The sequence below is a fragment of the Mastigoproctus giganteus genome, chromosome 8 (genome assembly GCF_048544385.1).
Source record: "Mastigoproctus giganteus isolate SK-2022 chromosome 8, ASM4854438v1, whole genome shotgun sequence".
In the NCBI taxonomy this organism is placed as follows: Eukaryota; Metazoa; Arthropoda; class Arachnida; order Uropygi; family Thelyphonidae; genus Mastigoproctus; species Mastigoproctus giganteus.
Genome location: NC_143582.1, coordinates 1449690 through 1738047, shown reverse-complemented (window position 1 = coordinate 1738047; position 288358 = coordinate 1449690). Strand labels below are relative to the sequence as shown.

The 288358-nt window shown below is 42.2% G+C and overlaps 1 protein-coding gene and 2 pseudogenes across 2 annotated transcripts; 2 read left to right on the top strand and 1 right to left on the bottom strand.

Annotated features, from left to right (window-relative positions):
- Positions 1 to 64487: 64487 nt before the first annotated feature.
- Positions 64488 to 275771, top strand: LOC150081192 (uncharacterized). 2 transcript variants are annotated; one of them, XM_090378861.1, is made up of 11 exons: positions 64488 to 64740; positions 113835 to 114025; positions 208086 to 208189; positions 243111 to 243200; positions 251604 to 251739; positions 252798 to 252871; positions 253448 to 253635; positions 254024 to 254130; positions 255323 to 255464; positions 255884 to 257039; positions 275290 to 275771. In XM_090378861.1, exons 1-11 carry the CDS (start codon positions 64685 to 64687, stop codon positions 275398 to 275400), a joined length of 2355 nt encoding a protein of 784 aa, XP_090234987.1. In that variant the 5' UTR covers positions 64488 to 64684; the 3' UTR covers positions 275401 to 275771. The 2 variants fall into 2 exon arrangements, with proteins under 2 accessions (XP_090234987.1, XP_090234986.1); XM_090378860.1 differs by having other exon boundaries at positions 252795 to 252871.
- Positions 157839 to 159948, top strand: LOC150081194 (ras-related protein Rab-23 pseudogene; annotated as a pseudogene).
- LOC150081193 (large ribosomal subunit protein uL10 pseudogene) lies at positions 201651 to 205409 on the bottom strand (annotated as a pseudogene).
- Positions 275772 to 288358: the final 12587 nt, after the last annotated feature.

The window sequence follows — 288358 nt, the reverse complement described above, 5'->3', positions numbered from 1 at the left end:
TCAGGGGATGGCAGCCCCGTGCCCACGACAACAGCAAAATCCCGCCTCAAATACAAGGCCAGGAAAAAAAAAAAAAAGAAGGGGTGGTTATTGAAAGGGAAAGGGGAAAAAAGAGAATAGTTTGGTGGATAATGTCCGTGTTAGCATCATCATTATCTACGAACTAGGTTTGGTGAGATTCCCTACAAAGGCTGATCCATGAGAAGGAATCCGGTTGTAGTTGGAGCAAAACTTTAACCGTGGCCATTAGGTGGTGGCAAGTAGTTGGAGTGAACCAGCGAAAATTATTTTCCACAGGTGAAAAAGGAACATTTGGAATGAATTTATAAGTTACCTTCCCTTAGGGAGTTATTCCCGTTTTAATAATAATAATAATTCTGTTTATACTCCGGCACGACAACCAAGTCAGTAGAGTTTACAATAAATCGTCAATACAAATATTTATCGTATTTAGTAGTCACGGGCTTGAACCCCGGTCCACTCAAGGAACGCGTGCTACGCACCTCGCTCCTGACCACTCGGCTACGTCAGGCCTTCTTGCCACCGTTGAATCAAAAATTCACAGAAAAGACATTTCAACCTTGGGATCAGTGGCAGTGATAACTGTGAAACCCAAAAATTCAATAGAAGTCCACATCTTGTATAAAAACTAATACCATGGAAAATAAGCAGTAAAGGAAGGGGTAAATAACTGTTAAGGATTATTTGGAAATGGGGACCAGCACGATGTATAATTTTTGATTTTTTCACGAAGATACTCAAATGTTTAATAAAATTGAATTTGAAGTCAATGATCATACCCAGAAATGTATAAAACGCCACCAAAGACAATGACTTATTTGAAAGCTTAACCACCAGAGGCCGGGAAGGATCATGCCATCCCTTTAGCATCATCACTGTAGTCTTGATTGATGAAATAGACCACTTGCTGATGATACATCATTGAGATAAATCGGTCATAATAGCGTTTGAATCAGATTTGATTCAGGAACCGTTGGGATATAGGGATAGCAATTGAAATGATCAGAGTGTAGAGCTCATGCAATGGGAGTCATCACAGGGCACCATATGTTCTTTCTTGTGGTTCTGAGGAAGAGGAAGAATCCCATCAGTACTGAACTTGCTCAATCCATTCAAAGCCTTAAACACCTCACTCAGATCACCTCGCAGGTGCCTAGTCTCCAGAAGCTGCAATTTGCAGAACAAGCCTTTCTTGGTAAGAGCACCCTTTTGTTCCCCTTTTCATTTCTACATCATGGACTGAGATTCTTCAACATTTGAACTGTTTATAGCAATATGCAACAACGCTGTGACCTGGACAGTTTTCACCATAAACATCGACCATTGCTTTGGATTGTTTTGGGTGTTTTCCCTTGCAGAAAGAGGAACCGAATCACTGATCTATATTCCCCTTTGCCAGTGTGACATTCACTTCAAAAGAACAAAAATGATTGGCAGATCAAAACCAAAATTTGTGTGGTTGCTATAGATATTTTAAGGCTTCAAACAAAAAAAAAATTTTCATCGTTCTATCACAACTGCTGGGTGAATACAAATCATTTTTGAACCACCTTCGTATACTGATGTTCCAGCTGATACAAGAGAAAGCAGATCTGTGCACAAGCTGCCTCCAGTCCTTAAATAATCCCTAAAGGTGCTAATCAAAAAAGGAAAATACTGTTGATGTAAAAACTGTAAAACTTGACGTAGTCCTACAGAGGAAGAATTGAATGAGACAGAAGATTCCCTTTAACAAAGTTCTTAAAGTTGCCTACTGCTGCGTCTCTGGGACTTGATAATAGAGCGAAAAATGACTTCGTTGAATCATTAACACATTATCGTCCCACCTCATCGTATCACCCAATGAAATCACCGTCACACACGCGAGACGAACATAATCCTGCCCGGGTGAAGCCCCCCCCCCCCCACGTACATGTTTATGGATTAGCGGCTCGTTTAGATCCGAACGCTAAGTCAGAGCACCCTCGTATAATTCTGACCCTTCCGATCCATATTTACTCTTTTATGGGTTTCTTTTGTGCGCATCTGTTTGCTGCACCGCTTACTTCTTGCAACAGCATTCTATAATGCTGTTGCACGCAATTTTCTGCACAGTTTGCTTTGAGGGACGTTGCTAGGAAAGAAGTTATTATTCGCTGGATGAATGTGGGAACGAAGGCCAAATGCGACCCCAGAATGAACTTTTCGGCAAACATCGTGGATTAATCGGTGGGGACGAAGTTCATTTAGCATTACGTAGTAGATTCGTTCAAAAGTTCCCGGAATTGAATGAATGTTGCAAAATCCAGTTCTTCAGTCGCAGTTGCACCTTCTGGATTCCATGGTCAGATAATCTTCCAATATCGATTTGCGTAAGCTATTTAGAAATTTGGTTGTGTTTCGTTCAGTTCAAAATGGAGAAAAACTGATCACTCGCAAATGTGGGTGGATGGATGGTTTGGAGAGTGCTGAACATTGCATCCATTCTCTTATCGGGTTGCCTGTTTTGAGAATATAAAAATCGCAGTTCGATGGTAAATTGACTTCAGTTTCGATAACGCAAATATTGTAGTTCAATAGGAATCCTTCTAAGTGGGATCCAATCGGCTCTGCTCTTTTTGTCTTTCCTTATTGTCGATTCTGGATTGTGCCAAACTATGCACAATTTCAAATTCTTCCATAAAAGCACTCAAAGACCACTGAACTCCGAAATAAATTGCACCCTGTTAATGTTTAGCCTACAAAATAATCTTTCCTCCCAACAAAAATATGGCTGTACAACTCAGAGAAATTATGAATTTTTGACGCTTCTAACTACACTGTACTGACAAAAGTAACTAAACGATACTTGCATGTTTCAAAGAAATAATACTGAAATAATATTTCATGACGTTTCTGCGCTTCATTGGTCTTAATTGTCGTTCGTATGGCCATCAGTGGACTCAGAACCAATTTTGGATAACGGAAGGTGGTCGTTTGGTCCATTCTCCTTAAATCTTTGCCAAAAGTAACACATTGGTCAATTCAGCTACTGACTGTGGGAGTGTCAGCCTCGTCCGAACACGATATTCCAGGTTGCCCCAAATTTTTACTAGGGTTAAGGTCGCAGGTTGAATGAAGGCCAATGAACTTTTTGTCTTCAAACCAAATCACTACAGTCTATGCAATGTGACATGGTACATTGTCATGCTGAAACAGAATGTTTGTTCTTCATGATATTGATTGTTCCAGGGATAATGACCAATTGTCCTGGCTGAAACCACGAAAAACAACTCCAGAAGATGACAGCATCTCCACCTAAATTAAGTCACACACGCACGCGGTAAACAGCGCTACCCTAGCATGTGCCACGCCAAAGCATACAAACGATTATAAGTATGTTAACGGTGTTTATGGGACTGGCTCCCCTTTGACTGAGGAGGAACTCAGTTCGCTACATGTGCGCTATACCACTGGTTTAGTGTCCATTATGACTCCAAGGTCTATCTTGTTAGTGTCCAGTGTTACTATCGATGCAGTCGATTGTGAGTCGTTCAGAGGTGTAGAGTCATCAATCTTATGAATTTCGGGCATAACTCCATTATTTTATTGTTTATTTGGGCACCTCCTCCCCACACTGTTTCTCGCCGATGGTTGGATAGCAGTAAGCATCTAAACCATCTGCACACTGCGAAGTTAAGAATGGACTAGACACATTTCCTTCCAGATTTCGTGCGTAGATGGTTACGCCCCAATAATAAACTCAATACAGTAATAAATAGAGTTTCTCCCCTCCCCCCCTATTTCTTCTTGCTATTCTTCTCATCACGAATCCAACAGTTTTGTGGTTTTCATCGTGGGGAAGGAGAGATGAAAATTGCAGAAAGATCTGTCCTGAACGTTCAGTTTACGCTGTGGGGAATGAACCCATTTCAAGACACTTCTCCCATATTAGCTCTCACCAGTTCGTGCATTGTGGAATATTTCTCTGGTTTGAGAAAAATCATTCTTCTGCAATGAAATATTTTGGTGCCACGGGTCCCTTGTGCTATCAATGGAGGCGCTGTGGGAATACAAACGTATTTTGGGTATTTTTAAGGCAAGAAAATCCCTATATTTAATCCTGATAGCCTCCCCCCCCCCCGTCTTTTAAAATAAAAACAACGTCTTTGCATTGTAATAAGTTTGCGCAACTGCCTTTTACCTGAAATAAGAAACGTTGGAAGATAAAAGTGCCTTAAAGTCGAACAAAGACGAAGGGCAGCTCGTCCTGCTCGACCTTTAGACACTACAAGGAGCGGTACTTACTTCTTCTTACCTGCGTCTTTCTCCGAATCGGTTTGTGGACGGACGGGATGAACACAAAACATTCCTCACTTGACTGGCCAAGTTGGTGCGCAGTATTTTTTGGAAGGCGTCTCGGTCTCAGGCGCCCCTTCGCTCGAGTGACTAACATCTGGCAGTCGTGCGGGGCAGGGTGAAAGAAGTGCAGTCGGTTGCCGACTCCCGTTCTGCTCGAAGGCCGCGTGTCACCTACGAAATTGTCACCACCCCACAATGGATGGGAGATTTGCGTGTCTGAGTGCCGTTTAGGGAACGACTTTTACCTGCGAGTGAAATAATCGATTACCTACTAATTTTCTTCTCGATTACTGAAGCCCGGAGTTATTATCCCCCCCCCCATCTTCCCCACCGATATCACTCTTAGTTAATCGTCCTCGGACTGCCTCTGACCTAACACGATTGCACGTGCTGGAGATCTTTCCAGGATATCCGCCATGTGGGTTCTCACAACCTAGATACGCTCTTCTACGTCGACATTATTTTCTTGCTGGCGAGAGAATGTTTAAAGGAGTTCCTTCCATCAGTCCTGTTTTCCTGAAGTTTGTATTTCAAGTCTTTAATGAAGCTTATTGATCGAGGGATAATTCGGAATTTCACGTTTGGTACACATTTGTCCAATCAGAGATACCACTCGTACCACATTTGTAACCTTGTGGCCAATGGCTGTCAATTAATTTGTTATTTAAATGTGTTTTACAGTCCTTGGACAGCATTTGCTGTCCAAGGACCATAAAATGGCATGTTTACGAATTTACAATTAAATGAATTAAGATGGATTGTTGAATTTATAATTTTATATTCGTAGAAGATTGGAATATTGTTCATGGGGGAACACCCTGTTTCAGTCCTCCATGTTTCCAATGTGCTATGCAGATGAAGTTCATTATCACTAGGTGTTCTCGTCTCGTTTGCGATGATTATTTTTTCATGGGAAATGGTGTAAATATTCCAGATGACCAGTTGGTGTAAGTCCAGACAGTTATTTGAGATATGTAATCGATCAAGAAATTTCTGGAGACTTTAGCTATCGAAGAAATACTTCTTGATGTTCGAGTTGAGCGTAGTGTTCTCATTATGCTGTAGATGGAGGAACCCGATCTCAACTCCTTTATGCATAGTTAGAAATATTCTTTTACGATATCTTTCCTGAATTACGAAGACTAATTAATGGATATGGCATCAAGAGCTGCTTGGATGCCCAAAAAATGATTGTACTTGAGATCTGTTTTGATGGATTTCTGAATGCGAAATAGAAATCAATTAAGGGACTTCTTTATGGGAGAAAAATTTACTAACTGGAAGTTTTTTTCTCTTTTGTTGTTTAACAGGGGCGTAAAGAAATCTGTAGGCTGATGAATTATTGCACTCACCGCTATTTCGTGTCAGCTATGGTTCAGAAGGCTGAAATGATTTCATGTTCACGCTTGGTAGAGTGGGGCCAGGATTTGCCACCAAAGCATATGGGCAGCCTGTTCCCAAGTTCGTGTTCTTTTTATGTGACACGAAAAAAAATGGTCTTCACAAGAGGGTTTTTAATTTGTTTTTTAATTTACTTCGTGTAGTTCGGCGTTTGGTCTTTGTCACCAGAGTGTGTAGCTCCGCCCCTGACCCTCCCATTAATATAAAATGTAGGCCAATAGAAAAGTGCGTGGAAAGTGATCGGTTTCTATACGCCTGCAGGGGTCGATCGGTTTACCCCAGGGGTGGTAATTTTTCTCTTGGGTCGACGATTTATCAACGAGAAAATTGAAACCAGTTTCAGTTTTTTATATATTTCAATGTGGCTGGGTTTGCCATCACCTCAAGTTTTTATTTGTGGTGATTGCAAGCTTCTCGCAACAGTTTTCTTTTCTACAACCGGGATCGACTGAACAGAACTTTTTAACAGGATTGAAGGAACCTCCTTGAACGCAATTAGAGTGATGTGGATATCCAACGACTATTTTCTAGATAGAGCTACCATTTTCAGATTTGGAAATTCTTGGCGATCCTTATCCTAACTACCTACCAGGTCATTTATCGGACTGAGAAATAGGCAGTTAACACTCCTTGAGAGTTATGCAGGCACCACCTTCAGCCATCACTGTGATTTATGAACCCATTAAATCTTCATACACCATTACTTGGGATTGAGATGTCACTGAAATATGCCATGTCAGTGGTTATTGGAAGAAGTATTCTGCGTCTTCACTAGGATTATGATTACGTTAATGTGTTGAAGTTTTAGAAATGAGGAGCAAGCTTTTTCGCTTTGAATTTTAAAGGAGAAAAAGTATCCAAGGTGATGAGTGCATAAAGCTATTAGGAAATGTTCACGAGATCATCATTACATTGAGAATGATTCCCTTGAACTGGTGAAGTACTAAAGCACCATCGAGTCCATAAGGGGTAAAGCTAAAATAGAGAGTATATGGGCATGCTTCAAACCGTATTAGCGGTGCTAATAGAGTGTCCTGGAGGACCTCAAGGATCTTTGTTAGGGTCTTTTTTCTTTTTTGCTTCTATTATTCCTTAATGGTATTGAACGGGGGAAACCCGACAAATTTTCTCACGATTACACGATTGGAAAACTGCATGATTAGAAAAATAACTTTTCTGAAGAGCTTTTTTTCACATCGTAGCTGAGTAATCGGTCTGGGGTGAGGGTTGAGTGCTTTTATCTCCTTTTATCACTTTCAGGCAGTGGAAATCATACGAGAAGATTCAGAACTTCCTTGCCATTCTCATTTGGCCATTCTACATCTAAAATATCTAAGCTGACCCGAAGGATGCTTATTCACTTCGCAGTTAACCCGCAATCAAAGCGAACTTTTTGAGGGTTTACAGTTGTTAAGTTGAAATGATTCCAGTAGGGTCTTGTTGGAAAGCCGTTTGTTGAGTGTTCTTTGGCAACCGATTTTCTGCTTCTCGCCAGTAGTTTTGCAGTTCGTGCGACCAGTGTAGATTTGGAAGGTTATAATTTGTAATCTTCGAGAACTTCATTAATCTATAATCAATAGAAGCTACTCAGAAGTGTGTCATCGATTCTCTTTCCCTCGTTTCTCGGATTCGTTCAATTATCTGTTTACGTAACTTGCCATCGATTTGAGATTTAAGCGAAATTTTTAGCGCTATCTTTTATCGTGGAGGGAAAATTAATGCCCGTCTTTATTTGGATCAAAGATGCAAATCACATGATTAACCGAACCGAATACTTTAGAGTGGAGAGTGGTAATTATTTTGAATCGCTTGCAGTTTTGACAAATTACAACAGGTATGGATCGTGGATGTTAATATCGGAAGAAAACATCGATAGCTAACCGTAATATTTTAATAATTCAAGCGAAACCCCTATTTGGGTTGCTGCTAGTACGCGATGTTGCAATTGTGATTTAGATAAAGATCTATCGAAAAGTTTCCAGAAGTATACAGCATTCTCTTCTTCAGGGAAAATATGTAATTTGTTGCATTTGTTCAGCTGCTTTTTTTTTCTCTTCATATTCACTAATAATGAGAGACTTTGGAAAACTTGGCTTCGAGTGTATATCTAGAGCTTTGAAGGACTCTGGTATTGGCTGGAAAAAAGTCTGCGGAAGCTCCTCTTATCGATGTCAATACGACCTTTGACCATGCTTCCATGCCTGTTAATCCATAAATTGGCATTCGGCGAGTCTATTCTACCATTAAAGTCTTGGGTCATCGTGATAAGGTTCTTGTATTCACTATTTTCTGAACTCTGATCCTATATGACTGTCCAGGAGTTAAACAAATTTTATTTATTGATTTATATACACTGGAAACACATCCCCAGACTCACAAAAAGTCAGGGATACAATACTTTCACGCGCAATTCTGACTGATGTTGTTAGATACTAGGGGCGGTCAATAAGTATTGACCATTGTGATTAAGGTGATAATGGTACTGATAAGTCCTTGAAGAAAGACGTGTATAAATATTTTAGCAATTGAAGTGAACGTATGGGTCTGTTTGCACCATTCACGAGTTTGTGCGCATGTCTAAGGTAGCAGCTGGATGAGATCCGCGATTGTTGACACGTCCTTAAAAACTCCACAGCAGAGTGTTCCCCACAATTGTAGAGAGAGAGAGAATGTTAATGATGAAAACATTCATCTTGTACAGTCCCTCCCACAGAGCCAAAGTTCAATGTTTTGTCCAAAAGGTTGAGTCTTCTGAGACTCTAAAGGTATCATCTTTACAGATTACCTCGCGAAAGGCAATAGCATCACTGTGGAGTACTACAGAAACCTCTTGGGAGATATAAAAGAGGCTATCAGGCAGACAATGCTCCTGTTCGCAAAGCTGTAGTCACAGTGTACTTTGCAATCAGGTGTAGTTTTTCAAAATCTGCAGCACACACCTTCGACCTCTAACCTTCAGACTTCTTCCTCTTCCTTAAAATGAGAAACCATTACGGGGCGACTTTAGACTGTTGAGGAAGTAATTAATAAAATGGAATCCTGGATTGCTGTTCAAAATGAGGATCTGTGAGTAAGTTCTTTCAGATATCTATGGATAATTCAGAGATCTGTGGGTAAGGTCATTCAGAGGCCTGAAACAGCTTACCCTCAGATGAGCAGCTCTAGAAGTTCCAAATCCCTAACTGAAATATTTCCAGACCGCCCCTTGTAATTAGTTGGAATGAATCTTAGAAAATAGGACATGCATAGATTTTGTGGAATTTGATTGGCCAATAAAAGCGGCTGGCTTTTATTGATCGATTTATTGATTTTACCGAGACATTGAAAGAGACTACAGTTAATAATCTTCAATCCACACGAGGGTGTTTTCATTGCTCACGTGCGCTTCCTAATGCGCCTTAATATCTTCATAAAGGCAACGAGATGCTGTCGCATATCCAGCCAGCACGCCACGAATAAAGATTCTGAAATTAAACGCGAAACCCCTTTGACGGAGTGTTGCTCGCAAGCGCCAATTGGTGTGCGCGCATTAAAATCCGTCGCAATTACGAGAGGGCCAATTGAGCGACGCCACCGCAGCCACCCTCTTTAAAAGGAACCACTTTTTGAGCGGAGTGAAGTGAAAGATTTCTGCGTGGAGCAACGCCGAAGGGAGGCAGCGATGGTTCGAATTGAATAACGCAATAAAATACATGACTTGGGTGGATTTGAAATGTCTCGCGGCACTGTTCGCTAACCACGGCATTATGTTCCCACTTAACCTGTGGCCCGGGTTGTTGATTTAACGTCCGTCTTTGCGGCAGACAGCTAAATGTTCGTGTGCCGCTGCTTCTCGCTCGGCAGAAGTTAGTCGAGCACCCCGCCATACATCAAGCACGCGCAACTGAAGCCCGCAACTGGGGGGTGAGTTATGACTACCATTAAGCGGCACGGTGTAATTTTCGGTGTTGCGACTTGCAGTGGAGAAGAAGGATATTTCCTTCTATTTCTTGGCAATTACACTCAATAAATCTTGGCCTCGCGGCGACTCTGTTGCTGGTGGAGGCTACCGCCAAATGTTTCGCGGTAATGAGGTGGGAGGGATGAAGGCTTGGACATAATGCTCGTAATTTTTAGTTCTCCCGTATCCCCACCTCTTCTTTCCCTTTGATTAATTACCGCCGTGGACCAAATGAAGGAACAGTTGCATCAGGAGTTGCTAAGAAAACTGCGCACTCTCGCTCTTCCACGTTCACCCATATTCAGGGGTTGAATCAACGCTCGTCCCCTTCGGATGTCTCTGCGAATTCTACTCCGATTTTGCGTTTTTATATTCGTTGTCGCCAACTGCTGCTACAGAAATTAAAGACCAAATGTCGTAATTGAGTTTATTATCCTCCTTAATTGGCTCATTTTTTTAAAGGTGAAACTCCACTGAATTGTTCTGGAATTATAAAATTTACCTTTCCAAATAAGTGCGTATGGGATGATTATGTTCCTTCAAAGCAATTCTTACAATGCTCCTGAAAATTTTTATCCTTCAGAAAATCCTCACAATTTTTAAGATACAGTTGTAGAATCGCCGTTCTCCTCCTCCCACCACACTGGGTAGAAAAAAACCAGAGTTCGAGTTCTGTGGAATTTTTATGGTCTTTTTCACAACGTGGCTGAGTTAGTATCAGGCGAGGATAGCGTGGGATTTTTCTCTCCCGGAAACTCGAGTTTTTCATCCACCAAACAGAAAATCGACCTCAGAACACATGCAATTTACAGCAGAGTCTATGGAGCAATATATCCTTAGGACCTTAGTTGCTAAAGGTCCTAAACAACCCTACAACAACAACAACAACAACAGTATTTCAAAAGAAATATGTCTGTATTTGTAATGCGTATCATTACCTGTACAGGATGGTAGTTCTCTCATCGGTTGTTAACCAGGTGATTGTGGGTGCAGATGATATACTTCTGTCAGCTAATGCTACCCTTGGTAGGACAGTAATTATAATCTCTGTCCTCCCACACCGGGTAAAACAGGTCCAGTTAGTTGGGCTCAGGGTGTCAAAGGTTTTTTTTTGAGTTAAAAGTTGGGAAAAAGTCCAAATGTAAAGGGTGCCAAATTGGATACTTCCGAAGAATAAGGCGGATGATCATGTTTGTAGGTTTTTTCCTCCAGGAAGCTTCCTCCCCCACACCTGGTGGAAAAGACTCGAGTTCTAATCCCATCAATGACGCCAGGAATTTTTATGGGTCTTCTTCACAACGTGGCTGAATCATGCTACCCTCTCAGGTGAGGGTTTTTAGTCCAAAATTCTGGTTTTTAGTCCAACAAACAGCAAATCGGCCACAGAATACTCACAATTTATAGACAGTACACATGGGACAATACACAGTGAGCGCCCTGGTTTGGCCTTGAACTGTTGAAACCTTACTTATTTATCTACACTATATTCATCTAGTTGCAACAAAGATTTTCTCTAAGTTGCCAATAAAGGGTATATGCAAAGGGATTAAAAGAAAAGATAAATCCACAGAAATATGGGACAAAATGTTTTTTAAATCTTTAATCGTAAAATGCCTATAATTCTATAATTCTTAAAGAAAATTTTACTGCTTTTTGGTGCAGAAATTTTTATTAATTGCCAGTCTAATAGATCATCCTCAGAATCCGATTTTTGTACATTCAGAATAAATTTGGCTGTCTGGCGCATCGGCAACTTAAACTATATTGCGCCGTATATACATTTTGTCTGTAAATTTTATGTATACTGGGGTCCATTTGCCTGGACGAAAACCGGATTTTCAGGTCTGGAAGATCTGATTCCGTCGTGAAACTGTTTTCCTAAAGACAGAAAGAAAGAAAAATAAATTTAAAGTTTCTTTCGTTGTTACAGAATGGTTAAAAATCTTTCTGGTCAAGAGGTGGCGTGGCTGAGGCACGACCCTCTAACATCGTCCTTACAAGGCAAACGAGGAAAGGGTCCTGGACAGGCAAAATAAGTTGTCGACACCTCGGTGCATCCGTTGTGGGTCCAAAGCGCGCTAAATCTGCAATGACGGTCCCCGTGACAAATTACCCAACCACCTTCTTAACACTTAATACAGCGATTAAAACGTGCTTCGGGAGCGATCCCTATCTGGGCATGTTAAAGGCGACCGAGCCCAAAGGACGTTTTGTTAAATTAATGCACCCTCTCTCTGCCCGCGCCCGAGGCAGATCCCATCCTCTCGCCCTTCGAGGAACTTGATAAAAATTAATGAAGAGACCGTTTCTTAATTCTAGTGATTAATAACCAAACTGCTGCTCGGCTTCGATAATTTTTCCTCTCGCGACGCACACCTGCTTCGTTCGAAACCCTCAACCCACGCACGCGCTTGCACTCAATTGGGGTTCTGACCTGTCCGGAGTATTACGATGAAAGGCTCTCAACGATGACATATTGATTAAAAGTTCACCTGTCTCGCTCTTGTCTCGAGTACAGATGGCAACTCTTTGAAGCATTGGGATCCGAAGGGTTCCCTGCCTGTCTGGCGCTGATTTCCATCCCGATGTTGTAATTTTGAAACAAAACATTTAAAATAACTTTTAGTCTTCGGTTGCTTGTACAAGGAATCAATGTTTGGTGCTTCTCTCATTACCAACAGTAAATTGCTTGAAACAACCATCACCATGTCGCGACCGAATCTAAGTGTATTATTATCATCTATTTATCTGAAAAGTCTGCGCGAGTAGCACAGAGGTATCGTCACCGTCCTCCCACACCGAGTAGAAAACGCCCGGGTTCGAATCCCTTGATGAAGCGAGGAACTTTAATGGGCTTTTTCACTCCGTGGCTGAGTTAGTCGGTCTCAGGCGCGGATAGCAAGTTTATGGGGTTTCTCGTCCAGCAAAACAGACAAATCGACCAGAGAACACACGCAATTTACAGACCCATTACATAAATGGGTATATAGAAGAAATTCTGACTGTAATAAAAAATAATTTGGATTTGTTTATCTGAGCATAATTGGTTGACGTGTAGCAGAAAGACAGATGGTAACACATCGTTCGCATACTAACAGTAACGATCTTTTCTTCGTGAGTAAGCGTTGGCGTTAACCTTTCAACAGTAGAGGCACATGATGCAAGACAACAAGTTTCTATGGCATCAACTTCCCATTTCACCCATCCATTCGCTCCAAAAGTTTGTCCAGTTCTGCCTTGAATCTATTTAAGCTATCAACTTCAACAACGACAGAAGGAAGTTTGTTCCAGCAATCAAAAACCCGCTGGCTAAAGGCAAATTTCCACACATTTATTCTACAACTCTTTTTCCTCAATTTCTATTTATGCCCACTCAAAGTGTGTATTTTCAGCAAGAGAAAGAATCCCATTTCAAGGCCTTATACACCTCAATCAGATCACCTCGCAGATGCCTAGTCTCCAGGCGCTGCAATTTGCAGAACTTAAGCCTCTCTTGGTAGAGCACCCCGGTTGTTCCCCTCAGCTAATCTTGTTGCCCTGCTTTGTACTCGTTCTAGCAACTCTACATCGTTCCTAAAATGAGGCCTCCACACCTGTACGCAATACTCAAGGTGTGGCTTGACCATGGCCTTATACAAATGGTCAAAGTTCCTGTATATCATTGACCATCAGCTGGTCTGGCAGCCTGTCACTGTTCAGAAAACTCCATATTTGACTGCAGTCAGATCTCCACTTTCACACTTTCATTCTCCACTACCCTGAGTGTAGTACCACACAGTTGGTATGTTACTCTGGGGTTACTGCTACCCATATGCAGTACTTTGCATTTGTCAATGTTAAACTTCAGTTGCCATGTCTCAGCCCATCTTTTCTAGATCCTGTTGCAGTAGCACATTACCATTACTCTCATTTACAACCCTTCCAACATTCGTATCGTGTGCAAACTTGGACATTAAGCCTGATATACTTCTTTAAGATTATTGCTATAATTTACCAATCATTGCCCAACTATATTAGATGTGATACACATTGATAAATATAGAAAACAAAAATAGGCCCAACACCGAACCCTGGGGGGGGGCTCCACTTTGTGGGCGATATTTCGAAATCAGTTCATTTGCTGATGTTAGGAGACATTCCAGACATGATTTCAAGAAACGCGCGAGTAACGAAGCTCGTTTATCAAATGAGTTGAGTATGTCCTGTTGTTAAATCTCTGGCAAAGCCACACCTCGCTTCAATTTTCTTTACATTCAACACCGAATCATATCTTGAGAGGGTATTGATCAACTGGCCGACTGTCGGGAAAGCCACTCCCAACAACAGCGCAAATGTACACAGTCATGATCACAAAAGGATACTCTTACTCCAAAAGATTTCGGTTCTGCAAATCGCATACTTGGTAAGTAGGCACTTACAAGAAGACGTGAAGAAGTGTCCAAGGCTTTGAATGGATTGAATGAACTTGACGGTATTTTAGCTCTTTCTGAGACAACACACACACACAGAAAGGGACATAAACTCAAATTGAGTATGGATAACCATCGGTAATGTTGTTGTGGAGGATGACTGTTGTCGAAATTTGCTTTCAGCTAGAGAGTGGTTGATTGTTACAACACACTTCCATCTGTTGTTCTGGAAGTTGGGCAGTTTAAATCAATTTAAAGAAGAACCACGCAAATTATTAATTGTAAGGTAGGGCTGATGAAGACTTTCTTAATAATTAGACCTTAACATACGTAGATTTAACCCGCTCAATTTATCCTCTTCGGATCTTGAAAGAGAAACGGAAAAATAAAACTGGATATGAGTGGTAGCGCTAAATTATAGATGTTGAAATTTTACAAAAAAAAAAAAAAATGGGTTTCCTTAAAACCACACGTAACAGAAGAGTTGGAAGATCTTGGTAAATTGCGAGCAAACAGCTTGTTACAGACGAATCAGTTCACTTTGCAAAGTAGTTGCGCTTAAAGTAGAAGTAATGGAGGGCTGAAGTGTCCGTTGCTACCGAGAAGATGGAAGGAGAAAACCCAGAAACTGCATCAATTTCTTCTTTCCAAACTTTCTCCGCAGCAATCGCTGTATCATCTTGATATCGAGGAGATTGATGGAGCGGTTGTAGGGGAGAGGGGCGGGGGGGAGGCGCGAGCTCTACGAATAGAAAGAACGCCGGGGGCAGCCGAAGAAATGAAGTAGTGCAAACGTCGTCCCGAGCGAAAATTGTAGCAATGGATGTTTGTCTCGCTGTCGAATTGACAGCCGTGATTGATCAACGTCCACGTGCTCTATAGATCTGATTGGCTGGCGGGACACACGGGGCTCAAGAAGAAAGAACGCACTCGCGGCGCTCGAATCAACTTGTCTTTTACGCGAAGGAGACTGTGAGGGAATTTCGAGAATCTGTTCGGCAGGATGAAATACCTATTCGTATCTGATGAAGATGGATCGCGCTGCAGCCTCCTGGACCACGCCGCGCAACCCAAACATGTCAGAAACACTCTCGAGAATAAATACGGCAACAAAACATCCCCACATGTCGAGGCCAGAAAAAAACAAAAAACAAAAACGAATATTTTTCCCATTTTGAACATTTCTGGAGGTGCCAAAAAGCATCAAAACGAAAAAAAGTAGATTTGGACAGTTGAGCGGGCAGTTCCTGCTTCGCGGTAACTTTCACTCCGCGAACAATGAGACATGTTTCTATAGCAACGAAACAATTATCTGACGCATACACGTGCAACGGTTGATTCGAATCCGTACCCTATCATTTTCTACCGCATGCCCCAGCTGGTTGCTCAGACCGTTTGTGTTCCATACTTCGCCATCTGGATCCTACCCTCGCCGTGGCAGAGGTCAAAAGGTTTCCCAGAGGATTTTTTTTCGTTTCGTTCCAGATCAAACGCAACACATTGCACACTTTTGACACGTATTTTATTCTCAGACACATCTCGGTGAATTTTTCTCCCTCCAGAAAGAAAGAAAGTGCGTGGACTCGCGAATCCTCGAATATTTCAATCGAACCATCCGGATAAATTCTCCTGAATTCTCCCAATTGTCAGAAAATTGATTTTAACTGCTGGTTAAATAACTAACCCGCGTTATTTTCTCTTTGCGCCTATTTGTATAAAACCTAAAGCAAGCCCCGAAGACGGATTTCAGTATTGAAATTTGAAACGTAGCGAATTTTATTGTTACTGTTTGACTCAATTTAAATTAAAGTATGATTGTTTGGTTCATGACTGATGGTTCATTTGCGAATACAGAGAGCTGGCTTTTGTATTGTGCGATCAGTTAGCATCCCTGAAGCCGCTGGTACCATTTGATGGTGTCACCATTCCTGAAACAAAGCAGATGAACCTACAGTGATAGCATTCATTCTCCCAACTACCGAAGAAGTGGTTGGGAGGATGGATCCAAAATATAAAAAAATAAAGACGAAACGTTCTGGACTTTTGGGCATGGTTTAATTACATACGAGCCCCCACTCCCATAGTGCCCAATTGATAGTAAATATCGCTGAATAATTACTGCTGAGGATGCTTGGAATATCCTCCGAGTCGTGACCTCTTTCCATGGGATTTTGACATTTTGGACGTGTAAAGCGAGTAAGAGAGAAAGATTCCTAAACTTAGACAAAGAAGCCATAGACTGAGCCAAAGGCGTTCTACGATCAGGTTGTTAATTTTGAAGTGATACTCGTCTCAACGTGCATGGCGAATTTATATGGTAAATAAATCTTTTATATTTTATTTGCCTGTCTGCGCGGTAGCACAGTGGAATCTTCACCGTCCTCCCCACACCGGGTGGAAAAGACCAGGGTTGTAATCGCATCGACGGCGCGAGGAACTTTAATGGACCTTTTTTACTCCGTGGTTGAGTTAGTTGGTGTCCTGATGAAGGATCGCAGAAGGTCGATTGACGTGTAGACTGTCCAAAGCGACTTCAGTATCAACGTACACAACAGCTAAATCAGATTTACTTTCGAAAGCCTGAAGGATGGACGTGTGTGCTGGCAAGAGGTTTGTTATGGGTGATCCATTTGGGACTGTGAAGTGAAACTGTTCCGGTTTCTGAGGCATCAGCTGCTGACGTAATGCTGGAAGGAGTGCCTTTTATAGGAGCTTAAGGAGAGTGGAAGAAATAGAAATAGGTCAGAAATATTTTGGGCTTGTTGGCGCTTGAACTTTGGCATTGGGATCGCCGAGTATTTAATTACATTGGGTAGGGAATACTCGTGTGAAGAGGACTCAGTTGTAGATTGAGAGCAATGCATCTAAGGTATAGGGACTAAGGTACTTAATGATAAAAGGAGGTCGTAGTTTTATTGCTGATGCCTTGTGTCGGTTGAAGGTAACCTCTCTTCGATGGAGAGCTACACAACACTTAATCTATGGCAAGGAACTTCAAATACATTAGAACAATAATTTATACTCCACTGCTCAATGCTGCTGAATTGTGGGCATCAACAACGAAGAAGCCAATCCTCGCTGCAGAATTCTGGCTCCTTAGATGGGCTAACCAGAAAGCTTGTGTCCCACCACAGGACATAATTACAACCTTAGCTACTTCAATGAGGATGTAGCGACTACCTGACATTATTGAAATACAGAGACTCGTAGCCACAGTTAAGATGGTCACAGACCAAATCTCAACACCATCAATTTGGGATTGGTGTTACTGGCGAATACCCAAGTCAGAACTTTGGTCAACCCCGATGCTCTGCAAAAGGTATTGAAGACTTCATCTCTAAAATCGCTTCCTCCCAAATAAAATGCTAACGGAAGTACAGCACCTCGATGCTGACTTCAATAAGTTGTGCACCAATGAAACCAATAAGAAAAAAGTCTTGCAGCTCGCTGGAGTTCCAGAAGTGAATAAGAGCAAGTCGTGCTCCTCTCCACACCACCTCCAAGCTCTCCTGTGCTCCAACAAGACTCGTTTCCTAAGTGTAGAATCTCGGTGTCACCACGGAAGGAATTTTTAATGGCCTTTTTCACAAGGTGGCTGAGTTAGTCGGTCTCAGACGAGGGTAGCGTGGTTTTTTTCTCCCGGAAATTGGGATTTTGTGTCCATCGACCTCAGAACACACGCAATTTACGGACAATGTACAAGGATCAATATATGGCCTCAGTCGCCGATGCTCCTGAAACCAACAACAACAAAATCGAGATTGAGTAGTAGAAAAGAAATGAAAAGTTTCTCGATTAGCTGCTGTTTTTCGTGAAACAAGTCGAGGTCATCACAAAAATGTCTACAAGAAGGTGGACGTTTCCAGCATTTATTGTAAATTGTGATTTCTTACAAAGTGTGAGCGGCTCAGTTCGCAGAAGGCGTTAGCATTTCAGGCGCTCGCGATCCGTTCTCCGAATAATCTCGCGAAGAAAGAGCGCGATGAATAAGCGAGTAGCCTCGTCAACGCACTCACTCGCGCGTTCATTAACCGAGATCATCGAGCACGTTCTAATTAACGTGGCCACTGAACGTGGCGCGAGGGATTAAGCTCGAAAGATGACGGCAGCGAATTAATAAACGCCAGCCGAGCCGGTCTTCCCGAGCGAGCTCCGAATCAATCAGCATCAAAGAAAGTGGCAGATTACGGAAATGAAACGAAGAAAAGGACGGATGTGGGTGGGGAAGACAGGACGAACACGGGGGGGCACATGAGACACGCTGTCACGAGAATATAAATCCTATTCGGAAAGCGGTTCACGCAGCCTGCGATGAAGACCTTCGCAGATGTCTCTCCCGCGTGCTCCTATCTCTCCTTCCATCAGCGCCTGTCACCATTTATTACAACTGACGCAGCTTTCCTATCGCAAGAGGGCAGTTGAACGCGCATCGATGCCGGGTTCAAATCGGAAAATATGAGAGAAACGAATTAAGCAAAGGTGGACTCGACGATTCTTCTCAACTTATGGAGATAAGTATATGCAACTTCATCGGGTATTTACAACTTTGTTTCCCGGTCCCTTTTGAGAAGCGCGATTTATTTTCGTTGTGGCTGAGCACAAAAGATTTCTTCGACGCAATTCCAACTGCAAAACGGGGGGTTCTTGCGAGCTGATTTGTCCACGGATTGAATTCTTTTCCCTCGCTTTAATTATTTCCCTCTGACTTCACCAAAATTCTCTCTTTCTCTCTCTCTGATGAGTGCTCGAAGACCGATAATTCGGAATGGGCTTCCGTTTCGTGCCAAGTGTCCATTAAGTGGATGGGGTTGGCGAAGTAAATGAGCCACGCTGACCTCACAGCTACGAAACAACCTCTGGCAGGAACAGGAACGCAGTTTTAAGGCGATGGAGATTTAATTGGAAGAACGGGCCGAGTTGGAAGCCATTGGAATTAGCACGTGTGCAAATGAACCGGGGAAGAGGCATTAATTTCCTCTCTCCCCATCGAAGGGTTGTCCGAGTCCACAGTTGCACGCCAGATGTCGCCACTTCTTTCGTTCGAAAATCTTCGAGAAGATTTAACGCGAAGGTTCTTAAAAGTTCACCGACGATCTCGTGGAAGTCTCGCGGGACATCGCGAATGCATTCCCAGCGTGTGACGTCACCGTAGGATTCCCCACACTCCGAAGAAGGATTTCCTAATTTTGGGTGTAGCGAAACGCTTCGGCCAGAAGAGCAATCTGCGAGATTAGCGAGTGTAATCTGTTATCGAGATTACTTCTTCTTCTGATCTCGAGCGAGTCCTGGCGGTGGGTGGAAATCGATGCGCGCGTTATAGAGATTGTAAGGTGCGCCCCACCTCGCCCGAGATATTTTGTTATTGGGCGGCGATTCGGTGCCAACATCGCAATTTCGCGAACACCTGACGCGTTCACGAGGTCTGGCTCGTGACACACTACGTTGTCTGCTTCAGACAGCGAACACCCACCCGTACGTACACCGGCGGTCAAGGAGAATGCGTCGACCGAAGACAGCCGTTTCAGTCTTGTCTCGAAGAGGACCCCCCCCCCCCAATATTCCTCCACTCGATCACCGTTTCTTCTTTTCCTTTAAAGAAATAAACGCGCCTTTCTGAGATCCCAACCGGTTGTGCTCACATCAAAAAATGCAGAAAAATCTTAGAGGAAATGATTAAGAGTGCAATCCGGGGACATTTAGATGGCATCCTGGAGGACACACAGCGTGGCTTTGTTAAGGATTACTGGCAAGATTCTAAGATGGATTACTTGGTGGCTGCAGAACAGAACGTCCAAGGGATGGAAGGCGTGATGTCAAAATTTTCAGGTGATGTAAAGATTGGCAGAGTTGAACAGGCTTCAAAGATGGCCAGAGAAGTTGCTTTAATGCTCTTAAATGCGAGGTCTTACAGTTGGTTGAAAAGCAACTCCCAAATAAATTATACGCTTGGTGGGTTGAATTAAAAACGGTGGAGGAGGAAAGGGATCTGGGAGTTACAACACGGGCACATATGAGGTTTTCTGAGCAGTGTAAACAGGAAAGCCCATGGGGTCCCATCCATAATTTATCGAACATTATAATTCCATTGTATAAGGACATCGTAAGACCACATTTGGAATACTGTGTCCACGTATGGAGATCTCATTTGTAAAAAAACATTGCGCTTCTCGAAAGGGTCCAGAGATGTGCAACTTGTTGTTGTTGTTGTTATTTGGTTTTTAGGAGCATTAGCAACTAAGGCCATATTGCTCCGGGATAATGCGGTGGTCATTCCCTGACCTTTCCGCATCCTCCATTTGGTGGTAACGGGCTCGAGATGGGCAACTGGAATGGTGCGATCAGCAGAACGATGACCATATGAATAAAGACTCCGATATGTGACTTACACAACTTTGTAACCAGACACCTCAGAGGTGACCTTATTGAAGTTTATGAGGCTCAGAGAAGGATTAGTAAAATGAATGAAGGTGCAATTCTCACCGCTATAATAAATACCAGAACTGGGGGTCACAAATACAAATTACAGGGCCTCAGATTATATTGTAGAAGTTTTCTTTTGGCCAGCGAGTCATTGATTTTTTTTTTTTTTGCAACAAAAGCTGGTGGCTTCACTGAAGTATATTATTATATAGAAATGGATCAGTAGGCCTGATTGGTCAGTGGACGTTTTTGTTACTGAGCACACATCCATAATTCGACGTATTGATTGAAGGCCACAAGCAACCACCTGCTTCTCCTGCGCTTGTAACCGCCTCTGTAGATGGAATAATGAAAATATATTTTCCTCCTGGCTTTAGGTTCTCTCTATGCCTAATCGAAATACTAATTTCAAAACAACTGTTCCCTCCATTCTTTAATACTTGGATTTGTGAGGAAAGCGAGTCCATCCTCCTCTTTAGACAGAGCGATATTCAAACATTTGGAACACCTCTCATCAGCTCATATTCGTACCAATAGCTTTCGCCCCTCTTTCCTCCCATTATCACGCAAATTTTAACAATTTCTCCCCCCCTCCTTAAAGTATTTTAAAAGATATTCTGATATTATTTGCGCACAACGCTTATGGATGGCGCCACCTGCCACTTAATTTCATTAGTTCGGATTACTGGCGTTCGAATAATCGACATTGCGCTTAAATTAGCATTCTTTTGAAAATAAAATTAAATTTATCATCTCGAAGTTACACGCAACACTTATTTTCATCTTAAGATTGCAGCGATGTCCCTGTTCACTTCTTATTCACAAAATCACTTCGTTTCCAGTTGCTTCAGTTGCGTTTTGAGGTGACAAAAGCGCTACATTTTGAACAGTTCAGCCGCATCTCGGTCGATTGCAAACAACCCTCGGTGGCAGTTTCCCGGCTTGGGGTGGGGTGGGGAATAGTTTTTCTGATTCCGCTCACGTAACGTCGACCTTCGGAGGTGGGGAAGAGACTGCGCGAAAAACATAGTCGCTTACGAGGTGGTCTTGTAGTGGACCCTAAAATATGACACTTATCTCCCTCCTTAAAAGAACACTTTCTTATTAACTCACTGCTGCTTATCGGCCCCGAGATACGGCCGCAGAATTCCAGACGATTGGCGACATACCTGGGCAGACGACCAACTCTCGTAGGGTGGGGGGGACAGCAGCTTGACATTAGCGGCAATTACTTTGCGACAACCCCTCCAATTTGCATTTCTTTAATTGGGGATCTTACGGCGGGGTCAATTCATTGACTGGCGATTTCAGGAAACTACTCGGGGTGGGGGAGGGGGGTTGCTGCAACTTTTTAAGGAGTGGCTTAATCGTCGATTCACAAGGGCACATAGGGGTCCTGGGATAAACGTTTCGGTGGAGTCATGAAGTGTCCAGCTGTTCGTTTTAAAACAGTAACCCCCCCTGTCGAAGAGGGCAACCGTCAGTCCCGTTTAATTGTAATTAGAAGCTGATTAGAATTTCGCGCAGGCGCTACAATTTCCGCTCGGCGTCGCAGGGGGTGTTCGCTGCTTGCCTACTTACCAAATTACACTCGCGCTTATCTGATGGCGAGTGTTTCCGGAGTTATCGATATAGCAGATGACCCGTCGACCTCCGCTACTTCATTACGTCGCTTAGGTCGGACAGACTTCATTAAGAACGCCGAACACGTGACCAGCGACATCCTCGCTTAATTAGTTGTTCCTCGCGAGCTCCCTTCGGACACACACATCGGAAAGGGTGCAGTCCAACTCGCTTTCGTCTCGGCTGCCTGCAGGGGGCGCTGAAGACGCGCATAACGGCTCACCTGTTTCGTTCCCTCCGGTGCCTCACTCCCTCCCCGAGGCTTCTGTCGTCCCGAGGAGGGGGGGGGAAGCCAAGGACGCAGATTGGTGGAGAAGGTTTTTACGCCTCTCTGCGTTCAACCACTCGAACCAATAGAAAAGTAATTTCGGTTGCAAACACACCAAAATCGTATTTAAAAAGATCTTTTTAAGATCTATTAAAGTTGAAAGCACCAAACGTGTTGGTTTTCATAAAATCCAAAATATTTTTATTTATTTATTAACGTATACACAACGGGCATGCGCTCAGTTAAAGGAATAACAGAATGAAGATTGCGCAAAAGAGAAAAATGAACAGTAGAACAACACACTGTGCGCAATGAGAGTTCTTCAAACGGGAAAAGTCCAATTCAAGGAAATAAAAAAGGTCTTGATCGCATCAAGTCCAGCGCCATGAGGAAAATCGCAAGAGCAGTTAACTGCAGAAGACGTCATCACGAATTAATGAGGACATCTTTAACCCAGAACTCATCCATCAGACAGTCAACCTACTGCAAATAGTTCTGTGAAACTCTTTCCTGTTCGTTCAGAGCCATATCCAGATCAATGTTCTTTTGAAGAAGAAGTTCCTGGATATCTCTAATTTGGAATTATCGACGTGGAATGTAGTCTTCTCTCTAGTAGCCACCGCTGAAGTGTGAAGATCAATATGGCACAGAAGATCCGGCAGGTAGGTTGAACCAGCGAAGATGTGGTACAAGTTTTAAATCAAGAACAGTTCGCCAAGTTTCGAGAGATTGAAGCTTGAAGTAGGAACAGAGATTCCGGTGGAAGATTCTGTGGTAAAACATGGGGTTACGTCTGGAAAGATAGTGGATAAATTTCATCTGGAGCGATTCTATTTGCTGTATCAAAGTATGCATAGTGTGGGTTCCATATAGGAGAAGCAAACTCCAGTATAGGGAGTATAGTTGTCTTAAATAGGAGCACAGAGAACTGAGGATCTTGAAATCTGTACGTCTGCCATTTAATGAAGCCAAATCGTTTTATCGCTTGGTTTAATGTATTTTTAACATGTTCATCAAACCCACATGTAGCGGTAAAAGTAACTCCCAGATCTTTAACTTCGTCAACTCTGGAAATCGGCGTCTCCTTGATGTAATAGTGGTCAACTAAAATCTTAGTTTTCCTCGAAGCTGCAAAGGAAAGAGAGCCAAAAGTTTCCTAGGATTAACCTCCAGACCATTCAAAGCAACCCAAAAATTAGTGAAAGAGCTGAGAGCAGCCTGAAGGTTAATTGCGTCATCTTGCATTAGAGTACAGTTTCGCATCATCGGCAAACATTGAGATCTTAATACCACCTCTCTGTCAACAAATTGCGGTAGATCATTGACAAAGATGGTGAATAAAAGACAGAAATATTCCTTTTAAGATCTGTTAAGGTTGAAAGCTCACGGCAAGATTAAAGATGGTTTTCTTAAAATCGAAATATTGCACTTTGTACAGGCTGTACAGTGGAGCCGATCACTAAACAAAATAAATAAATAAATTGGACCGCGTTCAGTGTTGGGCGCGCATCAATATTCGCGCGTGGAAAAATCTGAAATTACTTCGAGTGTCGAAGCCTTTTTTGAAAGACAAACCCGGAAAGGTGTGCGGCTTAGAACGCCAGTGGAGCATCTGCTGTAATTATGCACGATAGGCCATTATACACGTGTAAACCCCCCCCCCCTCCCCGCACATTGACAGCTGGTTCATTGGCAACCGTTCGCTCATTACATCGTTTACGAGTTGGGACTCGTGTAGTAGTATTATATTGCGCAGCTGCCTTCGTGAGGGGTCTCCCGCGGTGACACCTGCACGGAGGTTAGTAAAATAATCACGAGGCGGTAGGAGGCATGTGTTATGGCAGAAGTTCACCGCGCACTGAAGGGTATGTTGACATGATTTTAAAGAACACTTTCGAGTGGGGTTGACGGCATTGGGTGGTTACTGCGATGCATCTTTATCGGGGTGTTCCTTGACAAGGAGGGAGGGGGATACGATGCAGTAACGCGAGCGCATATGAGATGTCCCTGACGGACCAGTGCCCGCCCACTCGAGAACAATTCCTCGGTTTGAAGCCAGTCAGAAAGATCGGTGGCTTCGTTACGTTGATCCACCTTCAGCTCGACTCTGTAAATTTGTTGCCAATTTGAAACGCACTCTCGAAATGGTTAAACTGTTTGGATGCTCTGAGAAGTAGGTGGGTGGGATTGAAGGATAGGGAAAAAAATTGCCTCTTTGGTTTCTCGACTTAAAGATCGTTGCAAAGTACCTATTCAAATCGTCTGCCTTCTGGTTGGTTTCTGTGGCTCTTCCAGTAAGCAAGAGGACCAATCTGTTCACTCACGGAAAGAACTCTTCTTTTGCTCAGTTAAATCCTTAATAATTCTAGCGATTCACTTGGAATCCTTTTCAAGACGTTTCTCACTGGGATAAATACAGATAGATAAAATCCCCTAATACTTCCATAATGAATTCGCATCCAGCAGCGCATTGAACTCTACCTCAGTGCACTGTATCTTCTTTTTCGAAATTGAAGCCCTCTCTTTGGTTTGATTGCAGAAATCTCGTTTCACGACTACCCATCTCACGACATTGTGGTCTGATCCTTACTATCGATTTCTGCACTGTCAGATACGCCGCTGGACAAACACGCAGAAAGGTGGTGTAACTCGTGCAGCTTGCGATGAAGCGGGACAAAGTTTGGTATGGTGGTGTACCACAAAATGATAATGAGAGGAGAAGACAGCGAGAAACTTCCGACAGGTATAAGGGACATTTAAAGGGGTTGTATAAGAATTACTAAAGATCCCCTCCAAAGGCTAAACAGGCCTGATAGCGGTGAACCATTCTCGATATAAGGGTGGCTTATTAGATTCTGTGGCAAAAAATCCCATTCTTCCATTAGCGCATACCTTAGCTCACCAAGTGATGGAAGAATTGGCTGTCAGCATGCAATGCACCGACAGCTGTTCTGTATTTCTGTAGACAACGATAAAAAGTACTGATCAATCTTTTCTACCAGTGTTGCAAGATGTTTCTGGATGAGGCCGTACAATGTATTGCTCGTTTTAAAACTTTTTACAAGTGGGGACATTTCGAGGTTATTTTAAGAGCCAGAGCCCGAGGCGTTTTTTTTTTTTTTTTTAATGCAGTTAGTTTGTCTGTAGTCGTGAGGATATTGTCTTCGCGGGTTTGCACTGGCGTTGAGCACATACAACCGGGAAACGATATCGGCCAAATATGCCAGCTTTGCACCAGTCAGTGTCATCCAGATGGTGGTACTCTGCTTGTTCCTAAAATGCTCTTAACTCGTTCTTCAGTTCCAAAACCCGATTTAAAACTTTTTCGCGAGACCGCCAGCGAACCTCGGTGTGCAGAGTTAGGCATCGGTGTTCTGATTTCATGTTATTATTATTATTATTATTATTATTATCTGTTTATTTCCATAAGGAAACCACCCCGGGACGGCAAAGTGCCAGGAGGGTGCTAAGTACATATCAGGGTACGAGATACTACGTGCAGTGGGTTACATATACTGAACACGTAGTCTCGTCCCGAAATATTATATACACATTTTATGTTTAATATATACGGTATTTACACATTAATGATTCTGTACATACATTATACAACTCATATTTACAATTCACTAATAATTCCATCTATAACTTACATATTAACATAACTGTTACAGAAGGTATATTTTTACAGTCAACAGATTATTATTGTTCTTAAAGCAGAAAGCTTCACTTTTCTTCACAATTCTTTGGTACTTTGCAGCCGATTCATATTTCGGTAAGTCTGTACGAATCCTGGAAGATCTCTTTCCGGTATGTTGCATCCTCACATAGTTTTTCGGCATCTATCTGTAGTGAGTTAAATATTCTCGCTGCATTTGATGAGAAGAATCTTTGCAGGCTACTAAGATTGTTCAGGACTGAACGCAGTGGATTATTTACTTCTCCGCAACGTCTAGCAGTGGCACGCGGTTTAACTAGAATATTATCCAGGACTGGAGCATCCACTCTGCCTGTGAGCATTTGTGCGAGAGTGTGTATGTTCCTGTTAATTGTCCGCTGCATCCACGGTGTGATGTTAACGTTTGAGTAGAGAATGGCCCTTAAGATAGTAAAAGGGTGGCCAGCAACTCTGTTAAGCCATCGCAAGAACCAGTACTCGATCCCAAGGACGGACTTATAATGTGAATCTGGAGCTGAAGACCAGATTTGCGAGGCATACATTGCAATTGGCAGGACACACATTAAAATGTACTTGGTCGCTAGCTGAGGATCCCTAATTCCTACCAGTTCCTGCCTAGTAGCCCATAAAGCGGCGAATATTTTTGTCTTCATATGGGCGAAGTGTTGAGCAAAGGTGAGTCTGTCATCCCACTTAAGACCCAGGTCCAGGTGAGAGTGCACTTTTTCCACACTAGACCCGTTCACAGAGATTGAGATGTCATTTTTATTCTGCTTGTAACTTATGGTCATTTGGGCAGACTTCTGTGCATTAATACGGAGCCCGATGCAATCCAGGTAGCTCTCAAATTCTCGGATTGTGCTATTTGCCATCTGGCAAATACTTTCTGCTGATTCATGGTCTTTGGAAGTGATGAAGAATTTTACATCGTCAGCATATGTTATAAAATTGTAGTACCGTGCAAGAAACGGCTCCAGGACGTCTTTGCAGAATTCAGCAAATAACCACTGCTTTAGTGGTTTTGCTTTGATGAAGTTCACAATCTGCAGAACCTCATCTAGAACCAACTTCAAATCAGCTACAAGGGTCTTGCTGACTAATGCTTTTCTGTGGTTAATATTACATCTGGATTATTCTGTTTGATCAGTGACACCAAGCCTCTCACATTCCTTATCATACGGAATGGAGCCCCATTCCTTATCATATTGGAATGAACGGATGGGGCTCCATCCGTTCATTCCAATACAAGAATCCCACGAAATCTCAACTTTTTCCAAATACTCAGACAAGGTTTGGAAAATATCTTGTCCTCTGGTATGTTTTTCAAGTTCCTTGCAACATAGAAACTGTGTCATTATTTCGTCATTGGAATGAATCTGATATAGGCAAGCAACTGTGCTTTTCCACTAATGTCGCTCTCTTCATCAACTTGAATGGCAGATTTAGAATTCTTCATACTTTCGGAAACACTCTTCTCAATATTAGCTGACATAGCAACTGTTCTTCTGCGAACTGAATTATCAGACAGGAATTTTCATAACTTCTCGCTCAGCATCAGCACCAAACAAAGTTTTCGCAAGCAAGCAGCTGGCAGGCAGAATCAATTTTTCAGCTATTGTATGTGGTTTTGTCTGTTGAGCAATCAATTCAGCCACTTGATAAGATGCAATCTGGGTCTTATCTGAGACTGACATCCGTTTTTCAAATTATCATCGGTGGAATTTCCGCTGTTCCAAAATTCTTTCAAAATATTGAACATCCTTGGTTGCCTGATTTTTGACAACAGATGTCTTTTATAGGCATTGGAAAGCTTCTCGCCACAGTTCAAACTCATAGGCTGAGGTACGTCTCAAGTCCATGTGAAACCGAGGCTCAGATAGCTATCCACATATTGTCCACAAACTTTCTTTTTTGGAGGTTTGCTCGGGCCTGCTTCTGGAGTCGAATTCGACGAGTCTTCTTCAGCACCCTGTTCAACCTGCCGGTACGGTTTTGAAGACGACGATTCTGGATCACAACGTGGACTCGGATCGTCCTCATCCTCACTTAATGCTCTTGCTCTCACTTTGGAAAAATATCTATTCTCGATCTGCTAATAAAAAATCGTTATTTTATTCTTAATACTAAAGATAAATTTTACAAAGAAATGCAAAAACAACAACTGCCCTTAACGAGAAGTGATTTGCAATCAGTACTACTGATGTAAGTGATGAAAATAGTTAATTGATTTGACAGGTGAATTGATACACTGATGAAATGATAGACATTGGTGATTTGTAGTAAGTAAGAGACAACTGATGTAAAGTGATATTTGTAAACGTGTAAAGGAAGAGAAGCTTCTTCTTCTAACAAACAGTTGGAATTTATAAATGTGTGCGAGAGAGAGAGAGAGAGAGAGAGAGAGAGAGAGAGAGAGAGAGAGAGAGAGATGACAAATAAGGAAAAAGAAAGGAAGGGTTGTATGACCAACGTAAATTATGCATACATATGAGGAATATGTATGCATAATGCATTGTTTATTTAGATTTCAGCAAAGCTTTTGACTCAGTCCCACATGAGCGGTTGCTTTATAAGCTGGAACAGGTTGGAATCACTGGGAAAATCCTTAGATGGATTGCAGGATGGCTTTCCATCTAAGATTGGGTTGATGTAAGAAGTGGGATTCCCCAAGGATCAGTATTGGGACCACTGTTGTTTTTAATTTTCATAAACGACATCGATGAAGGGAATAGAGGGCGTGATGTCTAAATTTGCAGATGATGTTAAAATTGGTAGAGTAGTTAATGAACACTGTCAAGCTGAGCTTCTTCAAAGAGACCTAGATAGACTTCAGGAATGGTCAGAAAAATGGCAGCTATGCTTTAATCCAACAAAGTGTAAAGTATTACATCTGGGAAACAGTAATCCCAAAATAACTTATTCACTTGGTGGAGTTCAACTAAACCCAGTACTGGAGGAAAGGGATTTGGGTGTTACGATACGGTCAGACATGTAATTCTCTGAGCATTGTAAACAGGTTGCAAGGAAGGCCCATGGTGTTAGACCACACTTGGAATACTGTGTTCAAGTATGGAGACCGAACCTAAAGAAAGACATCGAGCTTCTTGAAAGGGTGCAAAGAAGGGTAACTCGCCTGGTGAGATCGGCAAACGGGCGTCCTTATGAAGAAAGACTTCGAATATGTGGGTTGCAGAGTTCGGAAACTAGACACCTTAGAGGAGATTTGATTGAGGTGTTTAAGGCTCTGAGAGGCATCAGTAAAATGAATGAGGACGAAATTTTCAAGATTATAAATGATGCTAGAAGTAGGGGACATAAATTCAAGTTACGGGGGTAAATGTTTAGATTGGACTGCAGGAAGTTCTATTTTAGCCAGCGAGTTATGAATTACTGGAATAAGTTGCCTTCATGGGTGGTAGAGGCCGACAGTTTGGGGAAATTCAAAGGTCATCTGGATAGTACCTTCGGGTAAGGGAAGTGCATAGGATGATAGGTTTAATTTCCTTTTCTTTTATTAATTATTAGTTTTTTTTATTTATTTTTTTATCATTGTTTTATTCGGTTTTTTTTTTTTGGCTGTTGCAGCATAAGCCATAGGCTTTCTTGCACCATGCGGCCATTAAAATAAAAATAAATTGCAGCCATTATGAACCACTGCAGGATGGAAGCCTCCTGAACAATTCATGCTGAGTGAAATGGACCATAATCTGCCACGCTGGTCCAGTGCGGATTGGCAGATCGACCATATTTAGCAGTCATGGGCTTGAACCCCGGTCTATTCAAAGAGCGTGTGCCACTGCACTCCCGCTCCTGACCACTCGGCTACATGCGGCCGTTACTAATATTTGAGGATGTGTGTGAGATGGTGAATTGTCATTTGCTGTGGTCTTTAATGCTCTGATAACATACACCCTAGAAACTGGAATTTTTTGGGGATTGCAGTCATAGTTGCGATTTATGTCCGCCCGTGACTTCAGTAGAGTGAAAATCAACAAACAACAACAAATTATTTTTAAAGAAATAAAATAAACGGGCGCGTACAAGCTTAACTAACGCACACGTTCTCGTTCGTTGGTGAGGCATCAAGAACTCAGAAGACAGAAAGGTTCAGATCCCGAATTGAATTTCGCAAGTGAGGTGGTGGAGTTGATAAAGTTGCAAAGAGGCCCGACGTCTTTAGTCATTTCGATCTTCTGAGAAGAATTTATGCGAGCATAATGAACAAATGAGATTAGATTTTAAAAGTTCTAGCCTTATACGCATTAGGCAAGGTGTGTCTGATCACAAACGTAGTTGAATCTTCTACGAAAGAATCCCTTTGACATACCGGGAAATTTGGTGGGCACAAAATCACAGATGAGGGAGAACGGCGTGAAGGGCAGCATTGCTCGAAACCTGCAGAAACGTAATTGAAATGTATCGAAATGTGGAAAGTGGACTTGAGGGATCGCCATGGTCGATGAACTTAACACGCGGATGCTCTGACCGAACTGTCTTTTCTACCACGTTGAAAAAATGCGAAGTTAGTTTACTCGTTTTTCTCGTTAACGAAATAATCCCTCGGGGGAGGGGATTTATGCACTGAGAAAGTCCCCTTTTCCGATTCACGGGAATACTTCTGATATACTTACGCAAGACAGATTGCGAGTCGGAATTAATTTCAGATGAACGCGAAAATAAGCGTGGGAGTACGAGATTCTCTTCTGGAAGATAGAAAAGAGGGTTGCAGTTAAGGCCTCTGTACCCACACTGGACAATTGTCTGCATCTGAAGACATGTGTGTGGACATGTGATTTTGTAAAGGGCGGCACCTAGAACATCTGTTCAACTTCGCCTCGTATCTCTGTGAAGAACTATCAACTACAATTGGGCCAGATGTGTGTGACGTCGGTTTGTGTGTATTATGTGTGTGTTCTGTTGTTGTGTCTGGCCACTTGGCTACCCAGAAGCATCAGTCACCTGGACAGATGATTCTGGGTACTCGTCCACACCGGGAAGGTGGGCCAGTCCCAGTAATGCACGTACTGTCTCAAAAGGGACTCTGACCCACATGATGTTGCCAGCAGGTAGGTCAGGATCCTCTGGGGGCCCATTCCAGAGGGGCAGACAAAAAGAAAGAAAAAAAAAACCCACCCATGGTGTTGGTAATAGGAAAAAAATAAATAAATAAAAAAAATAATAATAAATAAATAAAAAAATAAATAAATAAAAAAAATAATAATAAATAAATAAAAAAATAAATAAAATAAAATAAGGAAAAATAATAAAAAAAAAAAAAAAAAAATATATATATATATATATATATATATATATAATAAAAGTAAGTGTGGAGTAGCTGACTCCAAACAGAATGCAAGGAGGAGCAGGAGAGGAGAAAAAAAAAAAAAAAAAAAAACACCATTGTCTAATCCACTTCAGGCCCAATGCCAGGGGTGTTGACCACTCTATATGATCTCCTCCTTCGAGAAAAGACTTCCATAGCAAAGTTGTGAAGAGCAAATAAACGTTCAGGGGTTTGGAGTAACTGGTCTAATTGGTTTTCTGATATTGGGATGGTGGTCACTAAATCTTATCTCAAGTCTTCGTACAGAATACAGTCAAAAAGGAGGTGCCTCCAGTTTTCCTTGGCTTCACAGTAGCACAGGTCAGTCGTGCAGAGGCCTAGGTGGTGCAGTTTTTCATTAAGAGAGCCATGTCCAGTAACTAGGAAGGAAGTCTCCATGGTGAGGGAAAGCCAGGATTGGACCAAATTAGAGGATGTAAAGGTTACATCAGGAAGGAATCTTCTAGTAACCACTCCAACCTGGGATGTATCCCATCGGGTCTGCCAGATGTTCACTAACTCGTTGTAGCATCTGGCTTTCTCAGCTTTTGGGTCAGTGTCAAGATCAAGCTCGATGTCAAGGAACTTAGTGGGGATGCTGTTTTTGATTCTAAATACTAGTCCTCTGTAAGCAGCATACAAATCCAGAGGAAGAATTCCAGCTATGACTTGGATGGCTGCTGTAGAAACTGTTCTACAAGCTCTCAGGGTAGCCAGTAGCATTGTACGTTGGATGGAACTCAATCTGTTTCTCATCTTGACCAAGCCAACTCGGTGAAACCAGGCACCGGCTGCATATGTGACAATTGGAAGGAAGACTGCTTTATAGTACAGACGAAGTGTCCTCTTGGAAAGGCCACAGTCATTCCTGGAGATACGAATAATAGAGCCAGAGAGCTTCTTGACTTTTGATCTGAGATGGGCGAGGTGTGGCAGGAAGCTCAGTTTGTGATCAATTACCACTCCAGGAATGGTAGCTTCAGTAACTATGGGTAGCCGGATTCCGGAGATTTTAACCTGTGGTGGACGCCTGAGATCTAGCTTGTGCTTAAAGAGCATCATTTTGGTTTTACTTGGGTTAATGCGGAGTTTGTTCAATGCTGCCCAGGAGGAGAGATCAGACAGGATCAGATTGGCATTATGTTCAATGGCACTCCTAGATTTTCCAGACACAATGATGGTAAGGTCATCGGCAAAGGCAACAACTTTGGTGTTCTCAAAAGAACGGGAGAGCCAGTTCTGTAGAACCATATTCCACACCACAGGCCCCAAAACCGACCCCTGGGGGCATCCCCGAGAGACGGGCCTGAGGACATGTTGATACTTAGATTTTAGGATCACAGTTCTTTCGGAGAAGTAGCTAAGGAAAAGTTTATATAATTGATGGGAACAGGAGGCAGACCGGAGGCGCTCCAAAGCGCTGTCCCACCAGACAGTGTCGAACGCTCCCTCAAAATCGACAAAGATTGCCAGTTCAAACTTAGCTTCGGAGTTTTCGATATGTAATACCAGGTCAAAAAGGGCCTCTTCAGAGGAGCGTCCTGGTGTGAAGCCATATTGATGTGGAGAGATTAGATTTTTCGCCTGGAAAAGCGCCGAGACTCTTAGGACCATAAGACGCTCGAGAATTTTCCCAAGATTTGCCAAGAGTGCAATGGGACGGAAGGAGCGAGGATCTGAAGGTGACTTGTGTGGTTTCTTTATCAGGCGCAGAAGAGCAGTTTTCCAGTCCTTGGGAAAGATACCTCCCTGGAGGCATTTATTGTACAACAGGAGGAGGTATAGCGGCCTTAATTTAAACAGACGAAAGATCTGAAGAAGTGGCGGGAAAGATTCGAGAAGTTCAAATGATTTTGTGCAGAGCAAAATTTGTCGAGCTGGAAGGGGGAATGTAGAAATTTGTCGCACTGGATATCCACCCCTCCAACCCGTAGTTCTGCTTTCATTGACTAAAACGAATTCGAGTTCCACAGGATGGACAGTCATTGACGATAATGATAAGGTTGCGCAATCTTTACAGCTACACACACGAAGGCGTTCCTGAAATGTTTTGGCAACCAGAAATGGTGCGTCCGAGTAACTGTTGAATGCGCGAGCGGAGGAGGGGGGGGGGGGGGGGCAGACGAACTTCTTTTGTGTGTGCCTTCTCACCACGGTCAGATGAGCAACCTGTACATTGTTGACACAGACCCGCCACGTGCACAACCGCAGGGGACCGCTACCGTTATTCCTGCGGAGGGGTTTCGCATTATGTGGAAGAAATATCGCCGCAGTGTCACGCGAAGGTCACCATTTCTCGAGTAGCTGGCGGTGATGAACAGGCGTACAGGTGTCGGAACATCAAAGCCCTTTTCACTATTTGTTTCTCGTGAATGTCCCGACACAAGAGCGAGGCAGTCGACACCCCTCGAGGTGGCCTCTCACCTCTAGACGCCAGCGTCTGTCTCCAGGGTGACAAATAACCTCCCAGGCCATCCGTTTCTTGGTCCATTGTCCGTTTGACACTCCGCATTCTGCTCCGTACACATCTCAGCCCGGTAGAGGTCACTCTGTCGCCGCAGGTGGCGAAGGTAAATGACTCGCTGTGGGCTACGGGGATCTTTCCGACTTCGTCCTCTCCGGTGACCTGCACGTAGAATTTCTTGTGCGTCGCCACAGCTAATTAATTTACGAATCTTCGGTGGGTCACCCGTCTGAAATGCTGTTACTCCCACCAGGGAAAGGCGTGGTGCGCACTAACCCTTTATAAATCGCCTCGATTTGCATAAAACTGAAACCATCTGTTGGATACACGCTTATTGCCGCTGTAAACACCTTCCCCCCCTCCCCCGTGAGGTTCTTTCCCCGTTAACGAGGACTGATCGGTCATGTGTCTGTGGTCAACGTGGACTTTGCGTGTCAGCCGCGCGTTCGTCTCGAGAAGCGACATGGCTGGCGTCAATCGCAGTCACCCCCCTTTTGCAGACCCCCCGAGGTGTCTTCTCTCATTAATGTCCCCCGTAATCGGTCGTTGGCACGTGGTGGGGGTTGTCGTAGCACGGGCATTTATCGCGAGACTCTTCGTGGGACTTCCTGACAAGTTCCAACCGGTGGCCTCGCAGCGCGTGGGGGACGTTTAATGTCGCTGCATACCCACGGGGTGACGAGACACGACCGAAGGTGGATTTTCGTCAGCAGACGCGCACCTACGTGTGCAGCGGATGACGAAACTCGTAATTTGCTCGAGAACAACTGATCCGTCACAACAACTTACTCCAAAAGCTTCGAATTCGTTTCGTTTTCTTTCCATTGTAATTCCAAACACCCATCAGCGATTATTCCGGGTTTTATTTTCTTTCGAGACAAAAATTGTGTCGAATTAATTCGGAACAGTCCATCTGTGGTTCATTTATCCCTTTTAGAAAAAAAGTTACTTTGGAAGTGTGGATGTGGGTAGTCTGTCAGGGCCAAGAAAATTGTGGGAGGAAACCCTTATTTTATGGAGTAAAATGGAAAACGTCCCCGCAGAAAAGATAAAATACTTGGACGGCAGTCAGTATTGTTGGTGCCAAAAAAAAAAAAAAAAAAAAAAAAAAATGGAAAAACAAAAGAAAATGTGCTTGTTGCTATACTAGTTGCATTTCATAAACATAAGTGGTCTCAATTCCAATCTCAATGTTCATTTCCACTTAGTCTGCCAAGCCTCACCTACTTTTTCTGACAGAATCCCAATTATCGGTTGATTCAATGCTCATCTCAGTTGTCCTAATTATTTCCTTTCGCTTCAAAAGGTGGTGCATGTGTTCATGCTCTGCAAGGGCTCTCTTCTTAAGACAAAAACGACTTGTCTGCAACCAATTTGCCCTGGATAAGCTGAAAAGATCTAAAAGACTCCAGAGACAGAGCCATAAGCAAATCACTACGAAGGAAGAAATATTTAAAGAATCGACTGAGCTCACCTTTCAACAGACCGACCAATCACTTGCTCCACCCCATGTTACAGTTTTTGGCCCTCCCTGCAAACCTCCAATATCACTCATAACCATAACCCGAAACCATCTGATGGAGATCTGGAGATCGTCAAAAAACTTCCACTGAAAACTGTTGTGGGTCCCGACATGTTTCCTCTGTTTCTAATCAAAATCTGCAGTACATATATCATAGACCCCTAGTCCATATTTTCAATAAAATCTTAGAAAGTGGAGAGATTCCAAATATCTGGAACACATACTTTGTGCGGCCAGTCCCTAAATGCAGGGACCCCAAGCGGCCTCAAGATTTCAGGCCTATTGCCATCGGCTGTGGGTTCCTAAAGATATTTGAAAAAGCAATCCAGCCCACCATTGCAGACCACTGTTTCAATCACAGGCCTCCGTACCTCCACACTGTGATTAAGGGGAGATCTACTAACAGCAACCTCCTAGACACCCTTACCAGAATCCAGAAAGCCCTCAACAACAGGACACAGCTTGACGTTATTTTATTTGACATAAAAACGGCCTATGACAAAATAGACATAGCAGCTCTAATCACCATTCTCCAGCAGTACTTTAACATCACTAGAAGGACTCTCAGCATCATTAAATCAATCCCCGAGCACAGACATCTCATCATCTCACATCGCAGATTTCGGACAACTTGCATTACTAATAGGGGTGTCCCACAAGGGGGAGTCCTATCACTAACCCTATTTGCCGCAGCGCTGGAGCCCTTCCTGGCATCCCAAACTGACTTCCAATCATACGCTGATGACCTGAAATTTTATATCAAATCTTCTGACCAAACTCAGGTTCTTAGCACTACCTTGCAGGCAAGTAAAACCATATATAACCTCCAACAGTATTTGGCTTCCATCGGACTACAGATTAATCAAGCAAAGACAGCTTAAATGTCCTTCACCTGGAAGAAGTCATGCAATGACATTAATCTTACCATCAACGGATCACCCATTCAGAAAGTTAAAACACACAAGGATCTCTGATTAGTATGGGATGAGGGGCTGACATTCCAGGCTCACCTCCTGAACACAAAAACCAAGATGTAGTCCGCTATGTGGGCGATCCGCCAGGAACTAACGGGAATTCATGACGCCGACCTGGTAAAGAAATATGTTGTCCGATGTGTCTATCCTATACCTCTCTATGCCGCAACCATTTGGTCCTCTGCTCCCACAACACACTTCAACAAGTTCCTCAGCCTGGAATACTGGCTCCCGAAATGGCTCAACTGGTGGACTGGCAACCAATACACCATTTCTAGGGCTCAGTTCTACATAAATCTGGAAGTCACCCCATGGAAACAACAGATTGTGGCAGCAAACCTTCTTACACTTGCCAGACTAATCACAAGACGACTCGACACCCCTGATATTACTGATCTAATAAAAACTCCCCGCATTGCCGGAAGGAATCAAATGGACCCAAGGCTCCCACTCACAATCAGTTTGAACAACCTGAAAGGATTGAGACGCATGTTCCCAGGAAACACGGTAGATTTGATGAACAATCTAGCCATCGACCTGGATAGATTCTGCGAACAGCATTCATACAGACGTCAGAAAAAACTAAAGAACACATGTGCAAACATACACTTATGAGACGCCACCAGAAGGAAAATGCCACCACAATGCATCCCGTTAAAGATAGGTGAAAAGGAAAATAAAGTGAAGCCATCACTGGTCCTCTCTCTTAGAATCTACTATTCCGAAGACGCATGGCTGTGAGCACTATTACCATCAAGATTGAAGAGATACCACGTGCAACAACCGGTGAAGGAGTGCCTCATTTCTGTATATTTTCTACATTTCTCTCATACTTTTGTAATTTACAGCACTTTTGAGAAAATAATATCCTTTAATTCTCTCAATTATGTAAAATAATAAACACCAAGTTCTGTACCTTTCGGGTTAAGCATACATGTGCCCCTTGTAACCGCCGGACACATGTCCCTGTCTTAACCTCTGTATGTAAATATCATCCCCCTAGCTTCCTGCTGTCCAGGGGGTGGCTCTTCGTCAGAGCAATAAACAAATTTAATAAATAAATAAATAAAATTCCCTGTCGGAGAGTTAATAATCCGAAATCTCCTCTTTTTGCTCTTCTCTGGCTTAAAATCTCTCTACCTCATTGTGTCTAATTCCTCTGTTGTCTCTACCGTTCTCCCAACTCCACTAATCACTTGGAGCTCTTTGACTTCCTCTCTTTGCAACTTGACTTTCTCCAGTTCAACTTTCCTAACAGTGAGGTAATTTTCCTCGGTCATTTTAATGTTCACAACCCCAGCTGGCTTCCATTATCTGATCACGCGGATCTAGCTGGTCGAGGCCTTTTGTAATTACTAATGACCTCCTCCCACAGATTGTTCATTTATCTAGCCGACAATGCTAACCACAGAACGAACATTTTTAATCCTTTTCTAACAAACAACACGATCGAGGTGAGTGATCCTCTCGGCACCTCCGATCACAACTTAACGAAGGTCTCTTTTCCAATGAGCCTTTCTCTCGTGGCCATTCTCCACCTCGTTTTGTTTCGCATTACAAGAATGCAAAATGGGATGATCTGCGTGATTTCTGTTCTTCCTTTCATTCGTTGTATTAATGTTTTAAATCTTCTGATGTTAATATTGATTCATAGCGTGTTAGTGAAACTATTCTTGTAGGTGTGAAATCCTTTATTCCACACTCCACCTTAAAATCTCTTCGTCCTTTATCTATCTCTTGGTTTTCCAATAAATGTGCTGTGGGAGTTCACGATAAGAAAGTTGCATATCGCAATTGGCTTGAATCCACATTTCCAGGTTCATTTTCTCCCTATGGCAAAGCTCGCAACAACTGTAAAGCAATTATCAATCAGTGCAAATTGGATTTTTAACAAAGAGTAGAAAACTTGTTTCTTGTCTAAACGGTAGTGGAGCATTCTGGTCTCTTGCCAACACTGTTGATTGCAACTTTTGCCCATCTGTACTCCTATCTCTGTAAAAACAAGATGGTTCTATTGCTACCTCAACTAAAGTTAAAGCCCAACTGCTAGCATCCTACTTTTCTTCTAACTCTTGTATTGAGGATCTTGCTAAACCATCTCTTACAATTTCCGGCACACTCCGTTGAATGCTTTCTGTTGTCTTTCGTTAAAAGAATGCGAGAATAATTTTGAACAATCTTAATCCAAGAAAGCTCCAGATCCTGATGATATTTCTCCACTCGTTCTCAAAACCTGCGCTCGCCTTTTTTCTTTCTTATTACATAGGTGTTTTTTTTTTTGTTCTGCTTGGAAATTTTCTCATAACCACCCAGTTCCCAAAGAAGGAGCTAAATTCTTCCCATCCAACCACTATCGTCCTATTTCAATTACTTTTACTCTTTCTAAAGGAATGAAAAATCCATTAACCCCCAACTCCCAAACTATTTAGAAACCTTTCGTGTGATCAATTATTGTCAATACGAATTCCGTCATTGTCGATCCACTGGTGAAGTGTTGGCTTGTGTTACCCATCTGTAGATAAATTCAGCGTGGAAATTTTGATGAAACTGAAGCAGTTGCACTTGACATTTCAAAGGCTTTAAATAGTGTTTGGTATAAAGGTTTTTCCATCTTATGGTTTGCCAACTGTTTTTTTGTAATTGGATATCCAGTTTTCTCTCTGATCGCTCACTGCGGGGAGTGATGGTAGGCGGTTCTCTCTTCTGACTTAACTAATGCTGGTCTTCCACAAGGCTCAGTTCTTTCCCCTACTCTATTCCTCTTCTCTATTAATGATCTTCTTCGAGAGAACGAAGTATGCTTAATTCGGGACAATGGTCCACATGAAGCAGATAGAAGATGCCACGAAAATATGTGATTCACCAGAACTGTCCTATCGATAATTTATTGAACAATATCCTGTAGAGATAGGGTGGTCATGGTCCCACTGTATAAGGCAAAACCGCGTTTGGAATATTGTGTCCAAGCATGGAGATCTCATCTGAAAAACACATTGAACTTTTTGAAATGGGACAAAGACGGGCAACTGGCACGGTGAGGTTGGAAAATAGGTGATAGTAGAGGAAAGACTTCGGTTATCTGGGCTGCGGAGCTTGGCTATGAGTCACCTTAAAGTGGACGTAATTGAGGTTTATAAGGCTCTGCGAGGGGTAGTAAAATGAATGAAGGAAGAATTTTCATTCTTACAAAGAATTCCAGAACTAGGAGCTTAAATTTAAATTAGACGGTACAGGTTTAGACCAGATTGTAAGAAGTTTTCTTTTAACCAGTGAGTTGTTGATTACTGGAACAAGTTGCCTCGCAGGTAGTTCACGCTGACAGCTTAGGGAAATTCAAAAGTAAGCTGGAGAGTTAGCAGAGGGGAACACACACAAACTGTATGGTTTTATTTTATTTGCGATAGTTAAATCTTTTACATTCAATTACTTCAACATAAGTATAACCTGGATAAGAAGAAACTGAAAGTTTGTGGGACGAAAAGCATTCTGGGAAACGTTAATAACCGTAGAATTTTGTAAATAGCAGAAAATGGGATGGTGCACAGTTTGGTGAAAGGACTGACAACTTTCACGTGAGAAATTTGTTTTGTAAATTTTCAAATAATCTGCGAATAAGTGGAATTCAAAATGGTTGTCCAAAAGCAATTTTGCAAATACATGGTTAATCAATATAATAAAGAACAAGGAAGCTCAAATATTATCTGTCTTCAGATTCCATACGAAAAGGTTGCAAAGAATATCTGGAAAATACCATTTAGGCATAACTCTCTAGAAAGAGACTCTCGACAGCAAATGCACGAACACCAAAAATATCGCGACAAATCTGACATTTGCGAAAGGTGAATCATAACCGTTTGAACCATCAGGGTCAAGTCCAAAAGCAACTGCATTCACGCTGGAAGTAACCAGACCAACGAAATACAGGGATGGATTGATTTTAGCGACTTCCAATGGGGATGGCGGTCAGAATAGGATTGCAGATTAACAATCGATCTGTTCGTGGCATTGCTGCAATTTTGAGGTCTCCTAGATCGGTTCTCCTAGATCAGAACCACAAAAAAAAAAAAAAAAAAAATCGTCTGTAGAAGTGAAACAATAGCGATCATCTAAATGAAACTGTCGTTACCAATTTCGGTTATAAAAATTAATAAGAAATATAAGCTGGTGTGAGTGCCTAAAAACCTTGGCCATTCCATAATATTCATTGCTTGGAATTTTCATCGAGAAACAAGGACATGAATTTCAAAAATAATGTTGGAAAATGTTGGTTTGGATACAGTTTTGGTCTTATTTTTGTCGCTTAATTCAATGGTAGTTTTATACCAGGTCCTTTGTCTCGGTGAAATAACAGTGTTAGATGACTTATACATACAATAAAGAATTCTTCTTACGATGCCCAAATAGAAGATTTAAAGATGCACAAGGGTCAGAGAACCAGAGTGTTCTCCTTTGAGATGGAAGCCCACGAAATATTGGTCCAGTCATCCAACCACCGAAGCAGAGAACATTTCGATGAGTGACATTTATAAAGCCAGGGTGCTTGTCTCAGTTTAGGCCGGCCAGTAATTCCATGGACAGAAACCGCTGCCTCCATTCACGAGATATAACGATGAGAACGAGCAGCTGTCAGCCTCGTGGCGGTGGGGGATGCCGCTAATAAAATCCGCGAACGCTGCAACAACGGAGGGAGCCGAAATTCCTTCATTACGAAAAGAGTTTAAAAAGAAGCAATTTGCCGGCGAGGAGCATTTAAAGGCCTATCACGAAGTGCGAAAGGATAATTGCGGGGCCCTTGAACTGCCGGCAAATGTTCCTTCGAAGTCAGGGTTATCGCGGACAAGAACGTATTCATTTTGCGCGCGGATCTGAGTGACAAGGTCCATACTGGAACGGCCTTCGCACCTTCCCCGCGCGTAAAAACAGAAATTGGTGTCCCCCGAGGGCCCGATGAAAACTCGATCGAGGAGATAAGCCGCTGTCAATTAGGTTTGTAATACGCACTTCCTCCAATGGCGAGAGGGCAGTCATTACGGGCCGGAAATGTGACGTCACACATTGTAAATGAGACCGTAAACAGGAAGAGTTGAATGAATAAACGTCACTCAGCAGCGTTCGAACAATAACGTTGTTTTTTTCCTTTTTTCTCCCCCGTTTTATTATTATTAATACCCTTACATCCGGACCGGGCAGGTAAGCGCCCTCTAACGAGGTGAACGTGCAGAAAGGTACGACTAATTTAGTTATTACCGCGACCAAGATAAAAATCGCGATTTCTTTCTCATTAGTTTTTGCAACTTCCTCGAGTTGGGATCCGTTTCGTGTGCGCGTGCTCTGAAAGCGGGTTATTGCGTCATCGACGTACACGCTGATCACGCGAATGTCTCCGAAATACGGACAATATTGACCTCGGGACATTTCCCTACGGGGAGACCCATTAGGGCAGCTTCGAAGAAGGAAGGAAGCGAACTCTGTTGGGAGCTTTCCGAAACACCAAAACGGGGGCTTCCGCGGTTAAATCACGCGGTGTAGCTCTTTCAGCCACCATTTTGAAGCTCGCGTGTGAAGGGGTTATGGACGTACTTAGAAAATTCTTCTTGAAGATGAAGACAGAATTTGGAGAGCTGCATAAATGGACTGGAATCCAACCTGCAGCGTGGATTCGATATTTAATCACCTGCTTTGAGTTGTCACATCGCTGTGCAGAGGCTCTTTCCAAATTGGGACCCCCTTCCCCTTTTCCGCCCAGCCTATCGTTGATTCCCGTAGTGGTGGCTGCCGTAAATTTTCGGCGATGCGGGAAGGTGCTGTTGGCTCGAGAGAGTTGCTGTACCCATTACGGGAACGACTGTAATAATTGATTTATCTTATTTGCCGGAGGGCGATCCTCGTCGACCCCCCTTCTGACTTCCATGTCACGTTGCTCTCATCCCGCCCGGTTAATTGAGGGGTTGAGAGGTGTCAAGAAACGGACTGCTGCCCTTTATTTGTCGCTCTCGACCTCCGGGGGTTAGCAATAATCACCGCTCGAAATGCCAGAAAGGCAACGAGAATCTTGTACGCTCGTAAGTTTGTTAATTGAAATTCTTTTGGCTTCCAGTATTGGTCGTCAGTCGCCAAAGAGGCATTAAATCACGTGGTATTGCTGGCATTACAATAATAATCTTTATTGCTTCCCCAAAATACAGTGGAACAGGACATAAGAGCAGTAAGTGCGAGGTTTCACCAAAGTTCCAGGATTTCAAAGATGTCAATTAAAAAAAAGGAAAACTTCAAATCTTTGTCCTTTCAGCCTATTTGAATCTGGGGAACAGAAGCCTTTTTAGTGATTGTTCTCGTAATTTGTGAATGCTTCTGACTCTAAGTTGTATGTACAGATGGAAGAATTCGTCCTTTTTGGCCCGTCTCGATGGAGATCCTACCAACTACCCACGAGGGCAAGTGGCAAAGGTGGCAGTCACTTCGAAAACGTTTAAAAAATGCTTCCAACAGCTGAACAAGCGACCTCACAAGTGTTTCAAAGTCGCTGGAGGCAACTATTTTGAAAATATTGCAAGTTTTTTTCCACTCTATCATCTGCTTTTCTTAAAATTCACTCGATTTTGGAACTTAACCAAATTTCGTGTTCCCCCCCCTCCCTCCCCTGTACAGCATCTAGATAGAAAGATTTACTCGTTCAGAGAATGGTTACAATGCCATTTACTTAGAACTATCTTACAGAAGGTCACACGTTGAGACAACCACGAATTTTGCAAAAACAAAGTGGTGAATTCAAGGCTGCATTAAAAGTACACAAACACGTTTCGCCTAAGCCGAAGAGATACATACACTCCCGCCTAAAAGTTTGGAATCACAGCGCGTGACCACAGTTTTCGTTATTTTTTGGACATTAGCCGCGAAATGTAAGCTTTAATATTATTAAGTACTGAAAAATTTACAGAAAAAATATATTTTGAAGTGATTAATATCAACAACTGCGCTGATTTTCCATCAGAATATCCTCCACGAGATTTTATCCCTGCCTTACACATTCTGGAGATTAATTTTGAGGGTGTCTTCATTATTCCAAGCGATTTGCAAGGTTCTCTAAATTTAATGAAGATGGGCAGACTTAAAGGGCCTGACGGTCTAAACGATTCCATAAAATCTCTATTGGAGTTATGTCAAGCGATTTGGGTGGCCACATCATGATTTCCATTACTTCCCTCCTGCTGTTCTTCTTAGTTACCAGAAAGTCCCTTCACGACTTAGCGCTGTCCTTTGTCTTGTCTTGTTGTAATATGCAACAAGTTGTTGTTGTAATATGCAACTTTGTCTTGTCTTGGTCATTGCCTTGTTGTAATATGCAACTTCTTCCATGAAGTCGAAGTTCAGAGGATATTGCATTATGTTCAAGAAAGTTCTTATTGCCTTCTTTGGTAAAATTCCTTTTTTAATTCTGATGATGTCAATCACCCCAGAGAGAGAGAGAGAGGCAACCCGAGATCATGTTGGAACAACAGCCACCGTGTTTGACTGTAGGCACTAAAAATGTGGTCTCATTTTTTTCTTGAGTTGATCGTCTCATATAAACTGCCAGTCTCCTTGAATCGTGGTATGGTAGTTTGTACTCCTTTAAAGGAAACACTCACTTTTTTGCCAATACTTCTCATGGAATAACATGGAATAACTCGAAACACACGAAACTTATACCAATCATCTCTTTCTGAGTGACGGGTTCGATTTTATAAGTTACAGCTCTTACTGCTCAATTGATAATATTGTAAAACACTCAAGAATCATCTCGTCTTCTATAATAGTCTCACTTTCTAGAAGATTGTACAATTATCTACAACGTTTTACCACATTTCGAAAGGTTCTTCAATGTTCCACCCCATTCAGGAGTCTTCTACATCTTTCAGGAATATTTTCGAATATTATTAAAGTTTTTTTTATTTTATTTTTATACATAACAGAAAAGAGTGTATAGGAAGCTAGAGCTTACAAAATATAAAAACATTTCTACGGTGTATATTCGTGTACATAAATCTTTTTGCAAAAATAATATTGATATAAATCGAATGGATATAACATAATTATCGTAATGCTACACTTGTGAAGATCTTTACTGCATCTGTGCGCGTGTTCTGCCGAATGCAGTGGTAGGGGCTGCAGAGGCCAAGATCTCAAAATCATAGAAAATGGCAGGATGTATTATGCCAATACAAAATTGTACAAAATGGCAGGATGAAACCTCAGAGAGGCTTTGTTTGGCACGCTGTTTTCTCAAGTCGTTCATGTTTTTGTGAAGGGCAGCAGTTAGTTGAAGGTTTGTAAGTTAAGATTAGAAATATGCTAATTAGGAAATTAGAATCAAAGATCTATCAATCAAATTGTTGTGTGTTTTTGAAATTTATGAAATCGCAGTTTTAGAAACTCTATTATTAGCAAAGTGAGGAAAGGCTTTTACGATACGAATGTCGAGTCTTAGCAATAATGTGGTGGAAGGATTCCTTCCGGCCACCTGCAGTTTTTCATCCAGCAAAATAGGTAAACCAACAACACGTAATTTACTGACAAAATTCAATAGTGTTATTTTATTGAGCTTTTTGGATTCGCCATGCCTCATCTGTTTTAGTGCTTGTTGCTGTTTGTCAGTGGGGAACTATGATCTAACAGAAAACTGCCCGTGTTCTATCAGTCTTGGTGCAACGATTTTAAGCAACACACATGGAACGACATTGGTCAAAAAAATACGAACCTTTATTTAGTGTCGAATCGAGCCGTCTTTGATTCCCTAAAGTGTTTTAGGGCTTTTGGTCTGACTGGAATCATTCTTTCAGCAAAATATCTGCAACAAAGTTGAAGGAAGAGTACTTCGTTGCCGAATAACTCCCTCCGGCATACCTCAGACATTCTCAATAAGATTGAGATCGGGTGAATGCCACGCTCTCCGAACCATTCTTGTACGATTGTGGTATTGTGATTCGTTGCACCGTCATCCGTAAGGTGGTCATCACCTTCGAGATAAAAGTGTAAAATTGCGGGGGATCTGATACAAAATTCGGGCACTCCCCGGATGATACTCGACCTTCCACCGGTATCAATGGACCCAGTCCGTGCCAACAAAACATTCCCCATACGATGATTCCACCTCCAGATAACGAGGCAGCAGGTTCCATTGCTTCGTGAGGTTCTGGCCACAATCTCTGCCTACCATCAGTGCAAACAAGTGTATCGTGATTTGTCTGACCACTTACTTTCTTCCGTTGTTCCACTGTCCAATCATCGCAATGTCCAGTCTGAACATTTAATCCGGGCTTTGCAGGAAATTATCGTTTAAATTTATGCGCTCTTTAAAAGAAAAATCACGTTAATTGTTCTAATGAAAAGTTTACTTCATTTTGTATCAAATTTAAATGGAATCTTCAGGCAGAGTAACCCGATTAATTTTAAATAAAAGACGGAATAACATAGAGGGTACAGTGGCTCTGATGCAACATATCATGGGTCTAGACTGTTGCCTGTTTTTATCACTCTTTTATATATATATTTTTTAAAATAAGAACTATCGACTTCTTTTTCGTGTTATACTAATTGTATGTATAATACAAAAGCACATTTCTTCCAAAGGCTGGCCAGAAGGTTTTTAAATCGTAATAACAAGAGCTTGAGTAAAGAAAAAGACAACAATAAAAAAAACCAGCATTTGGAGCTCGTCTCTTTCTCCAACTAACCTACATTTTCCAGGTTCAGCACTGGACTCATCTAGGACATTAATTGCGCCGCTCTTTTTTGGAGATTATTGTAAGTAGATCTGCAGCATCTGTTGGTGCCACATTTACCTTGGCAGACCAGGGCCACACTCACTAGATTGAGAGCTATTTTTCACAGCTTGGAGTGCCTAAAGAGACTCCAAATGTTTTTTTATATGATATTGATTTTCACCAGTTGATTTGACGCTGAAGAACAGCAGTAGTACAAAGTTAGGCTCCTCAGCCATAGCTTCCATTCAACGCACAGAAACTTGTTGAGGGCGGCCAAAAACAGAGACTTAATTGTGCTCCCAACCTTGCGAGATTTCTGATGCTGTCTGCATTTTTCTGCAAACTTTTTTGGTTTGCTTTAATTCAGGAACTTTTTCTCATACATCGTGTTCCTTTTATGTAGGCAAAGGATTAGTGATTCAAATGGAGAAGAAGAAATGAGATCGGATGAATTCTGGGACGTATTCATCCCAAACGGGACATTATTTCCCATCGTTCTTTTTTTTTTTTGGGATCTCTCCATATTCTCATTCACGCGAGCCTGGAAGTCTTCAAAAGCTTGCGAAACAAACTGTTTTTGTATTTAAGCGTCGAAGGGACCTTCCGGATGGGACATTGTTCAGTTTCTGACCAGGACTGAGGGTGTCGTTGTCCTTTGCATCGTTTGCAAAGAGCCCTTCGCCAAAATAGTTCCTTCACGAACCCCTGCCAACAGTTCCATCGAGTGTGAGTCATCGAGCGCGTGTACCTGTCGCGTGCTAGCGTGTTGAGGGACGTGTTTAGTTGTAGGCTAACGCACTACCGTTTCCTGTGTGCGTGCGAGGGAGCTGCAGATCCCCAGATAAGAAAGAACCGAAGGGTTTGAAACGTTATAGATTAAGTTTTTAAATGACGCCCCGAAACCCAGGAAAGACTGGTCGTTCATTACGCGTAATAAGTGTTTTCTGCGCCAACCCGTCGTTATCTGCAGTCACGTGACTCTCTAAACAGGCCATTCTCGCCGTTGTAAATATTTTGTCCATTTACCTTTCTTTCCTCCGATGTCCCTCGGCCCCCGTCCCTCTCCCCCGAAGGCCGTCCACGAACAATCACCACTATAATGGCTTCGGCAAATTGCGAGCATTTTATTAAATCAGCGCTCCCCTCTTAACCCCTCTTGTCTTTTTATGCCAACGCTTGTTTTTATGGTCTAATAATTTTTTAGGAAGTTCATACGAAACAACCCTCTCGTGTGCGGAGTTGCAATAACCAAATATCCATTTTCCACATTTGCCGGCCCATTGTTAAGTTGGGCTCGTTCTTCTAATCACTGGACTCAAGAGAGGGACCGGCTATTAAGAGGCCATCGTGAACTTTTTTTAAAAAAAGAAATTACCATCTTTGTATTTTAAAAACGTGTTGACTAACTGGGCCACAAGGAATGGATCTTTTCGTTTTACTTCATCGGCCCCCTCCTCACTCTTTAAGCTGAATAGTTTAGACAGAAACCAAGACAACATCGTCACTCTTCATCATCCAGTCTGATAATACTAGAAGATTTTAATCTCCACAATACAATTAAACCTTATGAGTTGCATAATGCCCTCAGCCGACCCTTGTCAATTATAAGGAGCTGTTACTTTCTCCCTCAACAAGTTAAAGATTCAGGTGGAAAGATCACAATTTCCAGTTGATTATTTAGGTGTCAGGGTTAACATTTATTATCACTACATTATCTAAAATTACATATCTTTTAGGCCATTCTGGAGATTTTCTGATGGTGGTTGAAAAGACTCAGGCTTTAACCCCGACACCGGGTTGAAAAAGCCTGAGTCCAATCTCGTCAGTGACGCCAGGAATTTTAGTCGGTCTTTAGTCAGCAGAGGGCAAACAGCAAACTGACCCAAGATCTGACACCATCTGACCCAAACTGACCCCATCCCCTGGCATTTACTGCCATGAAGGGAATTTGTCACTCAACATTGTAACACTTTATTTAGATCTAGTTCTTTTTGCAGTTACAGATGCAGTACATCTTTGCTGCATAGCCTTGGTTGTTTTGGGGCTTAAGACGCATCCAACCTAACTTATGAAATTGCTGCATTTCATCCCTAAATTAATTATCGACGATTTCGTGTCTACTTTCTCTTTAGAGACAGTCACATTGTTTGCAGAATATTTCGAGCCAATTTATTCATGGATTCGACTCTTTCCTCCCCAGTTTTACCATCAAATGCATCTCTCTCTCTCTCTCTCTCTCTCAATACTTAGGCTGAACTTCAATTGACACATCTGGATTTAAAAGAAACGTTAAAGCAGCTCAAGGATCACTACTTCTTAGGGAATCTACCTTTTTTTTTTATGGTTCCTCTTCGTCTATTGTCCATTCTAAAGTTTCTAAATTTATCTACTTTGTTTCATCTCCCAAAAAGGGATGGTTTTCTCAAGGTGGATATGCGTCAATCAACCTGGTTTCGCCAAGTCAGTATATGGCTCTGTGATTGACAGGAGGTAACTGTGTTGATTTTTTCTATACGCTTTTCCCAGAGCTTTCTATTTTGTACATCACCAAATGTTAAAATAAGATTGTTATGGATCTGAACCCTCATTGGTTAGAAGATGACACCGTTCATGGAACCTATAAAATAATTTATAACGGTGTTATCTTACATATATCTCTTATTAGGTCTGTGTTTCCCAGGGTTCTTCTCTAGGTCCAATATTATTCAAGGCAATATTGGATTTATTCAATGCAATACAGTCCAATCTTGTTCAGCACTGCTTCCATCACAAGACTTCCCACTTGCATAGTAGTCCAGGGAAGAATCACCACCACCACCGACGTGGTTGACACACCGTGCTATGAACTCAGCATGCACTTGATAGTAAAGAACAGCTGGACGTCCTCTTACTGGATATAAAAGCGGCCTCTGATACTTTGGCATATCCTGCTTTAATACTTATGCTCAGAAGACGCTCTAACATAGAGGGAAAGTACTGGAGTCCATTAGACCTAGGCACCTTTTAGTCATCCATAAAAATATTCAGGCATCGTCTACAATTAACAGAAGGTATCTCAAGGAGGATTCCTCCGGACAACCCTATTTGCGGCGGTACTGGAACCTTTTTTTTGGCCCTATATGAGGATTTCAGTTCTTATGCAGACGACATTAAATCTTTCATAATCCCCCACCCCCGAAGATGCTAAGTAGATTTGCTAAGAAATACAGTTGCTTCAGAATTACTTAACCTCAATTGGACTGGAGTTTAACCGAATGAAATCTGCTCAACTGGGAGTGACAAAAAAAGAAAGAAAGAAAACATTGACATTTAAACAGGTGGCACGCTTACCTCCCACGAGTACCTCTAAGTCTTTCGTGGGACGAAGTCTTTACTTTTGGAAGGGGCTTTGAGTACACAAAACCATACGCAGCCATATGGGCGATTAGGCAGGAACTAATGGGGATTGGGGTCCTACACTAATCATGGAATACATCCAAAGATGCCTCTTTCCGATCCCACTCTGTCATGTGGTCCTCAGCTCCTCAAGCACAGCTCAGCAGATACCATGGGCTAGAATACTGAATTCTGAGGTGCGACAACCTGATGGCATTTCTCCACGTCTTCTCAAAACCTATACTCCTGAGCTTGCTCATGTTTCCTGTTCCTCTTCACGCCCTCTTCTTCCAGTGGTGTTTTTCCTTCTGCATGGAACTTTGCTTAAATGAAGCCACATCCTAAGAAGAGCAAGAAAAGATCCTCTCCATCCCATCAACTGCAAACTCATGCACTAAACCCGATGGAATAATCCATCTGTGTGGCCAAATATTTCACACCAGAATGAAGTAAACTTCCACTCAACTGAACCATTTGCAGAAGAGGATGCTGTGAGCGCAGTACCACGTGACTTGTGTGGATGAAAAATCGAACATATGCGATCTCTTGTCGTTGGCTTCGAATCCTGTTCACAGTTTTTGTGCGAGGAACCAGTTGACGCTGTACGAACAACAAATCTCTTCTAATATCAGCGCTTTAAACGCCTTAAGAACATATTCCAACAGGAGACAGCCTCCTTCCACCTAAGGGGAATGAACAGATGATAATAATAATAACCTTTCGCAATGGGATTCAACCCATCCTATTTCTCGCACAGACATTTTACCAAACCTGTTTCTCACTTCCCAACCCTCAACCTATTCGCAGTATGCGTTTTAAAACGTTGCGGATTACGGTAAAAGTAAATAAAAAGCAAAACGAAGGTTGGGAAGCGTCGCGTGACAGGCACACCGCGATTTGCTGAACTGGGGGCGAGTCCGTTGAGACTTTTTCTTCGCTGCCGACATCTTTCGGTAGTCGTTACCGCGGCTACTCGCTTAGAACAACGTCTCCATGGCAACTGGCACGTGCGTGGTGGCCGAGTCTGCCGTCGTTATTGGAAGTCACCGGCGTGGTCACGAGGAGGCAGGTGCTTCTGGCGAAGCTCTCTCTTCCAAGGTCACAAAGGTCACTGATCGCCGCGAGGTCAGAACGAGCCGGCCTCGTTGGGAAGACATCGGAGGCTACGACAATTGCACGATCGAGTACGTGCAGCCACACTGCGCCCGTGTAAATACGGTGGGGTGGAGAAGGCGCTCGTCCCCAGAAAGACTGATTAGCGGCATCCCCACCCCCTGATCAGACGATAAGACAGATTTCGGGTAAACACCAGCGCTGTCCGTGGTCGGGTGGAGGTGATCACTGATCACGTGACATCGTTTATTCATTTTTTTATTAACCCGCGCAAATATTCGATTGAGTGCAGCGCCCCCTGTATTGAAAATGACAGGACGAGTTCGTTAATGGCAAACTGACAATGGAATGGCAGTTGCAGATCAACAGGCGCTTTATCTCCACTTTCCATTGACTCAACAATTCTGGATGTTCTTGGTGGTAGTATAGTCTTATAGCAGAATAGGCGAATAGCCCATCGATTCACAACAGAATAGGGGCATGCCCCCTCCCCTTCTGACCCCACCGACGATTCTGACCGAATCCAAGAAGACCGAATGAAAGACTGTTTAAGAGGACTCGTAAGCCATGGAAAGATTTTGGAGGATTCGAGAACAGCACCATGTCTCCTTACGGTTGAAGCTAAATATCCCAACGATGCTACTACGTAGGTCTGAGAGGGGATCCTGTTGGCCACGCTGTGGACGATGGGGCTCATCTTCAGGCACTTGCGAACCAGTCTGGTGGAAAAAAGCTGGGCATTATCGTCATGTAAGACGAAGTGCAAAGGGGAGACTTTATCTTACTCGATGATAATGCCCATCCATAAGGTCTCACATAGGCTCCAAGAGCGCCCTCACCTGTGCGCCCTTTATTCATTGTCTAGGGTTGACCCGAAAACATTCTAAAATTTTGGTCCATGCAGTCCTCTGATGTAATATTACAGTGGCTTTGCAGCTAAATTATTCCAGGATCTTGCAAACATTGGCAACTCTCGCGTGACTGGGGAGTTCGCTGAAAGAGGACACCAAGTTAATCCGCTGGTAAATGCGAGCAGCATTTCTTGGTGCTTCGCTTTCATCGAACCCCCTCCCAAGCGTCTACGGTACGTGCGCAAAATATGTTAACCACTAACCGTACGAAAATTATATTTTATTTTTAGAGTCCATTCAGTATTGGTAAGCAAGCATTGTTGCTCATTTTTTGGAAACGAGTGTAGTAGTAATGGGTTTGGGAATTTTATATTTGAAGATTCGAGTTACCAATTTGAATTACTGACGAGGAAATTTGAAAATTTAAATTTGAAATTTGCTAATTATTATTTTAATTAATTATTTAGCGGATGAAAGAGCCCCTTTCGAGGGGTCCCTTACTTTGCCGGAAGTTTTTATTTTATTTTTTTTATTTTTATTTTTAATAATAACAAGATACACAACAGGTAACCATGAAGAGTGTATCTGAGATCAGATCAATAAACATAATAACAATAACATGAAATCCAACAGGAAGATAGACATTGATGTAGATTCAAACATTTAAATCAGATGTACAAAAGAGGATTGCATTAAGTTAATTGATAATTAATCGGTTAGAGAATAGAAAAATAATAATAATAAACTACAATAATTAGATGTGAGCTAGTCACTTTGCAGTTTAAGAGAAGAGGCAAACTTGTGGATGGAGTTCATCAGTGATTGGGAGTTGTCAAAGAAGTCAATGAGACAGTCATTTGCTGATTTGCTGATTCTGTTCAGTGGACTGAACTTCATTAAGTCCGTGTTGGCAGAGTCAAGGCGAAACGGTGTAAGGTTCCTGACTTGTCTACAAGGAGCATTGAAGTTTATTTTACTCAGGATATCAGATGCTTCATAAGTTCCACTGATTACTTTGGCTAGGAGGGCGATGTCAGCAGTAACTCTTCTAGTGCACAGAGACCTCAGATGAAAGTAATCACACAGCGATTAATAGTACAGGGGGTGGCTCTTCGGCAGAGCAATAGACAGATTTAATAAATAAATAAATAAATACACTGAGTGATAGAATAGAGGATCGCGGTACGTAAGGTAACGGACAAACTTTTTTTGGACTGGTTCAATTTTGTTAGTTAAAGTCTTTGTGTGAGGATTCCAGATGGGTGAACTGAATTCAAGGATTGGCAGAACAATAGTTTTATAAAGGATAACCGCATATCTGTAGTTTTTGAACTTGTATGTGTTCCGTTTGATGAATCCCAGTGTTTTGAATGCTTTGCTGGTGATTTTAAGGACATGGGCATCGAATTTAGCACTGCTGGAAAAGAGAATCCCTAAGTCGTTAACTTGGTCACACCTTTCGATGATCACAGAGTTAATACTATACTCCGTATTCATTAGTTGTGGAGATCTGCAAGATGAGAAAGAGATAACTTTGCACTTCCAGGGGTTAGCAGACAAGCCATTCAGAGATAGCCACAGAGAGAATTTATTGAGAGCACATTGAAGTTGTTGAGAATCGGTAGTCTCCTTCACTGCTGAGTAGATCTTAAGATCATCTGCATAGAGAGCAACTTGAACATTGGAGGTGTAGATGAACGAAGGAAGATCATTTACGAAAACAATGAAGAGAAGAGGACCTAAGGGAGAGCCTTGTGGTACTCCGCTTAGTGTGGTAAAAAACAGTCTGAGTTCACTTGATCGATGATAACGCTCAAGGAACGATGCGTAATATAGCTGCGTAGCCATGAGAGCAAAGGGTCACGGATGCCATACAGCTTAAGTTTTTCCAGAAGTTGTTCGTGCGGGACTTTATCAAATGCCTTAGATATGTCTGTGTAGACTGCATCAACTTGTAGGTGGTTATCAAGAGCTTCAGAGGTGTATTGCCAGAAAGGAAGCAAATTTGTGACTTCTGACTTGCCACTGCAGAAACCATGTTCATTTTTATCAATGAAAGGCCTGAAGAATTCGAAGAGATGTTTGTGTACTGCTGTGTCTAAGAGTTTAGCCAGGCTGTTTTGCAAGGTTATGGGTCTATAATCGCATACGTCATTTTTATCACCTTTTTTGAAAATAGGAACTATATTGACCTGCTTAAAGTGCTTAGGATACTTCCCCAGCCTGAGAGACAAGTTGAAGATCCGCAGTATGAGGGGTTTTAAGGTAGCGAGAGTCATTTTCCAAAATAAGCCTGGAATGTCATCTGGGCCTCTAATATGGTCAGTTGGAAGCCGTATTTCGTAAGATAAGTGCCGTTGGTTCTCTCTGATAGGCGGCGCTTCCGTCAAGGTAGAATAGAAAGTTTAAATCACTTTTGACGACATCAAAATGTCACTGGTACAACATTTTCCAGTTGCAGTAATGCGTCGCTAATTATTTATTTTTAACCATAAATTGCGTGTATTCTCTGGTCAGTTTGCCTGTTTTGCTGGACGAAAAACCACAGTCAGGGAAGGGGGGAAAAAAGCTGATAAAAATTCCTGGCGTTATTGACGGGATTCAAACCTGAACTCTTTCGACTCGGTGTAGGGAGGTCGTCTGTGTAGGACGGATGCTGGGAATGTCATTCTGAAGTGCGCCTTGCTGGGCGGTCAAAGGTTGAAATTGCAGTAAAACGCTGACTGTGATCGGAATTTTTTGGTCCAACTTTTCCTTTCGTTCTCCCCATTAGTGGCCCACTTCACGCCAATTGAGTTTCGTGCGCAAGGATTAGTTCTGGTTGTACCGCCGTCACTCTTTTGGCTTCCCGTGGAGGGGGGGAGGATACAGGGGTTGGGCCGCCATTTCGACAGAGAGAGAGACACACCTGCGGAGGTGGCTACTGGAGACACACGCTCCAGCTGGCCTCCCTTTGTCCGCGTTCGCAGGAGGCACTTTGTCAACCTGCGGGAAACCCGGAGAGAGTAGGGTTAGCCCAGCGGGACGTGTCCCGCCGGAAGCCGAGTCGCACGCGGCGTGTTTACTGTTCTGCTCGAACGTCTGAATCCAAATGAGCTACCTGTGTCGAGCGGGCGGACGTTATCCGCTACGTGACCTGCCCGAGAAACACTTTCCGCTTTCCATCCCTGGGAATAACACCTCTCGCAGTTTTATTGACGCGGACACAAACACATCCTCATCCTGCCCCCCTCCCCCTCGACACACACCGGCCCCAAGTGTCCACACCCACGCGTCTTCCGAAAAGAAGTTTTCCTTCCCGCAACTTTCCGTCATCAAACCAACGGGGGTTAAGGGGCGGAAGATATCGGGGATTGACATTCATCCGCCGACCGAGGAAAGGGATGAATCGCTCAGCACCATCACTTGGCAGGTTGCCAAAGAACAGTGCGAGTAAAACTGGATCTGTATTTGTTTATCCATTTTTGTATTTTGTTTCTTGCATCATTAGTGGATGAGCAGTTGTGGATATTTAGCTAATAACCCGAAGACGAAGGCCACTCGTCTTAGTGGAAAGCTCCATCTTTTCCAATGCCCAAAAAATGCGAGACAATCTCGGCCAATTGTTAAGATCCTACTTATCGTAGTTTGCGACTCCCAGAGGACAAGGTGGGGAAATCCATTTGGAATTCGTTCCGCATGGCCAAACATACTGTATGAGATTGTGGGGGCTCGATGCCTTCGAGGATTCAAAGAGAAGGATCATCAGCATTCAGCCGCCCACCCCAACTCTTGAGGCCATGCTCTAGCGTTAACAACGTAATGGCAACCCCCGCAGCAGAGATCCCACAAGAAGTGGCTACGGTTAGTTACTCTGTTGTCATGGAAACGGGGAATATATTGCGCAAAAATATGACAGATGGGAGAGGACTGAGGTATATCTGCCAGAGGCAAAAGTAGATGACGTTGTAGAGCAGATATCATCTTTGAAGAGCACGAAAGGCGATGTTGTTGTTGTTGTTGTACACGTCGGCACCAATAACATTAAGAGTAGAAGATCTGAGGATTTACTTAACAAGTACAGGGCAATGTTGGGAAAAAGTCGCGAATTAGGACTAAATTTGAAGTGTTCGCAGTCCTGCCCAGGCACGATAGGAGGGTATGACGAGAGTCTCGTCGATCAATTCGTCTGTGCACAGAATGTTTAATGCTCACGGGATGGAATTTTTGGTTATGGTAGGGTAGCTAAAAGTAAGAATAAATGGGTGCGTGTACACAAATAATGGAATTAATAAATTTGGGGAATTTGGAGTGCTGGTCAAGTGCAGACATTGTGGGGATATCGTAGACGTGGTGTCATTCAGATATAAGGGATCTGAAAATGGGGAGTACAGTGTACAGAAAGGAAGCAGTGCGCAGTGGATTGATTTTCTTGTAAAGCGAACGGGGTCCCCCCCCCTCAACTCACGCAGTATTTGCAAATCAGAATGGGGGTCACGTAGATCAGTTTTAAATCTTTATTATATTTCTGCCAATAGTGACTTAAGTATCATCAGTGTTGGTAACTTGTGGGAATAAGATTAAGTTTAATGCCAAGTTAAATTGTGTGCAAATAATAATAATAAATTTTCTGTTTATACTCCGGGACGACCAAACGGTCAGAGGAGTTCACAAGACAGATAGAATACAAGAAACAGCACCGTATTCAGTAGTCACGGGCTTCAACCCCGGTCACTCAAGGCACGTGTACTTATGCACCCGCGCGCCTGACCACTAGGCTACAGCGGCCTAACGATGTTGTTGGCAATTCAGGGGACTTGCAGGGCATTTTCAACAAATGCCCTGCAGGTATTAGCGGGCCACATGCCTTTAGATCTTTTTATAATATTTAGAGCTTTCTGTTACCATATTAGGAATGGTAATAATTTCACGTGCTTAAACATTACACAAACCAAAAACCCTTTTTTTTTTTTTTTTTTTTTTTCGGGCTGGTTTACGCATAATAATTTACTTTCTTGAACAATAATATTGTTTATTCGTATTGTTTATATTTTTTTATTTATAACAAGAAGATTACCCATCTCAGCTGTATCCCCGATCTTTTTTTTTTTTCTGGGCAATTTTTAAATGGCTGCAACGCAAAAGTTTTCATTTTATTGAGAAGATTAAATTATTTTATATTTATCCGAATCCATTTAGCCTCGGGGCTCCTGAGGGGCATCACCACACCGAGCGGGTAAGCTGGGTGTAGAGTGTAGATAAAGTCTCTGGCAGGGCGAACCCCGGATGTCACCTCAACTTGCCAGGGAGGCCCGAGAAAACTAACAAAAAAAAAAACTGCGCGTTTTTATTGGAAAGGGAACACGGGGGTGATGGTTGAGTGTTGGGGGAAAGTGGGGGGGGAAGATAAGGGAAGTGGATGATAGAAAGACGCTCTACCTGTAAATTGAAAGTAGAAGGTATAGAGAGGAAACCCCGTTGGGGTGAAGAGCAGAAAAAAGGTTGGGGGTGGTGGAGTCCATGTTTGGGTGGGGAAAGGATACTGGTATTAAGGGGGAGTAAATTCATAGGTCGCATTGCCCTATGTGGGACAAGGAGATGGACGCACACTACTCTCTTAGAAATCCCACAGTGGCCACGCGCAGCAGGCAACGCTGTTAGCAGGTGCCTAAAAAGAAGGCGGCTTGACGGCCTCAGTAGGTTGCCCCCACTGCACTCTAATTGGGGGACCTCTCGCAGCATCACACTCTACGTGTACTCAGCCCACTTACACACTCACGTACACATTTTCAGACATTTCTGGTATACTGTAAACACAGGACACGAGGGGGGGGAGTGCAGGGCTTTTTTCGCTCAGTTACGAAGCGTATTAAATTTAAGGCAGCGCCACCAATTGAGGGGGGCTAAATTGGTGGAGCGACTCAAATTTGGTAAGAAGGAGGAGTGCGGTTTCTCTGCGAACATCCCAACTTGGGTCTGCCAGCTGCGTGGACGCAGTTTCCGAGATACATCAGCTTGTGCTCGAAGATGAACTCCACTCTAGACCTTAACGCCAACACCCCACGGTGCGCGTGGTCATATTTACCACCTGCTTGCCACTCTCATTGAAACCTGTTTACGGTATCGATCTTCTCGGGCATCGCCGCTTGTTTCGAAGCGTGCCTCGTTTTCACGAACCGCTCATTCACCGAGAACAGTTATTAACTCTTTGGCACCACCTTCAGGCCACCCCTGTTCGAAAACGCACGAAATATATTTTTTGGGCCAAAATAATTGGTTTTCCGATTACAGAAAAAATTAATTAGGAATATAAACGAAATCAAACCACGTTTAATTTATGCAAATCAACTAATTCGTTTCGTATTTTGATGCAGAAATGTTTGTTCAATGTCTTCGCAAACATTTTCGAAAAACGTATATATACGTACGTACTTTGGAAAGGGTTAATACTCTCTTAATGGGAATCCAGAGGACTTCTTTGTCCACTTCCCAAAATTGATCTCAAATTGTGTTTTTAAGGGTTGTCTTTCCAAGGGTCTTCCCCTTTTCCACCACGAAGATTTATTTGTGGTTATACATCAAGATGGACGTATTGCATTAAAATAAATGGAATAATTCACAGCTCTATGAGTTAGTTGGGTTTGTCTCTGTATTACGGAAGCTTCGTTGAGTGTAATTTACTACAGCAAATCTCATCAACACAGGACAAGATATACAACTTCGAAGATAATTGGTGTTAAAACTGCTATTCAATCTGTAAAAGGAAAACCCCTCCCTTGAAAACACAGTGTTGGAAGCACTTCAATAAGACACTGTCCAAAGAGTCGGAAAAATTAAAAAAATACCGGGTCAGGCTTTGGACAACGCTTTGGGGATTTAAAAATTCAAATTTAAAATTCAACCTAGGAGTATTCCATTCAATTTTAACAAGATATAGGCCCAATAAGAATTAATTATTTGCCTTCCTGAAGAATCTAACTGCGAAAGATGATAACAGATCATATTTCGTGGTTAGATTCTTCAGGAAGACAAATAATTAATTCTTATTGGGTCCCTGTTTTGTTAAAATTGAGCGCGATATTCACGTATGAGGAGATTGTAATCTCTCGTGATTACTCAACCAAACTGCGAACGTGTTTTAGGAACTAGTTTGTGACGTATCGAGTTTGTTTGCGATTTTTGATGACCTGTTAAAGATTGCTCCACGTTCCCTTTGCGATTCCAGAGGGAACGTGGAGTAAGATTTATTGCGCAGCAGTTCTTGAATATTGCGCGAAATAACCTTGGTCTGATAAATGCCGAACTACGTTTCAGTGGGCTCACTGCCATGATTTGTGGTAAAACATGATTTGTAGCAAATTCTGCAAAGATGTGTCGTTCGCTGGAGTGTTGAATCCCAGTCTCGTTAAACGAAGTGCAGTTTTATATCGTCTCTAAACATTAAGAGCTCTACTCTTCCATCGGTGTCTGCGTTTCCAAGATCGTTGATAAAAGCGTTGAGCAGTAAAGGTTCCAGCGAGGAGCCTTGGAGAACACCGAACAGAGGGATAAACTGAAATGAACTCAATCCACGACACATAGCAATAGGTTCTGTCCTAATACAGCTGATTATCCAGAAAAATTTGTGATTATCCACACCGATAATAACGGTGCTTTAATTTTCGGATAAATCCTCCGAAGGAATCTGGATAAAATTTTCCGAATAAACTTTATCCAAAAATTTTATCCAGATTTGCTCGGATGATTGAGCTGGCAATAGTAAGATGTTGCCCCACCCGGTTCATCTATTTTAGTAATCAATATTGCACTTCTAGATACCTGTAAAGGAAGCAGGCTGATTGACTGAAACACAGACCCAAATTTCAGAAGCGTAAAGCAGAATTGGCGAAAGGCACTTCAAGATGAACTTCAGGTAATGCAAATTGCGAAATAAGTTGAATGAAATTGAAGTGCTTCTCAAGATATCAAATGCAGATATTGCCGGTCACTCAGTTAAATAAATAAATTTTCCGTTTGTACTCCGGGACGACCAAACGGTCAGAGAAGTTCACAAGATAGACAGAATACGAGAAACTGCACCGTATTTAGCAGTCACGAGCTTGAACCCCGGTCACTCAAGGCACGTGTACTGAGTAAGACCTTCCTGTCATACTCAGTTAAGACAGGAAGTTCACGTCGGTGACAGTGCAATGTTGAGTCAGTTTGGTGTGACCACTGGGAATGCAAAATTGAGAGTAGAAATGTGTTACAAGTCTAATGACTCTGTTGAGTACAACGAACAATTATGAAGTAGAGTGGGCCAGTAAATCAGAGTCTTATAATGGGGGATTTTAATTTCCCAGATATTGACTGGAATTTGGGGGCTGGATACTCACACACTAGCAAGGCTTTTGTGGATTTATTGGATGATTGTTTTCTACATCAGCATGTTCGGGAGGCAACTAGAGGGAGTAATACTCTTGATTTGATTATCAGCAGTGATTCTTCATGCATTAAGAATCTGCAGATAAACGAACCACTAGGTGGCAGTGATCACAGTGTGCTGAAGTGGGATTTACTCAAAGAGGTAACTACCATTAGGGGTAAAGGGAAGGGTTATTGCTTCCGTAAAGGCGACTACGATGGACTGAGACAGTATTTAAATTCTATACAGTGGGACCAACTGATGATGTTACCAACAGCAAATTCAAAATGGGAAGCATTCAAAGAACTTATCTTGGAAGCTACTAGGCTTTACATACCAACTAAGAAATATTATTCAAGGTTTAGGCCAAAATGGATGTCAGATGAACTAATGAGGCATATGGCAGAGAACAAAAATGCATGGGATACTTACAAATTAAATCCTTGGCAAGGGATGCGAAGAAAAACAGCAAAGAGTTCTTTACTTATGTGAACTCTAGAAGGAAGGGGATGAGTCAGATTGGTCCACTTGATATTGATGGGTCAACTGTTGATGATCCTGCTCAGGTAGCTAACAAACTAAATGAATATTTTGCATCGACATTCACACATGAGGAGTTATTCAGCGAGGGGAATGCCAGAGGTGTATTCAACTCTGGCAGTAAGCTAGATAATCTTGTAATAACTGAGAGCAAAGTGGAGAGGACAAAATTGTTGCATTTAATTATAAGAAAGGCACCCGGGGTGGATGGGATCTATCCAGTTATGTTAAAGGAGGCCGCAAAGGAATTAAGCAAACCCTTAGCCATAATTATGAGAGCTTCCTTGGACTCAGGCGAGGTACCCATAGACTGGAAATGTGCAAATGTGACCCCAATCCACAAAGGAGGATCCAAGGGAGACACAGGAAATTACAGACCTGTTAGTTTAACTTCTGTTCCAGGAAAATTAATGGACGCACTGGTTAAAGAAGCACTGCAGGACCATCTGTGAGTCTCCTCGCCATCTACCAGCTATTGCAGAAAGCCGAGGCGATCCTTGTTTACAATGCTATGAAGACAGCAGACTACTTTCCCCCTCTCTTCAGATCCTTTTTCATAACCACAGACGAAGAGGAAATATCGTACAATCTGATAAATGAAGCCAACCTGAAGATTCCGCTTTTCAGAAAAGCATAAAATAGAGAGGTGCTAAAACGTGGAAGAAACTTCCTGCAAAAATCGAAAATGTCACTTCACTAAATCAGTTCAAGAAACTACTAATTGAACACATCACCAGGGATGTCTGATTCAAATTACCTTCCACTCAACGCCTGGATTTTAAAAACACCAACACGGAAATAATGTACAAATGTTAAAGGAAGCAGTTGGCAAATAGTTTCTGTGCAGACATCTCATCATTTTTCTTTTCTCTCCTCATTTAATTGTAAAAATGTCCGCAATGATGTTATAAGTGGTGATGCTTTTCCAAGTCTTCTGTAAAGAAATGTATAAAAAAAAACACAAATTTATTTGTCTTTTCTGTCGAACGTTACCTGTACAATTTCAGAACTGTACATTTTTCAATTGTGTATTTGTATATTCATAATTTTTTAAGGGAACACCCCCTAAAAAGACATTGGCTTATGTGTTCTCCCTCCCTTTTTGCTGTTATCCCTCAAAAAAGTGTAACATCAAATAGGGATAAATAAATTATTATTATTATTATTATCTGGACAAGACTTCAGTTATAGCTCGGACACAGCATGGTTTTGTTAAGGGTAAGTCTTGCCTGACCAACTTGATTGGATACTATGATGCAGTCACAAAAGAACTGGATGCAGGGAATAACTTTGATATTATATACTTGGATCTTAGAAAGGCTTTTGATACTGTTGCACATGGAAGACTGCTGCACAAATTGGAGCAGTGTGGCATTGGAGGCAAATTGCTGCTATGGATAAAGGGGTGGTTGAGGGGGAGAAGACAGAGAGTGGTAATCAGTGGACACTGCTCATCGTGAACTAATCTTAGTAGTGGAGTCCCCCAGGGTTCACTATTGGACCATTGTTTTTTTGTGTCAATGATACTGATGAAGGTATATCAGGTTAATGTCTAACTTTGCAGATGATGCAAAGGTTGTCAGGGTTGTTAATAACAGTGAAGACAGTATAAATCAATGGTCAGGCCACACTTTGAGTCCTGTAAAGAGATCTGGAGATGTCACTTTAGGAAGGATGTAAATCTGCAGAGAAGGGCAAGACTGGTGAAGGGAACAAAGGGGTGCTGTTACGAGAAAGGCTTAAATTCTGCAAATTGAAGCGCCAGGAGAGTAGGCCTGCGAGGTGATCTTATTGAGGTGTATAAAGACTTGAATGGTTTTAGCACGCTGAATTCTGATGGGATTCTTCCACTTGTTCAGATTACAAACTTAAGGGGGCATAAATTCAAATTAAGAAAAGACAGTTGTAGGACAGATGTGCGGAAATTTGCATTTATTTTATTTTATAATTTAGCCAGCGGGTAGTTGATTTCTGGAACAAACTTCCATTTTTGTTGTGGAAATAATTTCAAGGGACAACTGGAGAAACTATTGGTGGAATGAATAGCTGAGAGAGGAGTGTTCTTTTATTTTTTAGCCGTTGCTGTATCGGCTTCTTGCATCTTCTGCCACTGCTAGTGCTAAATGCTAAATTCAGCTGTATTTCAAACACCCACGGGTTCCTGTCGTATGGCCCACAGTGCTGCATGTGTCTTCAAAGTGTTATGTTGGACAGTGAGCCCTTCATCCGAGGTGAGGGTGACATCTGTGCTGGGTGCTACCCTTTACCAAGATTTGGATATCGTTTTTAATTGCTTTTTTTTTTTTTTGGTAATCGTTAACTCCTCTGATCATTTGGTCGTCCCGGAGTATAAACAGAAATTTAAAATTTTTTATTTGAGGTTTGTTTTGGAGTGTGAAGGAGAAGATGTACTCCGCGTGTGCTGCATATTTTAATTGTTAAAAGGGGGAATCCATCGGGAACCGCAGTAGCTTTGTTTGGTAATTTGTTCGTGACATCAATAAGGTTCTCTGTAGATATTTACATATCATACATCTGTGGCCTAGGTCCCCACCCCTGTGGGACAACGGATTTTGGATGAGGAACCGTAGTCTGTCGAATGTTGCGTTTTGAGCCCATTGCTGGACTGGATTCTGGTCTGTGTCACAGTGATGTGGATGGTGAGAAAGACCTCTTCAACCTATCTATAGAACGACTTCGTTTCGAAGAAGAAGAAGGTAACGTCGGTTTTGAAGAGAAGTTGCATTAAGGGTGACGTTGAAGTTCATTAAAATTGAAAATACAACAGCCTAAGACATTACTCAATCACAGCAGCCATCAGTTCGTTAATCTGATTATTATTAACTACATCGATTACGTATTACTCGCTACATTTCAATTTTATTAAACTTCGGTGGTCAGCTGGCAATTGCTTTTGGAGAAAGAAGCCCCATTTTTGGAGGAACACCGCATCCGAATGGGTTTTAGTCACCATAATCTTCAGCAGGGTCGAAGCAGTGCCTCTCCATTTCAATTCCAACCGATTTGTGGGCAGCGTACTGTGGGTTGAGATTGGTCCCAGGGCTTTGGCTCAATTACGTTTCAGGACTGCATTTGACCAAGCGTCTTCCAGAGATAAATTCTTCTCGTAGACCACTCGGTAGAATATGCATCTGTTCGTGGCACTGCTTCACTCTCTCTCTCTCTCTTTGGCTCACTTTCCGATGATCCCGAAGACCTCTCCAAAGATTCGACAGCCATCAATGCGAAAGCAGATGGATACCGCGTGCAATGGATTCCGGTTTATTCCTTCACTCAGCTGCCGTTACTGAAAAGGTGTAGTCAGATGAAGAACCATAAGGGGGTGTCCACCATCCCCGTGCTATCACAGGACACTTCGAGCATCATTCGTTTATCCACTTTTCTTATGAACATTGGGGTGCTTTGTGTCGGTTGTTCAATCCCGCAGCTAATCGATGCTTCCGAAATGTGGTCAGGCACGTGGATGACGTCATCTTTTAAATTAAAATTCCGTCCAGATTTCTGCTGATGTCAGACGCTAATTGCACCTGACAATTGGGGGAGGAGGCCGAACCCGGTGGCTGTTTGCTCCGAGAGTTGGGTGCCCTTTTCATGGCCGTAAGGAAAAGCAAAAGGAAGTGCGCGTGGCCGTTCCTCGTGCACGCTTGACGGGCGAACTGTTAATGGTGAACTGTTATTCTCCCGACAGGGGGGGGGGAGAATAACTGGGAGAATAATCCGCGATCGGATGGGTTCTAATTCGTGCCTTACCTGTCGCTAATGCGATCTGTGCGACGGATGGAGCCGTCGGAAACTGTCACTCCGAGGGCAGACGTGGCCGCCATCCCAACCTTTCGCCGCCGCTCGGCGTTGTTTTTCCACTGCCTCCCTCTGGCGGTCTGCCGCCATCGTCATCCATCCCGTACGTCATCGCCAGCAGCGCCGCCATTGGCAAGCCGCTCCCGAGAGGGGCGTGGCCTCTCCGAGCCCGGCTGCGGCAGAAAGTGACCCATCAATCACGGCGTTGAGATATTAATAAGACGCGATGGTCCGACGACTGTCTGCTGTGACTACGGTGTGGCCCGCCGTGCCGTAGCCTCTTCCGTCGAATTCAGTCGAGGATTAATCCGTCTGTCCTTCACAACCTTCGCAACCTGCAACCCCAGTGGCCGCCGTGTCACCTCGGAACACTGCGGTCGCGCTGCAACACGGCAGGGATGATCGCAAAGCCGCGAGCCTGTGACGGGCTCCCAGCAGGAGTTGTTGGTGTGCGTCTGTAGCTCCGACAGTAGCGGTGACTCCCGAGCCTTCCGACATGAACCACCTGGGCACGATGTACGCCACGAAGAGGCGACGTCGCAACAGCAAAAGGTACGTCTTCTTCTTCTTCTTCTTCTAGTTTCTGCCGGGGACTTCCCCTCCCACTCACCCACCACCCCATCTTTCGTTCGTCCTCTCGAGCCTGATTCTTGACCTTCGCCGGACGACCCTGCAAGAAATGCGTCCGTCATTGATTTGTTCTCGTAAAACGCGGTTCCTTTTGAAGCTCGCATCGCGTGCGGCGGAGGTGCTGCTGCTCGGATAACAACGGCCGACTGTGTCTTCGGATAAGCGAACGGTGCTCTCAGTTCGCCGTTACGCTCTCTGTCCAACCCCTGATTCCCGTAAATAGCGCGCTTCCTGACCACCCCTTTCATTTAACGAAAGAGCTCGAGTGGAAAAAGAACTTTTTTTTTTTCGAGCGAGAGGTTACCCCTAAGAAGTTGCTCCCTTTGACCTCTCCCTAGTAACGACGGACATCGACGGTGGGCACGCTGGTGGCTGCTTCGCGAATACCCCCTTCTTAGTTGTCGAATACCCCCTTCTTTGATTTTTTAGAAGCGTGTTTCAGAAGATGCGGAGGAGGGTCCTTGTGAGGATGCAAAATGCTTTGAGGCGTCCTCCGAATGTGCGTTGAGGGGACTTCGAATTGCAAGCGCAATGTTTATGGTGGGTAGGAAACATCAGGGGTGGGGATGTGTGTGTGCTTCTTAAGGGGTTCAGTAGCAGCGCTGATCTGGAGTGAGTGACCGCAGCAGTGAGTGTTGGGGGTCAAAGGAACTCGCAATAGATCTGAACTTCGCCCTCGTTCTTCGGCTAAAGCATGACCTCCGCTTAGGGACTCGGATCCAGTGGCCAATGGGGGGGGGGGGGCAGCTGCTGTTACCGCTTGCACTGTAGTATAAGTAGGAGGGGGTTTTTTAGCGGCGGATGCTCCCGTGGGTATTACTTCGCTATCCTTAAACCATCTCGGATCGCACTGCAAATCTCGATTCCGCCACACACATCGCAGTCACGTGAGTGCGAAACATTTTGCTTTCTTCGGACGGCAACCCCCGATTTCACCGCCAATAATTTCCGTTTCTCGAAGCTTTCGGCGTTTACACATTCGTATCGCATTTGCTGTGGCCGCACAGCGCAATCCCTTTCGGATGATCTTCGCATTTCTCCGAATCCCTGCGTTGTACTGGGGCAAGAAGGGGGGAATCGGTCAGCAGAAGAGCCCTCACCCGAACGTGGCAATTGGTCGGTTTTTGACAACTCTTTGTTGTGTGCAGTGGAAGTTGGCGAAGATCGGATTGTCCAGAAGAGAAGAGAAGAGTCCACGCTGTCCACCGATGTCATCCGCGGGGAATGAGTCCAGACCCAGTTCGCCCATAACGCTCCAGCGCAGTCTCGACATTTTGGTTTATTTTATTCAAAAAATGCGCATTTCCGAATAACAATTTTCCTTCCATAGGTGGCGCTTTTCAAGGATTTACAAACGAGTACACAAATCGAATATTTATGAGGACCGGGTCGAGTCCTGTTTCTTGAATGAAACCTCAGATCGTACTTTTCTGCTCTCCATCGTGTGATTGCAGTGATCCGATAGGCAGTGTCAGGGTCCCGATGATTTCCTCAAAGCGCGTTCCCTACCGTACCACGGAGATGTGGTGTGCACGTGGTCCTAGTACATTTTCATGGGTCATCGCCATCTACAACAATGTGGTATTTCTAAAGATGCATCGCGTTTGTAATACGGACATCCAACGCATGCGTTGGACCTCTATTCGCTGTCCATCTCCAGATTTATAGGACCAACTTCTATCTTCCTTCTACTTCTGTCCTCCGGGGGAACTTCCTTCTCGCGTGTTTCCTGCGTCGACCTCTACCCAAGCTGTGGAGTTGTCGAATGCAGTTCGCGAGAATTACTTGCCGTGTTCAGTCCCGAATTACCACTTCGACCCGGTGTGTTTAACGCACATCAGCTCCTTCTCGAATCCAACTTCTTAAATTATTTCCTTCATTGATTGCATATCACAAATTGCGCAGCATCCTCTTCGAGGAACTCACTTAAACGATTTCTGATTCTTCTTACCGTTAACAGAACCCGAATCCAGGACGGATGGCCATCACACTTCCACGCCTTCTGACCTCGATCCTGTGAATCTTGTCCGATTCTTCAGAAACAGTTTGCCAAAAAAGGCTGTCAGGATTTTGGAAGTTTCGCAGGAGTTGATGAAGTAAAGGGTGGTCGATCGATAGACTCTTTCCGCTGCTGCCTCTAGTAACGCGTACTTAGCCAGGTTGGTGGTCACTGATCCTAGAGGAGGAGGAGGAGGAGGAGATAGGATCCGTGTTAGATTAGACAGAGATACTCATCTAATTGGTTCGAAAGTGCATCGAAGGATGTTGTCTCAGGTTACATGTAAATGCGTTCTCAGTTTGCGGGATAAAAATCTCAATACTCTCATCCAAGAAAGAATAAAGAACTCACTCAAGAAAATACTTGTTTCTTGTTTGTTTTCTTTGGATCCGTGGTGGGAATGCTCTGCTTCTTGGTTGGTGCCGCATTCGACAAAATTGCAGGGACCAAGGGGGTCGGCACACTTTCTTTCAGTTAATTTTTCTTTGCACCTGCCTTTGGGGTAGCCTGATTTCACGAGGCGTGTGCGCGTTCTTTAGGAACTTCTTACCCTCGTGAGCAGCACAATGCGTAGGATCCCTTCCTTCCCGTATCTATCCTATATGACGGGAGCATTTTTTACGGCCTTTTTCGCAACGTGGCTGAGTTAGTCGGTCTCGGGCAACAGTAGAATGGTTTTCCCTCCCGGAAACTCGGGTTTTTCGTCCAGCAAAAAGGAAAATCGACCTCAGAACACACGCAATTGTATACACGGAGCAATATTATTATTATTATTATTATCATCAATTTAATTCTCTTATGAGAACACCCGGTTACAGCCACAGGCTAGAGGGTGAACATACATATACAACTATGTTACAAAACATACATCTATGTTACAGTTATGAAATACATGAAATACATAATATCTGATTTATAATTATCTGGAATATAGAATATTTCAGTTATTGATTACTTACTACCGTAAACTGGTAAGAACTTAATACCATGACAATTGAAGCATACCTTTTGCTTAAACACACACAAGTGATAGTTTCACCGTATTTACACAAACACAAATATTTACAGCCAAACAACGTACGGCATTTGTAACCACAGGATATGGGCTTCATGGCTGATTGATGCTCTTAAAAACCTTTAAACAACAACAACAGAAACTCCTCTCTGATGGGCTGCTAAAACATCACCAAATTGAAGCGGCGCTTTTGCTGTCCGTGGGCAGAATTCTTGTCTCTCCCCCCCCAGTAATAAAACGGGCAGCGGATGGGGACCCTCGAAGAATGCCTTCGATTCGGAGGGACTTTATTCACCCCGTCGCATAAACCTGCCAAGTGTCCCCGCAGATCCGCAACAAATAGAGTTGTTCCGCCCGTCCCCGAGTGCCCTGCCCTCCCTGCCCCGGCCACACCGCTTCGAATCCATTATTGCGTGACGTCACTGCGAGCTGGCTACTTCGGCGTTTCCTACTGGGGTGTTCAAGCGGCGGCTATTTGTTATTTGGAGCGCGTGGTAAACAGAAGCGGCTGCCGCGTGTTAGGGTCGCCCGGGTCAAGGCAAAACCCTCCAAAAAGCCGTTTCGACGGAGCATCCTCACAACGGCGAAGTCCTTCTCCCCTCCCCCAACAATAAATTGCGACGGCCGAAGGAAGGGGAGGGGGGGATGGGGAAGGGAGGGGGCGGGTTTGACAAAACACTTTTAAGTTTCTTTTTTTCGCGGGAAACGAAGCCGTAATTACAGAATCGCCTCCGACTTTGATCAGCGGCTGCCGTACGGCTTTCTTCCGCCAATTACGTTTTCTTCTGTAAAGATCCCCTCGTTACGCGTTCCCCTGGCAATCGTGCACCGCGGATGGAATGAAAGACAAATTTGCTCTTTCTGTCAATCTGCGACTTCGCAAATGAAGACAAAAACCGTTGCGTGACCCGGGCCGGCCATCCCTCCGCTAATCGGGTTCGTGTTTACTTTGACTTCATTTGTTATGCGTCCGTCCTTGCTGGCCGGCTCGCGCTTCAATCTCACCGTTTTCCCAGGAGGGCGCCCTCGCCGAGGCGAACCCGACGCCGCCGCTTTTCTCTCAGAAAAATCTTCGTTAATTTGGGGGGGGGGGAAGTCGGAGGGGGGGAGGAATGCAGCGACGCAGATCTCGTGCATCCAATTGCATCCCGGAGAGGAATCGGAAATGTTGACAGTTCTTTCCACCGGACGGGTGCGTCCGGTTCCAGGTTACACGAGAGCAATTTGGCGGACTTTGCCCCCACCCCATTGGCCACCCCAGCCGCGTCACATCGTATTTATTAAGCCGGAAGTGGCCCTTTTGGCTACGTGATCGCACTTCCGATTTATCAATTAAAAAATTCAATCCGTTCGGAATTAACGAACTTCCATTGTTTTCATTGTCAGCTTTGATTATTCTTTTTGATAACTTTTTATTTCACTTTTGTTTCTCCATTGATCCTCCCCCCCTCACCTCCACCTCCCCCTACCTGTTTCTGAACGATTCTCGCTCCCCCTTCCCTTTAACTCGCGTAATAAACGCCTTTGTACACGCTCGTCCATTCTAACTGAAGCCAACATGACCACACGCGCACATTTTTTTGGTACCTCGTGTTCGTACGTTGCCAATTCCGTTTATAAGTTTCGAAACCATTCCTGACTCGGAAAGAAAGTAAAGTGCTCCGACGCAGCAGCGGTGTCTGAACGTCAAAAAGTGGAAAAAGGGGGAAAATATGACTGAGATATGTAAATTGGGAGGGCGGGAGTTTTTCATTTTTCCAGAACTGCAGCTTTGTCAAAACACACTGCACGCGCTTGTAAACCGAAGAATGAACTCGGTATAAGTTCACTCACTTTGTACACTTCGAGCCTCGCTTATACGACGGAACCGTGGTGAAGCATCCCCTCTGATCGCAACACCCTTTAAAAATGAAAAGGGAACCTTGGCATTTTTCAACTCAATGGCGAAATATGACGACCCCCTAAACATTTTGGGGCGTTTGTGTTGCCTTCCGGAGTGTGATGAAAAATATACGCAGAATTAATAAAAGGTGGTGGTTGCCATTCCGGGGATCTGTTCTTGAGGAACGGTCCCTTGTGTCAAAGCAGCGCCACCAATGTGCACTCTTACTTTCGCAATTGGTGTATTCATTTGACCTTTCATGCGAGGGTCATTCATTTTCTTGGCACCCCGCAATATTACGTCGCACTTAAACTACGAAAGTGGAGGTCCCTAAATTAACTCCGTGACACGCGATCGATTGGACCCGTCTTAAATGTCACGCCATCTGGGGATCGACTGCTGTTTTAAGTGGACTAGAAACGGAGATAGCGGGAAGAGGGGGGGGGGGGCTCGTGTTCCATGTCCTTTCACCATCCGTTTGTTGATCCGTAATTTGGGTGTACATTTCGTACCTGCCCGACCTGTACTGGGTTTTTGGGCGACGCGATCTGCACCTCCCCTCGTGCCATAATTGACTGAGCGACCTGGCTGAGATTTCTTGGTTTACCCCCCCCCCTTAAGAAAACTCCTCTTCTCTCACGAGGACGGCCATCACCAGCCTATCGCTCTAAGAATCTCCCTCAGGTCTCCGGACGACGCAGGGGCCAATACTCGGGGGGAAGTGGATAGGGCCCCTCAAAATTTGCATTGCATGTATGTTAATGGCGCCATTTATTAGGTTGTCAATAAAATTGGAGCCGCACCTAGGTGTCGCTCTTGTGGCCTACAGGGCCCGACGCGCGGGACATTCCCAGGATTACAATGACAATTGAGCGAGGCCTAATGAATGGCGAGACCACTTCGCGTCCGCTAATTACAGGTTCTGTCGGCTGCACAGTGCTTCCCGCCTCTCCGTACTTCTGTTCTTCGTCGGGACGCGCTTTGCCTACGGGTTTGCGGCAGTCAGCCCGTGACCTCTGCTCCGCGGCTGCCCGAAAAGACAAGGTCACGTGACTCGAAGGCCGAATTAGATCCACAGTCGTTTGGTTGTCTGCTGCGTTCGCGAATTTCTCGCATTTTCTAAGGGGTCGAGGTTTCGCTACCCTAAATTCCCCCCTCATTGAACCAAACTGAATTTTTTGCAAATTATAAAAAGGATTTGTCCGCTTAGCGATTTCCGTGACCCTTAAAATATTTCTTTTTCATTCTGCGTTCATTTTCGAAGGTGATGTTTCCACTACGATCCAACGAGTTATGCATCCCATCCCCGCCTCCTTCCAATCAACGCCAACACCCAACCACGTGATGTGCACATCATCGCGATTATCTGAGAGAGAGAGAGAGAGAGAGAGAGAGAGAGAGAGAGAGACGCGTGTCAGAATTACAAAAGATTTAATTGTGGTAACCCCAATTTGCGCATTTGTAAAATTCCACATTTCTTTTAGTTGGATCCTGACAGAAGTGAGTGCGCCACCCTCCTGGATGCATTTCCGTAGAGGGGTGTTTGATCAATAAACGGATAACGCGTATGTCGTGGACGGAGGCGAAGGCAGAGCCGTGACTGATATCGAACTGCCTGGCCACACCGCCAACCCTCAGCGGCCGCACCACCTTGGGCGCATTGTCTACCAGGGTGGTTCCGTCCTCCGCGACAGGTTTCCCAATTCACGACTGAATTCAATCGCGAGTGCGAAGTTGATCCGCTCGAGTTTTGCAGAATTTTTCAACTCGCAGTTTCTTCTTACCAAGCAGACGCTCAAAGTCGTTTGGTGCTGTAATTATCGCGTTCAGAAGGCAGTTTCGATTCGGTTCTGCGCTATTCGAGCTAGACATTGAGTTCCTCGAAACGCTTGTTTTGGAGGAAAAAGAATCCCTCGATAGCTTCGCTACTCCTGGAGAGAAATTCAAATTAACTGCCAGGAACATTTCGTACACACTACGTTGCCGAAAGTATCCGGACACTCCAGGAATTTGGGAAAAAGGAACCGAGTCAGCAATGCGATGAAATGAAACCGTGTTCGCTCTGGAAGCGAACGGATCGATGGAACACGGAAGACAGGTTAGACGTTGAGCTGAGCGTCTTGAAAAGGAGTAATTACAGGATAGCATTTTAGTAGAACTCCTCTGACCGTTTGGTCGTCCCGGATTATAAACAGAACATTAATTAATTTATTATAATTAATCGATCTGTTGGTGCGATCCTGGAAAGTTGGGAAGCTTTGCTCTGAACTGGCAAATCGCTCCAACTGTTTTCTGATCTGTCGTGGTTAGGACCTCCACCATTCTTCGTTCCTGGAACGACGAATGCAATTCTGGGGGATGTTTCTTTTCCTACTCTGCAGCAGCAGCAATTCGGGAAGGCCTTTTCTGTGACAATGCGCAGTGATTTGGTAGAACGAACGAGATATGAAGTCAATTTTGGAATATCACGACCAATAAAATCAAAGCAGGCTCTTTTTATTAGTGCAAGTATTATAGATGCTGCGCGAGTTATTTTAATACCACGAGAGGAATAAGAACCATTCGTGGTCCTTAATACCCCGAAATCCCGAATTTCACGTATTCTTTTAATCAGTACGGATTCCAAGAGTTGTTTATGAGAATCAGTGATGGTAATGGCGTGGAATTCAACAATATTCACAGGTAGCCGTGCCTTTTAATCCAGCTATAAATTGACTGAATGCTCTTTTGAAACTCCTCACAGTCCATAGACTGGTTGATCTGTCTGTACAATTCCGTGTCATCAGCATAAATGAGGATACTGAACTTGTCTTTCATAAGTCATTCAAGAATATACTAAAGAGAAAATGACTCAAGGAGGAGGATAACCCCTCTGTATATTAATATAATCCAAACAGGAATCATTAACTCAGATTACTCTTCCTATCCTTAAAATAATCTTGAAACCAGGTTAAAGCCAATCCCAATCCCCAATCAGCAAGCTTAATACGCAAGATATTCTGAGGAACTCAATCGAAAGCTTTCTGAAGATCCATCTGTTTGTTGTTATCAAGCGCCTTCCTGATATCATTGTCCAATGTCAATAAATTTCTAACTGTCCACCTGCCTTCCATAAAACCCTTCGTGCAACGCTACTGCTTCCTAAGTTGCAATTCGTGGCCCTTGTTGGGTCACCGCGTGCCAGAACATCGATCTTGGAACTGCAAAAAGTCCACAGATGCACCATTAAACAGCTGTTGAAGTTAGATGGTGAGAGAAGACATTAGAAAGATCAATACGTCGGATAAACATAATGTCCAGCTTCTATCTAAGCAAAGGGTGGTCGCGGGCCTCCGTTTCTTAAATTCAGAACAGACTGCGGAAGGTTAAAGTTGGGGTTAAAATTCGTTCCAGACGAAGAGTTTCTTCCAAATATCGACTGCGTTTCAGGTCCCGGTCGACCTTAATGAAACAAAGGGTTTCCTCGCATTCCTTTCAACCCCCTCCCCGCACTCTGGATTAAGCACGCCTCTGCACACGAGCTTTCGACAGAAGCAACCCCTGCCACCTGCGAGGCCACTCTCCATTAACTGCTGTCGTCTCTATAACCGTGTTAGGGGGTCTCGAGGGAGGCGCGAACATCGCTACTCTCCGCTGTGATGGTCTCCTTAATGGTCAGCGGCCACTTAGCCCGATGACCCGCGGAATTATCTTAAATCATGGCCACGTGGCAGGTGAAAGGGGAGAAGAGAGTCGGTTGTTTGTCACCACCCTGTCTCGTGCATTACGCGCATCCCTGCAAACACGCCTGGCTGCGGGGGGGGGGGTGAGAACGAGTCGGCACTTCTTGCGGCCGCCCCTAAAACTTCGTCACTCGAAAGGGCGACGACCGCAATCTGGCGACGCGCTGAGGGTCAACGTAGGGTTAGAGCACGGTGAAGGTTTGCGAAATTTGCTTCGAGGAGGGAAAGATTGCGAAATTCGGGAGGGTGAGAGTGGGAGGATGGTATTCTCCCCTCACTTTATTCGTGTTTTATTAATTTCTGGCTAAAGAACGCGAACGTAGTTGAACTTCGATTATCCGAAACGTCGATTGTCTGATGAACTGGAAGATAGCGCCACCTACACGCACACTTCATTTTGTCCCGTATTTTTAACAGCAACGCAATTTACCTTAGAGATCATTGAAGGCCGGGTGATGGAAGGAAGGAAGGAAACTTTTCCTGCATCAACCAAGAATCAAATAAGACAAGAGCATAAAAATAGAAATAAAACCGAATATTTGGAAACTTCTGCCAATATCAATAAGCCAAAATTGTCATCCGGAAAAAGAGGATGATGGTTTTTAATCACCGCTTTCACTATCGGGACCACCTGGAGTTTCGATAATTGGAGTACACAGATTATTGTAAGAAGAGATTATTTGTCTCAGATAATAAACTTAAGGTCACTGTAATATGAAAGACATATGACAAGATTTCAGATCCTGATGGCTAGGCCACATCACAATCAGAGGCTTTTCCTTGGTACCACATACCTTCGTCGAGATGTCTAGGTTCATGAAAGTCCGTTTGATTAATTCACAGGAGGAGTCTTAATGTAACGAGGGAAGAAGACGCATTCATCCCCATAACTAATATTAAGAAATATCTTCAAATGAAGATAGTAAGAGCTGAACAACAAACAAATAAGTTTTACAGTCCTTATCTAATTTACATTTTTCATAAAATTAATTTAATGTTAGAAAACAAGTTATATTTCGAGAGATTAAAATTGTACAATTGAGCTTTGAAAAAAAAAATCTCACACTACTAAAGTTCTTGGATTAATCAAGCGTTCTTCCTCTGTTTTCAAGAGTGACAAAGTTAGAATTCATCTCTTCAAGGAGCTTCCACCACCATTTTTGATTCTTATTTGGTCCCCACAACAGGAATTGTTTGGGATTGTTGTGTTTATGATTTTGGTGCTGTTGACTCTTCCGAGCGTGTACAACCGTATGGACCAAAGCTGCGGTGGGAGTACTACCTTTACATGGTGTACAGGGGGTTGGGATATGCCCCGAGGAAGCAAAATTCGTCAACCTTTAGGGGATTATTGCGCGAGTCAATAGCGACATCAGACAAGAGAAGAACGCAGGAGTTGTATGATTGGTGGCAAGCAAGATGGACTGTTAGTGAGGTTGGTAGAGTTGGAATGAATTTTATTCCCGATGCGAAGTGTATTTCCTGGACATCTGCAGGGAACGCTTTTATCCTCACGTGGTACATTTTGATGGGACGTGGCTCGCTTAAATCGAAATTGCGTTCTTTTGGATTAGAGGCTCGTAGTCTCGTGATTGTGGCTCAGAAGAGACCTGGACGCATGCGCTGTATGAGTGGTCCGTATTACTCTGAGGAGAAGCGGAATAATTGGTAGAGCGGGTCCCACAACTACAGCCAGGGGGTGAACAATCGTTACTGCACACAAGTTTTGTGTTGGTGCCTTTGCTGCAAGAACATATTGAGGGTGCTGCGCCCCTGTCAGTATGCGCGTAGGGGAGTGAAACGGGGAAAATGTGAGGGTGAATGCTGTTCTTTTCCACCCCTCAAATATGCGTAAGAAAAAATTTAAAACGTTCGGAATACTCGTGCGTAAGGCGTGCGATTAACTGATGTGCGAGCACCCCGTTGATGGGGTTATGTTGTGGGGGGGGAATAAAAAAGGAATTTGGTTTAATTTTATTTTGAATATGTATAATAATAATTCTTTATTAAATCAAGGATACCTTGCATATATTATTCATATTCCTGTTTCCCTTCCCTAATTAGCTAATCTGAGTTGACCCTTATATGAAAACACTTGATTCATTCTTCTTGCCCTAACTAACTCCTTGGATACAATTGTGTTCCTTATATTACCAATCAATATGCTACTTTCATCATTATACTCTGTGTTCTCGCCATTCTGTTCCAGTACACTGAAGACCAATCTTAACTTTCCTAAAGTCTCTATTTGTTATTAGTCTTTCGGATGAACCAACAATTCTTCATCAATACAAACACTATATTCAATTATCTATCCTTAAAACATAACCAAAACTTCCCATAGGATTCAATTATCTATCCTTAAAACATAATCAAACCTTCTCATATAAACTTTACTACCCTTCTAACACATTATAATCATTTGAACAACAATTTAATCTGTTACTCATCTTTCGTTTCCCCTTGAATTTCACAATAACGTTTTTTAAATTAATAATTCTGTTAGTATATATATATAATTTACTATCCTTCTAACATATTATAATCATTTGAACAACAATTTAATCTATTACTCATCCTTCGTTTCTCTTGCATTTTACAATAACCTTTTTGAATTAATTAAACTCTGTTAGTATATATATAATTTACTTCAGAGATCATTTATCTATCATTTTACTTCTAGTGCTACCCTTTTAATTAATTACTTTACTGTTTCACTAACAGTCCTTGTTAACTTACAGTACTTACCATATTTCTCACCTATTTCTATCTTTTTTCTTTCCTTTTCGGGGAGGTTTCAACCTTCCATTTTTGGCTCTCTGAGGATCTCCTTCATCTGCTTCACCTGAATCTGCTACAGATAATTTTCAGGAACTCTTGGCTGCATGGGACTGGCGTCCTTTCTCCACCTTATTCGGGCTACATTCCATTCGCTGCTTCCTTCTCATCGAGCTACTAATTTTTCGGCTTCGCTCCTTCCCTCTCCACCTTATTAAAACTTATTCACAACAAGAAAACTCACAGCGCATCTCACACTAACTCCTTCTCTACTACACTTTTTACAGCTCATCCACAAGGAGATAGCTCATAGGGTGCCACCCTCGCTTCTTCGCTCCACCTATTAAGAACTTCTTATTAAAAGAAGAAATACTTCCCAGCACTCGTTGCATTCGGGTCACTACCCTTGCCTTTCTTCCGATGTGGATTAGACTATAGCATACGGCCACTGCTCTTGCCTTCCAATGACGGACAGGCTTGTTCTCCTTACACTCCATAATTTCTAACACGACAGAAACTCAACTGTCCATGTTACTCACTCATTATTACTTACACCGATGAATAAGCTCAACTGTCCTTCCTTACTCATTTTAACAAACACCAATCAAAATCTCAACTTTGTCTCCCCCTAACTCATTTCCATAAACACCCACATAAACTCAATTCAGGGTTCTGTGACTTTCTCCCCCTGTTCACTCACTTTTTTCATCTGAATTACGTACCACCCCTATGTGTCAGGCTCGCCCTTGTTCTGAGTCTTAACCAATCTTTCTCATTTTATCAACTTTCTTTCTGTTCTTATTTGCCCGTTTTATTTTCTCAAGCTGACTCCTTATTGCTCGATGTAACTTCTTATTTTAAGAAATTTGTAAAATTTCTCAGGCTGTCTGTACCTTTGAAGTCAGCCGCTTATAGTTATACTTTAGCAGACTTATTTCACACGATCTACAAAACTTGCCATCACCGACAGCCAGTCTTAACTCTAATTCCAGCATTTGTCCCGTATTTACTTCCTGTCTCTTCTTCAGATGTCACCGATTAAAGAAATGTCCCGACAGCACCATGGTCCACCACACCATTGTTTTCCAGAGTTAACACCTATTACTAACAGCCGTTGCTACCAGTTTCCATTGTTTTGGTTTGCTTCTGTGTGCTGGGAGTCGAAGTACACCCCTATTGCCTTTCAGCTTACCGCTCCCCTTCTATAAACGTTGTCTAATTTAATCCCTTGCGAGTGATCTTAGTAATATTCTTGACTTGTAGGGTTTCGCTCCCCCATATTGCTTTGTTATAAGTTTTACTTTAAATTAATCTCACTTTTCTATAAAATAATATATTTGTAAGATTTTACATCTTACAATGCGCACCGAACCTGGATGTTCCCCCACATAAATAAATAAAATGTCCCCCACATAGGATACTCTAGTCCACCAGTTCCCAGACTATTGATATTTACGGACCCCTTCAAAAATCAAAACATGTTTGTGGACCCCCCCCATCCCCACATATGTGTGTTTTGTGAACACTGGGTTTTCTGAATAGAAAGTTCAAAATTTAGTGTGAAACAACTCAACTTTATTGTTATTTTTATACATAATAATAACTTTATCATCAATTTGCTCTCGATAGAACGAATAATTAGAAATATGTGTACAACGATGTGTACAATTATGTGTACTGATCGTATCGAAAATAAGTTCGGTAATGTTCTTTAACGAAATTCGCTGTGAGTTTATCAAATACATTTTTAAGAAAATAAACAAATATTACTCGATACCTTCTGCACGTTTCGCGGACCCCCAGGGGTCCGCGGTCCCAGTTTGGGAAAGCTGCTCTAGTCTATGCCTTTAATCCCTTCCAAACACCCCGCTGTTCCACATTCCCATCTCCACTACTCTATCCCCAAAATTCCAACTGGTGGGTCCTACACCCTGAGCACTTTCTGCCCTTAACTGTCCTCCCCCGTGGAAGGTGGATTGTCGCTGTTTCCCTTCTGTCCTCTATTCCTCCAATTCCTGATTCTTGAGGTCTTTCGATCATCCACCTTAATCGCCTTCACTCGTTGTCCAAAATTTATTCAAAGCTCTCTTCCAACAAAACCTCTTATTTTATTTATTTAATCATTTTGAGCCCTTCCTGGTAAACTCAGGCGATGCCAGGGTTCGCCCCACCAGGGCATCTAATCCGTGGCACAGTCAGTGATGTGCAGTAGTCAACAATGTTCCATGGGCCCCTAGGTTAAGAGGCCAAATGCTACACTCAGCTACCGCGCCTCCGTAGCCAGGTGGGAAGGAGCGGCAGTGCGTAGAACACGCTTCTTGATTAGACCGGGGTTCGAGCCCGTCACCACCAAATACGGAGGATGCGGAAAGGTCAGGGAATGACCACCGCATATCCCGGAGCAATATGGCCTTAGTTGCTAATGCTCCTAAAAACCAAATAACAAACAAACAAACAAACAAACACTCAGCTACATAAACCACATACTGTACCGGGCCACTCACAGCATCTGACCTTTACAGAGTGCAATGTTGAACAGAACTGATGATCGTGGGAAACAGAACTGAAGTCATGGGAAACCATCGGTGCCGATTGGCCGTAAACTATGTAGATTAGTGATGAGCTCATCACCAATCCGGTCGTCTTTCTCTGAACTCTTCCAGAAGCTCCAGGTGCGGTTTTCCAGATTTGATTACGATGTTTAAAATGTGGTCTAACCATCGCCTTGTAAAGAGGAATAATGACCTTCTTCGTACTGCCAAAGACCCCATACCTCTTTAACAGGATACCGTGAGCCTGCCTGGCCGTCTTTGCAATGCCTGCAAAATTTCTTTTTGTCCTGACTGCACGATTTCTCTTCTCCAAATGCACAACCTTAAACATCACTGACCATTTTTCGGATGACAATGCCACGCCCCGGTTCAAATTGTTAACCACCTACAAATCATCGGCAGTCTTTATACAGCAGCCGTTGGATACCCTCTCCGATGTCATCGGTGAATTTTAGAAAGTGGAAGAGGAGACCAAGCACCGATCTCTGAGAGATCGCACTTTTGTTCATCCTAAAGATGAACAAAAAAGTGACTTCAACCTTTTCCAGTTTTAATAGAGTACCCTTCCATCAGGCAGATGCCATCAAAGGCTTTACTGAAATCTAGATTTAAAATATGAAAATTGTCTCCTGCATCCAACTGTTGAATGAGTACATCGTAGTACATTGGCCAAGCACGACTTCCCTTCCCCCTTAACGAAGTCTCACTCGGATCTATTGAAGACACCGCTTCTGTCGAGACAGTCCTGAATTGCATGCTTAACCACCGACTTCCCTACCACTTATAGGAAAGCTTAATTCATTTTTTTTACCTCTAACGCGGCCTCTCTTGACCCCTCCTGACATTTCAGCGTTCTTAAAATACCGTACGTTAGGTTCTTTAAGATTGTCTTCGAGGCAGATTTAAACGAACTTAAATCAAACCAAAAGATTTAACGAAAACGACTTCTGCGCCAAATTTCAGCCAACCGAATGTCCATTCGAAATCGCTCGGACTGCGTTCCAAGAACCTGTTTGTCAAGCAAAATGCCGATCCGTGGCCGCTTCCTTTCGTTCGAAAATATCGAGCACTCTCGAGAGCCGATGCGCGCGCAACCCGTATGCGTCACGTGACCGTCGACAGGTGCTATCCGCGGTAGCGCGATTGTGGCATTTTGCGTATCGTTAATTGGACGTACGAGTACTCCACCCTCGCAGGATCCGTGCCCGTGTGACGTCAACAGCGTCATCCCCCTCCCCTCCCCTCCCTCACCCAGCTCCGATGGGATGGCCAACGCCTAAGGAACGCTGGACCTCGGTCCCGTGTTTAGCTGCAAACTGGAACGGGTCCAAATGACGTCATCGCTGATTGACTCGTGCGGATGAGTAGCACGCGAATGGGAATGTCACCCACGAGAGCCATCCGCTTCGCAGACATCTGAAAAGGGGTTTTTGGGTTTCCCGTAATGTACCCCAGCACTGAAGCTGAATGTGGAGTACTCCGATCCTTATCTTCGCTTTTAATCGGCTTTCCCAAATCCCCGTGATCTTCCTGTTGCTGACCCGGATACAAATGGGACCTCGGTGTACACTTTGTTTCTTGCCATTGTTGGGCTGACACTGGTTCTAATAATGTTTACGTTTTCCATTATCTTCCATCCGCTAATTATCTTCTCTTTCTATCTGTTCTTTTTACGTCACATCCGGTTCATTTACAACTATGGGCTGCGTCGGTTGGTGAAGATTTTTCAAATTTAAAAGTAGACTCCAAACCACAACGAATCCCCTTCAGTTGCGCGACGACGCACATGGTTCAGCCCCAGTCTTTATCCTTCGTCTTAATCCTGGTCAGGGTGTCCTAAATTGAAAATTATTTCAATCGAGTCTCTTTAATTGAGATTTTGTACCCGCGAGTCCCAAGAAACTTGGGTTCACGTAATTCACGATCGCTCCAAGCAAAATATCCCAAGATCAACATTAAAATCTTAATTTGGTGAAGAAAATGAAGCTATTCTTATGGAAAATGAAGAATCCTTTCGGGCATTCCAAAGATTTACAAAAAGAAAACAAATATTGACTGGATCACACCCTGCTTCTTCTCCAATAGCTGGAATACTTGCTGGATTTTTTTCTTTTCCCGGGTTTACTTTTAATTTGGTAATACCTGGATTGACTTATGCTAGATCACTGCAGAAACCTCATTGGACCTACCTGATTTCACCTTACTGGCTTGAACCTACCCGATTAAGCCTTTTCAGATGACGTGAACTTCTTATCTTATGTTTCTCCCCGGTCCCTTGGTGCGATGTTTGACTTCAAACTGGCTTAGATCAGTTGAATAAACGGTCTGGAAAATGACAACTGAAGTTCAATGCTTCTAAGTGTAAGGTTTTGCACCGGGGAACAGAAATCCACGAGTTACTTATAAAATGGAGGAAGGGGAGGAGGAGAAAGAAGTGGAGTTAAAAGTGTTTTAAAACGAAAAAGACTTTGGGTTATGAGTCAATCAGAATGATGTCCACATCTGTAGGCTACCCTTGAAGACAGCTTCCAGAAGGGATTCAGAGATGCAGGTTTTTTAGAAGATGCAGAAAAAGCCCACGTTCTTCAGTCACTCAACCATTGTAATGCTAATCCTTATACAGGATTAGTCGAGAATCCACGAGATTGCATTCTTATACAGGTCTCTTCGATCCTTGTACAGGATCCAAAGCATTTAAATTCAATCCGTCCTCAGACAAAAAAGCAAAATGTTCAGGGCTAAACCCAACGCCAACAACTGAAGTAAAAATATAATCCGTTCATACAGTTTTCAGACAGGGGGAAAGGGGGCAAACAACACCCCTTAAGATAGGATTTACGTGTAAAGAAGTGATTATTAATTTCGTAAAAGGTTTTTCTTCCTTTTTAGGGTCTGTACAAATTACCACAATGCGCATTGATACGTTTCGAGTCGATTTATTGTCACAGGCCCATTCGGAAAATTTGTTGAGCGCCTGATTGAGGAGGAGCGCTCGGTGGACAGAAAGAAATCAGCAGCGTAGCTTAATGTCATCTGCATAAGGAGGGGTCTGAAACTGTGTGGCAATATCATTGATATTCGATATATTTAATAATAATGGATCCAGGGCAGAGCCCTGTGGGACACCCACAGTCAGAGAAAAGATAATGGAAACTTGATATAGCCTGTCGTAACCTTCCAATGTTTCCCTCGAGGGAAAAGAGATTTTTCCAGAAATATAATGGCGTGCCATCAGGACCACGTCCATTGTCCTTCCAAAGTGACTGCGCTGCAATTTCCAACTCGGTCTTGCTAATAGTTATGGTTTGAAACTTGTTTCCACGATATCCGGGTAGTTTTTGTAGTCCTCGTGGATTTTTATTTGAGGATGCGAAAGAAACAGAAACCGTTAGTTTTCTTTGACAGATAGCGAGAGGCCCCTGAAGAAGAGCTTCGATGTTGATCGAGTCAATTTCAGCGTGTTGGGTTGGTGTGTACGCTGGCGATTCTGAAATGCACCAAAAGACCGAGGTGTGTATGTGTTCGGGAGGGTGGTCACGGAGAAAAGGGAAGAAACTCCTGCCGAAGTCATACGTGCATCGAAGGGCGCGTTTTCATTTAATCTCGAGAATTCACTTAGCGGTAGGGGCGCGTGCATTTTTCGCTTCCTCCCAGAAGGTAAAATCGTTTCATATTTTATCGGCGAAGGTAGATCGAAGGATTAGCCGATGTGCGGAGTGACGTCACATCTAGCGGATGCTTTGTTCGCTGCACGCAGTCTCGCCCCGACCGTGAATCACCTGGATGACCTGTGACCTCGATAATTTTGGCAGCGGGGAAGGAAAGCTGCAGTTAAAGCGGCGATTAGGAGTGAAGAGATTTGTGCCCGGGCACAACACGGGCCCCGTCGCTGTGGCAACATGAATATTTCATGGCGTAGGTGCTAATGGGGCCGGAGGAAGCGGATGGAGCATCGATCCCTTCCCCACCCACCCACCCACCCGAGTATCGAGCGCGCAGCTGTCAGGGAGGGCATCTTGTTGGCAGGAAGATGTCTGTTGGGTGCTTGCCAGGTAGCGATCCGCACGCTCTGTCCAGCTTACCCGCGCCAGGGTGCTCTATTGAACATCACGTGCTGTTGGGCCTCCCTGGCGCTTAGCGAAGCACGGACGCTATCTTCCTGCCTCGCTGCCGCCTGTCAATCATCGGGCCTGGACTCCGAGCGCCTCGCAGCGAGCTCACCCCGTGGATGTCGCGTCAGGGACTCAGATAAAGGGGCCTGCGGCGTTTCGGGTATCTCCGTCGCTTTTCTTGGGAGGCCCACGGACAGCGGAAAGTACTTAGAAGGTCGTGTACGGGTCAGAGGTCATCCACAAAAAGGTTATTACCGATAATGGCTTCGAGTTGTCGAAGTGCGATCTCACTTCTGCGCGAGACCCCTCGCATTCCTCTGGAGAGCACCCCAGGCGCTCGTGGACTCCCCAGATGAACTAATCGGAATTTGACGGATTGTGTCCGAAACGCTGAGGCACCCCTGCGTGGGTGCTTGAACATTTCCAGTTCTTTCTCCCACCCACAGTAGGGGGAGGACCAGGAAATGTTTAATTTCTGCGTTGGCGGGCATTCACTTGGGCTTCGACTTCGACGACCACATTTAGCTCTTTTGGGTTTAGTCAGAGGACCACGTGATTTTGGAATGCATCCTGAAATCTTTAAGGGGTTTTGAGATAAGAAGTGCGCTCACTTATATCCAGCAGCTACTGATTGGTCAGCGCTTCTTAAAAAAAAAAAAAAAAAATCAAACCGTAATTTTAAAACGCTACTTGGGGCTAAAAAAAAAATCACCCAGTACCGTACTGCCCTTGCCGACAGGTGGCGCTTTGAAAAACATGTTTTTGAGTAGAGTTTGTAATACTGTCAGATTTATAAGCAGCGCGGATTCGCGTTTCGATTGATATTTGGAAGAACCTTTTGAGCGCATGCGCTGATCTAATGACACGACGTGTTTACAAGGTGTCAGTCTCTCAACTGGCCGGGGGACGGGAGGGGAGGGGAGGGGGTAGCGAATAACCCAGGATCGATAGAAACAGGAAATCGCTCTTCTTGAAAATTATTTTCGAAACGCCACCCAAACTGGTATTTCGAGACATTTCCGAGTTTGCAGAATAATTCTCACCTGCCAACGCATTTCTCACAGTTTTCTTTTCTTCTGGGGGAGGGGGGGGATGTTTCCTGTTTCGTCCGTTTTAATGAGTTGCTGGAAATGACGGAAACCAGTTGGGCGACTGAATCGGCTTCGAAAACCCCTTTGGGAAAGGTCAAGTAGACGAATATCCCCGCATGTCGTTGACTCGTGCGTACTGATCTCCTAATAAAGATGCGAAGCCATTAGTTCCAGGAACAGAGGGCGCCTCGGTGGTGCCATCTGCTGTCGAAGTCCATTCGAGGGGACGAGGCCGGGCCAACGCTGAAAGTGACGGCTCACAAGGTGAAAGGGGTTTGCGGGTTAACAAGAAAACGGACTCATCACCTAACCGGGACTTCTTACCTGCAACTGCGGAGGGAGGGAGGGAGGTGCGAAGAAAGCTTGGATTATGTTCAAAGGCAGAGGCCCGCACGCAGCAGTGCCTCGCTTCCCTTCATCGATTGTTGTAATTCACGGTTGGTTCCTCGTTTTCGGGATGAAAAACCGAGGTTTCCACACTTCGAACGCAGAATGAGTGCCGAGGATTGGTGGGATGTGGCCGTGCCCAGTTGGTAACGGCTTGAAGTGAGGTTGGCGGTGAATTGGATCGCGAGAAGAGCCTTCTGGACGGAGCATTGACCTCCGGTGTAATAGCCGCGCACCCGCTCAGAAAAATGCCGCTTCTTCGCTGTCCCCCGTGGAATAAGAAAAATGGCTTCCAATAAAACGTTTTTTTTTCTCACCGGCGCGATCAACAAGGAGGGTTGCTATAGCGACGTAACTCTTATGCGGCGTCTGCTAAGCGCTTCGCTTTGGCTGCGTGCAATGGCGTCTTGTAGGGTTCGGTTGCAGGCGCGTGCGAATCCCGATCTGAATTTTAAAACGGCGTCATTATTTAAGCGCGTTGACAAACAGGGGCACGTTGACTGCCAAATGAGAATGATAAAACCGCGCTTCTCCTTCTTACTGCCCCTCAGTACTCGCAAGAGGGATGCTAATGCAGGCGCAAGGCTCGACGAATACACGCGCACAGAGGACTCCCATTTTTCCTTCTTTATCTCCTGAGAAGTCGTGACCTCCGGATCGCGTGTGCTTTGCGATTCTCCCCACGGACACACCGCTATCGATTTTTTATTAAGAAAAAGAAAACCTCCGACGCTTTCTGTGTGCTTGACCTTTGACCTCGGCCTACTGCTTCGTTGCCGGCGGCCACGCGACACAATTCTAGCGAATTCATCTTTTTTTCCACCACCACGTGTTTCCTGTTTCACTCCGCTCCCCCCACCCACGAGGATCATTTCTTCCTCGACGAAATGTCCACTGGCGAAGGGGCCGATGAGGAGGAGGAAAAAAGGGCCGGCCCATTCTCGCGTGAAGTTGTTTACATAACAAAGGTCCGGGGATCATCGCAGCAGCTGCGAGCAGCTCCATTACAAGCCGTAACTCGCGATATTTTCCGGGCCGCTGCCATCGGTGGCGGCCATTAGACATCGTAGTCAGATGTCATCTCGTGCACATGCTCCGCTTCGTCTGCCGCGGTTGCCGGTTATCAGTTTTTTGCGCGTGTTGCGAAATCCAGGTCATTTGGACGGCACCAATGGATTCATCCGCGCGTGAAATGTACGGAAACTCTCCTCGGATCGCGTGTAAATATACGTCGCATGTAAATCGTGCGAAGGGGCCATCGGGGCAGAACGTCAGGGACCCCAGTAGTTGCCGGAAAATCCATTGGGAAGTGCGCATGCACCAGAGAGCATTTGCGATGCTCTTCTTTTCCCGAGACGAAGCTAGCACGAGTCTTGAGGTAATCCGGCGTCCTTTCGCTACCTGGATTATTCGGCTTCCCCCTCCCACCTCTTTGGGGGGGGGGATTGTTCTACTGTAAATCGTAGTGGGGACCAAGAAGGCATATATCATCTTTATTGCGTACAAAAAGATGTATAAAATGTAGCCTTCGCAGAAGCAATGCCAGGTGCTTTATATTGGCTGGTGGGCAAAGGCCTTCGGGAACGAGGCCCACACCGAGATTCGGGTTCATCCCCTAGGGTCATCAACAGGCTAAGGTTCAAAAAATATTTACAGTATATTCATAAATATGTTCTTTTGACATCATTTACAAAATTATAGACATCCTTTTTAAGTTTATTATACTGCGACGTTACTGTGCAGTTTGCCTGGTTGAGTTTAGGTCATCAAGGATCTCTCTCTCGGGTATTTGCGATCCTTGACAAATTTGTGGAGGTCGCCTTCGATAGCTTGGACTGTGATGAGCATCTGCTTGGGGAGAAAACGGTCGCTAAGGGCTAATCTATTGTCTTCTCTCTGTTGCACAAACGGAAGAATAACTGCAGTGAATAATACTCCAGAGAGGACTCCACCTTGGAGAACTCCCGCAGTGATCTTTCTCCAGATTGTGTGTTGATTCGCTTTAAGAAGAATGGTTCTGTCAGAGAGCAGGGTTGTGATAAACCGCATGTCACCTTTTATGTAGAAGTAATTTCTAGGAGGTGAACAAGCGAGGGGATACAGATGGAGTCGAAGGCAGCTTCCAGGTCGATGTACGTGACGGCCACTTCTGCATTAGCTTCAAGTGCACTGAGAATGGTGTTGGTTATCGATGTTAAATTGGTAACTGTGGATCTTCTGGCAATGGCATAGTGAATTTGTGGGGTTTGCGAGGCATGATTTGATTGGTGATGGTTGAAAGTAAGGCATTCTCCATAAGTTTCAAGAGGCTGGAAGAGCGAAGCGAGAGATTGGGTGGATAAACCTTCCAGCAGGTAGCGTGGATAACCCTTCCCTGTCTAAACTGCAACAGTCCAACCGGCAATTACCCTAATGTACATTCTGCTTTTAGCAAATAACTGCGCGTGAACTGTTTTATGTTTTACGTGTAAACGGTGAACAGAATTACGGCGCTTGAAACGTTGAGAGGTTTTTCGTGTACACCACCCTCTAACTACCGGGTTTCTGTGGTCAATCGGAGAGTCCCCCCCCCATCAATGTCTGCCTTTTGTCTGTTGCGCTAAAAGCTGTTTTCTGTTCGGATAATCTGAAAAGAGTAAACAACGGCTTGGCGTTTGGCATTTTGAGTAGAAAGTTTCGTTTCGAAGGCGACACTTATTTGGGGACAGACACACACAAGACGCGCGTGATTCTACAGATGTCCACGCTCTGTTGAAACGAACCTTTGAAAGCGCTCGTCTCACAGATCAATTACTTGTTTTTTGTTCATTTTAAATTCATCCCGCGGCCGCTTTCTTTAAAAAAATGGCCGCCCCGGCGTGTAGGCGTTTTTTTACTCGTTTCCATGACGACCGTTTACGAACGCCTTCGATGACGTCGATCGCATTTCGAAGTGTCGAGTTCGTCTGTCGCTCGTTCTGCCAGAATGGAGGGGTGGTTGCCGGTTGGGGGGTGGCATCCTAATAGGCCATTCTCTGCCTCTCCGGCACGCAATTACGGGCGTAATGATTAGAGGCGACACCGCCACAAAACGTAATTAGGCATTTTTGTGAATGAACCCCCCCCCCCGTTTGTTTATTTTGCTGTCGGCGCAGGACGGCTAACGAGGGTTACACAACGGCGATAACGAACTGGGTCATGGTTGGTGGGCCACGCTGGAGGTGGAACCGGAAGTTGCATTCGGGGGCAACTACACGCAGTCCTTATCGGGAACAATGAGTGACCACCCCTTCTGCGGAAGACCCGACTCTACCTGCAAGGCCAAACGTCTTATGCCCCCCCTCCCCCATTTTTATTTCTTCAGGTGATGCGTTTCCAATCAGCTCGCGTCATTCTGCACGATAAACCCTCACGTATCTTCTGAATATCGTAACGAGCCTTCGTGGAGGGGGAAGCGGCTACGCACGCCTTTATCCACACTGGTTTGGAAAGGCGATGATGATGAAGCCGGTTTGACGATGCTGAGAGTACTGAAAAGGTCAACGAGACGTCCAAAATGTCTGTTGACGTCGTGACATCCCTTTCTTTCGCTTAAACATTCGCCCGTGAATAATGCACGCGCAAAGCGGTTTCGTTCTGTTACGTAAATTAATTAATAGGACGTAATTTATTAATAAAAACCGCGTGCTGGGCCATACTTGGCTGCCCGGGAACAGACACCCCGTTTGTATACGTTTCGAGGAAAACGCCAAATACATTACGTTAATTTGTTCATCCGAAATGCACTCTGAATTGCGTGAATTGAAGCGCGTGTTTAATTTACAACAATTATTAGCGGTACTCGCAAAACTGGGGGAGGTTACTGGTGCTCCCTAGCGGGACATTCTGCAAGCAGTCGGAACGAAATTGCGACCCGAATGAAATTCGACCCGCGTAAAATAATTAAGATTTTCGTCATTTTACGTTTCGAGAATAATTAGAAATTCTCATCGTCAGAGTACCTCGATCTTATAAGGTTTCCTGAACAGGTTAGGAAAACGTCGAAGTCATTCGGCTCTGTTGTGCCGCCAGCTGGAGTGTGCCACCAATACCGCAGTGTGAGGGTTGAACGCTGTTTCAGGCTGCTTTTCTGGAATCTTTCCAAATTTGTGCAGACGCTGTTTGTTTGCACCATGCAAAGCACTGCGAGCGAGTCGCTCTTAATGATTTTCCTAAATTAGTTTTCGACGGGGGGTGGTTGCAATTACCGTTCCCAAGTGCGACTGCATCAGTTTACCTCAAGGTCATGGGGCGTTTACTGCGTCGTAGCTCGGATCCGCTTTGCGATCGCGTGAGTATCGAACCTCGTTTCTTTAATCGCGGCTTTCGGCGGAGAGGTGCTCGCTACCGAGTAACTGTGCGGGGTTGTTTAAGTGTTCGGCTAAATGCCAAGTTTCTTTCTTTACCGGAATTATATCCCCCCCAACGTGCCCACCCTCGCGGCGAATGAAGTCAAGCAATTATGTTTACGCCACGTCACAGACAACCCCGTTTCCGTCCATTATTCGTCGGCTAAGTGAGCGCGCAGCATCGTCGCTGCCTTTATGTGGCTGAACGCTGTCTCACGTGCTACACCTGGAGATGGTTTCGGGGGGGGGGGCGAAAAGAGTGAACTGCGTGCGGAGAAGATGGTGCACGCAACTCGGCCAACTCCTTTCACTTTAAATGACTGTTTGACTCGATGCGCTTTTCTCCCCCTCGGGTCTGTTCTAGAGAGGGTTCGGAGATGCGCAGTGGGGCTTGGGTGTCGTGCTCTTTCTGCGAGGCCCTTTTGTTAAGGGGCGGGAGGGAGAATCTCTGTCTTCTGTTGGTGTAAAATGGTGAAAAATAAGGAAAAGGATTCTGTAATTTTAATCTCAAATTCGGGGCCTATCTGAATGGATGGTTCTCCTTTTTGTCTGTACGGTTGAATTCAGACGATCAGCAGTTCCCCAACTGTCATCTTCTGTTTCTTCTTTCAGTGGTCGATTGGTCTGAAAACCTATTGGGGAAGTGCTAATCGTCTGAATTGAACCCTACTGAAAAACCCTACAGACAAAAAGGAGGGCTATCCGTTCAGAGAGTCCCCAAATTAGAGATTAAAATAAGAGAATTTCTTTTTTCGTCCTTTTTGGGTGATCAGTATGCGTTCCATTTGACGGGTGTGCAACTGCTTTTCAAAAATTTAGAACGGTCTCGAAAATGTTTTGAGGTTCGAGGATTATGGAACAGCATTGCACGGTCCTGATTGGAGGACATTGGGCGTCTGAAACATATTCTTCACTTCTTTGAAGTCAACATCAGAAAAAAAAAAAAAAAAAAAAGCAGCCGAAGTCTTGTTTCTTGGAGTGAAAAATCTTCACTCATCGCTGAACAGCAACTCATCCAATGAAATCCTCTAAAACCAAAGTCATTCTTGAAGAGTGGTGCACATTACCACACCATCCGAATTAGATGAAATATACGGACAACGTCTGCTTCTCTGGTCAGCCCCCCCCCCCCACTGAGTTCCTTGCAATAGGGTGTGTTCAGAGTGTGTTTGGGTGTCACACACCTTTATGTACTTCATTACTGAACCCTGCAGGCTTCACCCACTTAGAAGTGAATGCAACTGTGGATTGCAACTGTGAATGCAACTGTGGATAACCTCCATAATGAATTACAGGAATTTGTAAGATCACATAGGATAAGAACCGATGGAGGTCAACAGTTGAAGAAACCTCCATAACTGTATGATCTTCCTCGAAGACGGTGAACGTAAATTATGCACTTCCATTATGGTGTAAGTACCCAGTTGACCTTTCTCTTCTTCTTCTTTCAATTTTCCTAAGCCGTCAGCCTCAACTACCTGTGAAGGCAACCTCTTCCAGCAATCTGACCTAAACCTCAACCCCTCTAAATTGAATTTATGACCCCTATTTCTGGAATCGTTTATAACGATTCCAGAAATAGGGGTCATAAATTCCAGCTTCATTCCTTTTACTGACTCCACTGAGGCCTTTGTAAACCTCAATCGGGTCCCCTCTAAGGTGCCTGGTTGGCAACCCATATAATTTATATGCACTCGTTTGTAGGGTGTGTAGGGTGAGTTAGCAGAGCATTAAAGACAAAACAAAATTTACATAAATAAGAAACCTTTAATGGGCATTATATAACCACATTTACATAATTAATAAACATTTTCTTTATGAAACTTATATAAAGCAAAATTTACATATCAATTTCAATTTGAATTTATATATAGAACTATGATACACGACAATTCACCATCACACACACACATCGTCAACTATTCTCAAATATTTCCTCATGCACCCTCGTGCACGAGAAAATATTTGTGAATAGTTGATGATGTGTGCGAGATGTGAATTGTCGTCTCCCTCGTGCATACACCAAACCCTTCTCTCGTAAATTTTCTGTTTATTTAATGCCCCACATTACAATTGTTTCATTTCACTGATTACAACGAAGATATTGTTATTTTTGTTACAACAAAATGTCTCGTTAATAAAACTTGATATTGTTATGTTATCTATGCCGATGCATCCAAAATTACCTGTTTTCGTGTTTTCCCAGTTTGCTAACATGTTGCCAACTTACCCAAAATCCGCCACACTGACCCTGTTTTCTTAACGCGAAACGCACACGGTCCTAACGTACAGTATTTCTGTTTTCATCTAAAAGCGACTTAGATCACCCCCTTCTTAATTGGGTCCTATTGTTTCTCCGCTAGTTGCAACCCTTTCTCGCCAGTTTGCAAATGGCGCTCCCGCCCTACTACGGGCCACTGTTTTTATTCGCTCTCAGCTCACCCCCTCGTGTTATTTGTAACCTCTTGTCTCCATTTAACTCCACACATCCAAAACCTTCCCATTTCTCAATCCAAGTATTTCCCAAACGATGGCATTTACCATATTCAAATTCACTAATATTCAACCTCAATGTTTTGCACATTCAAGTGGTCCTGGAAGAGCACCGCTTGGCTCTGGTTATTAATGACTCTCCCAGTCTTCACATATACGAGAACATCGCCATATTTATCAGCCGCGTATGCTCGAAATCAAACTAGTTTGCTACTGCACCTTTATCCTTTTTATTAGTGAATTCCACTCGTGTTGGTTTTCCAGGATTCGTTCAATGCTTCCAATTCTGCTTTTATTCTGCGCTTTGGAGTCGCTGCGATTGGTGCGGATTTTGGTCTTTGGTAGATTTAAAGCATTCGTGCCATCAGTGTAGGCATTGACGTTCTGCCGAGTCCTGAACAGGGCTTCGACGCAGCTGAGAAGGGCAACACTTGAGGTTCACCGCGAGGAGTGGTTGAGTGGGTGGTCCAGCCTTCGTACAAGTCGGCTTGATGGGTATTGCAGGCGGTGATTGGGTGCCGATTTCAGTTATTTGTAGCGGATTCACCTTAATGATTCCTCTCAGGTGTGTTCCTCGTGCGGAATCCCCTTAATGCTTGGGGGATTTATCAACGAACCAAATCGATGGTGTTCTCACGGGGAACATCGTCTAGCGAAGTGGACAGGGCGCCGAAAATGTCGCTCGTCAAAAGCAGACGACAGGACGGTGCGCTGCGAAAGGGGGGGGGCTTACAGGGAGAGCTTCGCGGTGACATTTACGAAGGGAACATTGCGTACACGATGCACGCTCGCGTGTGTCATGGCAGAAATGACAACGGGCCTTCTATTTGGTGACAGTCGCACCTGCGTCCACACGCACATCACCTGACGCTGTCCCTTCCCTCTTGGACCACCAGCCGACGATCAAATGTCTTTTGGCAGCTCACTCCATCTCGTTCAGGTTTCAGGAATTCCAACACCAGTTTCGGTCCTCTTTCAAATTTCAGGATTTATTGAAACGCTCTTCTGATCCACTCTTCATTTGATGGGTTCACCCACTTCCACTTTGAACGTTCAAACCTTTCTCCGTAGCAAAGAACAAGTCGCGTTCGCCCCTCTGACGCCACCTTTAGCAGCGCGTTCCCGGGTTGGACCTGGACGGGCTGGTCGCCATCTGCTGTGGCACGTGACTCACACTTCCGCCGGCAAGCAGCAATTACGACCCGAACGACAGGAAATGTCCGTCGCCGGCAAGCTGCCCCCTCCGTGGATCCTGCGGCCGATCCTCCGTCCGGCACTGGCGATAAAGGCGAAACCTTGCGTGACGCCGTTCGCTGAACTCCCGCAGACACTCCGAAACTACCTCTAACTTGGTAGCATCCCTCCCGTCGCTTCGCATTCCCCCATCCCTATCCCCCCGAGGTAACAAACGATTCCAGGCACTCGGAACTGGTTGCTATGGAAACCAAAGAATTCTTCCGAGCCACGTGACTAACTGTCCCTCCCTTGACCACGGCAGCATCCCTTCCGTGGACTCGGTACGATACTGCCACGCCCTGCAGCGTTCTTCCGCATTTTAGGGTGGGCTCGCCACATTTCGGGGATCGGGGAACTTTGCCAAGCTTCGCATATTTTTTCTAACCGGCCTCAGGCACTTCCACTCGGTCGCTTTTCTTTCAATTTCTTTTTCCCTCTCACAGTTAACGAAACTATTCTTTGAGAGTGGAATGAATCCCACTCAACTTGAAAAGGCCTTTGTTATCCCTCTACAAAAAAGGAGACCCATCCTAACCCAACAACTGCAGACCAGTTTGTCAATGAAATACAATCTCAAAGATAATCGAATCCACTGTATTGAAGCAGCTATTTAACTTTATGAAACTGAAACTGTAGGATTTCTCATAAAGGTTTATCAAGGGACGTTCACCTGCTCTCATATGATCTCTTTTGTATCGGATATAACCCAGGCGCTTGACGAAGGAGAACAAATCGACTCCATCTTCCTCGACTTAAGCAAAGCCTTCGACAAGGTACTTCGTCAGAAATTAATTAATAAACTGGATCTTTATGGACTCAGAGGACAGGCTCTTGACTGGATTGCAAACAACTTGGAAGGGAAACCGAAATGGGTGTCTCCCAGGGATCATACTTGGGCCCAATGCTATTTCCGATCTATGTCTACGACTGCCAAGTACTCTTTTGGAGACTACCAAATTAAAATCAACATATTTGCAGAAGACGTGAAAATTTACAAAGCTATTCGCAATACCATTCTTAACGAAGATCTGCAACGAGTAATTGAGAGTGGCTGAATGAGAACAGAATGGTTACCAACAAAAATAAATGTAGGCTGATGAGTTTTGCCAATGTACACAAAAGAAGCCAAATTTAACTTTTCTGATTACATCAACAACAATGGCGATCAAATAAGTTAGTTCAGCCAAAAATTTGGGTATTTTCATCAAAGATTCACTTTCCTTCGATGTCTTTGCAGCTAGCAAAAAACTAGGATTTCTTAAAAGAATCAACCGCGACTTCAATCAATTGGCACTTCATTTTTATTTACAAAATTTATGTCAGGCCAGCCCTTGAATCCCAGGTCTGGTCCCCACAAGCAGCTTACCAAAAAATTGAAAATATTATTATTATTATTATTATTATCCGTTTATTTCCATAAGGAAACCACCCCGGGACGGCAAAGTGCCAGGAGGGTGCTAAGTACATATCAGGGTACGAGATACTACGTGCAGTGGGTTACATATACTGAACACGTAGTCTCGTCCCGAAATACATTTTATACACATTTTATGTTTAATATATACAGCATTTACACATTAATCATTCTGTACATACATTCTACAACTCATATATTTACAATTCAGTAATAATTCCATCTATAACTTACATATCTGTTACAGAAGGTATATTTTTACAGTCAACAAATTATTATTGTTCTTAAAGCAGAAACTTTTACTCTAAATTCTTTGGTACTTTGCAGCCGATTCATATTTCGGTAAGTCTGTACGAATCCTGGAAGATCTCTTTCCGGTATGTTGCATCCTCACACAGTTTTTCGGCATCTATGTGTAGTGAGTTAAATATTTTCGCTGCATTTGATGGGAAGAATCTTTGCAGGCTACTAAGATTGTTCAGGACTGAACGCAGTGGATTATTTACTTCTCCGCAACGTCTAGCAACGTCTAGTAGCATATCCAAAAAGGAGCAATGCAATACGTCTGTTTCAAAAGTGGATACAATGAGAAATCTTCCGAAGAGTGGTGTATACTCTTTGGACTTGAAACGCTGGAAGAAAGAAGAGACAAAGCCGATCTACTCTTATTTGCCAGCTGGTGAATGGTACAGAAATTGTGTCTCATAAATTAACTTGAACCACCGAAAAGAGCTTTAAGAAACCATCCCATGCAAGAAGCAATTATGGATGCTACTACAACAGGACTGCAAGATCAATTAACGAAGCAAACGTGGAGATATTTGATACCCCTGGTCACTTCAAAAGGCAACTAAAATCTCCAACCGCACCACTTACCTGAGCCTTTGAATTGTGTTTTTCCTTCATTTATTTAGTTTTTTCCCCGATGCAATTTCTATTCGAAGTGTCTGCTGTGCAACTTTATTTTTGTTGCTGCGCACTGAGGCATGTTTGTAGCTCTTTAAATAAACAAATAAAACATTTTGGCGAATGTTAAACGTTTTCTTAAAGACTGCTAACAACGTGAGAAATAATTGCGTAGAAAGGAACGTGGGGGGGAGGTGAGGTGAGGGGTTCTGTTTGTAATTCAGCTTCTTAATGACTCGAAGGCCACGGATTCTTCCTTCAAGGAAATCGAGACACAATCAAAGTGTCAAGCGATAATTACAGGAAAAGCGTGCTTGAAAGAAGGCTTTATCTTGTCACTCATCTCCCTGCTTAAGAATGGCGCTGGGGGTCGTGCTGGGGGGAGGGGGATGGTGGAAACGAGTGAACTACTTCCAGCAGCAGCAGCGCCATTGTGGCGCGGACTGGTTTGCTCCCTAAATGCATGGGGGAGGGGGGGAGAAGGGTCGTTAATTTCTGCTTAAGTCGGGCGACCTCCCTCCGAAAGACTCTCGGCACCGGTCCGATCCAGATCAGCGGCACAATCGCCATAGGTCGGAATTAGCGCCTCTCGCGGTCATTTTTACCTGCGGTAGTCATGGCAACGGTCACGTATTTACCCGCGTCTGACGCTAATGAACGAATGTCCACCGGCCCTCAATAAAGGTTTCTCCTCGGTGACGTCATCCATTGTGCGTCCTTCTGTTTGCGGTGCGTCTGTTTGTCACGGAGACCCTTAATGACCGCCGTCTGCTGCTCCGTACAGTCCTCGTAGAAGGAGGCCATTTCGCAGGCCAAGCGACGTTACCTGGCGACACACCACCTTCCGCACTAACCGCGCCTGGCATCGTCGTGTCCCTCACTCGGGTCCCTCCCCCCCATCTGATGCTCGAGCAAGTCGGGGTATTCGCGGAGAACGTTTCAAAGATCTTTTAAGAAAAGGGCGAATGGAAATTCTGGAACTGTTCCATTTCTTGCCATTGGGGAGGTTGGCACGCCGCGAGGGGACGGGGAAATACGAGGACACTCTTTCTGGTTGTAACCTCGTCGAATGTGGATGCAGTGGGTGGGCGAGAAGTCTCTCGCGGTGAAGCCAACTTGGAAACATTGCCGAATCGGAAAACACGAATCCACCACATCGAGTTCCTCCTGCGCGTTTTGGATGGGATGGGAAATGAGAGAGTCGAAGTCATCGGTGAGAATTTGTCAACGGCCCAAGGGGATGTTGGGTCGCTCGAACTTCCCCAATAGGAAGGGTGGTCTTGGAATTGGACAAGTTCGACTGAGTTAAAGAAATCGGCGAGAAGGAAGGATTCTTCTTAATTTCTCACGCGTTGCGTGGCCTTCGAGGGAGGAAATTTGCCGATGGGGAGTTTCGTTGTAGTTTGATCACGGAGACATTTCTTATTTAGGAAGATGAAGTTGATCCAAATATTCCCAAGGGTGAAACGCTTGTGGGTAAGACGGTTCTTCGGCACATTTTCTCCCATTCGACCCTTTTCAACAAGTATTTAAGACCGTCTTCATCTTGGATGCTGACTCAACAGTTATTTCTTCTGACCACGAACCAATTTCGATGCGATGGTTTGAAAAATTCTACTCCGGTGGAACAGAACTTTGCCTGGTGCAGACGGGCTACCCGGAGTTCATTAAAAACATCCTGCACGTGTCTCCTCTTTCAACTTCTGCTTCCGTGTGTGTCCCCCCCCCCTCAAATCATGTCACTCTGCATCAGTCTTTCAAAACAAAGGAACATCTAAAAGAAATATCGTCCAAACTCCATTATGAATCCGCAGCGAAGGCCCCGATATTCAGTCACCTTCTCGATTGCTTCAGTACCTGCGTGTCGGAAACAGAGCACGGTTTGCTAGTAGACAGGGCCCAGCACCTTCTCTCACCTGGAGCGTGGCCCTTTCACGCACTCCCTTTCTACACACTCCCGCTGGTGAGAGTACGTGGTGCCCCACCACGTGCACCGAGATCGCTCACTTCAGGGTGGTCTTTGAGAAACTGGAAAAGAAATATTTACAATCTTCACAATGCCGTCGTGGTTTACGAGGGCCGTCTGAAGACATTGAGGAACGCCAATTCATTCACGCAGCGTTCTTCCTCGAAACCGGGCCAAACTGGTTTCATTAACGAGGCGAGAGCGGAGCGGGAGCCTAAGCGAAATTGGACAAAAAATAGGAGAAAAAAATGAAGCCGATGAGGGACAATGCGAAGCCCCTTTGCTAATCCTCCCCTCGAGCAAGCTCATTAGAACGCGGTACAGCAAAACCGGCGCTGTTTTAAGTCGCGCCAATTGCCGTATATAGAGGTCATTTAGCGAAACGCCTGCGAGAAGCCGACTGGAACTGGTTGTGCCCGAGGAGGGGATTTTGGTGCTCGTTCACAGAATTCTTTTCGGGTGCAAAAGACGCTGGTGGTGACAGAAAAAGGGGGCATGTCGGCCACCGTACTCTACTATTAACGGACAACTTAAGAATTAAGTATTTAAGAAATGTAAGATGACCCTTAGATTTACTCTGTTATAGGAGGGGTCCATCGGCTTGGCGACTGCTCGAAGGACACGAGATAGAGTGCTCATAAATGGGTGGGACTATTTGGAGTTAAATGGAGTCCCTCGAGGATCACTGCTCGGATCCCCATCTTACGTTCTGCCTTCCAGGATTATATTGAAGAGGGGGATTGTAAAACGTTGCTGAATACTCAGAGTTTGAGAGGGTGGTTAACGATCAGAAGCAGGCTGCTTCAAATGGATTTGGACAGAGTGCAAGTGAGTGGGGTTGGTTGAGAGTGTTTAGGCTTTGAAGGAATAACTGAGGGGTTGACGAGAGAGACAAGAACCAGAGAGCGCAACTATAAAATCTTAGGAGAAACAATAGATTTGAGAATAAGTTGCCTGCATAGTGGCCTAGGCGGAGAGTGTGTTAATATTCGAGGAAGAATTGGACAGGTACTTTTTGATGATGAGAATATTTTGAGGAAGAGTTTTTTTTTTTTTTTAAACCAGATTGACCAGCCGGGCAATCCAAAACCCCCCAAAAAAGCTAAGAAACAACTTGAAATCTTATTCCTGGACATACAAGCAGCTTTTCACACCCTTTGATATTCTCAACAGCAGCCAAATTTTTATCAAATGCAACCGTAGATTGGAGGGGACCACAATGACCTCCATTGGCATCCCACAAGGGGGAGTTCTTTCCTCGTGGTTTTTCACCACAGCTTTAGAGCCCTTCGTTGCGAAGCACTCAAACTTCCTTTCGTACGTAGATAATCTCAAGCCACTCGTCGCAACAGTCCAGGTCCAACTCCAGGATTATCTGCGACGTCTGAGGCTAAAGTTGAATCCTCAGAAAGCAGCTCAGATGACCTTCACAAAAAGGAGGGCAAAGAATGAAATAACACTCAAAATCAACGGGACCGTCATTAAAAACGTTCGCTCGCACATGGATTTGAGTTCGAAGTGCGATGGCAGACTAACCTTCAAAGGCAAACTCAATATGGCCCGGCAGAAAACTCTCTAGGCAATCTCTCAAGAAATGGTCGTTCTTAGGCCTCGAGGTTCCTTTTGGAATACATTCAAAGAAAATTGACCCTCGTACCGCTCTATGCAACTGTGGTTTGCTCAAGGGGCCTCCTCTGCTCAACTCAAGAGATTCCTTAGAGTCGAGTATTGACTCCTGAGATGGTTAAACAGGGCGATGGGCCACCATTTTACCATCTCTCGGAGTGTGCTGTATGCATCCCTCGGCATAAAACCGTCATCAAGAAGAGGAAATTGCAAACCTTGGCACAACTGCTTTGTGATCCAATATAATCACCTCGAATATTCAAAATGTACACATAGCTGAGCCAGGCTCTTCCGGGGGCCCCACCGATGTGGAAATAAAAAGATGTTAACGTAATAATAATTTCTTCAAGAAGGAGTCAAGTCTCAGTCGTGTGGAAGTGGAAGAGCTCATTGAGTTATTTCGCGACCCCTTTTTCCAATTTAATTTTATCCGATCGTGGCGCCCCCATCAATCCTACACGCAAGGCACTGCGAAAAGAAAAACAACAAACAAACCGGATTAACCTCGTAGTAATGAAAGTGACAAACACCGAACTCGACTTCAATTAAAATTGAATACTAATTTTTTTGGCCACCGCGTGTTAATGAGGAACACAATTTAGGGAGCAGAGGGGACTCGAGAGAGAGAGAGAATTAAGGGGAAAAGAGAAAAAACATCGCCAAGATCAAAGGCGCATCTTTTGAGGAATTGTTAGCGGGGAAAGGCAATCAAAACAAAACAGCCGCGGGGATTTCGATCATGTCGACTGCCCCGACGCCATCCCACCCATCAAAAGTGACAACACAATGCGCCCGTCAAAAACAAAGAGAAAGAAATGTGGGGGACACGCCGGGCCACGCTGTAATACACCTGTTCGGGGAGGCAACAAATGAGCGTGTAAAGGTCGCCCCTGTTCGTCATCTGAGATTTAAAATGGTTCGTCTGCCTTCCAGAGATTCGCTTCCGCACTTTAGAAAGCGCATGCTCAGCTTTGCTTTGACTCGTTTCTTAATTCTTCTTAAGACGCGCTTTTAGGCGCAAGATATAGTCCTCTTCTACACGTGTAGAAGACGATCAGCGAACCTTTGAAATCAGTGGCGTCAGTTGTCGGTTGAGGATCGTCTTGGCTCAACCACTACGGCCATATTATCACGTTTCTGGATGCGAATGCTGTGTGGGAAGTGGGTGGAGAAATTATCCTATTCAGATTGTCCCGTGACTCCCACATATGCGAATTGTATCCCCCCCCCTCCCTCCCTCCCTTATGAATCGGTGAGATATTTGCGCTTCTATCAAAGGAGCCTTACGCTGTCTCAACCTGGGTAGATGAGGTGCATCCGATGGATCATTTCGTCACCAGTCTTACCGCAATGTGCGCCTCCCCTAAGTAAAATCCCACAGCTGATTGTCTGTGGTTGGATCGAAGAATCTGACTTTTGTACTGGGTAAGATAATGCAGTCGGTGATTCAGGGTGCATGTCGGGATCTCGAAAGATTTTCAAGCGGATCGGGGATTGCACAAGGGAAAAGGACGCAGTGGCCGTTCATTAATTCTTCAGGGTGGTATAAAGTGCGGGCCCCGAGGGCTTAATGACGGGGCCCCCTAATAAATGAAGGATTTTGCATTTTGGGGAAGAGTAATCGAAGAGTAACAAAGAAACCAGGACACGTGGAGTTGAAGGTGGTTTCGGATGATTTTATTTATTTATTTATTAACACACAACTGTATATACATTCTCAAGATATCTTAATCAATTTACATACAATATTAATCAATTTATATACAATATTTATATACAGATTTATATACATGCTCTTATATATACTGTAGTCTTTCTGTACATTGATTGTGTGTGTGTGTCCTGATATGAAGGGTGGCTCCTAGACACAAGCCCATCTCCACCTTTTACTCCTGAGAAAGCTCAGAACGTCTGCAAGACAGGCCTGAAAAAAAGAGCATTATGTCAGGCCATTTGGCCACCAGGGATTAACTAACACCTGGATCCACCATTCTCTATGTGTGCTGTAATGCACAAATCCTGCACCTACCGGAAGTAGTGCTATACTGGTAGGTGCCAGCAATCCCGCCCCCAAGGCTGCCCAAACTTGGAGGCCAGCGAAAAAAAAAAATAAATAAAAAAAAAAAATAAAAATAAAAATAAAATAAAAATAAAAATTTTCCAACTAAGAACAATGTACACTTGTTGAAAAAAAAAACAACATTATACGATTATTTACATGCAAATAGCAAATACATACACTTACATTAACTTAACACTTAGAAACATTAACATTAACATTATCTCCACTTTAGAGTCCATCCACAAATGCAAGCCTGAATTGGGTGTCCAGGAGCAGAAGATCATCTCGCTGTAGACAAGAAACATCCTATAAAGATGACATTACACGAAGTGTTCTGTCGTCAAATGTGCAGCACTTCCCTTAATTGGTATCCTGCAATAGATTTCTTAGCTCCTGTCTTCTTTTAAAAACTTTGGCCGAGAATTCCTGAAGCAAAGCAAAGATGTCCCACCTCTGAACCAAGAGAGGTAAATTATTCTCCGTGAGGTTTGGCAACCTATTTAGTAATTCCTGCCTGTCTGAAGTATACAGTCCGCATTCAAGGATGACATGTCTCCAAGATTCCACCTCACCGCACGAACAGTAGGGGTCAGGTTCTAATACTCTTTCAAATAGTTTGGCCCTTAAGCCATGTCCAGTGATTAAGTAACTCGTGGTCATGGTGGGAGCAAACCAAGACGACACCCTCCTGTCCATTGCAAAGCTTACGGCTGGAATGAAGCCTCTTGTAATGGTTCCATACTCACTCAAATCCCAACGTTGGTGCCAGCAATTCACAAGCTCGCCCCAAATTCTACGTTTTTCCTCCTTTATGTTGTTATTTGGATTAGAGGTGATATTCAATATTTGTAACGCCCTTCCCTTCTTTAAGTTATATACAATACCTCGGAAAATAATGTGTAAATCCAAGGGGATGGTACCTGCAATAACCTGTAAGGCATTTGTCGACACTGTCCTTGGAGCGCGTATAACTGTAAGCAACATTGTACGTTGCAGGGACAGAAGCTTGGCTTTAGTTGTAACCTTGGTAGCAGCCGCAAACCAAATACCAGCACCATAATCTACAATGGGAAGAAATATCGTCTTGTAGTACAATACCAGAGTTTTTTTGGATAAACCCCATTCCTTGCGGGGAATTCTAACAACTGCAGCTACGAACTTTTTGATTTTTTCATTGATTTTAGTGACATGTACATGAAACCTGAGACGATCATCTAAAGTTAAACCCAAATACTTGGTGTTCTGTACATATGGAATTTGAGTACCATATAGGGTTACCTTTGGCGGCCTTCCATAATCGAAGTGGTGTTTAAACACCATGAAATTGGTCTTGGTGACAGAAATCTTTAGTTTATTCAAACCCGCCCATGCCACTAAATTATTCAAAACTGACTGAATTTTTTGTTCGAGAATTTGTCTTGATCCTCCCTGCACCGCCACCACCAAGTCATCTGCATATGCAACTTTGATGAACTCATCGCTATCCTTCGTGAGCCACTGGTCTAGCACTGCATTCCAAAAGAGAGGTCCCAAGACTGAACCTTGAGGGCATCCTCTTGAAACGGTAGTCGTGTATGATAAATGCTTTGCACATACTCTAATTTGTCGATCCTTAAAGTAAGATCTGAGGACTCTGAACAGGTAGTCATCACACTTTGCCAGTTGCAGTGACCTGAGAGCACTCTCCCACCAAAGGGAATCGAAAGCGCCCTCAAAGTCAATAAAAACAGCAAGAACATATTTGCTGTTTGCCTCCTGAATGTAAGTCAGCAGGGTTGAGATTGCGTCCTCAGTGGAACGTCCTTTTTTGAATCCAAACTGGCAATCAGAGGAGAGATTATGTTCTGTAAATAATTTAAAAATCCTTGGGGCAATCATCCTTTCAAATAATTTGCCAAGATTTGCCAATAAAGAGATTGGCCTGTATGCTCTGGGGTTTGTTTTTGGCTTTCCCGGTTTATGCAAGATTTTTAAGAGCGCAAGCTTCCATTCGAGAGGGAAAAGCCCTTCTAGCAGGCATTTATTAAATAAGTTTAATAAAATCTCAGGGAAGAATTCATAAAATTTTCCAATTACTTGATTCTCAATGAGGTCAATGCCAGGACATTTTTTATGGTTCAATTTAGCTACTGCAGCACCTAGCTCAAGCATATTAAAAATGGCAGTTTCGGTTGTCCCCTTATATTCACGATTAATGCGTCTAATTTCCGCTTGATCAGGGCTGTCCATAAACGGCAAATCTTCCGGAAATAGGCTACTCACTATCCCTTCGACTGTAGATTCCCAGTCCGAAGTTGGTAGTTTCGGATGAGAAAGATTCAGAAGTTACGCTACAAACACACACGGAGTTTTCCTTGCGGTGTAAGCAGGTAGTCAAGGAGGCTCAGAATGTACTGCCAGGGATCAATAAGACGTTTGCCAGCAGGGAGAGGGATGACATCGTCCTTTTTAAAAAAAACGATGGTGAAATCTCATCTGGAACACTGCGTCGAAGTGAGAAGGCCTCGGCTGAAAAGGGTGCAAAGAAAAGTAACTTAATTGTTTGGGTGGAACGTCTTAGAAGATGGATTGTAGAGCCTGGAGACTAAGCGTGCCAGAAGTGACAAGAAAGGGTGTTGAAGGCCCTTAAAGAATAAGAAGAACGTACTTACCCATTGGCACGTGAATCAAGAACAAGGGGACTCAAACATAATATTGTCGGAAGTAACAAAAGATATAACGGAGGAGGAAGTTCGTGGTAAGATTTCTCTTTCCACGAAAATTGATGTGCTCGGGTATAGGATGCAGTTGACAGATGAAAATAGTCCTCACCGGAAGCCTCCTGTCCTGGTTCTCGGTCCACCACGCTTCTCCACCTACTACTTGCAATTGAGGGTGCCTCTACGATCCTTGTAATGAGTGACCCGTGATCCCATCTGCGACCCCTGCGTGGATTATTGCGGAAGTTGATTTCTGCAATTCGTGCGAAGCTCGGTACTTCGGCTCGTAAATAAATACATGTGCGCACACTGGTTGTGCAATTTATTAGGAACACCACGCTTATTGAGTGGGATATGCCCAGTAATTCCGACTGAATCCCTCAATTCCTGAATGATGGTCTTATTTTCACGCAACAGATATCAGGTTGCATTATTATTATTATTATTATTATTATTATCTGTTTATTTCCATAAGGAAATAAACAGATTTTACTGAAACTCGGGCAGCAAACGTGGCAGTCACGAGCGCGTTACTATTGATGGACATTTATTCAGATATCGAGAGTTCATCGGGGAAGCTCATATTTTGTCAACTCGTGTACATCTTGCAGGAGGATGCTCTGGGGAGGGAGTGCACCAACCACAGGGGAACAGAATGAACCGTGGGGGGGGGGAAGAAATGGCTGCTGGGAATGGAACATGTCCGCAGACAACACGCGACACAAATAGGGCCGCAGTGTTTGTTCAGGCGAGGTCACATGTCGGTGCGTGATCGAGATGTACTCGGCAGATTGAGGAGTGGGGAGGGGGGGTTCTTTCAGTCGCGTGATTTATTGGCTCCTTGTTGTACGCTTCCGTCACTGCACGAAGGCAGGTCAGGTGACCGCTTTTACGTGAATCCCGTACGTTACGTCGCAGGTGACGGACTGGCTGCTTCGGACTAGTTTAACGACGTGACCTCGTCGACCACACCGCCATTGTGAACCAACGGAGCGGAACGAATATCATCTTCAACTCAACTGGCGCGCTCTCGTCTTTCTTTGTGCCCGAGACGGCTTACAAGCCCTCCCTGCATTGTGCGGCCCGACTCGATTGCGAAGTCCATTGTGGTCGTCGTCAGCGGCGGGGATTAGGTGTCCCCCCCCCCGTTCGTGTAGGTTTAAAAGCCACGTGATTTCAGTCAAAACACGCTGCGCAGCGCGTGCGGTGATCCCAAACAGTCGTCCTCTTCGTCGAGAAATTTTTCAAACCCCTTCTGAAAGGGCCTTCGTCTTGGGTGCGGGAATTTCCGGAAGAGTGGAGATTCGCCGTCGGGAATTATTTCTGGTTGCCCAATCTCTTGTTCAGACGAAAGTGAATGGATGATCCACAGAAGCAATCATTCAGAGGAGCGGAGAAAGCGACTACTGCTGTTTGATGGCCTCCACCCTCCGAGATGAAGATACCACACGAAGGACAATCTCTTGTTTTTAAGTGATGTCGTAACGGTCCGGCGAGGGACCTTCACTGAGGTAAAAAAAGGTCATTTAAAGATTTCCTCTCTGAATCATTTTGGTTTATAAACAATTTATTTACTGATGGCTGACACGTGATCAGCCATCAGTAAATAAATCGCCCACACTTCGTCTATGAAAAGAATTCTTAATATCTCAGAAAATGATCTTCCTGGCAGCGGATTGAGTTTCGAATTCATTTTGGTAATTGCCTCGTGGCATTTCCATTGCTCTAACTCCTGTTTTGCGTTCGGATCCACGTTTCGCCATCTACAAGTCTTGAAAGAAACCCCTGCGCATCCTTGTAAATGTCCCTCGCAAATCTGACCTGTTTCTGAGAGGTGTGAGCATTCTTGGCACACAGCGAGAGTCGACCTTTGACATGGTCAGAATCGACCTCTCGGAAATATTACATTCTCTGGCAATCGCGGACACTTTAATATGTCTGTCCTGCGCGCCCAGGTCTTCAATATTTTTGGCACATTTTCGGAGTTTTCACTTTCGTTGGTTGTCCGAATTTGGCTCATCTTTTCCGCATTCTCAACCCCATTTAGAGTTCCCGGATTTTCTTGTTAGTCACTGATTTTAGACGATGTCTAGGAGATTGGTCGCGATCTGTAAATCTGGATCTGGACTTAATATACTCTAATAATAATATTGAGGAAGAGGTGACAACGGACCAAATTTCTATCTGGCGTTCAAAAGTGGGAGCATCACCACATCCGACTCTCATAAGTTCACCAGTAACTTTTGGTTCCTTCCCTGCTTTTGCCAAAATTGTGACAATGCTCCAATTTCGTAACATTGGTGTTTTCCTTTGGGTTCGCTGCTTCTTCTATTCTTCTACTGAGTTCGACACGAGCATATAAGATGCAGACATTTATGAGGAGTTGATAAATCTACATTTTTTTTTTTTTTTATAGGTGTCGAACATATTTCTAGCCATGGAAGATTGGTCCCAATCAATAGGTAGTCATAGCATCTATTGATTGGGACCTGCTTAGTTCTGCATAAAGCGGGGAAAGGGACCCTTTTTCGTGGATGGAGACATCTATTTTCGAGGGTTCCTTTTGGAATACATCCGAAGGAATTTGACATCTATACCGCTCTACGCTTCGGTACTCTGGTCAGAAGCCTCCTCTATTCAACTAAAGAGATTTCTTGCTCTGTTGTCTCCTCCCCCCCCCCCACTCTGCTTCCTCATGAGGAAACAACTGAGATGTTATTGCCTGCACTGTTTTAATCCCATTAGTTGTTTCTGCACCATCTTACTTTATTCATACTTAGTTTATAAATTAATCCCCAAGGATCTGTATTGCCCACAATAGTAACATCTCCAAACCCTTTTAATTTACTCATAAATTTTCTTTTTATTCCTATAACTGGCCGATAAAATTAAGCCTCATTCAGGCTCCATTGCCCGTATCTCTGATATACCTTCCGAATAAAAATACTTATTTCCTTAACCTGGATAATTCCGCATTCCACCAATTAACAACTCGCCTCTTAACTCGTTGTCTTCTTGAGGCACAACTCGGGGCTCTAACAATAAGACTGAATGATAACAATAAGACATCCTCGCAAGCATTTAAGAAATTCAAATTAACCATATTGTCCCCTGAAAAATCTAGACAATCAAAATGATCAATCAGAATCTACAGTGGTATTTAAATCAGCCAAATCAATATGAAAAACCAAAGATCAATGTTCGTGTAGTCTATTTTCAATGACAAACTCGCCTGGATAACCCCTGAGTAACTAAAGTCAAGTGAATGTTCGACCTGCCATGAACCTTGTTAAAAGTATAAGGCTGTCCCGATATATCAACTACACCCAAATTATTCATCAAAATAAAGTCCTCCACCAAGCGACCTCTCTGATCATTCATGATCAGACCACAAGTTAGACCTTGCATTGAAATCCAATGCAATAATTAAATTACTACAACCAATTTCACTCAAAACTGTTTCCATGTAATGGATGGAGTTGACAATTTCCTGACTTGGAGGACAATAAAGAGATATTAAATTAGAAGACAGCCTAGGAGTACTAATGTTCACACATGTTGAGTTCTGACTGCATAGTCTCGAGAGAATCATTATCTACAATATTGAAGATCGCAGTTGCTGTTTCATGTTTCACATCAACTACACTTATAACTGTGGCATCAGCAGGAAAACCAACAATTTTATGTCCATTTGTAAAGGAACCAACATACGGCTCCTGCATACACAAAATGTCAACACTTTCTTGCACGGCCACCATTCTAATTCATCAGTGACCGCTCGACATCTTTGAGCATTCAGTTGAACCAACTTAAGCACACTGCCTTCATCGTTATGTTCATAAGTACGCGTACTTGCAAACTCTAGAGCTCTGTTACACTCAGGACAACTACTACTTCTTAATGAATGATCACAGGCTCTGCCGCTGCGATTGCAGTTTATACAGCATGGATCCTTATTTTTATTTTGGCAATCAACAAAAAGATGGCCATCCTGAGCACAGCGACCACAAGACAGGATCTTGTGTGTGTGTGTGCAGTATTACGCAGAGTGGCCAAACCCAAAACATTTAATGACAACTGTACAACGCCTGAACTTGTGTGACGGATATCCAAAATGCAATCTGTTATCGCCCATCAAATTTTTCAATATGTGAGGAGTTACTCCAATTAGCCAATTATTAACCTTGCCTTGAAACTGTTACTGAATCTAAAAACAATTTCCTCTCTGACCTCTTGCTCCTCCTAGCCATAATCTCTAATTAAATCTCTAACAATCCCTAATCCCTCCTAAGTCAATCCCTTAGGTACATCATGCACTAAGATGGTAGGGTTCTGTAGTTTAACTTTATCCTGCTTTATACCCTTTTGAAAAAACACCTCTGCCCTACTCGGTTTATCCAAATCATTATCATCATCTGCCTCCACTAAGACTCCTTTATTTCTTAAATTTCTAATTTTTATTTCTCGAAGCTTTTCTTTAAAGTGTTAACAACAGCCTCTTTAACTTCCTTGCGCTGTTCTCAGGACTACTCAGCCCTGAAACTAACCTTATTATTTAAACTCGCCACTTTGCTCGCCTTTCTGTTATTAACAACCATAGAAATACCATTTAATGTTACCTAGTTGGGACTGACTCAGTCCAGCCCTAACCTGGTCCGAATAATCCCCTTTTGTTCTGCAACGTTAGATAACAGAGACTGCCCCTTACAATGTTATCAAATAGACTGGCACGTACCTCTAATGTCCTCCACCCTGGTAACCAGTTTACATACTTTTTTTTAACACAATCAAGTAGGCCATTGATCGACGAATTCTGGAGAATTCTCTTTGATGCTAAAAGCTTGTAGAGATGAGGTTGAACATTAGCACGAGAAAAGGTTGCCCTTATCCCTTTGAAGTTAGCTTCCTTTTTAAGGAGTGCAATATTCTCCGAACTCCCTCTATGCACGTTTCTTGGCAGCAAAGAGTGGCTTAATTTCATCCCAGAATAGGGGTTTCTCAAGTGATAGATCCGAACGTGCTTGGCAGCTCCTTTTCAGCAATTGTGCGAAGCGTGGTAGAGAGAATCCATCATTTGGGCTGGGGAAGTTTCTGCAACAGCGTTTCAGGCAGTGGATCCCAGAATAGTAGTTGTAGTGCCAGTTAGTTCTTCATACATTTGGTGGGAACACTAGCTAAGTTGGATGGGTGGTCTACAATAGTTGGCAAAGGGTGAGAACGTGATGGAATTATGAACGACTCAGATCAATCCAGTTTATGGAAGACGAAATCGAAGTATTGAACTCCTCTTGTGGGTTGCGTGGTAAGAAGATTAAGAACCACAGGTGCGAACAATTGGGCCAACTCGGTCTTCTCCTCAGCGCATTTACAAGAAGTGTCTGTGGCGTAAACATGTGTAAGGAGATGCATGGGGGGGGGGGCTTTTCTGTTTGCCTTCTTCAGGTGGAGAGAACTTGAAATTGCTTACATTGGTCAACCAGTACTCCTTTCATGTCAGCGGCCATTCGTGAGGAAGTTGTTCTGTTGAGGTAAGTCAGCTGTTTGCGTGAGTTAAACACAACATGCTGGATTCTTTTGTAAGAACGGTAGCTTGGACGCTGTTAATAAGAAGTAAATATTTTAGAGAGGGGTCACCAGGGCGAACAATGTCATCCAACCATGTGCATTGTATCATTCAATTGTGCATGTTCTCTGGTCAGTTTGTCTGTTTTGCTGGACGAAAAAACCCGGATTCCGGGATTAAAACCTCGCTATTCGGCTCTTTCCAAGTAAACTGCGAAAAATAAAGAGGAAGGGCCGGCACGTGGGCTTATGTTTGAGCATTTCTGTTTTAAAAATGACTCGTTACTGGAAATCCTATGATATAGCCTGGAATCACTGTAACTAACCCCAAGGGCCGTGTGCCCTCGTGGCACACGGCACTTGGAATCGAATAAAGTGTTAAAGTTCAAATTCCATCGATGATGTCAGGAATTTTTATGGGCTTTTTCAAAACGTGTCCGAGTTAGTCGGTCACAGGTCAGGGAAGCGCGGTTATTTCTTTGAAAACTCAGGTTTTTCATCAAGCTAACAGCAAATCGACCATAGAACACAGAGATAACTGTCATATTATGCACCGAAGATGCACAGAGCTGAGATCCACTTGCTGACCCACTTTGCTTACAAAGAGCTTTTCGACTTGTGGATCCGCCTTCATTCGGGAATTTTCCCAAGGATGAACCCGGCAGGTGTGAGAGAGAGGAGACCTCCGCGACTTCTCTGAAAGTTTGACGAGTAGCCAGGAGGGAAGTAGTGGGTGGAACAACCTTGAAGCTCGAAACTCTCTGAAATGGTGTGGACTACGATCGTAGCATTGCTGTTGCTGGAAGGGTCACCCAGCGAGACACTGTTATAGGTCATTGGGGATGGACCGCTCTTTCAGTTGACTCAAACGGGATGTTTAAATCCTCAGAGAGATGTGCCAAAGAAGGGCATTGCCCAAGGACCTTGGATGCTCTTGAACCCCGAGAGCGTGTGAAGCGCAAGAGAAGCCGAATCAAAGGGCACCTTCCGTGCGCGGTTTTAATAATTTTTGTTTTTTAAAAAACATTTCAAGGCAGCGCTCGGAATCGAAGCGAGCGTTGTCCGCCAAGGAGAAAGCGGAGCAGGGTCGTGTTTACTCAAAAGTGACCTCGCGTGCGGGGTGTGAGGAGAGAGCCTTAAGTGCGGAGAAGCCGATATCACTTGCGGTGCGCTACGGTGTCGCCGTGATGTTCCAATTAAGGTCATCGGGGATCTAATTAGGCCCGTGATCTGCATGCGGGCCCAAATTACCGCGCGATGTTAGCAAAAAGTATCGGGGCGAGAGCGGGGCGTGTTGGCGAACGTGGCCCGATGCTCGGAAGAAAGAGCGTAGAAAAGATCGCTCCTTCGCACGCTACGTGCGATTTCCGCTAATGACCTATTTGTCACGCGCGACTTCTCCGCACTGTGAGTACTCTCGAAGATCACCCGGCGACGTCGAAGCTTTATTTCGGTGCGCGTGACAGCGTCGCGAATTACTCCCGACGTCTTCATCGCCAAATGCATTCCGTCCTGATTGAATCCAATCACTTCAACCCCCCTCCCCCGCTTTCAACAATTCCCTTCGTTTTCTCTTTTATTAATTCGTCCCCGCTGTCGATGCGTTTTTAACTTCACTTTCGCAATCCGTGGCAGCTGCACCCTGGGAACAATGGACCCTGCCACGTAAAAGGGTGAAGATCTCATCTCATTAAACCGCATTCACAACCAACCCCGTTATTTGTTGCGATGACATCCCAAGGCTTCCTTCTGTTTCCAGAAACACACAAAAAAAAAAGAAAAGAAAAGAAAAACGAAATGAAATTCTTTCGATCTCATCCGATAGGTGGGTGTGAGTGTTCCTTCTCTGGAATCCATGGCCCAAACAATCGGATGTGAAGGAGTTCCATCGGTTTTAAATGCGTATTTTGTCTCTAAGATATAAATAAGATCTTTATTGTAAAGTTCACCGGTACACGCAGGTACCACGACCCTACAATACCCTTCACGGCACCATGGCAGGGGTTAACAAGCGGTAGAGATAACCTCGCAGGGTTAATTATAGGCAGATTAAAAAAGTACTCATAGTAGATAACATTGACTTGGAAGGAAAACTAATACAAAATAACAAAAATAATACAAATTGTGATAACGAAAGATATTTTCCTCGAGTCCGGATTTCTGTGAGATTCTTGTCCACCTGTAACTATTTGAAATCAGTTGGTAGTTGTGCAGCCCACGTGCAGATCTGAGCCGTCTATACTTTTTATCATCTTTGATTTTAGACAAGTCAGCATCCAGGGATTGAACCAGATGGACCTTCTGATAAAGGAGGAACCGATCTTTCAAATGTAGTCTCGAAGGAAGCTTGGGAGTGGAGCGGAGACCTGGTCGGGGGATCCGCCAGCACACAGTGTCCCAAACGTTGGGTGCTAAGACTCTCCCGGCAATCATTTTTACGGTGAAGATGAGTCTTCTCTCGTCCATTAATGCTGAAAACCTGGTTAAATACAGCGCGTTGGCCATCTGTGTTGTGCCCTGCTGTGGTGGGAGATGACACTTCCAGGTTGCCCACTTCAGGAGCCAGTATTCAGCGGCTTTTAATGGTTTAATTGTGGTGTCTGCAGCTGAGCCCCACAACTCTACTCCATACAGTACACTTCCAAAAATCATCATCCTGATGTACATTTTTATCAGGTTGCTGTTGTGAATGTGTAGCAAGTGCTGCTTGGCAACCCACCGTTTCTTGTTGAATTTAGCACAGAGTTCTTCTATATGGTGATGGAATCGTAATTTTCTGTCGAAGATTACACCCAGATCTCTTTGCTTTTCAACGCAGGGGATCGGGACTCCGTCAATCGCAGGCTTAATTGTGGTTGGTATGGGTTTAAGAGAGAATACCATGATGGCAGATTTCTCAGGGTTCACTTGCAGGTCAAAATTCGTGAGGTACAGCTGTACTTCGGATAAGGTCTTGTTGATGGTTACTGTGGCGTTTTTGGCTTCATCGGTCAAATTTATTTTTGTGAAGATCTATCTAGTATACTAGACAAATCTATATAAGATTTGTCTAGTATACCTTTGCTTTCCTATGTACATTTGGATGATTCTATTCTGAAGAAGGGATGTCAGAAACTTCAATACTGGGCCTGTGATGTGATAGTAATTCTTGCGATGGCTTAACAGAGTTGCTGGCCACCCTTTTACTATCTCAAGGGCCATTCTCTACTCAAACCTTAACATCACACCCTGGATGCAGCGGACAATTAACAGGAACATACACACTCTCGCACAAATGCTCACAGGCAGAGTGGATGCTCCAGTCCTGGATAATATTCTAGTTAAACCGCGTGCCACTGCTAGACGTTGCGGAGAAGTAAATAATCCACTGCGTTCAGTCCTGAACAATCTTAGTAGCCTGCAAAGATTCTTCCCATCAAATGCAGCGAGAATATTTAACTCACTACACATAGATGCCGAAAAACTGTGTGAGGATGCAACGTACCGGAAAGAGATCTTCCAGGATTCGTATAGACTTACCAAAATATGAATCGGCTGCAAAGTACCAAAGAATTTAGAGTAAAAGAGAAACTTTCTGCTTTAAGAACAATAATAATTTGTTGACTGTAAAAATACACCTTCTGTAACAGTTATGTAAATAGGTAAGTTATATGTGGAATTATTAGTGAATTGTAAATATATGAGTTGTATAATGTTTGTACACAATCATAAATGTGTAAATACTGTATGTATTAAACATAAAATGTGTATATAATATTTCGGGACGAGACTACGCGTTCAGCATATGTAACCCACTGCACGTAGTATCTCGTACCCTGATATGTACTTAGCACCCTCCTGGCACTTTGCCGTCCCGGGGTGGTTCCTTATGGAAATAAACGGATAATAATAATAATTTCGAAGGAGTTTGAGCACGGCTGGGATGTGAACACTATCGAACGCAGCTTGTAGATCAAGATATGTGATTGCCATGCCCGTCCGCAAGTAATAACTCGGCTCCGAATCGATGGAGTTTCGTGAAATTGTATGCCTGTGCCTTTGAAAAAGATTCGTTGTTCCATCCCAAATTTCACTTGGAATGGAAAAAAATCCTACATCGGATTAAAACATTTTGCACGCAAAAGAGTATTCAATCAGAGAATCTTGCTGATTCTGTTTAGTGGAGTGAACTTTGCAAAGTCTGTGTTGGCAGAGTCAAGGCGAAACAGCGTGAGATTCCTGACTTGTCTACAAGAAGGTTCTTGAGTTTCCTTAATTGGGAGCTTCGTACGATTACTTGCGACAATCTGCACGATGAGAAAGAGATGCTGAAGGCAATGAAGAGCAGAGGACCAAAGGACGAACCTCGGGGTGCTGCACTTAGCCGGATAAAAGGGTCCAAGTTACTTGGTTCTTGATAACGCTCAGGGAATGTTGCGCGATATTGCTTCTTAGCCGTGAGAGCAGTGGCTCACGAAATACTTGTTTTTCAATTAGACGTTGACGAGGAACTTTATCAAATGCCTTCACACGACTGTGGGAACAGCAGCCACTCGAAGGTGAAAAGAAAACAGAAAATATCAGGTGAACAGTGATAGGGTAGGGTAGAAACAGTTGAGAACTGTTATTTAAGAGGCGTTGGGGCGGATTGCCCTCAATCAGATGAACTCGGTGAACCCGGTGTTCACCGAGTTCAGCATCTCAACCCTACGAACACGTGATGCTGTTGGTGTAGGCGTGCTCATTCGCATTGAAAAGGAAAGTGTACCTAATACAGTGGCCACTCAGTGTAACTCAGGAAGGAAGTCACCTTAAGCCCTTTGTCTTCAACTCATGCGCCACTTTCCGGTTGATCTTTTTGGCAGTCAGACATTACAATGTGTCTGCACTTCGCCACACTCTCTGTTCGTGTAAAATAATTTTAATAAAGTGACGCGTGTTTGTTTTCCTTAATTAATTATTATTTGATAACGGATGAGTGCCCACCACCCACTAAGACAGGTGGGTAACATCAGTAGATGCATTTCCACCATTTTCTCGTCTTACAAATTACTTTCAAACTTGTTCATGAAATCCTTTCAATCTGTTTTTGGTGATTACACTCTTTGACGCTCGATGGGGCCCTTTGCCGAAGGGACCTCACTAATGTTTCTTTTTCTTTCCGACAGCGTTCGAGTGCCACCCAAAGACGGACAAACCAAATCGAACCCCAGCAAGCGGCACCGGGAACGCCTGAACGCCGAACTGGACACCCTGGCCAGCCTCCTGCCCTACGAGCAGAGTGTCCTCTCCAAGCTGGACAAGTTGTCCATCCTGAGGCTCAGTGTCAGCTACCTGAGGACCAAAAGCTACTTCCAAGGTGAGTGCCTCTTTCCAACTGACAATCTACCCTCTCCCCCTCCCCACCAGAAGCCTCTTCTCGATGCCGCGAAAGAAAGCTCGCGCTCACGAGAATTAGACACGATTCGGATTCTGCCGAGGAGGGGAGGGAGTTGGGGGCGGGTGTCGTGAACGAACTTCGCTGTTTGCCACTCTTCCAACCGCTTTGTTAAGCGGACGGAGGGCGCACTTTGCGTGACCTCAAACACCGCTCGCAGACGAAGTTGCCGTTTATTGTTTAGCGCAGATTTTGATTACCATCCCTCAAGTTACCTCGCTCCCGGTGATGCCGCGAGCTTTAATTTATTCTCTCTCTCTCGACTATTTTCACGCGCTCCATGGAGGTCCAAAGAAATGGAAACGCTTGCCGTGACTGTTTGTCGGCGTGGTCGGTTTCTTTACGAATAATCCGCGTGCCACGGAAGAATTCTCAGTTGGGGGGCAGCATTTCCGGAAGTGGCTGATGAGCGCGGATCGTTGGTGGACTGTCGCAGTCCAAAGTTAAAGTACGGAGACAAAAAAAAATCTTCCGCATTTTCTTTTCTTCTTCGTCGAACCCCACGCTTGACACGTGGTCGCCCGTGACGTCATCTCCAGAGGAAATTCGGACACTCGGAATCATCAGCTGGCCGTCCATTGCTCCCGGAAAAGCGACATCGAAAGGAAACACGAAGCCGACTGTCTGCAAATTTGATGAATCCCATTTTCCTCGAATATCCCATCGTTTATTGAAACTCACATATCTGCGATTGCTGTATGCCCACACTTCTGATGCTTTCCAAATGACTCGATGACCCTGAAGATGGATTAAGCGTTGTTTAGCTGTCCATCGAAGAGAGACTGCCCTGGACGTCACTGCAGATCGTACGCGTGACCCACCACAAGTGCCACTCTTTGTGTTCTAAATTCGTCTCGTAGAAGAATACATTCGCCTTAGCCATGGCTATTTTCCGAGTGTGCAATCTCATTTCTGGTTTGCCACCACACCAGTTGGATCTAATCTTATTTTATGCAAATGGAAACGATTCTACGAGTTCAATTGTTTATAAGTTTCCACCGATCTCTTTTCGATGGCGCAATGTTAGAAGTGGATGCGATCAAAAGGATTTCACCTTAACTTTGGAATGGACAAGAAAACACCAATTATACGCTTCCCTCTTCACGCAGATAAGTATCCAGTTGACATTTGAATTTATTGAAACCGTCAGCCTCAACTACCTGCGAAGGCAACTTGTTCCAACAATCAATGACTCGCTAGCTAAAAAAACTTCCTACAATCTAATCTCGAGCCCTGTAATTTGTATTTATGATCCCTAGTTCTGGAATCTCTTTAACAGTGAGAATTGCACATTCATTCATTTTACTAATCCCTCTCTGAGCCTCATAAACCTCAATAAGGTCATCTCTGAGGTTCCTGGTTATCAGGCTCTGTAGCCACCCGCATATCGGAGTCTTTCCGCTGATCCCACCATTCCAGTTGCCCGCCTTTGGACCCTTTCAAGAAGCTCAATGTATTTTTTTAGATGAGGTCTCTGTACTTGAACACTGTATTCCAAATGTGATCTTACCTTATACATTTGCCTTATACAATGGATTATGTTCTCCCTATCTATACAGGACAACGAAAGATAAATAATTGATAGGACACCATGGGTTTCCTCTTTGCACTGCTCAGAAAACTTCCTCTCTGTCCGAATTGTAACTCCCAGATCCTTTCCTCCTCCACTGTTTGTAATTCAAACCCACCAAGTGAATAATTTATTCGTGGGTTGTTATTACCTGAGTGTAAGCCCTTGAATTTAGCAGCATTAAAACGTAGCTGCCACTTCTCTGACCATCTCTGAAGTCTGTTCAAGTCCTTCTGAAGGAGTGCTATTTGGCATTAATCATTAACGACTTTGCCAATCTTCTCGTAATCTGCAAATTTTAACATCACGCCTTTTAGCCCTTCGTCTATGTTATTTATCAAAATGAGGAATAACAGTAGTCCAAGAACCGAATCGTGAGGAACCCCACTCCTGATTAACACCAATATGAAGATATCCATTAATCACAACCCTGTGCCTTCTGCCCTGCAGCCACCCAGAAATCCATCTTTCAATCTTATCGGTGATCTCAACCAATTCAAGCTTATTCAGTAATTTTCCCTTGAGGGACCGAGCTCCCTAAGAAAACAAGTATCCAGGAGCAATAATAGACTGTATGCTGGGTTTCTGTCCCCATTTAGTTGATCTGAAAAAATTAAGGGGTCCTCAGGATCAATAGCATCAATATCAACAGTAGGTTAGGGAATATGTAGGAAGACTTCATTATTCTATTAAAGAGTGGTATTCCTTCCTGTAGTAACCTAAGCAGCAGGTGCATGGTTCCAATGAGCAGGAATAGTCAGGTTCAAAATGAAGTTACACTCTTTAAGGATTAATGTTACTTGTAAAAAATGGAGTTTGTTCTACAGTTTCGACTGCAGCCCTACGGGTTCTGACTGGTGTAATTCCCTTGGGAGATTTATTTATGATTTCTGGAGGATTTTGTTAAAGAATCAAAATACAGATCCAATCTACATATTCAGGGATTCAAATAATCTTGCGGTTCATCCTCGGGCCGAAAGGAGAAGATGCTGCAATCAACTGATTAATATGTGGAGAAAAAGGTGGGACACTCCTCTACTGGTCTGGGCATAAGCAATTCATAGCTGAAGAACTCGAATAAGAAGCGCTGGCCGGGGCATCGAAAGAAGTTCGGATTACATCAAGAACGTCCCCATGGTTCAATTTCGACATCAAACTCGCTTTTCATCGCAAGCCAAGGCCTACCGACGATGGCAAAGGACGGATAATCAACAAGATCTCATCTAATACAAAAGAGAAAGAGCTTTATTTTTAAAACAAAAAAGAATGGCTCGCAGGAAGCTGATTATCAACCGGATGCGACTCTCAAAAAGAATACACGCGTTTACGCGAAATCAGTCTACAATGGAAGAGAAGTCCTTCAGGGAATGGGCAAAACTGACCTTAGAGCAGCCCAATCAGCAGCGTAATCAGTGCGTCTTTCCGGTGGAAGGACCCACGAGCTACCCTGTATTCTCTAATTTCGCTATCTCGAGAGATTAACTGATCGAGATCATAAAGAAGATACCGCAGAAGTCAGCAGTGGGTCCAGATGGGTTTCCATTGTTCATTGTGCAAATATGCAGCGTTTACATTGTTGATATTCTGGTGCATATTTTCAATCAAATCATCACTAGCGCAGACCCCCAGAAATCTGGAACTCGTACTTTGTGCGCCCAGTACCAAAATGTAAGCATCCGAAAGGACCGAAGGACTACAGGCCGATCGCCATCAGCTATGGATTCCTGAAACTCTTCGAGAAGGCCATTGAAGGCCACTTACAGAACATTGCTTCAACCACAGGCCTCCCTACCTCCACACAGTAATCAAAGGCAGGTCTACCAGTACCAATCTGCTTGGCACACTTACAAGAATACAAAGAACCATCAGCGTCCGAGCGCAACTTGATGTCGTCTTCTTCGATGTGAAAGCAGCAGATGACCGTGTCAGTATTGATGCATTGATACGTATCTTGGAGAACTATTTCAACGTGACTGGTAATGCTCTACGAATTTTACATCCACTTCTAAAACCTATAGGGCTTCTAGTTACTCATCAAGACTATCAATACAGATGCCTGGTCACTAGATGAGTACCAGAGAGGAGGGGTCCTTTTCCCCTTGCAGCCCTTGAACCCTTCCTTGCATCACGGCAGGACTTTCTGTTTTATGCGAACGAAATTAAATTCTACATAACGTCATCTGACCCTAATCAAGAAGCTATCATCAATAAACAATAATCAAGCAAAATCAGCTCAAATGACCTTTACAAACAAAAGGTTAAGGAACAACGAACAAATCTGTCGCGGTGGAACCTGTAGAAAAAGTCATCTCACATAAGGACTTAGGCTTAAACGTGGGATGAAGGCCTCGCATTTCAGCAGCATCTGAGCGTCACCAAAACGAAGACCTATGCAGCAATGTGGTTGCTATGCCAAGAGCTCACAGGAATACATGATCTTCAGCTAATCATCCGATATGTCCAACGCTGCCTTTATCCCATTCCATTATATTCCTCCATCATCTGGTCCTCAGCGCCCAAAACCCACTTTATCAAATTTCTCGGGTTGGAGTACTGGATCCTTCGATGGCTTAACAAATTAATAGGGAGACAAATACCATCTTTAGATCGGTACTCTACTCGAATTTAGATGTGAGGCCGTGGAAAATCAGATTGCAGCACAAAATATTCTAAAACTCTCACTAAACTCATAACCGGATGTATAGATGCCCCCAGAATGGACGACATCATTAGGGCTCCAAGGACAGCAGGACGCTGACAAAGGACCTTCGGCTTCTTCTTCAAACAGGGCTAGACAATCTAGGTCGCCTAAAGTACGATGTTCCCCGGAAACTCTATCCAGCTGTTCAACAGACTAGCGATTGATCTGGACAAGTTCTGTGACTCAAAAGATCAGAAAAAGTAGAGGAAACTTTCACGTGGATGGAGCTCTGACATCTACTCCCACTGAAAACGCTGAACTCAATTTGTAAATTTGTTTACTGTTAAATCGGAGAATGAAATTTGTAAACATTTCTTATTTGTGGCTGTTATTGATGTAAGTTGACTGATTTATATTTTTCATATTTAATGTAAACTTGTTTGTTTATTTGAAATGTAAATAATTAATTGTATTACGGATCGCCCTCCTGGCCGAATGCCCTTGTAAGGGGTTCGCATCACATTTAATGGGTCAAGAAACTGATTTAATAATAATGATACCTGTTTACTCAACAAGAAGAAAACAGTTTGGTTTTCAGTGGGATTGGACACGTCATTTATTCTTACTGGACATCGAATGAAAAAGTTTTCAGTTAGGTTCTTCTCGATACCGATCTGTGGTGGCAAGAAAACTGGAAGCACGTGCTATTTGAATGCGCCTTCTTGTAGAGATCTACGTCAAAGCGTGTATGAACTTTGTGCCAGAGCATGTGGGTATTCTTCTTTCGAGCCAAACAGTTTTACAGTTAATGCTGGAGTTTCTTCTGCAGCTTTCGAGAGGAAAAGACGGACGATTATACGTCGTGCAGGAATGGTACGGTCTGAAAATGAGGTAGATGGCTGTATTTTGTAGCGCTGTCCATACTCCACTAGAGGTTTGTGATCAATACGGAACGCTGGCATTCTGTGATTACCAGTGTTCCGCTGCTGCTTCTGGGCGCCCACAAACTCCACACGTGTGGTACTGTTCTTCGCAGACACACAACACGCAGTTGAACTGAGGCTTCTAGGAGCCACTCTAAAAATGACGCAAATATATACGCCTGAGGTGTTGATGAAAGAAGGAGGATCATCGATGAAAAGCAGAGGACCAAAGGAGGAACCTTCGCGTATTCCAATTAGCGTGAAGAAAGAGTTCCAGTTCACTCGATAACGCTCAGGGAGCGTTGCGCAATAGCCTCTTAGCCTCGTGAGCAATGGCTCACGGATCCCTCGAGTTTTTCAATGACATCTTCACGAGGGACTTCATTAAATCCCTAAAGATGTGTGTGTACACTTGAAGAAGATCATCTTCAAGATTCTGTTAATGCTTTTTGAACGAGTTCACCGTGGTCGTGTCAGTTACTGCAGGCGGAACCAGGAGGAGGTCAAATTGGGGGTCTCTTCCGGGGAGCAGGCGACTGTACTTGGGAGGGAGGTCTCCCTCAGCTTTCGTAATTTATTCTCGAGTCATGTGTGCGTGGCAGGTCGGTTCGCAAATCACTACGGTCTCGCTGTTCCATCTGTACACCTCCACGTAGGTCAACCCGTAGCGGAAGGGGCACGGCGGTGGGAACGGGGCGTGATCCTGACTCGTTATCGCCAGGGAGGGAGAGATTGGATGACCCGGACCCAATCACTGACACTCGGTCGGGTAGTGGTCGGTGATGGTGGTCTCTGGGGGGGGGAAGTAAGGCGCTGTCTCTGGAGACAGCGGAAAGGACGGCATGAGTGCACGCGCTGCGCCCGTCCTGGAAGGGATCCGAAAAAGAATTATTTCATTAGCGGAAGTTTACCGAGCAGCCGCACGCACGTGCTTCAGAGCTTTCGATCGAACCTTTAGCAGGGAAATGCGCGTGCGGTTTTTTTTTTTAATTTTTTTTCTTCGAACCCCGTGCGCGTCCGCGGTATTGATTGTGTGTGTGTTTCGAGTTCGGTTCGAATTTGCGGGGTTCGACCGAAAATCGGAAGTCGAATGTTCCGCGAATTCGGGTGCATCCCTTGAGGGGGGTTTTCCACGCAGATCTTCCGCGTTCGCAGACGAAACAGTGACGGGTCGGGCATTTCCACATCTCCCGAGGTCGCTTTCAGTTTGGTAACTCCGTCGCCGTCTGGTGCGAGTAGTAGCGTGCGCTGCGCGATTTATGTAGGGGGATCGGCAGGAATAAGCGGCTGTCGTCCTCCCCCACCCCTTCACTGAGTCCCCCGTAATTGAAATCCGAGAATTGTGTTTGAACAACCTCACAACACGAAGGAAAGTGCGTCCCTCGGCATTGTCAGGCTGAGGGGAAGCCCCCATAAAGTGACACCCTCGACGAGGTCCAGCGCTCATTCCCTTTCCAAAATGAACTGCATTCGGATAATAATCGCAAAGGAAAACGCGTTGCTCAACTTTCAGAGGGCAGAACGTTTGGACGCTCGAAGGCTGTGGACAGAAGAAGACGGGTTCAAGGGGAAGGGGGAAAGGTGTCTTTCGGGAAAAGAACAGTTCGCAAGTGCTTCTACTCAATTACACAACGTACCAAGAAGACGTTGTCCATCGAACAGAATGCTGGTGATGATCGCGATCGGCATAAATGCGCTGCGACGTCAGTTTCCAAAAGACAGATGGAAACGGACCAACGAACTGTTCCTCGAAGTTTTGTGTCCTTCCCACGTTAGCCCAACGTCAGTATGAGATGAAACTTTGGGGACTGTCTCACCGTTAACTGCAACCTGGCTGTCTCATCACCTTCCTCTTCGTGGTTGTCTGACTTGGCATTGTTTAGTCGGAGTCCACCTCGCTGTAGGAAGTCCATTAACTGTTGAATTTGCTCGGAGGTTTCATTATTAATTCCTCGAACCTTTTGGGATCTTTCGAAATGATAAAGAATTTTAGATCGTCAGCGAATGGGGTCGGTCTCTTTGCAATCCTACAAATAGGATTGCAAAGAGGGCTGTCGACATATCCCCAGTTTGAGGTACACTCCTCGTTGCATACGTGGTTTTCCGGTGAGATCTGGTTTCTGTAATTAGCTCTCTGGTGTAGTAAAGACTCCAGAAAGCTTGATGCCTTGAAATATTCTTTTAGGATATATGAGAGGGTAGGGAGTGACACAGTATCATAAGCAGATTTAATATCAAAAATTTAATATCAATCATTATCTTAATAAATAAATAAATAAGATCTTTATTGTACAGTTCACCGGTACACGCAGGTACCACGACCATACAATACCCTTCACGGCACCATGCCAGGGGTTAACAAACGGCAGAGATAATAAAGGAATTGTAAAGATTAATTATAAGCAAATTATATAATAAACAAAAAAAAAAAAAAAGTACTCATAGCAGATAACAATGACTTGAAAGGAAAACTAATACAAAAATAACAAATTGTGATAACAAAAGCTTTTCCTCAAGTCCAGTTTTCTGAGAGTCTCTTGCCCCACCATAACGATCTGAGATCAGTTGGTAGTTGTGGAGACCACGTGCAGATCTAGGATGATCCGTCTATACTTTTTATCATCTATGATTTTAAATAAGTCAGCATCCAGGGATTGAACCAGATGGAGCTTCTGATAAGGGAGGAACCGATCTTTCAAATGTAGTCTCGAAGGAAAAGCAAGAAGCTTGGGAGTGGAGCGAAGGTCTCTTTGGGGAATCCGCCAGCACACGGTGTCTCAAACGTTGGGTGCTGAGACTCTCCCGGAAATCATTTTTACGGTGAAGATGAGTCTTCTCTCGTGCATTAATGCTGAAAACCTGGTTAAATTCAGCGCGTTGGCCATCGGTGTTGTGCGCTGCTGTGGTGGGAGATGACACATCCAGGTTGCCCACTTCAGGAGGAGCCAGTATTCAGCGGCTTTTAATGGTTTAATTGTGGTGTCTGCAGCTGAGCCCCACAACTCTACTCCATACAGTACACTTCCAAAAATCATCATCCTGATATACAATTCTATCAGGTTTGTGTTGTGAATGTGTAGCAATGTCCAGTTGAGCCCTGTCATTCCGGGCCTTTTGAGCTCTGAAGAGAGTATCGAGGAGATTTGTGGTCGTGGTCGGGTGGAATAGGACTGTGTGTAGGGAGGGTGGAGGGGGAGCAAAACAGTGTTGAATAACCACTGGGTGTATAAGTTTTTTAATCTCTTTAATAATGTGCATCCTTTGGGGGTTTGCTATGGTTTGGGGTTTCTAATTTTAGGGACTTGTTTGACAAATTAAGATTTTCAGAGTTCAGGTACGGTGTCTGTCTTTAGAATCTTCTGGAAGATGTTTAGGAGGAGATCCACAAGGTACACAGAGAATGCCTTGACCATAAACAGTGCTATGCCGTCAGGGCCGGTAGTAGCTTTGTTTGGCCATTTATCACGTCACAACGAGTTGCTGCTTAGAAGATAATTACTTATTTCGAGGCATCAAATCAAATAGCCAGCATTCCGGAGTCTTCACTACACCGGAGAGAGCTAATTATAGAAAATGGATCTCACGAAAAAACTATTTATGCAAAGGGGGATTGCCTCAGGGTAGGGTGATGCCGACCACCCTCTTTGAAATTCTGCTTCAACCATTCCTCGCTGCACATCCAAATTTCTGCTCCTTCTCCGATGATTTTTATATTAAATTTTTTTATTATTTCAAAAGACCCCAAAGAGATTCAAGAAATTAATAATCAAACCACCAATCAAATTCAACAATTAAAGATTATTTACAGCTACTTTCTGGACTCCAACTAAACAATGCGATGTCAGCCAATGACAATTACGAAGAGGAAGTTCAGAAATGACATCCGAGTTGTAGTTAATGGCGAGATGATTCCAAAAGTATCATCGCATACTGACCTAAGGTTAACGTGGAATGAAGATTTAAATTTCAAAGATCACTTCCTGAAGACAAAGAAGAAGAAGACCTATGCTGCATTCTGGGCTATCCGCCAGCAGCTCGTAGGCTGCCACAACATCAATCTGCTTTGTCAATACATTGATCGGTGTCTCACTCCTATACCTTTTAGATTTGCATCTGAAATCTGGTCCTCAGCATCTTCCTCTCTGCGTAACAGATTCTTGGCGAGGGAATACTGGATTCTGCGGTGGCTGAACCGTTTGGGAGGGAACCCGTTCACCATCTCCAAATCTATTCTTCTAGTCAATTCTAGGCATGACCCCACTGGAAACTCACTGTTCTCAAAATAAAACCTGTCCACACTCTCTAAGCTGCTAACCCGTCAGATTGATGCCCCATCGATAGAGGATGTAATCTCACTTCCCAAAGCAAGCAATAGAAACCACCAGAGCGGGCAACGTCCACTTAGGATGAAGCTGACTGATCATCCTGGATTCCCTGAAAGGAATGTTTCCGTGTAACACGATTCAACATTTCAACACCTTCTCCACAGATCAAAATAAGTTTGGAGAAAATAGAAGATACAGAAGCCAAATTATCGATGAAATCTTGACCAAATCACCTGAACTGCTATAAAATGTGAGCTTTATTTAAATGAGAAATGGAAATAATTAAATGCAAAAATGTAAAAGCAAAGCAAATTGAAATGAAAGAAGAAATGAAATGTAGGACAACCTGTATTTGTAATTGCAATATTAATTTAATATCAATTTTATTTTAAAGTTACTGCTATTAAGTGAATGTAATTTTCTAAACAATTTCATTATTTTAAATATCAAAAATTTTTATAAAATTGTACGCTGTATTTAAAATATTTGTACACTCTCTTAGTCCACTGGCTGTTCAGGGAGTGAACCTAAGGTTAATAAACAGATGATAATAGTAATAATAATATGCGAGTCCACTCCTCAAATATCTTTCCATCCACATAGAAATGTCTGTTGCAATCCAAGAAACTTCTCCGGGACTAGACTCGCACATCTTTCGGCCATCAAGATGCGACCACCCAAATCTCCACGGTACCTAATGTAAACCTTAAAACCCTGTCTGCCATGGATGATGTACAGTTATCATCTGTTTATTAATCTTAGGTTCATCCCCGCAAGCCTGGAAAAATTACATTGTAACCCCAATACCAAAGATTAAACACCCAAAATTGGCTAAGGATTACAGACCAATTTCTGTTACTTGCACCCTACAGAAGGTATTCGAAAAAGCGCTTCTTCCCACCATCAATCAACACTGCTTCAGCCATAGACCACCACATTTGCACTCAGTTATTTCGGGTAGATCAACAATAACAAACTTGCTGGAAACCCTTTTTCGCGTGCAGAAAGCACTAATGGTTTTTTCTCTGAAGAAGTGCCCCACATCCATACAACCCTCACTGCAGGGCGCAGTTATTCCAAGTGTTACTAAACACAAAGATCTCGGTGTAACCTTCGACCCAAACCTTAGGTTCAACTGTCACATCGAATGTGTTCTACGCAAGATCAACCGAATGCGCTGGATTGCCCGTCAACATCTTCTTCATAACACAGACGCTAGAACCACAATCAGATATCTGGAAACCATTGTGTATCCTACCTTTCTGTATGCCTCTGAAATATGGGCATCTGCAGTACCTTCTCTCATGAAGCCCATCTTCGCCAGTGAATACTGGATATTGAAGTGGGCAACCCACAAGCATCGACTCCCCCCTCAGCAGAGGACCACCAGCATGGCCGACCAACTCCAAATCCCGCGGCTGCCTCAAATAATCCGTATGAGGAGAACTGTGACCACAGTCAAACTGCTGGTTGGCAAAATGAACTCCCCTGACTTCTGGGATATATGCCAGTGGCATGTTCCACTTCCGTCCTTACGAGCCACCCCTCTTCTTCAGCTACAACGGAACAGGCTGAAGATCAGTGACAGATTCCTACCTGGACAAGTACTTCCGATAGTACAAGCCCTGCTAATGATCGGAGTTGACCTGCAGAAATTCGCTTCTGATCGCAATTACAGGCGCTCGTTGGCCGAACTTGTTCCCCTTTTGTTTGGCCCCTGATGTCGACTCATACTGATATCTCCACCTGCTATCTCCTATGAGGCGCATAACGGCACGTCGCAGGCAAATCGACGAACTGTCTTCACAAGAAAATGCAATACCGAACAATAATTTGGCACTGTGAAATATTCTGACTTGTGTGAATATGCTTAAATATGTGCTTTGTACATATGAACGTGTACATACCTTGGTGTACTGTCTGCTTCACATCTATGTACATACTCATATCTATTGAATGGTTAATGCTACGTTTTTAATTGTTATGTAATCTTTTATACTGCACAAATTTTTATACTGTACATATTTTTATATTACCCTATATCATTGTCAAGCCCCTGGCCTCCTGGCTGTGGCGGGCACATTATTGTATCTTTACTGTACAATAAAGATTTTCTTCTTCTTCTAAATGAGAAAAAGCAAATTGATATTATTTTTTTGGATATCTCCGCAGCCTACGACAACGTCTCAACTCCATTTCTCATTGCGATTTTAAATAATTATTTTAATGTAAGAGGAAATTTGTTAACTATAATAACCAGCCTGCTAGAACATAGAAAACTTACTGTTAAGCACCAAAAGCTACAATCTTGCTTTACCATCTCGCGAGGAGTGCCACAAGGGGGAGTTCTTTCGGCTACTCTCTTCGCGGCCGCCCTGGAGCCGTTTCTTGCACGGTACTACAATTTTATAACATATGCTGACGATGTAAAATTCTTCATCACTTCCAAAGACCATGAATCAGCAGAAGGTATTTGTCAGATGGCAAATAGCACAATCAGAGAATTTGAGAGCTACCTGGATTGCATCGGGCTCCATATTAATGCACAGAAGTCTGCCCAAATGACCATAAATCACATACAGAATAAAAATGACATCTCGATCTCTGTGAACGGGTCTAGTGTGGAAAAAGTGCACTCTCACCTAGACCTGGGTCTTAAGTGGGATGACAGACTCACCTTTGCTCAACACTTCGCCCATATGAAGACAAAAATATTCGCCGCTTTATGGGCTACCAGACAGGAACTGGTAGGAATTAGGGATCCTCAGCTAGCGACCAAGTACATTTTAATGTGTGTCCTGCCAATTGCAATGTATGCCTCGCAAATCTGGTCTTCAGCTCCAGATTCACATTATAAGTCCGTCCTTGGGATCGAGTACTGGTTCTTGCGATGGCTTAACAGAGTTGCTGGCCACCCTTTTACTATCTCAAGGGCCATTCTCTACTCAAACCTTAACATCACACCCTGGATGCAGCGGAAAATTATCAGGAACATACACACTCTTCCACTCTGCCAGTGCTTCAGCCCTGGATAAGATTCTAATCAAACAGCGTGCCACTGCTAGACGTTGCGGAGGAGTAAAGAATCCACTGCGTCCAGTCCTGAACAATCTTAGTAGCCTGCAAAGATTCTTCCCATCAAATGCAGCAAAAATAAAAAAACATTTAACTCCCTATAGATGCACAGAGATACTGAAAACCTGTGTGAGAATGCAGCATACCGGAAAGAGATCTTCCAGGATTCGTACAGACTTACTGAAATATGAATCGGCTGCAAAGTACCAAAGAATCGTGAATAAAAGTGAAATTTTCTGCTTTAAGAACAGTAATAATTTGGTAAGCTATTGACTGGTAAAATCCCTAACAGTTATGTAAATAGGTAAGTTATATGTGGAATTATTAATGAATTGTAAATATATGAGCTGTATAATGTTTGTATACAATCATAAATGTGTAAATACTGTATGTATTAAACATAAAATGTGTATAAAATGTATTTCGGGACGAGACTACGTGTTCAGTATATGTAACCCACTGCACGTAGTATCTCGTACCCTGATATGTACTTAGCACCCTCCTGGCACTTTGTCGTCCTGGGGTGGTTTCCTTATGGAAATAAACAGATAATAATAATAATAACAGCGAATGGGCTAGGAGGGTGTATAAATATTGCAATTACAAATAGAGGTTGTCCTGCAAATCATTTCTTCTGTCGTTACAATTTGCTTTGCTTTACATTTTTGCATTAAATTATTTCCATTTCTCATACAAATGAAGCTCGCATTTTATAATAGTTCTGTTGATTTGGTCAAGATTTCATCGATAATTTGGTTTCTGAATCTTCTATTTTCTCAAACTTATTCGGATCTATGGAGAAGGTGTTGAAGTGAGATAATATCCTCAATCGATGGGGCATTAATCTGACGGATTAGCAGATTAGAGAATAATTTTTTTTTTTCCCAGAACGGGGAGGTTCAAGGGGGATTCATGCTTAGATTGATTAGAAGAATAGTTTGCAGATGGTGAACGGGTTCCCTCCCAGACCGTTCAGCCACTGCAGAATCCAGTATTCCATCGCCAAGAATCTGTTACGCAGACAGGCAGGTGCTGAGGACCACATTTCAGCGATGTATTGACAAAGCAGATTGATGTTGTGGCAGCCTACGAGCTTCTGGCGGATAGCCCAGAATGCAGCATAGGTCTTCTTCTTTGTCTTCAGGAAGTGATCTTTGAAATTTAAATCTTCATCCCACGTTAACCCTAGGTCAGTATGCCATGATATGTTTGGACTCGTCTCGCCATTAACTACAACCCGGATGTCATTCCTGAACTTCCTCTTCGTAATTGCCATGTGGGCTGACTTCGCAACAAATAATCTAATAATTGTTGAATTTGATTGGAGGTTTGATTATTAATTTCTTCAATCTGTTTGGGGTGTTTTGAAATAATAAAAAAATTTAAATCATCGGCGAAGGAGCAGAAATTTGGATGTGCAGCGAGGAATGGTTGAAGTAGAATTGCAAACAGAGTCGTCGACACATCTTGGGACTGGCATGTCTTTCCATTATCACGATGCGGCCTCTGAACGAACCTAGCTCGCTCTCGCTCTCTCTCTCTCTCTCTCTCTTTAAAGGTTTCGTGGTCTGCAAATCATCAATGGTGGGCAGATGATTGATCACTAGTTGTGGCTTTAAGAATTTTGAAGAAAAAGTCAGATCATAGTGAGAGTATCCCAATAATAATTTCTAATTTGCGTTCCTGATGACCTTGGAATCGAGAAGGTGCAGGTGAGTGATCTGAAGAGAATGAGAAAAGGCCGGGTTACACTTGGGAAAGCTGTGGAATACTAGGTGTAAGTAAGCGCGACCCACTCTCGTTGGTGGTGTGACGTGTCTTCTGAGGTCCAAAGAATTGGAGGTTAAGTTTTGCAGAGCTTTTACGCGTCTTGCGACTGGCATATTGAAGTCTCCTCCCACAACAGTTCGTTGAGCAGGGGCTTCGCTTGTGGCTTTAGAATGGTGAGGAGGGAGGTGAACCAAACAGAGTTGCGTCTTCATTTGTCGATTGGTGTGTCTCGGGAGATTATTTTATTCATTTGTTGGATCTCTTATTATTGTTATACTGTTCTGATCTCAGATACAATCTCCATGGTTACCTCTTCTCTATCTTCTTATTAATAAAAATAAAAATTAGATTTCCGCGAAATAACTCGACGCGTGAGCATAGGCGCACGAGATGCGCGGTCATCCTCCCTGTCCCACCCTGGGTTACTTAGTCGAACACCGTGGGTTTGTTGTTACGTCGTGGGGGGGATGAGGAAGACGACTTCAAAGTACAAGCCGAACATCTTTTAATTCGAAGAAACCGTTCGTACGAATGTCAAAGTTCGAGAATGAACCGCGACCACCCAGGCGGAGATGTCGGAAAGTACATTGTCGCTATACCCTCGTTGTGTGTGGGGGCGAGACACTGGGGAGGGGGACAGCTGCGCAGACAGCTCTCCGGCGGAGACGAACAGGCAACGCGAGCTGCCGAGTCGACTTATTGATCGGTGCCGATCGATTGACCGAATATTGCCGATCGATTGTCGTTAAACAAAAGCTGCCTTCGAAATTAAAAGGGGGGGGGGGGAGGGAGAGCTGATCTGATCAACGAAAGCCGTGTTGGGCCCTCGGGACGGCCACGGAGTCGACAATTCTTATCGTCCGAGTCCGGGTCGTGTGCGTCGAGATGCGTGACATCTTCCGCCGGTCATTAGTCTCCAACAGACAGTTTGACAGCGAGTTTCCGTCAAGTGATATCTCGCGTCAGCTGTCTTCGTCGTCCAGATGTCAACTCCTTCTTTGTTCCTGGGTTCGGTTCTAATGATGATCGCCTCATCCGTCTCGATTTGTCTCTTTTCGGCTGTCCCCACTCCCGAGTAACGAACTCTGACAACGCCTGATAAGCGCGAGACGAACGTCTTTTCCTCCCCCCCCCCCTTGCGTGCCCCTTTCCCCCGTCGTCGTCATTTACGTCGCTCCCACAATTCCCTTTGTTCCCGAGCTAACTGACGAGACAGGTAGCGTTTGACATGTCTCGAGACACGCGCGTCGATTGATTACTAGCCGTGGTTTCCATGGCAACGAGAGGCCCTCGCACCTCGTCTACGGCAGGTATAAATGGCAAACGCGCTTTGGCGGCGTCGCTGATATCTCCCGTAAAACCGCATTTTCGGATATTTTCATCCGCCCTCCCCCTCATCTGCTCTTTGGTTCAACGTTGTCCTCACCCACTGTTTTGAAGGGGGGGTATCTGTGGGGGGGGTAGTTACGCGGGTGGGGGACGGTATCTTTCGCTTCACCAAAAGGCTTTATCGATCCGTGGCCTTGGCGTACAGCGGGATTAGTTCGTCTGCCACTGGAGGAAACATCGAGGAAGGAAACCACCCCCACCTCCTGCCCTGGACACAAGGGGGGGAAGAACTACTTCTGCTTCAAGGAGAGATCGAACTGTTAATCCAATGTCCAAGAGGTGCGTAATGGTACGATTTCTTTCTGCGCGTGGACAACGGCAAGAAACGCGGGGGGCGACCTCTGGTGGTGGTGGTCTTTTTGGTTTTTCGCTCTCTGGGATACCTCAGTGCGCATTTTGTTTTCTTTCTTTCTTTTGGGGCTGCCGCCCTCCATCTGTCCGTAACGTTGCGTCGTCTGCTTCGTAACAAGGGCCGGCACCTCCCATTACGCGTATTTGGGTCAGCTCGCTTTCATCACCCGCCGTAACACGCATTTTGAAGACTCCGCTAACAATCAGTGCTCTCGGGGGTCACAGTGAACGCCTCCTGGTCGTAATATTAATGACGTCCGTGTACGAGCAGCTGACACATGCGACCGAGAGGCGCATGCGCACAGTCCACAGACGCCTTTTCGTCGACAAACGAGACGTGCATCCACGGTGACTTCTGCTCCCATTGGCTCCCTCGTGCCTCGAGCAGGGCGCAGTTGAGGGTGTGTCGGGGGATCTGGAGGCGAAAGGGGTGCGGGGAAATCCCTTTAGAGATGCTTCGGGGAAATTTCCGACCTCCTCTTTCTGTTTAATCCCCCCGAAACCCCATGGGAGTGACAAACTTCACATTCTAGTAGGTTCGGCAGATTTATGACGCGTTGGACCCTCCATTCCCCCGAACCCCACCCCACGGAAGAGAATTCGCGTTCGACCCATCTTCAGGTGCCGTGGGACAGATCTGTCCGGATGAAACAGGTGTTGTCGGGTTCACAGCAGCGGCCATCTGTTTTTCTTAATTACCGCCCTTCCCACACCCCTCCCGAGGGTTGGCATCGGGGACCAGCGCGTGAGGACGAACACTCGGCGAAATGGGCCATCACTCACGCCAAGACATTGTCATCTCCCGAAGAATTTATTCGGCGCTGGCAAATAATGACCCCTCCCCTTGATCGGGGCACCCCCCAATAGCGGGGAGGGACGAACACTCTCCGTTCGGATAATTATTCAAACCGCGACTGTTGTCGCCCCACGAATATTTCACCGCTCACCTGTCAGGTCAGCGATGCTGTCGACCTCTGCCGGCCATCTTTGACAACGGGTGATTCCTCGACGGGCGTCACGCCTTCGGAGGACGTAATCGGCGCCACTCCTTCTGTTTTCCAGGTGAATCGGACTCAAATTACATTAACTGCGTTAATCCCTTAAAGCAAAGGGGCCCCGCGGAACTGAAACACACACGCGCACAAAGAAATCTGAAAAGGCTCGTGTGAGGAGCCTCCGCGATGTCCTCTCTTTTCGCAAATTCCTTTCTCGAAACGCCCCTCTCTCGTGTTGGGGGAATCAGAACTCAGATTTGTTTTAGAAGCAATCTCGGTTTTGATTCCCAAACAAACCGAGCTGTTTTTTTTTTTTTTCTTTTTCTTTAATTAAAGAAACAAACGTTCAAAATGAGATCATTCACGAAGTTTTTCATTCCGGGAACAAGAAAGAGTGGCCCAGAGGAAGATCTGGTGTGCAGGGTGGCTGTCCCTTAATTCGCCTTCATTTATTTTGTATTAATTTCGTATGTTAGAAGTTTGTGATCAATGGCGAAGCCGAATTGGAATTAAAATAAACAAATGACACCCGTTAACGGATTGTGGTGGCAGTTGTACCAGAATCCGCGTCCAGGGGCAATCCCCGATCTCTTTAGACATTTCTTTCGAACTCTTTTCAAATGCTGATTCCATTAAGATTAGCCGAAGTTCGTCTGGCCAAACACGCGAGTTTCTGGAGGATTCCAAGAATAAATAAATAAATAAATAAGATCTTTATTGTAAAGCGGGGGAAACGAGAAAAATCGTGGAGGGGGAAACGTAGAAATGAGAACCGTTCTTCAGATCAGGAATGTCCCTTCAATCGACACTTTGGGGAAACCTTATTTTTTGTGGGGTTGGTGGAAGTACGTTTGAAGGTGCGGCATTCTGCCAGTTGGGAAGGTCCCCTCGGACAGTTTGCGTTGCTTGTCTCGTTGTCTGATGAGTAATGGTGGCACCCACGAGGATAATGGACTACGTGGACAGGACAGCGTTTAATCGATAATTTGGCGCCCCTTGGTAGGTAGCCGCGTTTCCCAGTGCTGATCGTTTTCGGCGACTGCGACGCAAACTTAAGCGACAGTGCGCATGCGTGCAAAATGTGTTTGTTGAGTGACCTCCGTGTTTTTTTTTTTTTTTTTCGGGAGAAGGTTACTAAAGAGGGTTGTCTCGCAATATTTACTTGCACTACTCCACCAGATGAAATCCTAGCAGTCGCAGTGGTCGATTGTGGAAGTGCAACTCCAAAGCGTACACGATATCGATTCCAAATGACCCTCCACGCAAATGCTCGCCAAGAATTCGGAGTTTGGAGTGCGGTGAGGAGGAGGAGGACTGCACTAACGGTGGTCATTCTCGTGGGCTCGCTCACGAACAGGTTTTTAGACGTAAGGCCTGACGGAGCGCGAGTGCAGTAGCACACGCTGTTTGAATGGACCGGGTTCCAAGCCCGTGACTGCTAAATACGATTTATCGTAAACTGCACTGACCCGGTGTAATGAGGGTTGCCAGAGTGTAAACGAGGAACGAATGAGCCTTTGGGGTTTCCGGCAATGAGGAAGTTTCCCGATGGACTGTCACCATTCGTTGACTCATCGATGTACTGAGTCACTCTGGCACCTTCCACTTCACGTTGCCACAAGTTTCGAGTTTCGCGCTGAATTCTGCATCCGAAACTTGTTTCACAAAACAAGGTTCGGATGCAGAATCAGTTGACCTCGAGGATTGTCCGTGTGCGCAGAATGTTGAGGTCAGAACTGAGGGGCACCCGATCCTCAGCTCCTCCAGCTTATTCGCGATGTTCGTGACTTGGTGTGGCGTGTGTGGAAGGGGGTGGGCAGTTTGAATTGGCGACGTCTCTTTTTCAGAATGACTTGTCACGAACCCATCAATCAATCAATCAGTGAGTCGCTGTTTTATTCAAAGAGGAACTCGAGAAGAAGGGCCATTTCCTTGCAGGGGCATAATTGAGGCTCGAAGAAGGCCTTGTTGGGTGTTGGGTGGACTCCATAATTCGCTCTCTCCAAAAAACGAATCCCGAACTTTTATGTCCGGCCACCTGGTGTCAATTATTTCAATTACGCAATCGGTTCTTTCGTTCGAATTGGGGCCCATCCCTGTAATGGGGATGCTCACGCAGTCTCGTGCTCTTCTGCCACTCCGATTAGCTGGTGGAGGAAACCAATAGCGAGTCGCATCCATCGTTAACCTTCTCGCGCCGAAGGCTTTCGTAAGGGGTGGATGGGGAGGGGGGTTTGCGGTCGCGAGCCATTGCATCTGTGGGGTCATTTACATACGGGGGGGGGGTCTGAGAGTGTGCGGGAAATGCCAATCGATACTTTTCCTCCCTCGCGCTGTGAAGCCGCGCAAAAAATAGATGAACTTCGGCAGCCCGCAGTGCGCATGCGCTATCTGAATGCGAAACCGCTAATAAAGGTCCCCCGTGACTCATAGCAGCGGCTCTGATATCAGCGCACGTGGCAGCGGCTCCGATAACGGCAATCACACGGAATGGCACCGTAATTAGTTGTGTCGCAGACCCTGTTGACAAGCGAGTAATGATCCCTTCCCCCCCACCACGAAACACACACTGGGGTTGAGTTATGCCAGCATAAGCTGGCGCCCAGCCTCAAGAATCTCAAATTAGCTTTTGTCCTTGAGGCCCCAAAATTTAGGGGCCCCGTGAAAATATCGATCTCACATGGTACTCCACTCCACTCTTCAAAACGGGTGAAAGTTTATTAAACACCATTCGAAGAGGACATTGAAGGGCTATTGTTGTCTCCTAGGTGGCGCTAATTTAGTTGAGTTCCCTAGAGGAGACGCGCTGTACTGAAGACAAGGTTGCGTGGACTTTCCCGTAGTAATCTTAATTTGTTCCTTCTTTCATCAACCCCTGAGACCTTCAATTTGCTCTCTACGCAGACGAACCTGAAGATCTCTTCGGCTGTGATGGAGATCGAGAGCAGCTCCAGTGCGCCCTCAACAAATTCTCTCTGTACTATCACTGAATGGTGAACCCCTGGAAGTGTAAATCCATCTCTTCTTCATCTTGCAGGTTCTTGCAACTAATAATTCTGGAACGCTACTAACTGTGTGGTCCTAGAAAGGTGACACGTCACTCATTTGGGGTTCTCTTCTCTAGCAGGTCTAAATTCCATGTCCGTCGCCTTAAAATCACTAGCAAAGCATTCAGAACTCTGGGATTCATTAAAAGAAACAACTTCAACCACTGCTGTTACACCTTACATAAAACCAGAGTACTGCCATCCTTGAATTCAACTCATCCGTCTGGATCCTGAGACCATCATCCTTCTTGCTAAAGTGATCCAACGAAGCATCTGATATCTTAAGCAGAACCAACTTCCTCGTAGACAAGTCAGAAATCTCACGCTGCTTCCCCTTCACTTTACCAACACGGACTTGGTGAATTTCAGTCCACTGAACAGAATTAGCAAATGACTCTCTCTCTCTGATTGACTTCTTAGACAATTTTCAATCTCTGATGAAGTGCGTCCAAAAGCGTGCCTCATCTCTTCCCCGAAATGCGGTGTCCATTCTTCTGCTGTTCCTCTGATTTGCAACGTACGCAATTCGTACTTCTCTCTGTGCTAATGGTAGATGAGTTGCCATGACTAGATGCGGCACGAGGGGGTGGAGATCTTGAAGACTTTGGGCGTCAATCACTCCGGTAAACATCCGAGAAATTAAGAGGGTGTTTTCGATGCTCTGTAAAGTCTCCAGGGAGTGATTTTAACCCAGTGCTCGATTGCGAGGAATCCGCTTATAAATGACGATGGGACAGAAGAGCAGATTGGAGATGCGTAGAGTGCAATTTGTTGAAATATCTGACGATGACTTCCACGTTCATCGGGCCCTTCAGCTCCTGTCGGACTGCCCACATTGCAGAGTACGGTTTCGTTTTCATTGTGGAGAAATCAGTCTGGAAGGTGAGACCCTCGTCCCATGTTAAGCCAAGGTTGGTTTAACAAGGCGAGTCTTCACCTTCTGTATCTGCGAACGTTAGGATAGGCTTTGGTGTCATTCTTCATTCTCTTTGTTTTTGGTGAAGGTCAGTTGGACGTATGGGACAGTAAATCGGATAGGAGTCCACTCTGCGGTACTCCCCGTCTTACAATACACACTTTCCTGAAAGGTTCGTGGCTGATGAGCAGCTGTCTGGACGTAAGAATTAGGTTGATGATTTTTAATAGGGTTCCCGCAATACCAAAGTATTTCAATATTTCTCGGAATGTAAATGGTAGCAAGGACTGAAGCCTGTCCTAAGCAGAACACATCTCAAAGAAAATTACATCCACTTGAGATTTGTTGTTTGTGTTTTGAACAGAGTGCCAAGCCAATAGTACAGTATACGTAAATCATTTCGGGATCACTGGCTGAAGATATTGAGGTCTGTTAGAAGAGCAATGCAGTCTGTGGGGACAGTTTTCTCAACAACTTTCGGCAAAGCGAGTCCCACTGAGATAGATGTAAAGTTCCTGGGCTCTTTAGGGTTTCTTCTTTTGGTTACGGGTTGAACCCTGTAGCGATTCCATATGGTCGGGATTGTTCTGCATTTCAAAATCTCATTAAAGACAGACCGAAGGCACTTTAACCGTGAAAACTGGAAGGCCATCTGGACCGAAAGTAGGCTTTTTGGAAAGTTTGTTGATGCCAATTTTATAAGGTACTCTCTCTCTTTTTAAAGAGTACGGTCGATTTCATCATTGAGTGCAGACACACTGGACTGGACTGGACGTTGAAATGTTTGAAGTGTGGGGTTACTGGGTGTGTTGGCACTTGGTTCAAACGCACTCGTAGCTATTCCCGAAATACGTCCATTTGAAGTTCTCCTCTTACATTTCAGCGTTATTCTTTTGCAGGGTTTCTTCTGTTCAGCGCCACCTACTGCGTTTCGTTTACATTTGAGCAAGGGGCCGGCTCTTCCTTGTACATGGACTACTCAGCTCAGTTATTAAACTTTTTCCATCCCGAAGCCTTTTTCTTTTCTTCTGGAAACTTCTCTCACTTCTGCGTTCATTATAAGCCTTTCGCATACATCGGCGTTTTAACAACCTAACGTTTCGAGGTTGGTTATGCCCCTTCTTCTTCACAGGGTGTACTCGCATTGTAAGGTTCTTTTGACAAGTTGATTCTTGCGCGAATAATGCGCTTACAAATCTTTTACACTTTCACCATTGTTAAGAATGCAGGGGGGGGGAGAGTTCTTCCACTTTCTCGGCGTCGATGACGCGTCTCGGTAATTTAAATCGGAAAGAATGCGTCTGTAGTTTGGGTTCGTAATATTATCTAAGAGTTCCGCCAGAGGTCGCACGTTGGCGCAAGTGTAAGTTACAGCCAGGGAGGGTTTGAGCACCATCTGGTAGTCAACTGTCACGTTCGGCTTAGCAGACGACAAAATCAATTATCGCGTTGGAGAATATAATTATGACGGACTCTACGATGGCACTCAGTCACGGCAGGTTCTTCTTGAGAAGCTCCGGAGGGATCATCGCTGCACGAGAGCACGCGAGCCGATTAAATCCGTCGCCTACTGTGGCCTCCCTTTTTTTTTTTTTTTATTTGCGCGCGCTCACTTACAATGGAGGGTTTGCATGACTGCTCCAAATCAGCAGAAATAAAATAGCGGTGCGTGCACGAGCGCCTGCCTTCCCCCCCGCCACCTCCTCCTTCTGCAAACACGTGTGTCCACGATCGTGGCTCGCTATACAGAAGACCAAACGAAAGGAGACGGGCCCTGCAGCGAAGAACGCAAACGCCCAACGTCAAAAGGAGTCGAAGTGGCAACCCGGGTTCGCCTCCCGTCGTTTTAGCCGGCCCCTTCCCTTTCGAAGTGACTCATTTCACGTCGGCTTCGTCTGAGGATGGACACGCTGGCACCGGGTAGCGACTGAGGCGACCCCTGACGGTAGAAGACACGTTCATTTTCGCGAGGCGGGCTGAACGAGGATACCCCGTGACCTCAACCTTTCTGTGCTCGGCTGGAACACCGTTGGCATTTGTAGCGGACTTTCATCGCGCGTGCGTGCCTCGATCGCTGTGCGGTGGGCGGTGAGGGCCACGTGCAGATAACAAACAAGAAATCCCGGAAGGATTCGCGCCAGATTAGTAGGTGAAAATTACACGCGCTCGGCAGCCACACCCTTTCGGGCAGAAGTTTGAAAGAGAGACGTCTGCTCGTGCGGATACCACGATGGGGAACCGCAGTACCGATGCCCTCTTGGTACAGGAGAACGCGTTGTTGCGAAGCTGTTTGACATTAATGTGGCGTCTGCGAGTTTTCGTTCTGCGTTTGGCGTTGCTTTTATTTATTTTAATAATCCCCCGTCCGTTAGGTGGCGCCGGTGATCGAAACATTTCGGGAACCGATCAATAATAAAAGAATACAAGAAAGAAGAAAGAAAGAAAGAAAGAAAGAAAGAGATTCGTCCATTCCACATAGCAAACGATGTTTTGCTGTGACGTCACATTTGTGTTTGTGCACGAGGTTCCGTTTCCCGGTAGCGTAGTTAGAATTAGTCGCAGCGCAGACGATACTGAAGGATGCGCGCGTGACACTTCATTTGTCAGCTGAAGCGTTTTCGGACGGGGATGCTGCATTTTTGTCCGCTCGGTGTGGCGCAGCACCCCCCCCCCCACGCAACATTGCACTATCTGTTGCCATGGAAACAACACTTCGAGACGTTTTGTAAAGCTAGAATTTACCGGGCATTCTGCTCCCCCCCACTCCTTCTCGGGGTTTACCCGATTCTCGTTCTCCCCGGAGACGTTCCCTGACCTCTTTGCGGCACAAGTGTGCCGATTTTTCTGCGGGTGCAGTTGAGGCAGCCGCTACTTTTTTCATCTTTTCAAACGCAGACGAATTCGTTTCAGTTTTGTCCGTATGAGATAATATGGCCGTCATTCAGTGTAGCCACGTGTTCTGGAGCTCCTGAATGTTGAGTTATTTTAATGTGTTTAAAGTGTTTTCTTCCACCGGAAAAGTGTGCCAGCTCAAAGAACTTCGCAAGAGGATTACGTGGGTGAGAAAATTTTGTTATTACGAGGGTTATCTTATCTGTACTCTCTCGTCATCTACCTAATCCCTTTAGGCTTAGCATTTTGCTAACGCTTTGCTGAAGTCATACACGCATTGTTGACAGTTAGGCCTAGTGGATATTGCTGGGAATACGATACGTACATAAAGTTTTGAATTGGAGCAAGTGCGTGCGCGTATAGTGTGTGGCAGCTTGCGAATGAGCTCCGATTAAAGTAATAGATATAGAGTGCATGCGCGAGTAGTGTAAGGTCGCCCTGAACGAAGTTCTCCCTATATCTTGCAATAATACAGTGTTTCTTATTCTCGCAAGTATGCAATTTATATCAGATGGTTCGTCTCATCGTCGCAGATCCCATAGTAACGTCTTCTGAATATGATTGTTTTCAGGTAATCGTCTATATTAATTTTATTTAAGACTATCGCTAAGTACAGTATATAGAAGTCGCTCAAAGCCTATCTAACCCCGTTTCTGAATGCGAGAAGAACAAGGTGAAAGGTAATACGCTAATTCCCAAGAGTAACCTGCTAAAGGGTAGTAAAGTTAATCCTTGCCTCCAGCTAATTTTACGGAACATTCCCCTGGTTGAGCATTTTTTTAATCAAGCAGTTTGTGGAAACTGAACTTAGAGCTTTGGAAAGAGAATACTCAACGGAAAAAATGCCAAATAATCAATTCAACTGCGCTATCTGTAAGGTGGTGAAATCAGCTGTATTTCTGAGCTGTCTTTCGTGCAAGAGGGGATTTTGTAAGCCGTGCACCCCCACAGTGTTATGGAAGCTGAATAAAGAACGGCGAAAGGTGTGGACATGTGATATTTGTAACAGAACGAGCGAAATCAACAGAGAGAATGAAACCGTAAACCCACGGAAAGCAGACAACAGTATCCAAGACACTGACGTCGACAAATTCACATCACTGACATCATTACCGCCTGCCGAACCTTCTGACTGTCTTGTTACTAACGAAAACGGAACAGAGATTGTTTGTAATGGCTCTAACACAAAAACTAGTATGCCTGAAAGCCCGATGGCCAATACTGACCAAGTAATCACTAACGATTTAATTAGTAGAAGCCTTACAGAAATCATCACTGAACACACGAGAACTATCACAGCCCTACAAACAGATAATGCAAGGATTACGTTAGACAAGATGGAAAGAATTTTTGAATGCGTCGCTGATCTCTTCACCGAAAACCAGTTTCTGCGGGCTCAAAACTTAGAAATCCTGCAGGAAGTATCTCATCTGAAGAGCCAACTTGAAGAACTTAAGAGCATGACTATGAATAGTTTCACTTCGAAGCCTGGCCAAGGTGCAGGATTCCCATTCACCTCTTCTATACTCACTAATGGGATGACACATAACGAGAATGATGTAACAGCATACAATCAGACTTCCGCACTGAAAAAGAACCCAATGCGGAATCAAAAAGAAACCTATGAGGTATCAACTTATGAAAGTAACGCTGCAAGTGTAGATCCCCTAGCTCTCTTTACAGCAGGCCGAACATGCACACCTCGCCAGCTTGACGCACCGAATCAAATTTTGGATAGATCCATGATTACAAATACCATTCATCCCAATTCTGTTAGTAGACACTGTCAGGAAACTCCTACAGAAACTCACCTTGGCCCCCACTCGTGGGCTGAGGCTGTCGCCGGGCCGTCCCCTCACGTATCCAAAGGAAACACAACGAAGGAAAAGCGCCAAACGGCAAGGATGGTACCTGAGACACGAAGAAACAAGAGATCGAGAAGATCATATATAACTGGGACAGCCCCAACTTCTTGGCTCAAGACTACTGGCAACGTAGCACACGTCGACCAACAACCCACTCGCAAAAGCCTATTCATCTCACGATTGGCTCCACACACAACCTCTGAGCAAGTTAAAAATGGCATAAGTGATCATTTGAATATATCCGTTGATGTATACCAATTACCCACAAAATGGCCTTCTTATTCATCTTTCAGATTAGACTGCAACAGTACCCAATATAAAATCCTGTGTCAGCCATCCACTTGGCCTCAAGGGCTCCTCATCAGGCCCTACTTTCAATCCTCGCCGCCCACCAGACTTCAGAGGCACAGCCAATCAAGCCACGGTCACATTCAGGGTCCAGTCAACCCCACTAGCTGACTCACTACCGAAATCATGAATGGAAGCCAATTCACAATAATTCCTGTTAGGATATCTGAAAGAAACACCTTAAAAAAAGAGAGAAAAAGACCGCAGAGGGTACTAAGGAATATCCCCAGACATAATAGCATCTCTATATTCTATCAGAATGCCCGTAGCATCCGTAACAAGCTTGAAACTGTAGAAGAACTTCTACTTTCGCACAAGTTTGATGTGCTCTGCTTAACAGAAACCTGGCTTGGCCGAAATGAGGAGCAATTTCCATATGCAGTGTCGGCTGGATATAATGTGATTCTCTGCTCCAGACAGGACAAAAGGGGAGGTGGAGTGGGACTCTTCTACAAAACACCGCACATACTTGTTACTAAGAATTATAATAGTCAGTCCACTAAGTTCGAAGGGCTAATTGTGTCATGCGTATTTAAATCTGCTCGCATTGATTTTGCAGTTATATACACCCCTCCAGGACCCGATGCTGAAACCGTCGACGAGATAACTAATTGGCTCATTCATGGGCTCCATCACTCAGCAAGGCATGTTATCTGTGGAGACTTTAACTTCTCCCCTCAACTTGTTCATCTTCAGTCCAGATTGCTAAATAACCTTCACCCATTAGGAATCCATCTGATTAATAATCTCCCGACCAGAGGTGATCACCATCTTGATCTTGTGCTATCATCAAGCAATTGTGAACTTGATTCTACAACAGAAATAGCTTTTCAATCTGATCACATGCCAATTTTAATTAACTTATATTTTCCGACTCCAAATTACAACGTCTCGACTCGGGTCCACACCAAGATAATAACGAGCCCAAAATTACTCAACATTACTAAATGTTTAGAAGCAGCCACTGCAATTCCTTGGAATGCACTTGAGCAATGTGATAATCAACTTGCCTTAGACCTTTTAACTCGCTGGCTCATCACAATTTCTAATTATGCAGCCTCAAAGAAAATAAGGATCTCTGAACGTACGAGAGGATGGTGGACTCCTGAGCTGAGCAACAGTTTTAAGCTTAAACAGGTACTGTACAAACAGTGGAAAATGACAGGACTAGTTCCAGACCGAATTGCGTACTCCAAAGGACGAGCAAACTTCAACCGCCTCAAGTCTCAAGCTATAAAATATCACATTGAAACCACACTTCATAAGGGCTGTCCACCATACCGACAGAAATACTGTGAACTCCCTCCACAGTTTGATCCCGAAAGGTGGATGGACTTTATTGCACGAGTTCAGCTAAACCAACATGAGCCCAGTGATATTCCCATGTCTGATGATGATATGCCCAGAGACGCACTTGAAACCATTGAATTAACAAGACAAGACCTTTTATCTGCGATTAATAAGTTGCCTGCAACTGGTACAGCGGGAATCGACAAAGTACCACAATTTATCATTAAATGTTTGAGCCCATTTCTAAGTGATCCCCTCCTAATAATTTTCAATAGCATATTAAAAGGAGAATTTTTTCCTCCAATATGGAATTTATATTCTGTTAGGCCACTCCCAAAAGTTTCCCAGCCAACTGAAGCCAGGCACTTTAGACCCATCTCTCGTTCCTCGTGTCTATTGAAATTACTTGAAAAAACAGTACTGAAAACACTTACCACGCACATTCTCCCGCACAGGCCCCAGCAAATTCATTATTCGTTGCAAGACAGATCAACAGTTAGTAACCTGATTATGACTACTAATGCAATCCTTGGATCATTTGAGGAGAAAGAAGAAATGGCAATCACATATCTTGATCTACAAGCTGCGTTCGATAGTGTTCACATCCCAGCCTTGCTCAAACTACTTCGAAATTACTATCACATCACAGGCCCAGTATTGAAGTTTCTGACATCCCTTCTTCATAATAGAATCATCCAAATGTACATAGGAAAACAAAGGTATACTAGACAAATACAAACAGGCGTTCCACAAGGAGGAGTCCTGTCCGGAATTCTTTTCACTGCTATCATCTACCCACTAATACACAATAGAACAGATATGATATCATATGCAGATGATTTAAAGATCTTCACAAAAATAAAGTTGACCGATGAAGCCAAAAATGCCACAGTAACCATCAACAAGACTTTATCAGAAGTACGGCAGTACCTCACGAATTTTGACCTGCAAGTGAATCCTGAGAAATCTGCCATCATGGTATTCTCTCTTAAACCCATACCAACCATAATTCAGCCTGCGATTGACGGAGTCCCGATCCCCTGCGTTGAAAAGCAAAGAGATCTGGGTGTAATCTTCGACAGAAAATTACGATTCCATCATCATATAGACGAACTCTGTGCTAAATTCAACAAGAAACGGTGGGTTGCCAAGCAGCACTTGCTACACATTGACAACACAAACCTGATAAAAATGTATATCAGGATGATGGTTTTTGGAAGTATACTGTATGGAGTAGAGTTGTGGGGCTCAGCTGCAGACACCACAATTAAACCATTAAAAGCCGCTGAATACTGGCTCCTGAAGTGGGCAACCTGGAAGTGTCATCTCCCACCACAGCAGCGCACAACACCGATGGCCGACGCGCTGAATTTAACCAGGTTTTCAGCATTAATGCACGAGAGAAGACTCATCTTCACCGTAAAAATGATTGCCGGGAGAGTCTCAGCACCCAACGTTTGGGACACCGTGTGCTGGCGGATTCCCCAACCAGGTCTCCGCTCCACTCCCAAGCTTCTTGCTCTTCCTTCGAGACTACATTTGAAAGATCGGTTCCTGCCTTATCAGAAGCTCCACCTGGTTCAATCCCTGGATGCTGACTTATTTAAAATCATAGATGATACAAAGTACAGACGGATCATCCTAGATCTGCACGTGGTCTCCAGAACTACCAACTGATCTCAGAACGTTATGGCGGGGCAAGAGACTCTCAGAAAACTGGACTTGAGGAAAAGCTTTTGTTATCACAATTTGTTATTTTTGTTATTTTGTATTAGTTTTCCTTTCAAGTCAATGTTATCTGCTATGAGTACTTTTTTTTTTTTTTTTATTAATTAATCTTTTAATTTTAATTAATTTTTTAAAAATTAATCTTTATAATTCCGGCGAGGTTATCTCTGCCGTTTGTTAACCCCTGGCATGGTGCCGTGAAGGGTATTGTATGGTACCTGCGTGTACCGATGTACTGTACAATAAAGATCTTATTTATTGTCCGGTGTCGGGAGGGGTGGGGGGATCCGAAATCGCAATGAAGCGCGTGACGTGCAATGCACCCACCGGTCCTGGAGTGGGTGTCGAATGACGTCTTCGTTCCGGAATACTGAAGCGCAGAGGGCGCGAAGTGCGGGGGGGGGTGTACTCGTCTGTGGCGGCAGCGGATCTTTTGTTATTCATGCCGCACTTTACGTCGATACGGCGGTGGGTTGGGCCAAGGGCACGCACCTCCGATAAGTGGTGGCCATCGTCACGCCGTTCCCCGCACACGGCGAACCCCGCAGATTGGCGATGCCGTGCGATACCGGCTAACTTACCGTTGCCATGGTGACGGCCAACTTGAGGCGCCACGTGGTCTCTCCGTTAGGGCGCTCGATCATTCTCCGCTTCGGGAGATGTCAAGATCGCTTCCTCGGACGGGATCACGCGCACCCAAAACATACAGACGCACGCACACGGGCACGTGCGTGAGTTTGAGACACTTTAAATATCGAACGCGGTTTTTGTCTTTCGAGGTCCGTTCGCTTGCGAGGCCAGAGGTCATCATCTGGACGACCCCCGCACGATTATTTCGTCGGACGACGTGAATGCGACAATCTGTTCGCCGGATATTCTTTGGAAACGCGGATGTGTACAGTCGGTGTCATAAAATTCACGCCTCCGGGGCTGCATGGGCGGCTTTGGTTCGTCGTTGAGTTGACGGGTCTATTCGGTATCGATTGTCGCGCGGGAAGACTCGCGCATTCACCGTGGGCGTTCGATAACGGGGACGTTCGTCGGATTATTAGCCACGCCCCCCAACAACTCCTTCTATTCGAATCTACCGTGCGAGTGGTTTGCCACTGGGCAAAGCATCCTTATCATTCGACGCTTAATAACTCTTTGATTTTCACAGTTTCACTTGGAAGCTAAAGCGCCCCTTCCTCAATCCAAATGAATTCTTTTTTTACTTTCGTTTATTTTTCTCGGATCCCTTGCATACACACGCGCTGGAAAGCTGCACTTTTCTTTTTGCACAAATGCACCGAATTGGATGGAAGTGGGTTCGCCAAAAGGTCCTGGGATCCACTCTTCCAGCGACCAACTTGCAAATCTCCACTACTTTGCACACGAACCTCTTGCGTATTTTGGCAGGGATGGAGAACCACGGATGCCAAATCGGAGGTGGGATTTCTAGTAACGGATCAGCTGCATTTTAACGAGTGCTTTTCATCAACAAATTGAAAGTTGGAACCATCATTGATCCCTCCAGGAGAAACGTGACGAGTAAGGGGAGATTTCCTTTCGCGACGGTTGCCAGTACATTAAAACCTCACTAATTCGGACACCCTGTAATTCGGAGATGACAACATCCAGTGTCCGGTCTTACTTCTGTCTATTAACCAGCGTGTTTCCTCCATCGGAACTAGGATTGATGAGAACGAAAACGCCCACTCCACTGCTTCCAGTACGTTTGTAGCAACGTCCCCATTCTCCGAGGTCGCAGAAAACAGACAGCATTCGGAGGGGTCCCGTAAGGTCCCAAATCAGACGATAAACATTGCACGAATGGTTTTTGCTGCTCCGAGGCTCTTCTCGAAATGCGGAGCTCACCTTCGTTGTTGTTGTTGTTGTCGGATTTTACGAGCATCAGCAACTGAATCAAATGTACAAAATTAATTAGAGAAGAGGAAAACAATAATTAAAAAATATAATAAACTACATGAACAAATGAGTGCCAGTCATTTTGCAGTTTAAGAGGACAGGTATACTCGTGGATGGAGTTCATCAGTGATTGGAGTTGTCACAGAAGTCAACGAGAGAGTCATTTGCTGATTCTGTTCAGTGGACTGAACTTCATAAAGTCAGTGGCAGCAGATGTCAGATGTTTCATAAGTTCTAGTGATTACTTACTCACTTTACTTACTATCAGTTTATTAACACGAGGTTCACCCCCTGTACAGCAAGTGGGCTGTAATGCAGTTTACATTTCATCTGTTCGTGTATATTTAACCTTTCTTGTATATTTTAAACATTCTTTTATTCACATTTATGGTAATCCCCTGGAACTTTCTGCCATGAAGGGAATTTGTCTCTTACCAATGTGCACCTACATTTTAATTTTGGTAGGACAAATAAAGATTTATTTATTACTTTGGCTAGAAGGGTGATGTCAGCAATAACTCTTCTAGTGCACAGAGGCCTCGGATGAAAGTAATCACACAGCGATTCAGATTGTGATTAAATAGAGGGTTATCAACGTAATGGACAACATTTTTTTGGACTGCTTCAATTTTGTTAGTTAAAGTCTTTGTGTGAGGATTCCAGATGGGTGAACTGAATTGAAGGATTGGCAGAAGAATAGTTTTATAGAGGATAACCGCATATCTGTAGCTTATTATTATTATTATTATTATTATTATTATTATTATTATCTGTTTATTTCCATAAGGAAACCACCCCGGGACGGCAAAGTGCCAGGAGGGTGCTAAGTACATATCAGGGTACGAGATACTACGTGCAGTGGGTTACATATACTGAACACGTAGTTTCGTCCCGAAATACATTTTATACACATTTTATGTTTAATATATACAGTATTTACACATTGATGATTCTGTACATACATTATACAACTCATATATTTACAATTCACTAATAATTCCATCTATAAATTACATATTAACATAACTGTTACAGAAGGTATATTTTTACAGTCAACAGATTATTATTGTTCTTAAAGCAGAAAGTTTCACAATTCTTTGGTACTTTGCAGCCGATTCATATTTCGGTAAGTCTGTACGAATCCTGGAAGATCTCTTTCCGGTACGAATTCTGGAAGATCACTTTCCTGTATGTTGCATCCTCACACAGTTTTTCGGCATCTATGTGCAGTGAGTTAAATATTTTCGCTGCATTTGATGGGAAGAATCTTTGCAGGCTACTAAGATTGTTCAGGACTGGACGCAACGGATTATTTACTTCTCCGCAACGTCTAGCAGTGGCACGCGGTTTGACTAGAATATTATCCAGGAGCATTTGTGCTCCTGGATAATATTCTCTGCCTGTGAGCATTTGTGCGAGAGTGTGTATGTTCCTGTTAGTTGTCCGCTGCATCCAGGGTGTGATGTTAAGGTTTGAGTAGAGAATGGCCCTTGGGATAGTAAAAGGGTGGCCAGCAACTCTGTTAAGCCATCGCAAGAACCAGTACTCGATCCCAAGGACGGACTTATAATGCGAATCTGGAGCTGAAGACCAGATTTGCGAGGCATACATTGCAATTGGCAGGACACACATTAAAATGTACTTGGTCGCTAGCTGAGGATCCCTAATTCCTACCAGTTCCTGTCTGGTAGCCCATAAAGCGGCGAATATTTTTGTCTTCATATGGGCGAAGTGTTGAGCAAAGGTGAGTCTGTCATCCCACTTAAGACCGATGCAATCCAGGTAGCACTCAAATTCTCTGATTGTGCTATTTGCCATCTGACAAATACCTTCTGCTGATTCGTGGTCTTTGGAAGTGATTAAGAATTTTACATCGTCAGCATATGTTATAAAATTGTAGTACCGTGCAAGAAACGGCTCCAGGGCGGCCGCGAAGAGAGTAGCCGAAAGAAGTCCCCCTTGAGGCACTCCTTGCGAGATGGTAAAGCAAGATTGTAGCTTTTGGTGCTTAACAATAAGTTTTCTATGTTCTAGCAGGCTGGTTATTATAGTTAACAAATTTCCTCTTACATTAAAATAATTATTTAAAATCGCAATGAGCGCTGGAATTGAGACGTTGTCGTAGGCTGCGGAGATATCCAAAAAAATAATATCAATTTGCTTTTTCTCATTTAGTGCTCTCTGCACGCGAAAAAGGGTTTCCAGCAAGTTTGTTATTGTTGATCTACCCGAAATAACTGAGTGCAAATGTGGTGGTCTATGGCTGAAGCAGTGTTGATTGATGGTGGGAAGCAGTGCTTTTTCGAATACCTTCTGTAGGGTGCAACTGACAGAAATTGGTCTGTAATCCTTAGCCAATTTTGGGTGTTTAATCTTTGGTATTGGGGTTACAATGTAATTTTTCCAGGCTTGCGGGAAAGCTCCTGACCTGATGATTTCCTGATAGATGTGCAGTAATAGATCTATTATAAATGGGCTACTTATTTTAAGGATGAACATTGGAAATTTGTCTGGTCCAACAGTGGCCTTATTGGGCAGATCGTTGATTGCTTTCATTACGCTCTCTTTGGTGATTTGTATTTCACTCAAAGGAGGTCTTGTTGGTTCCTCTATTGCCGAATGGTTTCGCTTGGTTAAATCTTTCAGGAATTCAAAATTTTGTTACTTTTTGAACTTATGTGTTCCGTTTGATGAATCCCAGTGTTTTGAATGCTTTGCTGGTGATTTTAAGGACATGGGCATCGAATTTATCACTTCTGAAAAAGAGAATCCCCGAGTCGTTAACTTGGTCACACCTTTCGATGATCACAGAGTTAACAGTGTACTCCGTATTCAGTAGTTGTGCAGATCTGCAGGATGAGAAAGAGCGAGGGGTTAGCAGACAAGCCATTCAGAGATAGCCACAGAGAGAGAGAGAGAATTTATTGAGAGCACATTGAAGCTGTTGAGAATCGGTAATCTCCTTCACTGCTGAGTAGATCTTAAGATCATCTGCATAGAGAGCAACTTGAACATTGGAGGTGTAGATGAAAGAAGGAAGATCATTTACGAAAACAATGAAGAGAAGAGGACCTAAGGGAGAGCCTTGTGGTACTCCGCTTAGTGGTATAAAACAGTCTGAGTTCACTTGATCGATGATAACGCTCAAGGAACGATGCGTAATATAGCTGCGTAGCCATGAGAGCAAAGGGTCACGGATGCCATACAGCTTAAGTTTTTCCAGAAGTTGTTCGTGCGGGACTTTATCAAATGCCTTAGATATGTCTGTGTAGACTGCATCAACTTGTAGGTGGTTATCAAGAGCTTCAGAGGTGTATTGCCAGAAAGGAAGTAAATTTGTGACTACTGACTTGCCACTGCAGAAACCATGTTGATTGTGATCGATGAAAGGCCTGAAGAATTCGAAGAGATGTTTGTGTCTAAGAGTTTAGCCAGGCTGTTTTTCAAGGTTATGGGTCTGTAATCAGTTACATCATTTTTATCACTTTTTTTTAAAACTGGAAGGATGTTGACCTGCTTAAAGTGCTTAGGATACTTCCCCAGCCTGAGAGACAAGTTTTATTATTATTATTATCTGTTTATTTCCCTTTCGAGACACCCATAGACAGCACGTGGCTAGAGGGTGTGGTTACATTATAGTATTTACAAGCATGTTTACATGAACTTATTTACAAAATTTGGAGACGAAAAAACACAGAATATGTGGTTAATGAATTAATTGTTAAGTTGATTTAATTAATTGCAAATGGTTTTTAAATGCTAAATATTATTATATAAATTATTAAATTAGTCTTCTTATTATATTTGTACCTGCCGGTACAGATTACCAAAGATTTCTGTCCTATACATTTTGTCTGTACATAGTTTCTCTGCATCTATATTTAAATTATTAAAATAATTCACAGTATTTGCTGGGAAGGAAGAATCTCCCCAGAGAGTCCAATTGAGTCAGTTGGCACTTGAGACTTGGTTCTTCCCTCTTTATTCTCGGTCGTGTCATCCGGGGGCGAGTGATCACGTTTCCCACTTTCGGCGCATCTGTTCTCTCTCTCTTTCTCTCTCTTTCTCTCTCTCTCTCTCTCTCTCTCTCTCTCTCTCTCTCTCTCCGTTAGTAGCTTTGCCAGAGTTAAGATGTTTCTGGTTGTGATGATATACTTCCAGGGTGTGATGTCCAGATTGGCAGACAAGACCGCTCTTGAGATGGTAAACGGTTTCCCGGCGATCTTGTTTAGCCATCTCAGGAGCCAGTATTCTACTCCTAAGAAGGCCTTGATGTTGTTCTCGGGGGCCGATGACCAGATAGTCGATGCGTACAACGGAATCGGTGTAACGCATTTAAGGATGTATTGAATCATGAGATGAGGGGATCAGTGAGTCCTTGTGTAGTGCTCCAGGGTGCTGCGTATGTCTTTTTCCTAATGTGTTCGAAGTGAGGTATGAAGTTTAATCCTTCATCCCACTTAAGGCCAAGGTCAACATGTGCGGGGGATTTTTGGACTCTGGTATTGTTCACGAAAATCGTAATTTCATTTTTCTTCTTTTTATGGGTGAAGGTCATTTGGGCAGTTTTCTTTTCATTAACTTTCAGGCCAATGTAGTGCAGATATTCTTCTAGTTTCCTGATTGCCTTGTTTGCTTCCTCTGATAGATGGGGTGCAGTTTCTTGTTCTTTAGACGTTACAAAAAAATTCAAATCGTCAGCATATGTAATAAATTGCTCACAGTTTTGAGCTAAAAATGGGGCTAGTGCTATTGCAAAGAAGGTAGCGGACAATACGCCCCCTTGAGGTACACCCCTGGAGATACAGTAAGATGCTGTTTTTTTCCCGTTTATTGCGATAATTTGTCTTTCTTGAAGGGTGTTAGTGAGAATGCTTAAAGTGCTTCCTGAAATGAGGAAATACTCCTTGAGGATTACTGTTATAGCTGGGATTGAGACGTTGTCGAAGGCTGCTGCAACATCCAGAAAAACGATGTCCAACTGTTGTTTATTGTTTAAAGCTAGCTGTATTCGGAGTAGAGTCTCCATTAAATTAGTAATAGTCGACCTTCGAGGAAGCACAGAATGTAAGTATTCTGGCCTGTCCCCAAAGCAGTGCTGATTGATGGTGTTGAGGATTGCTTTCTCAAAAACATTTTGCAGAGAGCATCCGATTGCGATGGGCCTGAAATCTTTACTGGTTTTAGGATTGCTTATTTTTGGAACTGGTTTTACGTAATATCTCTTCCATGTTTCCGGGATAACCCCCTCTGTTAGTATTCGCTGGAAGAGGTGGTGGAACGGGTCGATTATGTAAGCACTACATATTTTTATCATGAATAGCGGGAACTGGTCCGGCCCGATCGTTGCTTTACTGGGGAGCGAGTTAATAGCTTCCTTTAAGTTTTCCCTGCTGATATTAATTTCACGTAATATGTTTCTATCTCTAATTCGGTTAGTGCCAGTGGGATCCATCAGTTTTTCAATCATTTTCTGCATCTCGCGGATGTTTTCCTCACAATTTTTCTGCTTCTCATTCAAAGGCTTTCCGAATGTGACTTCTGTCCACTCTCTAAACAGCTGTTCCGTCATTTCTTTTTTGTTGTTCTTCTTTCTAACTATTCTCTTTCCCTTTTTTAATTTTTCCTTCATAACCTCAATGTATGCTTGTCTTTTCACTCGAATGAACTGTGCCCTTTCGCGTTTGTCCATAGTCCGATCAGTCGGGTGTCCAGTTCTTTTCCACTTTCGGTAGAGCTTTTGCTTCTTTTTAAACATAACTTTTACTTGTGGAGTGAACCAAGAGTTCGCTCTGTCGGAGATCTTTAATACTTTTGCTGCTCCTAGACGGGCGATCTGCAAGAGTAACCTCGAGATCTCATCTATGGCTTCTTCAGTGGACCTCTTATGAAGACTTTGAAAGTTATATCGCGCTAAGCATTGCAATATGACCTCGCATTTGATATATTTTGTGGAAAATATCAAATTCGATTCATTGGCCTGATGTGTGCAGCAGTTCTGATCGGCAGTCTGTCTTCAAAGAGCAACCTCCATTGAAGTTGAAAACCCGCAGTATGAGAGGTTTTAAGGTAGTGACAGCCATTTTCCAAAATAAGCCAGGAATGTCATCTAGACCTCTAGTACAGTCATTTCTCTTGCTTTTTAATGCCGAATTTAAATCTTCATCTTTTTTATTATTATGAGTAAGTTTTTTATAAATAAGTAATTATTAATTACTTATTTGTAAAACATAAAATAAAAAATAATAAAAAATATTATTATAAATAAGTAATTAATTTACGGAAAGAAAAAAAAAAATAAATAAATAATGTACAGACCTCAACCCGCAGAAAGTGCAGATACGAATCGTGTGCTCGGGTCATCTCAGTTTTCTATTAAAACGAGGGAGGGCAGCCCCACATTGCTTTCGGGATATTTTTAGTGGTGAAAACGTTGCTGTGGCGAAGGAGGGGGTCCCATGACTTTTCGCCGAAGATGAGACATCGATGAGTCGGACAGCGGAAGAAAGGCCTGACGTAGCCCAGTGGTCAAGACCGAGGGTGCATAACACGCGTTCCTTGAATGGGCCGGGGTTCAAGCCCGTGACTACTAAATACGATGAATATTTGTATCGACGATTTATTGAAAACTCCACTGACTGTCGCGCCGGAGTATAAACAGAAAATTTATTTATTTCTGGAACACCTCCCAGTGCGGTCCATAAGCGGAACAAGGTTCACTACAGTATTTTCTCGTAAGAGACACCATCTCAGCATCCACTACTCTAAACCGAGGAAAGCCTCGATGGTAGCATCTGGGGCAGAAGACCAAATCTGAGATGCGTACAGAGGGATGGGGATGACACATCTCAAAATATATTTCTTAACAAGTTCAGAGTTGGTTCTTCATACCTACCAGTTCTTGTCTGGAGGTCCACAGTGCAGTTCTTCTTTACATGTTCAAAATGGGGTGTGAAGTTCAGGTCTTCGTCCCATTTCACACCAAGATCAATGTGGCCTCACTTTTCCGCTGCCATTCACGCGGATTGATATGTGGTTCTTTATTACCTTGTTGATGAAAACCATTTGTGCTGGTTTCCACCAACAAGATAATAAAGCCGCCAAATTTTCTGGCCGACCAAACAGTCAGAGGAGTTCACAAGATACACAGAATACAAGAAACAGCACCGTATTTAGCAGTCACGGGTTGAACCGCGGTGACTGAAGGCACGTGTACTTATGCACCCGCGCGCTTGACCACTACGCTACGGTGGCACATGGCGGCTTCCTTCCCTCAGAACGGACATGCAACTTCCAAAAGAACAATTTTCCTACGAATAAGAGAGAGAGAGAGAGAGAGAGAGAGAGAGAAAATCTTTAATGCCCTTCACGGCCGAAAAGCCAGGGATTTACATTTTTACACCCTCCCGAAACTTCCGGGAAAATCAAACAATTATTTACAAACAAAAAGTACAAACGAAAACATTTTTCAATACAAAGAAGAGAACTCCTCACGAGAGTTAAGTCTGATTGAGCTGGCTTAACATTATTATTATTATTATTATTATTATTAAAATCCGTTTATTAAAAAATAGCGAGTGTTTGCTTTCACCCCTTATACACAGCCGACCGGTTAGAAGGGTGTACAAAATGCAAGAATTACAATTATTTACAGTATTTACAATATAAGAAGAGTGTACAAAAAGGCACGAATACGATTATTTACAATATTTACACAAGTGCGTATATTTACAATATTGTTTACAAGTTCACTCATTGTCAAGATTACAGTTGAAATAAACAGTGCGCTTCTGAGATGCTCTTCACTCTCTACTGCTTCCTTACTTCCGGAGTATTTCACAGGGTGGTCTATTGTCAATGAGTTGAAAAAAGGTTCACTGCGTTGTTTGGGAAGAAGTTCTTCAGACAGCACAGATTGGATAGTGTAGAATGCGTTGGATAGTGTAACATCGAGATAAGAGCACCAGCTCCATCAGACAGGAACAGATGCAAGGTACACATCAGTCATTGCTCATTAGTCCTGCAAGGCATAATATTTTTCCGGTAAATCCGGTCAGTAGCGAATTTGTTCAGGTCGGTGTCAAGTGCCTGGGTTTGCTTGAGCATCTGCTGAGGGAGGAACCTGTCCGAGAGATGGAGTCGCGCTGAATGCGAGTAGAGCTCGGGATTGGCCCTAAGGGCAGCAGGGGGATCCTCCAGCCACAGGTATCCCAGAATGAAGGTGTTGCGCTGATGCCTGTTATCATCTTGACTGTTGCTAGGAGGCGTTGGTCTTCGACTAAGGTGGGAAGCCGTGGAATCCCGAGAGAGTCGGCAAGCTGCGTGGTACGAATCAGAGCTGGAAGGTTGTGCTTCCTGTTGGCCCACTTTAGGAGCCAGAATTCTGTGGCAAAGAGTGTCTCGTGCATCGTCTGCGTGAGTAGCGCAGTGGTATCGTCATCTTTCTCTCTACACGGAGTGGAAAAGGTCCGGGTTCGAATCTCGTCGATGACGCCAGAAACTTTAGTGGGCTTTTTTCGCTCCGTGGCTGAGTTAGTCGGTCTCAGACAGCGAGGTGTTTCCCCAGAAAGTGGGGTTTTTCCGTCCATCAAACACGGGCAATTAACGAACGAAAACACGCTGCATGGCGGATGAATTTAATTATTTGGGTGGCCTAAATATAATTGTTTGGTTTTTGTTGTGTGTCGTGCATCCCACACGGGATGATGACAGATCTTGGGAATAAAATTTTGCCTCGCAGCTTCATAACGCTGATATCTTAGATTGGTTGTAGTATTTTGGGTGCAGTCTATTGATCCGACTTACTCTTTTCTTGTGGCGAGATCAGCATTTTTGACTCGCAGACAATTGAAATTGAAATCAGCGTGAAATTTTGTCAGTTTTTTTGTTTTTGTTTTGTTTGATTTGGTTTGTTTTGTTTGTTTTGTTTGAAAGTCAATTTGTACGTTAGGTTGAGATGAAATTTCGATAGAGTTGACCTGTAGTGATGGGGATGAAGAGGTTATCCGATTATCACGTGACACTGGTTTCTCGTTTAATGTAGTCGTTACTGGGTGTTTAGGATAATAATTGGATGTTTTAAATGTGTAAATTGCTTTCTTACTGACTTTCTTATTAGCTACTACCTTCACCTTCTCGTCTTTTCTTCACCACCTGATCTTCAGTTAATTTCAACAGTTTTAACGAAGTGAATTGAAAATCGTGCGTTGCTATGTGATAGATGCAGCTGGACACGCTCATTTTCTTGATGCTGCCAGGTACACAGGTATTGTTCTAAAAAAATCAATTTCTTTACTTTAAAAATTGATTGTCTTTTCTACTAATAACCTTACTCTTTTTTTCCCTACTTTGCTTCTTTTCCGGGGATGCCTATTTCTTTCGTCCTCTCCCTTTCTATCCACTCTCCTTTCCCACCATTTTCCACATCCCTTTTCCTTTCTTTAAATCCTCGGGGATCCAATGCTTGCCCAATAGCCCAGTAAGAGTCCCAGCCAGAAAGCGGAACCTCATGCGTCTCCACGTGGCCAAGGTTGGGAGTCAGGGGGACACACATGACACATGATTTGGACTGTTCAATTGTGATGGATCCACTCTCGCAGGGCTCAATCCTGACCTAGTGCGGTGCCTCATGGTGAGTGAAAGTCTGTATTTACATGGTTTAATATCCATTTTGGCAAAGGCCCTGGCATTTTCGAGCCCATGCTGGTCTGGTGAGTTGATGGTAGTTTAGGGCACATATTGAAGACACATATTGATGACACTTAAGCGTGAGTATTGCCCAGAGTGGCATGTCCATTTGTGGTGGACCACCACGTGGTTCCAGTTTAATGACGCACATCACAGTGTGGATTGAGTCCCAGTTCGTCCAGTCCAACCAGTCAGTTCTGATTGTTCCCTTGTATCGCCTGTCTTCTTTTGAAAACGCGCTCCGCGAAAGTCGATACCTGTTTATAGTGTTCCTCAGTAGCAACCAACCGTGGAAAGTCACTTGTATCAAAGACGTTGGTTTCGAGTTGAAGGGGAAGCCTGTAATCCGTGTAGTAGGGACACTCCAGGATGATATGTTGGACCGTTTCCAGGCCCCCACACTTACAGCACGGGGTAGCTGATAATCCCAGTGCGTTTAGCCTCGAGTTCAGGCTGCCATGACCACTAAGGAGGAATGTTAGGTAGAGTCCCGGATTAAACCACGATCTTATTTGTTTGGTTATTTCCGCCGCTTGAGGTAGGAATAGATGTGTTGTCCGCCCCTTGCTGTCATTGGTCCAGCTCTCTTGCCAGTCTATGACGTATAGTTCCCGTAGTCTCTCGTTGTCTTTTTTAATTGTGAGGTTTCTATCTATTTGGTATCTTTCAAAAATAGATATGATGTTCCTACTTCGGCAATATTGGAGATAGGTATTTATGACCTCAAATTTAATTGGGAGCTTTCCGCTAATTATCTGTAGTGCTGATGTTGATATAGTGCGGCACGCTTTGGTGGATGCCAGAAGGAAGAATCTTTGGGCTTGAGTGATTATTTTGTTAACAGTATGTTTTTGTATACTGCCTGCCCATGCACCTGCAGCGTAAGTTATGATTGGAAGCAGAATGCAGTTGTAGTAAAGCAACAAGGTGCGTGGTTTGATATCCCACGAGGTTCTGGTAATTCGAATTAATTTTCCTGTTACTGTCTTAACTTTCTGGAGTATATATTTTGCATGGGGTATGTATTGCTTTTTACTGTCAATCATCACTCCAAGGTATTTAAGTGTAGGGACCATTTTTAGGGTTTGGCTTCCAATCTTTATGTTTGGTGGTCGTTTTATATCCAGTTTTCCTTTCAACAGGATCTGTTTGGTTTTGTCTGAGGAGATTTCTAGTTTATGTGTGGTAGTCCAGGCAGTCAGGTCTTCGAGGATTTCTTGAGCGGCGCTTTCCAAGGATAACCTTGAATTCCCTTGTAGTAGAATAATGAGGTCATCTGCAAATGCAATCTTTGCTGCCGTGTTGTGTTGGCGCGTAAGCCACCCATCAAGGACCACGTTCCAGCAGAGTGGGCCAAGAACAGATCCCTGTGGGCAGCCCCGCGTAACTGGCCTGGTGACATGGCATTCTCCAGAGAAGACCACTAGGCTGCGATCATTGAAATAGTCCGCTAGGAGTCGATAGATGGGGATTGACACTTCGGCCTCTCGGAACCTCTCAAGGACACTCTGCCACCAGATGGTGTCAAAGGCCCCTTTGAAGTCAACCGAGAGACCAAGGACATACTTTGATTCTGTGTTTGCAATGGCGTTTTGCAGTGCTACAATGGCATCCACGGCTGATCTGCCCTGGGTAAACCCAAATTGGGATTCAGAAGAAAGATGTTTCCTGTTGTAATAGGCTCTCAGTCTCTGGGCCAGGAGTTTTTCCAGGGTTTTCCCCAGCACTGGGAGAAGAGCTATTGGCCGGTAGGAGGTGGGTAGGTTTGATGATTTCTCCGGGTTTTTAACTAGAAGTTTTAAGTTGGCCTTCTTCCAGGGTTTCGGAAAGATGCCGTGGGTCAGGCAGGAGTTAAAGAGATTTATGAGTAAAGTTGGACACTGTGACCAAATTCTCTTGACTGTGGCCACTTCCATGAGATCCAAGCCTGGGCATTTGCCATTTTTCATTGTTGAAATTGCGTTTTCAATTTCATCCGCAGTGAAGATCTCCTCCTCTGAGGGCGCAAGATATGTTAGGTGAGCCATGCGCATTTTAGTTTGTGTTGAACTTTCGGGCCACATTATGTCTTGGCGGATCAGTTCATCCAAGATGGTATCTATGGATTCATTCCAGGTAAGGCTCTCAGTCTCGCCTGTGGTCATGATGGACTGAAACACCTCCCCAGGATGGACCTTCTCCGTAATCAGCTTATAGACTAGTCCCCACGGATCATTGGTAGTTGATTTTTTGACCAAACGGCCCCACGCGTTTTGTTTCTCATGATAAATGGTGTTGAAATACTGTCGACGAAGTTGTTTATATTCTTCATAGAGTGCATGGATGGCATCCGGGGGTCTACCCTGTCTTTTGGCTTTTTGGAGGACTTTCCTGGCTTTTTTCAGTGTTGCCCTCTGTTTAGTCAGGGTTGTTGTCCACCAGGGGACGTAGTTTGGTTTCCTTATGCATTTTTTTAAGCTACCGTCACTGATTTCCGTTATTTTTTCCGTGATGATTTGGAGGAGTTGGTCAGTGGGAAGGTTGGAAATGGATGTTAGATATTCTGGGGAGAATGTTTCCTTCAGAAGTCTGTCAAATCTGTCCCAGTGTCCCTTCTTCGTTTGATATCTTGCGAAATTATACATTTTCCGTTCTGGGTGATTGTTTGGTTCAGAAGTCAGGTGGAATGTTATGACCATATGGTCACTAGCTGACCAAGATGGACGCACCTTCCACTCTCTGACTTTATGTCTTAGTGGGGGGCCCACTATTGTTACATCAATGTAGGATTCCCCTGTGGCAGATGAGTAAGTCGGTGGGTGGCCCTGGGTGTTTTTAATAATTAGGTTTTTGGAAGTTATCAGTTCTTCAAGCATTTCACCCCTGTCATCAGTTTGTGGGCTGTTCCAAGAGGTCGACTTTGCATTTGTGTCTGCCATAATGATCACATTTCTGTCAGGCAGCCTATCCAGTGCGTGGTCTAGGTAATTCACAAAGGGCTCAATGTCCTGGCCTCGTCGTGCGTTTCTCATGTATATGGAGAAAACATATAATCTGGCTATGGGACCTTCTATACAAGCTGCAGCAGCATATTCAGTACACAGGTTATTTATCCTCGTGACTGTGAGGGTTGGGTTTGTGATAACAATCGCGGCCCAAACCCTTGATGTAGCATTTCCTCCTGTGCCGTCTACCGAGGGGTTCGATTGTATTACCCGCGCAGAGAAGGGGAGGCCCTTTACTTTTCCTTTATATGAATACAGCTCCTGCAGCCCAAGTATATCTATTTTGTTTTCTTGGATTGTTTTGGACAGATCTGACATGACCGATGCGCATCTTTGGCAGTTTAGTTGAAGTAGGTTGAAATTCTTAGCAGCTAATGTGTTATGGTTGTTAGTCATAGTTGGTTCGTTGCTTAGTTACTTCTTGTGCCCTCAGGTATTCTGGGCACAGTGGGTCACGATACGAGTGTTGCGAATCCTTATTTCGCGCCTTACAGTTTGGGCAGCATACAGGACCCTCAGAGGTCGGACAGGAGCCGGCTTGATGGCCCGAAAGGCCGCAGTGCCCACATTTTTGCTCTTTTTGTCTACAAGTGGTGGTTGCATGGCCATATGAGAGGCACTTGAAGCAACGTGAGGCCACAATGAAATCTTTAATTGTGTGGGCAGTCCACCCACCATACACTCGCCCTCCTGTTTTTAGAAATTGCTTCCTCAGTCTGGGGGACATTTCCAGGACCCAGTGTTTGTTTTCATTACTTTTTGCGTTCATCTTGAACCTAATTTTAATTTCTTTTTTGTATGCATCCGGTGTGATATCTTTGTCGCTAATATTTTTGTTGTACAGATCTTCCAGGAAGTCAACCTCCTCAAAGTCCTTTGACACATTATAGACCAAAGGACTTTGAGGAGGTTGACTTCCTGGAAGATCTGTACAACAAAAATATTAGCGACAAAGACCAGGTGTCTCCTGCCCCCTGGCTGCGAAGTCACCAGGGGGCAGGAGACACCTAGCGATTTCGCAGCTAAACATAATTCGCGAGGTAATTCGCGTTCCAGTAAAGTTTATTTCTAATATACCGTGATTTTTGCTAATAATATTATTTTTTTCTTAACTTTCAGTTTAAACTACATTCATGTGGATAGTATAAATATATAACAGGTTTTTTTAGTTGTTTTCGTGTTTTTAAGCGGTACGTAATATTTGACATCAGACTTGCCATTCACATCCTGTGACAGCTCAAGTGGTCTGCAAGTCCTTAGAGATGATTTTCCTGTTTAGATCTTGTTTAATATGACCCGATACAGAAACGCAATGTTTCTGTATAGATAATAGAAGACGGCAAAGAAGAATGTAGATGATAAAGTGGACGAGCTTTCTCTAATAAACGAACTATAGTTGAATTTATGTGGCATGCAGAATAATAGTAGGTGAACTCAAAACGAGAGAAGAAGACTTTGAAGTTGCTGTTAAGGTAGTGGTAGTAGGAAATGGAGCTGTTGGAAAGTCAAGTGTCATCCAAAGGTACTGCGAGGGAATCTTTACGCACGAGTATAAAAAAAGAATTGGAGTTGATTTCTTGGAGAAGCAAATTGAAGTAAATTCGGAAGATGTAAGGCTAATGCTTTGGGACACAGCTGGACAAGAGGAATTTGATGCAATTACAAAAGCTTATTACAGAGGTGCTCAAGCTTGTGTGTTGGTGTTTTCTACCATTGACAGAGATTCTTTTAAAGCCATAGAATCGTGAAAGAAAAAGGTAGAAAATGAATGTGGGCAGATACCAATGGTCATTGTACAGAACAAAATTGATCTCGTAGATGAAGCCACAGTATCCAGAGAAGAGGCTGAATTTTAGCAAAAAAGTTGAAGTGAAACTTCTATAGGAGAAGATTTCAATGTCGGTGATTTCTTCCGGCATCTGGTTGAACTGTACTTGGACCACTTGAGCGAACCACCTGAAGAGAGTGCACCTAATGCTGAAACTACTCCAATGAATATCATTGATAACCCTCCACAGCATGGACTAGTTCAGAAATCCTTCTCCACTTCTAATAATAGCAATGGGGCCATTTCGTTGCACAAACAGAAACGTACAAAACGTGGGAAGAGATCAGTGCTTAAAGGATGTCGCCTGTTTTGAATAATGTTTACATGCTAGGATTGAATTTCATGCCAGGTGTAAAGCTTCCCAAGGTCGCAGTGTACGCTTGTGTGTGGTGCACGTACGAATGCATAACTTACAGTCTTTATTTGTGCCATGGTAACATGCGTTTATTTCCGCTGATCCAGTGGAACACCGTGCCTCGCAACCAGAACCATCAAGACACTTAGCACTTGTCTTTAGAATCTTAGTTTTATACCTTCTGTATGTACTTATCATTATTATTAAAATCTGTTTATTAAAGAATTCCGTTTATTATAGAATTCCAGTTCAAAGGATTAAAAAATATTGGGAGGAACGAAAGTATATTTCTTAGGAGAAAATAAAGATAATAATAATAATAATAATATCTGAAATTCTATGTAGCACATTTTGTAGTTTCTGTATGATTTCTATGTATTTTACTAAAAAAAAAAAAAAGAGTTTGTCTTGACTTTACAAAACAGTACCTATGAAGAATGCCACGTTGTTATGCCGGTTTTTTCTGTCTGATGTACACTTAGATTTCAAGTGCTTTGGCAAAGTGTTCTCTGCAACTAATACGAATGAGAACAGAAATGCTCGAACACAATTGGCCAAATTAATCCGTCCTGAAGAGCAAAATTTGTGTATATATAAATTTGTGTGTGTGTGTATGTGAATGGCTGCCAAAAATTTCTGTAATCATTATTTTTACTTAAAGTTATTTTTTATTCATTCCACTAAGATGAATCAAAATCTGCCTTCTGTGTCAATCAATGCACCCACAGTCATTACAGCAAGATTTTACAAGCAAAATTGTGAGGAAACTTTGCTTTTAGAATTATATTAAGTTTATATAATGGAATAACAAGACACACTTATGCACCCACACACACACACTTGCCGGCCTGACCTTTGCCCTTTCAGATGATACAGCTGCGTATTGGGGGGGGGGGGGGTGAACCTTCGAGACCGCGATCAAAACAAACACACCTTATGTCTCGTGCATGCAGAGAACCCCCTCTCATTCCACATTCTTATTCTTTGACTGCAGTTTATTCATCGACTTTCATTCAACCCAAGTTTCGGACATTTGATCTCGCCGTCTCTTCCTCCCGCCAAATACCGTAATTCTGTAAATTTCGGGTGAATTCTATTTTTTGCTGCAGCGTTCGTCCCTTTGCTAAAATACACACACACAAGACTGCGGAGAAGGAGGACTACAATTTCAACGAACGTAAATCCCTCCCCCCCCGCACGATTTCGGGCCGAGTGGACTCTTCCGATTACTTCGGAAATTAATTTGTGTCGTCGTCCGTTTAGGGACAGGACGAAGAACTAATTACCCCGTTTTAGCAGCGAGCGGAGGTCAACTGGAAATTAAAGCTGCGTCCACCCCTCAGGGAGTGAACTTCGCTTTATTCATTTGCGATTCAACGTGTTAATTTTAGCTTCAAAAATACGCGGAATTTCCAGAAATTCGTGGAGTTTGCTAAGGTTAAACTCCACGAATCCCGCGGGTGTCACCACGATCGGCGGCAGGTTCATTATGCGGAAGGATGCGACAAAGCGAACGCACACACTGACAACGGCGCAATTAAAAGAGGGCATCGAAAGGAAGGAGGGAAAAATAAAAATGCGAACTGAAAGTGTTGATGCACGAGCAGCGGGATGCTCTCAACACTGGACCACCGTCTGCAGGCTAAAGGTCACGCGAGTGGATTAGCTTAAATCCCAATTGCGCGGAGTTTGTCGTTATAGATGATAAATACGGCGCTGTTCTTGTATTCTTTAGCTCGTAAACTGCTCTTATGCGCTCGTCGTCTTCCTCGTGTCCGTCCGCCCGTCTGCATGTAACAACTCGATTCTCAATAGACGGATTTTCGTGAAATTTTAGATTTCGACCTTTGAAACAGATGTTACTTTTCAACGCACTCCCCTTTGAACTCAACGCTCTTTTTTCCCACCGATGCAATGCGTTCATTCCAACTGCGAAGAAACTTTTCTCTTTTTGGGCCTCCACAGATGAGTCCACTGCTGCGATAACATCAGTCTCACCGGGAAAGTAGATGGCAGCCGAGTGTTTTTTCAACGTACGAATAGGTGAAAGTCCGATACTGATAGATTTCCTCACTATGGGGGGATGGTCCAAAAGATTTGAAGCCGCATTCATTCAGTGCAGCCGAGGCAACGACAGACTCGTGAACAAGCGCGTGTCCTGATGGAACAATACTTCTTTGTTCAATTTCTCGTCGATACTTTCACGCAAACCCCTCACAGGGTCTGCGTAATATGTCCCTACCACTGTCTGGTCTTTCTGAAGGTCATCCACTGGCAACGCTCTATCGGCATCCCAAAAACCGATCCCATTACCTTTCCAGTAAAAGGAACCGACTTGGCTTTCTTTGGAAGGGGAGAGGAGAGGTGTTTCTGCTGTCTGGGCTGCTCCTTTGTCTCTGGCTGAAAGTGGTGACCCCGTGTGTCATCCGCGGTCACAAAGCTTTCAAGGAAATTTGCTGACTCTGTTGGAAAACTATGCAAATATAACCTTCATTGACAACTGTTGCGCATGTTTGATCTTCTATCAACAACTTTGGACCATCGTGCAGACACGTCCAAATGAAATATCCAATACGCTGGCGATGTATCGAACTCGTCGATCACTCTTTACCAGACCATGCACACTAACTCGAACTTCCAGAGTGATGGACGTTGCAGTTCTTCCACAGCGTGGATCTTCTTCCAGGCTCTCCCTCGAAGATGATCCATGGATTAAATTCTACTGCCCAATTCTTAATCGTGGAGTACAAAGGGACATCTTTTCCCAATGTAACAAAATATCCTCACGAATTGCCTTTGACCTTTTTTATTCTATTTTGCCGTATTTTAGTTCACTGCAAGGCGACTGATTTTTAGTCCATCTTTCCACAATCACCAACGTTTTCGTCTTCAGGACCTGTAATTACGTTGTTGAAAGTGCATTAAACCTGGTGGGTTATTCATTAAGTACACAAATGTTTAACTGTGTACCAATACTCTTTCCTACTCGGAAAAAGAACTTTTCAAAAGTCCACCGCACTCTGCTGTATGCCAATTTTATATCCAGGAAGATGAGATCAATCTGAGATCTCTTGTTGAGAGCCTGTTGTACTCTAAACAGGACACCCAGAAGATTGGTACTTATTATCATGAAATCTTTTTTGCATGATTTAGTCCTTGCAGACTGTAGAGAGAAAACAATACAACAGTACCCTTAACAGCCCGAATAGTCTTGGCCACGGTTAACTCAAATGATTAAAACTATTCACCTATTATATATTACATAGAAAGGATGGTATGATATACCGAGCATGCAACATTCCCTGAAGTCCTGTAGTATCTTCACCAGTGAGGCGGCTATATCGACAGCAAAAAAGCATCGGTGTGGTGGTTTCTTAAGGATAAGAATTTATGGAAGAGTTTCATAGTTGAGTTCATCCTTTTTCGATACCGTGGCTCTTCGTAGATTCTCGCGAAATCATAGTTCAGTTGTTGGACCAGGCTCAGCAACTGAGTCGGGATAAAACTGTCTGTGATGTGCAGTCGTTATTTATTGTGACAGAGTTATGGGACAGTCCTAGGCAACAGATGGGGATCCCCAAATGGCACAATTCCACACGTTGGAATGTTAGTCGTTTCAGCGTAAAGTTGAACAGCAGCTGTTAATGTGATGTCACTTATTCTCGCTGGCAATCTGGATATGCTGCAGTTGCCTGATCGGTGATGGTACGACTATCTGGGACCCGGTTCTTTTATGTAGTCCATCTCAGCAATGACAATTCCTGTGCAAACAGTCGCTTCAGGGTTGTGGGGTGGGGTGGCAGAGCCCCACGATTCTACTGCATAGAGAATTGAAGAGTAAATGATGGCGTTAATGTAGCGCTTTTTTATGCAAGGACCATCAACGTATAACAGATACCGCGTTGTGTTACATTTCAACTTTTGTGCCTTCTGTTGTGGTAAGATCAAGGTAATTATTGAGGGCGAGCTCCCTAAACTGACTGGAAACTGAGTAATGAGGATGTCGCAATGGAAATGTGTTCCGATGGGAACGAGAGATCAAGACAATGAGGTCCTTTTGTGGGATCTTGATTTACGAGAATCTTCCAATGATTTCAGTGCGTTAGTGAGTTGGCCTCTAGTTTGCTCCACTGCAGAGGAAGGTTTAAATCTGCACACACAACGTGTGATGTATTCAAAGCTCATTAATGAGCCAGCTAATACACTCTTCAACAATATTGGTCAGGAGTTTGGGATGGGGGATGTACATAGTAGAAAAATCAATATGCGTTGTTGTTGTTATTGGATTTCAGGAGCATCAGCTACTTAGGCCATGTTGCTCTCTGTATATGTTGTTTATGAATCGCGTGTGTTCTGAGGTCGATTTCTGTTTTGCTAGAAGACAAACCCGAGTTTCCCGGAGAAAAAACCATGATCCTCGCCTGACACCGACTAACTCAGTGACGTTGTGAAAAAGACCGATAAAAATTCCTCCCGTCATCGACGGGATTCGAACTCAGGTCTTTTCCACCCGGTGTGGGGAGGATGGCGATTCTACCAACTGTGCTACCCACGAGGGCCAATACGCTTTGTTTTGCTCTTTAATGCATAAAAATTCGGTGTCTGCGCAATCCTCTCAAGAGAGAACGTTTCGACTTTAAAAAAAGATTGCTGCCCCACCTACTCTCTTTCCCCGCACTTGATAATAAGCATAAGCTGCTTCGAAACCGTCCACTTTTGCAATAACTATTGCCTCTTCATGCTGGCCGAGACAGGTTTCAGCAAGTGCAAGGATTTCGATTTGGCCACAGAGCGAGAGAGAGAGAGAGAGAGAGAGAGAGAGAGAGAGAGAGAGAGAGAGAGAGAGAAGAATCAGTTGTAGAGAGTCCAGTTTATTGCGAATGCTCTTTTAAGATTTTGGAAATTTTAGTTTGATTTCGACATATTTTTCAGGTGTCACCCCAGTTGTCGTTTCGTTGTATTTGTCATGTTGGACCCGGTGATTGGATCTTATTGTTATAAGTACTTTTATTGGTTGATTCAAGGTTGCGTCATGTTGCATTTGGGGGACAACTGTGCTTAATCACCTGGTTACAGGTAAGGTCCGACGATCTTCTTTGTGTTCTGTAGTAGCAGGGTTTTTCCAAAAGTTGTTGATGTTTTGTGGATGCCGATTCTCGGGTCTGCAACCAAAGAAATGCTGAATCACTTCCAAATATTTTGAGTAGAGCAGCTGATGGAAATAGTTGCAGGTCTTAAAGAGATATTTTCTTCTTAAACTTTGGAACAAGCTTCAGTGAGAGGGTCTCGAAATTGTTGGAACGATTTCGGTTTTTAGTATTTCTTTGAAGATATGAAGAAGATGTGCTGCATATTTTGATTATGAAAAGTGAGGATCTGTCTGGATCCACATCACCTTTATTTATGATATCGATAAGGTTCTCTCTCTCTCTCGATATTTGATAGATTCCATCTATAAATTAGGTACTCCGCTCTCCTGTGGGAGGGAAGATATTGGGACAAGCCTGCTGAAAGTCACTTTGTGCCCATTCCAGGGCTAGTGTCTGTATCAGCGAAATACAGTTGGTTAGAATAAATCCATCTAGAACTCTTCAACCTATCGAGAACAGCCTGGTTATGCGCTTGCTTTTTCTTTTTCAAGAAGCCCAATCTTCCTTTCTTATAGATGTTAAAGTCTGAAGGAATTTGAGATTTCTGCCATTTTCGGTAGGCCTTCTTCTCCTGATGAAAGCCATTTTAATCTCCTCTCTGGACTTGGTTTATGTTTTTACCGATGGGTGTTACTGAGCAACAAATCGGAGTATTTCATGCGCTTGTTTATCGATTGAAAACAGGTTGGGGATTACAGTGAGCGGAACGTTCATCGATCGCCCACTCTTGCACTGAGATTGCACTTCCGAGCTCAGCGTGCACGCTCAACAAGCTCAGTAATATGTGACGAATAAGTTGTCCTACTGGTCGATTGAATCCGCGTAATTGAAATTAATCTCGGTTCGAGGTTTCTTAATCAAATGTTTATGTTCGAAGCAGTGACACATAAGAACTTTGTACATTGTACAAGGCAATGGTTAATCAACATCTTGAGTACTGCATACAGGTGTGGAGGCCTCATTTTAGGAAGGATGTACTGCTGCTGGAACGAGTACGGAGAGGGGCAACGAGATTGTTGTGGGGGAACAAAGGGGTGCTCTCACCAAAAAAAGCTTCAGTTCTGTAAACTGCAGCTTCTTGAGATTTAGGCACCTGCGAGAAGATCTGATTGGATGGATTGAGCAAGCTCAATGCCGGTGGCATTCTTCCTCTTCGTTGAGACTACACACACGAGAAGCATAACTTTAAGTTGAGGAAGGACAATTGCAGGGTAGATGTGTGGAAGTTTGTTTCAGCTAGACGGGTACAAACTTAATTTCCATCAGATGCTGTCGAAGTGGGTAGTTTGAATGAATTGGAGAATGAACTGGATTCACTATTAGCGGAGAGGAGGGATGGTGTGGGAATGCTTTTTTTTTGGTGTTGGCTGTATGAGCTCGCTTTCTTACATCATTTGTTACTACTAATGGCGATATGAAATCTCAGGGAATAACAGAAGATTTGACCTCAAGAAATTCATTCGTGGGAATCGGATTGTTCAGCGCTGGATTACGTTGATTCCCAGTGGCACAGGCGGTGAGTCTCGCTGAGTTCAAAGCATAATTGGATGTTTACCTTGAACGGTACGAATATACAGATTTTTTTTTGTAATACAGAAAAGAAGCGCGTTTCTTTGTGTTATTTGGCCTTCAGTTCATCGGCTCGGGTTCAGTTCGCGTGGAGGACTTTTTTGTGTTCTTATAAAATGCGGTTGAAATTTTAATACTCGAAGTCTCGAAGGGCCTTGCTGGTAGTTACGATAAAAGCGCTAATAGGCCGCCAGTTGAATTAATGTGACAGGGGACCCGGGCAGCATTAATGGGATTATAATATCAGCCGGGATAATTATGTAATGCGAAAATAATCAACAGTTGTCCGGAGAGTTTGAGGCTAATTGCAGTTCCAAGCGGAAGCCGATGGGAAACACTGCGCAGACGCAGAGGCAATTAGGTTTTGCGGGCACGAGGGCTGCAGCGAGACAGAGTCGCTCGTACACAGCGCGAGGGCATTTTAAACCATTTTGGTGACGTCAGAAGTGACCACGGTGTGTCGACGCGAGATTTATTGAAAGAAACGACTGTTGGATCAGTTGGACAAATTCAAATCTGTTGAATGTCGAGGACAGCAGTCCTGGAATGCGACAAACTTCAATTACCACCAAAGAGATTTCATTGGGCCACGGCCAAAATGGATTACGAAGAGGAATATGACACAAATCAACAGGGAGTGCAGCCGATACCACACAAAAAAGCGTTTCGTTGTAATGCACGAGGAGCTCTGTAATAACCAATAAATAAATTTGATTTATTTCTCCGATTTGGAGAAACCCCACATTGGCCGGATTGTGCAAAGAAAGCGGAGTTGAAGCAAATGTGTGGAGAAGGAGCGTATCAAAACTCGTCGGCGATTGGTAAATTCATCGTAGTGCCCCCTGGTGGCATGGACACTTTCTTCCCACGCCCTGGCAGGGTCGAGAAAGTAAACCCGCTGCTGGCGGCATTTAAAACCCGAGTTGCCGCTAATCCTAATTTATGTGGCGACACCTAGCGAGGATTCGCGAGTTGCACGAGCCTCGCAGACGTTTCACTTTGGGATTGCGAGTGACTTATTGCCTATTAGCGAAGAAAGCGACGCTGCCCTGCAGGAGAAAGGTTAAGCACCCCTTGAAATAGGTGACGTCTGTTTCTGGGCCAATCTGACAACTGGAACCTGAAGTGGCTCGTGCGGGGAAGCACCCCGTTCTCCGAAAGTGGTTTTTTGCACGCGCGAGACTCGATGGGATGTGGCAAACGATTCACGACAGTTTCTTGCAGCTCTTCCTCCCCCCCCCCCCCCGCTCGCGAATTTCTTTCCACTCAATGCGCCGTTGAAAATCACGAAGCCACCCCTCCTTCGTGACCCTGTTTTTCCAGAAACCTGCCATCACCTCTTTACTATTCACTCGAGCGTGTCACTTCCTATTACGAGTTTGGGGAGGGAGGGGGAGGGGAGGCGATTGCGCAAAGCGAAAGGGCTGTTGGCTACGCTGTATCATCGCGTCTCTATTGGAAAAGGGGTTTTCGTTTATCGGAGGAGTAATCGGGTTTAATTGGGGTCATTTGCATTTAAATCGAGGAAATGCGACGCACGACAAAATTTATTCGGCCGTTTCACTTAGGAGCGGCGTGAGCACGTTCGTACGGAGGTGTTGCGCGCATTCGAAGGAAAAGGACTGGCGGCAGCGCAGTGTGGTCGTTCCCTGACCCCGCACTTTGCGATTTCTACGACGTTGTGAAACGAAATACAAAATCCTTTCGTTTAAAGCGAAATGCAGCGGTGACCCACAATCGCTCCGCAGTGCCCTGTGTGTCACGCAGGGGTAACGGGGGACCTATGATTCGAGAGGGGCGCGTAATTTATGGATCGTCTGCGTTGCCATCGAGTGCCCTTTTTCTTCTTCTTCGGATGCTGTTCTCCGACAGGGCGCATCCGGAGATGGAAGGATGCTCGGGGAGGTGGGGAGGGGGAGGGTGTAGGGGCGAGCAAGCACGAGACGTTAATTGTCCCGATTATGAATGATGCCGAGTGGTGAGTTACCGCGACGAATCACGAGACGAGGGTCGGCGGGGTGGATAGTGATTGACGATGCTGTCTCCTCCGTCAGTGGACCGTCTGTTGATAGCAACGTGCTGTGCGATCCCCCTTCGACCACCGCAAATTGGCCGCTCACTTGCGGTCCAAAGGGATCCACCGATCGCCCTCCCACGTGTGGCTAATTGCCGTACGTCGCTGCAACGCCCTCTGCCGCGATTTTCCAACTTCTCTGCGCGCGCTCGTGTGTGTGTGTGTGCCGATAATGTTCGGTTCGTCTGTGCGTTCGTAGAGGGCGACGCACAAACATTTGCTGATTTGCTGATTCTGTTCAGTCCACTGAACAGAATCAGCAAATCAGCAAATGACTCTCTCATTGACTTGTTTGACAACTCCCAATCACTGATGAACTCCATCCACAAGTTTGCCTCTTCTCTTAAACTGTAAAGTGACTAGCTCACATCTAATTATTGTAGTTTATTATTATTTGTTATATTATTTTTCTATTCTCTAACGGATTAATTATTACTTGTTTTACCGGTAACTTAACTTAATACAATCCTCTTTTGTACATATGCTTTATTGTTTGAATTTGTATCAATGTTTATCGTCCTGTAGGATTTCACATTATTGTTATTATGTTTATTGATCTGATCTCAGATACACTGTTAATGGTTACCTGTTGTGTATCTTTTTATTAATAAAATAAAATAAAATAAAAAATAAAATAAAATTAAACCTCTGTTCCTCGAGAAGCGGATTCAAAATGGCTTCGCTGATGATCGGTGGGGCTGACACGAAAGAGAGAATGCGCGAGCTGAGACTTATCCGAGCAGCGGGAGATTAAAGTCTCGGACCGTCCTTTTAACCGATATTAACGGTGCGTTTCCATGGCAACAGACGCGGCTGGGATATTAAAGAACGGCGACTCGTCAAAAGGCAAATCAACACCCGCGTTTGTTCAATTATCGACGCCCGGAGTTGCGATGCCCGGCCCCGTGTTTCCAGCGAGTGTCGAGAATTAAAACCCGCTTCCATTTGGTGTCCCCACGAAGCCGCTGTTTGCGTGTGTGTTGGTGATCTGGAAGCAGCCAATCGGAGACAGCTGCCTCTCGATCGAGTCCGCATTGGAATCGAAGTGCCGAACCCAGCTTTGGCATTTCCAACTGAGGAAACGCTTGAAATTCGCAGCACGTGAGTGTATCCGCTTAGAACTTGACTCGCCACGAGTTCAAAACAAATAAAGAGTATTTTGGCACGTGGAAAGGATTCCCTGGCATCATCCATTCGATACAAAAACAACTAAGGCACTGAGGTTTCTCATTCCTTCTCCAATCAAGAAAACATCTTTAAACGGTGACGCCACCTCAGTTGAGTCTACTGGGCCTTGAGCTGCATCCAGGCTGGCTCTACTGCAAACCCAATTTCTCGTCCATTTTGTTTCCAGTTTTCCGGATTTCATTTCCCCGCGGGACCATCCTTCGAAGCTCCGATTCTTCGTTTAAACGGAATCGAGTCTGCACTCGTTTTAAGAAATGAGCTCGGTTGCTTTCAGAAAAGAGTTTTTCTTTCAGGCAGTAAAAAGTAGCGAAGGAGATCGCGCTTTAATAATGAAACCCGGGGGAGGTTACGTAAGTGTGTCCAATGTAGTTCGTAGCGCCTATAACCTTGTCGTTATTAGGAACAACTCTAAAATTCGTTAATTGGTCTCGAGAAAACGAAAATTCTCAGTTTCGACGATAATATTTCTTTCAATGTACCTTCCCACAATCGCCGAAGTCCATCTCACCTAATCCCCATTCGGAAATTGCGTGGCCATCGCAGAAATTTTAAAACGCACGAAGCCTAATTTAATAAAAGTTTGAAATTTTTTCAGCAGCGTTAAAATTTAAATATCCGAATTAAAAAAGATCATTTAAGAAAGTTAAAAACATCCGAACGAGGACTTTCCTTTCGACGAAATTCTACCACTTGCGTTCGCCATCTTAACTTTTACCGTTCAGGAAGAAGGGCGGGGCTTATCGCAATCATCCAATCGGGATCTTCCCTCCTAACAGTTCCATTTTAAAATAAAACGCGGATGATTTAACCCACCGGATTTTCTTCGCGTACTTCGTATACGCGAAATTCGGATTTTAGTGCCGTCTTTTTCATTTCGGTTACCCACAATTCCCATCGAACTGCGGAACTACTTTCTGCGGAAGGAGCGTCAAAGATCAACTGAGTTGGATTGTAGCGACTTCTTCGGCTCACTAACCAATAAATCTCGATGACATCTGTCCAGAGCAACCTGTGATCGATCCCTAAGCTTTCTTAAGCCACGCTGACAAAAAGATGGATAATTTTCGCCTCCTTTGATTCAAAAATTCAAATAAACGCATTGCCCTTTTTCATACTGAGTTTTTCATACCCTTTTTCATACTGAGTCAGCTGAGTTATGGAAAAAGTACCATAACTCAGCTGACTACCAGATGTACAAGAAAGAGCGGGCAACCTTCCTCAAATGTAAACGAAATGCAATCCGGCAGCTGGCACTCAACAGAATAAACCGCTCGAAACGTATTACATCCAAATGCAACAAAGATTTCCATATCGATGAGAAGGTATTTCAGGAATGGGTATCTTCAACTTTCAACGAGTTACCATTAGACCCAAAAACCCCAAACCTAAGTGATTTCATCATGCACTCCAGACAGCCCCTTTCAAATATAACGCTAACAAAACAACAACTTATAAATACCATCAATAGACTTCTTAATAAATCTACAATTGGTCCTGACGGCTTCCCTCTCTTCATGGTTAAAGTGTGTAGTGCCTTCATTGTGGAGCCCCTTCTTGTAATCTTTAACCGCATATTGAAGTCCGGATCAATCCCGACAATGTGGAATCACTACAGGGTACAACCCATACCCAAAAGAAGAAACCCAAAGGAATCTAAGGACTTGAGACCGATCTCAGTGGGTTGCTCTCTATTAAAAGTGTTTGAGAAAGCTATCTTATCAGCACTGATCGCCCAATGCTTCTCTCATAGACCGAAACATCTGCACACCGTGATCCCCAAAAGATCTACATATACAAACCTACTGGATACCCTATTTAAAATTCAAACTGCTCTCAACAGTAAATCCCAGCTAGACGTCATCTTCCTGGATATTTCATCTGCTTATGATAAGCTCTCAATTCCCGCTCTCATCAACATTCTGGAAAAGTACTTTGGCATTACTGGAAGCCTGCTAAAAACCATCAACCGCATCCTTACACCAAGACAACTCATCAACAGCTATAAATCCTTCCAACAGGAGTGCAGTATAACGAGAGGAGTACCACAGGGAGGTGTTCTATCCTGTGTACTGTTCGCCGCTGCCCTTGAACCATTCCTCGCAAGGTATACTGATTTCTCATCGTATGCAGACGACCTCAAATTATACATAACGTCTAAAGAAGCTGAACAAACTCACCTGACCAATCAGCGAGTCTCCGTCCTGATCGACAGCCTTGTAGCATATCTACTGCAAATAGGTCTGGAAATAAATGCATCAAAGTCAGCTCAACTTACCTTTACAAAAAAGAGAATAAAAAATGACATCACAGCCTATCACAACGGAGTGCAGATAAGGAAAGTGAAGTCTCACACCGACCTCGGCTTGACTTGGGACGAGGGCCTCACTTTTCAGACCCATTTCTCGACCATGAAAACGAAGACTTTCTCGGCGACGTGGGCAATTCGACAAGAGCTGACGGGGTTACTGAACGTAGATGTAGTCGGAGGATACGTCCAGCGGTGCCTACAACCTATCGCATTGTATGCATCACCAATCTAGTCTTCTGCCCCGACGTCGTACATAAATAGATTCCTCGCAGTCGAGTACTGGGTAATGCGATGGATGAACAGGGTCACGGGCAATGCTTTCACCATCTCCAGGGCTGTTTTATACACCAACTTAAATATGACTCCCTGGAGAGTTCACATTGCATCCAGGAATATTCTTCTTCTTTCTCAGATGCTTACCGGTGTGAGTGACGCCCCCAGTCTTCGAGGACTTATCTCTACTCCACGTGCTGGACGCAGTAATGACAGTCCCTACCTACCACTGCATTCTACACTATCCAACCTGTGCTGTCTTAAGAACCTCTTCCCAAATAACGCAGTGGACCTTTTCAATTCATTGGCAATAGACCACCCTGTAAAATACTCCGAAAGCAGTAGAGAGTGAAGAGCATCTCAGAAGCGCACAGCTTACTTCAACTATAATCTTGACAATGAGCGAATTTGTAAACAATATTGTAAATATACGCACTTGTGTAAATTGTATTCGTGCATTTTTGTACACTCTTCTTATATTGTAAATACTGTAAATAATTGTAATTCTTGCATTTTGTACACCCTTCTAGCCGGTCAGCTGTGTATAAGGGGTGAAAGCAAACACTTGCTATTTTTAATAAACGGATTTTAATAATAATAATACGTTAACCACGCCGCCAGCTTCCAACTTCTGTCTCCAGGGGGCTAAAGTGAACAAAACTGTTTATTCGAGCGGCCCAACGCAAATACGTTTCAGAATTAATTGTACGGATGTTTAACCCCTCGTGACTGCTCCGATAATTTTGAATTGTTTTGTTTTCGTCAGCGCCCACTAGCGAGGGCACTTTACCGAACGTAAATATTTAACCCTCGCTCGTACGCGTCTGTGCAGCAGCTTCTGAATAATTTCCGCTCGTTTTTATCTGTCAACGACTCCTTTATAATTTTTTAATTCGGATTTATTACTTTCGTTTCCTCGCAGCTTTGCGCTACTTTACTTTTAATGCCCCCTGACTGGTGGAGCAATTATTCTGCGCAATCCAAGTACGCTCCCCTTTCGTCTCGGGTGGTTTCGGCTGTAAGAGACAATTTCGTTTAATTTTTGAGGAGGACTTTTAAGTTATTTTCCGAGGCCAATCCAAATACCTCGGCCGTATTTGGCCCTGTTTGCTCCAAGAAAGACTGCTCAAATCTCACCAGAATTCGAAACCGGATCATCGCAAACCAGTAACATACAAGGTTTCATATCCCCATTGGGAGGGGTTCGCATTCCAGCATGAAAGAAAGTGGGACAAAAACTCTTGGGTATGAATTAAACGAGTGTCTTCGCTCGTAACATTTCACACGCACCCAATTTAACCATCGTTCAAACGATGATTAAAGTGGGTATTTGCGAAACACCCACTGACCAAAAAAGGCGATTCGTCCTTTGCGGTTAATTTCGTCAATATTTGGAAAACAGCTGTTTTCCAAATATTGAAAAACAACTACTCTTTCCCAAATACTTGGACGGACCAATTTTCGTGGATGAGATGGACCACTTAACGAGGACTGCTAAGTGAGCGAAAGTGGAAGAAAGACGGAGCGAGACTATCTTGTTGCCGAATGTGGTTCTTCATAACCCGAAGAATATCGTAATGACACCTCTGATCGTTACCATTGGATGGTCCTGGTAATACATCATCCTGTTTGAGTACGTAGAAGGAACCTTCTAATATACCAGTATTTAGATTTTGTATTATCTTTTATTTGTGGGTTGCTTATTTGCGTCATCCAGAGCACCCCTCCCCCACACGCAAGCTTTGAACTGTTAAGCGGCTCCAGTTTAACAGATTTCCAGTTTCTAATTGGGACTGTCACTGGCAATCACAAAATAGGCACATTCCCTCTCGCGCAAAAATAGTTATTGATCCGTGCCATTGACGCTGATGCAGAAATTAAAATGCATTTTAAGAACGCGAGGGAGTCTGTTGCAGATTCGCACCTGGGTATGCGAAGAGAATTTTGGATTAATACACCCACAGAAAAATATGATGAAAATATAGAAGGGAGGTGCAGTGGAAAACCTGTTATTAATTGGCACGCTGTCCGAGCCACAGAATCCTTTTGGTAAAGTTTGAACCAGCACCACCTGGTTCAAACTTTACCAAAAGGGAACGGAATGCATTTTAAAAGGATGACTCACAGATTAGTGTGTTCTTTTTGAAAAATGATCAACCTGTTTCATTTTTTCTGCTTCTACCTGATTTCTAGGATGGTTAGACGTGCTTTCTCTCTATTTTGCTAGGTGGAGGTCATGTTTCCCAATCTGCTTCGGATGCGAGGCCATTATTTGTGTTCTTATTTAAACTGTTTCGATAAGTTACCACATTTTTAAAGCTCTGTCTACAGCTTGCCGAAGAAAGAACTTAAAAAACCTTGTTAGAAGAATTGGTATTCTTCCACGAATACAAAACCCGATTTCGACGAACGTGATTTCAACGCAGGAATTGACATTGATGGAATAAGCGAGACTGAGAATGCCCCTCCCTCAATTATACACCCACAGGCTTGAGAAGAGGCTATTCCTTAAAAGAAAGCTGTCACGTGGACTTTTATATGCTCGAACGTCAACCGTTTAGTTGGAGCTCTCTTCAAAACGAATTTTCCCTGTTAATGGAGCAGCTTGAAAGTGTATTTCTGTGTCTTATTTCAAATCTAATTAGACATTTAAAATTGATTCGCTTCATTCTCTCCTGTTGAAGTCATCGTACATCTCCCAATTCGATAATAAACCCTGTTCAGTCCCTAATTTAAAATAGATTTTCAATAGTATTTCTAAACTAACGATTCTCCTAATTCCTCTCCATATGAGGAGTGTCACGTTTGTCTCAGACTGACAACAGCTCAACTTCTGTGGGACATTCCAACCAAAATAATCCGCCCAAAATATTTCGATGAATTTTCTTTCGATTTACCCAATCTATGCTCACATAATAGTCCTCTGAACTAATGGTATTAAGCCATCAGAGGGGATTCGATCTTATTTGCAGAACTATCAACGTCTTGATAAACAATTATCACTAATTCTAAAAGATTATAATATTTTATAGCTGACAGAAATCGGGATTTGTCCCTCCATTTCTGACAGCAAATTCCTTTACCATAATCCTCGTGCACACCCGTGAGAGGCACAGCAGGGTGGAGGGGTTCCCCCCATTTAGCGCAAACATGAAAAAGTAATCAGTCGTGGAATTGTCGACACACTGGATCCATTGTACATCCAACTCAAAAGAAAAAACAGCGCGATATCATTTGTACTCGTATATTTACCCTCCTCTCAGAGTAATTCTAGGGGGTTTCAACTTCCCTAACAGGCGCAAAGAAAAACAACAACCATTTTCACTTCTTATAGCCGAAATTATCAATAATTACGACAGATAATGACATTGTGCAACTTGTGTTTCTCAAATGCCGAATTGAACATACGGGGGGGGGGATAGTAGATGGCTTTGATGTCGGATCATGGAACGATGAAATTCGAACTGCCTGCCGAAAAAAACAAAAATTATAGTAAAATGACTATATAGGCGATTGAGATAAGTTAAAAACTCTGCTGACACGAGTTAACTGGATCCTGTTTACCAAAACTCTCAATGAGACCACTTGGTCACTACCACACCGACTGATCTAAGGGCATTCGACTCCACAAAGATTGCCAACTTAAACGGAAGCAATAATCGAGTCTCACCTCTCCTCTCCTCTTCCAGCTTGGACAATTAACTACAGACACGAAGCCTTTACAAATCCTGCATTGTATAAATTCACAGATGGTCTTGTCTGTCTTTGCGAGTGCGCATCAAATACTAATCTCTTAGTAAATATTGATTAGCGCAAGGTGGTTTCATTTGATTGTAATACAGAAAACAGTATTTCTGGACCCATGTGTGGCATATCGATTAAAAATTCATTTCGCTCCAAAATGACCCTCCCCCTACTCTTTTCTGCATCTGTCTTTTCCTTAAGATGATTTTACAGTTAAAAGCAAAGTCTTTAAATGTCATATCGCGTCTTCCTAAATGTGCGCAGTCCTTTTAATCAAGAATTGTACGATTTCTGATTGTGATTTTATTGGCAGTTGTTCCAAGTTCAAACTTTATTTGAAAGCGAGCAAGACTGCATTGTAAAATGTGCTTCAACTGCAAGCAGGGAGTCGACTCTGCAATCGATGGATTAACTTGAATCTGCGCACGTGCAAGAGCTTGTCTGTCACGCTCGCTGTAATTGTGTACTTTCTGAACTTTACATTCCATTTAATACGCATCTCTGTATTATTTTGAATTAAAAGGTGTCCACAATAACAATCAATACTATGTTCGTAACGAAGCATGTAGAACATCATCGTATTTGTAATTTATAGAACCCTCAGTGGGTAGCACAGTTGACGCGAGGAATTTTTATCGGTGTTTTTCACGGCGTGGCTGAGTTAGTCGGTCTCAGGAGAGAGCAGCATGGTTTTTCTGCCGGAAACTCGAGTTTTTCATCCAGCAAACGACCACAAAAGGGCTATGTACTGCGCAATATGCTAATGTGATTAAACTCCACGACAACTAACCAGCTGTTACTTATTTATTTAGCGAGATTTTTAAATATATTTAAGATCACGCAATGGGAAATTTTCGTTTTTGTTAAGAGGCATCGCAGACGCTTTAGTTTTGATGATTTTTGGATAAAAAGTTTGGATTATTTACAATTTCTTATTTTGTAAGAAAGTTATCTCAGTTATTTGAGTTTGCTTTCTTATTTTAAACAGATACTGAACGTGAGCTTCGCCGCGATTAATTTAGGATTATCTTATTTCTTAAGAGAAGTTTATTTCTAAGTACACCTACCGTATCGTTATCATTATTTTAGGCGGTTCCGGCCAAACCTTGGCAACCCCGCTTTATATTTACAAAAACAATATATGTGTAAATTGTAGTTATGTACATATACATAACTACAATTTACACATTTACTCCTAAAATAAAACACGAAAAAAATCCCAATCAGTTTCAAGTCCAAATCATGAGTCAAATAATAGATTCTCCAACGCTTAGGAAAATATTGAGCAAGATTTTAAGACTTAAGATTAGAATTGGGTGCTTAAGACTTTAAGCACCCAATCCGTACAGAGACAGCAGTAGCTACACGCTGGAGCCACATGCAGGAGTATGATACGCACCAGTTACCCTCCAAGGAACGCGCAGAATCGAATCTTCAGCCCATCCATTGTCTCGGAGTTCTTGGAACTTCTTCGCAATCTAACTTAGAATTAATCAGGTTGTTGAAGCAATCGGGTTGACTGGGCAGTACGAGCTAAGCCAGCACACAGAAACCCGATGACCCAGCATCATATCCAAGAAGACTTTGGTACCATGAACTGAGTCAGCGTAAAGACTCCAGTATATGTAGTTCTAAAGTCAAAGTGGACACCCATCCTGCACTAAACACAGAATTGTTCGCAGAGATAGAGGTTGCATTCCCAAGTTTCGATCTCCCCCACAATGACAAACACTCTAGTTGGTTGCTGAAATTGCAGTTTACATTGAAAGAGCCCAATCCAAGATAAGCATCCCTTCATTAACAACGTCTTTGTTTCGAAGATATGAAATCAACGATACCCAGTTGATGTTATGTTATAGAAACTGCTCTTTATGAGTTTCTTTATTAAAATCAGTAAAACTTATTCTCAACAGAAAGTGATAAAAAGTATTTCGATTTGTTTTTAACTGACGTTTGAACGACGTTTTTTTTTTATTTGCGCGTTTTTCTTTTGACACATGCGCAAATATGTCACGGTCTTTTGCGTTCGGATTAACAAGGTTCGGATTATCGAGCCCGTACTGTTTTTTTTTTTAATGTCGATCGTTCCATTGCAGCGAAGGCTCTTTTTAAATGTAAAAATCTAATTTCTGAGATTTTCCTCCCACTTCGATATAACGAACCGCGGATATAGCGTAAGAAAGGGGATGGTTCGCGCAACTTGGTATTCCGTGGCTTTTGAAGCTTGTAACTCACGTGATCGAATGCAAACCTTGGCCGGGAATAATGGACGCAGTAATCCTGCGAATCGAAGCGTTTCTCCGTCAGTGACCCGACAGATCCGTACGCAGAGAGGTCAATACTCATTTCCCGCAATAATCGATAACTTCGTTATTCTTGGAATTTTTTCCGCGTTCTCGTGATGAGTCGGACGTCTTTAAAAAACGGCGCGGGTTAAATAAATCGCCGCAGCAGCGGTAATTAGTGATTAGCGGCCGTTTTAATTATGGCGGGAGTTCTATTTATTTTCTAATAAGCGCGCCATTAAAAAAAACGGCAAAAATTAAAACGTGCGGCGGAGCATCTCTTTGTTAGCGGGCAATTCTAATTAAATAAAAGCGCGGCGATAATTATTACGCGTCTAATCGGTTTTCCACTCTTTAATAACGCTCGTGCGCTTTGTTCTTCCCCACAAAGAAAGGCGCCTTAAAAACATCGAACGCCGAGGAGGCAGCAGGTGCGCGCACACACCTTCATCTTACGGTTCCCACCACTCTCTGGTAATGATCTGCGTCCGGGCACCGCGCCGGAAAACAGACTTCGCATTTCCGCCCAAAAAGTTCGGGGCAAATCTATCTCTGACACACTTCCATTTGCCGCAGCCGCCACCGATCTCGTTCCGAATCGGGGATCGTTTCGATGATGAAACCGGCACCAATATCTGCCTCCTCTTTTTTATTTCTTTTCCTCCCCCTCCCCTCCCCCACCCGCTGATGGACTACCGTCTCCGAGGCATTAGTCATTTCCCTTCGAGCGCTCTTTGCCTCCGGCGGAACGACTGCACGGCGTTCTTTGCCGCCGCAGCATCGATCATTGTCAAGGGGTGCTTAATGCGGCATTCTCGGACCGCTGCGAGGATCACTTGTTAATGACCGCGGCATCAGAAACCATTACGTACCCTCGCCGTTCCTCGAGAGCCGCGGATATCCATTCTTCAAGGCCATCAGCGCATTTACATTAATTTTTCAAACGCTCCCTAAAACATATTAATGACGGCTGCGGAATTGGAATCATCGGCTGCCGACGGCCGCGTGTAATTGTAAGATTAAGTCGATTCTTCCTCGTTCGTTCTGTCTGTCTGTCCTCCGTATCTGTCGGCTTCCAATCTCTGGCCGCCGCTCATTAGCCATCAGAAATGCGCGCGATGCTTTTCTGGAGAACATCCCCCTTTCTTACTCCGCACAATGTAACTCCAAAATGATTTCTTTCGCCACCGCCGCTCTCCCTTTCTAATTACGAACACATCACGTGGCAAATGGGTCACGTGACACTAACGACGCTGCGCTCCATTTCCCGTGCATTTCCACAGTCCAACCGGAGAATGTTTGATTCGGTTGCAGATTCCCCGCTGGATTTCATTGATCGGGGGAGACTGAAAGGGGATTCCGATCCCTCCTCCCCTGGAGCAGTTCGTCAGCCAATCGTGCTGACACTTTGGCCACGCATCCAGTCCCCCGAGATGAAGTCCAATAAGCGTCCTTCGCATTAAATAAAACAAATTTCCCGTCTACACCCCGAAAGACCCAAAAAGGGTTACAGGAAGTCGCGAGAATATTATCGCATGTTTGTACACAGTCACAAACATGTGACTGTGTACTGTAACCGAACCACTCGTGCACATTTTTGACTCAACGGAGCGATGTTCTTTTGCAGATCCACTGCATCCAGCGTCCATCTGCATTCCATCGGTTGCGAAATTTAATTTTTAAAGATATTTGAGTTCGCTGACGAGAGACATTGGAAAGTGGGACATCCAACAGAATGATATCGGTGAAATCCCGAACTGGGATGGCTAAATAACTACGCTTATCCTATTACCAAATCTTACAAAAAGAAAAATCAATTAAAAAAAGTAGAGCGCGTCAATATGGGATCAGAAAACACCCGCGAAGGGCACGCAACGAGGTCAAAATGGAAATTAATGGAGTTCCTGCAGAGTCAACCTCGCTAATTTCTGCATCCATTAAGAAATCTACTGAAAACAAACAAGTTGTGGACAACTTCATTTATTTATTTTTCTTCAAAGAGGACTTTTAAGTGTTGGCTGAAGACCAGGCAGGCATCAGTTGATGGGCATAGTTCAAACTGAAAAAGTCGTTGAATGAACGAATAAAACAAATTTTTCTGTCGTCGGCATACGACAATAATTTGATGGAAGAATCCTTCAGACCTGAAGCTAGATCATTCATTAAAAAAAAAAAAAAAAAGAGGGAGCCAAAGGTGGAACCCCGAAGAACACCTATTTCTAGAGAGACAGGAAACCCGCCTAAAGCTCGTGACAAATCGATACAAATTACGTCGAACTGTCTTTCCTTCCCCCTCTCTGTTCTTTACTTTATACTGCCAAAAATCAGAAACAACACAACCGAATTATTAAAGTGGGGATGATTTTTTTTAAATTATTAATGCACCAAAAACTTTTGCAATAGAATTAAATATACTTGACTTCGATAAATTGAGAATAATTGTTTCACACCATTTTTGGTAGACTGGGGGAGGATAAAGCTGATTTGAACCTTATGGGACACGTACTATTAGATAAATACTGATTAAAAACTGTACTTCTTATCAGGCTCTAAAATTTGAACACTTCTTAAGATTAGGTAATTTTTCCACTTTTTCCATTTATTTGTACACACAATTCTTTACATTTTATATACAAGAACTTACAGAGAATATATATATACAATTTTATATACATTAGCATTATCATTCTCATTATACATATATATATACTATATTATATATGAACACGTGTGTGTGTGTGTGTGTGTGTGTGTGTGTGTGTGTGTGTGTGTGTGTGTGTGTGTGTTTTACCTGTATCAAGGGTGGCTCCTAGGCCTTAGCCCATGTCCACCTTGCACGTCTGTGGTGGTGCAGAAACTCAGCAAGCTTTTTATCGCTTGTGTATGTCCACCTTGCCACCAGGGAGCAGCCAACACCCAGGCACAAGCAGCCAAGCCTGGGTCTACTATTACCTTGAGTGCCATGGGCACAAATCCCACACCCACCGGAGGTAGTGCAATACCGGTGGGTGCCAGCAATCCCGTCCCCAGGTCGCCCAAACCTGGAAACCAGCAAAAAAAAAAAAAAAAAAAAAAATGAAGTAAATATTTACATATGTACAAAAGATAATAGAATTTTGACTCTAAATCCTAGGAATACAATTCAATTTACATATCTGACAAATCATCCTATTTATATTTAATGGGATACCAACATTTATATTAACTGCTCAGCTGTCAGATTTATACTCGATTTTGGATTTGAGTTCTTAGTTGAAGTCTTTTCTTAAAGACCGATTCTGCAAAGGTCTGGAAAGTCTCAAAGTTTGTTTTGTTCTCAACTAGTATTTTCACGTTGTCCTCAGCTAGACCTGGAACCTGATTAAGTAGCAATACTCGTTGGTCTGTATATTGCGGACAAAACAGTAAAACATGGATCCAGTCCTCCATTTGACCACAGGTGCAAAAAGGATCCGGCTCCAAACCTCTGTCGAAAAGTTTGGCCCTCAGAGATCCATGGCCTGTTAATAAATACGTCGTAAACATGCTTGGTGCAAACCACGAAACAGAAGGTTGAGTAGAAGCAAACTCAACATTTTCAATATACTTCTTTGTGACTTCGCCGTGCACAGATTCATTCCATCTACTTTGCCAAATACTAATCATTTCACTCCATAATCTTTTCCGTTCTGTCTTTAAGTTACTAACTGGGTCGGTTGTAATCCCCATAATAGATTCCTGCAGTCCTTTTTTATGTTTATAAATCATGCCACGGTATAAGATAAATAAATCTAAAGGCAGTTCTCCTCCAAGAATTTGGAGGGCATTGTTTGATACTGTACGAGGGGCATTGTTTAGTGCCAGAAGCATTGTCCTTTGAATTGATAGTAACTTGTTTTTAATTTTCACCTTAAAGACGTTCTGATGCCAAATACCTGCTCCATACGAAACTATAGGCAGAAATATTGCTTTATAATATAGTTTCAAGGTCTTTTTATTCAAACCCCAGTCTCTTTTGGAGATTCTTATGACCGAAGCAGTAAAATTTCTAATTTTTTCCTTCAGTTTGGTGACATGAGGGAGAAAGGTTAATTTATCATCGAGAATTATGCCAAGATATTTGTTTCGAGGAACATAAGGTATCTGTAAACCATTCAGTCGAATTCTTGGTGGTCTTCCGTAATTAAAGTGGTTTTTAAATGTCATGAAATTCGTTTTACTCGGAGATATCTTGAGCTTGTTGATGTCAGCCCATGCCACCAAATCATCTAAGATGGGTTGAATTTTGTCCTCTAATACCTTACGTGACCTTCCTTTTATGGCAATCACGAGATCATCCGCGTAGGCCACCTTTAGAGAATCCTCGTGTGATTTCGTGAGCCACTGATCTAGTACGGCATTCCAGAGGAGAGGCCCCAACACCGACCCCTGGGGGCATCCTCTCGAAACCTGGGCCTTGTAAGACAGATGCTTTGCCTTGACCATGATGTATCTCTCATTAAAGTATGATCTCAGTACCCTGTACACATAATTATCACATTTAGCCAGCCTTAAAGACCTGAGGGCACTCTCCCACCAGAGGGAGTCGAAAGCGCCCTCAAAGTCCACAAAAATTGCCAAAACATATTTAGAAGATGAATTCTGGATAAAGTTCATCACCGTAAGAATAGCATCGTCGGTGGACCTCCCTTTTTTGAAGCCAAACTGACAGTTTGAGCATAGTTGGTTTTCCTCAAATTTCTTTAGTATTCTGGGAGCCAGAAGACGTTCATATAACTTTCCCAGATTAGCAAGTAAGGAAATTGGTCTGTAAGCACGGGGATCGGATATATTTTTCCCTGTCTTGTGAAGAATCTTGAGCAATGCCAATTTCCACTGATTTGGAAAGTATCCTTCCAGGAGGCATTTGTTCAAGAGATTTAGCAGTACTTGTGGGTAAAAGTTGAAAAACTTGACGATAACAAGATTCTCCACAAGGTCAATTCCGGGGCATTTTTGGCTGTTTAGTCCAGCTATGGCAGAACCCAACTCCAACAGATTGAAACACTCAATATCAGTTGAACCCGTGTACATATTGTTTTCAAGACGTATCTTGCCTTGCTCCAATGTATCCAACTCTGGAATATCTTTAGGGAACAGACTTGACACTATAGCATGTACCGTGGAGCTCCAGTCCTCAGATTCTGCTCCGTTTATTCTTACTGTATTGTACACTTCTCCACAGATTAATTTGTTTCTGGAGATTTTGTAAACTAATCCCCACGGTTCTGAATTTCCAACCTGTTTGACAAATCCTTGCCAACAATCTATTTTAGCATTAGCTATTTCTTTGTGGTATCTCCTCCGAAGATCTCTATAAGAATCCTTGTATGCTTGAACATCCTGTCGAGACAGATGTCTGTGATTTTGATATTCCTTCCTTGCGTTCTGAACTTGCGATCTTAAATTTGCAAGATCTGAGTTCCACCAAGGGACAGGAGTTGTCTTGTTGTGTTTTTTCTTTGCTGCGTAATCCGTGGCCAGATACAGCTGGGTTTGAACGAAATCAACAGTCTCCTCAGCCGTTAATATATTAAGGGATTCGATCATTTCGGTCGTAAAGACAGCAGAGAGAAAATCTTTAAATTTGTTCCATTTAATAGTCTTAATGGAAAATCTCCTAAGATCAGTAAGTTGAAGGTCATCGACTCTCTGCCCAGGAAGAAGACCATAAACTATGGCACGGTGGTCACTGTTGATTAACTCTGGGACAACATCCCAATGAGAGATACAACAATCAATTTTGACAGAGGTCAGAGTAATATCAATGTTGCTTTCACCGTTGACGGTCGAAAACGTGTATGGTTTATTAGGCAAATTTTGAACAGTAAGTCCATGAGCAAGAATAACATCTTCCAAGGCCGAACCACGAGGGTCATTAAACCCGCTATGCCACATATTGGATTTTGCATTTACATCTCCAGAAATTATCACGTTTTTCGAGACAAACTTTGTACATAATCTATCTATATTGTGCAGAGCCAGTTGGAAATCTTCTGACGGCTGGCAATAGAGAGAAACGATGTAGAAATTTATAAATTTCGAGGAGACAAGCACACAGACTGCGTTCTGAGAACACTCACCAGAAATAGAGGTGACCACTAAATCGTTATTCAGAATGACGATAGCTGTCTTGGGCGAACTGTCAAGCGAGTGCACAATTCTTGCAGAAGTTCGGAAGCCCATTAGCTTAAATGCTCTACCACCAATTTGTGCAGAGCAATAAGGTTCCTGAATACAAATAATATCCATTTTATTCTCAAACGCCGCCACCCTTATCTCGTCCATAGCTGCTCTAGCTCTTTGGCCGTTAATTTGCAGGATTTTTATGCCCTGGTAAGAATAATTTACACTCAAAAGAGGATTTGGATTAGCCGTGTTATTCATATTGTGTTCTCTTTTCTGTCAATTCCATCGCTCTCATGTATTCGGGACAGCAGCTATCACGAACAGAATGTTGAAAATCTCGATTTCTCCTCTTACAGTTGACACATTTTGGTGGCTCCTCTTTGTGCGTGCATTCCGAGAAGACGTGGCCTCCATAGGCACAATGGCCGCACGAGACTGTTTTGTGCGAACAGTTTTGCGCTGAATGTCCATACACCAGACAACGAAAACATTTAGAAACAGCTGTAAAATGACAAAACCTGTGTGAGGAGAACCCCAGAAAAATACGATCATTTTGCATTATATATTTGTATATTTTTGGAGCTAATCCAGTGACCCAGTTAGTAACACGATTCCCTGCACCAGAACTGAACCTGAAAGTGGTTCCTTGCCTCACCTCTTCCAAGCTACAGCCAAAGTCTTTCAAGTTTTTAATGTAGAGATCCTCTACAATGTCCTCTTTGGAATAATCCTTGGGGATATTGTATATTAGAACAGTGGGACGTTGCAAACGGGGTTTATCCATAGCCAGACCAATACCAGTCAGCGTTGTGGAATTGCAAATGGTTTTGTACAGTTCGTCGTTTCGACTAGAACACCATTGTTTCTTAACAATCTAATGTTTTTAATCTTGATATTTCTGTGCTCTTTTCTTATTGTGTCGGTGACCTTTTTTTTTATGTCCTGACCACTGGATATTGAACTGTCAGGTGAAGGCTTTAATATTATTATATTGTTAGGATCACTACCAACCGCACTTTTGTTCCTGGGTTTATCATATTCTGTAGTTCTGGATTCAGATACACTTTTGTGTTCTTTAGTAATAACTCCTGAGGGGATAGTCCGATTAGCCGGACATTGTGCCCAAGTTCCAGTGTCTTCTCTAACAACGTCCGCATAAGACGTAAGTTAAGATTAGGTCAAATATAAGTACATCTTGATTTGTATTACTGGCAAATGACGCAAGGTAGCAGACTTGCGCAACACCAGCCAAAGACAGAACACCTCGCCTCATCTGTCCTTCCCTTCTAGCATTAAAAATTTATTCAAAGTACCCACCTCCACAACAGCAGATTGAGTTCGTTCGACCAATCAACCACCCGCTGGCTAAAGGCAATCCTCCGGACATCTATCCTGCAACCATCCTTCACAATTTGAATTTGTTCTTCCTCTTGCTCAGATGAAGCACATGAGTGAGTATAAATTCAAATTGAGGAAGGATTGAACTTGCTCAATCCATTCAAAGTGTTAAACACCTCAATCAGATCATCTCACAGGTGGCTATTCTATACTCGCTGCAATTTTCAGAACTGAAGCCTTTCTTGGTAAGTCATCCTTTTGTTCCTTGCACCAATCTCGTTGCCCTTCTCTGTACTCGTTCTAGGAACGAGTACAGAGAAGGGCAACGAGATTCTAGGAACGAGTGCAGACTCGTTGACCTGCTTAAAGTGCTTAGGATCCTTCCCCAGCCTGAGAGACAAGTTGAAGATCCGCAGTATGAGGGGTTTTAATGTAGTGACAGTCATTTTCCAAAATAAGCCTGGAATGTCATCTGGGCCTCTAGTATAGTCATTTCTCATGCTTTTTAATGCCGAATTTAAATCTAAATCTGGATTACTCCTTCCTTTATCCACTGAATCCGTTATTAACCTTCTGTATAAATGAAGATGGTGAGATTCATATTGTGTTCTGGTCCAGAAGCCACAGTAGAAAAAAATAAAAGAATGTGGAACCCCCCCAGAAAGGGTTCGAAGAATGCGACCAGAGTGATAATTTATGCTAATTATGGCACATATTAAAGAACGTTAGAAGTTGAGGGCTACAAATTTTTTGGACTGCAGTCCTCAAAGAAAATGGACAGCTAATGGGAGGCGTAAAAGGCGACGAATGGAGTCAATAAAATAAACGGGGGAAGGGGTATATTTTTCACTGGGAGAAAACGGAAGAATGGGGGGGACACAAATACAAAATTCTGGGGCTTTTAATGGAAAGGTAGGTCTCATGAGGCTTAGCTTGGGTAGCTTGTTGTAGACAATTGGAATAAACTGCCTGCCGGTGAATTAACGTGGTCGGGGAGGAGAGTTTGGTAAAATATAAAGCGAAATTGAATAGCACTTGGCGATGGAAAAGGTATGAAAGACTGATTTTTTTGTTTGTTTTTTTTCTTCACAGACGCAGAAAATCACCTTCTTTCGATTTGGGCACTCGGCTGCGCCAGGATCTCAGTGACCAGAATTTTAGATGAGGTTTCAAATCGTTAAGGTTCTCCCGTTAGTGCCGAATGATGAACTCAATAACACAGTCAGGAGCAGTTACTCAAGTTACTAATAGATGGGTAATTAAGGGGTGAATAATATATAATGTTTCGGCTAGGCTGGGGTTCGCTGGTAAAAATGTTGCCTGAGAGTTTTTTTTAAAAAAAAAAAAAAAGACTTGGCGTATTTCGTTAGGTAGAAGAGGGCTCGAAGCTGTAGTTACGAAATGGTACTTGGGATGTACTGCATTAAAAAAAACGGGTTGGCTGATTTATGATGGAGGACCCTTTAAGGGCATTTTAAGGGAAAATTGCCTTCGAATCGATCTTTGATACGTCGACACAACATTGAGAGCCCAGCTCCCAATGTTGTATCGATGGAAGGGTATTGACAGGGTATTCCTCCGCCGACTACAAGAATTCATAGTACAAAAATCGCTAGTTGCCACCAGTTCTGCCGATGTTCTATGGATGTAGACATGTAGACATGTATAGTATCTTATGTAGGACGGCACCTGAACGAAAGTTCAACTCCGTCTTTGTACACTGTGGTGGTTACAGAAAGCACTGTAACAGGCCAGAAATGTGTGTGACGTTATGTTCGTGCAGTGTGTGTGTTGTTGTGTTGTTTAGTTGTTTCTGGCCGTTTTGTCACCAGGCAGGCGATCACCTGGAAAGCCTGCCCAGTGTCCGTCTACACCACGGGGAGGTAGGCCACAACTTCGCAGGAACCATGGCCAACCTCAGCAGTCACGTACTGAATGTCCAAAGAGGGTTTGGAGCCATTCAAAAGAATCCCGTGCCGGCAAGCCGGCAACAGCGCATGCGCTCTCTCTCTCACACACGCACACACGCACGCACGCACACACATTCCCAGGAGACAGGACAGCAGAAGATGAAGAAATAAGGATGAGAATAGCATAAAGTAAATAAAAATAAAATAAAAAAAAAATAGGAAATTAAATCTTTGTCCATTTCTTGCCCACGTCTTTATGCAGTGCTGCCTAAAGTGGTCCACAAAGAGAAAGAGGTGTATTGTCAACCAGAAGTAGTAATGTCATTCAATCTTGATCGACAGGAACAAATTCTAGATGTAATTCTGAATTCTGTTAATCTGGAGTGGTGTCAGAAGTCTCTGGTCGATGACGGTATCACTGAGCAGAGGTTTAGTTGCAGAGAGTCTTGATAAAGGATGAGTCAGAGAAGTGCAGCATCTCTTAAAATCTTTGCGTGTTTTGAAAGCCACAATTTTGTATATGACGTCATCAGGACGACGAGGCAGCGCACAGTTGTATTATGATTTATGATGTGTTTTCAGTTTGATTTCTTGAATTAACATTAAGGTTGAGAGCCTTCCTGCGATTAAAAGCTGAATTGCAGAAGGTTTGAAGGGCCTGGAAATTGTTGACAGAAATGAGTATCTTCTCACCTCCGGGACACAAGTTGGGTACTGTTGCCTTAAGAGCCGATCTTAGATCCTCGTAAATGGAGCATTCAAAAAGGACGTGAGGAGAGTCTTCCGGTAGCCCACATCGACAGGAAACTGTATTGGAAAGTCTAAATTGGTAGAGTTTTGCGTTTAGCGAACCATGCCCAGTTAGTATGTAGGAGGTAAACAGTGAGGGTGAAAACCATTTCCTGGTGGATGATGAGAGTAGTGCAGTTACGTCGGGAACGAAGTTTTTGGTGATAGCTCCTTTTTCGGTAGAATTCCATCTATTCTGCCAGGTGTTCACTAACAAGTTCCAGCATCTGGTCCGCTCAGTTTTGGGATCAGCCTGAGGGTTAACAATGATTCCCTGAAATTCTGTAGAAATGCCTTTGCGGATGTAAAAGCAAAGCCCTCTAAACACAACATGCAGGTCAAGTGGTATAGTGCCTGCAAGAGTCTGTAAAGCTGGAGTTGATACTGTTCGGCAAACGTGAAGTAGGCTAAGGAGAAAACAACGTTGAATAGTGGATAACTTGGTTTGTACAGTTTTGAGTGCAGTACGTCTAAACCAAAGGCTGGCAGCATAGGTTGTAATTGGGATTATGGCAGCATTATAAAATAGATGTAGGGTTTTAGTGTTCAGTCCCCAGTCTTGTCTGGTAATTTGGAGCAGCATTGCGGTAAAACTCTTAACTTTGACGGACAGATGTTGAATATGCTTAGTAAAGGAGAAGCGGTCGTCGATGATGACTCCTAAAAATTTGATGCTTCGGACAAGTGGAAGTGATTTCTTGTCAAGTTTTACAACTGGTGGTCTGCGATAGTCTAATTTGTGTTTAAAAATCATGATCTTCGATTTTGTTGGGGATAATTTTAATTTGTTCTTAGAGGACCAGGACGATAGTTCAAGGAGTACTTTATTGGCATAGAGTTCTAAGTCAGATCTTGAGTTTCCATTCACTAAAATGATAATGTCATCTGCATACGCAAGTTGTTGCACATTTTGAAATTCAGTCGTCCTAAGCAGCCAATCATCGAGAACTAGGTTCCAAATCAAGGGACCCAAAATTGATCCTTGGGGGCAACCACGGGAGACAGATCTGTGAATCTTCGTGCTTTTAGTGATGACGGTGACGGTGCGATCGGCAAAGTAGTTTCTAACAAGTTTATAAAGCTGAATAGAGCAGTGATTGGAACGGAGTCTACTGAGGGCACTCTCCCACCATAAAGTATCAAAAGCGCCCTCAAAATCGATAAAGATTGCCATAACGTACTTGGAAGTGGAGCAGTCAATGAGGTGGTGGAGTTCTAATAAGGCATCTTCGCATCCAAGCCCTTGCCTGAATCCGTATTGAAGAGAGGATGTGGAGCTTGTGGCTTCCTGCAGTGTGGTTATTTTATTCGCGATTAATCTCTCTAACACTTTTCCCAGGTGAGAGAGCAGGGCTATGGGGCGGTAGGATCTGGCATTATCTAGTGGCTTACCAGGTTTATGTAAAATCTTAAGAATGGCGTGTTTCCATGGTTTGGGAAACGTTCCAGTATTTAAGCAGTTGTTGAATAATTTAAGTAGAACTTTGGGCCTTAGGTCATAGAAATGTTTGATAAATATATTGTCAATCAGGTCATCGCCAGGACATTTGTTTGACTGAATTTTATTCAAGATTGAAGTAAGTTCTTCTGCAGTGAATGGACTTGTTTCTTCTAAAGGAAGGTATTTTTGGTTTAAATCTCGAATAGATAGATGGTGTGAAGTTTCAATAGTGAGATCATCATTAGGCAGCAGTTGGTCCAAGATGGCATTTATGGAGTCTGTTAGTGTAATAGTTTCCATACTGTTGGAGGTAATGGAGTTAAAAATGTCACCCAAGATCATTTTATTTTTAGCAATTTTATAGATGATGCCCCAGGGATTATTATTCCCAGACGTGCGGACAAAATTGTGCCAAGATTGCAATTTGCTTTCATAAATCAGTTTTACGTATTTTCTTTTGAGAGTTTTGTATTCCTCGTGTAATCTTTTGTTCTATGGATACTGCACATGTCTTAACATCGGTCGGATATTTCGGTCAGCTTGCACAATGTTATCATTTGTGGACCTTCGTGAAGACAAGACATCGCTGACCGACTTGATTCGAGGCCATACAATTCTGACTGCGTTTCAGATTAACTGTTCGATCAACTTAATTTTCTCTTAAAGTCAAATTGAAGTCTGTGGTTTGAATGAACGACGTTGTTGTTTAATGGGGCCAACTCCCGAAAATTGTCAAACGGATCGTGGATTTCTCCATTCTTCGGGAAAATGAACCATTTGTTTCAGAAACATCCTCACAAATATTTCAACTTCAGATTCTTTAATACGGTAAACTCAGATTGCCTGTTTAAGGAAATGGGTGATTAAACTCCCGTTGTTTTCTTAAATTGGTACATCATTTCGGAAATGATAAGAAACATTTTAAGGATGAGAATGTACAACGTGTACTTTCAAGACTTTACATTGCTTTTTATTTTAATAAGACAATATGTGACAATAGATGAAATTCATGAGTACTGGCCATCCATTTACTACCCACAAGGGTAGTAAATGGATGGCCAGTGCTCAAAACAGAAGGAACTGGAAAGTTGCTGGAGAGGCCTTCATCCTGCAGTGGATTGAAATGGCTGATGATGATGATGATGAAGACAATATGTATATTGCTACGAACCACCCACTGTAACCGAGGACCCATTTCTTTAGTGGTAGCAACCAGGTCAGCCACCATAACACACTTTTTATATCCAAATTATATATTCAAACTGACATTTTTAAGATTAACACCTGAAAAAGAAAGACATAGATCAAGACTGTATTGCATTAGACAGCAACACTAAATCTTCGAATATTCCGCGAACGGGTTACACTTGTGACAACGAAATAGGTCAACAGATGTTGCAATTAAAATTACTGGAGTAAGGGAAACGTCCTTGCTGTCAGAATCCCATCTGGACGCTCTAAGTACACCTTTGGATTTAAGGAAAGAAGTGGAATATTTCTTTGATGGATTTGTCCAAAGGATTCCTTCAATGTGCACCGAGGGCATCGATTTTGCGTTTTCTGTAAACTCCTCAGAAAAGTTGGTGTCGATGTATCTGCGAAGGCTAAAAACATTTCTTTTTGGTCTCGCTTGAGAAGACAACTCTGGACCACCCCACCGAAGTCAGTGGAATCGCTTTCGTAATCTTCACGCATCGCGCAATTTTGCGCGCACGAAAGGAAGTTTATTTCCGCCGTGTGTCGCCATTTCCGGATGTCACGTAAATAAGGCAAGTCATTCTTTTGGCGATCACTGGCTTTTGGCATTGCCCCCGTGGTGCGAGTGAGAACTTCCTCTTGGGTTTAAGGGTCTATACGTATTTTATTTATTTATTTATTTTTTAATTTGAAATTTTATAAACATCCTGGTTTCTGTAGGCAGTTTTGCCATTCTGTCTACGAGAAATGTCGGTTTATGCGAACGGTCCCCAATTTACCAATCCACAGACTGTTTCTGCTAGTTCACTAAACATTTTTAAGAAAAATGTTTGTTTCGAATTTCAGTTTTGGGATTAGCGCAAAAGTATATTAGGTCAAATAATGTCTGTAAACGCCACTGCACGAATCGTGTAGTCCGATTTTCTCTTCGCAGTTTTTTCTGTAGTCTGGAAAAAGCTGGATGAAAAACCCACCTACAGCTGATAGTGAAAACCATCAAAACTCGGAACGGTTAAAAAAACATAAAATAACTCCAGTTTTTAAGGCATTCAAATGCAGATTTTTTTTCACTTTTTCATATGTACAAGTCTTAAATATCGTTGAGAATCTTAAAAATCACTGGTCTATGACTGCATCCAAAATCCAATAAATCTATCCATTTTCTATCCAGCACTCTAATAATTTTTCCAGTTGTTCCGTGAAATGTATTCAGACTGCCCACTTCCATGACAACGGATGCAAATTTGTTTCAACAATCAACCACTCGCTGGCTGAAGGCAAATTTCTCCTCCTCTCGTGTGTGCGTATGTTTTGACTGAGAAAGAGTTAGAATATCATCATCATGAGTTTACTTTATCCGTTCAAATTCCTTAAACACTTTAATCAGATCTCGCAAGTGACTAGCCTCCAGAGCTGCAAGTTGCAGAGCTAAAATCTTTTTGTGGTAAGAGCACCGTTTTGTTCCCTTCACCAATCTCGTTGCCATACTGCACTCGTTCCAAAAGTTCTACCTCCTACCTAAAATGAGGCCTCCAGACCTGTATGCAGTACTCAAGATGCGGGTTAACCATTGCCTGGTACAATCGAATAATCACCTCCTTATCCCTGCTGACAAAGTTCCTGTATATCATTGACAAAACCTGACGAGCTGTCCTGGCAGTATGTCTGCACTGCTCAGAGAATATCATGTCTGACTGGACAATTAACTCGGTCCTTTTTCATTTTCCACTGCCCCGAATGTAGTAATCCATGGTCGGTACGTTTATCTGGGATTATGTCTACTTTATGTTGCAGTAGCCTGAATAACCATCCAGCCAATCGTCATATCATCTTAATCTTTGACATTAAACGTGATATGTCTTCATTAGTATCTTTAATAAATGTTAAAGAATGAAAGGCCCAGCAATAAACCCTGAGGGACTCCACTAACAACATTAGTGTTAAAAACAAGCACAGCAAGACAACAAAACATATTTGGCTTCCGATTAGTCGGTGGGTTGATTACTTTCACTAGCATCACTCAGTTGTTTTCACTTGGAGACTAAGAGTTAAAAAAATCAATAATGCTTTAAAGAAGGTATGTGTCAAGGACAGTCTGAATCCAGTACAATAGGTGAAATTTGTGAGTTATAGGCATTGAAAAAGAAATTTCTGTTATATTTTGGGACAATCACTTAAGGCCAAAGTAATCACAAGATAGAGAGATACAAGGTAGAAGCAGATACAAGTATATATCCACCAATTCATTGATATATTGAACTACAACCAATTCTGATGTTGGACAGTGACCGAGTAACTGCGTTGCCCAATTTTTCATAAAAACTCAGGACCCATGGCAAACTTCCAATGTTAAAACTTGATGGAGCACTCAATACGTCTTCAGAAAAGATTTAACCTGAATTTGCAAGTGCGTAGATACTCGTAACTATGTAGATGGTTTCCTGATGATAGCCAGAAATATAGATTAATCTGGGAAAAAGTATAAATAGTAACATAATCTTACGTTAATTGAAATCGCCTATCTTAATTTAATCTTAAATTTCGCATCTGTCCTGTCTGTTTAAATGCGTCCATCTGTCCAAGGATAGGTGCATTTTAATTTGTATCAATCCCCTTTTTCATTCAGGCTACGTAGGGACTTTGGATTTAAATAATTATCGTATTTAGTAGTTACGCGAGTTGAACCACAGTCACCCAAAGCTCGTGTACTTCTGTTTTACCTCCCGTTGACCACTCGGATGGGCAAGAATGGAGGACCTCTCTTTAAGGTAATGAAGTGATCTGGGAATGGACATTTTTTATCGATGAAATACATAAGTGATCCAAATTAGTGGCGTTTCTTCCATCAGTATTCATTGCCGAAGTCATAAGTTTGAATAAGGTATAATATTAGTAGTATATCGAATAAATTGAGCTGCCCAGAAGAGAAAAACTCGCTTCTATAATTGCGTAGTAGTTTTTGGTGCCTATAGGGATTTGCCCCCATCTACCCTCCCCAGGTAAAAATGGATCATTCCATTATTTTATCGTATCTTGCGAGAGGCGCCAGCCCTCTTCAAAGATCACTTCGAAGCGGGTGATTTGTTGCCTTGTTAAGAAGCATATCCCTTGTAATGACGACTCTCGGGTTGTGTCGGGGGGAGTTAATCCTTGCCCGGGGCACAGGAGCGCGGGAAAAAAAAGGCCGTGGTCTGACCAGCTGCATTTGTAGGTTAGAGGGGTTGCGCATTGTTCAACGTCATTTTTATTAATTATGCATCGCTAATAGAGCGAGATTTCTCTGATAAAGCATTTCGGAAGACAATTAGGAAGAAATTATTATCATTAACAGCTGAGGGCGAATCATTAGCAGTCTCTTTCGAGAGGAATTAAGTAAAAAATGCTAAATATCTTTTATTCGGCGAATACTTAATGGGATTCTGCCAGTTCGAATTAACGAGATTCCACAGCAGCAGGAATGCCACACTCTCGAATTAGGGGTCGCACTGGAAGCAAAAGGGGGAGGTATTCGGTCAAACGATTTATTCTTTCTCTTCACAGGTTTTGCCTAAAATATGGTAACCGAACTGGGAGGAAGTCCTCGATTAAATTAGTTTGGGACCAGTAATTGGAGATTGGCGCAAACTGCGACTCGAGTCTCCACATTTCGACTTTTTTTGCAACCTCACAGGATGTCCTCAGGTGCAATTCGTTGGCATTATTACCATAAGGGTTTCGTAATAGTTCAATTAGGAAACTTCCCTCTTTGTGCTACCCAAATTCTGTCTCCTTCGAAACTGCATTTCTATACAGTTTCCAAGTTATAATTTCGCCACCCCCCCTACCGACTCGAACGGGGGCCTTTCCAGACGTGGGGAGGAACTCGTCACGCAGGAATTTGGTCTCCCTGAATTGTTGGAGAATCTGCTCGGTTACCGAAAGTTTGTCCTTGCCCATATTCGGGACAACGTGTCAGAGTCACCCCGGAAAGGTGCGCATCCGGAAGATAACCTGAGGTCACGAATTAACGGAACCTTCGAGTTTCAAACGGTCTTTACGAGCTGTGCCCAAAACGCAGCCAGTTTCGTTTCGCCGCTGGTAATTTCTTTAAGCGCAAAAAACAAGCGGCAGAACGTATTAATTTTTCATCTGTCACTGGCGCCCCCCCTTCCGGTGCTGCGATTACCTCATCCTGTTGCCTCCGTCAACTCCTCGTCGTAAACGCAACTCCCGAAAGATCATTAGAGCCGTAAACGTCAGCCGGAGTGAATGGTTTCTTATTATCCCGGCCGAAGATGCTGTTTCCAGGGCAACGAGCGGTAATTACACTCTTCCATCTCTCCCGTTATTATCGATGGAGGTTCTCGTAAAACTCTATTTGCTGCCATTCCATTACGAGTGTGATTAACCGAGGGATGCTCATTACTAATTACCATCCCAACACATCGGAGCACGCGCCTCCTCTGCGCGCTGATGAGAAAACCGGAGTTCCATAGGGGTGGTGGTTGAATCCTTAATTAAATATATATTACCCCATAACTAGAGCGTTGTGAACGCAACTTATTGTAGCGGCTCTCACAGGTGCTTCTTTATCTTCTGCGAGCAATCCCTGGCACCGTGCCAGGTTCGTCGCAAGTGCTGCGCTTGTCCAACAAACAATCCACCAAAAGCCGGCCCTTCGACTCCTTCTCTTCGGTGCTCTTTCAACCCACCTTCACTCTTGCCCGTGTCTTTTGGTTCTGTTGTTCTGTCTTTCATCACTCAGCTCTTCATTCGATTCCTCTTCCCCCCCCCCGTACAAATGGTAATTTATTCGGACGTGTCTGATTATATTTGCAGTCCAATCACAAACATTCAAATATGGAAAGTATTATTGTGAGATTATTAAAAATACTGAATTAAACATGAAATCGAGCTCGCATTACTCGACTTTTTGACTGAAGAAACAGATGGGTGGTGTTCCTTTCGTGTCTGTATACACTACCTCTGAAAAACATTCGGAACACTCCCGTAGGTATTGAACGATGGCATAAGGAGCAGGCACAGCATTTCGTGAAAGGTCAAGGAGCAGACAGTGGGAGTTTTGGCAAGGAGTTCACCAGACAAATACAGCCAATTTGAGCCTTCCGAAGTCAACAGTCACTAATGTGAAGATATGATAGACAAAAGAGTTAAATTGTGAAAGTCTACTTACAAGGAATCTGACTTCCTTGTCTACCACAAGAATGGGCTCACACCACATTACTTTCTTCGAGAACAATCTTCTTTATTACTGGTGTTCAAAGGCGAATATATAGCAGCTACTGCACATCTATTCTACATTTATTTATTTATTATATGTGCTTGTAGGGCCTTTAAACTGCCCGAGAGCATTTCAAATAGTAAAGTGGACATTTTAAATTTTCGAACTGTCATCGGTTCTGGCGATTTCTGCAAAAGTGTGGCCTGTCCCACTTTTCACAACAGAATCCAAAAGTGCGGCAGTCCCAAAAAATAATCGCTGGATTGTGGCGAGAAGAATACGTTGGTAAAGACCACTCTCATCCAAATCGATCCTTCTAAAAGTTGGATGTCAGATTTTTGCAAATGACTATTTTAAATTCCTAGAATAGCGATGTTTGTACACAATCTGGAGAAGCAGTTCCGCATAACAATATTTCTATCTTTCTTCGCGACGTGGAAGACAAATGAAGGTCACACAGCTTCATCATCGATTGTCTTGATTAGGGGTGTTGCACAGGGCGGAGTTCTTTCAGCCGTATTATTCACTGCAGACCTTGACCTCTCTTTTTGCATCGCATAGGAATTTGTTTAATCCAATGAGGATCCTAAAATGTTCACAATAATGAAGTTGCGTAGCAGATCACGGTATGCCATTCAGAAGCTACTACCATAAAGACCTGGAGTTTTTGCGAGGAGCTTCTCTTGCTCAACATGTTTTTTGCTCAATTAAACAAGAAGAACACAGGAAGATGTTGCAGTCCATGACCCAAACGCTGTATTAATGTCGAATTCTTAGATGACACAACAGGACCCTAAGTATGTCTGAAAATTTTCATCCTCTACAAGCAGTCTTTATTGGCATAAAGGATGAAACTGAAGCCTTCACAAACCTACGTTTAACTTTGAGGGATATTGCGAATATCCCTGATAGGGATATTCGCATTCAACTCAATCGACATTATAAATGCCCAGATAGATGATTTCAACCAAATCTGTGTTAGTAAAAGCTATACAAAAATCTCTCTTAAGCAACCGGAAATATGACTTAATGATTCCTTAAAACTTATATTTTATTTTTCCATTATTAATTTTAACTTCAGAAGGCTTGCCTTGATGACACTTGCGCTTGCAGATTGTTTACAATTGAAAATAGGAGTGTCTAACGCCTTTATCATTCAAGTTGTTCCTGGGAGTAATCCCGTAATTCCTATTGTATTAAGGGCCCGTGGTTGAATGTTGCAAATTCCATCGTGGAAAAAATTAAATTCTTGAATATTTAATAATTAAGAAAAAAATACAAACTTTATACTTAAGAAAGTTTAATAAAATACTTTAACACGTGAAATATTTAATTAGACCCAGCCAGTCCTTATACCTAAATAAAATTGGCTACGTTTCTAATTTCTACGTTGAAATCCATCCTCGGACCTGGATTTTGGATTCTTCTGTCATTGTCTATATACAGAGAGAATCTAAAGTCACGTGTACTAAATTTAAAGCTAAATCAGTGATTTTTCCGTCATTCAATATTAAAGAATTATTTTAAAATTAAAAATTCTGAACTGTCGTTATTTCACTGGCCACATCTATCACACGAGACAGGATCTGCAGATTAATGAAGAATTAGGCAAGAGCTGGTAGAGGGCAAGGATGGCGTCAATTGCATTGCTGTCTAACCACCAGAATGCAGGATAATAATCGGGTGTATTATTAAATCAGTGATGTGCCAATCTAAGCAAAATAGCTTGAGAGAACTGCGACTACATAAAATTAGCTGCTATTCAAAATAAATACCATCTTGATTACGTCAAACCAGGGGAATACAGAAGTTGAAGCTGAAAACCAAATTAAAATAAAAAAACTAAACAGTCTCTCTCTCTTCATAAGGAGGGGAAAGAAGACCCAATCCCCAATTCTAAAACTGAAATTATCAAAAATTGGAAAGGCTGAAATGATTAAAGACCCAGTGATACGTAAAATAGTTAAAATAAATGACATACTAAGGCTAGTTAATTCGGTTCCTGGAGTGCTTCCGCTAAGGACTTGCTGCTCCATGATTTCTTCTGGGTTGTTGGTTCAATTCTGTGGAATTGAACCAACAACCCAGAAGGGTCTATGAATTTGTGGAAGGGTCTATGAATTTGTCATGGTCAGTGGTAAGCCCTTTTTCTGGGAGTTGCTGTTTGGATATGGTTCCTGTTAGTTTAGGTTTTTGACACGAATATATTCTGAACAGATTAAACACCAGTTGACCAAACTTGAATTCCATGGTTTCTGCTGATTGAAATGTCTATAAAATAGCATTTGATAAAAAATCCTAAGAATGACCTGGTTGGGGAAAGAGAGAGAGAGAGAGAGAGAGAGAGAGAGAGAGAGAGAGAGAGAGAGAGAGAGAGAGAGAGAGATCTGATTTTTCTACTTCAGAACTGAACATCCTTGCAATAGTCTTGTATTTTTTTTTTCTTTTATTATTTTTAAAGCATACTATATGACTTCCTCAAGTACATGCTCCCACAGCCAAACTCACTATGGTCGATTGTACCCCTGGGATTAACGGATTTTACTTGGTGTCTGGTCATATTCTTGACTCTGAAAAATGACACCGCTTGCTGTCTTGCTCATGTTTATACTCCACCACGACTGCCAGGTCTACCAGAGAAGTTTACAATAAATCGTGAATACAACCATTAATTGTATTTAGCAGTCATGCGGCTTGATCCACGGCCCACTCAAAAAGGGTGAACTTTTTGACCACTGGGCTACGTTATGCGTATCTGATAACCACGCCTTCATTCTAGGGATTAGTGATGCGAGTTTCTTACGTGGTGACTTTACTTTGGTAGGTACTGAATCTCCTTGTAGTCTCTTTTCTTGTTTTATTAACGACGTTTATGATGCACGCGAATTCTTCCTGTAGAGCTTGACTTTGACAGACGTCCAGAGGGTCTCAAAATGTTGGTTCCGGTATCTGTTGGGTTTCTGTTATGGGATCTTTCTGAGAAATCTTTCCAATAGTGCATTCAAGAAAGGCAGTTTTTGATTCCAACGTCTTTTTCAACCTTGAAGTCAATTTGACTGTGGAATTGTTGACACTGTTAAAGGTTTTGAGGTTGTCTCTGCCGTGACTCCAGATTACAAGAATGTCTTCGACGTAAAGGGCACAAAATGTGTTATGAATTTGTCTCGAGGTTGGTCAGAAATGTGTCTGCTAACAGGGAAGACAAAGAATTTCTTATGCTGATCTCCTATTTTTGCTCGTAGAATGAATCTTAAAATTGGAAGTAGGATTCGCCTACAGAAAAATCGACGTGGTTCATGATGACGTTTATGGATACAATTCTCGGAAATCCTGTACGTAGTTACTAACTACAAAATGACTAATTAGTGAATCTTTGGCAAAAATAAGCAATTTAACTTCAAATACGTTTAATGGGATATCATTTCTCCTTCCAGTGGTCTACACAGCCACAACCCATTCTGTTTTCGTTATGCCACAAGTTCGGTAGTCTAAGCTTTCCTTATATGGCATCGCAATCCACTTACAAATGTCCTCAAGCATTAATACCCACTTGGATTCTTTCAGCATTTCTTCATTCGGTTTTTACAAACGCTGTCCTTGAAAACTTCTTGTTTTCCTTATAACACAAATATCACCTCCTTTTTATGTTTCCTTTGGTTTCCTTGTTTTGCCTCCCTCTACCGGAATGACCCTATTCCGATGATGTTTAGTATACCAGTACTTCCAGTTACTAGAAGTTAAGTTTAAAATGCTTGACTGTAATATTGCTTTTCTTCGATTCGCAAAATTTGATTTGATTTTATACTATTTTCCCCCTTCAGATTTCGGCTTAAATAAGTAAAAATAATGTGATAAATATCACGCTAGGTCCACCCGGAACGTTAATTCAAATATATTACGTTCGTGAATTGCGTGTGTTCTCTGGTCGACTTCTATTTGCTGGACGAAAAACCCGAGTTTCCGGGTGGGAAGGAACCTTATTATCTACGCCTGAGACTGATTAACTCAGCCACGTAATGAAAACAAGTCCATCGAAGTTCTAGCAACATTGACTGGATTCGAACGCGGGCCTTTCCACCCTATGTGGGAAGGGCGGTGACGATGCAACTGTGCTACACGCGCAGACCTTAAATATCAGAGACTTTCATAGACAAATCACAAATACACAAAAAATAAAAAAAAATAAAAATAAAAATAACAACATTTTTCTTAGTCCCAGTAAGCTTTGACATAATTGTCCTGGTGATTTCTCCAATATTTAAAGGTATAACGAATTCATCCCTTGCATACGCAATTTAAAAGATGTTAGTACTGTATTTGTCTCTAAGTGATTGGCTGTATGTTCGAGTTTTGAGGTCGAATACTGCTCCTATTCTTCAGTGGGAGCAGAAAGATCCCCACAATCAAAAATGAAACCCACTGAAGTGCGCGAATTTTATTGAGTTCATTTATTGATTGATTTTTGTTTCTTCCGTTCATTTGCTACGATCACAACTTGTCCCTTCGTATTTTTCTAGGTCAAATTCATAAGCAGATCCATCGATATTCATTACTTCAACCGTAAAAATGGAATTTTTAATTGGCGTATTTTTTTTAAATTAGTGCACTAGTCATGAAATATCTTTAATACAAGTAGAATGGGTTGAGAGGCTAGAAGAAACGTGCTGATGTAGCCGAGTGGTCAACTCTATAGTACGGTTGTACTTTGGCGTTTCAATTGACCGCTGTTTGAGTTCACGTAACTTCTCAATACTGAGTGATAATATTCTTGGTAGGTAACTAGTGCAAAGTACTGCGATCGTTCAGAAAATATGTTGGAGGTGCATCATCGGAAAGATTAAGTTGATAGCCTCAAAGAAAGGCAACTGACTAGAACGCTACCTATTTAGTAATTGAGAATGGTAGCATCACCCCACGGATCACTGGTAATTTTGTGATGGTGTTTGTGTGTGCCTGCGAGTGCAGATACCACCACTGTTCTTTATTTGATCTTTTAATTCACAGAATTAAAAAAAAAAAACATGAATTAGTCAAAGAGACCAAAGCCCATATCATCACCAGGTTCTTCTGATTCCCCTTTCTTCGCTTCTTCTTTGGGAACTTCGCTCTAAGCAACAGCAAACTTTGAAGGATCTTTTAAGAATCCTTAGCCATTTCAGACTCTGAAAATAATATCTGTCTCAACAGCTATAGCTATTAAATTATTCAAACCATTCATAACAGAATGTGTAACTGATGCCAGTGTTGGGTATCGAATTGCCAGAGAGACAAAAATAATATTTCTTACTCCCTCCACAAATTTGGCTCTAAGGTCATCACTCGTTAGGTCCAAAACTTCCTCAGAAAACGCGGTCCCAGAATTATAAACTTGTATTTTAAGACCATATGACGATATATTCAACAGAGTTGTTTCGGATACTTCAAATTTGTCATCTTTCTTGATCAAGTGGATCTCATTAAAAATTTTAATTGTTCCCTTAGAAATCTTTGTTGGAATTTGCAAAGCTTGAAAGAATTTTTTTTTTCTGGGCCTAGTCCAGTATTCTGTGGTTGAATAATCTCATATGTGGCAACGGCACCAGCTCTTTCAGGAGCTTTCATCTTGTTATCCATAATTTTATCTCTGATCTCTACGAGATCTTTTGTGAAGCTTTACGTATTATCGTGTATTTCCTTAGGAAAGTCGTATCTGCTACATCTGACGGGATCCTACATTGTCCACATCAACGCATTTTGGATATTCATCCAACGTCACCACTTTGAAAAAAAGGAAAGAAAAGATTTGAAGAATGATCTCGATCCGATGGCCGTTACGTATAAGGATATGCGTACTGTTTATTAAACAGTCATTGTAGGCAAATGCATTTTAGGATTCAGGGCAAGTCAGGAAGGGAAGCTTCAATAGATTTTTTAAATTTAACTTCGGATTAGCTCGATTTATATCCACCCAGTCAAACAATATATAATGATAATAGGAATAGTTACTTCTGGAGGATGACGTGACAAGAAGCTATTGAATTCGAAATGAACGAATAGGACAATGGAAGCTAACTTTAGCTGATAATGAAGACGTGCTATTTTTATTAATGGTTAGCAATCTTAAGTCAGCGAACTTCCTTCTCTCCCTTAGGGTAAACATAGAGAAATATCTCACTTGGATAATAAGTAGAAACCTTAACAGCTTGTATCATTTGTACTGCTACCTGGGATCTGTAACATAAATAACTTGTGGATTGTTTTATCAATGCGCTCAACAAGATCTGTTAAGTACTGTTGATAAAGAAGAAGTAAATAGGTTGTGAAACTAGATCTTATAAATTTTAATGTCATGCTATGATTTAATGGAGATCAGGAAGCCATACTCTAGGCCATTATGTAATTTTCGATTACATAGTGGGAGCTCATGATGTGGAAATTAATGCTCATTAAAAAGCCTTTATTTTGTTTTTTCGTATTTTTTTGTTCGATTTTGTTTGCCCCAACTTTTAATCATGTATGTGTTGTAATCAGCAGTAATAATGGCTGAAAATATTGCAAGTGTATCAGAAGCTTGTCCGATGAATAAAAGTGTTTATAAATAGTTTTATTTTATTTATACGGATCTTATCGGCTTAGAGCTTTTTAAATTTTAATTGTACGCAGTCTGTACAGTTTTATTACTTGAAACAGTTTTGTATTTTCAAATGACTCAATTCCAGCTCCGTGATTAGACAGAAATAACGTGTGATGTTTTAATAAATAAATTACATATCAAAATTTCTTAAATTAATTAACAATCGATTACTACATATCTCAAAGTTCGACTCCTACATAATAATTTGCATCATTGAAATTAAAACGTTTTGATCGAGATTTTATTTGCATATTAAAATATTAGCAATTAATAAAAATCTCATAATTTCAGTATTTTTCACGGCGCCTGCATCCGCTAGAGTGTGCTAGTGCGCTTATGGCGAAGAAGAAGCAAGCGATATAAAGCGAAGAAATGTTTGAAGTCCAGTACGTAAATGATTTCTTCCTTCTCTTAATTATTATTCAGATTTGAGAAATTACATATATTATGTATGAATTTTATAAATAAGAAGCAATGTATAAGATTTATTCGGCTACCATCATTCGACTACACGTAATATTTTAAAGTAATCAGAATCTTAAGATTGCTAAGCCTGAATATCAGACGATATGAAAAATTATGAAAAATTCTTGTTGAAGAAAAAGTTACGCGTTAAAAGTATTTCCAGTAAAATATTCTAATTATAATGTAGAATTAAATTATTTTTTGTGAGTTTAACTATATTAAAATTGCTCGCCTTATTCCGGTTGTAAGTATCGTATTTAATTATCAGACAACATAATTATTCATTGGACAAGTAATGCAAAAATCAGTTCGGAAGTTGTTTCATAAGTGATTAGCAATGCATGCTGGAATATATATTCGATTGTCTGCAGCCTGTATAAGTTGTACGGTGCAAATGTATAATTTATACAGTCTTCTTATAGTATTCGCCATATAGTGCAAGGAAGCTATAGGTTTTTGCACTGAAAAAAAAAAATCGAATTAGATAAGAAAATTATACAAATTATATTCTTCCTCTCCTCACCCAGGTAACTATCCAGTTTACCTTTGAATTTATTCAAATGTTACCTGTGTGATGTTACCTGTGTGATGAGGGAACTAACTTCAATTCCTGTAATTTCAATTTATGGCCCCTAGTTCTGGAATTCTTTATAACATTGAAAATTCCACATTCATTTATTTTATTAACCTCTCTCAGAGCCTTATAAACCTTAATCATGAAGGGTCTTTCGTCAGTAAATACCGACGCCAAGTACCTATTCAATTCATCTGCAACATTTGCTGGGTTATCTAAGACTTTCCAACAACCAGTGCACAAAGGTCCGATCTGATTAACTTTCTTCTTTGTTGTTTTCGTGTATATATATAAAAAAAAAAAATCTTTTTCCTATTCTTTGCTCTCTTAGTCAATGCTTTCTCATACGCAGCCTTGACCTCCCTAACTTTATTTGTAGTGCTATTACAGATCAAGTTGTACCTGTTGTAGGCTTCAGTACGTTTCATCCCTCTATAACTGTTCTATGCTATCTTTTTCTGCTCTGTTTGACCATCCATTTCGGCATCTTCTTTCTACAATATTTTCTTAAACGTATGTGTGCATTCATGGCTGCCGTGATTTCTGCTTTAAAAGTATTCCATAATTCGCCATCCCTCGGTAATCCACCCAATTCACAGACGCCTTAAACTGTCCAAGTTCCTGCTTCTGATGTCAAAATCCGTGCCTTTACCTTTAACTACTCCAACATCTTTCAACTGACGATTGTACGTTCACTTGCTGACAATGGTTCCTGTACTTTAAGCCCTGTGATGTCATCTGATTCGTTAGCAATGATGGGTCATGGTACTTTCTGTGACACGCCGGTACCAATAATAATCATCTAGTTTATTTAAAGTTTTTCCCCATCGTGATTAAGTGTACAGTATTAAGCCAGAAAACGGCCCATTTTTGACCCCTGAATTAGTTTTCGGTTGGCGGCTGGTTGAACTTCTTCGAATCCTGGAAAGAAATAAATGACTCGGTGCGAAACACCCGGCAGACATCTTTAAGCAGCCGGCGTTCTCACGAACGAGGCCGCGCCATGCTTACTGGTGTATTAACGCTATATTGAACAACATTAAATGCTGCCGTTGAGTACCTGCGAATTCTGCGTTCCTGGGAGTTGCAGTAAGCACGAGGGAGGGATCGAAACTTAGCCATTTAATATTCATGTCGGTTATGGCATTGAGGGGGATCGTATTTCTCCGCGGAAACTGCTTTTTCGTTCTCTCTTTCTCCAGGAAAACGGCGGAATCATTGGAAGGGGGTGGTGTTTCGACAGCGCCTCGCTCCATCTGCCTTTCCTCTTTTGTGGGCCGCGAATGGGCTCATCGGGACAGCGTGGCCAAATTTCATTAACGTGTATTGACAGATCTGCGCTGTTTATGTGAACGATTCTCCGTACGCGTCGGAGATCGTTCAACATTCCCCAAAACGCTGAAGATCGCAGAAATTGAATGTTTGTAGCTGTGGATGCTGGAAAAACCATTAGCCCGAACAAGAAAGAAAACAAGAACGAGAAAGAAAAACATCATTAAGGGAAGCTATCCGCACTGTTCCGAAAATGGTGCCCACCTAAGTCACGTGGCCTCGCTTCTCACGCTGGGAGTGCGTTGCTCCCTTCTCACGGTCTACCGCGATATAACGCACTTTATTTCTGCTCGAAATGGAAAAGGTGGAAACTCGCTGTGTGGTCGCCGCTAATACAGATCACGTTGGACAGGTTGGTGTGTACACGGACGGCAAATTTATGGGGGCTGCCTCGTCTCCTTGCATTCTGGCGCGCTTATTTCATCACTTGAAGCATGGGTAAAAAGGATTCGCCCAGAAATGAATTAATCAGTTCTTAATCTGTTACCACCATTTTGTTTAACAATAGTCAAGTATCACGGATCGGTGGTTAGCGTAATCTTCCATTAACCAATAGCTCTTAGGGAACATTCTTCCATCACACGATTCTTCTGCCACTCCCAAAGTTGAGAAAAGGCAAATGAATATTAGAAATTTTAATCCCAGGCCTTCAATCGCGACGGCTCAAAAGTGCACGGGCTTTGAGTGACTGCGCTTCAGTGCTAAATATGGTGGAATGTTCTTGTATTCTCCATTTTGGGAACTCCTCTGATGTGTGGTCGTCTCGTGGTATAAACAGAAATTGTTGCATAATTTCCTTCCCCAAAATCGATAGTATCTGAACAGCCGCGGTTCCTGAAATATTCAATAGTTTGGCGAGCAGATGGGAGCGTGGAACATTGATGTACGACTACCATCAGCGATTCTGCGCATGTGCCTCAATGACGTGTTCTACTTTGCCGAAAGAATGTACGCCCATGTGTACGCAACGCAACAATAGTCTGCTATTAGTTCCAGCGGCGAGCTCGTTAATTACCCTCGAAGGCCCCTATTATCAGATAGCACGTGTTGGAAGGTTGGGGGGGGGGAGTTTGTGATGTCGCATCTCTCACGTGTGTCTATCATCTGCTGAGTGTCACAACCAACTGTCCTAAGCCTAATTAGGGTTAATGATGGTGTACGAGAAGGCGATCTTTCAGCGTCCGAGGCAAATGGAAGGGTGCCGTGCAGGTGGTGTGGCGGTGGCGGTGCTGCCCCCTGTCGATCACGTTGATAAGTGGACAGTGAGAGGTGGGGTAAGGGGGCTCCGGTTTAGCGATACATCATCGGTGTGAATGCCGCATACGAAATACCGGCGTTGTCCTTGAGGAGGGCCCTAATCAGAGGCGCAATTTCAGCTGCGAAAGTTGTTTGCATTTAACCTTTAGCGATAATACGTCGACTGATTAACCCCGACGTGTAATTAATTACTTCACTGACTTACAGCGGATTACAGCGCAACTTGGACAAAATTTATATGTTCACGGTAGCTTAATCAGGGTGCTGTCTCCATTAATAACCCCCGAGTAGAGCTCATCCATCGGGGTCAATGAATAGAGAGGTAATATGATTAGCTGCGGTGCCAGGGTGTTTGTTAGAAGATAATCACGGAGGGGCTCTCTCAAACCACGTTCCTCCCCCATACGAGAACCACCCACTCCTAATAAATATTGTGTGCGATTCAAGCAAACATATTCGTGTATTATGATATGCTAATTGAGACACTTTTCTCCCTCATTTTGGGATTCTCCCGAGTTGAGTTTACCGAGCATTTAAATTAAAAATAAATTTCCTGTTTATAATGTCTGCCACTGTTCCTTCAGCCCTAAACCCGTTCGAAGTGGGTTCAGAAGTCTTACTTTGGGTTCAGAGAAAAGCACTTCGAAATAGACCACAGCAGTTCGCACTTTGAATAAATAACAGTTTCCTCAGCCATTGTAATTTTTCCTTCACTCAATCCCGCACCCCTACCTGATACTACAATTCCGAGATAACGCAATCTTCAACATTCCACTCCACCCGTAATTTGGCGAATGAAGCTCCAAAACTTTGGCGAGCATATCTGGGAACTCGCGAAAGATTGCAATTTCAGAATTCACTTTCGTTCATCAGATTTATTACGAACCGAGAGAGCGAGAGTGACAGTTAACCTCGATGAACGGCTGTGTGAGTTCCCTCTTGCTAATTCCGGCGATGCGGCACAGATGGGATAGCGATTGACTGCGCATTCAACTGACTGATGAACATCCCCTGATAGAGTCGGTTAATGAACTGGTCGATAAAATCTTCGCGTATTACTCGCACGGATCAGCGACCCTTTCTGTTGGGCTCTACTTTTCAGTTTGTCTGTCAGTTCAAAGGTCAACTAACATTTTCTTTCTTCTCCGCTATTGTTAATTATTTATTTATTTATCATTCCTCGTGTGATGAAGACGTAACCAATATTTTTCTACTTTCAGCTGCACTCCGGAGAGATCAGGAGAGGCTGAGCCAGGAGCCAGGTCAGAAGACACGTGACCACATATACCACGACGTGATGATGGAGGGCGAGCTGATTCTTCAGGTAATTTATTTCCTCAATTACGGATTCCTCCGTGGACGTTACATTCATAATACGCTTTTGGTCGCCCGGATGTTCATAATAGTGCGAGTGACAACTCTTAACTGCATCCATGAAGAACTTGATGATTTTCTTCATGAAGGCAGCACCCAGGGTACCCCACTACTACCAGGTCAGAGGAATTTACAGTAAATCACGAATATAATCGTTAGTCGTATTTAGCAGTCACGCGGGCTTGAACTACGGTCAGACTCAAAGAGCTTGTGCGAAGGCACTGTGCTCGTGACCATCCTGCTGTGTCAGCTTTCTTATAATGAGATATCTTTAATGGAAGAATGTTTAATGAACAGCGGCACTTTGACCAGGTGATGGGTAAGGATAGCAACCCTTTGAGTCGCGATCTGAATGATAGACCGAATAGGAGAGGGGTGAAATTTCACTGTCAAGTATATATGGATGCAAGTATATATTTTTTGCAGAAGGAAGAGACGAAAAGCAGTGATATTTTTTCCAACACTTCTACAATTGACACGAAAGAGATCTTAATATACATCGAGAAGATAACTGCAACCAAGGTGATTAAGTCCAGCAAGATGAGCAACAGTTCCTAAAGAACTACTGCTTTAATAATAGCATCAATTGGCCAGAAATTCTTATCTGAAATACGTGTTTGTTCAGATGGATTTCTTAAGATTAGAAATTAATCATAGTCTGGATAAGGGGGGGGTAGCTTTCTCGAAAAAGTTTGTTATTATTTATTCAGGTTTGACCGAACAGCGAATGCTCTAGGAGGGTTTAGTTCAGTATTGAGTGTTGAGAAAATCTTAGGCTTAGTTTAGAAACACGCACGTATTCGTTACATTTTTTTTTTTTTTTTTGGAAGATAAGAGCAAAAAGAACACATAAGCCAATGGGTTTTTAGGGGGTGTTCCCTTAAAAAATTATGAATATACAATTGAAAAATGTCCAGTTCTGAAATTGTACAGGTAATGTTCAACAGGAAAGACAGAAATAAATTGGAGTTTTTTTTGTACATTTCTTTACAGAAGACTTCGAAAAGCATCACTACTTATAACATCATTGTGGACATTTTTACAATTAAGTGAGGAGAGAAAAGAAAAATGATGAGATGTCTGCACAGAAACTATTTACCAACTGCCTCCTTTAACATTTGTACATTATTTCCATGTTGGTGTTTTTAAAATCCAGGCGTTGAGTGGAAGGTAATTTGAATCAGACATCCCTGGTGATGTGTTCAATTAGTAGTTTCTTGAACTGATTTAGTGAAGTGACATTTTCGATTTTTGCAGGAAGTTTCTTCCACGTTTTAGCACCTCTCTATTTTATGCTTTTCTGAAAAGCGGAATCTTCAGGTTGGCTTCATTTATCAGATTGTACGATATTTCCTCTTCGTCTGTGGTTATGAAAGAGGATCTGAAGAGAGGGGGAAAGTCTGCTGTCTTCATAGCATTGTAAACAAGGATCGCCTCGGCTTTCTGCAATAGCTGGTAGATGCTTAGGAGTCTCACTTCCTTCTATCTCGAACTAACCGATGCGTTCCAGGGAAAGCCCAAAATTGAACGAACGCATCGATTGAGAATGGAGTTGATTCTCGCAAGGTTTTCTTGGCTGGTGGTACCCCATGAGGTGATTCCATAGGTGAGGTGATTCCATAGCTGAATTAAAGAAAGGAATATTTGTTTGATTTGTCCGAGGATGATTCCATAGCTGAATTAAAGAAAGGAATATTTGTCTGAGAAGAGAAGGAGACACCCAGGCAGAGGCCCTGGCGAGTATTCCCGCTAGTGACGAAGTTTTCTTTCTTAGGGTTATCATTTGTTTTGCCCAACTTAGCTTATCATCCAGCCAGATTCCGAGAAACTTGGTTTCATTCACCCTTTCAAGTTGTTTTTCTTTGTATGTTACGTCGAAATCAATATTTAGTGGTTTGTTTTTCGTTCTAAACACCATATATTTTGATTTTTCTGGATACAGTATAAGCTGATTCTTTTGAAGCGAATTGTGCATCACAGAAAGCAAGGCAAAGATTTTGAGTTGGAGCTCATTAGGGTCTTTATCTGTGATTAGGATGGAAATATCACCGGCATACGCTACTAGGTGAGAAGATGGAAGAAGAGAGAGAAATTCATTGATGTATAGAACAAATAGGATAGGTCCAAGAAGTGAGCCTTGAAGTATTCCCCTGGAGAAATAACAGATGTCAGAGTATGATTGATTTGTTCTTACGACAAACGGCCGTTGGTAAGGTAGTTTTCAAGGAGAAGGTTAATTTTCCCTCTCAAGCCAAGGTTATTGATTTTGTTAAGTAGAATAGTATAGTTTATGCAATCAAAAGCTTCAGATAAGTCAAGAAACAGTGCTATAGCATAGTGCCCCTTTTCAAGGCTATCAATGATCCTTGAGCAGAAGTCAACGATTGGTGGATCTTTTAGAGCGATCTAAAAGATCAGTGGATCTTTTAGAGCGATAAGCATACTGTTGTTGATGGATGAGCTGATTTTCTTCAAGAAAACCCATGAGTCTGCTATGAAGAATTTTTTCGAGTAATTTGCAAAAACGGTTTCCCTTTGGAAAACTTAGGAAATTTGTTAAAATTTATAAACAAGTAATAGGAAACAAATTACTACTAAATATTCTGTAATTACTGAATTAAATTTAGCGCACAGAGCGTTTTCTTTAGCAAAAGCTTTTGAAATATTCGAGGCAAAATATCGGAATGTGAAATCCAGGTGGCGCCACTAATTCATTATAATTCAATACAGACTAAGTTCTTCCATTGTTTACAGCCTTCTGTCGTTCAAGTTTACTAAGTTATGAGAAAAATCGCCCGCATTAAAGCACTTTTTTCGAAGGAACTGCTAGTGTTTATAAATTTTTAAATACAAAAATTTCCTTTCATCATTCAGAGTTAACTTAATGAAACCAAACCTTTTTTTATATACATATTACGTTTTTTTTTTACTTTTCTTAATTTTAAGTCTACTTTTTAAAAATGTTCGTTTGTTGAGATCGAAATGAGTTTTTTACCAACCACGATCAACGCCGAGTTCACAGCGGTGGTGGTTGTGGCACACTCGCCCACTTTCCCAAACAGGTGAAACTTCTTTAGAAGGGTGTGAGAGTCGTATCCGAGGCAGGTCGGCGGCTTGGGTAGCTTCGGGGCACAGCGTAGACCCGTGTGGCGTTCGCATCTTCCAGACTAGGCGGGCAAGGGCTTCCTACAACATTTCGCCGACAGCGACGCCATTACGGCAGGTCATACGTCAAGCGCACAATGGAAGACGCATCGGAGTGGTGTAAATAAGTGGGGTTTCTGTGAAATTGGTTCCTTTGTGGTTCCGCAGTAGCGTGTCGGTGCCTGTGTCAATATTAGTGTAAAATGCCCGCCACGTGATTAGCCGGACGAGAAGAGGCACTCACTGCGTGCCCGTTCCGAGTCTTTCTCATTAGCCAGGTGTGATTAGTCTTATTTTATGCCGCGGGGCTCGTGGATTCATCTCATCGAAGCTTCTTCTTCAAATGGAAGCTTTCGGTGTTTGCTTCGTCAAATTTGTTACGACGGGAAAAGCAAAAAAGGTTATTATGGGGGTTTAGAAAACACTCGTGGAATTCTTACAGCCATCAATGTGAGAGTTTCTGTAGGTCAACAAACAAACAAACAAAACATTTCATTACGATTTTCACATTTACGGCAGAATAAACTTCGTCTACGAACGACGGTACCCCAGCGGGTGATTGCAGTAAAGCTGTTATTATTCACTGGGAAGGGGGGGGGGAGCTATTTGCGCAAGGCCTTGGTCATTGCGCCAGCGAAGCAATAAGTAATCAACTAAAGTGCAGTTAGCGCCTGCTAAATCAGTGACTTAGAAAGAAAGCCTCCTAATCCAAAGGTTGCAGGTTTGAGCCTCACTCTTGCTCCGTGTTGTTTTGAGCGGTTGATACAAACCGTTTTAATTCACGCATCCATTTCTATCGAATGACCTACGTGGATTTAGAACGGGGGGATCGCTTGCAACCATCCTGGCTTCCTTCTGGAAATTTGTTTCCATGGTGACTGACAAGGGGAAGTTCGGTTAATATTGTGCACGCTGATTTTTCCGAGATATTTCATTCTGCTTGTCATTCGCTGTTAAAAAACGAACTCCAATCATGTGGAATCGCAGGCCCACTTCTCTCCTGGATATGTGATTACAGTTATATCTCTATCCGAAAAGAACCATGTCCAGTAAGTAAAACAAATAAATCCCCCAAATATATGCCCCTAGAGAACCATCTCCGGTCCTTCTTATTCAAGACGAAAGTAAGATTCTGTCGTAATCAAGCCTTTGGCAGTCGTGACCCATCTAGTTTGCCAAATATTAATCAGTTCATTAAAACATTTAGTTTTTACCTTATTAATATCAGCGTCGGTGTTGATAATTATCCCGAAAATTTAAGCTGGTCTCTGTTTACCAATACAATAGCATAAACTTGTAAAAATCACAGTCCACGGGCAATGTTCCAGCAGGAACCTGTAGTGCAGATGCAGAAAAGGTCCTGCATACCATCAGTATGACCAGAAGCATAGTTTACTGAATGGAAATCATTTTGAACTAAACCAGACAGTGCCCACCCTATGGAACCATGCTCCTGAAGCATAGGTGACCATAGAGAGAAATACCGATTATAATATATGTACATAGTTTTGCGAGACAATCCTCAATAAGTACGTAATATTCTTACCATTGCGCTAGAAAATCCTTTAATTTCCGTGGCAATATTAAATAAATGAAAATGAAAATTAAGCTTGTCAATTGTAATCCCTAAATTTTAATTCCGCAACCATTACAAGTTGTTTATCACCTATTTTTATTTGAGGCGGCCAATTAATATCAAGTTTAGAACCAAAACCAATCATTTTATTAGCATAATTTATCACCCTTAGATCAGGCTAAAAGATCAGCAAGAACACAATTTACAGTGTTTTCCAAAACTTGACGAAAATCTCTGCTAATCGGTATGGTAAGATCGTCTGCATATATAATTATATTAGTAAATTCAAAATCTCTCGAAATCCAATCCTGCAAAACCAAATTCCATATAAATGGGCCTAATATTGATCCCTGAGAATAACCTCTCGAAATCTCCCGAGTAACCTGCACATGGTTTGACCACAACGTATGTATCAGAGAAACAGCTCCTAAAAAGGCAATACATTTTTTGTGGGCAATGAGCTGCACGAAGTCGTTCAAGGGTGCTTTACCACCATAGGAAATCGGAAGCGCCCTCGAAGTCAGCAAAAATTACCAACTTATATTTAAATACTGAGAAACTAGTTCCACCAAAGCATCCTTGCAGGACTTGCCAGCATGAAATCCAAATTTGTTAGAAGACATTAAATTGTGAAAGTTCTAAAAGTCGAAAAGCCATTAGTTTCCCAAGGTTGGCCAATAAGGCAATCGCGCGGTACTATCTGGGTTCTCTTAACGGTTTGTTGGGTTTACGAATCAGTTTTAATAAGGCCGCTTTCCAAACAACTGGAAAAAATTACACTCCAATAAACATTTGTTGTACAATAACATAAGAACGTGCATTCTTAATTTAATAAACCGTCCATTCCAGGACACTTCTTAACACTACGTTTCCTCGCAACATTATTTAAATGGCCAGGAAGAAATGGTCGATCCCAATAATCAGAAATGTATTGCAAATTGTCATTCCGGATTCTTGAATGTTCTCAGTTACAGGATCAATTGTGAGAAATAATTTGTCCAAAATATGTTTTACTGTGTCATTTCAATCAGTTGTCTTCTCCTCTGTATTACAAATAACTGTTTAAAAAACATTAGTATCAAAAGTTTAATTTCTAGTAGTTTTGTATTGAAGACTCCATGCGTTCTTATTTGTAGACGTTTGAATAAAATTAGCCCAAACTAATCGTTTCTGAAATGCAATGGCTTTAACCGAATTATTTTTAGATTAATATAATGCCTTAGAAAGGTTCAACCTCATAAGATGGCACATGTTGGTAATTTTGATATTTCCGCCTTGCCTGGTGCACCCTTTTACGCGAGGAAGATATTCATTTGACGATCACGTATGCTTGGTTATAATCTTCTTTCGAGGTGACTTATACAAAGTATGCAGCTTTTCTCAAAGATTTTTGAACCATCTCAACAATTTGAAGAGCGAAATTCATAACCACAGTGAGAAATGGAAGGAAACTTGTGAAATTCATAACCACAGTGAGAAATGGAAGGAAAGTGAGAGAAAGTAAGAAGGAGTGGGGAGATTGGGATGTTCGGGAGCGTGCACATTGTAGATACTCTGACTGGAAGAAGTGACGATCTCTTTCCGATTGAATAGCGGCGAATGCCGGAAGGGTTCGAACGTGGAGGTACAAGGAAATCGAGGCTCGCAGAGAAGAACCCTCCTCTGGTAACTTCTGTATTTGTTTAATTTCGACCCCCTAAAAAGAGCTAAAGTGGGTTGCTGTGTTGAAAGAAGTTAACCGGAGTAGTGGTTTTTTTTTCGTGTTCTATTTTCTTAATGCAAGAACAGTTGTTCGGGGGAGGGGGGGTTACATGAAGTGTGTTCGTTTCCGTGTTCGTGAAATCGTAGAAGTCGCCCAATCAGCAGAACATGAATCCCGTTAGCGCAGAGTGTACTTCCGAGTCGGAAATGCATCCGAGTTGCGTCATAAACCGGCTTCTCCCTGAAATCGCTGCACCTAAGTCACGCTCGTGCACTTGGCTAATGGTTGCAGCACACCGCGGACCTGTCAACGCTTGTAAAAGAACCTCGCATAGGTGACGACGTAATATCTGCTTCGGGTCCGAAGCGAACGCTGCTTGGTAATGCGTCCAATGACTACAGATATGTGGAGTTCCAGACGAGTGTGTGGCCGATTATTTATTACTAAGAGGGTTGTTTTTTTTGTTGGAGCCAAAAATGGGAAACCGCAGACTCCGAAATCACCTAATAACTGAGAGTTTTTTTTTTTTTTTGTCTTTTGTAAATGTTTCAAACACATTTAAAAAAAAAAAAAAGAAATCCGTATACTTTAAATTGTACATTTTAGTGTGCTGTGTTAGTCAACTTGTATTGAATATTATATTTAAATATAATATTCAGTAAAAAAAAAATTAAAAATTAGCCGGATTTCTAACCACTATTTATTAAAGTAGCGCGTGTGGTAGAAAATGTTGCCTGCCCGGGAGATACCAGGAACAAGTGTACAATTTGAGGCAAAGGCGGCGACCCTTTTAAACACAAAAGCGTGTCCTGGTTCGAGCCTCATAATTGTGGATTCATGTGTAACAAAGATGACCTGATGATAGCGAGTGGAGTAGGAGGCGGGGATAAATTCCTTCTTTTGAAGTCTGAAATCTGTAGGATAGAAAGAACAGTTCTTCACTAACCGTTTCTGTTGGCAGAGAACAGCCTACCTTTTTTGGTGCCCGTCGCACAAACAAAATCCCTGGCAATCCCTGCTTTTGAAAAAGGGATCATGCGTTCTTCATAAGTTTTGCTTTTACCAAGAGGGAGTTGTTGTCAAGAGAATACTTGAAGGTTACAATTTTGCCACATATTGAGCATTGATAGTGGCTCATGGGACAAATAGTTCATCTCGCCCGAAGGCTTTCAGTAATTAAAGTGCGTCTGGAGATCCAGCTGAGGACGAGAACTTGTGGATACAGGAAGGCGCCACCACATTTACTTCGAGTTTCTTTCCCTGTCGAAGTGTTTTTGCTGTTTCCTTAATGTCGCCGGTTTTTTGGACCCGGTGATGGTGTGGTCTAACGATCTTCTCGATTGTTTCGCCTTTCTTGCGGGGCCCTTTCCTTCCTCGCGGTGACTCTATTAGGGTTCGGAGCGAGGCGTGGTGATACAAACAGTACACCACCCGATCTCACTTTCTTTCGTTCGTGATAAATGGCCTGACACGTTTCGCGTTTTCTGCGTAGCGAAGGTACGGCCCACACCTTGGCACCTCCGCTCAAATAACATCTCGGATTGAAGAGATGCATTTCGCCCTCTGCGCGCGCGGTAATCGTGTCGGGAATTGACAAGGAATTCTTGAGCCAGCATTAAGAGAAGCATTTCGGTTTACCCTTTCCTCTTCAGGGGTCTTCTCTAACGCGTTTTCAGATGGGAGTGGCGATCGATTTTATTGATAAAATTACGCAGAAATGTTTGCGTATCGATTTTTCTGTTTCTCTTTCGCTTTTTTTAGAGGTTAATCCATTGATTTGTGGATTAATTTATACAGCACTCGGTTTGCTCAGTAAGGGACTCAGTTGAAGCTTGTAGTATAGTAGCTCAAATGGGTTGAGGATTGCAAAGTTAGAAGAAAACTGGTCTTACAATTGCGAGAATTAATTTTCAGTGTTCTAATTGGTGACCCAATCATGGGCTCACCCAGCTAAAGAGTTATACACGTCTCAGATTCGTACCCGATGTGCTTCATTGATACGTCTTCTTTTTGACAGCGGTCGGGCATATTTTGAGAATAAACTTACAAGATTGCGATTTGATTTCTAGTAACTCACTATAATGGAGAACATACATTTTTACAATGTTAGTAAATATTCAGAAAATGACAATCAATATTTATTATTATTAATGAATTAAGTATTTTTCCAACGTAGAGTTCGAGGGATGAAATGCAGCTTCCAAGGTTGGATTTTATTAAGAAAAATAAAAAAAAACTTCTTTCTCTTGGTAAACCATATAACCAGTTTATCACAAACCATCTCGATTTTTTTTTTTTTTTTTTGCCTTTAATTTCTGTGCAATGCGGTTTTAGCGGAAATATATGTGGCAGAAGGTTGTTCGAAAAGCACAAGACAAACGAGAAAGAAAAATTAGCATAACTCTTGGTTGGTGCTGCCGTCTAGTGACGCAAAGAAATTACACTGCCAATAAAAAATATATTTGTCATACCACCGCAATGAAAATATGCGCTTCTGGAGGAAATAAACGCGCTGATTCCGAAAATCACCATAAAAAGTCTCTCTCACGTCTACATCAAAAGATGTACCAACGTTTAATGTTACAATAAAGTGATTTATACGTATAATTCAAGTTTGTAATACAAGTGTAAAAAAATATACGTTCTCTATAACTCATTTCACTTAAGAAAAAATATCATAAATCATAGTGAAATAATTATATTACAATAACATATAAACAGCATACTTGTAATTGTCCTTAAAAAATTTGCTATTCTCTTGTATTCCTTCACAAGGAACCAGCAGTAATCCCTCATTATTACAGGATCCCAGCGACCTTGGTACAGCTTTTCCATCGTGGAAATATCTTGATGAAACCGCTCCCCTTGTTCATCACTCACACTCCCAGATTTTCGGGGAAAAATTCGAGATGAGAATAGAGAAAATGAATTCTCAACAACATTCAACAGCCCATGTTTTTGTAGCACTCGAGTAAATTAGACACTAACATTTCATAGTTTTCTTCTTTCCTATTATTAAAACCATGTTTTATGAGTAATAGGAAAGCCTTAAATGATTGCCAAGCTGCCAATTCAACCTCCTTTAACTGGGTTTCAAACACATCGTCTTTCAGGAGTTTCCTAATATTTTTTTGTGAAACACCCCTGCAAACCGATAACCTTAAGATCATTGCATATGTTCCAACCATAATCCTGGTATTTTATAGCATGTAGAACCTTAGACCTGCTTTCATGACTTTCTCTAAGTCCAACTGAATGAAGTACAGGAACTGATGGAAATTTCTTTCCATTATGAAGAAAAACTACTTTTAAAACTTAATTTTGAGGTATCTTTGAATAAACGCCATTCATCTGACTTATGCACAACACCTAGTTCTTTCAGAAATCCATCTTTGCAAAAACACATACTGTCCTCCGTAGCAAAATAGTTCGGAAATTTTTCTTATCTTATTCGAAACACGGGAATCTTTTTTCCTGTATTTATTTATTTTATTTTATGAAAACCCCAAACACGAAAGGTATCAAAATCTATAGTACTTAGTACCGTGCATGGGTTGAAGGAGAAGTATGGGGGGTGGGAGATGCCGGAAACTTTGCTCTAGAGACTAAACATGGGTTTCACCACTTCAAGCCTCCAATAAGCAAAGTGGTGGTATTTCACCGGTTGATGAAAGTCATCTACCACCTACAGTATATCATCAAAACACTGCTGGACAAATTAATCAACTTGTTGTTATTATTATTATTATCCGTTTATTAAGAAGAAACTGGGGTGACCCACAAGAAACTGTGGGTCACCCCGGGACGGCAGTATGCCAGGAGGGTGAGAGATTTACATACTGAGGTGCGAGGAACCACATGTACAATGTATAAGAGTGCCTGCGGGCTCGACCCGCGATATTTACAAAATTGAACTTACGTACGCTTCAAATAAAACAAAGTTTATAGCAATAGACATCTTAATTTTTAAAAATATAAACAAATAAATAGAAAAAAATAAAAATAAAAATGCAGCAGGCAAAAAGTCCAGGTGTAGGCGGTCGTCACAGGTTCAATAGTTGGTAACAGTTCTTGAGGCATTCCTTTCTGTAGAGCTTGTCCTCACAGAACTTATCAGGGTTGATGCCTAGTTTATTATAGATTTGGAGGCAGTTGGCCGGAAACATTCCCCTAAGGGAATCAATCTTTGTAAGTGTAAACCGGAGATGGTGGCAGGAGTCGCGGCGTTCACCTCTTGTCTTCTTTGTGCCAGAGATTAACGTGGATACAGATGGAGTATCTATTCGCCTGTGATAAGCCGAGCTAGCATGAGTACGTTTCTTGTCGTAATGAGAAGTCTCCAGGGAGTGGTCCCTAGATTAGCTTTTTGACTACTTAGATATGGCAGGGCTCCAACTAAATCAGAAAAAGTCATCCCAAATATCTATAACCAAGAAGCGGAACAAAAATGATATTTAAGCTCTAATAAATGGCAAGGTCACAACGGTTTCAACTCACACAGACCCTGGTCTCACCTGGGACGGAAACCTTACTTTCCAGGACCATTTCGTATATATACAAAAAAAAAAAAAAAAGAAAAAGAAAACATATGCAGCCTTCTGGGCGATCCGACAGGAGCTTATTGGCTGCCAAAATACGTCCCTAATATGCAAATACTGTATATTGAAAGGTGTCTCACGCCCATCGCTTTATACGTGTCTAAGTTATGGTCCTCAGCCCCATCAAGTATTGTAAAGAAATACCTGGCAATTTAATATTGGGTTCTGAGGTGGTTGAACAGGATCCATGGGAACCCGTTCACCATCTCTAGATCTATTCTGCATGCAAACATGAACATGATACCATGGAAAATCAGAATTCTGGAAAAGAACCTCATCACTCTTGCCCAACTATTAACTAATAGGATTGATTCTCCCAACGTGCAAGAAATAATCTTAACCTCAAGCACCCATCCAAGAGAGTGACATAAACAACGGTGTAGGTCGACTCTCACCAACTTTGTCCGCCTTCATGATATGTTCCCAGCAAACATTATGGAACATTTCAACAATCTGCAAATTAACCCAACGAACTATTGGATGACAAGAATTACAGGAAGAATATCCTGGAAGACTTGCATCAAAGCGCGACCTCCAGTGAATCTCGACAAACACGATCAAGTCACTCCATCTACCAGTCCATCACATGCCATCGATAGACGCATAAAATTCTCTGAAGTTTAAGGCTGTCATTTAATAGATTGAATTTATATCGAACTTAATTAATTCTCGGTATATATATTCAAATATAAGTTTTCTCCCTCTTGTAAATATGTATATACTGTATATGCTATCCCAACTTCAGGTTATGAAACATTATCTATTGTCCTTTTAATGTACAGTATGTATGTCTTTTTCACTTATAATTCTATGTACATCCTTCTAGCCAACCAGCTATACAGGGGTGAAATCAAGCTTAATAATAAACTGAATAATAATAAGTATATTCCACTGCTGTAACCTAGAACCTAACATATTCGGAGGAGAGATTTACAACCCTGAGAACATGTCACCATCAGTTAATACTTGGAAAACCTTGGCACAGACTATAAAAATCCTCACCGAAAAAGCCAAGTGTACTCTCTTCAAATTGTAAATTGTTGCATCGAAATTTGAAACTATGAACCACAGGTAGAAAACAGAGGTCAGAATCGATTGCTAAGATTGATAGAATTAGTTTATATCTGTTAAAATAAATTAGTATGTCATACATTACTGACCGTATTTTGGTGTGACGTAACTTACCCTATATTCTAACTGTGACGTGATGTGAAACTATCAAGGTGATTTTCGAAATCTACGCATAAAAATTGGTTAAAAACAGCATTTAAGTTCTTGGAGGAAAAAATTGTGTTGTTGGCTAGTGTTATTTGGCATCCCGCTTCACCTTTGCTGGAACACTCACTCAGAAACAGGATATGTAGCCCCACCCATAACATAACCGCACATTTCTTGATAATCCTTCACAGACCACGTCCTTCACGTAGCACCCTATTTAAATTACCTTTCAAACATTGATAAAACCATCGAAATTAGATTTATAGCATTTCTTTATTATAGAAAAAGGTCACGTGTTTTTTAGATCAAGATATACACTGCCCTACCATTAATATCCGGACACCTGCCTTTAGACAAAAAAAAAGAGCTTTTACTGTGTCATTTAATATTTTGTGCTGAAACTTTTTGCTTTTATGATGGCCTTCAATCTTACTCTCAACCAACTTTTTAAAAATGTCAGGTGTGTTCCTCCACTCGGCCTTGTTGTTTGGGCGATCTCGACGTGCACTTACTTGACGATCCAATACACCCCCAAAGATGCTCGATAGGGTTCAGATCAGGACTCTGGGCTGGCAAAATCAACTTTTCCACACCCATGTCCTCAACTCTGTTACAACCCGAGCAGTATGGCATGGCTCGTTGTCTTGCTGATACAGGTATGGGCCTTCCCCGAAGTATTGCTAAAATGGAAGTGTATAATTGTCCTGGTATTGCACAGCATTCATGGTTTTGTCAGTAACGACCAATGGGACCAAGTCAAACCATGAAAGGAGCCCCATACTAGGATGCTGCCTCCACCAAACTTCATTGTTCGGAGGATACAATCAGGAAGGAACTGTTCCCCTGGCATTCGCTACACCCAGGAACGGCCGGTTATCAGAGTGGTAGAGTGCGAACCTCGAATCGTCTGTCCATAGGACTGTTTTCCACTTTACGGTCTAGGATTCGGGCTCCTTACACCATGTTAATCAGCGTCTAGCATTTTTTGAGGTGATCAGTTCTGTTCAACTATTGAGCTAATTCTGTTGAACGTGTCATCTTGCATTTTGCAATTATTTGTTCGAAGCCCAGTGTGCATATTTAAGCAGGTTCTCTGGCGTGTTGCATGCATAGGACCTGTTTCCCCATCCATGGAGGGGTAGTAGTAGTAGTAGTAGTGGCATGTGATGCAAAAAAGCAAGTGTGAGCTTATGCAGCATCAGCCAAAAAAAAAAAAAAAAAAAAATCACCATTCCCTCCAAATGCCTGTCCAGTTCCTCCTTAAATTTATTCAACCTATCAACTTTCACAACGACAGATGGAAGTTTGTTCCAGCAATTAACCACCCGCTGGCTAAAGGCAAATTTCCGCACATCTATTCTACATCTGTCTTTTTTAAATTTGAATTTATGCCCCCTTAGGTTCGTAATCTGAACAAGTGGAAGGATCCCATCAGAATTCAGTGTGCTCAACCCATTCAGGGCCTTATACACCTCAATCAGATCACAGCGCAGGTGCCTAGTCTCCAGCCACTGCAATTTGCAGAACTTAAGTCTCACTTGGTAAGAGGATCCCTTCATTCCCCTCACCAATCTTGTTGCCCTTCTCTGTACACGCTCAAGCAAATCTACATCCTTCCTAAAATGAGGCCTCCAGACCTGTACGCAGTACTCAAGGCGTGGCCTGACCATTGCATTATACAGAGGGATAATCACCTCCTTTTCCCTGCTAGAAAAATTCCTATAAATCATTGACAAAACCCCATGACCTGCCCTGGCAGCCTGTCTGCATTGCTCAGAAAACTTCATATTTGACTGCACAATTACTCCCAGGTCTTTTTCATTTTCTACCACCTTAAGTGTAGTACCACACAGTTGGTACGTTTCTCTGGGGTTACTTCTACCCATATGCAGTACTTTGCATTTGCCAAGGTTGAACTTCAGTTGCCACTTCTTAGCCCATCTGCCCAAATTTTCTAGACCCCCTGTTCCAGTAGCACACTGCCATTACTGTCATTAACAACCCTGCCAACCTTTGTGTCATCTGCAAACTTCGACACTAAGCCTGATATACCTTCATCGATATCATTGATAAATATACAAAACAACAGAGGACCCAACACCGAACCCTGTGGGACTCTACTAATAACATTAGTCCACGAAGAGCAGCACCCATTAATTACCACCCTCTGTCTTCTCCCACTTAACCATCCTTTGATTCATTGTAGCAACTTACTCTTAATACCATTCTGCTCCAATTTGTACAATAGTCTTCCATGCGCAACAGTGTCAAAAGTTTTCCTGAAATCCAAATAGATGATGTCAAAATTATTTTTTGCCTCCAGTTGCTTTGTACCCACATCATAATAACCAATCAAATTTGTCAGACAAGACTTTCCCTTAACAAACCCATGCTGTGTCTGAATTATTGCTGCAGTCTTGTCTAGATGATCCTGCATCTAGACAAGATCTGCATAGGATTTGATAGGATGTCCGGATATTAATGGTAGGGCAGTGTACATGTAAAATTATGAATATAATAAATTGCACATAGATATAAACTGTAAAATTTAAAAATAAGGAAAGGTTTCAGACTTCATTTTTTGAACGGTAACTTTTTTAAAGCATGTTGTTAACGGTTCCTAGTTTGTCGCGCATGACAGGTTGGATTTCACCTTTGGTACTTCGGCTGGTTGGAAATAATTTTGGAATACCCACGATGTGGACAGACCATCGATGAATATTTTTCATAGCTGTGCCGAGTAAAATGTGAATTGAAGTGGTGTTGTAAATGCTGTAGCTTTAATTAAGAGCTGTAAATTACTGATATAAGAAATCTCTCTTGGGGAATCAAAATACAAAAGCTTCTTAAATCTTTAATAAAAAAATAAAATGAAAACAGTAACAGGTGCAATGTAATAATAAACAAGTTACTACAGAATAAAACTTTAATGAATGGAATATTAATGAACAAGTAGTTCCAGGATTTCCAAAACATTGTGGGTAAAGTTTATTATCCCGCGTTATAAAATAAACGGATGACATTGTAATTCGCACGTTATACATATTATGGCACATTTATTCCGATTTATTCCACAGAATCCGCGGCGTGATTTCGTATTGATCGGAAATGCACGAGCAGATCGGAAAATTGTTCATGTTTGTTAATTGGCCCACACTAGCTGAATATATAAACAGAATCGCGCACGCCATCTCATGAATACATATTTATTTAAATTCAGTTTCGTTGTCCGTGATTAATTATGAGAAAAGTTTAATTATTGATTCCACGAATTACCTTTAGCACACTTACAATATTAAGCTTGCTGTGAAAGCACTCGTCATACTCGTATAACGAGTTCGATCACTGTTTTTTTTTTTTTTTTTTTTTTTCTGCTCGCACACACTGCAGAAATAATACGCTGTAAGAACATCTCGGAAAGAAATTTCAGAGGGCGCTGTAGCAGTTGACAACAAAATGGATGGAGAATTAGAATCCGTGTAAAATTAAAACAAATGGAAAATGAGATTAGTATGGCATAAACTTTATTAAAGCATAGATAATTTTAATGATTAATTTAATTTAAGCTAGAAGTAAAATCCAGACTATTGTAAAACCCGTTAATTTTTTCCAGTTATTCTTTATATCTTTGCACATGAATTGAGGGATATTATGTCTGAAGTCATTATAAAGAAGCACTTCAAATGATATTATTAACTTCTGTCATACTCTCGCAGGTGGCATAGCGCCCTTTGGAACCCGCCCTTTCCCCACAACCGTGGGGAAAGGGCGAGTTCCAACGGAGTTAACCAGTCACCATAGTGGTTTATTTCCCGAAAAATTGGGTTTTTTCATCCAGCAAACCGACCGAAGAATACATGTAATTACAAACACAATGTACCAACCTCATAGTTGCTTAGTTGCCGTACGCACATCGCACCTCTTCGTGTTCATTGGATTCATATGTGTTTGTACACAGTATCTTGTATACAATGTCTTATTTGTGCCCTCGTAAGTGCTCATTAATTCCTGGATTGTGTGCCAGGTTTGATTTCATTACAGAGATTTCAGGATTTAAGAGATAAAATGAATTTCTGTACCTGTTCAAGGATAAAGAATAATAGTGTAAGCTAATAGATGTATTTCGCTGTTTCGGGTAGCTGTATATCATCGTGGCTTAACTCCAGTAGCCTCTTAGTTTAGTAACTTATTAACCACCCGGTTACGCTTGTTGGCATCGTTTTATGTGGTAACAGCAAACTTCTGACGTGATGCTAGAAGCGTTCGTGATAAAGATCAGCAAACATTCCCTGTCAGCTTCACTTCCTGGCGTGATTCGGTAAAAGGCAGAAAATACTTTTTTTGTATTCATTTGCGTTCACCATTGTGTAAACGTTGGAATCAAAACTGCATCCATGATCTCGTTTAAGTGAGCAGCGCCACCTATTGCAAATAATACCAGCAATTTCAATTTAAATGGCGTGCATATCGATCTTTACACACATACACAGAAATGTGAGTACATGCCTAGAATCTCGTCGAGTGCTAATCTCCTGCTGACGGCCGACCTTAAGGTTCATCATTCCCTCCCTCCGACTGCTTCATACAAGACTGTCTTCAGCCGGTCGCCACCATTCCTCAAGCCGACGCCGCCTTAGGCCAATAACCCTACAGCCCTCGAGCAATAAACACGGCAGCCTACTGGACACTATGTGGGAAGCCGCCAGATGTCACAGGAGCGGTGAGATTGAGCGCGCGGGCTGAATTCTAATCGGGTCTTTAAGCCTCTGGACTGACATCGAAAATAATCTCCTCCGCAATTTCTGACCATCTTCGCGATGTGCGTTTGCAATTTCTCTTGTTCTTTGACGGCTTACGGTCATTTGTCACCTGCCGTCCCTTCATTCGCCGCACGAGAAAATTAATTTTGTGCGCGTCCCTTTTTTTATGATTATTGCTCCGAATATCTGTTGGTCCTCGAAATTTAATACTCAGAAACAGTTTAAATTTTGAGCCTCGCGGACTATTAAATGTTTGGAATGCCTCGTTTATTGCTGACAGCCAGTTTGACTCGGTGCTGGTCCTCAAAATGTAATGTTTATAAATAGTTTGAACCTTCTCTTAGTTTAACGACGCCGTCTATAAAATGCAACTTTCATTAAACTACTGGATAACAATCTGTTTTGAAACATTTCTTAGTCTCATAATCAACTTCCCTTGCATGAATGGTAGTATAGTGGACTCTCGATAACTGGAAGTTGAAGGAAGACGAAAAATACTTCGAGTTATCGAATTTTACTGCTGTTCTGTTTGATATTTTTTTAAATAAAGCGGCCAAAAATACAGAAGGTCCTGTTGATAGAAATTTGTCTTCACTTAGAGATAAGTTGATTGTTGGAGCAGACTTCCATCTTGTGTTGTGGAAGCTTATTATATATTAGCACAGATTTGTACAGTTTAAACTTTACATACACTTGAAAGAATCAAGAACATCTCAATACAACAGTCTACTAGATATAGTTTCAGTACTATTAAGGACCTCATGGATATAATATTTTCTGCCACCGCGTTTTTCAACCGAATTTGTACTTCCACTTCAATTCTTAAACCCTTGGAGGAGCCGTAAACAAGGACTGCCCCCATTCGTCTCAAGCTTCTATATCTTATTTTATCTGATCAGCTTCTCTAGCAGATTACCTTACCTCCCATGCACTGGCGGTTGCCACTATACAGAAGATTGCCTTCCACATCCATAAATCGATGTGAGAAGTATCCAAGAACTCTCTTTTTTAAAAAAAAAACTAAGAAGTTTCCATTGTTGTCTCCGGACACTCAAGACTTGCTCTGGAAGATACTGCTAACCTAGTACTAACTAACCTTACCAACTGGGCTAAGATTAACAAACTGCACATCAATCCTCACAAGACAAATATGATGATTTTTAAAACTAAACTGGATCTTCGGCGGCCCCCTCAGGTCAAGATAGATGGAATACGGCTCCCCCTGGTGACACAGACCAGGGTCCTTGGGGTCGTTATTGATCACCGGCTATCCTTCTTACCACACTTGCAACATTTATATGCCAAAATCAGAAAATTCTCTGCCTCAATTATCAGAATCTCCCGAAGCGACTGGGGTCTCTCTAAGCGTACCTTACAGTTATACTATAAAGCTGTTTTCTTACCTATCGCCACGTATGCTGCAGGAGCATGGTTTCACAGAGCGACCAATTGCAAAATCAAACAGAAGCTTAACTCAATCCAGAGAAGCATTATTCTTGCTACCCATCGTGCTTGTAGAACTGTGTCAACTGCAGCATTGCAAGTAATATCTGGAAACATCCCCCTGGATCTATTCCTTATCTATAGAGGACTTGCCTACCGTCTGAAGAAAAGAATCCCAACTGAAATACTGGATATTGAACTCAACCTGGACAGTGATACCAAACAGGAAAGAGCTCGTTGCTATAACGAGCTAATCAATTACTGGCAGACAAGATGGGACACGACCACAAAAGGCATTGTTACGAAAAAATTTATACCGGATGTCACATTCGCAACCAGCAAAGCGGTCAACAAGTGGTTCTCAATCAGCATGGAAACATCCTTTCTGGTCACTGGACATGGATCTCTCAACCAGAAACTCCACCAACTAGGTCTGCTAAATACTGACCTCTGTTTCTGTGGGTCTGTCGAGAGTTGGGAACATCTACTATTTGAATGCACTATCTACGAGGACCATAGACAACAACTGCAGGCAGCAATTTTGGGATTTTCTCCTGACCAAGTAGAACTCCTTGTCCATTCCAAAAGGAACTTAGGTGCACTACAGCACTTTGCGGCAGACGTATTCAAGCGTAGGAGGAGGATCATCCTAGAAGCTTCTGCAATTCAATAACTAGTTATTTATTTTTATTATTATTTTTTTTACTCTCTCTCTCTTCTTCTCATAATCAGCTAGCACTAGTAGCCCTAGCACTCTCCTGATAGCCTTTTCCTATCCACCCCGTGTGGGATAATTTGGAAAAAAAAAAAAAAAAACCCTCTTTCTTTTCTTTCTTATTTATTTGTTATTTTTTTCCCCTTTAACATCATTCTGCTTGCTGACATCCTGGCTCTATTCCTTTCCTTGACCAGGTTGTGGGATTAAATCTTTTTTTTTTTTTTTTTTTTTTTTTTTTTCGCGTTCTGACCTGGGCTGGGGCTCCCCAGACCAGGAAAGCTCCTCTCTCACACTAATTTTTTTTTTTTTTTTTTTTTATTATTATTATTTATTTATTTATTTATTTGTTTGCGTTGTTGTTCTAGCTATCCATCCTGGACTGGGACTTTCCTGGGCCGGAACAGTCCTTCTCCTCTTTACTCCTTCCCTCTCTTCATCTTATACAAGTTTTTCTTTCTTCCCTGGGAACTCTTCCCCAGGGAGGAGGGCGAGCAGATAGTAGGGGAGGCCTTGCCCTTCTTCTGCTAGGGACGAGTACCTGGAGGAATCGTCCAGGTGCTCACTCCTTCCAGGTAGCCAATAGGCCAAAACACAACATCACGCTACAGAACACACACACATAAGCTCACAAACACAGTTTTTCTTTCCTATCACTTTCTCCCGTGCGGGATGAAAAGCTTTTTTTTTTTTTTTTTTTCTTTTTCCCTCTCTCCCCTTCCTTTTCATCTATCTTCATGCAATCTGGGATATTCCTGTGTGGATTCGGTTTGGAAAAAAAAAAAAAAAAAAAAAAATATTTATTTTTATAAGACACACACCGGCCTTACCCTTACAGAGTGTATAAAAACTGAACAGAGCAACGAGGCGGAGATGAACTTCTGTTCTAGGAGCCGCCCATACAAAAACACAAAAATAAAAAAAATAAGAAGTTTCCAAGAAGTATGGAATTTATAAAAAATAATCATCACTTAGATTTAGCTTTTGCCAGTAAAGAATTTCACAGGACTATTTGGAACAAGTTGTCTTGATGGGCTGCACTCAAGCTGTTTCATCTGTCCACGATGTGTAATTTCTGACGTGTGTCTTGCCTCATCTTGCTTACATGGAATTTTACAGAACAGTGGATTAAAGAAAAATAAGGACATCTGTAGTGTATTTGAATATTGATATAATAAATAGAATATGACATCAGTAATTTAGAGCGATTATCTATTTGTTGATTTAGTTTTATTGTGGCCAGATGAAATGTTCATCCTAGATTGTTTTGTTTCATTGTAAAGGGTGAAAAAGGACAGACTTTCTCGATAAATCTACAATTCTGAAAAAAATTGTCGCGGATTTCTGTGCGCACATGTGTATTCAATGCTTCTTAGGTTGTTACAATATTTCTTAAACCTCACAATTAAGAATAAGCTACATCATGTGCATTGATTCCAGTTATGATAACTGAGTTAGTCTCCTAGCAGTTTCTGAAAAGAGTAGAATTAATTTACTTTGGACAATATTCTAAGGAGTACAAACAGCCTACTTCCGGATTCCAACCAACTGCTAGCTTGGTGTTGATTCAAAATGGATAAATGCTAAACTATGCCACTCTAAAAGAAACCTTCGTGAGGGGAATTTTAGAAAAGTAAAATTCAAAGAAGAAAACAAAGAACATCTAGGGGCTAAAACTTCACAAGCTCAAAAAAAAAAAAAAAAATAAATAAATAAATAAATAAAATAAAATAAAATGGAGGACGAGGGAAACGTATGTTAAAATGGATGAGCAAATGTTTCCCACGTAGCAGAGACCAGCATTGCTTATGGATCCTCTTTGAAGGATTTTGTCACGGTATTTTGTTACTGAAATACTGGAGTAGAATGTCAGCATGAAATTAGAAATCTTTTGAAGATTATATCAATTATATCAAGCCTGCAATAAACAAAGTCGACAGAAATGAAATTTGAATTTAAATTTTGACATTTCGACTTTCGAGCATTAGATGTAACTGTTTAACTGCAGTAGTCGGACTAATGTAGTGGAACAGTATTCTTTTCCAAAATTAAAGGAAGGAATGCTTTTGCGTGAATACTTGAACCAATAAATACTGGAATTTTTTTTTTTTTTTAATTTGTGTATTAGATATCACGGATAGAAATGTTCAAAAGAAAGTGATATTACTGCAAGAAAAACAGGAAATAAACTCGAGAGGTTGTGAAATACAGGGAACAAACATATGAATAATATGAAACCAAATTTTGAAATAAGGGAGATTCACTTAAATTATATTATGAAGCTTTTTTTATGGTTTAAACATATATGGACCAATCAGTAATCTCAAAGCCACACCCCAATAACTTTTTTATCATGGAGAAGAGTTTCAACGTAAAAATGGGGGAAAAGGTCACCCACAACTGTGCTCTAATGGCAAGGTGGCCACAGCAGTGCTGGACTGGTATTTTTTTGGCACCGGTGGCACCCAATAATTTTTGGCCATATCTGAATCACTGATCATGACTTAGTTGATGATCCAAATTTGCCCAGCCTCCCAACTTCCTTCACCATTCCGCCCCCGAATCAATTAATAAATGGGATCTTAAACTTAATCAATTATTAAATGAGATTTTAGAAATCAGCTTACTTTGATTCAAACTCCCATTTAAAACAAATCTTCAAAATTCCAAGGCGAAATCTCGGAAATGTGTGTTGAATTAAAAAAAAAAAAACATTAATTCATATCTCTGACATTTTATACAATAAAACGAATTCCTTTGCATTCTGTTACGATTCTGTAATTTGGTCTGCCTCTGCTGCTAGTAATCTATCTTCTTCTTTGCACAGAATTCTTAAATGAGCTGGCGTTAAAGCAGGATTCAATTTCACCGGGTCGAGATCAGAGCTATACTAGGTGCGGCTCTTAAATAACAAGGCTGTTTCAATACAATAAATATACAGTAGTGAAATATTTCGTACCTTAAAAGCTATCCCCTTCAAAATAATTTCTTTGGGCTGCTTGTACACACTGTTCTATACATAATTTTTACCAGGCACAAAAGCACATTCTGTAGGTCCTTTTAACACCCCAGTCATGTTTTTTTTTTTTTTTTTTAATGTCTTCAATGGACTGAAAATGGGTTCCGTTAAGTACACTTTTCAATTTAAGGAAAAGGAAAAAAAGTCATAAGTGTGCAAGTAGAGTTGTATGTTCACACACAAGGATTTGTTTTTTTGGCCAGAAACTGGCGAACAGAGAGCTGGTTTGTTGCTGAAGCATTGCGTCCAACCATCCTTCCACAAGTCAGATGGAATTTTTTCACGCAGCCTTCCCAGAACTTCAGTGTAGTATGTTTCATTGACACGTATTCAGCCATAACAGTTCCTTTAATATCGAAGAAAACAAAAAGCTTGGTTTTCATTTTTGATTTTGGCATTCTTGCTTTTTTTTTGGTCGGGGGGGGGGGGGGGTTGTTTTGTCTTCCATTGCATTGACTGTCTTTTAGTTTCTGGGTCGTACTGGAACAGCCAACTTTCATTGAGTAATTACAGTACTCAGAAAGTGTAGATCTTCAGTTTTTTTTAAAAACATCTTCACAAACTCTTTGGTCTTCTCATCCTTTGATCTTCATTTGGCACACGCTTTTCTCATGCCTAAATGTTTAGTTAAAATTTCCCTGACTGTTTCTTTGTCCATTAGGTGCAACCATTCTAATGCTTAAACGACGACCACTTCTAATCGACATCCTTTTATCATGGATACTGGACAGCCTAGTCATTCCTCGTCTTCCGCATTCTCTTTCTTTTAAATATCTTTTATACCATACAAAACACGCTAACTCTTGACATAGTGTCTTTCCCATAAACTTGACGTAACAATTTCAGTTGGTGTTTTCTTTAGTTTTTTAAAAAAAATTGAGGTTGATTCGTTCAATTTTTTTGTCCATTATTTTTTCCGAAAACTGCAAAAACATAAGGTGCTGAAAAACCTGCCTCACTGCAAAGCGAATAACTTATTGGAACGTGACTTGGTAGACAAACTAGCTGAATTCCTTAAATGTTTTGCTAAAATACTCTTCAGTTATTTGCTTTCCATCAATATAGGATAAAATTGGCTTCAGACTCCCTCCAAAACACACCAACTCTAGGTGCGTCTTGTAGAAGAGAATAAAATCTCTCGATAGATTCTTCCCTAATCCAACGATAAACTTCGTAAATAAATACGATACTGATCTTTCTCTTGTTTACCTTGAATAAAGAATAAGCTTTAAAATTATTTTTATTTTCCTTTGGGAAATGTAAGCTTAAGAGGTGTATGGCTTGAAGTTCTGCTCTTTGTCTAATTATGTACGTATTATTAATTTTGGTTAGTAGTGGTTTGAATGTATTCAATTATTACTCTGCATGTTTATTTTATTTACATTTGTATTTATAAATTTTTTATCTGGATGCGCCGTGCGTCTTGAAGAGTGGGTCTCTCGTGTTTTGCTGTTGTATACATATATGATATGATGAGCTAGTTAACTAATAAACTAATATTTATTATTTATCCTACATCTGCATAAACAACAAAACAGAAAAATCCATCTTTTTTAATTCTCATTGTCAAAAATGTGCCTATCCAGTTCTTCCATGAATTTGCCAATCTCTCTGCCTCTTGCAGGCAACTTTTTCCTACGTTCCACAACACTCTGCCGAAGGTAAACTTCATAAGACACCTATATCTTATGAAGTTCACCATCATAAGATGTAGACAATGTCTTATGAAATTAACTTTCTTGTGGCCTAACATTTTATCGAGAAGGATGACCTTCGTCTCTCTACTGAAAATATTCTGTTAAATCATAGACAGAATAACACATTGACTTCTTGCCGCCTTCTTACACTGAATATTGAACTGCACATCTTTCCGTATCATAATCTCCAAATGTTTTATCTCCTTTAATTTCTCTCCCTCTTGTCTGGGTTTCTGTTCCTCAAATATAAATTGCTTCAACATCAAGTTTCGATATCTTCAGTGCTCGAAGCGTGGATATGGCATAGAGGATGGATTTAAAATCAGGAGGCAGATGAAGTCATATCTCTACAAATATCAGATGTGTTCAAAATAATAATTCCCAATGATCAGGTTGCACTAATATTTGTTTAGCAATATAACCTGAAAACCTAAAGTGACTAGCTAATATTTTACGGAATGAGACATGGGCCTTATTTTCAAGTCGTCTCCTAGATATCTGAAGAATAAAAGAGGAAAACAGCAGAGCGAATATGGCACCACCTTAAAGGATAACTGCCGAAGAGACATTTAAAGAAATAAAGTCCAGCCAAGAATTTAGTGTGGGTAAGAAAAGTGGGAAGATAAGACTTGTGATAGTCGGGATCCCCCTCCTTGTTTTTTTTTTCCGTAACAATCCTGAACCGAATTAACCGATGAGATTTCGGTTAAGCCAGGAAGAAGAAGAATTCTTTGTAATAGTTTAAGAAAGGAAGAGGAAAGAGACTAGAGTACACGATCTTGTTGTTAATAATCTTATGTAAAAAGCCAAATCCAGCAACAGTGTTCTTCGGGAGAGGAGGCTTAAGCGATATCTGTTCAAGTTTTCTTCGTAGCGATTTTTATAAAAGCTAATCTCGCCATCTAGTCGAAGTAATTGCTTTATGACTTCACGTTGGACTCTTTTTTTAACAAAGGCCGAGAAGATCAAATAATGAAAGCAAACTCAAAGATGGGTATTTCTGTAGAGAGAGAGGAAGGACGGACTTAAACAAATAGTGTCTTTTAACGGGCCTAACATGTGATACGCACCGAATTATATTTTGAATGTGGGTACAGAAAATATTGCTAAGTGGACCCATTTCCCCCAAGGTCTTTGTAGGAATTGACTTTAGCTAAGGTTAAGCTGTTGATAGAATGAGCATATGCTGCGAAGTGAGTGTGGAGATTGAGAAAGGAATCTTTTTGAAATACAGCTGGGAGAGTTATTGTTAAAAGTGAAAAAAGATTTAAAGAAACATGAAAGATCCCCTGATGAGCAAAAAAAATATATCAAATAATCGGCGTAACATATCAAAAAGATATTACAGTTCTTGAAAAAAGTAGGCTAAGTAGTTTTCACGTAGTGATTGAAGAGCAGTGGAACCGAGGAGTGTCCTGGGAGACATCCGCATCCATAGGAAACAGCTGGGATTGACAGCCATTAATTAGAATTCTGTACTGCCGATTATCAAGGTAACTGTAGATTCAGTTGCGTTTAGGAACTTTAAATCCATAATCAAAAATAATTTTGAAATAGTTTTCACAAATTACATGAAAGTTCGTGAGATACTGAATCGAAGGGCATGGGGTAAGTCCGTGTATATGACGTCGGTTGGCATGAAGCCCCAATGAAACAGATCGCCAAAACATACAATGTTCGATGGTTTGCGAAACTGTGTGATCGTAGATTTTCGGTAAAAAGTTTAATTATAAGGACGGGGATTACCTGTCCCTATAATTAAACTTGTTGCCTTTTTTAAACTGTGGAAGATAATACTTGGGAAAGCAGGTATATTAATTCCGAACTGAATTTCTTCAAGAGGAGATGAATTCTTTGAATGTCGTCGAGAGTGTCCAAATTAAGCAACCTCAAACAGCAATGCTAAAGAACCAAAACCCCTTTCAGTGGAGTCCGGAACTTGAAAGAACCTGAGTATATGATGGTTTAATGATGGGATTGTAGGAATTTGAATTGGCTAATGCCGAATTATCTGTTGGAGACAGTTTAATTAAATATTTCAAATTAGTACATTTTTATGCTCCGTCGACTACTTCCCAGAAAATCTAGGAAGTGTTAGTGGTGTTTGGAAGTGTTAGTGGACTAGGACATAAAAGACATGGAGATGAGATACCAGGGAAGGTTGAATGTCTGCATAATGGCTATTTCTAGCTGCTGAAGAGGGACTGTAAACAGAAGGATCTGCAGGAAAATCAAAGAAAATCGTAGATCGGATTTGAAATATGAGAGGTGAGTGTTTAGTGGACTTTTTACCAGACTGCCCTTTTTAATAGTGTTTTAAACATGTGTTTAAAGTCTGGTAAAAGTAGCATTTTTTTATTATTTTAGTGCACAAATTCTTCCAAAATTAATAAAAATTTGTGAAACATCAAATTTTATTTCGTGGTTTTTGAATAAACCCGACTTGATGGAAACATACGGACCTCATTTTGAAATCAGCATTAGAAAACGATTCAGAAACACCCTCTTCTGAGAAAACAGTGAATATTTTTCAAAATGCAGAGAACACTAATTTTGTCCTTTCATCATTAAATGTAATGAATGTCACCCTTTTGATCATATTGAATTTTCTAATCATATTGAGATTCTGATCATCGCAGCATTGTGGGGTTTGAGGGGAGCTGTTGTCTCGAAGACAGACAACAGTTTTAAAAGAAAAATAGTAAGGTAATGGATGTGCGGAGAGACACTGAAACCAAGAATAAACGGAATAAAATAACCGAAAAAGTATAAGAAAATAAACGGTAAAAGGTCGTCAGTCATACTCCCCGCACTGTAATTATCGCAAGCAGGAAACGGAAAACTTGCAACAACAAGCGATTGCAGCACGAATGAACACACGCACCAGAAGCAAAGTCACCTCGAACATTTCTCTTTGTGCCCACTTAATCTTTATGGACTGTTGTGCGATGATCAGCTGACATCGATCTAAAAAAAATTAAATTCATCGCTGGAAGTTATGTAATTCTCAACTCGTATATAAGGGGGAAAGGTTTTCCAAAGACTAGAAGAAAATACCTTTACGGAAAGGGTTTTTTCTTGTTATCCATCGTAATCACAGTTAAACTAAAAATTCTGGACTTTTTTTAGTCTTGACTATCTTGAATTTGAATATCAAATTGATGATAGTGCAGACTTCCATCTGAACAATTACTAAAGCTTGAACTTCAACTGCTAACTAGCTAAGAAAGTTTTAAACCCTCTGGCGTCACGGGATAGTACTAGTATCGTGTATTGTATATACTGTCAGGTATTGTACCTACTGGCAGTAGCGAGTTTAATAATAAACAATTTATTATTATTATTTTTAACATTTTAACATATAATATACACAACAGGCACGCGCCCAGTTAAACTGTATAACAGAGCAGAAAAAAGATAAGAGAACAAAGATTGTACAAAACATAAACATAAATAGCATACCACACTTTGTACAGTGAGAGTTCTTCAAACGGGAACAGTCCAATTCAAGGAAATAAAAAAGGTATTCATGATACCAAGTCCAGGTAGAAAATCGCAGAGAGCAGATAGATGCAGGAGACATCAGCACGAATTGATGAGGACATCTTTAACCCAGAACTCATCCGTCAGCCAGTCAACCTACTTCAAATAGTTCTGTGAAACTCTTTCCTGTTCATAGCCATAAGCAGATCAAACTTGTTCATAAGTGCCAATCGATCTTCTGATCATCTTTTAAAGAAGGTGTTCCTGAATATCTCTAATCTAGAGTTACCCATGTGGTATGTAGTCTTCTGGCATGCAGCCACCGCTGGAGCGTGAAGGTCAATATGGCATAGAAGATCCGGCATGAAGGTTGCACCAGCGAAGGTATGGTCGATTCTCGATCTAAACCTACAGTTTTAGATCGAGAACAGTTCGTAGCGTTTCCAAAGATTGAAGCTGGCAGTAGGAACAGAGATTCCGGTAGATGATTCTTTGGTAAAACATGGGATTACGTCTGGAAAGATAGTGGATGAATTTCATCTGCAGCGATTCTATTTCTGTATCAAGTATGCATTTTAATTCAGAGCCATTTTCCCCTTCGTGTAGAAAATGGCTCTGGATGTTGCATTCGATCAACATTTACTTAAAAAATTGAAAAGTATTTAATTTTAAGTTGTCCGAAAATTTGACAACTGCATATTGCACTTCGGATTTGTATTCTGTCGTACGAGTTGTGTATTATTAATTAATAATTAATTCTTAAATATATATATATATATATATATATATTTTTTTTTTTTATAAAAACCCCAAACACGAGCGGTATTATAATCTATGGTACTTAGTACAGTGCTTGGGTTGGAGGTTGAGAAGACGAAAGAAGATATTTGTTGACATTAGACTTGAACTTCTGTAGACTGTAATTTACAGGAAATGCGTATGAAGGAAGGTTGTTCCACAAAACTGCAGTTGAATGAATAAACGAGGAAGATGAAAAGTTGGTTCTGTGAGTTTCAAGTTGGACAGTAAACGGATGTTAGCTGGTGGCGGCACATGTTCGGACTGTTTTGAAAGAGAGAGCGGGAATTATAGAAGCCAATTCAGAAGAACAGTGCCCATGGAAGTATTTGTAGAAAAGGCATGCAGCAGAAACAGTGCGTCTATGAGACAGAGAGTGGAGAAACTCAGTTAGAGAGGAATCATTAATTAACCTAACTACCCTCTTCTGAATGGAATCTAGAAGCCTGAGAGAGGTTTTGGGGACACCGCCCCAGATGTGGGAACAATATTCCATGGTAAGGCGGACTTGCGATTTGTACAGAGTGAACAGCTGTTTGTATGAAACGTGATGGAGAGAGCGAAAGAGAAAACCAAGTTTTTTAGATGCAGAGGAAGCAATATTTGTAATGTGCTTGTGCCAAGAGAGATTATAAGTCAGGGTAATCCCCAAAAGATATATATCAACTTGAAATCGGAGTGTCACCAAAGGTAAGCATAGGAGCAGAAGAATTCTTTTTGCGACATACAAGACAAGACTGAGTTTTAGAAGGGTTGAAATCACCTAAGTTGTCTTTGCCCCACTGGAGAATTACCTGAAGATCGGCATTTAAGGAATTGGTAGCGGATATTCGAGAAGTTGAAGCTGATTGAGCAGGACAAGGTTTCTCAAAATGGAAAGTGGAATGCAATGTGCTGGCATCGGCAAAACTATGGATAGGATTTCCAAGTCAATGGAAGAAGGCCATTAATATACAAGAGGAAAAGAGTTGGGGGGGGGGAAGAACTGAACCTTGGGGAACACTGGCATTAGTGGAGAAGTTAGAAGAGAGAGCCATCTACCATAACCCTCAGTGAGCGATCAGAAAGAAAACTGGATAACAAATTACAAAAAACAGTTGGCAAACCATAAGATGGAAGCTTGTTTAGAAGACCTTTTATGCCAAACACGATCGAAAACCTTTGAGATGTCAAGAGCAACTACGTGTGTTTCACCGAACTTTCCCATTGAATTTGTCTATAAATGGGTAACATAAGCCAGAATATCACCAGTGGATCGAAACTGACAGAATCCATACTGGCGATTGTTGATGAGACGGAAGTTAATTGATTTCTCCATTACTTTAGAAAGAGTAGAAGTATTGCAATGGGTCGGGATTTGTTGGATGGGAGGGATTTGTCACCCTTTTTAGTAACTGGCTGGATATGAGCAAATTTCGAAGCAGAAGGAAAAACACCTTTGGAATAAGAAAGTGAAAAAAGGTGGCAAAGAATAGCAGTAAGTTCAGGAGCACAGGTTTTGAGAACAAGTGGAGAAATACCATCAGGACCTGGAGCTTTCTTAGCACCAAGATTCGTGAAAATCCTTCTGACATCCGTTTGACGGAAGACCACAGGAGGCATTGAATGGAGCGTGTTGGGAATGGTAGGAGGAGGTGTTTTACCAAGATCATTAATACATGAGTTGGAAGAAAAATTGGATGCTAGCAGGTCAACTTTATCCTTGGCTGAAGTGACAACAGAACCATCTGGTTTTGACAGACGTGGGAGCAGAGATGGACAAAAGTTGCTTTGGCAAGAGACCAGAATGCTCGGCTACCATTAGAGCAAGAAGCAAGTTTTCTACTCTTAGCCTGTTCAAAATCTAGTTTGGACTGATTAATAACGGCTTTGCAATTGCGATCTTTGATGTAGGCAGAAAATGAAACTGAAGAATTGGAAACTAGCCAATTACAACATGCAACGTTCTTCTCTTGAACAGCCTTAGCACATTTATTGGAAACCTAAGGTTTAGATAAAGGACGAGATTTTAAAATGGAGTGTGGAATAAAGGATTCCATTCCTACAACAATAATTTCACTGACACGATCTGAGCAAACGTTGACATCAGAAGTTTTAAAACAGTAATCCGACCAAGGAAAAGAAATCTCGTAGGTCATTCCATTTTGCATTCTTGTAACGCTAAACAACACGAGGTTGGGAATAGCCATGAGATGAAAGCTCCATTGGAAAAGAGACAATCACCAAGTTGTGATCTGAGGTGCCAAAAGAACCACTCACTTCGACCGTGTACTTAGAAGGGTGGTTTGTGAGAAAAAGATCAAGCGTATTGGCTGTATGATTAGGATTGTTCGGTATTCTTGTAGGTAAATGAACGATCTGTGCAAGGTCATTAGTAATTGCAAAAGCCTCAGCATCTCGACCAGCTGGGTCGGTGTGACTAGAAAACGGAAGGGAGCTGGAATTGTGAACATTAAAATCACCGAGGAAAAAAATTACCTCACTGTTAGGAAAGTTGGACTGGTGAAATTTAAGTTGCAAAGAGAGGAAGTCAATGAGCTCAAGTGATTAGTGGAGTTGGGAGAACTGTAGAGACGACAGTTGAATTTGACTCAATGAGGTAGAGAGATTTTAAACCAAAGAAGATCGAAAAGAGGTGATTCCAAATTATCAAGTCACTGACAGGGAATATCGGAACTGAGAGATGCACAAGTACCACCTTTGAGGCGAAAGGAATCACACAGCGAATAATTTGGGCAACATTTGGATGAGAAGTAGTTGAATCAGCCGATAACTGAGATTCTGTCAGAAAAAGTGCATTGGGTTTGGCAGGTTGCAAGTGGAAATGGACATCACTGAGATTAGAATTGAGACCACATATATTTGTGAAATGAACTAGGAGGGGTGTTTGAGAGGATTGGTTCTTTAATTTTTAGATAATTTTAGATCTTTAGATTATTCATTTTTATGGAAAAATACTAGATTTTATTGAAACAAGTGGGGGCTTTTCATCTCAAAACTTTGATATTTCATGTTCTATGGGTCTTAAAGAATCAAAACAAAAAACAACGAGACTCAAAAAAAACATTAGTGGTCGTTCTGAGGAAACGACTACTAGGAAGCCGCGGTTGGGGGTGTCATTTTTTCTTAGAGACTTTTAGATTTTCAATGAGACGCCGAATTCATATAGAAACAGTTCTCACTGATTCACCGAGAATTCATTGCGTTGACCCCTGATCAGCTTTTTATTTATTTTGACCCTGTGAGACATTTGTAATTTTTCATCTAGTGCTGCACAACTTTCGCTTAACCGCCGTGCATCTTTGCCACCGACACCGTTGTCATGACAACGTATTTGTACTCCTTAACAAACTGGAAATGCTCCGTGTCGCGAGGCTATCGTGAAGAAGTAGCTGCCACTTTATTGGCCCACTATTAGCGAAGTCAGGCTGTCTGCGGGTGATTTATTGTTGACATGCGCCGTTAGCTGTCATGGGAACGCCCAAACCTTCTATGGGTGCAATTTACTAAGAGCGTAATTCGTCCTCGCTATCTATCGGGGGTGTGTGTCTTTCTGTTTTGTAATTTGGTCGTGAAGACGCCGGATGCACTCAGACACCGAATCTTCTCCAATCTCGGTGATGTGATGGGACTGTTGACGTGGAGGGGGGAAAGATGAGGCGGGGGATGATTTTCCTTTGGAAGGACTTCTGGAGGTCATGGCTGTCCGAGAAAGAAAGAAAGAAAAAGACCGAAGATAATGATTCGTTGAAAGATATCTAAAGAAATAAATAAAAAAAGCGATGATGGGAGAGGGACAGATAGATAGAAGGAAGATATTCGATGTTGGAGAATGAAGTTCGTTACCTCACATTTTTGTTATCTTCAGACAGTCTCTCCCACTGCAGAATCAGTTCGATCACTAGCCTACGTTGCTGTTCGGAGCAAACTTTTTTCCTTTAACTGAACTCCGCTTAACGATACATCTGTGTGTCGAGTAAGCGAAGCTTTTGCACTAGAGACGCCACGGAAACACGACAGACGAAAAGGCGATGCAGTGTCAGCCGGAACGGACTGAAATGAAACATTAACAGTCCAAGCTCACCGCTACAAGGTCATAGATTATAGCCACATTGGAATCAAATCGCCGGTAACCCGAAAACAAAGATTGGTACGAGATTACTTTACTTTGGAATTCTGTAAAACGCCAAATGAGTCGCTGATCATGTTGGTTTTTGAGCTGTTTGTATCGTATGGATCGGTACCGCCATCTATTGGCTACAACTGTAAAGTGTCGTGCTCGCGATTTTACTATTTCCAGTATGTTTGCTAACAACATCATAGCGTCCAGTGAACAGTACTAATTAAAAGAGTGAGACACACTGAAAATGGACTCGCCTTTAATGAACTTAAAAGCAGTAAAGTGTGAATTAATGCATTTCGTTTTTTCACATTGCCCTTTAATTCTTCCAATCAGCGCATGCCAACCAACGTGATTTCCACTGCTTCGGTTACAGCATACGGTATGTGGTTAGCCTGTGCGATATTTCTGAAAAAAATAAATAATAAATGCCGGATTTCTGTTAGTCCGTTTTAATTAAATTTAGAATGGCTCGACAGATATTTTTAAGAAGTCCAAATATAAAATTTCATGAAAATCCATTCACAAGGAGTCCGGTTGTTACGTGTAGATGGACGGACGGACAGACATGGTGAAGACAAAAGGAGCATTAAGGTCGAATAATCGCATAGAAATTGTTGACAAAAAAAAACAGTCTGTTGCTTAATACTTAAAAACTCGCGAAAATTTTCATATAATTATGAAAACGTCATAATAAAATTCACCATTGAGAATTATAAATATGTATAATTAACCACTCTTTTACCACGTGGAGTTTTTAATATATATTTTATTAAGCATGGCCTAAACTAATATATACAAGTGTGACGTTTCGGGTATCTTGCCGATACCCATCATCAGACTGTGCTGCTGACCGCCCTCAAACTCGAAGAGAAATGGGGCTCCCCAAAATTCTTCATCTTACGATCTAGTTTGCCAACAGCGCCCCCACGAAACTTCAGTAACCGTATCAAATTATATCGGTGTCCCTGAAGGTCTTTAAAAATACAGTAAGGCTGTAACAGTTTTCTTATATGCTAATAAAGTATCCTACGTTTCCATGAAATCGGAATCCATTCATCAGAGGATATTCATATGTCCCCTAATGAGTTGTCATTGCTATACACCTCTTTACAACGTTGCAAGGTCATTACTTTATTTCTTCTGCCGACAGTTCTAAGAGGTCAACAGACGATGATAATAGCAGAAGGCGTAACATCCACGTTTCTTCACCTGTCACCGTTTTTTTTCATTCTTATATTGATTCCCGATGGACTTGCACAACCCTACGACTTACACGTGCCACATAATAGGCGTATATTTTTCTGTTTATACTCCGGGACGCCCAGCGGTCAGAGGAGTTCACAAGATATACAGGATACAACAAACAGCACCGTATTTAGCAGTCACGGCTTGAGTGGACACTCAAAGAGCGTGGCTACTACACCCTTGCTATGACCACTCGGCTACGTCAACCCTAATTTCAGTGCTCCTCTAAAACGGACTGATCACAATTTTGTATCCGCTTGGATTAATACAAACAAAATTAAACTCCGCCGAATTAATGAAGATCATTAATAGATGAAGAGAGATGGGTACAAAGATAAAATGGCGGTTAATGTTACAATTCATACAGACGATAAAAGTTATTTATTCAAAAAGAAAATTAAGGAGTCTTTAAATAAATATATATATCGAGAAAGAAGATGGATTTTTGCATGACAGTTATATAAAGTATTATACAATGTGATCCTAAAGTCAGGGAGATGACTTTAGGATTCACGCAACATGATCACACAGCAGATGGCGCGCGGATGTATCTGATTTGAACGTCCACAGCAAATAGCAATCCAAGAACGCAGTATTTTTCAGCGGCATTGTTTTCTCTTTGAAAGTTCAATTCGGACCAATTTTATGCAGAATAATGAAATGCGGATGAAAATTCAACTTAAGATATGTATCTTCAAACGAAGTCTGCCATTTAGAGAAACGATTTCGTGAGGCGGGAAGTATTTGTGTTAAATTTGGAAGCGAAGCCAAAGGGGCATTCCCATTGTGCAACTGAATCTTACCAAAGATGGCTTATTTATTTAAAATATGTACGCTTCCGGCCGAGTAGGACAAACTCGGACTGTAACCAATGTGGATACCGTAGCAGCTATGACATAGGACCACTTCAGTGATAAACCAATCAGAGAAGTGTTGTGTATGCCAAGAGCAGCGCACAGATCACAACTTCTCCCCCACCGCATCAGTACCGCCCACTTGTCGAAAGAGCCAAATGAACGTAAGCTATTTGCTTATGGCCAGTGATTTTATGGCCACACTCTCGAATCCCCAGTTGCAGATTATGTTGTGTTTCACAACATAATCTTCCTCTGAAACTCCTTCGCTTATAACAATTTCATTTTTTTGCAACCCCTAGTAGTAAAAAAAAAAAAAAAAAAACTCTTCAGCAAATTCTGAGAATCAAAGGAGAGGATAGCGCCGGTATCAGTTGTGTGTTGTTTTCTTATAGCTGTACAATGTGGTAAATGTTAAAGTTTAAACTAATAATCTACTACTCCTTATTTATAACCGTGTTCACTGCGCTTCTATCTTTTTCTTTTTTTCCTTCAGGCACTGAACGGGTTCCTGCTGATCCTGACGTGCGAAGGGGAAGTATTCTATGCCTCCCACACTGTAGAAACTTACCTCGGATTCCATCAGGTGAGTCTTCTTTCCTTCTTCATTTACCGAAGTCAATTTTGATCATAAGTGCGCTGCAGTCATGATTATTCATTCTGATATTAAGGGGATTCCTTCGTGCGAACAGGAATATGCAGATGGGGTTTTTTAACATCCATTTCTTGAGTATCTTTCTCTTCCTGTTATATTCTGTAATTATTGCAAATAAGAGGGAACCTGGGCCAGATTCCGAGGGGTCTGACCTAGGGAGCCATTAAAAAAAAATTCCTTCATTGATTTATCCGATTCCTGGTAATACAGCTCTCGTTTACGAAGGAGAGGACCAATTTCGCTGTTTTCTTTTTTGTGATTGCTTTGGGTTATCAAAGAAGACATGTATAGTATCTTATATACTGTAGCACCAGACCCTTAGTTCAACACCCCCGAGGCATGCTGTGATGTGTGATGAATACAGAACTGTGTAAAAGCCATAAATGTGTGCAATGTTATGTTTGTCAGTGTGTGTGGTGTTGTTTAGTTGGTCACTTTGCCACGGGAAGGCGATTACCTGGAAAGCTTACCTAGTGTCAGTCTAGATCACGTGAACGCAACTAAGTGTAACCTAACCACCAAATAATTCACAAGACAGTTAGATTTTATTTTAGACCGTTATATCAGTACAATTTGGCCCACCTCTACTACATGGAGGTGGGCTAAATTCAATTGATCTAATTGTCCAAAATGAAATTCCAAAGTAAAAGACCGATACCCTGGGGACAGCCATGATGAAATTGTCTGGTAATTCACTGTGGATTCAACCGTAACAAATCTGTTATGAAAGTAATCCCGAAGAGTATCAAGCAGTTATTGAAGGCACTTAAGGAGCCTTTGTCGTTCGAGGACGATCTCTCACCAAAAAGGAGTCGAAAGCGCCCTCGAAGTCAACATAAACAATTGAAGTACACTGGTCCAACCGTAGAAATTCTACCAGCGCATCCTCAGTAGTGAGACCTCAAGTAAAACCATATTGATTAAAAGCTATGCAATTAGTTTGAATAAATGAAGAGAGCCGAAACTTCAGCAATCTTTCAAATACCCACCCTGAATATCATCTAATTATTGTAGTTTATTATTATTATTTGTTTTATTATTTTTCTATTCTCTAACTAATTAATTATTATTTGTTTTACCGGTAACTTAACTTAATGCAATCCTCTTTTGTACATACGATTTTAATTTTAGATCTATATCAATGTTTATCTTCCTGTTGGTTTTCATATTTTTGTTATCAATCGTGTTCATTGTTCTGCTCTCAGATACACTCTGAATGGTTACCTGTTGTGTATCTTGTTGTTAATAAAATAAAATATGAATTTGAATATGATCTTGCCATCAAAGAAGAGATTTTTTTTAAAAACATTTATTTATGTAGATTAGATTTGATTGGATTAGATGATGTCCCTATCTTTCGTAATTTATGTGCGCCGAGTATGATTCCTGCGTTGATTTTGTTGTATACTTTTGGTATTCGAAAGGAATACCAAAAGCACAGTCTTACTTTTCATAATTTCTGTGTATATCCCACAAATATTTTCAGCACTTATAAATGATACAGTAATTCTTTTGTGTTGTTCTAATTATAGCGACCATTTTCACATTTCCCTAATCAACAAGAAATGGATAACTTAGGTCTCACCGTGTCCAGGCATATCTCGATCATGGAATTTCTCAGCTTCGAAAATCTCTATAGGAAAAGGCATCTCACTCTTGCATCTTTCTAGATAGATGCCGATTTTTTTTGTGTTGTAACGATAGTCTTTTCGAAAAAAATTGCCATTGAACACAACTCGGCAGAGTGCGCCTGTTCATCGATAGGAATAAATTTATATCTGATTCGGTTCACGTCATATTGGTGAAGGTGTATTGCCTTCAAAGGGGACAATATTGAAAAGGTACGTATTGCCAGACCCCTCAAATAAACCTTGCATAATCAGTCTAAAAGTTTTTAAACAGTCAGATAATCATCTCCTTATCCCTGCTGGAAAAATTCCTGTATATCATTGACAAGGTTCCATGAGTTGTTCTGGCAGCCTGTCTGCACTGATTAGAGAGCTTCATATCTGACTACGTAATTACCCCGGGTATTTTTCATTCTCGGCTACCCTGAGTGTAGTACCACACATTTGGTACCTTAATCTGGGATTACTGCACCCCAAATGAAGTGCCCTGCATCCGTCGATATTAAACTTCAATTGGCACTTTTCAGCCCATATGCCCAATTTTTCTAAATCCTGTGCAGCATGCCTCAATTGCTGTCATTAACCATCCTGCCCATCTTCATATCATTTGCAAACTTAGACATTAAGCCTGATATACCTTCCTCTGGGGGACTCCTCTAATAACATTAGTCCACGAAGTGCAGTGTCCATTGATTACCACTCTTTGTCTCTACCACTCAGTCATTCCTTTATTCGTAGCAGTAACTTTCCCTTAATGCCACATTGCTCTAGTTTGTACAGCAGTCTTTTATGTGCAATCAAAAGTCTTCCTGAAATCCAAGTCTATGATGTCACAATTATTTTTTGTATCCGGTTTTTTCTTACTGCATCATAGTAATCTATCAGATTAGTTAGAGAAGATCGTCCCTTATCAAATCCATGCTGTAACTAAGTATAACTGGAATCCCGTCTTGATGGTCCTGCATCACTTCTTTAACCAGTAACTCCATTATTTTCCTTGTCAGATCTGTAATCACTCAATTCGCCCTTTGATCTCTCTCTTGTTGAATTAGGGATACATTCGCACATCTCCGGTCCTTAGAGACCTCTCCTGGATCCAAGGATAATCATAGCTAAAGGTTTGCTTACCTCTTTTGCTGCTTCACTTAATATAATTGGATAGATCCCAATCCCATTCACTCCAGATACCTTTTTTTCTATTAAGCTTTAACAATTCCTCTTCGATTTTCCTCTCGGTTATCACAAAACCGTTGAGCTTCCTGTTACGAGTAGAATTTGACACACTTCCGGTGACCCATCTCTAAAAATTCGGACAATCTGAGTTTGCGTGAGAAATATAGAAAGGATTAGAAAATGTTAACAACTTTCAGATTTTTCCATTTCAATTTCCGCTTTCTTCTGATGTTTTCCAGATTCCTTTTAATATTCAGCCACCTTCATTACAAGATTAAGGAATTTTTACGACTCCCCCTTCCTCACTAAAAAAAAAAATAATAATAATAATAATAATAAAAAACTGGTTTGCAAAACACAAACAAAGCAAAGCAATTCCAAGTTTTCATTTTTCTCTTTCTGCGAGGCGCAATTATCGCTTCTACTGCGGAGTGGCTCCGACAGTCTATTTGCAAATTGCCTCCGACACTCCGCCCGCGTCCCGACCTTACCGCGACCCCTCGGCCTCCGGTAGGCGGGGCTTCGGTAACAGCGGGATAAAATGAAAGCGGTTCTCTCACCTCGGTACTCCGGTACACCCGGCATCATCTGTCCCTCGCACCTTTGATCCGCCAGTTCATTAATTAGGACGGCACGAGTTATAATTAGGCGGTAGACTGGCGAGAGGCCCGGTCTTGTCCCGGTAATGAGGCTATCAATAATCCTCTCCGGTTTAATGATTAGCCCCTAATGGAATCTGTATTAAGCCTACTTCCAATCTCCAGCAGTAATTAAAATTTCGGGCTGTCAACATTTTTTTCGGTTGGAGGAAAACAGAAACGCCAAAAAGGACGCGGGAGAAACTAAGTAAAGCACGCAGGAAAGAACCGCGAAGAAGAGAGTTGGGGAATAAAGCAAAAAAAAGGTGTTAGGGGAAACGTGGTATGACTGATGGCATTTGAAAGAAGGAAAGGCTCCCAGATCTTCGCTACGAAGAAACAAACTCATAAATAGAGGATCTACACCCTCTTGGTAACCGCAAAAGCTGTCAGGGCCGAGACATGATTTCGATTAGCACAGCAAATAGTTGTCCCTGAGTGGGCAAAAACACCATTCCCTTAATTACCCCAATCCACAGCGTAACTACATAAACGAATTTTGGATAATCGTGTGACTGTGACTGCCACAAATTAAATTTAAAAATTAAAAAAGAAATAACCAAAGGACGGGTCAGTAATCTGTACAGGTTGCAAATATACTAAAATACAAAACCACCAAATAACGATTTCAGTAAGTTTGATCTTTAGAAATTACTGTATGGCTTGAAAATGTGTGATAACTCTTCCAGTTCATTATTATTTATTATTTTTAACGGCGAGCCCAAATACAAAAGGTTATTGGAACTTGCCAGACTACATTATTCATGTGAAGAATAGGAGATTGTTGGACTCGAATTAAATTACATCAAACTTTACTTTACAGATTCGATGATTTTGCATATTTGTTAGTCCTGGTTTGTGACCTCAAGACCGCACTTCTGTTTCCGTTCTGCGAAATTTCAGTTCAGTCTTCTCCTGGGATTGCCCTGTTCAGTCCTCATACTATTTCCTCATGGAAATTACCATTGATATGAATTGAAAAATCTCAAGATCCATCCGACAAATTTCTCTAGTCATCGGCAGGATTTCAACCCCATTCCATTCTTCAACCCTTCCATTCTTCCAGATACACAGAGAAAACCAACAGGCATAAAAGAGCAGGCTGCAACTACCATTCGGAATCTTTATTTTCGAAAGATATTTATCTATTCTTATCCCATTTCGCATGAGGCTGAGTCCCAAAGTCTGTTGTTGTTGTTGTAGTAGGGTTTTACGAGCATCAGAGACTAAGGCCATATTGCTCCGAGTATATTGCGTGTGTTATGTGATCGATTTTCTGTTTGCATTGTAAATATCTCGCTTTTTCTTGCACCCTTTTAGTCGGTCGGCTGTGTAAAAGGGGTGAAAGCAAACTTTTTCTTAAATAATAAGATATGTGCACCGTGGTCTCTGCGCTATTTTGAATTTTACCATGAAAAACCTGCGCGGTCTTTCATGCGCGGAGTTTTAAAACAATTTCAAAAATTGTTTTCAAATATTCCGTGCTGGTTTATTAAAAATATCATTTGTACCCCATTTTTACAAAAGACAAAGAACCGTAAAATAAAGTTTAACGCGTGATATTTTTCTAATAACAAAAACAATTTAGAAAAGCGCATAACCCTCATTTAATCATAAAGTTCAAGGTTTTCAGAAACACAAAAAAATGCATTTAATCTAGTATTTAATATTTAGGATTACGGTAGCATGTGCACTAGGCGTTCTGCACCGGTCAAAAAATATAAAAAATAAATAAAATAATAATAATAAAAAACATCCATTTGACTCCCTCCTCACTTAGGCGTCTGCTCAGCTCAGCTTTGAATTTCCCCAAGCTGTCAGCCTCAACTACCCGTTCAGGCCGTAATTTGAATTTAAAGCCATACCTGTTTTACAATGGGCAGAGGTGCATTTACTAAAGCCTCATATAAAATTTCAACAATAATTGTACACAAACTATAATAAATTTGGACTAAATACACTGCTCGACAAAATTAACAGCAGAAAATGTTTTTTCGTGAATATTTTATTGTGACCAGTGTTGCCGAAGGGGAATATTTGATATAATAGGCATCCTAGCATGCAAATTGCGAGTATCAAATAGAAATCGATCTACCAACTTAAAGGGTAACACATTAAGCAAATTATTCATGCCTATAAAAACACAGGTTCCGACCACTTCACTTTATTCCCGTTTTTTGACTTGCTCAGTGGGATAGCCACATCTCCAGTGCTCAGGATGGCAACTCATTGTCCTTTAGATGATTCTTTGAGTGGCAGGCCGTTGGGCGACTTGAAGCCGGGTTTTCGCAGGCAGAGGTGGCACGTTGGCTACCAACGTGCCACTGCACAACGTTGGCTACCAACGAGACACTATGGATGCAATTTCAGGAAATAGGAACCATTACAAGAAGAATGGCCAAGGCCGCCCGAGGGTTACTTCAACCAGAACAGACCGCTGTCTGGTTCTAACAGCAAAACGGAACTCTACGATGTCCTGTCACCAACTGTTTCTTGAGGTTGCTGCAGCCACAGGTGAAAACATTTCCAACCGGACAGTGCTAAGAAGGCTCAGTTCAAGTGGACTCTAAGCAAGGAAACCAGTGGTTTGTATCTCATTAACCTGAAACCACTGCAGAGCTCATCGAAACTGGTGCCATGAACATGTGACTTAAAGCCCTGACAGTTTTGGGTGCAGTTTTGTTGTCTCATTTTAGCCTACAAATAGATTCTAGACGTTATTTCATTTGGAGACGAGGAATGCGGTACCAACCTTCCAACATCAGAGAAAAGGACACTTACGGTGGAGTCAGTGTTTTCGTGTGGAGAGGAATAATCATAAACGGCAGCACCCCTCTCCATGTTTTTGATAGGGGTACCGCAACTGTGCAGAGGTACCGAGAACACATCCTCAAACCCTATGTGTGACTTTTTAGGAGTTCGATTGGCCCAGATTTTCTTTTCATGCACGACAACGCCACTGCACGTAGAGCTCAACTAGTGGAAGAATATCTTGAAACTGAATATCTTGAAATCTGGTATTCCAGCCCAAAGTATCTGCTGAGCTTCGCTTGTGAAGCTAAGAACCTAGATGACGGAGGCACAGAGTGGGATCGGAAAGAGGCATCTTAGGATGCTCGTACCTATAGTATAGGGTTCCTTAACCCACGTTCTTTTCTAATCACCTACATAGCTGTGTAGTAAGCAAACCCTTGGCCATAATTATGAGAACATCCTTGGACTCAGGGGAGGTTCCCACGGTCTGGAGATGTACAAATGTATCCCCAATTCACAAAGGGGGATCGAAGGGTGACACGAGTAATTACAGACCAGTTAGTTTAACTTCTGTTCCAGGGAAGTTAATGGAGGCACTGTTTAAAGAAGCATTGCAGGATCATCTAGACAAGACTGCAGCAATAATTCAGACACAGCATGAAGGGAAAGTCTTGTCTGACAAATTTGATTGGTTATTATGATGTGGTTACAAAGGAACTGGATGCAAAAAATAATTTTGATATCATATATTTGGATTTCAGGAAAGCTTTTGACACTGTTGCGCATGGAAGACTACTGTACAAATTGGAGCAGAATGGTATTAAGGGTAAGTTGCTACAATGGATAAAAGGATGGTAAGTGGGAGAAGACAGAGGGTGGTAATCAATGGGTGCTGCTCTTCTTGGACTAATGTTATTAGTGGAGTCCCACAGGGTTCGGTGATGGGTCCACTGTTGTTTGGTATATTTATCAATGATATTGATGAAGGTATATCAGGCTTAATGTCGAAGTTTGCAGATGATACAAAGGTTGGCAGGGTTGTTAATGACAGTAATGGCAGTGTGCTACTGCAACAGGATCTGGATAATTTGGGCAGATGGGCTAAGAAGTGGCAACTTAAGTTTAACCTTGACAAATGCAAAAGACTGCATATGGGTAGCAGTAACCTGAGAGTGTGTGGTACTACACTTAAGGTGGTAGAAAATCAAAAAGACCTGGGAGTAATTGTGCAGTCAGATATGAAGTTTTCTGAGCAATGTAGACAGGCTGCCAGGGCAGGTCATGGGGTTTTGTCAATGATATATAGGAATTTTGCTAGCAGGGAAAAGGAGGTGATTATCCCGCTGTATAAGGCAATGGTCAGGCCACGCCTTGAGTACTGCGTACAGGTCTGGAGGCCTCATTTTAGGAAGGATGTAGATTTACTTGAGCGTGTACAGAGAAGGGCAACAAGATTGGTGAGGGGAATGAAGGGATCCTCTTACCAAGAGAGTCTTAAGTTCTGCAAATTGCAGTGGCTGGAGACTAGGCACCTGCGCGGTGATCTGATTGAGGTGTATAAGGCCTTGAATGGGTTGAGCACGTTGAATTCTGATGGGATCCTTCCACTTGTTCAGATTACGAACCTAAGGGGGTATAAATTCAAATTGAGAAAAGACAGATGTAGAATAGATTTGCGGAAATTTGCCTTTAGCCAGCGGGTGGTTAATTGCTGGAACAAACTTCCATCTGTCGTTGTGGAAGTTGATAGGTTGAATAAATTTAAGGAGGAACTGGACAGGCATTTGGAGGGAATGGTGTGATTTTTTTTTTTTTTGGCTGATGCTGCATAAGCTCATACACATGCTTTCTTGCATCACATGGCACTACTACTACTACTACTACTACTACTACTACGTCTTAGTTTTTATGTAATCAAAGTGCCTTCCAATTGTTTAACCTTCGTCCGACGTAAAGCACGGGTACGTGTGGAAACCTTTTATGGCCCTGCCATAAGAGGGCCTAATGACCGCTTTCATGGCTTCCAGTACTTCCTCCTGTACGTTAGATTGTCTTCTGAGTATATGTATTAGAGCAGGCAATGCCAAACTGTCTTGGGGATGATGAGTCTAATCGGGTTTTCGTTTGTTTCTTCCTTGCAGTCGGACATCTGTCATCAGAGCGTGTACGAGCTGGTCCACTCTGAAGACAGAGAGGAGTTGCAGCGCCATCTCATGTGGAATTCTCATCTACCTCCGGATCGAAATGGCCTCGCGATGCCCGATGCCCTTTTGCCAGGTAAGAACCCTTCGCTAACTTTCAACTAATCGTGTTTCTGAGCAAGAAACGTGTGTGCTGATCATTTGCGTCATTGATATTTTTCAAAGGGGCAGACTTGTCACCGTGACTTTTACCGGAAGTAATAAACAATATTCGCCATCAAAGTAAATCCCGGAAGTAGGGTTTCATGCGTGCTTTTCGGTGGATTAACTTGAAGTCGTTTTTGTTTTTAATGTAAATAGCTTTGATTTATAGGTGGACCACGTTGTGGAAAAAGTAGTAGTGGATCATCGTGCTTTTATAAAATAACGGCCAACTTGCAGCGCCATCTGTAGTGAAACGGTAACATTTAAGCCGAATAGGATTTAAAATATTTTTAAATTTTAAAATTAATTATATTACCTCGCATTTTAGTGCAAAAGCCTCAAGTTGCGTAGTGAATTAACATGCTTACAAGTTAGTGCAAATGCATCAAATCTGCTCGCAGCTAACTACTAAATAGTTATAAGATTGGCATCATTATGTATATCTCATATTATGAATACCTTCACAATGAGTTGCCATGATATTGCACTACCCCGAATAACTAACTCTTCACCGTAAGAGAAGACTGTTGTTACCATAGGAGAAGAGGAGCCAATCAGCTCTGAAACGGCGCCGTCTGGGTGGTGGTATCAGCTGAGAATAAGTAGCAATAGTCTTCTCTTATGGTGAAGAGTTACTTATTCGAGGTAGTGCAATATCGTGGCAACTAGTTGTGAAGGTATTCACAATATGAGATATACATAATTGATACCAATCTTATAACCATTTAGTAGTTGCCGCGAGCAGATCTGATGCATTTGCACTAACTTGTAAGCATTAATAATATTTTAAAATAAGAATAGCTGCGGCTTACAGTTTAATATTTAAGTGTATTTGGGCATTCGTGTGCATAAAATTTTCATATTTTGTATGGTACACGTGTATACAGGCTTTTCTTATAACTTATGCCAAACTAATCATAATAACTGAATTACCCAGTAGCTCACACTTGTTCTGGTTACTGAAACTGTTCCTTTCTTTCTTTCCAGCAGAAAACAACCAGTACCTGGAAAGAAATTTCACCGTTCGCTTCAGGTGTCTACTTGACAACACTTCTGGTTTTTTGGTAGGTACACACATTTAATGCGCACTTGTGTGTGTGTGTGAGAGAGAGAGAGAGGTAAGCCGAATATGAATTTTGCCTTTTCAGATATCTATTGTCAGAATAATAAAGTTGTGCACAAAGCTAGCAGGTTCTGTTTAGCAGCCTGAAGAAAACGAGTGGTGGTGGTATGGGACAGGACAGTGGGCCCATAAAGTGAATTATGAGATTGGAGTTTCTCTCTGGGCGTGGCTCGTGTGGAGCTTAGCCATGGGTTCGAGTTGAATTATACGAAACGAACGTTGCCAGTTTGTACAGTGGTGCCATCTAGCGAGGATTGTAGTAGTTAAAATATGACTCCAAGAATTTTTTTTGTTGAGTGTATGTGGGTGGTGGAAGTACATCGCTATAAATTCATTACTACACCGATGATACCATGCATCTAGTAGCTGTAGATGGTATCACTGTATTTGCACCACTGCACCTTTTATTAATTTGCACCTGCAACAGGTGCAAGTTGCAAATGTGTTTGTGTGAATTTATATGAAATGTTTCTTTTGTATAAAAACTTTACTTACTGCGTAACAATTCTAATTTCAGAGGTTAGACATTCGTGGTCGCATCAAGATTCTTCACGGACAGAATCACAAAACGGAAGAACCCCCACTCGCTCTGTTCGCAGCCTGCACGCCTTTCGGACCCCCCTCCCTTCTGGAAATGCCGCACAAGGAATCCATGTTCAAAAGCAAACACAAGCTCGACCTGTCACTAGTCTCCATGGACCAAAGGTACGTCACACCTTTAAAGATGCGCACGCGAGCTGCAGATCCCTCTCTTATTGTTCCTCATACTAAGTTTTCTTTCAGTCAGCGAGTTATTAATCACTGGAATAAGTTTCCTCCGTGGGTGCTTGAGGCTGACAGCATTACCCTTCTCTGGAGGTGCTTTAAATTGTCCAAGTATCCACTGGATCCAGTTACCACCACTCTTTCTCCATCATCTGCCGTGGTATAGCAGTTATGGAATATTTTACTATGATTAGGACTTTGTACGTTAATTCAGCTTAATGCGCAATATGCCATATAATACACTACACTCACTACGTATTAATATGCAAATAAATTGTACTGCGCATTAATTAATGGATATTCAGAGTTGGACGTTTTCCTATTTCAGGGCGAAGCAGGTGTTGGGCTACTCCGACTCCGAACTCGTCAACAAGGGTGGCTACGATCTAGTCCATTTTGATGACCTGGCTTACGTGGCCAGTGCCCATCAGGAGCGTGAGTACCTCTTTTCCTCTTTATTTTGATTAAGTTGTTGTTGTATTGTTGTTATACTGGGATTTTAGCGTTAGAGTTCGCAGCACCCGAATGCAAGAAATAATATTTTTATTTATAATAAAAATTTCGTTTTATAATTTCGTTTATTTATTATTGATAAAAAGGACAGCAAAAAGTTCATTTTTTCCTTGGATTGAGTGCCCTTCTTCCCCCTTTTTGTTGAGATTCGAGCCCTTTGCATTGCATCAGCTGTACTCCCAATGGATCGACTCTACCACCGAAGTGGTTTTATAAGAATGGTGTTTGGTTACCGAAATGAGAGAAATTACTTCTTCTATTTTGGGTTGCGCGAATTTTGAATCTTCCTGTAATACTTTACAAAAGAATTCAAAATTAATGAAAATGGGTGTTCATATGGGTCGGTTCAAAGAAGGAAATTATATGGCCTTAAGTCCGCTGAGTGATGCACGTTCACCAACGAGATTTTAATCCAACGAAGTGCCTGTGGTGCAGACAAAGAATTAAAGATGACAGCAATATCAGTTCTTTTATTCTTTGTCTTCTTCCACAGGCACTTCGTTGGACTGAAATCTCAATTGATGAATGTGCATTACTCAGCGGACTTAAGGCCGTATAATTTCCTTCTTTGAAGGAAATTATAATTGCTCGGACCACGTCTGGTTGTTAACCAGTGTGCGTTGTGGTCTATAGATATTTCCGAAAAAGGTTTGAAGCTGGAAAGAGGTGCATTAAGGTACAAAAGAACAGAGTTGTGACTATTGTTCTAGCACACCATGCGGAAGAGACCCGGATTCAATTCCGTCGATGCTGGACTCAAACTGGTTTTTTTTTTTTTTTTATTTCATGGCCGAGTTGGGCTTGAAACTTCCGCTTTTCATCCCGAAAACATGTTCCTACATATAATAAAGTTACAGATGAAGAGATATTTCCCGGTGTATCAGATGCGGCCTAAATTGTACGCAATTCTTTTCCCTTCCAATTCCTGTGTAACCCTTTGCCAGTTCTTCCTTTACAAAGAGTTCACCCTCTCTCTCTCTCTCTCTCTCTCTCTCTCTCTGTCAATGAACAAGTTATAATGCTTTTATAATAATGTTTTAGTATTGCATATTTTTCTAGATTAACCGATGTTTGTATGTGTTGCCATAACAACAGCGAGACGTTCTCTTTTCAGTGCTGAAGACGGGTGCCTCTGGGCTCATCGCCTACCGGTTAATCACGCACGAGTGCAAGTGGCAGTGGCTCCAGACCAGCGCTAGGTTGGTGTACAAGAACAGCAAGCCTGACTTCATCCTGTGCACCCACAGGCCGCTTATGTGAGTGTCCCATTGCTTCACCACTCTGGATGCATCCCTTCCTTTTGTCAGCTGCCCTAGGAACAGTCAAATATAGGACTGATCCGTGGGCTTTGCAAAAGTTTGGGGCATCCACAGTCTAATTATGTTCTTCCTTCCTTTTCTCTCTGTCCTATATGTTGCAGTGAACCATCTATTACTAATGTCATTTACCTACAAACCCCTCCCCCTAATTGCTTCTTTCACTCTCTCTGAACGTTAGATTCTTCACATTCCAGTGATGGAACCTGAAGAACCTAAGGAGATTAAAGCAACAATTTCTTTCATTTCAATCGAAATGAAATCTGTTCTGAGTATGATTCTGCAGACACCCTGATGAGGTGCGAACTCCAACTCATTTCTTTATGAGCAATAATCGACAGCAGCTTGTTTCCTTACAGGGAGGAGGAAGGACGAGATCTCCTTGGGAAGCGAACGATGGACTTCAAGGTGACCTATTTGGATGGAGGACTCGGATCGCTCACTGACCGGAGCGGACTTCTGTGCGACAGCGAATTCGTCCTGCGGTGCCAGAGGACCAAAAGGTACAAGTCTCAGATCCGCGACATCCTCACGACCTGTCGGAAGCGGAAAAGCTCCACCGACGCCTGTCTGCAGGAGACCAACTACAACAACGTGTACCCGTACCCGAGCGACAATGTCAACGGTCTGACGCCTTATGCAGCGGCTGCCGCTGCCGCCAGCATGTCGCAGAACCTCTTCTCCTCCATCGACAACTCGCGCTTCTTGGCCCCCGAGAACTTTCTTCACTACCGGCCGCTAGGAGGCTACTACTCGGATTACGCCGCTGCGCAGTACGCTAGCAACGGCTTCCTGGACATGACCTCCCCCCGAACGTGCTTCCCCACCTATCCCGACAGCAACCAGCTGGCCAAGGAGGACAAGTTGTACCCGTGTCAGATTGAAGCCGCCAAATTCAACGGCCAAGTCGCTGTGAGCAAGCCGGCCTCGTGCTGTGAATCGTACATGACGGCAACGGACCCCAGTGCGACATTGCGCGGTTGCCTGATGACCTCTACGGGGACTGCCATTCAACCATTACTGCCATCTATCGACAGAGAGCCGAAGCTCGGCGAACTCAGCTGCCGAAACTTCAACTTCGCTCTTCCTCCTTCCGTGGCGAATTCGGACTGTTTGAACGTTCTGAAGCCCAAATCCGGGACCTTGTCATTTCGAGAACTGCCTCACGTGACTAAAGAGGACAAAGCGACGCCGAACGAGTCGCCGGTGACTTCCTACCCCAATGACACCAGACAGAGCGTGCTCATGTGGGGAAATACTTTTCCTCGGGCCAGCAACGGCTGCCCTACGACCTCAGGAACAGTGACCCTCGACAGGAAGTCCACGCCCAAATACTGCGGGCAAACCGACGGCGCCATGAACCTTGCCAATATGGCGTCTTCGTTGTGCAAATGGAGCGGCACAGCAGCGACACCGAAGTCTGCGTCGCCTCACAACAGTACGAGTCCTGCCAGTGGAAAAGTGGCGCCCTCTATCGCCTACAGCAACGCTTACACCTCAGACGTAGCAGTAGAGGTAAGCTCTTCCCCTTTCGTAGACGTATATGAGAAGAGTAATTTAATGTTCATTTGTCATTTGAAATAATCCCGCAGATTGCCAGAAGGGCTTTTCCCTGATTAAATAAATTTACGTTAATCAGCATAAAATAATATGGCAACTGCTATACATACTTGTTATTAATACAGGTAGATTAAAAACCGAGTTGATTTTTAGTTAAATCACAGATTTCTGGTAATTGGGAGTTTATTTTTCTCTAGTAAGTTGAAGCATCGAGTACCCTTATTTGTTGCGTACAGATGTCCTCCATGATCATCTCCGTGTGATGATCATCACACATCACACTTAAATTCGATCTAACATCTGTGGGGCGCAGCATTGCACTCCGACAGCCAACTCCTCGATCACTTTATGAGCTAAGATGGTGGAAGAATGGGATTTATTGCCACAGAATCTTATAGACACCCTTATACTGAGCGTGATTCATTGCTGTCAGGCTTGGCCGTTGGGGGCTCATACGCCGTATTGATGTCATGTGACCATATTTTAGAGCATCTTGTATCGACTTCTGTAACGTGGCCTTTTTGGTAATTCTTATACGACCCCTATAAATGACCCTTATGCCTGTCCAAAGTTTCTCGCTGTCACCTCATTTCATAGTTTTTCCATGGTACAGCACCATACCAAATTTTGCCCTGCTTCGTCGCAAGCTGCACGAGTTACACCACGTTTTCTACGTGCCCTGTTAATTTTGTCAAGCAGTGCAGTTTGCGATTTCTGACATTATATGTGGGGCTTGGAAGTGTTAACTGGTGTTTAGAATTCTGTTGACATTAACAGAACATAAGAGTCTCAGTGCTCGTCACTATATAAAATCGCTGTTGAAGCAAGGGTCCGAACGAGGAACAATTCCCGTTTGGACTCTTGATTCAACAATGCCAAAACATACTTTGCTTATGCCGAATATTTGTAGGGTGGGGGAACGAGGACTGTGAGATCGTAACTGGACCCCAAATTAATCCAAGGAGTACCAACTTCTATGTTCTTCTGAACATAGTTGCCTCTAAGGTGCTTAGTTTCCAAGCTGTGCAACCCACATAGTCGAGGTCTTTCCTCATAACACCTTCTGTAACAGTTATGTTAATATGTAAGTTATATGTGGAATTATTAATGAATTGTAAATATATGAGCTGTATAATGTTTGTACACAATCATAAATGTGTAAATACTGTATGTATTAAACATAAAATGTGTATATAATATTTCGGGACGAGACTACGTGTTCAGTATATGTAACCCACTGCACGTAGTATCTCGTACCCTGATATGTACTTAGCACCCTCCTGGCACTTTGCCGTCCCGGGGTGGTTTCCTTATGGAAATAAACAGATAATAATAATAATAATAATAATAATAAGGACGTCCTTTGGACCCTTTCAAGGAGCTCATTGTCTTTTTTAGGTGCGTTCTCCATACTTGAACACAGTATTCCAAGTGTGTTCTAACAATAGCCTTGTATAATGGGATTATGACGTCCTTATCTCTAATAACAGATGTTCGATAAATCATCGATAGGACACAGTGGGTCTTCCTTGCAACCATGCTTGGAGAACTTCGCGTCTGACTGTATTGTAACTCCAACTCTCTTTCTTCCACTACTGACTTTAGTTTAACTCCACCAAGTGTATAAGTTATTTTGGGGTTACTGTTCCCCAGGTTTTCATTTATATGAATAGATTTCCGTGGTTGGGCTGCACAGGAGGCTGTCACTGCTCTTCAGAACTGGAAACGTATCAGAAATATGAAATCGATTTGACTCTTTCTTATTAAGTAATGCTAAAACATACGATAAAATACTTTTTTCTTAAAATGAATTGAATTTTTTTCTCTGATTAACTGAAGCAAAAAGTAAATATAGTCATCTCCTCCTTATTAATTAATTACTAAGATTATAACTTTACAGAACACTTAATACAACTCTATAGTTTTCCCTTGTCGAAACTTGACCTTTCAGTGTAATTACAACTGCAATGTTCATTACTCTTCTCCCATATAATTTTAAGTCTTTTTTTCCTATATATATAGGAAAAAGACTTAAAATTATATGGGAGAAGAGCAGCAAGACCTCGTGTTGCTGCATTAAAACTACATTTAATCTGTGAATTTATTTTTTCTATACAAACTGTATGAAAAAAAAATTATAATAAATAATAATTGCCGGATTTCTGTTCATCCGATTTTATTGAAATTTGAGCCATCTTTCTAAATTTATTCATATAAATTTAGAAAGCTGGCTCAAGAAATCTTTCTAAATCTTTCATGAAATTTTATATTCAAAACGAATATAAAATTTCATGAAAATCTGCTTTCTGGGAGTCCAGTTGTTACTTTCAGACAGGCAGACAGATATGGCGAAGATGGGATTATGTATATATGCTAACGCGCTTAAAAATATACATAATTTAAACGTAAGTCCTGCATTGAGGTCAATATATTGCGCACCCTTGGAGAGTTTATTGAAGTTTGCACCAGATAACGTGGTGCAGTTCTTTCAGTATTTATCCCTTTAGGTTTTGTCGGTTCGGAGAATTTCGTAGTCAGTTGTAAGACTGTCTAAAAAATGTATGATGCCGGCGAGAAACAGTCTCTGCAGATTTCGCTGCTGAAGACTGAATCTTATAAGTCCGTCTTCAGATCACGGTCGGTCGTCATTCTTCTTTTGCTGCGATTGAAAGTATGCCAAGTGGCCGTGAAGAGTTCAATATTACATTTGTTTAAAATCATCTTTCATGGTGTCCAATCGAGGCTGGCATAAAGAATGCCTCTATAGATGGTAAATGGTTTATGAAGCACTTTGCTCAGCCAGCGTAAGAGCCTGTGTTCAGTGTTAAGGAAGTTGCTGAGGTTTGTTTATGGAGCTGACGACTGAGCCAAACAGTGCAACTGGGAAGGCGCACCTAGATATATACTTGGTGATGAGTTTTAGATTTGTCACACCGCCAAGTTCCTGGCGTGCTCTCTAAAAGGCAGCCGAGATCCTTTTCTTTGTTGCTGTGAAATTCTGAGCGATGCTCATCCCAAAAGATGCCAAGGTCACGCTGGTTTCTTACTTTATTAATTGCTGCTCCGTGTAGGTTAATACATATTTTATTTCAATTTTTTTTAAGTGAATGTCATTTGGATGGTTGTTCAGCTGTAATCCTAAACTTTTCAGATACTCTGCTAATTCTGATAATTGTTTTGTAGTTCTGAGCAGAGACAGTGGGGACAGCTAAGTTATTTCTCGATGAGATCGAGATAAACATTTTTAAAAATGTTTATGAGATAAACATTTTTAAAAATGTTTATGAGAATGTTTTTAATACGCATACAAAATGAAGTTTTCGCAGGATGACTGAACCAGGTCAAAGCTGCGGCCAAGAGGGTTGCTGAGAGAATGTCCCCATTCGGACTCCTCTATTAGTACAATGACGTGAGATATAGGTTTTATGCACAACCTAGATTTGGCTTCTCGAGAGGAGATCGGCCAGTATGAAGCGGTTTCCAGTTGTCCTAAAATGTTCTAGGACCCGTAACAGTGGTTGGATCTGAATCCTATCAAAGACTGCTTCTATGTCGAGGAATACGATGTCTAGCTGCTTCTGAAGAATGTTTAGAGGGGGAGGAGGAGGAGGTTTGTGGTTGTTGATATATGAATGAAGATATATAGGTCTATGTTCAAAGCAGTGTTGGTTGATGTATTATAGGATGGTCTTTTTAAAAAAAATTTGGAAGATTTTGCATCTAATAGATATTGATCTGTAATATTTCCATGTCGAAGGCTTTCGTCTGCTCTTTGGATTTGACTTTACTATTTATTTTCACGAGATTGGGGGATCCGTAGCTGTTGTAAGTATTTTGGTAAAAATATGGAAGAGTAGATAGAAGGTATATGAACTGCATATTTTCAACATGCCACAGGTGAATTTCATCAGATTGCAACTTCCGTTATTCCCTGAGATTTTAATATTAATAATAATAAAAAAAATTGGTACAGGGCGTGATTCCCGTTACAGAAAACTAACAGTGTAACAATCTTAATGGGGATACGAAAATTAAATATGTACAACCCATTACAACCAAACACAATAATTAATGTACTACAGCATTGAATTAAAGCAAAAACAATATGTTTTCCTCCATCTCTACTAATAGTAGAACAAAGATCTCTCACTAAGAATCAGTATTAATTGCAGCGACAGCTACAGCGTGTTGCAGACACTTGAAGGTTTACTCTTATTGTGTTTGTAGGCCGAGTACCTGGATCACAAGTCAAAATCAATATCGGGTGAATTCATGCATGAGTGATGGAAAAGAATCTCTTGAAAGTTGAGGGATTTTATCGGTTCAGAACAGTGAAGGGCTTCTGAGATCTCTGCCTGGGATCTTCCAGCCCAGATCTCCCGGACGTTGATAAAGTTATGAACATTGGAGCACAGATCTGGGTACAATTTCGGTAGGCTTAGAGCTCCAGTGTAGTTTTGATGCAAAGCTGTGATCTGGAGGTAGTATAAGGCAGGTGAGCACAATTGTTGGCCTACTTTAATACCCGGAATTCTAGAACCAAAAATTTCTTCAGGCTTTACTTGGAAGCGGAATACTATATTTCCCTGGCATATCCCAGGATAGAGCTGAAATAATGGAGTAAAATTGTCGATTATCTCTTTATTGTGAGATATAGAAATCAAGTTTCCTTCCCCAAAACGCCCGATGAGCTTTTGAGCACAGTTACTGGATCTGTTCTTTGTAGGTCAGATTTTTGTTCATTATCGCTCCTAAAAACTTGCTGAATGAGTTCAGGGAGATTAGAACGTGTTCTCCGAAAGAGGGCAATAGAGACGACGCTGGATTGAGGTATAGTTGTGCTTTAAGAGAGAAAATGATGTGTCTGTATTTTTCAATATTCAGTTAGAGCCAAGAAAAAAAGCATATTCGCAGGAGGACAGATACTTATTGAGAACAGCGGAGCGCGATAAGACATGCAGAGCTCGCGATATATTTTATTTTATATTTGTGTCCCTGGTTCTTGTCTCACTCACGAGGGAGAACCTTCCTCGTTCATTTTACTCAACCTCTTCTTTAAGCCTCTAAGAATTATCAGCTTTATAATCAGCTTTTAAATTTGAGGCGCATCTTATAAACTCGATTTGCTGTAGTTACTGCGAAATAACTAGAAATAAATTTTGACATTTAAAATGGACTGTTTAGACTTAAATAAAATACAGAAAAATTGTTTTATGCCAATAAATATTTTATCAGTCTTGTTTGTTTTGTTTTAAAACCGTTTATATATATATATATATATATTTTTTTTTTGTGTATTAGTTTTTCTGTTTTCAATTTATCAGATTTTATTTTTATAGCAAACTTCCGTTTTTAGAACTTATTTCTAATTCATATTATTTTGCAGTAACTACAGCTAGCTCTAATTAGAGGATAAGCACATTTACATAGTATATATATATATATATATATATATGAAATATGAAAACGAAGAAGTGGGAAAAAAAAGGAAAAACAGGAAAAACATTTATTATTTTTTTTTGTTTTATTTTATTTTACTTTCATTGGTGACGCTTGTATATATATATATATATATATACACTGATTTTTTTTTTTTTTTTTTTGGCCGCCTTCAGGTCAACCATACATAGAGGAAGCGATAGATGGAGCCACTTGCCTATCCACAATCACAAGTGAGGGAAATAATATTTTGGAACTATGTATTTACCGCATTGGTCATACTAGGTGTGTGGCCATTGCAAGAATTAGAAGGCATCTTAGTGGTTGCCCGCTTTCGTTGTTACAATAGGTTTAAAGGAATCTTTAGAAAGTCTTGTATTGACCAATTTTCTTTGACCAATTCTCATTTTTCATTTGCGCTCGTTAGAATCCCATTTAACAGAATTCAAATAAAGCTTCAGGACATCATCATTTCCGTTGCGGAAAGTAAAACCTTTGTCCTTGAGAACAGTTCTCTCTAGATGTGATCCCAGATTACTTAATGCGAAACTTCTCAATATCAGTTGAATTCCTGGTAAAAGTGAGGTCAGGAATTTCGTTCTTTATCGTTCTCCCCCCCCCTCCCCAGTGACAACGCTAACACGTTTACAATAATCCTCTAATCGATGGAGCGGTGAGGTGTGTTTGTGCGAACGATCCACCCACAAGTCCCATTCTCTCTGCAAAATTTAAGTCCATTTGTTTACAAAAATTGTGATCGCATTCTTTGGGGCGAATACTCCTTCAATCGATGTACTTTGTGGATCTAGAATGTGAATGTGGTAAATACCAGTCTAAGCATTGACTACTTATAATCTGCATTCGACATCTAAATTAGCATTTTGTTTTTCATTCCTGGGGCGCCATTTTATAAAAATGCCAATTAAATCAAATTTAGCGGTGCCCCATCGATGGCACCGGCTCAATTGCGTGAAATATCACTATAAATGGAGGCGAAAACCACAACGACGTCAGGATGAATCCAAAATAAAATAGACCGACCATTGTGCTCCTTCTCGTTGGAAGGCGACAATGCCAACAGTATCCGGAGGAAATAATTGCCCTCGAACATTAAACAAATCAATGCATCGCTGACCTCACAGATACGCTAATCAAACCGTTAGTGCAATAGATTTCAATAATGGTGGCCCTTATCGGTGAAATATGAGGCACACAAGGCAGAACAAAGTAACAATTAAATACGAATACATCCAAAAGGAACTGAACTACAGGTGGCAGTATATAAGCATCAAATGAACGAAACGTTAAACAGTTTTTGGTGAGAGGATTCTTGGTGTTGTTCAAAGACCTCTCAGCGTTTCTCAAATCTTAAAGAGGTCCGCTAAAAATGATCCAGTGACTCAATCGCTCTTTGTGATCTTATTGACGTTTTCTGCGAAGTTACTAGCGAAGTTGGTTTTTCTTATGCGAGTACTCGCATGTCAGGATTTTGGTCCGCGTGCTGTGGCTAATCACGCTCTATTCTTTCCATCGTTACTGACAAAGAATTGTGGGTGTATCGCTAAGACCTGGAAACAAAGGCTGTCTTCTCCAAAGCCCAAAACATCAAGACAATCTCGATCGCATGTGAAGATTATGCTTATGGTATTTTTTTGACTGAAACTGCATTGTTGATTTTGAATTTTTCTTTATTTATAAATAAAAGTTCGTGATGAATTATCCCACATGGACAGACTGTAAACTAGGAATATCAAAAAACATTTCTACAGCGATTTAGCAATGCTATTCGTGTTTCTACACGCCTGGAAAAGTGGGCTGCACAGAATTGGCACTTTCGTCATGACACTGCCACTGCATGTTTGGCCATGGCATCAGGACAATGCCCATGCACACCCGGCCCTCTCTATTCATTAGGAACAGAAAGAATTTTGACATTTCGTGGCAGGTTTCTGCTGCACTTCCTCTAATTGGAACCAAGATTTGCTGGTCAGTAAAATGTGTCATTTTAAATGCGATGGCTCCTTGGAATGTTGTGTTGCAATTAAGGTTGTTTAAGCAAACCGGGTATTAGAAATTGCACATGGATTTAGCACGATTGGCCGAAATTAAGCACTTGGGCGGACTTAAAGCATTTTATATATAAGTAACAGAATTGCTTCTTTGTTTTAGCCATCCATCTTTATACTATTTTATTAATTTTAAAAAATCTTTAATTATTAAAAAAATTAATATCAAATATACACAAAACATCCAGAGCGAATTCAGCTCTTAGCTTTGGAATGTATCAGAGAGAAACGCCGAAAGATTACAGATGTGGATTGATAATTGGTCTTACAGTTCGCTGTAGGACCAATTATCAATCCACATCTAAAGCTGTCACACTTTTGTAATTATAAACAGAATATTCAATTCATTTTCAATTATAAAATTCATTCAAATATATGAAATTAAATACATTTTGGCTTTCTTTAAATTCGAGTTCGCTTTCATTTTATCTACAGAATAATCGTTCACCTTCCTGAAACACATCCCTCTGTTGTCACTTAAGACATCTTCTCACCACCTACTTTAACAGCTTGCGCCATAAAGCCCACACACAAACAAACTACTTTAACAGACAGTAATCCTAATTTACATAGCCCTCTCCCCAAAAACGGGGAATTGGATTTCCTAAATGTGTTAGGTCAATACCTTCTTTATAGTTTCCTAAATTCATTTATGAACTAAAGAACCCCAATGTCGTGTTAGTTAAAAGTAACTTGTAGAGGACTGCTATTTTGTAATAAAATTAGCTGTTCTTATAAAACAAAGAAGTTCAACAACTCCAATGGATTGTGTTTTCTAAGCATAATTCATTGGAGGTGAGTCCATGTCTGAATAACGGGTAACTGGTCACGTGGCGAAGTGAGAAATGTGTGATGGGGTCAACTGCTGCTTTTGCAAATTGCCCTCAAATTAGTCGAAGGTTAATTGGTTGCGCGTTTTGCTAGATCCGATTGCATCGTTCTTCTAGATGAATGTTACGTGGACAAGGTCCATTTTGCTTCTTATTTTAGAGAGAAAGCGTAACGAAAGCTGCCATTATTGGAAAGCTGCCTTTGAGTCAATGACACAAACCGTTGGATGAAGCGGGAAAATTGGCGATGTTTCCCGCACTTTTTAAGAAACCCGATGTCTCCGCTGGTTCTCAGACTGGCGTAATAACTCAAAAGCCCCTTTGAAAATGAGCAGAGTTCGAGCGCCATCTATCTAAGGCCGCAGAAAGTACATTAGTTGCGCAACATCCATTATTGTGTCTCGTGTCACGCTTGCTCGAGATAAATGAGCCCACAATAGCTCTTCGGTAACATCGTCTAAAATAATAATTTATCGTAAGTACCGTTCTTTGCATAACGGGCCAAGTAATCCGGGATGTTGCGGGGGGAAATTTATGGAGCGAGTGTGTCGAGATACAGCGGCGGTAATTTGGGCACGACGTTCCAACTTTCTTTAGAGACACGTGGATTAAGACGGATTAAGGCTGGGCGTCTTCTGAAAACCTACAAAGTGTTTAAAGACAAGTTTCCATCCCTTCCGAGGCTATTTAAGGATGATTTAAATAATGTCCGCAGAGAAGAAGAAAAAAGATTTGGAAGCTTTAATGGGAGTCTTGATATAAATGTTGAGCGGCCCATAAGGATGATTTATAGCTCGACGGAGGGGTTTCCGCAAATAAATCTTGTTTGCGGACAGGTTCAATGGTTGCGGCGAAAGATGCACCGCAGTACCAGAACGAAGACGTAAATAAATCTGAATTTGCATTTTTAGTGTCATCACTTCATTATGGAAAGCAGGCATTGATTTGTTGGGCTCATTTCTGGAGGAACATGCCACTCCGAGTCCACATCACTCCTCAAAAACTTTGGATTGGTGTAGGGAGTTTAGCGCGGCTCTCCCCAACTGATTGGGTTCGCCTTCGAGTAGCAAACGCAGTTTCTGCTCGTTGCTTTTCAGTTTTATTCCATCGGAGGGGTTTTCGTACAGCGTTCGAATGGTCCTAACATAACTGCACGTTTGATGTTGCCTTTCTTAAGATTTCTTGGTAACTTTCGTTATATTATTAGCGGCATCACGTCAGATTGTTGACGATTGTTTAGTGATGAAAGGAAAGATCTTACGAAAGTTTAAACTGTCAAAAGGTCAGGAGAAAGGGGGGTTGCAATTGCAGTGCAACTCTTCAGCCCCCGATTCATTTTCAAACACCTGGCAATTAATTTTTTCCTTCGGTATAAATATATCCCCCCTCCTTCTTCTACGTATAAGACTTTTAAGCGTAAGAGCATCCAAAGCAAATATAAAAAAAAGGTAAACTGCAGCCATTATCAACCCATTACAGGATGGAAGCCTCCTCAACAATTCATGCTGAGAGAAATGGACCATTATTTGCCACGCTGGTCCAGTGCGGGTTGGCAGATCGACCGTCAGGGGCTTGAACTCCGGTCTACTCAAAGAACGCATGCTACTTTGACATCGATGGTTCGACTGTTGATGATCCTGCTCAGATAGCAAACAAACTGAATTAGTATTTTGCATCTACATTCACACGTGAGGAATTATTACAATTTGAAAATGGAAGAAGGTTATCAAATTGTAGCAGTGTGCTTAATGATTTTGTAATAACTGAGAGCAAAGTGGAGGAGAAATTGTTGAAGTTAAACGTAAGAAAGGCACCTGGGGTGGATGGGATATATCCAGTTATTTTAAAGGAGGCGGCAAAGCAACTAAGCAAACCCTTAGCCATAATTATGAGAGCATCCTTGGACTCAGGGGAGGTTCCCACGGACTGGAGATGTGCAAATGTGTCCCCAATTCACAAAGGTGGATCGAAGGGTGACACGAGTAATTACAGACCAGTTAGTTTAACTTCTGTTCCGGGTAAAATAATGGACTCGCTGGTTAAAGATGCATTGCAGGATCATCTAGACAAGACTGCAGCAATAATTCAAACACAGCATGGGTTTGTTAAGGGAAAGTCTTGTCTGACAAATTTGATTGGTTATTATGATGTGGTCACAAAGGAACTGGATGCAAAAAATAATTTTGATATCATATACTTGGATTTCAGGAAAGCTTTTGACACTGTTGCGCATGGAAGACTACTGTACAAATTGGAGCAGAATGGTATTAAGGGTAAGTTGCTACAAAGGATAAAAGGATGGTTAAGTGGGAGAAGACAGAGGGTGGTAATCAATGGGTGCTGCTCTTCGTGGACTAATGTTATTAGTGGAGTCCCACAGGGTTCGGTGTTGGGTCCACTGTTGTTTTGTGTATTTATCAATGATATTGATGAAGGTATATCGGGCTTAATGTCGAAGTTTGCAGATGACACAAAGGTTGGCAGGGTTGTTAATGACAGTAATGGCAGTGTGCTACTGCAACAGGATCTAGATAATTTGGGCAGATGGGCTAAGAAGTGGCAACTGAAGTTCAACCTTGACAAATGCAAAGTACTGCATATGGGTAGAAGTAACTCCAGAGAAACGTACCAACTGTGTGGTACTACACTTAAGGTGGTAGAAAATGAAAAAGACCTGGGAGTAATTGTGCAGTCAGATGTGAAGTTTTCTGAGCAGTGCAGACAGGCTGCTAGGGCGGGTCATGGGGTTTTGTCAATGATATATAGGAATTTTGCTAGCAGGGAAAAGGAGGTGATTGTCCCTCTGTATAAGGCAATGGTCAGGCCACGCCTTGAGTACTGCGTACAGGTCTGGAGGCCTCATTTTAGGAAGGATGTAGATTTGCTTGAGCGTGTACAGAGAAGAGCAACACGATTGGTGAGGGGAATGAAGGGATTCTCTTACCAAGAGAGGCTTAAGTTCTGCAAATTGCAGTGGCTGGAGACTAGGCACCTGCGCGGTGATCTGATTGAGGTGTATAAGGCCTTGAATGGGTTGAGCACGCTGAATTCTGATGGGATCCTTCCACTTGTTCAGATTACCAACCTACGGGGACATAAGTTCAAATTAAGAAAGGACAGATGTAGAATAGATGTGCGGAAATTTGCCTTTAGCCAGCGGGTGGTTAATTGCTGGAACAAACTTCCATCTGTCGTTGTGGAAGTTGATAAGTTAAATAAATTTAAGGAGGAACTGGACAGGCATTTGGAGGGAATGGTGTGATTTTTTTTTTGGCTGATGCTGCATAAGCTCCTACACTTGCTTTCTTGCATCATGTGCCACTACTATTTATTTATTTATTTATTTATTAAATCTGTTTATTGCTCTGCCAAAGAGCCACCCCCTGGACAGCTAGAAGCTAGGGGGGTGATATTACACAGAGAGGTTAAGACAGGGACATGTGCCTGGTGGTTACATGGGGCCCATGTATGCTTAACCCGACAGGTACAGAACTTAGTGTTTATTATTTTACATAATTAAAAGAATTAAAGGATATTATTTTCTCTAAATTGCTATAAATTACATAAGCAGTAGTAGTAGTACTACTACTACTACTACTGCCCTCCCGCTCCTTACCACTGGGCTACGGAGGCCTTATGTAGGTGAACGCTTTTAAGTTAAAACTTTTGAGTGTGATGTTGTCATCTTCATATGACATAGAAATCATAAGAAGATGACATATCATAAATACCATGATATGATACCATCATATCATGATTTTTTGTCATGATACCATCATATCGTGACAGGTCATATCATAAATACTTCCTCCGCTTTAGCGGAGGAGGTATTTATGATGTACAGAATTGCATTGTCTGTTCGGGGCACAGTGGCATCGCCACCGTCCTTCCCACACCGGGTGGAAAAGACCCTGGTTCGAATCCCGTCAATGAAGCGAGGAACGTTTATGGGATTTTTCTCACTCCGTGGCTGCGTTAGTCGGTCTCTGGCGTAGATAGAAGTTTCCCTAGAAACTGGGGTTTTTCGTCCAGCAAAACAGACAAATCGACCAAAAACACACACGCAATACACGAATATAATACACTTGGGTAGTGAATTAATATTCCCGGTGACCCTAGTGTGACATTTATTATTCTAGAACTGCATTCGCCGTATTCTTTTGCACATTGATCGAGATGCTCTCAGACGTTGCTGTGCTCATTTTCCTGCATTCTGCTGGGAGTTTGTTTCTTAGTTGGTCAATTCTCTCTTTGCTAAACAGTCATTTACAGTATCGTTCCAAGAAGAAAAGAAGAAAAACATATAGGAGAGATGTCTTTGTCTCCTAGACATCTAGGCGCTTATAGATGGCTACTCAACGTCGTCCTTGTGTGCTCCCCAGCCATTTTTTGACAACTCACGGGAAATGAAGCATAGGTTTCCCATCTTGTTGACATGAAAGACTGTCTAGCTGTTGTTGGAGGCATTACTTACTTGATTTTCGAGTAATTTTTACAAATTTTTATTACCAGATACGAATTACCATTACTACTGCGGCTTCAATCGTTCGTCTACGAATCCGCGAATCTATTTTGTGGGCATCTTCCATCCACCGGCGATTCTGATTCTTCTAACAACAAATTTTGTCTCATACGTACAAAAAAAGTACACATTAGACAAAATTTGAAAATACAGATATGTTCCGAGCTTTAAGTTCTTTATCGGTGGCTGTGGAGACATATTACATGTAATCAGTCCTAAAAGAACGTGATGTCTGTGTGGGTTTCATATGTGTACCGTCCTTTGCAGATTTGAGAAAGAGAGGATTGCTCTTTGTAGGCAATTAACTCAGGTAATCTGTTGACTGAAACCCTTCTTTCCGTGATCCTGTGGGACCAGTGAAAGAGTAACTAGTGGGCTTTGATGTCCAAGCGATTTGGCCTAATATCCCTCTCCCAGACAGTAAAGTTAGTCTTCACAGTAGACTCACTGGTTCTAAAAGTCTTCTCCAGATGGGGAGTGTGCTTCCATTTGCTGGAAAAATGGTAGAACGCTCCCATCAGTGAAAGAGATGTCTAAAAAAATACTGGGGTTCCGCATCTTCATCCCTGGAACCCTTCGCAAATTCAACTTTTCCGGTTATTTTAAGCTTAGGTAAGTTTGAAGGGAAGTAATTTTTGCGGGTTTAGCAAAAACCCGAAATTATATCCATCTTGAACGAAATATCGAAGATCCCGATTTAGCTGGAACAGCTGATTATTTGATAAGGGTGGGTGCACAATATTCGTCGTAGTTTCTTTCTAATTTATTAAAACAGTTACGAAAATAGGAATGGGAAAAATTATTCGCACTTCAGGCTGTATATTTGTAACAACCCTCCAGTCAACATTTGAGTTGCGCGCATAGTATGAAGAGTCGAGCAGCTCGCCTACGGTTCAGCAGACTGAGCTCGTTGTTGTTACTGAGGACGGATCCAGCCTTCTTATTTAATGGGAAACGGCGGAGGAAAAGTGTTATATTTTCGGATAACGGAATGGCAAATTATTTAAAACGTTTTTTGGAGATAATTATCCCTCTTCACCACTCTCCTTTCCGTGCATCCGCTAAACAGATTTCTGGTATTGCGGTGGACCAGCCTCTGTTTTGTTCAGAATTAAATCTTGTTTGTGTTTGTCATGAATGCTGGTTGAGAGAATGGGCGACTGGTGGGGGGGGGCGACCAACGTTGAAATACGAAAATGACGAACATCATTACTTACGAGAGAGCGAATGGGTGTAAACAACAAAGCAACTAAGTGTGTGAGGCAACGGTCTATCGTGTCTATAAAGTGTGTGAACTTCATGATCGTTTTGTTTGCTCTGCAAAAAACAGAGTTTCAGGATTCCGGGAGAAGAACCCACGCATCCCTCGTATGAGACGAATTGAGCCACGGAGCGGAAAAAAAAAAAGCCCAAAACATTCTTGGCGTCACTGACGAGATTCGAACCGGGATGTTTTCTACCCGTTGGAAAACTCTGTGGTAAACGTCCCAGGATTATTATTTTATTATTATATTTATTTTCACCATCCTCCCCACATCGGGTGGAAAATATTATGTCTGTATTCTTCAATCAGCTTGCTGTTTGCCGGAGAAAAACCCTGAGTTTCCGGAAGAGTTAAACCAAACCCCGCTCAGTTTGTTTTCACACGACTAACTTAGTCGCGTGAAAACAAGCCAATAAAAACAGATCCTCCTGTTGAAATATCCACGTTACCAAAACTGCTGGCAAAGGTCCCGCTTTGTATAATGTCATGTTCTGTAACCAGCAAAGCAACTATATCATGCACTTTAATAGGTCAGTTATGTATTTGAATCCAGAGCTGAAATAATGGCTTCGAAGCCGACGTTCAGGCTGCGTAAGTATCGTAGCTACACTAATCCAAAATTTCTTCCGAAAGAAATGGTGGTCAGGAGACCATCTGGTGGTCTCCTGATCACGTACTTGCTTTCCTCCATTCCCCAAGTAATAGAACAGGGCACCCTGCTTTCGGTCGGTATATCTTATGCATGTACCAGAGATGATAATTGTTTATGCTGATGATATAAAGCTCTAACTGAATTACCAGCCGAATAAGAGACTTATTTCCACCATTTTGGACCGTCACCACCACCAACATACGGAGGATGCGGAAAGGTCAGGGAATGACCACCGCATATTCCGGAGCAATATGGCCTTAGTTGCTAATGCTCCAAATAACTAACTAACTAACCATTTTGGACTAAAACCTAACCCCATAAAATGGCCATCTCTTCGATACACTCCACTGCGTTTATTACTGTATAGTCAAGGGAGAACAACTGTCACTTATTTTAATAAAGTCTTATTCAATATAGTTGATGATTCGTAAAAGGCCTTCCTGCAGAATGCAATGGAATTGAAATTGACGTGTCCCCCAAGTTCTAAACAAGAAAAACAATGAATTTTAAAAATTCTTCATGACCGTTGGCAACTTTGTTCTCAAAATCTGCGCTCCTGAACTTACTCCTGTTCTTTGCCGCCTTTTTGAAATACCTTATTCCAAAGGTGTTTTTCCTTCTGCTTGGAAATTTGCTCATATCCAGCCAGTTCCTAAAAAGGGTGATAAGTCCCTCCCATTGCAATTACTTCTACTCTTTCTAAAGTAATGGAGAAATCAATTAACCGCCAACTCTTAAACTACCTACAAACCTTTCGTCTGATCAACGATCGCCACTATGGATTCCGTCAGTGTCGATCCACTGGTGATATTCTGGCTTGTGTTACCCATTTATGGACTAATTCAATGGAAAGGTTCGGTGAAACACAAGTAGTTGCTCTCGACATCTCAAAGGCTTTCGATCGTGTTTGGCATAAAGGTCTTCTAAACAAATTTTCCATTATATGGTTTGCCAACTGTTTTTTGTAATTGGCTGTCCAGTTTTCTCTCTGACCGCTCACTGAGGGTGATGGTAGATGGCTCTCTGTCTTCTAACTTCTCCACTAATGCTGGTGTCCCCAAAGGTTCAGTTCTTTCCCCCCACTCTTTTCCTCTTGTATATTAATGACCTTCTTCCATTGACTGGAAATCCTATCCATAGTTTTGCCGATGATAGCACATTGCATTTCACTTTCCATTTTGAGAAACCTTGTCCTGCTCAATCAGCTTCAACTTCTCGAATATCCGCTACGAATTCCTGAAATGCCGATCTCCAGGTAATTCTGCAGTGGGGCAAAGACAGTTGATTTCAATCCTTCTAAAACTCAGTCTTGTCTTATATCTCGCAAAAAGAAACCTGATCCTGTGCTTATCTTTGGTGACACTCCAATTTCTGGGCAAAATGATATATCTCTTTTGGGGATTATCCTGACTTCTAATCTCTCTTGGCACAAGCACATTACAAATATTGCTTCCTCTGCATCTAAAAAAACTTGGTTTTCTCTTTTGCTCTTGGCGTTACTTTTCTTCCAAACAGATGTTCACTCTGTACAAATCGCAAATCCGCCCTACCATGGAATATTGTTCCCACATCTGGGGTGGTGCCCCCAAAACCTCTCTCAGGCTTCTTGATTCCATTCAGAAGAGGGCAGTTAGGTTAATTAATGACTCATCTCTAACAGAGTCTTTCCACTCGCTGTCTCATAGACGTACTGTTTCTGCTTCATGCCTCTTCTACAGATACTTCCATGGGCACTGTTCTTCTGAATTGGCTTCTATTATTTCCGCTCTCTCTTTCAAAACAGTCCGAACACCAGCCAACATCCTTTATTGCCCAACTTCAAACTGACAGAATCAACTTTTCTTCTTCCTCGTTTATTCATTCAACTGCCCTTTTCTGGAAAAACCTTCCTTCTTTCGTATTTCCTGAAAATTACAGTCTACAGAAGTTCAAGTCTAATGTGAATAAATATTTTCTTTCGACTTCTCAACCTCTAACCCATGCATGGTACTAAGTACTATAGGTTCTAATACCTCTCGCGTTTGGGGTTTTCATTAAAAAAAAAAAAAAAAATTCGCTGGTCTGATTCCGAAAAAGGCTTAATTACAAAATTATTTATTCCAGAAGTTACATTCATTAATGAAAACACTGGTAAATTGTTTTCTCCCAGCACTTTTTCTAGCTTTCTTTTAACAGGACACGGTTCCTTAAATTTTTGCGATTCTGTCGAGGATTCTACCCACGTTCTTTTCTTTTGCCCTATTTAAGATGAATTTAGTTTACAGTCCGTTAACGGTCCTGTTACTCCTGGTCAGAAATCTTTATTTCCTCCTACTTTCTTTCTCTCGCTGTGTCTTTCTTACAAGACATCAGTTATTGTCTAAATTATTAACCTATTTTGTATTTATTGATCAGTACCTACACTTAACTTTCTTAAATTTCATTCATAGTTCACAAATTCTTTCAGAAATTCTCCAAGCTTCTACCCTAAATTTGTTAAAATCTTAATTTTAAGTGTCCAAAAACGTACTTGTTGCTATCAGCCTAGTAGCACAAATTGTAACATTCATCTCAATTGCTTGCTCCATATTTTTTTAATATTATTTTCTTTAGATTTTGTGGTAAAATATGCACTTTACCATCTTAATTGCTTATTTGGTTCTGATCACAACTTGAAGGTTATGAAATCTCATGGACAATAACATAATATATGTCATTAATCTTGTAAAATTTATTGCGCTGAACACCTGTTTGTTTTGAACTGATTGGACATTTATTGATGGACTGGACATTTATTAACTTTAATGGTAAATTCCTCCACTCCTTTTTTCTCTGAATATGTAATAATTTATTTTTATAATAATTCTGTGCATTTTTGTATATTATGTATATCTATAATTTTTTGTTTATTTTGCATCTGTATAATTTTGTAAATATTCTGTATAATTTCTTTCGATACAAACAGTTTGTATAATTATTTCTTTAATATTGTGTAATTTTCTGTGTAATTCCTTTTCTTGCAAACAGTTGGGTGGTTAACTATTTCAGGTTATCTATCTCTAAATGGTTCCCCCATTTTAAAAGATTTTTAAAGAAAATTTAATTGTAAACGAAATTTTCCTTCAATTTGAATCCCTAATTTAACCTGAAATGGTTTCTTTCATTTTTACTTTTGCTTTTTTAGTTGTACAATTAACTTTCTTTAATGCAATTCGAAATATCCCTCCTGCAGATTGGATAGTACAAAATTATAAAAATAAAACCCCCACCATCCAAGATTTTATACATTTGCAGTGTTTATACAATTATTCAGTTCCAATTACTTTTTTTTACAATTACAGCATTCGGGTAAATTAAGAAAGTATAAATTCCTTCCAACAAAATTCTGAACTATTTTATTATTTATTGTGGAGCGAAGTTGACTGTTCACTGACCATGCGTTGTCTTTTGCAGCTTCCATTAATGAGGCCTGACACTGCTGGGAGGCCTCCCTCTGCGAAACAAGACGGCAATCCCTTATTATCGATATCGGAAGTGACGAACACGCTCCTGGACCATCAGTAGTGGAACCGAGTTCGTCTGTTGGAAGTCTACGTCATTTCAACCCCTCTGCGTGAAACCGGCGGGGACTAAACTCGCGACTGGAGTCGCTGACTGTAAACCCTTAGGACGAACGATGGTCAAAGGATCGCTTTAAGAAACACTTTTCCAGAGGTGTGACGCAGCCACGGATGCTCCGACTTATTTAAAAATGCATTTTCTCCTGATCTGACGACCCCCATCCTCCCCTGTATAAATTCTCTCACTGGGGACAAGCGGAACAAAGTAGGCATCCATCCTTGGACTTTTGTGCCGTGCGTTGTTAGCCAGTGGGTTCGAATCGAGTACAAAACGTTTGCTTTCATACTTAGGATCTTTATTTTTATTACTTTTGAACTGCTGTACGAGTCCTTTCGTTTGACCTTTGCCGACGCGAGACGATGATGGTATTGAGTTTGTAAATAGTATACATAAATATATTCTATATCTTTCATGCTCCTGTACAGACACTCCCAGTTTTGTTAATATTTTTAAACTAGATCCATAGAGTGTACATTTAAAATTATAGCACAACTCGGCATCAGAGAGTGCGTTTCCATCATGAAAGCGGGCAAATCTTGAGCTCTTCGTCAAAAAAGGGTTTTTGAAGAGGATGCGATCAAGCGGAGACAAATACTCGGGGAGATTCGGACCGGTGCTCGCTGTTTGCCTTCAGTTCGAATTCTTTTCAGCGGCATCACGTGTGAAGTCACGCGAGAAACATTGGCACGTCACGCAAGCAGGGCGAAACTTCTTTCTCCGCTAGCATAAATTAACAACGCGTTTAAGCCACCCTCACCCATTTGATTATTTAATTTTATCAGAAAGGACGCCATTTCATTAATTGGTCATGTCGTGTGGAACGCGCTTCGTTATTCCTAACTTTAAGACGTTTCTCGTTTTAGTTGTTTTTGGTCGACAACCCCATCGGGTTCACGAAGTTTCGGCTGTAAATAATCCGCTCTCCTGGTCATTATCGAACTGCCGGTGCTTCAATGCGGGATCCCACAAAACTCATTTCATCGGGCGAACAAGATTGTTCTGATTGGAGTTTGCGCGATCGGATCTGCTGAGTGGGTAGAGGAATGAAGTTAGCTCCCTGAAAAAAAAAAAAGGGGGGGGGGGATGAGTGAATTTCCCTGAACTGGAGGGATTGGGAAAAGTGCAGCTATAATGCAAAGATTACCCTGTCAACAGATTTAAATTAAATTTAAAAAAAAGCCCAGTTTGAGGCTTCCTTCGGCTTGACTTTGGATTATCCAGCTGGTTATCCCAAATAAATGTGTTTTCCTTTCTGATAGAACCCACGGGACGGTCACAACTGAAATGAAATGATTATAAATTGCTTCTCCTCCTCCTCCTCCTCCTCCTCTCCATGGGGCTTATTTTTGCGCTGCACCACCTTGCCTCGGGCGAAGGCGATGAGCCCTTTCTCCTTAGTGAGACAGTCAAGAGTTATGGTGACATCTTTTTCCTGATGAGTGTTGCACTTTCTCTATTTTGCTTTCACCCTAATATTCCTGGAAAAACCCCCTTCCTCAGTCAGTTGCTTCGCAACAGACTGCATTGTCAATCACTGCATCTGATTCCAAGTTTCGTGTACGACTTATTTGGTTCCTTTTTCGAACTCAATCCGTGGAAATGATGCCGGACATCGTTTGGGATGGCCAACAGTGTATTTCGTATTCCCACAAACAAAACTGTACGTGCATATTGTAATATTTGTAGTGTCTGGTTTTAACTGCCCTGCAGAGTAATTCCAACATCCCAGTTCATTTGTGGGGAGATGGTGTGTTGCAACTGAAAGGCTGCCATAACTCATTTCAGCCGCAGTTCTGAATGGCCAGACTCTGAAAGTGTATCATTACCGTACAACGCAGGATTTCTTTCAGTACCTTCATCCCTCTACCCACCTCTGCATTAGCTCTAACTTTATTTGACTGCGTATAGCCAATCTGCATTCTAAATCTTAATTATGCGCGCGTGCAGAATGCAATAGCGGATAAATTACGAAAAATGAAACAGCAGAACGGGTTCCTCCTTGCGAAGTAGCAACGCCTGATGCCAAGTTTTCTGCAGCTTCATCCAAGCGACTCGGCAGTTCTCACGAGGTCTGGAGTCACGTGTTTTCTTTTCTAGCTCGCAGCTAGATCAGGGTGACCTTTTTCAAGAAATAAAGAATTTTGTGAACGAGAGTTGTTGATTCTTTCCGCAGAGACACCACAGAAAAACTTATCAACAAAATACTTTTTGACACCCACTCACAATATGCCAACGTTCGTTATAATCTAAGAAATAAATTTTAAGAATTTTTAGTGGGACCACGACCAATTATTTCATTCCTCTGATGGGCGAATGGATTTAGAAGCCATTGTATGGACCAGGTGACTCAAACAGAACATTTCTTCTAGATTTATTTGCTAAGATATAAGTAAGGGAATGACTTGAAATCACATTTAAAGATGGTGCTTTGATTTTTTCTGCCGTCCCTTCCCTAGAGTTTCCTTTTCAGATAGATCAAAATTAAAAAATTAAATTAAATTTTCTGTTTATACTCCGGGACGACCAAATGATCAGAGGAGTTCACAAAATAGACAGAATACAAGAAACAGCACCGTATTCAACAGTCACGGGCTTGAACAAATTTTCTTAATTGAGTCGTAAGCATCTCTGCCTGTCATGCGTGGTGGGCTTTCTAATTAGCATAATCTTAATACCACTTTTATCCCGCACCGACAGAAGATTAAATACGACACGAATACCAAAATAACGAAACTGCTTTTCTGAATCGAAGTTAAATACTGCTCATATTTGAAAAATCAAATGGAACAGTTTACTTTGTGTATTTTATTTATTTTATTATTATTTATTTATTTATTATTTTTTTTGAAACAGTTGCTTACCGTGTAGGTTCGGCATGGCAAGCAGCAAACAATTTCAGAAAACTTTATTTCAGCAAACAATGCAAATCTTATTAGTGTGAAACGAGATATCATAAATGGAAATTTAAAACAAGATGAATTCGCACAAAGCAGATCCAATACCGTCCGGCAGTATATTGGAAATGTTTATGGTACCTTGGTGAACAGAATGAGTACATCCTCACCACATTATTAGGAACACGGGTATTTATTTTTTATTAGGGCTCTGTGTAAACGCACATTCTAAACAACCCAACTCAACTAATTGAATATGTCAAGGTGCAATGAAACGGTACAATCATGAGTAGAAAGCAGAGAGCTGATTATAAGTCGCTCTCTATCCTGTTATCTCCTTTCATCTTTGTTATCCCCTTTCCCCGAGAGTTCAGTGATTTCGGCACTTGTCACTCTTTTGGAGAGGTCTGGGTTCCGATTCCGTTGACGACGAAGAATTTCTAAACTCCTCCATTGCGTAGTTGACTGATCCAAGCGGAGGGAGTAGAGTTCCCGACCCTTGACTTATTCCGGGTTTTTCAGCCCGTCCACATGCAAATCAATCAACCCGTGAATATATACTTCTACAGACAATACACGCACAAGTTCTGGAAACGCTCTGGGACCGTTAAATGATAATTATAATAATTATCTTGTTGCAGGTGGTACAGAGATTAAAATCATTGCTCTACCCACACTGGATGGAAAAGGCTCAAGTAAAAATCCTGTCAAATGACGCAAGAAACTTTTATGCATTCATTTTTCACTCTGTGGATGGGTTAGCCGGTCTCAGGCGAATATGATGGCAAGGTTTTTTCCCTCCCGGAATCTTTTTTTTTTTCTTTGTCCTGCAAAACTGGCAAACTGACCAGAGAACACACCCAATTTATTGATACAGTATAATCCGAATAGGCAGGTGACTGTTCTCCCAGTCAACCGTAATATGAAAAAAAAAAATATGCATCCACAGTTCCTAGCAGAAGTTTTGTGAGAGCATTTGGTGTGCATCAGCCAGCGCTGCTTGTTTGGCACATCCTGAGGTTCCCTCTCTGTGCATTAGAAATTTGGTCATCTGCCCCTGCCTCATAACTTCACGAGTATCTCGGTTTAGAGTACTGGTTGCTTAGATGGATGAACAGGGTGGTAGAACACCTCCTAACTATCTCCAGATCGATCCTACAAGCAAATCAGGGAACCACTCCCTGGAGACATATCATCATAAATTTTCTCACACTTGCACAGCTTATAACGGGGCGAATTGATGCTCCATCGGTATCCACGTTAACCTCGGACCCAAGGAGGGCAAGAGGAGAGCACGTCGACTCCTGTCTCCCTCTGCGTCTTACCCTGTCAAGCATTGATTCCCTGAGAAACATGTTTCCAGTCAATTGTCTTCGGATCTTCAATAAATTTAAGATCCACCCTGAAGGTTCTGTAAAGACAAGCTGTACAGGAAGGAAATCCTCAAGAACTGCTACCAGATGAATCTATGATTTTCACCTGCTCCTGGACATGACTGACTGCTTTTTTTTTTCTTCTTTTATACTTGCCTATTTGTATTTGACAACGACTTTGTTTTGTCTCCATGCAATTGCATATTTAATCCTGTAAATTTCTCGGGTCGAGCGCGCATGTACTCTAGTTTATTGTACATGTGTTCCTCGCACCTTAGTCTGTAAATATTCACACCCTTCTGGCTCAGAGCCGTCCCGGGGTGACTCAAGGTTTCTTGGGAAATAAACTGATTTTAATAATATTTAAGTGGCAGGCCTGACAGAAGCAAGGCGTATTTAAACAAGACTGGACTGGGCTTCAATAATTTTAAATTTCTTCCTTTTTTTTTTTTTTTTAAAGCGTCTCCGTTTTTGAAAACTAAGGGCAGCTCGAGGGAAGTAAGAAATATTTATTTTTTGCTATAAAAAGTTTAGTATAATAGGACAAATGATGCAAGAAAGCAAACTTATACAGCATGAGTCAAAAACAAAAAAACTTCCTCAGTATTTCGGCTATTGTAGTTAGGCAAAGGCAATAAAAGAAGTAAGAAATTGGGTAGTGACCTTATGTCAATTAAACAGGTTTTGAGTTTCACTATCACGAGTACTGTTTCATAGAATAACGAGTTAATAGACGTAAAAAAATCAACCATTACCAATCCACTGCAGGATGAAAGCCTCCACAACAATTCACGTTGAACAAAATGTACCATAATCTGCCACGCTGATCCAGTGCGGGTTGGCAGATCGACCATATTTAGCAGTCGGGCTTGAACGCCGATTTACTCAAAGAGCGCCTGTTACTGCACTCTTGTTCCTTGCCACTCGGCTACGGTCGGTATCTTTTATGTAAATGGGCACACCACCGCCTCTAGAATGAGATCTCGACGTGTAGAACGATAAATACACAGTGGAAAGCAATGTGCTGGCGATTACAAAGAATGCTGGGAATCATCGTGGAACAAATAAATACAAGGGCTGTGTTTGCTCTGTGGTAACTAAGAGTACGAACAAGTGCATGTATACTTGCATGTACACCAAGGCTAGAAGAATAGTAAATAAATTTGATGAATTCGAAGTGCTGGTCAGCACATCAAAGGCGATATTGTTGGAATATCAGAGACGTGGTGTGACACATATAAGGAATGCAGATTTGGAATATGGGGAGTACAAAGTGTACAGAAAGGATAGGAAGGGGGAAGAGTTATGCTGTAAGTTAAGAAACAAAATCTAAGGAGGGGCATCCAGTTGATATAGATGGACAGTGAAATTTTCAGTCAGTTTGGTGTGACAAGCACTGAGAAAGCAAAAATGAGGGTAGGAGTTTGTTATAGGCCTAATGACTCTGATGAGTGCAATGAACAGTTGTGCAGAGAAACAGAATGAGACAGTAAACCAGAATGTCTTATAATGGGGGACTTTAACTTTCCAGATATTGACTGAAACTTGTGGGTTGGTCAGTCGCACGCTAGTAAGGCTTTTGTGAAATTATTGGATGATTGTTTTCTACAGCAGCACGTTCGAGAGGCAACCAGAGGAAGTAATACTCTTGATTTGATTATCAGCAGTGATTATCCAAGCATTAAGAATCTGCATGGATTTTTAATGGAACCACTAGGTGGCGGTGATCACAGCTTTGGGATTTACTTAATTATGTAACTATCATCAAGAGTAAAGAAAGGGGTTTTTGCTTTCGTAAAGGTGACTAAAGTGGTCTCAGGGAGTTTTTAATTCTATACAGGAACCAACTGACGATGTTAGCAACAGAAAATTCTAAATGGGAAGCAGTCAAGGAATTAATCGTTGAAGCTACTGGGCTTTTCGTACAAACTAAGAAATACCGTTTAAGGTTTAGTGCTAAATACATGTCAAAAGAAATTATGAGACTTTGGCAGAGAAGAAAAGTGCATGGGTTACATATAAATTATCAGGAGATACAGACGCCTATAGTAGATATAAACTTGCCTGTACTCAAGTGAGCAAGGATATCAAGCAAGCTAAGAAAGAGTATAAGAAATCTTTAGCAAAGGATACAAAGAAAAATAGTAAAGACTTCTTTTCTTATATAAACACTAGAAGGAACGGGATGAATCACATAAGTCTACTTAGTATCGATGTCGATGGTTCAACTGTTGATTCTGCTCAGGTGGCTGACTAACTGAATGAGTACTTTGCATCTACATTCACACATGAGGGGCTCTTATATTGGAGCGAGAGACCAGACGATTATCAAATTCTACCAGGGAGCTAAACGATTTTGTCATACTTAACTGCGAGTAAAGCAGAAGAGAAATTGGGCTGAGAAATGGCAATTGAGGTTTAACTTTGACAAATTCAAAAAATGCATATGGGTTGCTACCCATATGCATTTTTTGTTACTCTAGCAACCCTAGAGTAACATACTAACTATTGCGGTATTACACTTAGGTAGTGGAAAATGAGAAAGATCTAGCAGTAATTGTGCAATCAAATATGAAATTCTCTGAACAGCGCAGACAGGCAGCCAGGATAGCTCATGGGGCTTTGTCAATGACATACAAGAACTTTGCTAGCAGGAAATAGGAGGTGATTATACTATTGTATAAGCCAATGGTCAGGCCATATCTGCCTACAGGTCTACATGATGTACAGCTGCTGGAACGAGTACAGAGAATGGTAATGAGTTTGGTGAGGGGAAAAATGGGGTGCTCTTACCAAAAAAAAAAACTGCACTTTTCAAATTGCAGCGACTGGAGACTAGACACTTGCGAGGCGATCTGACTGAGGTGTTTAAGGCTTTGAATGGATTGAGCAAGCTCAATGCTGATGGCATTATTCCTCTTGCTCAAACAATGAAAATGAGTGAGCATAAATTGTGCGGAAGTTTGCCTTTAACGAGCGGTTATTGATTGCTGGAACAAACTTCCATCTGTTGTTGGAAGTTGATAGCTTAAGTAAATTCAAGGAGGATCTAGAAAAAATTATGGGAGCGAATGCATAGGTGAAGTGGGAATTTTTTTTTTTTTTTGTCTAATGATACTTGAAGTTTGCTTTCTTTCATCATTATTTTTACTACACTAATAAAAATAACGCGATGAAACTGTTTCTATGACTTGACAATTCGGCAAAGTTTAAAAAAAAAAAAAGAGTCCCTCGTTTCATTCAAAGGATTCGAACTCAGAGATTTTCCACCTTTTCTCGTAGGTAGCACGGTAGGGTCACCGTCCTCACCATACCGGGTGGAAAAGGCCTGAATTCGAGTCCCGTCAATGTCGCGAGGAATTTTTATGATTCATTTTCATAAGGTGGCTGAATTAATTGGTCTCAGGCGAGAGCACTATGGTTTCCTCTCCCTGAAATTTTGGGTTTTTCGTCAAGCAAACAAAATTTACCTCAGAACGCACGCAATTGTCTCTGTGTATACTGACTGTATATACAGAGACAATTGCGTGTGTTCTGGGTCAATTTTTAGTTGCTGATCCTAAATGAAAAAAAAAATGATATGATATTAGGGTCAAAATGATTACATCTACCGATATGTTTATTTTGTCCTGTTAATTGCGTGTGTTCTATGGTCGATTTGTCTGTCTGCTGGACGAAAAACCCCAGGTCTGGAGGAAGAACCTTGCTATCTACGCCTGAGACCGACTAACTCAGCCACGAAGTGTGAAAAAAGTCCATTAAAGTTCCTCGCGTCATCGAAGGGATTCGAACCCGTGCCTTTTCCAAACAGTGTGGGGAGCACGGTGACGGTACTACACGCGCAGACTTCTGAAGAGGGTAGAAAATAACGAAACAGGGTGGAAAACCTGTTAACATTAGTTGAGGCATATTATGCAAGAAAGCAAGCTTATAGAGCATCAGCAAAAAAAAAAAAAAAAAAATACCCTTCCCATTTCACTCATCCGGTCACTCCAAATATTTGTCTAGTTCAGCCTAAATTGATTTAAGCTCTCAATTTCCCAATGCGAAATTTTTAGAAATCTTCAAGTACCGTGTTAATAGACTAGAAAAGAATAGCGAAAGCTTAAAAAGCGGTACTCACCTTGAAATTAATCTGCGATGGTTTACTTAGGTAGCGTGGTTAATGTTTAAGTTGAATTGTTAAATTGAAAAATTAAAAGGAAGGGAAGTAGGTAAAAGTTGACTGAGTTAAATGGGCGCAAGGAAACAGAAGTGTACACATCCAAATCCTTCGTTGTCATCGAAATAAAAGAAAGAAGAATAATTAAAAACTATGTAAGTGAATCCGGTGAAGCCAATAGTCTTTACGAGGACTTTCGTTAGTTAAAGAACGTCTTCAGTTGGCAATGTGTGTGGAGAGAACGCGCATGGTATTTTAAGAATAAAAAATTATACTCCCGTGATGCCTTTTTTGACATGTGGGAACTTTAATCTCGAGAGGTTCCAAATTGGGGAAAGATTGAAGGGGAGTTTAGAATTTAGAATTTTGAGGTTAGAGTGGTGCTTGTACCATTCGATAACTAGAGCTTCATATTGAAGTATTCTGTAGCTGGATTTTAGTTTAATGATGGAAATGGCAGAATCGATGAGCGGGTTGTGGTTGTGAATCCGAAATCCCTAGTCCCATTGGTAAGCCATATATTTGTTGGAAGATTTTTTCGTTGAATCTAAAAAATCTTGCTTCTAATAGAAGGGTGGTGAGTTCAAGGATATGGGCTATAGAAAGGGAGGATTTCGGCCCCATTGTCTGAAATCTACCTAGCCGCCATTGAAAGCCAAATTCTACACCCCTTTCCCCCTGAACTAAAATTATACATGCGCTATGCCGACGACATTCTTGTAGTAGGCAACCGATCCATTATTAATAACCTCTTTGTAAAACTTAACTCTGTACATGATAGACTTAAATTCACCCTTGAAATTGGACAGAACAATCAGATAAATTTCCTTAATCTCACTATCTATATAACAGGCACAAAATTAAATACGAAAATTTTCAGGAAAAATACAAAACCGGTAAATACTTACATTTTGCTTCTCATCACCCTCTAAACACTAAAAAGGCAGTTTTATATAACCAAATTCACAATGCACTAAAGTACAGTTCCTCACCCACCGACCTTCACAATGAAATACAGTATATTACCGACAAATTTATATCCAGAGGTTACCCCCACCAACTCATTTTAAATACAATCCTTCACGCTAAAAATAAAATTAAATCTAACATCCCAACCAAAGACAAAAATAAAACTAACATCCGCATAGTCCTCCCTTACCACAATGAACTAGCAGGACAGTTCCGACGCCTATTTAACAACACTGATATCTCCCTTGTTTTTTCCACCTACAACAAATTAGGATCCTTCTTCAGCACCTATAAAGACACATACAAATATTCTACAAACGACCTTAATAATATTATATACCTCATTAATTGTCAACCAAACTGCAACACATGTTATATCGGAAGTACCACTACCAAATTTGGCTCATCAAAAACATCCAACACCCGTGCATACTACCATTTCCATAGTCTCACGTCTAACCAATCTGTCACAGAACTTACAACTCATGCCCAGACTCACAACCACAACCCGCTCATCGATTCTGCCATTTCCATCATTAAACTAAAATCCAGCTACAGAATACTTCAATATGAAGCTCTAGTTATCGAATGGTACAAGCACCACTCTAACCTCAAAATTCTAAATTCTAAACTCCCCTTCAATCTTTCCCCAATTTGGAACCTCTCGAGATTAAAGTTCCCACATGTCAAAAAAGGCATCACGGGAGTATAATTTTTTATTCTTAAAATACCATGCGCGTTCTCTCCACACACATTGCCAACTGAAGACGTTCTTTAACTAACGAAAGTCCTCGTAAAGACTATTGGCTTCACCGGATTCACTTACATAGTTTTTAATTATTCTTCTTTCTTTTATTTCGATGACAACGAAGGATTTGGATGTGTACACTTCTGTTTCCTTGCGCCCATTTAACTCAGTCAACTTTTACCTACTTCCCTTCCTTTTAATTTTTCAATTTAACAATTCAACTTAAACATTAACCACGCTACCTAAGTAAACCATCGCAGATTAATTTCAAGGTGAGTACCGCTTTTTAAGCTTTCGCTATTCTTTTCTAGCTCTCAATTTCCACAACAACAGATGGAAGTCTGTTCCAGCAATCAACTACCAGTTGGATAAAGGCAAACTTCCCACATCTACTCTACAAGTGTCTTCCTCAATTTGAATTTATGTCCCCCTCAGTTTCTTAGTCTGAGCAAGTGGAAGTATCCCGTCAGCATTCAAGGCCTTATAAGATCTCAATCAGATCACCTCGCAGGTGCCTATTCTCCAGATGCTGCAAGTTGCAGAACTTAAGCCTTTCTTCACCCCTTTGTTCCTTTCACCAATCTTGTTGTCTTTCTTTGTACTTGTTTTAGCATCTCTACATCTAGGGCCGGCCCGAACAAAAGCGGGGCCCGGTGCAAAGTTGACTTGCGGGTCCTTGATACAAATTCGTACAACAAAATAATTTATTGCATTTTGATATTTATTACATTGCACAAATTGGTTTAGTAAGGATTACATGAAAATGATAAATAATTAAATTATTTTAATAAACTTAACATTTCAATCACAAAAAAACTTTAATAAATCAAATAAGAAAAATAATTGCTTCATATACTTATAAAATACAATTTGGTATGCGATTTTATCGAATAAGGTCCCAATATGTGATTTTTGTTTCCTTTTCTTACATGTTTTATAGCAAATTCGTTGATAATATCATCATAATTTAGTTTTTTGGCTATTTCGGATTCGATAGATAAAATGGCTAATTAGGTAAATCGTTCTTGACTAATGCTAGATCTCAAGTAATTTTTTATTATTTTCAATCTTGAGAAGGATCTTTCTGCAGATGCGACGGTAATTGATAAGGTTAATATAATTTTCAGAACAGTAACAAAATTTGGATACAATTGAAATAAATTATTTTTTAGTAAATATTGTAATATTTGTAATATTGTGATCCTGGAAGGCAAAACTCGACGACAAATTTTGATTTCATTAAATAAATCAATGCAATCGATATCGTCTTGTAAGGTCGCATTTAAGTATTTGCAACATTTAAGAAGATCGTTTTCAGTCAGTTTTTGAATATTATCCGAATTATATAAAAAACCATATGATGTCTCATGTTCGTGATAAATTTCGAATTTTTTCTTAAAAGAAATAATTGCACTATCGATTATGACTAGAAAATATTGAATTCTGGAATATTCTTCGCCCGATGATGAAATAGGCTGATCGGTTCCTTCATAACAAAATTGCTTTGTTTTTCGTCCAGTTCTTTGATTCTTAAATTCAGATATCACTTGTAATTCTTCAGCTATTTCCTTTGCAGTTATTAAAGAAGATTTGAATCCCGATTCACGATACTGTTCAAAAAAAAATTAAAAGGCCTTTTAAATGTGAATTTGCAGTACCGATATCTATATTTGAATTTTGAAATATCTTGCTCACAATATTTACTTCATTCAGTATGTCGTACCAAATGACCAAACTTAATAAAAATTCAAATGAAGTAAGTTTATTTTCGATTGATTGGATTTCGTTTTCGTGTCACTGGTATGTTCATAAAGGTATTTCAAAGCTAGAGAAAATTGTGGTACTTGGTATCTCACACATTTCACACTTTCGAGGTGACGTTCCCATCTCGTTTCTGACAGTTGTTTTGGAGTGTTCGACACGCTCTTTTAATATATCGCAGCGTATCACAGAACTTGCAAAAATATTATATATGCTTTGTAAAGTCCCAAAAAATGAATTTGCAAAAGAAGATGATTTTGAAATGTCTCCAAGAACTAAATTCAAATTATGACTTCAACAGGGCATATACTGTGCTTTGGAATTCTTTTGCAGGATAAGTGCTTTGATCAAACCAGTATTAACTTAAAATTTTCTCAGGAGAAAATTTAAGTCTATTTTTTGAATAATTTCGAATTCGCTCGATCTCTCGAAGGTAGAAAGTGAAAAAGGGCCGAGAAAACCTAGTCGGTGGTATATATATAGCCTTTAGAGTACGATAACTATGCAAACGCTGGCAACATATAATCGTACGTCTGAACGACTTGTAAGGAGAGATATTTTAAATATATTTGAAAGAAAATATATTTTTCCGTGTTCTTTGGAGAATTTTGGCGGGCTTTTAGATAATGTTAATAACATGATTATTGACATTTTATTTCTTATGTATATTAAAAATATGGCCATTTTATGACGATGTCGCTAGATTTTGCGACAGTATTAAAACAAAAAAAAAAATGAAACCATTTTTATTTTGCAAAATCAGTCAGCGGCGCGGGGCCTTCAGAAACGCGGGGCCTTGTGCGCTCGCACCATTCGCACCCTAATCGGGCCGGCTCTGTCTACATCCTTCCTAAAATGAGGCATGCAGAAGTGTACACAGTACTCAAGGCGTGGGCTGACCATTGCTGACCTTATCCCTGCTAAAAAAAAAAAAAAAAAAAAACTATTATTTTCAGGCCAACTGAATAATAATATTCGTCTGCCGTGCTGTGTA

Bases quoted from the DNA above. Each gene is read 5' to 3' on its own strand.
- LOC150081192 (XM_090378860.1), top strand. From the start codon at position 64,685: ATGAACCACCTGGGCACGATGTACGCCACGAAGAGGCGACGTCGCAAC. The intron at 208,190-243,110 runs GTAATTTATTTC...TTTTTCCTTCAG, and splicing joins AGGGCGAGCTGATTCTTCAG to GCACTGAACGGGTTCCTGCT. The intron at 257,040-275,289 runs GTAAGCTCTTCC...TGTCTTTTGCAG, and splicing joins CCTCAGACGTAGCAGTAGAG to CTTCCATTAATGAGGCCTGA.